The sequence below is a fragment of the Typha angustifolia genome, chromosome 10, assembly GCF_048772165.1.
Source record: "Typha angustifolia cultivar Huaian chromosome 10, ASM4877216v1, whole genome shotgun sequence".
Lineage (NCBI taxonomy): Eukaryota > Viridiplantae > Streptophyta > Magnoliopsida > Poales > Typhaceae > Typha > Typha angustifolia.
The window spans coordinates 8,247,417-8,516,745 of NC_133248.1; the positions used below are offsets into that span (position 1 = coordinate 8,247,417).

General features: G+C 36.6%; 25 protein-coding genes, 2 non-coding genes and 1 pseudogene across 66 annotated transcripts; 16 read left to right on the plus strand and 12 right to left on the minus strand.

Moving 5' to 3' along the window:
• The first annotated feature begins 2,625 nt into the window (after window positions 1-2,625).
• Window positions 2,626-5,188, plus strand: LOC140769088 (GDSL esterase/lipase At1g71691-like). The gene is made up of 5 exons (XM_073109648.1): window positions 2,626-2,909; window positions 3,094-3,215; window positions 3,385-3,624; window positions 3,793-4,042; window positions 4,849-5,188. The coding sequence occupies exons 1-5, from the start codon at window positions 2,639-2,641 to the stop codon at window positions 5,082-5,084; spliced, it is 1,119 nt and encodes a 372-aa protein (XP_072965749.1). The 5' UTR covers window positions 2,626-2,638; the 3' UTR covers window positions 5,085-5,188.
• A 724-nt stretch (window positions 5,189-5,912) lies between these two features.
• TRNAI-UAU (transfer RNA isoleucine (anticodon UAU)) lies at window positions 5,913-5,986 on the plus strand. The gene has a single exon. It is a non-coding gene; the product is annotated as a tRNA-Ile (tRNA).
• A 2,126-nt stretch (window positions 5,987-8,112) lies between these two features.
• Window positions 8,113-8,952, minus strand: LOC140768425 (glucuronoxylan 4-O-methyltransferase 1-like). The gene has a single exon (XM_073108690.1). It carries the CDS (start codon window positions 8,950-8,952, stop codon window positions 8,113-8,115), a length of 840 nt encoding a protein of 279 aa, XP_072964791.1.
• Window positions 8,953-12,508: 3,556 nt separating this feature from the next.
• LOC140768138 (leucine--tRNA ligase, cytoplasmic) lies at window positions 12,509-17,495 on the plus strand. The gene is made up of 2 exons (XM_073108269.1): window positions 12,509-12,714; window positions 13,991-17,495. Exon 2 carries the CDS (start codon window positions 13,995-13,997, stop codon window positions 17,295-17,297), a length of 3,303 nt encoding a protein of 1,100 aa, XP_072964370.1. The 5' UTR covers window positions 12,509-12,714; window positions 13,991-13,994; the 3' UTR covers window positions 17,298-17,495.
• Window positions 17,496-19,327: 1,832 nt separating this feature from the next.
• On the plus strand, window positions 19,328-25,075 carry LOC140768434 (uncharacterized). The gene is made up of 3 exons (XM_073108699.1): window positions 19,328-19,720; window positions 22,730-22,878; window positions 24,189-25,075. Exons 1-3 carry the CDS (start codon window positions 19,486-19,488, stop codon window positions 24,864-24,866), a joined length of 1,062 nt encoding a protein of 353 aa, XP_072964800.1. The 5' UTR covers window positions 19,328-19,485; the 3' UTR covers window positions 24,867-25,075.
• Window positions 25,076-26,327: 1,252 nt separating this feature from the next.
• LOC140768951 (ethylene-responsive transcription factor ERF020-like) lies at window positions 26,328-27,237 on the minus strand. The gene has a single exon (XM_073109438.1). It carries the CDS (start codon window positions 27,130-27,132, stop codon window positions 26,662-26,664), a length of 471 nt encoding a protein of 156 aa, XP_072965539.1. The 5' UTR covers window positions 27,133-27,237; the 3' UTR covers window positions 26,328-26,661.
• Window positions 27,238-31,597: 4,360 nt separating this feature from the next.
• LOC140768189 (uncharacterized) lies at window positions 31,598-40,932 on the minus strand. The gene is made up of 13 exons (XM_073108361.1): window positions 40,792-40,932; window positions 39,394-39,531; window positions 39,207-39,233; window positions 39,029-39,119; window positions 38,175-38,218; window positions 37,265-37,363; window positions 36,240-36,297; window positions 36,061-36,113; window positions 35,856-35,957; window positions 34,968-35,033; window positions 32,879-33,003; window positions 32,612-32,783; window positions 31,598-31,967 (listed from the first exon to the last, which is right to left on the minus strand). The coding sequence occupies exons 1-13, from the start codon at window positions 40,930-40,932 to the stop codon at window positions 31,878-31,880; spliced, it is 1,206 nt and encodes a 401-aa protein (XP_072964462.1). The 3' UTR covers window positions 31,598-31,877.
• A 290-nt stretch (window positions 40,933-41,222) lies between these two features.
• Window positions 41,223-44,187, plus strand: LOC140768188 (pentatricopeptide repeat-containing protein At1g71490-like). The gene has a single exon (XM_073108360.1). The coding sequence runs from the start codon at window positions 41,239-41,241 to the stop codon at window positions 43,360-43,362; it is 2,124 nt and encodes a 707-aa protein (XP_072964461.1). The 5' UTR covers window positions 41,223-41,238; the 3' UTR covers window positions 43,363-44,187.
• A 1,446-nt stretch (window positions 44,188-45,633) lies between these two features.
• LOC140768458 (uncharacterized) lies at window positions 45,634-57,426 on the plus strand. Of its 3 annotated transcripts, none has more exons than XM_073108732.1 (10): window positions 45,634-45,856; window positions 52,690-52,806; window positions 53,213-53,971; window positions 54,669-55,025; window positions 55,564-55,628; window positions 55,730-55,828; window positions 55,984-56,077; window positions 56,727-56,819; window positions 57,044-57,129; window positions 57,243-57,426. In XM_073108732.1, exons 2-10 carry the CDS (start codon window positions 52,735-52,737, stop codon window positions 57,244-57,246), a joined length of 1,629 nt encoding a protein of 542 aa, XP_072964833.1. In that variant the 5' UTR covers window positions 45,634-45,856; window positions 52,690-52,734; the 3' UTR covers window positions 57,247-57,426. The 3 variants fall into 3 exon arrangements, with proteins under 3 accessions (XP_072964833.1, XP_072964834.1, XP_072964832.1); XM_073108733.1 differs by lacking the exon at window positions 45,634-45,856 and adding an exon at window positions 50,600-51,255 and having other exon boundaries at window positions 52,647-52,806; XM_073108731.1 differs by lacking the exon at window positions 45,634-45,856 and adding an exon at window positions 50,601-51,255.
• A 5,194-nt stretch (window positions 57,427-62,620) lies between these two features.
• On the plus strand, window positions 62,621-65,256 carry LOC140768403 (uncharacterized). Of its 2 annotated transcripts, none has more exons than XM_073108665.1 (2): window positions 62,621-62,902; window positions 63,742-65,256. In XM_073108665.1, the coding sequence occupies exon 2, from the start codon at window positions 63,955-63,957 to the stop codon at window positions 65,146-65,148; it is 1,194 nt and encodes a 397-aa protein (XP_072964766.1). In that variant the 5' UTR covers window positions 62,621-62,902; window positions 63,742-63,954; the 3' UTR covers window positions 65,149-65,256. The 2 variants fall into 2 exon arrangements, with proteins under 2 accessions (XP_072964766.1, XP_072964767.1); XM_073108666.1 differs by having other exon boundaries at window positions 63,791-65,256.
• A 2,868-nt stretch (window positions 65,257-68,124) lies between these two features.
• Window positions 68,125-71,485, plus strand: LOC140767992 (cytochrome c). Of its 2 annotated transcripts, XM_073108062.1 has the most exons (4): window positions 68,125-68,338; window positions 68,879-69,012; window positions 69,537-69,540; window positions 71,127-71,485. In XM_073108062.1, the coding sequence occupies exons 1-4, from the start codon at window positions 68,227-68,229 to the stop codon at window positions 71,183-71,185; spliced, it is 309 nt and encodes a 102-aa protein (XP_072964163.1). In that variant the 5' UTR covers window positions 68,125-68,226; the 3' UTR covers window positions 71,186-71,485. The 2 variants fall into 2 exon arrangements, with proteins under 2 accessions (XP_072964163.1, XP_072964162.1); XM_073108061.1 differs by lacking the exon at window positions 69,537-69,540 and having other exon boundaries at window positions 68,130-68,338.
• A 4,387-nt stretch (window positions 71,486-75,872) lies between these two features.
• On the minus strand, window positions 75,873-84,268 carry LOC140769102 (uncharacterized). Its single transcript, XM_073109666.1, has 7 exons — window positions 83,872-84,268; window positions 83,237-83,457; window positions 81,303-81,488; window positions 81,081-81,176; window positions 80,938-81,009; window positions 80,740-80,856; window positions 75,873-77,203 (listed from the first exon to the last, which is right to left on the minus strand). The coding sequence occupies exons 1-7, from the start codon at window positions 84,224-84,226 to the stop codon at window positions 76,019-76,021; spliced, it is 2,232 nt and encodes a 743-aa protein (XP_072965767.1). The 5' UTR covers window positions 84,227-84,268; the 3' UTR covers window positions 75,873-76,018.
• Window positions 84,269-87,738: 3,470 nt separating this feature from the next.
• Window positions 87,739-119,958, plus strand: LOC140768150 (phospholipase SGR2-like). Of its 11 annotated transcripts, none has more exons than XM_073108299.1 (23): window positions 87,744-87,904; window positions 88,316-88,580; window positions 89,377-89,477; window positions 90,133-90,300; window positions 91,648-91,803; window positions 92,623-92,694; window positions 92,768-92,926; window positions 94,264-94,314; window positions 99,359-99,529; window positions 100,082-100,231; window positions 102,371-102,436; window positions 102,533-103,126; window positions 103,396-103,492; window positions 103,567-103,697; window positions 103,881-103,953; window positions 104,806-104,911; window positions 105,185-105,278; window positions 105,378-105,440; window positions 116,506-116,554; window positions 116,652-116,740; window positions 118,524-118,570; window positions 118,682-118,954; window positions 119,756-119,958. In XM_073108299.1, exons 2-22 carry the CDS (start codon window positions 88,337-88,339, stop codon window positions 118,920-118,922), a joined length of 2,922 nt encoding a protein of 973 aa, XP_072964400.1. In that variant the 5' UTR covers window positions 87,744-87,904; window positions 88,316-88,336; the 3' UTR covers window positions 118,923-118,954; window positions 119,756-119,958. The 11 variants fall into 11 exon arrangements, 6 of the variants coding, with proteins under 6 accessions (XP_072964405.1, XP_072964406.1, XP_072964400.1 ...); XM_073108303.1 differs by having other exon boundaries at window positions 103,585-103,697; XM_073108302.1 differs by having other exon boundaries at window positions 92,783-92,926.
• Window positions 119,959-123,856: 3,898 nt separating this feature from the next.
• On the minus strand, window positions 123,857-131,001 carry LOC140768481 (uncharacterized). 2 transcript variants are annotated; one of them, XR_012105766.1, is made up of 8 exons: window positions 130,404-131,001; window positions 129,141-129,193; window positions 128,644-128,736; window positions 128,327-128,550; window positions 126,922-126,988; window positions 126,444-126,554; window positions 125,949-126,043; window positions 123,857-124,993 (listed from the first exon to the last, which is right to left on the minus strand). XR_012105766.1 is itself a non-coding variant. In XM_073108764.1 (7 exons), exons 1-7 carry the CDS (start codon window positions 130,939-130,941, stop codon window positions 126,020-126,022), a joined length of 1,110 nt encoding a protein of 369 aa, XP_072964865.1. In that variant the 5' UTR covers window positions 130,942-131,000; the 3' UTR covers window positions 125,760-126,019. The 2 variants fall into 2 exon arrangements, 1 of the variants encoding a protein (XP_072964865.1); XM_073108764.1 differs by lacking the exon at window positions 123,857-124,993 and having other exon boundaries at window positions 125,760-126,043; window positions 130,404-131,000.
• A 90-nt stretch (window positions 131,002-131,091) lies between these two features.
• On the minus strand, window positions 131,092-133,880 carry LOC140768480 (pentatricopeptide repeat-containing protein At3g12770-like). Its single transcript, XM_073108763.1, has 2 exons — window positions 131,666-133,880; window positions 131,092-131,559 (listed from the first exon to the last, which is right to left on the minus strand). The coding sequence occupies exon 1, from the start codon at window positions 133,790-133,792 to the stop codon at window positions 131,978-131,980; it is 1,815 nt and encodes a 604-aa protein (XP_072964864.1). The 5' UTR covers window positions 133,793-133,880; the 3' UTR covers window positions 131,092-131,559; window positions 131,666-131,977.
• Window positions 133,881-136,869: 2,989 nt separating this feature from the next.
• LOC140768653 (uncharacterized) lies at window positions 136,870-140,689 on the plus strand. Its single transcript, XM_073109007.1, has 2 exons — window positions 136,870-137,899; window positions 140,324-140,689. The coding sequence occupies exons 1-2, from the start codon at window positions 137,120-137,122 to the stop codon at window positions 140,471-140,473; spliced, it is 930 nt and encodes a 309-aa protein (XP_072965108.1). The 5' UTR covers window positions 136,870-137,119; the 3' UTR covers window positions 140,474-140,689.
• Window positions 140,690-140,958: 269 nt separating this feature from the next.
• On the plus strand, window positions 140,959-141,040 carry TRNAS-AGA (transfer RNA serine (anticodon AGA)). The gene has a single exon. It is a non-coding gene; the product is annotated as a tRNA-Ser (tRNA).
• Window positions 141,041-142,685: 1,645 nt separating this feature from the next.
• On the plus strand, window positions 142,686-164,715 carry LOC140769132 (uncharacterized protein At5g08430-like). Of its 17 annotated transcripts, none has more exons than XM_073109707.1 (14): window positions 142,686-143,368; window positions 147,867-147,946; window positions 150,355-150,545; window positions 151,756-152,641; window positions 152,916-153,037; window positions 155,420-155,479; window positions 156,366-156,416; window positions 156,788-156,857; window positions 157,178-157,327; window positions 158,046-158,093; window positions 161,130-161,215; window positions 163,059-163,211; window positions 163,292-163,339; window positions 163,534-164,074. In XM_073109707.1, the coding sequence occupies exons 1-14, from the start codon at window positions 143,277-143,279 to the stop codon at window positions 163,543-163,545; spliced, it is 2,049 nt and encodes a 682-aa protein (XP_072965808.1). In that variant the 5' UTR covers window positions 142,686-143,276; the 3' UTR covers window positions 163,546-164,074. The 17 variants fall into 17 exon arrangements, 16 of the variants coding, with proteins under 16 accessions (XP_072965808.1, XP_072965811.1, XP_072965807.1 ...); XM_073109706.1 differs by lacking the exon at window positions 163,534-164,074 and adding an exon at window positions 164,082-164,287 and having other exon boundaries at window positions 142,693-143,368; XM_073109702.1 differs by lacking the exons at window positions 163,059-163,211; window positions 163,534-164,074 and adding an exon at window positions 164,082-164,715 and having other exon boundaries at window positions 142,727-143,208; window positions 143,277-143,368; window positions 161,150-161,215.
• Window positions 164,716-165,593: 878 nt separating this feature from the next.
• On the plus strand, window positions 165,594-166,544 carry LOC140768725 (uncharacterized protein At5g01610-like). The gene has a single exon (XM_073109112.1). It carries the CDS (start codon window positions 165,893-165,895, stop codon window positions 166,388-166,390), a length of 498 nt encoding a protein of 165 aa, XP_072965213.1. The 5' UTR covers window positions 165,594-165,892; the 3' UTR covers window positions 166,391-166,544.
• Window positions 166,545-168,594: 2,050 nt separating this feature from the next.
• On the minus strand, window positions 168,595-177,936 carry LOC140768283 (U-box domain-containing protein 4-like). 2 transcript variants are annotated; one of them, XM_073108516.1, is made up of 6 exons: window positions 177,649-177,936; window positions 177,406-177,556; window positions 173,927-174,204; window positions 172,632-172,748; window positions 170,469-172,523; window positions 168,595-168,900 (listed from the first exon to the last, which is right to left on the minus strand). In XM_073108516.1, exons 3-6 carry the CDS (start codon window positions 174,197-174,199, stop codon window positions 168,841-168,843), a joined length of 2,505 nt encoding a protein of 834 aa, XP_072964617.1. In that variant the 5' UTR covers window positions 174,200-174,204; window positions 177,406-177,556; window positions 177,649-177,936; the 3' UTR covers window positions 168,595-168,840. The 2 variants fall into 2 exon arrangements, with proteins under 2 accessions (XP_072964617.1, XP_072964616.1); XM_073108515.1 differs by lacking the exon at window positions 177,406-177,556 and having other exon boundaries at window positions 177,649-177,935.
• Window positions 177,937-186,708: 8,772 nt separating this feature from the next.
• Window positions 186,709-188,212, plus strand: LOC140769001 (NAC domain-containing protein 48-like). Of its 2 annotated transcripts, none has more exons than XM_073109505.1 (3): window positions 186,709-186,968; window positions 187,064-187,338; window positions 187,423-188,212. In XM_073109505.1, exons 1-3 carry the CDS (start codon window positions 186,806-186,808, stop codon window positions 187,861-187,863), a joined length of 879 nt encoding a protein of 292 aa, XP_072965606.1. In that variant the 5' UTR covers window positions 186,709-186,805; the 3' UTR covers window positions 187,864-188,212. The 2 variants fall into 2 exon arrangements, with proteins under 2 accessions (XP_072965606.1, XP_072965607.1); XM_073109506.1 differs by having other exon boundaries at window positions 186,829-186,968; window positions 187,046-187,338.
• A 1,029-nt stretch (window positions 188,213-189,241) lies between these two features.
• LOC140768600 (uncharacterized) lies at window positions 189,242-195,837 on the minus strand. Of its 2 annotated transcripts, XM_073108935.1 has the most exons (7): window positions 195,674-195,837; window positions 195,478-195,540; window positions 195,229-195,395; window positions 193,480-194,490; window positions 191,868-191,942; window positions 189,623-190,375; window positions 189,242-189,418 (listed from the first exon to the last, which is right to left on the minus strand). In XM_073108935.1, exons 4-6 carry the CDS (start codon window positions 194,374-194,376, stop codon window positions 190,262-190,264), a joined length of 1,086 nt encoding a protein of 361 aa, XP_072965036.1. In that variant the 5' UTR covers window positions 194,377-194,490; window positions 195,229-195,395; window positions 195,478-195,540; window positions 195,674-195,837; the 3' UTR covers window positions 189,242-189,418; window positions 189,623-190,261. The 2 variants fall into 2 exon arrangements, with proteins under 2 accessions (XP_072965036.1, XP_072965037.1); XM_073108936.1 differs by having other exon boundaries at window positions 189,623-190,427; window positions 195,229-195,540.
• Window positions 195,838-196,887: 1,050 nt separating this feature from the next.
• Window positions 196,888-207,116, plus strand: LOC140768388 (probable methyltransferase PMT26). Of its 2 annotated transcripts, none has more exons than XM_073108647.1 (9): window positions 196,888-197,237; window positions 197,851-198,895; window positions 198,991-199,140; window positions 203,182-203,452; window positions 203,523-203,633; window positions 204,605-204,779; window positions 204,887-205,159; window positions 205,977-206,171; window positions 206,714-207,116. In XM_073108647.1, the coding sequence occupies exons 2-9, from the start codon at window positions 197,954-197,956 to the stop codon at window positions 206,928-206,930; spliced, it is 2,334 nt and encodes a 777-aa protein (XP_072964748.1). In that variant the 5' UTR covers window positions 196,888-197,237; window positions 197,851-197,953; the 3' UTR covers window positions 206,931-207,116. The 2 variants fall into 2 exon arrangements, with proteins under 2 accessions (XP_072964748.1, XP_072964746.1); XM_073108645.1 differs by having other exon boundaries at window positions 196,888-197,144.
• Window positions 207,117-212,057: 4,941 nt separating this feature from the next.
• LOC140768939 (gibberellin 20 oxidase 2-like) lies at window positions 212,058-214,477 on the minus strand. The gene is made up of 3 exons (XM_073109423.1): window positions 213,625-214,477; window positions 213,202-213,523; window positions 212,058-212,508 (listed from the first exon to the last, which is right to left on the minus strand). Exons 1-3 carry the CDS (start codon window positions 214,179-214,181, stop codon window positions 212,230-212,232), a joined length of 1,158 nt encoding a protein of 385 aa, XP_072965524.1. The 5' UTR covers window positions 214,182-214,477; the 3' UTR covers window positions 212,058-212,229.
• Window positions 214,478-217,171: 2,694 nt separating this feature from the next.
• Window positions 217,172-218,823, minus strand: LOC140768426 (probable galacturonosyltransferase-like 6; annotated as a pseudogene).
• A 9,401-nt stretch (window positions 218,824-228,224) lies between these two features.
• On the plus strand, window positions 228,225-246,790 carry LOC140768639 (E3 ubiquitin-protein ligase RGLG3-like). 2 transcript variants are annotated; one of them, XM_073108990.1, is made up of 12 exons: window positions 228,230-228,446; window positions 232,094-232,283; window positions 234,026-234,110; window positions 234,240-234,380; window positions 234,452-234,565; window positions 236,970-237,067; window positions 237,141-237,217; window positions 237,287-237,392; window positions 244,559-244,686; window positions 244,766-244,901; window positions 244,972-245,028; window positions 246,319-246,790. In XM_073108990.1, the coding sequence occupies exons 1-12, from the start codon at window positions 228,358-228,360 to the stop codon at window positions 246,403-246,405; spliced, it is 1,308 nt and encodes a 435-aa protein (XP_072965091.1). In that variant the 5' UTR covers window positions 228,230-228,357; the 3' UTR covers window positions 246,406-246,790. The 2 variants fall into 2 exon arrangements, 1 of the variants encoding a protein (XP_072965091.1); XR_012105788.1 differs by lacking the exon at window positions 246,319-246,790 and having other exon boundaries at window positions 228,225-228,446; window positions 244,761-244,901.
• Window positions 246,791-247,476: 686 nt separating this feature from the next.
• Window positions 247,477-256,187, minus strand: LOC140768461 (PHD finger protein EHD3-like). The gene is made up of 7 exons (XM_073108739.1): window positions 255,604-256,187; window positions 253,362-253,889; window positions 251,851-252,090; window positions 251,444-251,749; window positions 250,548-250,637; window positions 250,306-250,347; window positions 247,477-250,211 (listed from the first exon to the last, which is right to left on the minus strand). The coding sequence occupies exons 1-7, from the start codon at window positions 255,721-255,723 to the stop codon at window positions 249,207-249,209; spliced, it is 2,331 nt and encodes a 776-aa protein (XP_072964840.1). The 5' UTR covers window positions 255,724-256,187; the 3' UTR covers window positions 247,477-249,206.
• A 1,402-nt stretch (window positions 256,188-257,589) lies between these two features.
• Window positions 257,590-264,556, minus strand: LOC140768574 (uncharacterized). 4 transcript variants are annotated; one of them, XR_012105777.1, is made up of 8 exons: window positions 262,802-264,556; window positions 262,435-262,490; window positions 261,450-261,725; window positions 260,567-260,803; window positions 259,566-259,685; window positions 259,270-259,398; window positions 258,109-258,221; window positions 257,590-257,799 (listed from the first exon to the last, which is right to left on the minus strand). XR_012105777.1 is itself a non-coding variant. In XM_073108900.1 (7 exons), the coding sequence occupies exons 1-7, from the start codon at window positions 264,474-264,476 to the stop codon at window positions 258,201-258,203; spliced, it is 2,514 nt and encodes an 837-aa protein (XP_072965001.1). In that variant the 5' UTR covers window positions 264,477-264,556; the 3' UTR covers window positions 257,590-258,200. The 4 variants fall into 4 exon arrangements, 2 of the variants coding, with proteins under 2 accessions (XP_072965001.1, XP_072965002.1); XR_012105776.1 differs by having other exon boundaries at window positions 257,590-257,909; XM_073108900.1 differs by having other exon boundaries at window positions 257,590-258,221.
• Between the last annotated feature and the right edge of the window lie 4,773 nt (window positions 264,557-269,329).

The window sequence follows — 269,329 nt, forward strand, 5'->3', positions numbered from 1 at the left end:
TATAGCTGCACCATATTAGAAGATTATAATTTTGTCCAATTTCTTGTCATATGATACAAATCCTTTGTCTATTCTTGCAAACAAATTTTAATTTGGACAAATCTAGATCATAAATTACTCCTAGCTGCCAAAAGAGAAATAACCCAATTTACTACATAGCATTGGATGCAAATAAATGAGCAATTAAATCTTCCTTAAAAATGGTGACAATGTTTAGTATAAATTCTTCCCAATCCTATTGTTGTTGAGTCACCTACACCATCATCCACAAACTAAAGATCAAAAGTCTACTGTGCTAATACTTTGTAAGCTTATTAACTTTTCCTCTTTTAATTTGTTTCTACACCTCAAAATTCAAAATTGACCTTTTTTTTAATTTTATATTTCTTGTAGGAAATTTCTCTTATTTTGTCTGCAAAGATGAAGGCTAGCCACATACTACCAATTGTCATTGTCCTCCTTGTTCTCTCCTCTGGTACTTATCTGAGTTCATTAGACTAATAGTTTACTAGCTTTTATATATATAATAGAGAAAAAGTCATGAAAGATGAGAGCAAGGATGAAACATAACTCAACTGCTGTCTAAAAGCTTAAACTCAAGAGAATGAGGGTAATTATTTTCTTTTATTTTATATGTCACCCTACATTTTGTCTATATGATTAGTAAAGGCAATATAGTTTTACTTTGAATAGTGTCTCCCATTTGTTAAGAAAAATACCAACCTATATCATACTGTGTGATAGAAAGATACAGTTAGAGAATGGAAAAGAAATAGGGTATTATTTGTAATATTCTTGATGGCACAGTAATCGTAATATGTTTGTTTGTTTGTTTTATAATAACAGGCATGGTAGTTGAGATATCTGGGCGTGTGTTTTTCCCCCCTGAGCACACTTGTTGGAAGACCATCCAAACTGGGCAGTGTCAAGCGGCGGCATGCGGCGCTGCATGCCTACAACAAACACAAGGCAATGGTGTCTGCAATGGTGCAGATTGCCGTTGCTCCTACTACTGCGATGGACCTCCGAATTAAGATTTGGATTCATTTTAAGCAGTCATTATGTTGATCTAATAATCTACGTGCTGAAGCCAGAATAATAGAATATGATATTATTTTTATGCTTTCTTTCCTCCTTCTCTGACTCTTTTCGGCCATTGTAATGGAGAAAAAAGAAATATCTGTAGTCACAGCTTTTGTTTAACTTTGAGCGATCAAAGACTGCATCAAGCCTAAATTTAGTCAAACCCAAGTCGAATTCTATTATTAAGTTGGCATGAGAACTATTAATTTCTCTCTCCCGAACGGGTAAAATTAAATGATATTAAATAAAATTATTTGAAAGAATCGGTCATATCAATCGGAAGTACCGATCACCTTTTTAAATTAAAGAATAAATTAACCATATTTTATTAAGAATCGGTCATAATAATAATAATAATAATAATAAACTGATAGAAATTAACACTCCTATTATTAAGAAAATAATTATAAAAAATAAGTAATAAGAAAATACATGATTCTAATTTTTTTATTAATTAATCTAGTCACATGTATAAAATATCTTATATACCCTTTAATTTATCATCATATGGAAATTATTTTTTACTAACTAATGGGTTAGTATCGAATTCCTCGTTCAACTTTCCTTTTTTTTCTGATAAAGATTTGAAGTCTATTGACTTCTTGGGCAGTAGTTGACTTATTTGTATGAGGATATCGAAGTTTGGATACTTACTGTAGATGTTCTAATTTATTTAATAGTTATGATACTTGTTAATTAAAAGAAAGTGGAATAGTATTGTTCTTCCTATCATATGTGCAAGATTCGAACTTCCAAAACCCATTAAAGAGCCCTCCTACCATTTCTTAGGAACTTGTGAAATTATTAATTTCAAAGCCACAATTGGCAAGAAGTTGTACTACAAATATATATATATAGCTACAATAATTCAACCAAGCAATTAATTAACCCCACCAGCACAAGTTCAACAAATACTAGAGGATGTCTCGATGCTAATTTATACTCTAGAAGTAAAAGTTTGCATCATATTAACCTCACACCTGAGCAGTAGTTTAAGATTTTACTAAAATCTTTTCAAATGTTATATGTGTCATTATTTTTCTCAATATATTATTATTTTCAGAGGATCTATTGAGTTCTTTTAAAAATATTATTTTGTCGAATAAATTTAACTAATCATAATTAAAACTAACGTTATATTTACGATGAAATAAAAGCTTATTATGCAAGAAAAAAAAATTTAACAGATATTTTATTCTAAATTTCAAGAAAGAAGAATATTTTGATTAAGTACATATATATTTTAAGTTGAACAAAATCATAATATTTTCAAATAATATACTAACAATTAAGATATGTTAAACATCTTTAGTTGCAATTATGTTAAAAAAAAAGTCGACTTTAATCCAGTTATCGAAATAGTAAGCACCTACCAAACCACCAGTGGTCTTTGCACTCTTCCCCACTGCCATTAACTACTCTGCAATAGAACAGTTGCAATGCATTTACTACTATTCCCTTTCATCTCCACTATATCAACCTCCTCTCCTCTTCATTCTTCATCACTCTCTCCCTCTAAATCTCTCTCATGGCCACCGCACTTCTATCTCCCGTGATGCTCTTCTACTACTCTCTACTTCTATCATCACTATTCTTTGTTTCTAGAGCTCATGAGGGAGTAGTCCAAGGCAATGCAACTGGAGGCAGTGATGCCCAGAGAGAGTTGGTCCCTGCCATGTTCATATTCGGAGACTCTCTGATCGACAATGGCAACAACAACGACCTTGCCTCCTTTGCTAAGGCTAACTACTACCCCTACGGCATTGACTTCGCCGGAGGGCCGACGGGGAGGTTCTCCAACGGCTACACCATTGTAGATGAGATAGGTGAGGACGAAGAGCTCTTCAAGTTTGCTGCATTTCTTTGAGTTTAGCATTGGGGTCGCATTTCATATTGCAGGCATGTAATTAGTCTTGTATAGTGTTTAGTGTTTGAATGTCTTCATGTCATGCCTTTAAAACTTGGTCTTTTGATCTTAAATCTAATATATATATATGTATATATACACAGCTGAGCTTCTTGGACTGCCTCTAATCCCTCCTCACTCCCAAGCCTCTGGAGAAGGCCTTCTCCATGGTGTCAACTTTGCCTCGGCTGCTGCAGGAATCTTGGACATCACAGGCCGAAATTTTGTAAGGATATAAAGGAAAACAAAGTTCCTCTTTTGCATGCTTATTTTTCTTAATTTCGTATTTGTGTTCTGTTCTTTTTATATTTAAATTGATGAAAAAAAATATATATTTCTCAGTTAGAAGTTTTATGAGGTACTTACATAAAATGTCTGCATGCAACGGTGCACAGGTGGGTCGAATACCATTCAATCAACAGATCAAGAACTTCGAGGCGACGCTCGATCAGATCACCGACAGCCTGGGAGCCGATCCGGTGGCGGACGCCGTAGCTCATTGCATCTTCTTCATCGGGATGGGAAGCAACGACTACCTCAACAACTATCTGTTGCCTAACTATAACACCAGGAGCCAGTACAATGCAAACCAGTTTGCTGACATCCTTGTTCAGCAGTACTCCCAGCAGCTCACTGTAAGTAAATAGTATATGCATGCCAACATATGTGAGTTTCCAAGTTGATCTCAGGAATCTTATGCATGTTAAAGGCTGTAAGCTAATCAATGCAAAATATGCACTTACGATGGTAAATTATATATATGCACTAGTACTAGCTTTTTTTTCCTTTCTTCTTTCCTTTAGAGCTTGTACAACCTTGGAGCTCGGAGATTTGTGATCTCTGGAGTAGGATCAATCGCTTGTATTCCAAGCATACTTGCACAAAATCTTCAGAGCCGTTGCTCGCCCGAAGTTGACAATCTCGTACTCCCCTTCAACGCCAAAGTCAAGTCAATGCTCAACTCCCTCAACGCCAATCTCCCCCATGCCAAGTTTATATACGTTGACATATATCGATTGTTCAACGATATCCTCAGAAGCCCAGCATCTTATGGTAATTAAGTTGATCTATCTTTTGTCGATCATTTCCTTCTTCTTTTTTTTGAAAATCCTTTAGATCGCTAAGCATGATTTTATCTAGGAAAATATTTCTCGGGGTCAAATCTTCTATTTTTCCCTCATAAATTATGCCTACTGCTATTTTTCGGCTTGCATATTTCCAGAGCAATCCTTTTAAATGATAAAACTACCCTCTTAAGATTTAATAGGATGAATGAGTCTAAAAGATTGAGTACGGGTATAATAATCATTTTACTTATGTTTGTTCTGGTAATTGTAATCGTTGCTCTATAAATATTAGTTCCTTTTGGTAAATGTCATATTTAATCATAGGCGTAGTGGTGCATAGTGCTAATCAAATGCAAACATGAAACTTTAGAAGTACAATAAAAGGTATGGTAGATTTTTGAGGGGCACAAATAATAACTAAGTAATTTCTACAATCTAACACTCAATTTCCCTATTTCATTAATTACACAATGGAAAATATTAGAGCACTCATAAATAATTTCTCTCTTTGAGCGATGGAGTACAAGGGGTTTATTTACAGTACAATGAGAAGAGGAGCGTCTCACTTGTAATAGAAAAATATGTACAACTACTAAGAAGAGTGTTGTTTTATTGATTGTTATTTATAAGTAATGTAGCAATCGACCTTAATTCCTCTACCTCAACAAGCCCTAGTATGACTAATAAAGTTCCTATGTAAGAAATGCACTCTCTACTTCTAAATTACACTATCCAATGATGAAACCCTAACCCTAATAGAAGTATATATATATATGCTTGAAAACTTTGTAGGATTTAGTGTGATCGACCGCGGTTGCTGTGGCATCGGGCGCAACAGCGGGCAAATAACATGCCTTCCCTTCCAGACTCCATGCCCAAACAGGAATCAGTATGTGTTCTGGGATGCCTTCCACCCAACAGCAGCAGTGAACATCATCTTGGCAAGGAGGGCTTTCTTTGGCAGCACTGATGTCGTCTACCCCATGAACATACAGCAGCTGGCCAAGCTAGAGCTTGAGCCAAATTAAATTGAAACTCTCTCTTAGCTAGCTTGTGATCATAAGGAGAGATAGTATAGTATAGGCTTGGCTTGAGAGAGACGAGCAAGTGAAGTTGGTATTACTACTGCATGTACATGCATGCGTGGCTAATGTACACTTTAATTTACCATGCAGCTAGTTAGTTACATGGAAGTTAGTTAATCCAAATGCATGCAGAGAAACAAGTCTCTCTTAGTTTTTTGGTTAACTTATTTCTTCTCCCTTCACTGTTTGATTTCAATTTGCATTAAGTTTTAGGGAAAAATGACATCTCTCTTAGCTAGTTGTACATTGTTTATATCAATAAGTAATCTTTAGTTCTCAGCCTCAAATAGTATGCACTTATGATGAGAATTATCCTCCACAAATTAGTTAAATCTATAAGAAAAATTCAAATTAAAGATTCATACAACAGTAAACACAAGCTTTTATTATAGGTTTCTTTTGCATGTATACCCTTTTAAATTCTCTTATTTATGTATAAATACCACCTTAAAACACTTAAATTTGCATAGATACTCATAAAAGTTAAAATAAGAGATCATTTTTTATTCATTTAATAGTGGACCAAAAACACACTTATTCTCTTCTGCATACTGCTATCAAAATTAGAGCAATTTTGTCATTCCATACAAAGACAATAGATTTTGAAGGGTATTTTCATAAATACCAAATTTGGGGTATACACCAAAAAAACCCCTTCTATTTTAAACACATATATATATATATAAAATGAGTGGAGGGTTGTGAGAGAGGGAGGAAATGACGAGAAGGTGGGTTTCGAAAATTAAGAAATAAAATTGAGACTCTCAGCTTGGTCCCGTAGCTCAGTTGGTTAGAGCGTTGGTCTTATGAGCCGAAGGTCGCGGGTTCGAGCCCCGCCGGGACCAATCTGGACAATAATGGAATGTCTCAGAACTTCAACTAAAGGTAGGTAGAAGTTTCTAAATTTTTTCCCCACACTGCCGAGAATTGTTGATTGATGTTAAATTTTTTAGCAATAGCACGTTTCTTAATTATTTTCTAGACAAAAGATCAATCATCCCTCTCTGGATACAAAGATATTAAACTTCAAGATTTAGCTAATATTAAGCCACCTAGTCTAGGCTTTAAGTTGTGTGTTGTCGAATTATTACTTCAAACTAAACACTGCTGAGACATTGCTCCAAGCTGTAGCGCTGTCGATTTGCTCCTCCAAACCAACTGCAGCATATAGTAATCAATCGAGTCAAGTTGTTGAGCTAAACTACCACCGATTACATAACAATTTTTCTCAACAATAATTATTTTGGACTGGATTTAATCTTACAATCTTTTTGGTTGTAGAGAATAGTACCTATCAACATTACTAAAGTTAGTTGATAATAGCATATATCTTGATACACATAGGAAATTAGCATCAAGCCTCAAAGACACACAAGATGCGACGAAACTAAGGCCAAATGAGAAATAGACAGTGGAGTCGATGACAAAAAGGAGGTGGCCGGAGGAAAGTAGTGGAGACGAAATGGAAAGCTAGCTACCACATGGTCTGCAACTAAGGGGATGTGAAATCCATAGAGGGGAATGTTTGGCTTAAGATGACCCTTGGTGAGATGGTGGTCACAAAGAGAAAAATGGAAGAAAACAAGATGGAGAAAACAAGAGGAAAAGACAAAAGACATGGGATGGGATGGCAAAGAATGACAAAGAGACGAGAAAGGACGACGGGGATTGACGGAGAGATGACGAAAGAGATGGCAAGGAGAATGGCAAGAGGAACAAAGAAAGGGGGAGAGAAAGAGAATAGTAAAGGTTGAGGGGAGGAGAAAGTCCCTCCCCTTCACCAAGCCGTTTAGTTAGGAGAGGACGAATTTTAATATGGATTATATGACCTTTTACATGAAAACTATGTTAAAACTACATATCATTTTTACTCGGATCAAATTAACTACTAATAAAAGTAAAAACAAAAACCTCTTACAAATTACCCGCTGAATCTCACAACTATAATGATTTGGTTCTTTCCTATATAGCTAAGAAAGTAGACCATAAGTCATCCAACTCACCCTCACCTTTTTAAGACTACCGAGCCCTCTCGAATTATTTCTATGATAGAAGTTTTGAACGTAGACCTTAGTACAAATCTTTCACTAACTGTAGATCTCTTGTTCGCTAAATCTTGTGATGAATTGCTTCATGTGATTGATTGTACTAATCTCTTCAACTCTTGAAGTTTGACGAATTTGTCTCAATAAATTTTGAGACAATGACTTGTATTAATAAACGATGATAAAATGATCAAAAAGAATTCTTAAGCGCTCAAATTTTATCGTCTTTGATCGATGAAGAACTCTCTTATATATAGACCAAGCTATTTGAACACTTATATAGGTAAATAGCTATTCTGCTCTTGGGCATACATTCGAACGCTAGAGATATGTGTTTGAACAAATGAATGGATAGTTGAATGCAGAGTTTTTCGTTTATATGCCTTTGGATATTTTTTTTCATACTACAGCAGTCATCATGACATTATCTGAGTGCTTTAATTGTGATTTTAAAATCATTTCAAACACTGCAACTTTAAAATTAATCTTTCACTATAATATTTTTTATCAAATATCTTATAATTTATAAGTAGTTTTTATTAATTAATATAAAGTTAGTTAAATTTTGAATTGTATTATGCGGTTCAATGGTAGCAAGAATTTAGTGGGACTTAGGGACAATATTTGTTAACTTTTTATTTATTTGTCTATTTCCCGGTGAGAAACCTGTTGCGCTTGCATGGGTTATATATACATATATATACCATATTGTATGAGTTTTATATATATAACTAAAGTTGTTGGAACAGATAAAACAAGCAAATTAGAAAATCTTGATTTCCTTTTCCTATAACCGATATGTTTCACAAATGGCCCACCATCCTAATTAATGTGTTCAATATTAATTCCTTCCTTATAACAAAGAAATAAAGCAAAATTAGAAGAACCACAGAAGAATAAGAAGCATAAATCGTAGCTAGTACTGTTCAAGGGCAGAAGGTCTTGCCCATATTACCAGCACCTCTATGGCTAGGAATAGTGAAGTGCCTCAAGATTCCCTCCTCCTGCATCATATACCCTTCGCACAGCAGCTTCTTACTGAACTCATCCTCCACGTACCTATTCACGTCATGCACAAACACATCGGTGCTCCTCCCCTCCGTCCTCCACCTCGCCGCCATCCCCGCGGTGTATATCGCCGCCATTCTCCCCGGCGCCTCCGGTTGGTACCCGGTCGGCGCGTCCACCATGATCACATCCCACTCCCTCTCGTACACCACCTCCGGCAGCGACCTCAACGCCAGCACGCACCTCGAACTCCTCACGTCGCCCACTGTCCTGCACGCTGGCAGGCCCGCCATCCCCAGAAGCTTCTCCGCGTCGCGCACCTTGGTGTCATACGTCACGTGGTACGACTCCAGCGTCGGGAACTTGAGGCGGAAGGTCTCGATCCAGTCGCCGTCCTCCTCGAGGAAGACGGTCCGGCCGCCGTAGTTTAGGGCGCTCCACATGGGGCTGTCGTGGCCGAGGCCGAACACGAGGAAGTTGCACGGGGATTTCTCCCTGAGGACTCGGGCTGTGATGTTGATCTCCTTGACCTTTTGCTGGGGAGTGATGCTTGAGGTGGTGTAGTGGATGATGGTATCGGCGATAAATTCTGGGATCTTTGTGCAATGGCTGCTGCTGCTCTGCCTCTCTGAGTAGTTGTTGGAAAGTGGAGTGCTTAATAGATTGTTTGATTTGAGCATGAAGAAGACAATGAAGAAGAGGAAGAGAGCAATGAGGGTGCGCTTGAGATAGAAGCTGCCTTGGATCTTGGACCTCATCGGTCTAGCTTTGGGTGATCAATGTAATGGAGATTATGGAATGGAAGAGATATATCCAGGGGAGGTTAAGAGACAAAGAGAGGCATTCATGTTGTGTGCTTTTATAGATAGATAGATAGAGGTTAATTTAGAGGTACTGCATGCACGTTTGCGTCCTACCAGCAAGAATTTCGTGCAACTGAGGCTGAAAATGATCGATCATGCATGTATATATGAACAATGCATCTGCGAAGGCATCCAGATTTAGATGTGACTACTTCGTGCATGCTTCTATGTTTGGACTTTAGACGACCAACAATTAGAGCTAGCCCAGCAACTAAATTAGCTTAATTTTACATTTAACATAGAGATAAATATATAGGTTGTGCTTGTGAGCTAATTTAGTTGGATCTAATCTTAAACTTAAGGTGATATTTTCTTTGATTCCTAAATATATAAAGTTATTTTCTGAGGAAGGAGCGTGCTCTCCACTTCTCATATTGATGGTTTATAACATAGACATGCAGACCACTACTTCAGCTCTCACTAAGATCGGATTGCCTGCATCCCAGGTTGTTGTACTTGACTTGGCTCCCTATCTGGCAGCCGATAGAGCTGCCAAATATTCTGGTTGTAGAAAATCCCTACATTCCGGAATACAGACAATCTTCTGCTCTTCTTACGTCGACCCAATCATGTATGTATCTTGCTGTCCTGTGCTCGAGGTAAATGGGACAGGATCGTGGTCGAGTCGGACGCTGACTCCATCGATCATAGAGCTGCTGAATGAGATTGGGAGAATAACTTCTTATAGATTGTGGTCGGAGAGTGGAGCCCTTTCTGTCGGATGAGTTTGAGCGTATTCTCCGGCACCATAGGTTGGACCTTAGTTTTGACCGAAAAGTAATTAAGAGTATTTTATGAATTCCACATTATATTTTACCTATTTTGATATTCACATTTTATTTTTATTTTTAAAGATTTTATAAGTTGATCTAGTTTTTTCTCTACAATTCTCGTTTAACACCTTAATATTATTTTAACTAATTAATATCGATTAAATTATTAAAATATTATCACAACTATTTTTCTCCTCTGTCCCTCCTCTAAAAAAGGCATAAGTAATTTAGATATTTATAAATTATTTTATATATTATATTAAAATATTTTTTTACTAGTATAGTTTAAATTAACGAGGATATTAAATAAAAATTATAAGAAAAAAGTAGGGTTCGGGTTACAAAAATCTCAAAAATGAAGTGTGAATCATAAAAAAAATAAAATGTAAGGTGTGATTTATAAAAATCTCTATAATTAACTACCAACTTATTTTCATCTCTTTAAATAAATAAATAAATAGGCCGCGCCAAATTCATAGCTTCACAAATGTAATCATGAAAAGAATTAAAACAAACTATTAGATTTGTCTTTTGATGAAATTTTTTGAGAAAACGTGATTTTTTTATGTCAAACAAGCAACTAAGGATTGGAATTTAGTGCATCATCGACACACTGATTATGTGCATTTAACAATCATCTTTTTAGTTTGAAGTTTCGATCATTTTCAAATTTCTTTTTCATTTTTTTCAAATTAAAAAAAATAATATTTCAAAGAGAGACATGCAGAATCTTAAAAATTAGGACTTTCAAATTTCTAAAATGAGTAAAAAAAAAATATCATATTTAAATAAGTTTACTATCATTGACTAGCAATTAGGATAAACTAGATGTAATCGAATTTACTACCCTAATTAGAGTTATTAATATTTTTACCATGGTAATAAATAAATTAAGACATATTGCTCATGTTACCAAATATATCTTATGTGATGCTAGGCAAAATTAAAGTTATGCCACACAATATATTAAATACATACTAAAAATCAATGAAATGGAAAGTGATAAAGTTAAGTAACCAATGCAAATTTTAAACCTAAAGCACCGGTCAATCATCATAGCCATATATATTCTTTCTACTAATTTAATGGCTTAATAGGTTATTGGGTTCTAGATATTGTGGTGATCCAAAAAGGCTAAAAAGGGTCCAGTAGGCCACGGGTCCATTCCGTCTTCATCTTCCTCATGAAGGTGAGGAGGAATAAAGGGGGATGGGTAGAATCAAGTCTCGCCGAAGACTCTTCCCCCCCTTACTGACGGAGTATGGTTGGCCAGAATCGACGAGCTTGAAGTGGTGAAGCTCGTCGACCCTTGACGTCGCCAGCCGAAGGGTGCGGCGACGGTGTCACCACCTCAACGCTAGCGGCCACGGCCACCTCCCTTTCAGTAAACCGCAGAGGAAAGAGACTCAAGAGGCATTTTAAAAGAGTCCTCACAAAGAGGGAAATGGTCTAGGCAAATAAGTTTCGGTCGAGAACATCAGAACCGGAGTTGAATCCGGCAGCCGCTGGTGGAAGGCCACATGGCGCAGCCTCCTCCCTATGGGCCCCGATAACCCAAAGGTGGGTACTGACGAGTAGATCTTCACCTGAGGAAGCTCCTCGCACAGGCAAGGTGATGGCTTGAGGTCACCGGCCAGGGTATTTCTTCGACTAACTGAAAAGAGGAATCAGCTAATCATGGCTAATTAAGGCATTAAAACGAAATTAGACTTGCGAGTATATAGATGACCGACCGGCGATTTGGATGGACTTGTATCCTTGCTTCAGCGAGGCTCTGACGGTCAACTCGGGTCGTCGAATAGTCGACGAGGGTGGCGGCAGAGATAGGAAAATAAAGAGAAGAACGAGAAGTAGAAGAAAAAGAAGAAGAAAAAGAGAAGAGAGGAAGGGTGCCATCGCGCTATTCCACCTCAGCTCGGTGAGGAAGACGAAGGCGTGTTAGCGAAACGGGTCTTCTAATAATTGCTTCGAATTAAATACGGTTGAGATCTGTTTCAAATCATTACATTATTAAATTATTTTTTCAAACTAATTATATTATCGAGCTATTTAGTAATTAACTAAATCGAGCTAAGCTAATAAACCATCAACGACCAAATAATTTCTCTATAATATTATCCTTCTTTGCAAAGACAATAATATGCACTTAGAGAAATGGCATCTTAGGTTCCATCCAATGTTTTCAGACATCTCCACCATTGGCCCACTAAATTTCTTTTAACGAATCCATTCGATTTTCGTAATGCCTAAACTTTATATTATGTTTCCACCAATCCCATTAAAATGACAAAATTTTAGAATGTAATCAAGAGTGAAAATTATATGTATTATTAGAAAATTTGTATATGTGCATATCAATTTTATATAAACTTTGAGCTGAGATTTAAATAAAGTCCACGTATTATTATTAATGATGAATTAGTAGTAACTTAATATTATATATTTACTATTTAAATTTATAAAAAGATAAATAAAAATTAATTTTACTACCGAATTAACTATTTGTCTTCATATTGATAGACAATATGAAGTACCAAATTTCACTTCATACCGGTTTAATCTAATTTGAATGGTTTGTTATCACGGGTCGGGTTGAGTGGATTCGAGTAAAACCTCTAACCCGCCTATATGGCCTATATTACTATACTATCCAACTCCCTAAACCTAAATCCTGCTCTTCTCCTCAAATCCTTGCCCGAAGCCTTGCGCCGTCGTCTTCGCGTCGCTCTCTTCCTCGTGCAGCGGCGACGAGGGTCAACCCGCGACTGAGGGCAAGCTATTTGTTTGCAAATGATCTTTTTATAGAAGGAGAGAAACCGAAGTCGCTGGCTTTGATTCGAAGAGTCTCTTCTTACTTCGTGGGTGCTACGGAGCTGAGAATAAGGTAATCTCAAAGGCTCCTTTTCACACTCCCACTTACTATGATTTTGTCTTCTGGTCTCCATTTGCGGTCCTTAACGAAAATTTCTCAAATTTAACAACGAAACGCGAGAATATTATGTGAGTTTTGCCGTTAAAGTTTGGCGGATCTCTTATTTCTGTCGAAATAATTTTTCAATTTAGTGGATAGTTTCTTAGCAATCCAGTTTCTTGATTTGGGATGATTGTAGCAGGTCGATTGCCTAATTAATGTTTGCTTTCAGTTCTGTTTCTTTACTGTAGTAGGGCTGCTACTTGCTATCAATCACAAATCTTGTATGGGTCTTCGAATATAATGGGTTCTGAAGTTTTCTGCTGCACGGTATATCTTTGTATCAATAAAATGTAATTTTCTGGAAATTCTTCTCTTTTAGGAGCATTGTTTTAAAAAAATAAAACACTCTCACTTTTAAGTTTTAACGCCTAGGCTCCCGTCTAAGATAGAAAATAACTAGCCTCTGCTTAGACGAGCGCATTAGCATCGAATCACATTTTAATATGTAGATTGATTCTGAAATTCAAAATTATTGTACATGTTGATGATTTAGTGGATTCTAATAGATTATTATAGTTCTTAACAAGAATGCATTAGTATATGTATGTATTAATTTTAACTTCTTCCATAATTATTGTTATTTTTAATTTTTTAATTTTCTAACCATCATGATTTCTGGTTGCTCGTCTAGGCACCGCCTAGTGCCTGCCTAGGAACTACATAATCCCTTCTCCGCCCAATACTGCCTACTATCTTATAAAACCATGCTTTGGAGTGGATCTTGCTAGCTGATCTAGTGAATTTTCTTTTCTCCCAAAGTTTAACGTCTATATAATACTGATTAATATCGTATTTTGTTGCTTAATTTGGTAGTTAAGTTTGCATATAGGATTTCATCTTATTCGTGTTGTTTAGGCAGGTTAAATATATCATATTGATTAATTATTCGTGTTGTTTAGGCAGGTTAAATATATCTTATTGATTAATAATTGTGTCTTACTTTGAATTTATGTGCAGTTGGTTTATGTAATAAATTTGATTCCGACATTGGATATTGTTGATCTGTTTGTTTGCTGAAATTTCCTGACTTATTGTTAGTAAAAATTCAAGACTCTTGAGATGTGAGTTCTATAACATCACAAGAATCATTACTGCAGAACTAGTACTTTCAGTGACTGAATATCTAATTTCATGTAATAGTGAATAAAGCTTCATTATGTTCTAATTTTTTTATTGATTCTAATAGAGAAATGTCAACGAATGCTGAGGGGGGAAGGAGCTATGCTCGGAGAGACCTGCTTAATAAGATACAGTCAGAGGTCCAAAAATATTGGGAAGAGAACAAGGTTTTTGAGGCTGAACCTGGCAGCAAACCCCCTGAGCCAGGTGAGAAGTTTTTTGGTAACTTCCCTTACCCTTACATGAATGGCTTGCTACATTTGGGCCATGCCTTCACCCTCTCCAAGCTCGAGTTTGGTGCTGCCTATCACAGACTGCGTGGTTGTAATGTTCTCTTGCCCTTTGCTTTCCATTGTACTGGAATGCCCATCAAGGCCTCTGCCGACAAACTTGCACGGGAGATAAAACAGTTTGGGAACCCCCCTGTGTTTCCTTCCATGGAGGAGGAACCAAGCAATGAGGTTGCTGATGACAGCAATGCTGAACAGGAAAACATTGCTGCCCCTGATAAATTTAAGAGCAAGAGGTCCAAGGCTGCTGCCAAGTCCAGTGGAGATAAATATCAGTGGGAGATTATGACAAGCTTTGGTCTCTCAGATGATGAAATTGCTAAATTTCAAGATCCGTATCACTGGTTGTCTTACTTTCCCCCTTTGGCTAAAGAAGACCTTAAGGCTTTCGGACTGGGATGTGATTGGAGACGCTCATTTATAACAACTGATATGAATCCATTTTATGATTCATTTGTTAAGTGGCAAATGAAGAAATTGAAGAACATGGGAAAGATTGTCAAGGATATGAGGTACACAATCTATTCTCCGTTGGATGGCCAACCCTGTGCAGATCATGATAGGGCGACCGGTGAAGGTGTTCAGCCACAAGAATATGTCCTGATTAAGATGGAGGTCATCCCTCCTTTCCCCTCAAAGTTGAAGGCCCTGGAGGGTAAGAATGTGTATTTGGCAGCTGCAACATTGAGGCCTGAGACAATGTATGGACAAACAAACTCTTGGGTGCTGCCTGATGGGAAATATGGGGCTTTTGAGATTAATGAGACTGATGTGTTCATTCTTACACAGAGGGCGGCATTAAACCTTGCTTATCAGAAACTATCCAGGGTCCCAGAGAAACCGACCTGCTTGCTTGAGTTGTCTGGATATGATCTGATTGGTTTGCCAATAAAATCTCCTCTTGCTTTTAATGAAATTATATACTCGCTCCCCATGCTCACCATATTAACTGATAAGGGTACAGGCATAGTGACGAGTGTTCCTAGTGACTCACCAGATGACTTCATGGCATTGCACGATTTAATATCAAAGCCAGCGTTAAGGTCAAAATATGGAGTCAAAGATGACTGGGTTCTGCCTTTTGAGGTCATACCTATTATTAACATCCCTGAATTTGGGGACAAATCTGCAGAGAAGGTGTGCCTTGATCTTAAGATCAAGAGTCAGAATGACAAAGAGAAACTTGCAGAGGCTAAAAGATTGACATATTTGAAAGGTTTTACTGATGGTACAATGCTGGTTGGAGAGTTCAAAGGGAAAAAAGTTCAAGAAGTGAAGCCACTGATAAGGAGCAAACTTTTGGAGTCTGGCTTGGCAGTAATGTACAGTGAGCCTGAGAAGAAAGTCATGTCTAGATCCGGGGATGAGTGTGTTGTGGCTCTCACAGATCAGTGGTACATAACTTATGGTGAGGAAGAATGGAAGGAAAAGGCAGTGGAGTGCTTAGAGAATATGAATACATTCTGTTCTGAAACACGAAATGGTTTTGAACATACACTGAGCTGGCTGAATCAATGGGCTTGTTCACGGTCTTTTGGACTAGGTACTCGTCTTCCATGGGATGAGCAGTTCCTTGTTGAATCACTTTCTGATTCAACCCTTTACATGGCGTATTATACAATTGCTCATCTATTGCAAAATGGTGACATGTATGGATCAGATACATCTTCATTCAGGCCAGATCAAATGACAGATGAAGTATGGGAGTATGTCTTTTGTGGTGGTCCAGATCCAAAATCTGACATCCCTTCTACTGTACTAAACAAAATGAAGAAAGAATTTGAATACTGGTACCCCTTTGACATCCGAGTATCTGGGAAAGATCTTATCCAAAATCATCTTACATTTTGCATCTATAACCACTCAGCACTTCTTCCCAAGCATCAGTGGCCTCGTGGTTTTCGTTGCAATGGGCATCTTATGCTAAATTCAGAGAAAATGTCAAAGTCAACTGGGAATTTCAGGACCCTTCGCCAGGCTATAGAGGAGTTCTCCTCTGATGCCACTAGATTTTCTCTTGCAGATGCTGGTGATGGTATGGATGATGCAAACTTTGTCTTTGAAACTGCAAATGCTGCAATACTGAGGCTTACTAAAGAAATTGCTTGGATGGAAGAAGTATTGGCTGCCGAGTCATCTTTGAGAGCAGGCTCTCTGTCTACTTATGCTGACAGAGTATTTGCCAATGAAATAAATTTCGCAATTGTAGAAACCGAAAAGAGCTACAACAGCTTCATGTTCAGAGAAGCTCTCAAGACTGGGTTTTATGACCTTCAGGCTGCTAGAGATGAGTATAGGTTTTCATGTGGAGCAGGAGGTATGAACCGCGAGTTGTTATGGCGATTTATGGATGTTCAGACAAGGCTTATCACTCCTATCTGTCCACACTATGCGGAGCATGTGTGGAAAAACATCTTAAAGAAGAATGGTTTTGCAGTAACTGCAGGTTGGCCAAAGGCAGATACCCCAGACAACACTCTAAGAATTGCTAACAAATATCTCCAGGACTCTATAGTATTGATGAGAAAGCTGCTCCAGAAGCAAGAATTGGGTCCCAAAAAGGCTAAAAAAGGTGCTCCGGCTCTTCCAACACAAGAAAACAAGCTGTCAGTAGGTCTGATATATGTCAATGAACAATATGATGGTTGGAAGGAAGAATGCTTGAAGATACTCCAAACTAAATATGACAGAGAAAGTGCTTCCTTTGCTCCTGACAAAGATATTCTTGAAGCACTAAAGTTAAGTTCTATTGGACAGGATGCCAACTTTAAGCAGATTCAGAAGCTTTGCATGCCTTTCATCAAGTTTAAGAAGGATGAAACGAAAGGTGTTGGTCCCCAGGCTCTGGATTTGAAGCTGCCCTTTGGTGAACTCGAAGTTCTCCAGGAGAACTCCGATTTAATAAAGAGGCAGCTGGGTCTTGAACATGTGGAGATTTTGTCCTCATCCGATGACTCTGCTCGTCGTAAATCTGGCTCATACATATCCTTGCTAACTCAGAATCCTCCATCTCCTGGAAGTCCTGTTGCAATCTTCCTTGGCAAATCAGAGTTCTCTACTATTGGAGCTCAACATGGATCTTAAGCATCATGTATAGTGCGAACGGTCTGTTATAAGGAGGATAACAAGGTGATGTGCCTCATATTTTTGGACTAATAGGAGTTTCTAGCATTGTTTTGCTTTCCCACAGAAACAAATTTTCTGCTTTGTTATTTATGGATTTGATCTGTTGTCTTGTGTGAACATTGCAACTCAAATGTTATTGAATGTTTTTGTACGGTAGTTATGCTCAGTTGTTATTTTTCTCCTGTAATGTAATCGTTTTAATATAATAAAGCTCTTATAAGAAGGTTACTATAATATGATCAGTTGCCTAGCATAATCTGGGGGCCTGAGTTTGGCCAAGATTTTACATCTTTTTGAAATGATTCCTGTCCAGTTCCAAGATTGTATTGTAACCAATTGATTAAGAGCAATCAGGCTTTTCGCTCAAACGATCTACATGCTCATTTATATGATTGTATTGGTGGCATTTAATTTGCAGTTTAATATGGTATACAAGTGATAAAAATTATAGTATGCTTTCAAATTTTTTATTCTTCTTTTTAATCTATTTAAAATAATATTAATTAGATTTTAGATACACCGCGGTGTCAATTAATGAAACTCAATAGAATCCTAAATCAATCTTTTCGAGCACACACAGGACAGGACCCACAGCAAGAAAATTTACACGATAGACAATCATCTGAGTAGAGAAAGGAGAAGATGACTTTCAAACAGAAGATTGAAGCCATATCATCGAATCTCACCCCAAGAGAGGAAGTAATAAATCTATGATAGATATATTAAATATATGTGTATTTTTGTCGTATAAAATTTGATATTATTTTAGATGTATTAAAAAATCTATCTAATTATTTATAACTTTGTCTCTATCAAATTATTTTAAAATATAACAAAAAAAATTAATAATTACAATGCTTAAGTTGGAAGTATACAGAGGCTTTATAGAATTGAGTCAAACTATTAAGGGTAAAATATAATTAACCCAAAATGTTAGAAGTTATCATCACTCATAACATGAAATTTGTAGTCTAATCCTACAAATAAGAATTAGGGAAATGGATTGAAAAAACTCTATTTAATTTGTTTTAGATATTATTTACATCTACCATATGAAAATTTATTATTTCTTTTAAAACATCCTAGGTTAATGTTTATATCGACAACCGTTAACGAAACATAGAATATTCTATTGATTGTGAAGATAAGAAAAAAAAATAAAAACCCTCAACTTTAAAATATAGTGCACCATTTAATTTTATCTTAATTAAAAAAACTTATTCAATGGTATTACAGTTATTTTTCACCTATAAGCTATCTGAACTTATCTATAGAATAACTGACATATAATAAAATTAATGACAGGGTGTTTTGGAGAAATTTAAAACAAAATGTAGGTGTTAAATGATAATATCTATATAGTAGGCAGTAAACAATAATTAAAGCAAAATACAAGGTGTTGTTATTAGATTTCCCTAGGGATTATGTCACATTTATTTGGGAATAAATAACACACTTATTCTCTCTCAATTTTTTTAATCTCGTGCGTAACACGTGCAGCATGACTCGGGAACAAGTGGATCGGTGGTGGGACCGATGTGTGCCTGGCTGGCCGAGTCAGCCACCGAGTGAACCCGAGTTGGAGTTTAACTCAACTCGGATCTCTCTCAGAATCATTCCTTTGTAATGATCCACTCGTTGGTGAGTAATTGATGTTGGGTTTTTCTTTTTCTTTTTCTTTTTCTTTTTTTAATAAATCTTTTTTGGTTGCTGTTAGGTTTGACTGCATACGAACGAATTTTATGTTACCTAGAAATGCTACCTCTTATTTAATAAATATAATTAAAGTCATATATTCGAGTACTAATATCTAGTACAATTGGATAGGTAAAGAAATATCACAGTACAACATCTGGATCGATCCAGATATACAGGACTAATAGAGATAATTAAGAGCTAATTAATTTGTGGTGAGATAATTAAGCTATAATTTAGAAGAAGAAGAAGACGACTTTAAATAGTTGTCTGGGGATGCGAACCACAAGCTTATCTCTACCTGCGGTGACCGCACCTACTACTACTCTTTCCTCCATTCTCCGGTCTCTCTCCTCGATCCTCTCATCGTTTCCAACGACCCCCCACCTCCTCCCTTCTCTAAAGATCCGAAAACAAAGGGAGAATCTCGAGTTCTTCGGAGGAGTAAAGGATGGACGTGTGGGCTCTCAATCTCAAGAGCGGCGGATTCGTTCTCGGATCCCCTAGGAAGTACGATATATCTCTGCCGGCGGCGAGAACGACCTCCTGGTGGAGGGTCGCCGGCGGGGTTAGGGTTCCGATGGTGGGAAGGAGGAGGATGAGGGGGACGGGGAGGGAGAGGTCGCTAGTTGTGGTGGTGAGTGCGACGGGGAAGAAGAAGAACCATGACAACCCTTCTTCTTCGGGTAACGTTTTCTCTTCCCTTTTTGCATGATTTGGCATTTGGGTGTCGCCTTTTGCAGTAATTAAATCCCCAAATATGGGTCTTTTACGTGGATTTTGGTGAGGAAGATTGGAACTCTTTGATTATGACGTGGCTGGAAGAAAAGAAAGAAGTTTTTGTTTTTCTTTCATTCTCTTTTTGGATGTCCTAATGGTTAATTTGAGTTAGTTGTTTGTTAGATTGAATAAAGGCATAATTTTCTTTTTCAAATTGGTTTGGAATTCTAGTTCGTACAATCTGCTCTGTTGAAACTTCTTCCTGGTTTCATAGAGTTTGATAGATGAGCGGATGAGCTTTGCTTCTTGTATAAGCTTCTGCAATGTGAGAAGTCTTAAAGCACCTCTTTTGCTGATTAGGACTGTGTGAAAGGTTTCCAAAGCATTTGTTGGCTACTTGATGACTTTTATGTCACACTCTTGCATGTGGTTATGTTATGCATGAGAGTTAGATCATAGGGGAATTCTTTAGGTGATCTTTTCTTTCTTCTGCGTGTGAAGTCCAAAATATCATAATGATCAAAGAGTAAAACTTAATAACCACTTTTGATATAATTTGCTGATTTCATAGCTAGTGTGAAAGCCCCGGTTATGTTTCTGCTTTCTTGACTTCCAACTTCTTAAATTCCACTTTTTATTTTTTTTGTTCTATAAATGCAATTTCTTACTTAATACTAGTAAAGTGATCAATTTTGTAGGAGCAAGCATTCAGCAAAAATGTCAACCCTTTTTTATCTTATATACTTTCATTCCTATAGTGAAGAATAAGATTATGTTCATCAAAGAAATCTGTTGGGTCTGCACATAAATAAGCCATATTTCTGACGTTTTGAAGTTATAGAGCACACGCTTGTCAGTTTCCTCTATTCCTTTTCTCAGAGGCATTGTTTAATTTCTAACTGAACATTTCAGAATATTTTGATATGGCATGCATAAGTTTGGTTCCTGTATGTTGTTTCGGATCTTGGTTTTGCATTATAGATAGTTAGTTCTTATTTTCCTTCTAATTTGAAATTTGATTTGAATACTGCAATCATCACTGACAGATGCATTGCTCCGAAGCAACCTTCATGTGTTCTCCAGTTTCATTCTTCTTATGTCTTTCTGAATTTTGATCTTTTTCTTTATCTGGCAGCCTTTTTTCTTGGCAGCTTCTTCAGTTCCTGAGGTTGCAAGTGTATTATCTGGTGTTCTGGAATGAGTTCACCCTTTGCTTTGTGGCTTTGCACAATTCTTATGCATATGAATTGTGCCATAACTTCTAACTTAATATCCTTAATACAGTTAAATGGTAGATTGTAATTCCTTTTAATTATTGGTTGGTGAAGTTTCTATGCGAGAGCTTGTTTGCAGGTATAGTACAAACATGTGGGATGAGATCCACCCGTACATTCTTATACTTAGCAAACTTGTTTTTGAACCTACATCCCAGTACCACATTGACATGTTGAATAATGTAAGCACCTCTATATGCTAAAGACAAGCATTAGCTCTTGTTCTTCCTTAGATTCTTCTGTAGGTTTGACCAGTGATGTCTATAAATTTGATACTACTTAGTACACTCCAATAAATGGTTCAAACCCTGTTGGAAAACAGGCAGTATCTCTAACCTATTTAAAGAAAATCATCCAAAATGAAAGGACCATAAACAACCCTATAAAAGAAGAAGACTGATCTTTCACTGAAAAAGATAAGATAAATATTAAAAGAAAGCCAGACTATTATTTTAGCTTATGTTTCACCATTTTTTTTTCTTTTTTGGTCTTCATGATACTGTTTCATTTGTGTTGCAGTTTAAGCTATACTTTTAATAAAAAAAAAAAATCTTTTTCTTCAGGTTGTATTAAATAAACGATTTTAATTCCTCACAAGAGTCTGAAAAGGAACGATTTAAGGATCATTAAAGTAGGCTCTGGAAGCTTTTGACTAGAGTGTCAAACCTGCTTTAAAGTACTTATTTTCTTAGCTCAAAAGCCCAAACTCACTTTATAGGTACTTTTCCTTTCTTTGTGTAAGTAACTTCAGATACCCTGATTCATTAAAATATGTAACCTCATGTTTTCTTGTAACAATAGGTAAATGATGATCATTACTGGGATTTAGGCAGCGTACTAAGGTCTAGCACTTTCCTTATCCAAGATTCCTGAGTAACCAAGTAAATCTAATAAAGGCAGACAAGGAGGATTTCATCGGTGCTTGTGGGTGTGCTTTTCAGTCAGAATTATTATTAAAGAGAAGTATGGAAAAGCCATGCTGGATATCTTCCTTCTTCCTTTTCTTCTCGTGACGTTGCTCTCCCTGAGAACCCTCTTTTGCTCCTTTGTCTTTTCTAAATTAGTTATTTTTTAAGTCTCCCTCTCCTTTGTATTGCAGCTGTTTTATGCTGTTTATTTGAGAATATCCTGTATCATGTACATTGAAGTTGTTTAGCTATAGGTACTCATGTGAGTTTTGGATGAGCCATTCAAGTTGCTGGTTATAGGTGCCCATATCATTTACCTTTGAAAATTTCATATTATATTAAGAAAGATCAGAATCAGAAGATGGTTGAAATGTATGTATATAATGGAGTCATGAATGTGACAAATTTGAGGAAATTAAAATTGAACTTCTTTAGGGCTGGAGGCCACATTGCCTTCACTAATGTTTATGAGGAAAAAGAGTACTTCATTAGTTCTTTTTTTGTCAGTGTGTTGGCGCTGCAAATCTATTATCTTTTTGAATTTTTATGTCCATACAAAAATAGCCCCTTTATTGCACCATCCAATCTGCAATTTGATTTCCACACTTTTGAATTGCATGTTTATTCAGAAGATTTGAACTGAGTCTATGAGAAATATCTCAAAGATGGAAATTGCTGCTGACTTTTCCTGTTAATCTATTTTCTGAAATCGAATCTTTTTGTTGAGTGACTTGCATACTTTTTGATTCGGATGTTGGAGGCAGTGCCAAACACAAGTTATTTACTTCTGCAGGAAATGGTGATTCATCTATTCCTCAGGAAGATTCTCCAGAGGGAAGAAATCCAGGGAATGACAAATCAAAATCCGACTCCAAACACAAGTCAAACCACACCTTGTCTGACTGGAGAGATTTTAGAGCAAATCTTGTAGCTTGGGAGCAGGTTAGTTCAGATTGAATGATCTCTACGATGCCTTGCTAGATGACTTCCTCTATTGCAACTGGTGTTACATTTGATCTCATGCTATGTTTATAGGATTTTGTGATGCATGTTATTGACTTATCATTAACCAAGCCAGCTTTGGGATTGCCTAATTGACCCCTGCACAACATATAATTTAACGGAAGAATGATATTTTTATTTTCCCTGGATCTACCCTCTTCTAACTTTAAAATGGAAGGGGAAATGACCAAACATGTCTGCTACCAAATACAAATAAATTTATGTTGAAATCTTCGAGCTGATTTGCTTCTTCTCATTGAAGATCTTCAATATTTTGGTCCTCTCATTCACAAAGAGGATGAACTTTTTTTGTTGAAGTATCAGAACAAAGAAATTGTCTAGATCCATATTAGGAATGGTTTATCCTCCCTTCTTCCACTCTGCCCTGAAGACCGTTCTGTTGGAGCCAACAGAAATCCTATCCCAATACTAAAACTGACAGGCAATTTCCAGTACCCACCCGCCTGCATGACAAGATCTGAGGTCAAAGAGGGGGCAGTTTAATATCTAAACAACCAATGATCCCACCCTTAGGATGATTGATCATTGCAATTTTTCTTCATTTTAAATAATTAGATTATTTAATCCATAAATTAGTAACAATAGTATTATACATAAGCATATTTTGCTCATACTTTTGGTTTGCAGTGTCTATGCAAAACTATTTAAAGAAGAATTTATTGTGTTCCATACTTCCATTTCAAGTAGGTAACGGGGTAGAGTCCTTATATTATTAACTGATTGGAACTAACAAGAGTGTATAGTGCACAGTTTATGACATGGTATCCAAAACTTAAGCATCTACAAGCTGAAAATGACATAGTTGATATCTGATTTCTTACCTGATATTTAATTTTCTAACGTTTAATGATGCACCCTCAACTTAGCTCTTTTCTTTTTAAAATTGTTATTACTCTTGGTTTATAATTACCTTATACAATGAATAAATTTTCAATAGAACAACTATATGAGAACTGTTATTTTACCGAGTTATTTGCTGTCTCCTCTTTAAAATTTAGCATGTGTCATGCAAGTGAATTATTTGATAGGACTTTTTAAAGCTGTTGCTATAGGTCACCCATTATTTTCCTTGGAAGGCCACTGAGAGTGGAAGACAAATAGTCGTCTAGTTCACTGTATTTCATTATTGTTTCAAATAATACAGTGGTTACAGCTATATCTGTGTACTGGGTTTTTTCTTTTGTTTTTGTAATCAATTTATTGTAATTTTGAGAAAACTTCTCACTCAGGAGCAATCACTGGATTCTGATGCTCTTATCAAGGGAACAGCCTCTAGTGAGCAACTGCAACGCCTTAGTACAAAGTGGGCCCATCCCATTCCGATGCCAGAAACTGGATGCGTGCTAGTTGCGACTGAGAAGCTTGACGGGGTCAGCAGTTTCGAAAGAACAGTCGTCCTCCTTCTGAGACTGGGATCCAGAGACCCCAGAGAGGGCCCATTTGGTGTCATCCTTAACCGCCCACTGAACAAGAAGATCAAGCACATGAAACCATCAAACTCCGACTTAGCAACAACTTTTGCAGACTGTTCTCTCTACTTTGGAGGTCCCCTTGATGCCAGCATGTTCTTACTGAAGACAGGTGAAAGTTCACCAATCCCAGGCTTTGAGGAAGTCGTCTCTGGTGTATGCTTCGGTGCCAGGAACAGCTTAGAAGAAGCTGCTGCCTTGGTCAAGAAAGGCATTCTTAGGCCCCAGGACTTCAGATTCTTTGTAGGATACGCAGGATGGCAGTATGATCAGTTGCTAGGGGAGATTGAGTCGGATTATTGGGTTGTTGCTGCATGCAGCTCGCAATTGATAACCGGGGCAGCGGCTGATTCTTCGAGCTTGTGGCAGGAGATTCTGCAGTTGATGGGTGGACAATATTCAGAATTGAGCAGGAAGCCGAAGCAAGATAGCTCTTGAAAGTTTCTTGTAGTATCATGCAAGGAGATTACATCTATCATTTGTACAGAAGTGATTAAAACTGAACAAACAGTAGTATTTTTTTTAAAACTTTCTCTCCTTTACTATTTCTGTTAGAGTTCAACTTGTTTGATGTATCTATATCTAATGCCCTATCTGTCAAAATAACGGTGCTTTTCCTAGTGAATGATGTAGAGCTCTCTGTACTATGAGGTTAAGACGACATATTGCGGTTGATTCATTTTATGTATTGAAAGAGAATTATCTCGAATTCAGCTAGGTATGTAATGATCAGAACTCTTTATTCACTCAAAAAGTGGAAAAAGAGTTGGCTCTTAAAAGATTGCAGTTTTGAATATTATTTGTTGTCTGATTTGGAAGTTTGTTCGACTTCATGGGTTCATTGAGTTAAGAGTAATTCAAGGGCTCTCGATTCATTTTATGAGCTCTGCAATAGTGATTCATGCAATACAAGTTAAAGAGTAATCCAAGGGGCGAAGGTCTCAAATACATTTTTGGTGATTAAGATTTTAGTTAAGACTATTTTTCGCAGCCGAACAGATGAGTCGTATTTAATATCTCAATCATCTAAAAATATATAACTCGTTTATAATACGAATAAATTCGTTTATAACTCATATAAATCTGTGAATAGATACATACATATGTTCTGGAAAGATGATTTAAGATGTAGATGCAAACATATTATGCTAGTAGTTGTTGTCAAAATGGCATTAAATACTGTGATAGAAGTCCGACTTGGCAGTGGGGAAGGGATAAATTATTGCTTACGTGTTCACATTAATATAGCAATTCTAATATCAATATCATGAGGAAGATTCCATGTTACCATCTTGACCGACCGAAATGACCAGCATTAGCGAGTGCATTGCTGGCCCACTATATGATCAGTTGACCACTCCACAAAACTTCTAATGTTTACTTCCCTAGGTAACACCTATATATGTTTATAATTTATATAAATCTATATATATATATATATATTAAAATTTCACTTCTCTAATAAAAAAACGGTGAATTATATTTTGATAATCTCAATTTTCACCCCCTTAAAAAAAAAGTGGATATATACATCCTCTGAATTATCTAATTGTATCACAAAGTCCTTTCATTAGAATTCTGTTAGATAAATATTAGTCAAAATTAGCTAACTATTGCTGGATAGAAATACCAGTCCATTTTTATTTTCTCTTATTATAAGTAGATTTTGAAGTAATTAGAGAAGATTAATTTATAGTTTAATATTTAGAGAAGTTGTCACAGAGACCAGTAAAATAAAGAGGATATAGAGGGAGTTAGTAATATGTTCACTTTGTTTTTCTGAAGTGATATCTGAGGTAGTGAAAATATAATTAACCAAATTTAAAATAAATAAAAAAAAGTATGAATCACACTGATGGGCCCATATATGCAATAAGTGAACAAGTGAACCTCCCATAATTCAACAATGGAATGATCATATTCCATCTTCTCTTTCCTTTCTATATGACCAAGCAGTAGAACATGCAACAGTATATATCCAATCTCTACAACAGTTCCTCTTAATTCTCCTTGTGATGGAAATTGGAAAGAGAGAGAGAGCCCTTCTCAAATTAGTCTTCAGAAGAATTCCTCTTAATTAAACATCCTTCTACTGCATCATGCATGCATGCATGGCGTATTGGCATGGGGAGGACATCCTTTGCCTTAAAAAAGCAAGCTCTCTGGAGTCTCTCCCCCCCCCCCCCCTTAACTCGAATTATTTCTTCAAAATAAAAAGTAATAAAACAAAATGTTAGATATAAATCTCCATATCATCCACACTTATATCGCCCCCATGCAACCCAAACTGATCATCTCCTCTCTCTCCCCAGCTCACAATCTCCGACCCACCACCCACCCCTCGGCCAACCTCCGGCAGGCTCCCGCGCAGCTCTCCGGCGGTGGCGTTGACCGCCAGTTGCGCGTCGACGGCCATCCCGGAGTCGGAGGCGACAGTTTGTATCGACCGCGGGGATAGCCCGGTCCACGAGTACGCCGCCGCCCGCTCGGGGAAGTTGAGGCTGCTCGACGCGCTGGGGCCCTTGAGGAAGAACACGGCGGTGTCGTGGGCCACCGCGGCCGCCTCCGGCGTCGAGTAGGAGCCGAGCCAAAGCCGCTCGCGAGTCCCGGGGACGCGGATCTCGGACACCCACTTGCCCCATCGCCGGCGGCGGACGCCCTTGTACTTGGTCTCCTCGTTGACTACCTCGGCGGTTCGCCTCATGTTGTCGGACTGCGGCGCGGTTGGAGGCGGTTAAATGGTTTGGTTTCTTTTAGGCGTGGACTTATTTTTGGAGTGGCGGGGATTCTATTTGGGAGGGGTTTGAATTGTTTCATGCGGGTATATATAAGTATAAAGAGAGAGAGAGAGGTGGGGTGGGAGTTTAACCATGGGAGGGGGTTTGACTTCTTTTTTTCAGAAAAAAGAGGTGCCCCTTTGTGGTGTTTGAACGAAGGGGTTGACCTCCATAGGGTGAGAATGCCTGACGCGTAGTCAACCCTTTCAAAGGTCAAAGTGGGAGATGGAATGGTGGCATTCGTGGTGGAGGAATAACCACTTTAACCTGGTCTAAGAGGAAGGCCTACTTGGCTGCTAGAATGACGAAAGGTTAAAACAAAGAACAATTAAATCTGTTGATAAATTAAGGGATATATTAAATGTGACGATTTATCGATAAATAAACTAGAATTTAAATATTTTTTTATTACTTATTTTTATAATTGTTTCCATAATAACCTGAGCGTCGACCCCTAAATAAATAATTAAAAGGGAGAAATAAAATAAAACTAATTTATCCTTATAATTTAGAAGAATGACAAGTACTTTCAGTTCACATGACTGGTATTTTTCATTAATTTTATTTAGTATTATTTAATTTTAACCGTTGGATTAAGAGAGATGAATTAATAGTTCTAATTGAATCATTTATTTTAAAAAATAATTATTCTAGATTTACTGAACAGATAGAAGAACTACTGTTAGCATATCAATTGCATTTTTTTTTCTAATAATTATAATTTCATGTGGGTTCTTTGTATTTAATTTTGAATATGACCATGATAGTTGACTGTAGGTGTAGGCGATTGATGCGATGACTGTTCAGACGAATTGGCTAGTACTTAATCCCTAGCCTTACGGTAAGTTAACTAACATATTTATTACCAACCATCAATGGCACAGATAGCAGCTGTAAAATGGTTGATACCACCTCACGGTAGGAGGTCATGGCGCCGAACCCTAGCATGGGCAATTAGAAATTGTTATTTATTTTTAGGTAGATTTAATAATTTAGCTTAGCTAAATAGTTTGGCTCAGACTTGGTGATGCAAAAGATTAGTTCGGCAACGCAGCAGCTTGAAACATTAGCTCAGCAATATTTAGTTTAAAAGTCTAATTTAATAATATAGCACAACTTAGTGAACTGCGTTTATGTTCAAAAAGAGGGGAGCCTCTTTGTTTTGTTCGGCCCATAATTAGTTTTCAGGCTATTGAATTATATATATATATATATAATTAGCCCCTATTTTATGCATAGTAGCAGCAACAATTCTTCAAATTATTTAGGGGAATAGTATTTACATAGCATTTGTGTTGACAATCTATTCCAAATGACAAAAATATCCTTGTATTATTCTTTTCGGAGTCTAAAGTAATATAACATAAACATGATAGTTATTTTAGTTATGACTGCTCTGTTGAAAATAATTTATCTACTATCCATAAATAAGATGAGAAAACATGTAAGAATAACCTTTTCTCATAATTTCTTTTGTTAATTTATCATTACTTTTGTCATCCATATGATTCATATTTGACTAGATTTACGACTTTTATACTCATATATGATTAAATATCAATATATTAAAATATTATTAAAAGTAGAGGGGTGTTTCTAATGTGGTTTAAGAGGTTCAAAATGGACTTATTCCTTTTATTTTAATACATCAACCCCACTCAATATAATCGTTTAAAGAATTCCATTCAGATTTCTCTCAACTCAGTCCAACCAACACACCCACTTCGAAAAGTTCAAATAGGAAAACGTTTTATTGCGTACGTTTGGTTGCGTCGCTTATTCAAAACTGAGACCTTTTTTTTGGCTTTTTATTCTCAAATTCGGATAATTATCGATCACATGTTGCTTTGACCACCACCACCTTCTTCTTCTTCTTCTCCTTCTTCTTCTTCTTCTCGAGAGTTTGACAGATTATTCATAGGGAGTCTTTATCCATGATCACATACTTATCCGCCCTCATGTCCACAATTCCTTATCGATCGTTGTCTAATATAAGTGACAGACGATTTATAAAGACCTGGTAATTGAGATATTTTTCTTTTAGCTTCGCTTCGTGACACTTGTGGTCGTGGAATAAGAAATTCTTAGAATTGAGATAAAAATAAATAAGGGAATTTTATAAATCGAATCTTATATTTTATTTATTTTGTGATTCACACTACGTCTCTCTCTGAGGATTTTATAAACGACACTTTCTTTTTCTTTATAATTCTTATTTAACATTCTGAGTTAACTTAGATGATATTAGAAAAAGAATATTTTATTATAATATATAAATTAATTTATTAATATTTAAATTACTCTTATCTTTTTGGTCTTCTTTCTCTCTTCCCAAAGAAGAAAAAGAGGAGGAAGAGGACGAGAACGAGGTGGGGGGAGAAGATGAGGAAAGGTGGTGGTAGTGATGGCGACGATGGAGAAGATAGGTGAGGAAGATGATGGAAAGATAGAAAATGAGACAGAATGATGGGAGTATTTTAGCAATTTGATTGATATTAGTTAATTAAAATAATGTTAGGGTGTTAAATGAGAATTATAGGGGAAAAAGAAAGTCGAATTATAAAATTCTTAAAGATGGGGTGTGAATTACAAAATAGGTGTAATTTATAAAAACCTCAAAATAAAAAATAAAAACAAAAATGAGAAAACTTTTATTCTAATTCTAATTTGGTAAGAATAATAGATAAAATTGACCTTTATTACTTACTTTTCTTTTTTAGTTGAGAAAGTTGGGGACATGGACTTATCACTCATCTCCTCGTTCATCTATTATAAAAAATATTTTAATTATTTAATAAATTATTATTTTTTAATTTTCTACCTATAATTATTACATAATATACCAACTTACAAAGAAATAGTAGAATAACTTATATCATCTTCTATGCAAATATAAGAAATAATTACAGGACTTATTTTGCAAGAGTAACAGCGAGGCTTTCTAGAATGCTAGATAAAGTCATGGCATTTTGGACTATTGTCAGATCCCCAACTAATCATATTTTTGGGGCTGGAAATCTTAGCCTTCTGCCAGTCAAATAACTTCTCAATCTTATAATAATAATAATAATAATAATAATAATAATAATATGCATTAATCTTTCTACCTGATAGTAAATGCTACGACAAAGTCTACGAGACCAAGTTCTAGTCTAAGTGAGTGCTACGTAAGTACGTTAAAAAATCGCTTTCAGAGACAACGATTTTATCCAACAAATATTATGAATTATATGAGCGGCGGTTTATAATTTCCATGGCAATTTAAAATATGATTGTTGGAATTACTTATTCATTTAGCAGTATAAGCGACTTTTTAATCCATGTTAAATAGAATTACTAGCTATTATATACGTGTAAAAATTATCTTAGGGTGATTAAAAGATACGAAGTCTAGTAAATGAGTTTTTAACTCACCTATTTGAGAACTTTGTTAGGTGTGCAAACTTTAAATAGTCAAAACCTTGAGGGAGGACAACTTAATGCCAAACAAACTATAAAAATACCCCTCTTTGATCAAATTAATTAATAGAGAATTTTACAAATCTCTCCCTATATTTTAACTATTTTATGATTTATATTTTAGTGTTGAGTTTTTTTATAACACGATACTTTCTTTTTTTTTTTTAATTCTCAATTAACACCCTCCGCTAACTTAGACGGTACTAACAAAGAAATATTTCGTTATAGTATATGAAATAATTTATAGATACCTAAATTATTCATGACTTCTTCATAGTAGAGGCACAGAGGAGTAAAAATAGTAGTGAAGGTATTTCAGTAATTTGGTCGATATCAGTTAGTCAAAATAACGTTAGAGTATTAAACAAGAATTAAAAGAGACGTGTAAATTATAAAAAAAATAAAATATAAGGTGTAATTTGTAAAATACCCCGATTAATAATTTCTTGCACCACTTAGGTGTGACCTACCATTAAATGGGTCAAGCCATTAAATATAAAAATAATTTCTTGCACCACTTAGGTACGACCTACCATTCAATGGGTCAAGCCATTAAATACTGAATACATTCAGATACGAGCCATTTGCATCACTTAATTCTTTTATAAACTTTACTCTAATTTCTTTCATCGAAAAATTACGGTGAGAGTAACTTCTTTTATCGACTTTGACCTTTTTAAAGAATTATTACAAAAATAGGGAAAAAAAATCATTTGCTTAATAGGTGTAAATTAAAGATCATTTTAATCAATCTTTTTTTTTTCTATATTAAAAATTAACACCTGCCAAGCAATTGCATCCCAAATTTACAATATGGTTGTATTGCTCTTTGTTTGGCATTAACTAGCCTTGCTTTCTCAGCCAAGGGATAAGAGCATAAGTTCAAGACAAATTGAAATGCATCCTTGTACACCTTCTTATGTGCTAGAAATATTTCAGCAAATCTTCTCTCAAATTATATAGCACCAGTGGCACCAGTTATACATATCAAAACTCTAACAGCTATGATGCTACAGCAAACAACTATTCTAGTATTCTTACACAATTCTTTTATTATCGAAGCGTAACTCATAGTGAAATCAATTACATAAATCAACAAAACGAATTAACGAATAGTGGGGACTACCGCGAAAACCACCTGTGCACACTTGAACAGGTCTCTCCTCTTCATCATTCTTTGGTGCCTCGCATACTGCCATGCCGATGGCGCAATTCAATCTCCGCGAATTCCTCTTACTGTTGTCTCAATCCTAAAGGTAGATGAAAGGATTTTAAAGAGGCCATCTGGATTGTCTGCTTGAACCTGAAAGCAGAAAAAGAGAAAGGGGAGAGCAGTACTTTAGATACCAATTCCATACTGCTATGCATACATATAACTATGTGTAATGTAGTCATCGCAGTGGAGTACTTCTGATTTTATAAGCAAAGAAACAGGAGCACCTCACAGGATAGATTCTGAACCTCTTGACAATCAGTTTTTAAGTGACAGTTGCTACTAAATGACATCTTAAATTAGAGGAAGTTAAAGGTCCACAAATAGAAGAACAATTAGCCAAAAAGATTGCAGTTAGCTACTGTAAGTCTAAATCATGCTGGCATCCATCCTACGCACACACTGGTCTTCATGAAAATGGCAATCCTATCCATGAAAATTCAAGTCTTTAAGTTTAGTAAGATAAAAGGATGATGTTAGAATATCAGCCAGGCCAATAGATTTGCAACCACAAAACAGCTAATGCAGTAAATAGATTCACATGGAGCGGCTGAAAGCTATAGCACCATGTGCATACAAATATCTTTCTGTGCGGATCTGTTTGCTTGCTCTTATATATGAAACCAATTCACCTAGCTCATCGCATCACAAACAAAATACTACTGTGGAGCCGGTTGGTAATTGCTATAACAACGCATACGGTAACATAATGCCTGTAACTGTTAGAGATATACCCAGTGTCCAGCATCTTCGAGCACATGCATTTGAACTCCAGCCCCCTCATCCGCAGCCAACTCCTCTGCAGCATGAATTCTTTGAAGATCTTCAAGAGCCCATCTGTGCAAACTTCTCTCAGCTTTCAAGAAATTCACATGGACTCCCCGAGGGACATTCTCTACGATTTTCCTGCATCAAATGGAATCATGGTAAGAAATAATGCATACATTTAAAAGACTACAATCATTAGGATCTAAAAATCAAATTATTTAAGGAAGGATTACCATAGATTTGCTTCTTCATAGGACTTGTACATCTCAGCAATGCCCTTGAGGTCAAAAACCCATGAGAAGCCCCGAGACGATGCTGCACCAGGTTGACTAATTGGCTGGAGATTAGTGGCCACCCACTAGAAGAAAATAAACAGAACTTCTTATCACAGATGTTGCAGATCAATGTAAATAAAGAGATGTATCTCAGGTTGAATTTAAAAGATAGCATAACACTTGCAATTAGCAGGTAGGTATATAAGGTTAACACCTGTTTTGTTTCATCTCCCATTGGAAGAAACTAGCCAACTGTCTTAGATTTTCAAAGCTGAAGTTTGTGTAGGAGGGATGGCATAATGTTTTAACATCCACTCAAATGCAAGTAATAGTTGACAACTAAGTCATGCTTGGTCCAACATCAGATTTATATCTTGAACCATCTTAGTATATTTTATTCACTCACTATGTCACAGAACCCTAATTGAGATCTCATATATGTTCAATATAACTTTGCCACCAATGATAAATGTTAGTTGGCCTTACTTTAGTAAAGCCAACGATAGTTGTGCTAATGGCACGTGCCGTACACCATCAGCACGGCATGTGTAGGTTGGCACGGAGCATGCCATTGGCACATGTTTATAATATTTTTAATAAACTTTTTAGATATTTAGAAATATTTTTGAATGTTCGACATGTCAATCATTAGTTTTTAATTTAAATACATGTATTAAAACCTATATTATAATATTTTATCTTTAAATTAAAAATGACATATTTTATTAAAGATAAAACAACAGCTAAATATAAATATTATTCAACACATAATATAATTGAATACATTCATTAAAACTAATATTAATATTTGAACACTTTATAATATGATTAATATTTTATAATATAATTGAACACATAATAATATTTACTACATAATATTAAATGATGATAGTTCAATTATTAAAAATAATATTAAGTTAAATGTAGAATGGTGAATAAGATCAAAGACTTTATTTGTTGGCACAATAATAACATAAGAATGTTGTATTAAATACTATCGATAATCTTTAAAATATATCCACTAATAGTATTGTTCACTTAATGTATTACATAGTCTTCATACAAATATAAATTTTACAATTCTCCTATGATATGATATTGATAGTGAACATACACGGTAACGACTGATATATGATGATTGTAGATATTGAGTATAATAAGGGTATTGTGACTCTAGTAGATGTGATTGATATGATAGTAATGATGATAAACTTATTATCCTGTGAGCGCACATCTCCTGATGTCTTGCTACCTATAGACTCAAATCCTTCCCTCATCTGACTATAATCATGTTGAGCTTGAGATAATTTTCTTTCTTGTCTCTGATAAATTCTCCATCGTGGTTGTCTAGATCTACTCTGTGATTTTGATCTTGGATGGTATGTGTAAAGTTTTTCTCCTCTGTAAAAATAATACCTCTAAAAAGGTCGTATAACAAGGACGCATGTCTCATCTTTATCATCATCGCTACTAGATTGAGTCTTATTATTATCACCATCACTATCATTATCATCTCTAGTCTCATCATCCTTAATTTTATTTAAGCTTTCTAAGGGATTAATTGATCGTGAAGATGATATAACTAACTGGTAACCAATTGTGAAGATCCAGTTTGACTAGTACTTAACTGATGATTATTAATAAAAAAAAAATAAGTTAAAAAATAGGTTCCACATCATATCATATTTGTTAAGAAAATAACTAAAATTGATAATAATCGATGAAAATATGAAGAATTTATAAAAAGGACACTACATCAAGACAACGACCAATACGGCTTGGCATGGAGGTGTGCCACTGGCACACCCTGTGCCAAGTGTCATGCCACTATTGGCACAGCAAGCGCCGATCAGGACAACCATCCTTGAGTAAAGCTACATAGCATGCTACTATAAGCAATCATCAAGTAATCAAGAGTAAATTTAAAAGCTTAGAAAACCTAAATCTATTAGGTGAACCTCATGCAAGGAATCAAAGAAGCAGCTAAAGATGGAAGGTATTATACAATTGCATGTATGCTATATTGCTATCAGCTAGAAATGTTTACCCGTGCTACATCTGTGGAAAATCCTTCTTGAACGAGAGCATCGACTACTTCTTTCTTCGAAGAAATCTAGCACCAAAACAAAAGCAAGTAATAGTAAGGACATAACAAACTCAAGACACAAAAAATAACAGTTAGGACATAACAAGCTAAAGTGATGGTTCATTGTTATTAAAAGATATGTTATAATCTAATAAAATGTCAATGCATAATATCTACTAGTATAGAGAATTAAAGTTGTCAGGCTATACTAAGATAATGGAATGTTGAGAAGAAAGTAAATATTCTATTGCACTTGTAGACCAGGTTTATTTCAAAAAGCAGAATCAACATATTTTCAGAAGTGAATCACCCACGAGGATGAGCTGCATTAGCATAGAAGCCAGATTCATGCTGTTTAGATCCTTTAAGATATAAAGTAAGACAGAAGCTATGAGAAGTCAGTAGTAGATTAGATCAAGTTATTATGTATTCCAAAGTAAGAATAGGGTGAACTTTTAAAGATTAAGAAAAACTAACTGAAAAGCCAACAAATATTTGACAAGCCTAAATTTAAGTTTATGATAATCAACATTTGCATTTACGGAAGGGGAAAATATATAAGTGAATCTGCTAGGATGAGGCGTAAAGAATGGGATCTAGAAATGTTATTTGGATTGCACAAACTTTCACTAACCCAAGCAGAGTCCTATATGAAACTATAGGAGAGGGTGCTCGAATGAAGTTTAAGACCTAATGTGTACCTGGAAACTAGCTTGATTTCATTCTAGGTTGATCTAATTTAGTCCTATACTAGTTTCAAGATAAGAAAATAAATATGCATATGATTGCAGATTCACTCCTGCATCTGACAACTAAAGACAAAATGAAGAAAATAAAAGATAAATTTACCTGCTTTGGCATCCTACTTAGAAATTCAATTAATTCACCAGGATGATCTTCACCATCTCCACCAGCACGAACTTTCCCAGGAGTTGCATCAAGAACCCACACCTGAATATGGAGATATGAAAACGGAACAAGGACGGCATTCAAAAGCATTAAAAATATCGATACATGTCGCCAATAGTTGTACATAATAAAGCTGTATACTTACCCTAACTGGCCGAGCAAGAGGCTTTGCAGCTTGTTCAACCATACTTAAGGCCACTGATTTGCATATGAAGAAAATAATGGTTAGTCTACTCTAAACTTCCGTTACAGAGTAAGTTATTCTACCTTTAAATACTAAATGATGATCACCACGAGAACAACCACAGTGAATAGATTAAGTACCTTTACCACCAAAGCTGTGACCGACTAAGACTCGAGGAGTCACTCTGAGTTGTGCCAGCTGTTGATGTCAAACATGCAAGTATTTCAAGGAAAACACCACACTAAACTACTAAATTGTAAATGAATAGAAAAGTAATTGTAAATCATGCATTAACAAGAAATTAAGGTTATTAAATGTGCCATAGACATAGAATGCAATATAAATAGCAACTGCAAATGCTGGGAAGCGATTTACTTCAGATAGCTTGAACTCATTGGCATATTAACTTATTACATCTGCCAAAACCTAAGTAAACAAAATCTTTCCCATTTATCTCCTATCTCATTTACCAATACTTTTTGCCAACTGTCCTATAGATACTGTTGCCAGGTCCGTATCCATTCTAATTTTTGTTAGTTAACACTTAACAGTCAAAACCAAGTAACTGTCTCCTGTTCAAATTGTTACATTAGATAGTATAAAAATGATTGTTCCCTAATAACTTAAGCTTTTAAACTAATTAATGAATTCACATGACATTAGAGCAGAGATTTTGAGTTTGAATTTTATCAAACTCATCTTTTATTTAACATATAAAATCTCCAATTATTTAAGTTAAATCTGCTTCTTAAGCGTATCAAAATATTTTAAGCTTAAAAGTGAGAAGTATAACAATTTTAGCTTTAGATTAGTTGGCGAGTTCACACAAACTATATCTCATTATTTACTTGCATCACGGATATATATGTAGGAACCCTCATCTAAAGATTGGAAACTAATTTTACTGAGCACAATGGGATAAGCATGAACAAAGTATTTCCTTGCTTTACTTTACTTTTTAGCTTAGATAATTCATCGGCAAAAGAAGACAAGAATGTTCTAGTGGTTGTACTTTTGTGTTGAATTCTGGTGCTCTCCATTAAAAGGAATTGACATAAAAACATTGTATGCTCTTCATAAGAGTAACAAATAGGGTGCTCTTCAAAAGAGTAGCAAATAAGACAACAAAAGAAGACAATTTCAAGTTAGGATAGAAAACACACACAAGTTTTAGAACATCAAGAGCAGCTGAAGCAATAGTATGTGGACCACTTCTTTTAACTGATGTAGAATCACCATGGCAACGCAAATCAACTAAAAGGAACTGCAAGAAGAAAAGTTCAAGATCAAAAGAAATTACAGGTAAGAAAAAATCCCTTATATATTGCATAATTGACAACAACAACAATGATAACAGAAATAATAATAATAATAATAATAAAAGGCCTAGACGGCTGAAGTCAACTTGCAAGTCTAATTTGACTTGTAGCTCTAAGTTTCCAAACACTCCAATGAATCAAGGTGAAATATTTGAATGGTGAGGAAAACCTATAAAATTAAATCTTGCAGCATGGTTTATTTGAATAACGAGTAGCATATTTCTTGTTGTCCGCCATATGCAATTCAGCAAAGTGCTAAATGGTACAAAGAATTGACATGGCCTAATTTAAACAAGCAAAGGTGTGCCACCTAAGTGCATCAACACAGTTGATGGTACCAGCTAGCAAAACTTAAAACCTTGACGAATCAAAAGCATATAATTCACGACTTGTTTGCAAGAACCTCATGATCACCAGTCAAGTTCACATTACATAGTAGTGTGAGCCCTTTCACCACATACTTCTTTCTGGCTATGGCCTATGGCTACTGTAAATGCAACTCCAGGGAGTCAGGGACTCCTGGGTGAAGCACTGGGAAGACTTAGTATTCTACTCAAGCATGCATTACGCCTAGACAAATATTGATGTGTTATTACACTTGTTCTTGTTATTTGCGAGTGCCGCAAGGAATGTAATTCCAAGGACGATACTACGGGAACTGCCTTTGCGTGGTGAAAGGTATGCATGGAAATGGGATGAATGAGCTTTAAAAGGGAACATGACGTCTAAACCTCACCAAGATGATTTATATATTACCTGCCACATGGGAAATTCCTGAGCCAACCTCCTTGCAAAAGATCCTGAAAAAACTTATGCCAGTAAGAAACAAGCATTAAGGAAATACTGAAATATACTAATATAGCTAGCAACAACAAGTACGAGTCTTTGTGTCTATATATACAATAATGAACGTAATTGGACAATGAAGACGAAGAAATTAAGTTTCAAGAACATGCCAGTATCTCCTCACTTATCAGAATATCTTAACCTGGCCCAAAGATGGCCTTTGTGCAAAAAATATTAAAAAGTATTATATATTAGATGACATGAAATTGGCCCAAATAAGAAAAAGAAGAAAAATGTAACTTCACGTGGTTCATAAGTCAAATGTCAGGATGAAGCTTGACATAACTAAGATCAAGGTTTTATTCCGATCATCGCCGTGACAACTGGCACATATGTTGCAGCACATGGTAAGGGGGTGTGCTAAAGATATTCTTTGTGCCTCTACTCTATGTGAGTTGTTTTCAACCAAAAGTTGCAATTTATTGCTTATTTCAGCTGCCAATACAAAATTAGGGTTTTCCCAAAACTTCACCCTAATTTAGAAACAAATCTAAAAAACATTGCAGAAAATTATCAAATCGGACTCTGATTGTACATGATTCAAGTAGATCTACATCTATTTACTTTAAGTTACCACAATTTTGTCCCCTTATTTGAATCAAACATCTATGGAAACTTTTAGCTTCAGAACAAATTATGTTCCCTGATAATGTGCATATTTCTATTTCTACAGAAAATTGGATATGCCACACCAATATCTAGGACTAAAAACTTCTATTTAGCCATTAAAAGCTATTTAATCTCTAAGCAAGTATTTCAGCTACCCCAGTTCTTCCTGCTGCCAAGAATCCCATGCAAAAGAACAGCAGTTGGTGGATCAGGTACTGACTTGTCCATGAAACAATTCCACTGCACCTGTATGAACCATATTTTAAAACTGATGAATCCATAGAAAAAGTGAAGAGAACAAATGGTTGGGGACTAATTTAACATTTAACTTACAAGGTTTCCTTGAACCAAATCATAAGCCTGCAGAAAATGCAGAACAAAACTCAAGTTAACAGGAAGTGAAGAGAAAAGAACAAAGCAAGTTCAAATCTATTGCATGAAATGGTTTATGCATATTTACACTCTAAGCACTTGCAATTGTATCCTTTTTCTAAAATAATATATGAAAGCAGCAAATTACCAGCACTCCGCTAGTTTTTGCAACATCAGGTTGATGAACAATTCTGTCATCGACTAAGGCCATTCGAGTACATAAACATGGATGAGAGGATTTCCTCCTGAGGTTATTGGAAAGTAGTCGGCTATGACATGCCTTTTCCTAAGATCAAGCAAAGATATTATTATAAGTACAAAATAACTTCCTCAAATCACTTTTAGTATTAATTACAGTCATACAATTTAGCAGGATAGCTTTAACAATCACTTTCATTTTCCAAGAGAGACCAGTGACCAGAAGACAACAAAAAATATTTCCCAATAGAGTAGCAGGTGGTTATATCATCTGCAAGAAGGTAAGAATTTGCCACCAATTGATTCAAACCCTTTGACCACCTTCTGAACTTCCTTAAATGTTCAGTTAGCTGTAAATAGTCCGTTCTAGCAGTGTCTGGTGTATCAGAAATGAAGCTTCTACCATTGGAAAGTCATAATATAGGCATCCTCCCAAAAGGTCTAAACTAGAAGTAGAAAGTTAGTATATTTATGTTAAAGTCCATTGACACAAGCAACTGATGGTTATAAACGACTCAGCAATCTAGTTATTGGGCATCCAAAGCTACGAGCTAGCAATGGACTAGTACATATTAATATTATATGGTGTCAACGCTCAATGGTAATAGTTATTGAGGACATGGTGCAACCATTTTTAAAAAAAATGCAGCTTCAATTATCAGCATCCTGAGATGTTTGATCCTTCAGAAAATAAATATGGCAAAATTCAACTAGAGGAAGCGAAAGCAAATAGAATATCTATGATTATGTACTAAAATATGGCATTTAGGATATCTAGATTATGTACTAAAATATCATGCTTTAATATAGAACATGAATCACTGCAAAAAGCTTAGAGAAAACAAATACATTTTTACTATTTCCAGCATTGATGTGCTTCACTTACTGATCAAACATCTAAGTTATATCCCAAAACTTTATTATTTAAGCTACATTTTTAGTTCGTAAGCTCCCATTCGTTGTAGCTCATAATTTCCTTATCATTTAAGCTATCCTCATAGTACGAACAAAGCTCCATTAACTGACGAATACTATAACCTCCTTTTCCCTATCAATCGTTTGTTCAACATACATAAATCCACCTAAACTTAGAAGCATTCTCCTCAAGTGAAACGCTAACTGATAATTACGAAACAACCAAATTCACCTCATACTCAGAGCTAAAATTGCATCAACTGATACGATAGTCCAAGAAAATTCTACCTATCTAAGTAGTTTTACAAAATTTTATCAAGTAGAAAGAAGTTATAATTCCTACTTCCAGTAAATGTTTTTTATATTTAAAAAAAAAAGATTCTCTGACAGAACAACAAGAATAAAACTTGCCAATTTTACGATCCAATCTTACCTCACGGTGGTTTAAAACCCTAAACCTGGTCGCTAGATCTATAAACCCAGAGGTCCGACCAGCGAACGCCTTCCGTCTAGCAATTGGAGCCCAGCTCCTCTCGCACCCGCACGGCGCCGCGAGATTCGAGACCCCCGCCATCTCGATCGCCTACTCGCGGATCCCCCGAGGAATTTCTCGCGATCTCCTCCAGCAATTAGGTTTATGGGTGGAAATTTTTTTTAAAAAAAAACTAGGGATTTTGCTTTGGCTCGGAGCTATTTGGGGGAGAAAAATTCGAGGCGGGAGGAGAAAGAGAGTGGGCGGAGGCGTCGAGGCTGTGGTCGGTGGACCTGCGGGGCTTGGGCTCCACACGGAACGTGGCGAGACCGTGTGGACTAGGATTTCTTGGTGTATAAAAGCAGGTCAAAACTTCGAGTCAACACTTCAGAATCTGACCAAGCTTTGATGTCCAGTTCTCATCAACCGCTCGCAAGAATCACAAACCACCTATGGAAGAAGAAGAACCCCTTCCCGCTTCCACTCCCCGAGAGTTCTAACCAAGAACACCCCAATATCCACTCCATTTTGGACTCCCTCAAGTCCCTCTCCGCCCTTGGCCACCTCTCCCAAGCTTTCACCACCTTCTCCCTCCTCCACCTCCACTCCCCTTCTCCTCTCCTCCTACTCCAACCCCTCTCCTCCCTCCTCCACCTCTCCGCCTCGCAAAGAGCTTTCCCCCAAGGCATCCAACTCCATGCCCATGTCCTCTGTCTTGGCTTCCATGACCACCCTTCTCTAGTAGCCAAGCTCACCTCTTTCTACTCCTCCCTTGGCCTCCTCTCCGGTGCCCACTCCATTGTGTCGAACTCCACCAATCTGTATGCCCTTCCTTGGAATTTTCTCATTTCGGCCTATGTCAGAGATGGGTTATCATCGAACGCCATCATTGCGTATAAAGAGATGGTCGGAAGAGGCGTCGTACCCGATTGCTTCACCTACCCATCTGTTCTTAGGGCCTGCAGCGAGACGCTTGACTTGGAATTGGGCAGGGAGGTGCATAGATACATTGAGAGCTGTGGGATGGAGTGGAATTTGTTTGCCCACAATGCTTTGGTTGGTATGTATGTGAAATGTGGGGAGTTGTGTGTTGCACGGAAGCTGTTCGATGAGATGCTTGAGAGAGATGTTGTGTCATGGAATTCGATTATTTCGGGTTATGCATCCAAGGGGATGTGGAAGGAGGCTTTTGAATTGTTTGAACGGATGCGTGAAGATGGGTTGGATGTGAATTCAGTGACTTGGAATACAATTGTTGGTGGGTATATGCAAATGGGTGATCATGAGAAAGCGCTTGGATTGATTTCTCAGATGATAGGTAGAGGAGCTGATGTAGACTTTGTGACGCTGGTAATAGGTTTGAATGCTTGTTCTCGAATTGGGTCTGTGAGGTTGGGGAAGGAGTTCCATGGTTTGGCAGTTCGTATCTTATGTGATGGGATTGAAACTGTCAGAAATGCATTGATCACAATGTACTCGAGGTGTAAAGACATGGAACGTGCTTATCTCTTGTTTCAGATGGCTGGGAATCGGAGTTTGATTACATGGAATGCCATGATGGCAGGCTTTGCTCTTTCAGACCAAGCAGAGGAAGCCTCTCAGCTATTTCGTGACTTGGTCGAATCTGGATTACAGCCAAATTATGTGACAATTGTGACTTACCTTGCTCTTTGTGCTCGTGTTGCAAACCTCCAGCATGGGCAGGAGCTGCACTGTTACATCACCAAATACAAATTTAAAGGCTACCGACTGTTATGGAACTCTCTTATTGACTTGTACTCCAAGTCTGGGAGGATCTTAATAGCACGAAGGGTTTTTAACATGATGGATGACCGAGATGAAGTCTCATACACTTCGATGATAGCAGGTTATGGAATGCAAGGGGATGGGATTAGTGCATTGAAGCTATTCGATCAGATGATTGATTTCGGGATCAAACCTGACCATATAAGCATGGTTGCTGTCCTCTCTGCTTGTGCACACTCAGGGCTTGTGTCTGAAGGAGAAATACTACATGACAAGATGGTCAATTTATATAGGATAAGGCCCCAGATGGAGCATTACTCCTGCATGGTCGATTTATTTGCACGAGCAGGTCTATTGAAGAAGGCAGAGGAAATTCTTGAAAGAACCCCATTCCCCCCAACTGCTGCAATGTGGGCAGCACTTGTTGGGGCATGTCAAGTACATGGGAACACAGAGATTGGAGAAAGGGCTGCAAGGAAGCTTTTGGATATGAGAACCGAAAATGCTGGGCACTATGTTTTGATAGCTAACATGTATGCAACTGCTGGGTGTTGGGAGGATCTTGCGACAGTTAGAACGCGGATGAGAGACTTGGGTGTCAGGAAGGCGCCTGGTTTGGCATGGGCTGATCTGGGCAACGGGTTCCACCCTTTTGCTGTAGGTGATACATCAAACCCTCTTGCTCCTGAGATCTATGAGGTGCTGGAGGAATTGTCTAGCCAAATGAGAGATGCAGGAAATGTCAAAAATCTAGACTTGGCATGCGTTGAAGGACTTCTGGAGTAGAAAAACAGTTATGGGATGGATCGGCACTTCTAAGATTGTTAGATTGGGTTATTAGAGAAAACTCCAAATGTGGTTAAACTAGAAAGTTAAGGGATTCAGAAGGAATACAGGAACAAGAAGTAATTGCAGTTGTGGTCTGTCTAGATGAAATTTCAGGAGGCATATCAGGGTTGAAGCAGACTTTCTATGTTCAAATCTTCTGAATTACTATTGTTAGACATGCAACAACATGATTTGATAATCCAACAGAGCCAATATCAAAATGCTTTATCAGATCAGGTTTGCGGTAGGATAAACCGATTAAGAGTGATTGGGGTTTCTTTTCTCCATGTGCTGACAGCTTTTGCATGAAAGATATTGCTTATCTTGGGTACCGATACTCTCAGGAATCGTTACAGAAGACTGCCACAGAGCTGGTAATCTAACTCATTTTTGAAGATTTATGGAACTATTAACCTAAATTTGCTTCAGATTAATATATTCTTTCTTTCAAACCCAACTGTCGTAGGCTGGGGTCTGTAGTCATATATTCTGGCATATAAATATTCATTCAAGAACAGGAATAATTCTTCAAGATGGTCATCATATTAAGCTTTGAGCCATAGCAAGCTTCCATCTAAAATTACGCAATGAATGGAATTTCAAATTGTAACTTGTTCTCCAGTTAGAGTTGGCATAAATTATTTGAAACAAAGAGTTTCCACTGGTCATGATAAAGAAACTCTCAGTTCTTCCATTGCACTGAACAAACTTGACCAATACAATATGAGACTTGTACAAAAGCCTGTCTTGATGTGAGAGTTGTAGTTAGTCTATCAATTCATCATACTCTTAAATAGTACATTCTTCCTCTTATATGCACATTGGAATATTCCTAACTATCCTCTAACCTCGATTATAATAGTTTAAGCATGGTCAGTCTAATTTAATGTTTCTACTGTAAGGGAGAAGTTGTATATAATCCATTAATTAAGTCATTTTTTCTTTGGTGTTCGTATGTTCAATATAATGCAATTGTAGAGAGTAGTTCAGCTATCACATTCTAGTCCTGTAGAAGCTTAGAATCAATGAAACCATTTCCAGCTAGTTTTTGTTTTTTATTTTTAAAGAGAAGGCTTAGTTTCATTAGCTAACAAGAAAAGAGGGAGGACGGAGCGATTGCTTTTAACACAAGCCTCACACGTAGCTACTAGGGTATTACATACTTATTTTTTCGCTCAATTCTATAAGATTTTTATATTTCTTTCACAAACAAAGAAAGGGAAGATATTTTGCAGAAATTATTTTTAGTCATATTTATATAGAAAAGCTACCATGCTACTGATTGATTAACAAAGATTACTTGTAATTTAAATACAAGTAATTTTTCTGGGTGTATTTCCTCATCTCCTAATCTAACCACCATCTCCTCTCAGGATAGATTGGAGTGGTTTGTAGAGGAAGTTTTATGATAGCCACTTTGCTATCTTCTTCTATCTAAATATAAATAAATAACAAGAGATAGAGTGGAATTTGGCCCAATGTTAAACTATTGATCTGGTGAGCACCAAAATAGGATGCCTTCTTGTCTTGCCCATCTATGAGCAGATAGGAACAAAACCGAGCTCAAGAAGTCAATGTCGTGCTCAAGTGGTCCGTGTCTCTACTTTGTGCCATGCAAGGACGTGTTAATTGTCCGGGCCCCAACATGGGCCCCAGACCTCTGAATTATATCCTAACTGTGCAATCTGGCCCTTAAAACTATCTAAAATATAACAATCTCACCTTCTGTTAGTGTGTAGTTTGTTTCATTAACATTAGGTAGTAATATAAGTGGCCAATCATACTCTACTTTTTAGCTATTTCCCATGAGAAGGTTTTCTAAAATCAGATGAAAGTAAAAAGGGAACCAAGTCTTTTAATTAAGGTCAAATGGGAGATAAATGAAATATTCTCTATTAACAATAAAAAAATTAATTCAGAGTTTTTAAGGTATTAAAAAATAAAACAAAAAAAATGGAATGATAATATCCATATATATAATAAGATGTGAATGATAAGAAAATCAAAATATATGGTGCTTTTAATAAAATTTCCTTATAATTTAATATCACATTACATTGTTGAGAAAATAAAAATATATACAAGAAGAGCATACGGTACACGTTCTAAGGATGTAATATGATATTATAATAAAGTTTGAGGGGTTAAAAGATAGTTTGGCTTTATATTTGTTTTGTTATAAAATTTGGTCAGTGGCATTTAAGGCCATGCCTTGTATACAAGTTGTGCTTAGCCGAGCCGCACCGAATCAACGGCTCTGATCACGCGAGGTGGATCTCCATTCTCCTCCGCTTCCGCTTCGCCTTTTAAGACGACTGTACCACTCCAAAATGTACTTCGCTCTGCATTTATCATAGAGAGAGAAGAAGAAGAAGAAGAAGAAGAAGAGGAGAGAAGAGGGATTCTTCGAAACTCGAGAGAAAGCTTTCGGATCTCTTTAGATCTCCATCAGGTACGCGCTCTACTCTTCCTCCTGGTCTCGATCTCCTTTTCTACCTTTTCTCGGATTCGAGTTGATGGAATTCCTATGGAGTTACTAGTTTTAGCAACTCGAAGTTTGAGCGATTCTTCCTTCTTAGCTCTTCCTCCTCCCGCATTTCGAATCTAGAGCTTTAATTGGGTAAGCATTTCGTAAACATTCGAGCTTCCTCGTCAGATTTCTTATGCTATTTGAGTGTTTTTCGAGTTTAGAGAAGCTCCGATCTGATGCTAAAAGCTCGAAATCTAAAGCGAGTAAGCTCGGAATAAGATGCAGTGATCTGAATTTTGGTAGCGTAGTGGATCTCGACGCGTATCCCATGGGAATCGGCTTCCTTCATGCCGGGGAAACGACTTGAGTGCACTTCCTTCTTTTCTTATTTCCTTCGCCTCCCGGGAACTCTTCGGCTGATGGGGCCCAGATTGACCTTTTGATGGGTGAAGCCCAGCAACCAAATCCCATCAATATCTTGGATCTAACCGTTGGTTGGGACTTGATGGATGATGAATGGATAAGATGCCTTTTCCCACTTAGAAACGTTGCAATCCACTAGTTAGTAAAAAAAAGCTTATGAGAGAAGGAAAAGAGGGTAATGAGTAGCACAATAATGGACGCCCGTGCAACAATGTGAGTTCCGGATCCTCTTTTGCAATCAATGGTGGTGGCCCCTTTGATTACCCTTGGGGCTTCCTTTCTATCCGCCCTAATGATGAAGTCTCGCTTCGCCCTTGGTTAGTTGTAAACGCCCTAGTGGGTCCAATTGGCTCTCAACTTTTCTTACCTCTGCTTAGCGTTATCTTAGTGCTGCTATTAATGACTAGACTATTCTCTGTATCTAAAATTGCGACTGTGATTCATGATGGTTTGATTAGTGGTTGTTGGGTCAAATCTAGAAAATCTAAGTCATTTGGCCAAATCTATGCAGTATCTGAAGGTTCAGATTATACCCAAAAAGAAATATAGGGTTGTAAGATTTGAGCACGTAGAGAGGGAACACTGAATTGGTACAGTGGGGTTTGCAACTGACTATAAATTTCATTTATGCTACTCTGATGGTTTATTTGAATGGAGGTCAGAACCGAGATAGATTTGAAGTGGTATAGAACTATAATCTACAACTGATCTAGGAGATCAAATATCTCCCTGAGGCGTTTCCTCTTACCAAGCATAAGTGTTTGGTTCAAAAAGCAATATCAATATGTGGATTATGATTATAACACATAAAAGTACTCTTCTCGAATTATTAATTCTTCATTTATTCTTATCCTTAATTGTTATAAACTTCGGAGAATTAGTGATCAGATTTTCCAATATCATTGGAACATTTGACTAACCAATCTAGATGGAAATGGAGATAGAGATGAGAAGTTATGGTGCATCTTTATATTTTGACCCTAGTTTTAGGCTGACATCCCTAGTAATAATAGTTTTAGGTTCACGCCACTTGTTCTCCGAACCCCAAGTGGAATAATTGTTCTATCTATTCTAAATCCTTCACATGTGGATTCCTTTTATCTTATCCTAGCATAAATATATCTACTACTTTGCGACTAGTGGACCGGACGTGGGGTCCCTTTTGGTGTGTATTAAGTTATTAGAGTCATCCTCCCTTTGTAAAGTTCCAAGAAAGCAATATATAGAATAATTTACTCATCGTAATCACATTCCTTGGATTCCATTGCATCTTCCACTGTTTGCCCCATGTGCTCCGCATGTGCGTATTTCGACCTCGGCCATCCTCTTTCACTCTCTTGGGATGGGGTTATTAACTTGTCTAGTGAGCTCCAAGGCTACTAACTCCAGAGCCCCTCGTTCCAATCTCCACCGACCCAATCAATAGTGGCTTTCCTTCCTAAATTATATCCATTATAGTTCCCAGTAAATATCCATTATCCGATTAAAACTTTTTATAACAATTTGTAAGATTACAATATCTCATGCCCGAATAAACCATTATCCTATTGCAGAAAGAAGTTGCATTACCTTTCTCCCAGTATCTCTTCTCCTGTTAGCCCATGTTCTCTTCACGTGGGTATCTTGGAAGGGTCCGTTACGTTATCACTTGTGCTTCCTGCTTGGGTAGCATTTTTAATGTGGTGACCTGTTGTATATTATGTGTGCGTCTGGAAGTGCATGTTCTTAGTATAACAAAAGATACCATGCTAAATGCAACCAAAGGGGTGCTATGTATACGAATCAACTGTGAACACTTGCACGTTATGTTCAGTGAATTGGCCATGTAGCCATGTGACACTGATACTTGGGGGCTAGGGTACAGAATCATCAAACAGAGAGATCCCAATGCAAGAATTTTCTGGGAGACTAGTCTGGAAATTCTTCTTGGTAGACAGCTCTTTTTTTCTTTTTCAAGATTTAGAGGAAATCTATGACTTAATTCTTTATTAGTAGACACAGTTGTCACGGAGAACCTGTGAAAGATACATATCCGATCTATATCAATCGATGTACTATAACATGTTTAGTCCATATGTATTAAGATAAGACTATAGACATCTTGTTCCCTCGTTACAGCCTTTGCATTTTAGACAGATAATTACTAAACTCATATGCTTGGTCTTCCAGCATGTTTATTTCTTTCTTGTTTCTTCCCCTTTTTACTTGATTTATCTTACTTTGTGCCATCATGATCATATATCTCTGTCTTACCCAATGCAATAATCCCAAATATGAAGTCATATGGTTGAAAACAAGTCGGATTAAATATGACCTGATCGAGAGTCTCATATCCGAGTTTTGCTGGATATGGGTTGAGATTTTTTTATTTATCTCAATATCTAAATTCGTATATGTATCCGGATAGTCTTGTGGATACAGATATGGGTTGATAAATAATATCTAAATTAGTATTAGTATATCATTTAGTTTTTTTTTATAATTTAAAGAGGTATATATAAATATTTTTCTTAGTCTATGACCTGCACTTGGATAATTAAAAAGTTTAAAAAGTGTAATGTTTAAAAAAATAATAGTTTAGGGGATCTAAGTAAAATTATTCTTTAAATATATTATAAAACTAGTGATATAAAGACTTTTTAATTACTTTTATTTATGAATTTCTAATCTAATTTTTTAGATATACTTACTGTTTGCCTATAGATTTCAGTAATTATATCACAAGTACTTTATACACTTAGAAAATACATATGATATATCAACCCGATATTTAAGTTCCCTATCCGTTCACTTTTCATATCCGAAGGAAAAACATAGACACGGATCTGATTTTACCACTATTCGATCAGTATGTGTTCTGTCCGTTTTCACCCTTACCGGGTCATGCCAATGATGTCCAATAATTTCTTTTGCAATCATTCAATTAAAGCAAGTATTCGAGGGGCTCCTCTGCCTGACTAGAACCTTTAAAGTGTCAGAAATAGCATACGAAGTATCCATAAGTGGAGTAGTGCATATATTAATGATCAGTAAGCCATACCTGGAAACACATTATCAGTAGGCAACACATAAAGGGATCATTAGAAGATTGCAGCCACAGGTAAGAAGTATATTGTTCTTGAAGCGTAGTTGCAATGTCTCCTTCTCTCCTACTCTCCTTCGCGAAGAAAGGTCATTACTTCCGGATTCGGCGTGCGCCTCCTAAGGCATCCATGCACTACAAAAGAAGAAATAAAACCTAATCCTTTTCCTATCATTTTTGAGCGTTGTGGGTGGGTTGGCTCGTCCATTTCTATTTCTCTGTACCTATAGACCGAATGCCTATTTCTAGTTAGACTTATCACGTACGTCTAATTCTGATTTGCTTGGCTTACGTTTTAGTTAGGTCGGATTAACTTTTACGTCAGGGTGTTTGATGGAGCAGGAAATCCCCTATTTAAAGTGGGACTGGAAAACGAAGTCAAAAGTCTTTTGTGGTTTAGGTGTGCATGGACTCTCGATTGTTAACATCTTCATCCTTGGCACACCTACCTATGACCAAAAGAGAGGTTTACGATCGGTTTATTCAAAGCTCTAGAACATAGAGATGTGGGTTGACAATGACAACCATTGTTCATCCATTGGGCATTCATTTTATCTTGACGGTGATTCAAAAGATCAATCCAATTTATGGTTACAACCTCCTCCTACGAATAGGGAGAATAGTTGTGGACTGCCACGTCACCCTAGTTATAGATAGAGAAGCTAGGTAACAAAAGAGTGCAGAAAAACACCCATTGGTACTTTGAATTACTAGCATATTTAATACACGTGAACGTCCGTGATGAAGCAATTCTCAGAAATCGAACGGTTCGAACGGTGCATTTCTTGTTCAAATTGATTCTTTACCAAATCTATATCGAATTAAAACCCAAATCTGAGATATTTCCACTGAGAAAGAGCGTGCATGATTCAAAGTTGTTTCAAAAAGTAGGGACTTTTCAGAGCAATCAGTTATCAAAAAGGATTTAATTACATATTCACCTTCTAACTATCAGTAAGTATTTACATTGCATTCCTAGAAAATAAAAAACTTACAATTTGCTCTTTAATTATTTAGAATTTACAATTTCCACCCTTACAAAAGAGTGGAGAATATTATATTTTACAAGTCTACATTGTTATCTTTCTAGGGTAATGTAGCTCATTCATTGCCTGGTGGGTGGAATTGTAATTTATCATAATTCTAACTTTAACGTATGGTGAGATGGGTAGTATTGACACATCCAACATACAGGGGGTTGGTATTCTCGAGAAATTTTATTTTCTCCAGTGGATCGGTCGGGTAAGCACCAGTTTTGGTTTGCCGGGCCCTGTGGAGTTAACCCTCGGCTTAACTTAAAAGCCAGGGATGGGCCACTGCCGGTCACCACGTGGGTTGCCGGTCGCCGTTTCTGGCCCCAAGCGAAGGACAGAAGAATAGCGTGGGAAATCGACAGAAGGTCTCGAACATCTAGGAGCTAAACTCTGTTGTCATTATCCCCCCCCTGCCTCAGAGTTGCAATAATTAGACTTGGGGTCGTTTTCATGCCAGTCTAACCAAGGCTCTTCCTATCCTGTAAATTATCCGACACTTAAAAACGAGCATCCTAAAAATGTTACATCACCTAAGAAGGTCCTAAAGCTATGTAGCTGATAGTGCCACCCCTACACCTCTCTTATCTCTACGAGAGCAGTGAATTAGCTACGCTTCGGTGGTGGGTAGAATTTGGAAATGAGTCGGTGTTGATATCGATCAAGGCGTAAAAAGTACTAGTATCTTCACCTACCGAGCTGCGCGGTTATCTCCTTATAGCCACTGACTCGTGAAGTACACATGGAATAGAGGGGGAGAGCTCGGTGTTTTGGCCGTCGGTGATCTCAATGGCTATTGCTGGGTTGATGCAGTGGGTTTGGAGACTCTGGTTTTGGTTGTTGAGGTACAAAGAATGCAAAATTTTGTTCTTTTTTTTTAAAAAAAAAATCTCTCCTTTTTGTTATATTTTGGTCCCGAATACATTGGTAGATGCTTGTTTCCTTTGATGTGAGCTTTTTTTCTTATTTCTTGTTTCATGGCTGAGATTTTTAATTTTGGGATCTGGGTATTGTTGGTGTACGTATATTATCCTCTTGCTCTTGATATTTTAGGGGATTAGATGTTATTTTGCTACAATGCTGAGGAATTCGGTAGACCCATAATTTTTTTTTCCCTCTTTTTTCTTTGTTGTTGCGTTCGGACACAAACATTGCGTGCTAGACTCAATGGTGAAAGGCGAAGCTTGATAATCGTACAGAAGCAAATTAAGTTCTTCTAATTGAGGAGAAAAGGTTTTAGGTTTGAGACGGTTAGACCAAATAAAGGCTGTGGGGGTTCAGAATGCAGCTTTTCTAGCTGATTTAGTATCTTAGATATTTTTTTCCTTATACAATGATGCAATATTTGGATTGTTCTTTATTTTTACTTGTTTCGTTTCGGAGATGATGTTGGAAACTTGGAATGACTATGATCAACTGTTTAGCTACTTTAGAAATTTATGAATGCAAGATTCTTTTGGCCAGTTTAGAAGTTTTGGAAGTTGAATATCTCTACTCAAGATTCTCCCTTAACAGATTGCAAGCAAAAAATTATGCTGACTGTTTCTTATTTCCATGACCATACTATCCTCCTTTTTTTGTCAAGGTTTAGGGTTGTAAAACCATCTGCAGAGGTCCTACAAGTCTGTTTTTAACTTACTTGAACCAAACTTCCTAGCACAGCATTTCAATTCTGTTGGGTTTTTCGGCAAATAGATGTCTAAAGTCTTAACATGTTATGAAAAGCTATCGACCCTTCGTATAACTCTGTAAAGCATTGAAAAAAAAATGCAGTTTTGTCCAATTTGGAAAAAAAAAATGTAAGTTTCATCTGGTTGCAGCCAAAACTTCAAGTTGGAAGTCCTCAGGGCCATACTCAGGAACCTTGTTACAAAATAGTCCATAATTGCAGTCTCAGAATTTATAAAATAAATATGGAATAAACTGTATGATTCATATTTTGCATGGGGAATACTCTATTCACAGGATAAATTTGAAATCATCTGTGGCATCATGATTTCCTAAAAACTGTACATTCACTAGTCCATTTTTGTATGTGGCAGTATGGAAGATTTTTTTTTTCAATGTGGAATAACGGGAACAAAAGAATTCTTTTGTAATATTTATCTATTTCATATTGCAGTTGAAGTATGTCAAACTTTGAGTTAAAAATAATAAAATCTATTTAGCTTGTCTTCATGAAATTTCTTCTAGTTTACCACAGAGTAACTATAACTTTTGGTTTTGATTATGTAAGGTGTAAAAGTCCCTCGGGGAACTAACATATTTTCCTCCGTCAGATCATCTTGCTCCATGGTTTTAAGTTAAGCACCTGATATAATCAGATGGCAACTGATGTTGATCAAGCGTACTTTGCCTGGCCACAGGATGAATTATCTGATCAGAATGACTCTCAAGTAAATCCTATTCCCTCTTTTGTATAATTCCCCTTGTCTACATGTTGAAATTTTTAGGTCATTCTTGGGATGGTAAATTTTGGTGACTCTTTGTTCATGTAATGATAAAGGAACTTCTTTCATATATTCAGTCTTCCATAGTTTGACATTACGTGACTTAAATCAATATCAATTTATAATAACCATATTACTAAGTTAATATTGGACCATGCATGACTTGAAGTTAGTTGTCAACATTTGCAAGTTCGGATATACACGTCCAAGTATGATCATAAGCAATATCTAGAAAATAAAAATATTTATTGTCTATCAGATTAAACTGTGTCAAAGTAATCATCATTAGTGTTAGTTCAAGTTGCAGTGTTTAAATGAGATGTATTTGAAATAATTGTGAAACTGTTTTCAGGGTATTTCAGTATCTCAAATGCTTGATCATGGTTCCATATCTTTTGGAAGATTTGAATTTGAGTCATTATCATGGGAAAAGTGGTCAGTGTTTACTCATGATAGACGCCAAGAGGAACTGGAGAAGTTCAATGGTTTAGTTGCCCAAAAAAAGGCATATTTTGAAGAATACTATAGAAAACTTCGAGCATTAAAGGCATTGCGACAGCAGCAGAACCAGCAAACTGAGCTTACTTTGGATTACAGTGGTGATGGAAGTATTTCTAGCCAGACAGGAGAAGATGATGAGATAGCTTCACAGCTTGAAAGCCTCAGAGATGGGACTGCAAACAATACTGATGCTGCTGGAGAAGCTACAGTTGCAAGCACCCTGGAGCAGGAAATAAATTTCAGTGAAAACCCTAAAGTTGGAAACTTCGATCCAGAATGTTCATCACATCCTGCTTCATCAAAAGGAAGATTGGAAAAAATTGAGGAAGAAAGAAAGATACAACCATTTGTTAAAGAATCCATTATGAAATTTGGAACCTTCGAAGGGTTTACAGAAAATGGCAGCAGTAGTCTTAATAATAAAGAGATTAGTATGGTACCTCAGTATCCACAGTCGGATCTCGAGCATAGAGCAGCTCCTCATCAGACTATAGTGGAGCCTACAAATTCTCAGGACAGAGACTCAAAGCTTAGACTGCCTAGAAAATCAATACCAGAAAATGCTAGATTGCCTCGCAAAAAGCCTCTCGATCAACCAGTTACTAAAAAGGTATGCCCAATTTGGAAGTATTCTTGTTGGTGATCTTTTTATTCTCCATTAATCAACTCGAAGAAGTTGGAGCTGACTAAAATTTTGAATTTGTTAGCTTTTATTAATCATTTTAAGGTAATTAAAGCTATGAAAGAAAAAGAATCTCAAGGGTATGACACATAAAATGTGTTGGAGTTATCTCAGCATGACAACAATGATGCGAGAGTGCTTTATCTCCCAAGTCCCAATTCATTATTGTTGACTACTATACTTTTTTTCACCATTTAACTCTATTCTAACTCCATCAACAGAACTCTGTCATACATTTTCTCACCATTCTATCCAAGCACCCCTTGATCTATGCAGTTCTTATCTAATATGTCCAAACCATGTAATTCAAGCTAAATCCAATACATGTATGTATTTCCAATATATTTGGCAATCTGTCACTTGTTTTTGACACTTGGAACTATACAGTTAGGAGGATCATCTAGATTGGTTGATACTTGATAGATTGAAATAAGCTAGCTTCTACTTAATTACTCCTCAATCATTTAGTTACCATGAGTGTACAGGCATTTTATACGAACATCTACAACAAATCCCAGTGTGGCTTATTTTAAAATATGCAGAACAAAATCAACAGCAAAGCATTAGATCAACTGCATCTTCTTTATTATGATGATAATTAGGTTTACTGTCTGCTGTTTTTTAGGAGTCTGCTCCTTCCACTCGATTGGGTCTAAATTCGAGACAGAAAACCAAGCCAGACATGATTCAATCATCAGAGAGAACAAAACAAACACTTCAAAAGACCATTGTCAGGGCAGATGGCAGCAGTCACAGAACAAAAGAAGCTGCTGCTAGAGTTACAAGTACCAATAGATCTACCTCAGTGGTTTCACACAGACCACTAAAAGAAATACGCCCCAATGTTACCACCCCACGTCCATTCTCTGCTACCAGAGAAAGAAGAGCTGCTGTCAGAGAAAGTACAGTCAAGATTGATTCCAGAGCATCAAAGAGGGAAGTACTGCCACCAAATTATGCAAAGGGTGGCCCAAGTTGGCAGGTAAGTTCCAGTCAAGCGCTTACTGCTTCTTAGAAGCTGAAGTTAGTAATTTTGTCCTCAATCTTTTTTGTCATCCAGATGCAGGTGGTTTCTTTCTGCTATTTATTGTCAAATTCCTCTCATGCCACATAATTTTCTAATTTCATGACATGAGCAGAGATTACAAAATAAATATGCATTCATAACTTCTGCTTTCAGCCTTTAAGTTATTTCTATATGACATAATACTCTGATAACATGATAAAGTACCAGCACTCCATGCATATATATATTATTTTATGTTATGCTTGTTAAAAACACTTTTATAATCCTTCGGTATACCTTGGGTTTTGAAAAAACACATACCAAAATAGAGAGGGATAATATACTCCTCACTTTTTCTCACATTAAGATGAGGATTATAAATGTGTACTCACTACTCAGTGGTTCACAAGTGTTAAAACCTTTCTTTTACAGCTTCTGTGTGTGTATGTATTCTAATGACAGTTTTGCTTCATTTGTACTCCTGCTTTAACTTTTAAATGTGCCATTTCCATAGGGTACCCCGAAAAAGCTGGCCATACCCAGTAGTACTGTTAAAAGCAGTAGGACAGAAACTAAAAGGTCAGTTCTGCAAACACAGTTTTGGTATCATTTCAGAAGATTTAACTTTTCATCCTAGATTATGACACTGCTATTTCTCCAACATTTATTTGAATTATCAGGGACTTCAAAAAGGCGTTAAAAGAACCTTTGGCAATGGAAAGCCAATGTACAAGCTCAAGGAGCACAGAAGCACATTTGCTTGGAACACCAAAATCGAGGTAAAAAAACCTTAAGACCTCATCAGCGGAGCATTTCATGAATTGTAGAATGGATTTATGTTCATGTTACCACCTAGGATGTGATAGCAAATATATAAAGCTTCTCATCTTTGTCTACTTGTGTTCATATTGATTCAATTTTCATCAACACCCAGGTCAATTAACTTTCCTCCAAGGAAAATGTCTAGTTCTAGTTGTCGAACAGAACTCCAATTCATGGAAACCTTCGGAAGGAACAAGAATAAAGAGGTAAGTAATTTGGAAGGATGCTTCATTTTGCTTCCTGTGGTACAGTTGGATAGCATAAAGAAGTACTGTCACCTTAGTTAGCCACCCATATTGCTTAATGCTTTGTAGCTGATTAGCTGTTAGAAAATAAAATATAAAACCACCTTGCCTATCTGTCATTCACATTAGGAAAAGCCTCCATCCATTTAAATCAAGTCCATTATTTGCGCCCATCAAAATGTCCTAAGCCTAGAAGTGAAGGAGAGTAAAAATGTAAAAACCACAGTTTTCTGATAGTTTAAGCTCTTGGAATGTTTGGTGAGTTAAAAGTAGCAATTGGACTATTTCTTCACTGAACAATAACCAGTAGTTATTTCTCATGCAACATATGGTTGCTTCACTTCATATGATTAGAAATTTATTTTATCTTCAAAAGTTTCTGAAGAATCACAAATTCACAATTAATCCTTGAAAATACAACATTATAGCTTGAGTAGGTGAATTTCTGAATATAAATATGACTATTTCTGATGTGGTTCTTTGGATATGTGATCTAAGTAGGATGGTGGAAGTTTCTTTGCCAGTGAATTTCTATTGCTGGCATATTCATGAAATTTCAAATATTATAGATGACCTTTCTATCGTGAAGATCATGAACCTAATCTTGTAGGGAAACAAGGAGACAAAGTTGACCCAAGCTCTGGGAGTTACAACAAAGACTGTCATTTCTTCACGTCCCGGAAGCTCAACAGGAAGTCAAAAGGTAAGCCTCATTCCTTTTGAAGATTCCAGTTGTTGCAGGAGAAACATACCAAGCTTTATATTTCTGGATGTCATATCACTACTTTGATCTGACACATTGCTGCATCTCGAAGGCTCAAACCATGCTTTCACCACTATAAGCAATCTAATATTTGTTTTACATTAAGTACCACAATTTGCTTCTTTTCTACTGATACTTTATTCTTGTCCATTCTGAAATTATAGCCACTTCCACCCAAGACCAGTGATCCATCATGCATTGGGAGCAAACGACAGGTCAATAAACTTTCACTTAATGGGAGGAAGCTAAAGTATGTCTCTCGTCACACGCAACGAGTTTTCCTTTACTAAGGCCTGCTTACAAGCAAGTTTATCATCATGTTATTCTGTATAACTTGAACAAACTGATTTGGTTGTGATGTAGGTGAGGCACCAAAGTGAAAACGATTTGGCTGAAGGATTTCAGTAAGAAGCACTTTGCATGAAAATGAACCATGGTGCGAGCATCATATGCACATTGTAACAGTGGTTTTATTTATTGTCTGGATGATATTATATTGTATCATCTTTCCTTCTCTTGTTAGCTAGAGTACCTAAGAGTAGTAGTCTTTGTAGCTTGTTGTATTATATGTGCAATATGTGCCCTAAGAGCTCTATAATGTATATATCTAAAAAAGAGTGAAGTCCTGAAAGAAACATTAGAATTTTCTGGTAGCCATTGATCATCCAGCTGCTGCAGTTGTATAGTTTCCAATTGGATGTTATCTAAATTAGATTTTAGGCCTGTTTTTGTATACATGGAATTGATCTGGGCTGGGGTTAGTTGTCTGGATTTGGACCACTGCTCCAATATTTCATAAATGCTAACAGGATGAAATGAGGTTCTGGCTAAAGGCTTTCTACATGTACGTCTAATTGGAAATAGTACATTTTTGTTATTATCTCAAAACAAGATAAGAAATCACTGAAATATCTTTCATACCTCATCACAAGATTTTGAACTGTCTCCCTGACAGTTTCAGCATTTTTGTTTCCTCTAAGAGCTGCTATTGCCTAGTGTGACAGTAAGACTTAGTCCTCTTCCTTCAGAGGTGCTCAGAGGTACAAGTTGAATTACAGAAGCTTTGAGATTCAGAAGATTAGAATTAACAATTCCCATAGTGACTTCAAAATCTAATATATAAGTATATAACTACTACTCATTCTCATTGATTTTTCTGCATTCTAGTTGTTTTCTATGCTAGAATATATTATTGCAAGTAAAATATATTGATGGTACTAAAAAAAGAGTTTGGAACTTGTCTTCTTTTCTTTTTTTTCAAAAAATCTTTTGCACAGCCTACACCAAACCTAGCCTTCAATGCATTTTATTCACAAGCCATGAAGCCAAGCAAAGCAAGATCCCCCCCTTTTGACTTCAAAAGGAACAAATAACTCATGAAGCTTTGGAAGTGAAAGTCTTCTCTAGCAATTGTGTCTTCCACTTAGGTATCATAAAATCCTTGTGAGGAATCCAAAAAAGGTTGAGAAGCCAATGAACCCTATTGGTGGGCAAGATGCACTATACCTCACCAATACCCTTAAGGCCTAAGACAAGAATGGCACTGTGTTAGATGATCCCCTGCAGCTCGGATGCTGGGATTTCCTGCAGATGGGGGTATCTGGCCAATCCCTTGTTGGCTGCCATTTTCAATTTGCATTCATTCAAGGAATGCAGTAAATTCCTGCAGTTAGGGTTGCAGGCCATATTCACCCAAAGCTTGGAGTAGGATGAATGTAGTGAGCTATCTCAAAGACATTTGACCAAAATGGTACGAGGTTATGATAGGCAAAGATTTGCTGCACCTCATAAGATGGACAAAGATCTAGCTAAAGGCAAAGTAGTAATTTGGACTTTATTCCCAAGCTTGGGAGATAATCAAGAGCTAGCTCTACTTTTGTCCATTGATTGCTTGATACTTCTTGAGCATATCATTCATTGTATCTTAATCCCCTTTTTTTCTTTGTTTCTTTCTTTTTTTTTACATGGGTAAAAAAAAATTTTAAACTTCCTTTTTAATAGATCGCGAGCATCTTTGCCGGTCTTTTAAGAGCTAGCACTCTTTAATATATAGATCAAAGAATTGAATCAATCCCGGTAGGAAATTAAACTTAAATAAAACTCAAATAATACACATATAATGTTCTAATAAAATAGTTTACTAAATATCAAATTTAATATTTAAACTTGTGATACTTTGTTATTGGCTGATAGGATCTGAGTACTTAGCTTAATGGTCTGCCTATTTTTGTCACATTTTACAAGTTTGGTATGGGTTAGGCCAAGGCCTCCTTCAGTTGAAATCATTTATGTAATATTTATAAGCATTTACTAACTCACCTATTACAATGCAAGAAATGAAACTTACCATTTCTATTAGTTTTAGTTTAGGCTTTTTCTTATTTATTTTCAAGTAAATTATTTCCCTTTTTATTCTAGAATTTTGGACAAGGATTAAAATACCTTTTTCAAAAATTATATATAACCAAAGTGGCTACATTCAATGCACATAGTATATATATATATATAGGGTTAGGTTACAAACTTCAAATGAATTACTTAGAAAAACGGTTATTTTAATATGTTTTAAACCAGGAAATATGTGTTATCGATTGACAAATGCTAATCATAAGATGCCTTTCATCTTATAATTCCGAAGCTCCTTCTTATCAACCATTGGTGCCCCCAGTTCGTAAGATTTCACTCATACATTTACATTCTGATCCTCATAGAGGAGGACATCAGTCTAGAACAAATTCCGCAAGGCAATCAATTAGAAGGCTATAACTTTTGTCGAACTTCGAATCTCCCTCTTTGAGATCTGGAGGAGGCAGATAGCTATCTTCCTGCCTTCTTCCTACTTAAGGATAATTTCTTATCTCTTCTGTATCTGTAATATCTACTAATACAATATTTTACTTCTAATAAATATAACTCGGCTCAACCCATTTTTCTCAAAATAAATAGCTAGGAAAGTATTTAAGTTTCTTTTTTGTTCCCTCCCTCAAAATGTTAAACATAAAACCTATAGTTCAACTCATATTACCTTTCTAACCATTGATCTCAAGATCTATAATACTATAAACCCTTCAGTAGATTTATCCAACAATATCCTTAATAATAATAATAATAATAATAATAATAATAATAATAATAATAGATTTAGATCTACTATGGATCTAAGGCAAGCAATGAACAACTAGTATGTCTGATGGGTAGTAATGTGTCCGTTACCTAATGGTGGGACACTGCTGTCTTTAATGTTCCAATCTACTTGCTCCAAAAACCAATAGCTAGACATCATGTGCAAAAATAGTATACAAATATACAAAATGAAATAAAGATGTACATAAATAAAAAGTTTAACGGCTAGTACCTCTGGGATCTCCTAGTTCAATAAATATCATCAAATAAGTACATACGAAAGGAATCAATTCACATTCAGATGAAGCCACATGCATCATGTGATATAGACCTTGTTTAAAACTTTGTTTTAAATAAATTTGGAGATAAATCTATGAATTAATTACCTCAATTTTTGCATACACATTGCATGGATAAGATAATTATGGACAGCAGCAGTGTATGAATTTTTAATCCATGATTTAGAGTAGTATTGTTTCTATTCTTCTTTGTATTTGATTGCAACAGTATGATAGAGTGTGTGATCATAATAATCATGAATAAAGAGGTATTTGATTATTAAAATATTGAGTATGGAGATTAAAAAACCTTTACTTTGCCAAAACATGAGCACCCTAGTTTGTGTTTGGGTTCGATAAATCTAATTTCGAACCAAAGCATAAGCAAGTTATCTTCCTCCGTAGACACTCCTGATTACATTTAATCTCTATAGACTCTTAACTACATTAAAAAAAAAGAACATCTAATTTGACAACATCACTTCTAATATTCTATCTATCATATTTCTACATGTATAATTTACGCTCGTTGTTGTAAGGATTAGTTCAGTTATTCAACATGTGTTTTCTCTATTTATGCTCATCCATGCCGACAAATCTACTAATCCTATATTTGATTAATGAATAACCGTGCGATTATGATTTTATTTATATTGATACGGTATAATATAACATTAATAGTTTTATAATACTTTATAATAGATTGAGATTAGTCTCACTGTTGTCACGGAATTGGCTAAGTCGCCAATAAAAACCTATCCAATAACTGTGGTGGCTTCTAACGTGGACGTAAAGTTGGTAGAGCTAATGACCCTTTGATCGATATCGGACGGCTTAGATCATCAAACACGTCCAGACTGGACCTGTTTAGCATTTGGGAAAAGAAATTGGAGTTTTTCGTAATTTTCCATCTCCTCGCTGTCCCGTTATACCCGCCAGCTAGTAAAACCCACCGGCTTCTCCCGGTCACCCTTGTCCCCAGGACCCACTACAGCCGGTCAATTAAGTACTCACCTTTTCTGCACTACCATTGAAGGAATTTCGTGCATGGCGACACTTGGCATCCATTGATTGGTTGGCTACCGAACAAGTTAATATTCCTAGAGAAAAGGTAAAACTTAATTAATCCATTCTATTAATTAACCGATTTCATGGCCAAATAAATAAATAATAAAAATAAGCCATTGTGCATATTTCATTTTTATTATATAAATAAATATATATATATATATATCTAATATAAAAAAAAGATAAATAGCTCAATCCCTGGATTATTCTGGGATTTACTCTTTAAAACTTAACAATGCCACAAAAGATGATCCTTGCAGTGGGTGAAAACACATCATAATAATTCTAAAAATGGCAAAGCACTCTAATATTAATGATAATAATAAAGGATTAGCACAGACTAAACCCCTGAATAATGATCAAGATCAGTGTTCCTAATAGCTTCTATATATTCTAGAAGCTATAAAAAAATATATATTATTATTATATATTTCTATTTGTATAAGCCTGGTTGTCAAAAGTCGGTTGGAAGTCACTTGCATGAAGTATTAAAATGCTTAGAATATCTGATAAAATTATTAAAAAATTATCACCTTATCATCTCAAACAAGCTAAAATTATAATAATTCTTGAATTATTTTATATTTTAAAGTTTAGATAATATATAGTTGGATTTTTTTTTAATTCTTCAAGGTATAATGTGTTAATTGCCATAGAAATTATTGTGCTTTTTTTTTTAAAACTATCACTCTGTTAGTTAAATTTTACAAATTTTAATTAAATATAAGTTAGATGTAAAGCAGGTTATTTATTAAAAAATAGTTTAAAAGATATCTAATATTAAATATCCTATTTTATATGAGATAAAAATTATTGATAAATATTTTATATCCGAAAATTAAGAAAGGAGATAATTTTATTATTTAATAATAATAATAATAATAATAATAATAATAAGCAAATTATACAGGGGTGAAATGGTAATTGAGCATAAAATTAAAACTTAATTTAATTTAATTTAATTTTTATGCCACGTATATATTGAAGACTACGTGGAAGAAGTAATCGTTCTTTTAAGGAGTGAAGAAGAGTGAGCTTACCTACCGTTAACCGCGGTAACTCTTCCCCAAGTCCCAAGCCCATGGGAGTGGGAAAAAACAAGCAGAGAAGAAAACAACTGCCAGTGCCACGTAGGCATGGGTAACCTAAACGGGGCCCGGGCTCGGATAAAATATCCAGACCTCAGCCTCGATATCCGAGCCAAATGACAGCTAGTGACAGCCTGTCAGCAACCCTTCTCTCTCTCTTTTTCTCCACCTCCTCCGTTCTGTTCTACTTCCTCTCTCTTCCTCTCCCTCACGGTCTCCCTCTCTTCCTCTCCCTCAGTCCCTCCGGTTTAGGGTTTCCATATCGCTCCACACGATCGGAGATCCAGTGCAGAGCCGGCGGATCTAGCTTCGACTCGTTGAGGGCTCTCGCTTGAGCCCGGAATCGCTGGATTTGGTGGAGATTCGACCTTGGCGTGCTCGATATTAGAGTACTTGCTCCGGTTCGCACGTGGCTGCGTCCAGGACCCGATGAAACTCCGGCGTGCCTTTTGATCTTTCCCTTGTGGTGCGTGATCTTTGAATTTTCTTACGATTTTTATCTATCTTTTTTGTGGATTTTTTTTTTATGCTTGTTAATGTCGCTTTGTGAGTTTTTCCATAGTTCTCCGTAAATTTATCTCCTTTTTGCTGTTGCTGTGATTTAGAATATTTTGGATGCCCTTACGATAATTATTTGATACTTAGGATGGCGGTTTAGTTGAAAACCATTGTGTTGTGTGTTTTATTTAATTACTCAGCTTCTTTAGCGAGATAGACTAGCAAGTAGAGATAAACAAGACGTGTTAATTACTGCTGAAGTAGCGATGATTTGGGCAAAAAAGTTTCTTGATTTTATTCCTGAGAGAACTAGTGATTTTAAGGTCATAGTTACAGAATCATACGAGTTGCTTTTGTTGCCTGGTCTAAAGCTGCTGATCTGGAAATCTTTTTCATTCTGGTGTAGGCCAAGTACTATTTTGAAAGCCTAGCAAAGATGGATTCTTTTTTATCATATTGGTCATAAATGCCTTATATGCTGTCGTTGATCTGTATTCTTAGAAATATTTATATTGTCATATTGCATAATATATTGTTTCTTTCCATCTGTGTTATTACTGGAGTCTATAATTTATGCAATAGACTGAGTTTCTGCATGCCATGTGAATATGGAATCTGTTGTTTTGATTTCCCCTGTGTGCCTATCGTCAACGCACATTGGTTCTTGTAGGATTGATATAGAAGAAATATAAGTTTGTTTTCCTGCTGCCATTTGCAAGTACTCAATAGGCTAGGTGTCTTTCATTGCCTTTTCTATCTTTCATGCCAATTGTCAGTTTACCAACGGTTTAAACTTTTCCTTCCAAGGTGGTAATGGACTATGCTCTGATGAAGATTCCAATTCAACACTTAGCAGATTCTTAGCCAAAGAAAGTCTCAAGGACCTAACTACTGATCCAGGAGATCGGCAGTCCATAGGAAGACCTGCACTATTGAGGAGGCAGCACAGCTTGCAGCATCTGTGGGCCATTCTGGTATCGATGCGAGCAGAGAGCATGCGTGGAATCCGTGTTCCGGGTGATGCCCCAGACCAGATTCGCTGCCGATGCATTCGGTGTGGTGACCATTATTCTCTTCGTTCTCTTTGTTATTCTCAGTCTACTGTGCATCTTCCAATGTGTTTACTTCCGTTTACGCATTCGAAGAGGGGGCAATCTCCAGCTTGGTTATTTTAATGGTCCCTGGATCACCCGCATTGCTCTTATTTTGCTTTCAATTTGGTGGGGCTTAGGGGAGGTGTTTAGACTGGATTTAGTGAAAAGAAGGCTTTTTTCCAGCTTAACATGGCAGCGGAATGTTTGCAAGGTTTACATTGTATCCAGTCTAGGTTTTGCAGAGCCAAGCATTTTTCTTACACTGGCATTTCTTCTGCATGCCTCGTTACAAAAGAGGGAGTCAGGCAGTTTGAACCGGCGATGGAACAAAAAGACCATTGGCTGCATCTTCCTCTTCTGCATTCCAGTTGTTATCATGCAAGCTCTTCTTGTTATTATTGGACCAAAGTTTGTTAATGAGGAGAATAGCGATGGAAGAACAAAGATGTCCAAGTACTTTGCGCAAACTTCTTTTGTGCATGGCGACCATAATGTTTGCACTTATCCGTTGTTTGGTACTATTTTACTAGGCCTATTTGATACCCTCATGATCAGCTATGTGTCATATATTGGATCTCGGATATTGTCTTCAGTTATCAACAAGAAATTGCGGAGAAGGGTCTACTGGTTGATATCCTCTGTAGTTTTCTTCCTTCCAGTGAGGGTGCTGCTCCTAGGGTTTTCTGTCCTACCATATCCAGGGGACTTGGCCTATGAGACCATTATATTTTTGTCCTTCTTGACAATGTTATCCTGCATGGCCGTGGGAATTGTGGTGCTGGTCTACTACCCTGTGACAGATTCCTTGGTTTTGGCTCTGAGGGATCTAGGGCATGGAGAAATGACAGAGATGACACCATACGATGACTACTACTACTTTGAGACAGCCTCGCTTATGACCAATCAGAGCCACCATGACATCGAAAGGAACTCCGATACATCTACGAAGCGCGGCTCCATATCCTTCCGCACCATGATCAGGGATGATCCACCCACATCAGATGGCCTCGGTGAAACCAGCTTCTCTTCTCATGGCGCCCTCCACATTGGCTCGCCCTCTGGTTCTTCTCCATCAGCTGCCAGGCCTATGCTCCCTCTTAGAGAAGTTCCTAGATATTGAGAGGAGAAAACTACAACTGTTCTTACCCTTTTCTTTGGATTGCTTCTTTTTTGTTCCTCTAATTAGTGATGATAACAGTTTTGTGGTAATGAAAAGGTTTTGTGTAAAGTTTTAAATTAGCCATCAATCATCACTTGGATAAGCTTCAGAGTAATATGCTGAGATACGTGGGAACTGATAAGCATGAGATGAGCTGTCTACAGCCTTTGTGCAGGATAAGGAAGTCAGTAGTAGGTTGATTCTCTCTTTTAAGCTGGCTTAAATAATAATATATTTGGCCAAGTTCTTCTGTGGCTTCCATTATCTCTTCATTCACAGTTACAGCTGTTGCTGATTCATGACTGCAACCACTTTGAATGCTCCTGCTTGACAATTCATCAAGCTCTTCGACAGAAGATTGCAACACCTATTCCATTTGTTCCAGTGGGCAGGTGATCTGATTTGAGAATTAGTGGTATCTAGTAAATTTTTTTATTGAACCTTATTGGCTGCCTTGATATCTGGACTAGTCAAAACCGAGTTAAATAAATTTGAAAGGTTGTTATCAGGGCTCTGTTAATACTATCTGTAGTACATCAGTGTCATTGTCTTGGATTCCTCTGCTGTCTTGGATAACAGAATCTTGTCACCAATGTCAATCCAAACATAAATAGAGAACAATGGAGATAAGGAGAATACCTTGGTGTGTGTATAGTTGTATCAGATTGATACTAATATTACCTGGCGGTATGGCTTTGTATGGTATGACTTTTTTATCTTTTTCTTTTTGTTGAATAGACTTAGTATGGTATGACTTAGTATGCATCAGTTTCTGTATGTGATAAAAGGAGTGTTTGATGTGGTCCAAATTCTGGAAGCATAGAACATGCAACCATGCCCAAAGGATGTCTTTTTCTGCTTGAAATTTTGTAATTTACACCTTGTACTATAGTGGCATTACCATGCAAACCATCTTTAATTATTTTGATCCATATTTGAATATTTGTAATTATTTTTATTTATTTATTATTTTTAGAGAGAAAAAGTAGAAACTTAATCAGACTCTAATTAAATTGATATCATTAGAATTTAAATACGAAATTCCTCCTAAACATGACACTAGTCTCTTTAACCATCTGAATCACCAAGGCTTTCTATTCATCATCACTGCCTAAGATGGATTCAAACCCAAGTTACAAAAAAGAAATTTGAAACCTCCAATCCTTAGTAGCAAAATTAGTTTTAAAGCAAGGTCGAGTATAACTAGGGTGGATTAGGGCTTAAATCATGGTCAACCTCCACGTTTAATTACTCAAAATCCCTGGTGGCCCACATGCCTCTCTGTCACAGCCAATCACGTGGCTTGTCCGGTAAGCGGCAGACCAAATCGCTTCCCGACACGTGCCAGTTCCTCCATCCTCCGTATCGTAAACGTTTTCTCTTATTCTTCCGAGCAAACGTTCTAGAACGAACTCGGATCTCCAAAATTACCCAATAGAAAACCAATCCCTCTGCGACTCTTGCTGTGCGTAATTGCGTAAACATTAACACTCTTAATAATAAATTTGGGTAAATTATAGTTTGACCCTCTTTGATTTCAACTTATCCCTATTATATTATATATATATCTATGTTGTTAGTCAATAAATCATATTAATTTCACGGTTGCAGTATTTTGATATCAATAGATTGTCCATAAGGAGGAAAATATAGATAGAAAAATTAATGGTCGGTCGCTACTTAATTTATACCGTTGGTTGAGGGTTAAGTATTTAAGTTTAAAGAAAATGACAGTTGATATTGGGCGAAAACACCAGGAGTAAATAGTAATTTGACTTATTATACTACTTATCATGCAAAATATATATTTTCGGTAGAAGAGGAGAGTGTTATTCGACTTACTTAAGAGTCATAATCTATGTGAAATCATAAGCTTTTCATTTTGTCTATTTGATTTTAAAATTTCCTTTTAATTTTTTTTTCAAATTTTGTAATGTCTAAAATATAAAAATAAGAAAAATAATGATGAAAGGACCATAAAATAACAACAAAAAATATATATATATATACAGAAAAAGTTACTTTCCTAACTAGTTGATGTAAAATAAATTTAATTTATTTATGAATGGACCATATTGAACTGCTCATATGAGTGTGGCTATTACAATCCAAACATATTTAAATTTACAAAATCTAAGAGTCATTAGGGCAAGTCCTATCTATGGGCTGTTTTCTAATACCAATTACCTAATAACATATAACTATGGGCTGCCCAATCAACTATCCTAGTTGCAATTGTTAAAAGTTCTAAGTCCCAAAACACACTCCTATATATATTATGTACTATGTGTGCTAGAAAGCATACTAAGTCAAAGCCACCACACTCCAAAATGACACAATCCAACTGCAGCCTAACTATAATTTAAATCACATCCAGCAATGTAAATTGGATAATTACATATAGAGTAGAACTATAAGGATGTTAAGTGACATAAAAAATAAGGTCTAAGAGCTGCTGGAAATATCTTGTATTTAAACATCAGTATTTCATTAACTTCGAGCCGAGATTTATGTGAGATTCATATATTATTAATGATGAATTAATAGTGAAATTAAAAGAGTTCAAAGATTACTTTAATATCATATATTTATTTAATTAAATTTATAAAAAAAATAAGATAAAAAATAAAAAAGAGTGAGTTTAGTACTACTATATTAGATATGTAAGAAATATTAGTACGATATATAAGTGTCAAACGTTTTATGAGAATAAAGGGTATTTTGGCCTTAAGAAAAGTAATAGGTAAAAGGTGATTTAGTCTTAAAAAAATAATGAGTATAAATAATTTTATATTATGTAATATATAAGATTATTTAATTTAATTTCCCAAGGAGAGCTACTCTCAATAAGTGTAAATTTATTTAGGTCCTATTTGTAAATTTGAAGAAATAATTGGACTTGACTATAAAAAAAGGCGAGCTTTGGAAATTTTAGCTGCGCCATACCTAAACGAGTCGTTTAGCATTTGGCTTTCGAGATAGAGGAAGGTCCGTCTTCGTCGGCGTGCGCGACCAAACCCTAACCCTAATCTCTCAAAAATGGCGTCGTTCGCGGAGGCTCCTCCGGGGAATTCAAAGGCCGGGGAGAAGATCTTTAAGACGAAGTGCGCGCAGTGCCACACCGTTGACAAGGGCGCCGGCCACAAGCAAGGTCTCTCTCTCTCTCCTCCCCCTTTTTCGCCTATTTATTTGGAATTTTTTTTCTCGCGTATTTGGTTAGTTATACGCTATCTTTTTCGATCTTTCTTGGTATCTGTCATTGTTGTTGTGAAATTTGCTTTTGCCTTTTCATTTAGATTGATAATGTTTGGATTTTTTTGTGTGTGTATGATTTATATCATTTAATCTTCTTTTGTGACCTATAGTTGGGATGGCTATACGTGTTGCAATTGCTTATCTAGATTTAAACTAATGTGCATGTGAGATGTTCCTCTTCGTTAAAATGAGTAATATGGGTGATGATTTTGTTGTGGTTCTTTTAGTGGTGTTATTATCAATTATCTTGGGTATGCTTTGATTGGAATGACATCGAGTCTCTCCTAACGGTTGCTTTGGTAGTTTTCTCTAGTTAGCTCTTGTGTCTTCTTCTGATTGTAAGGATGAGTTGTTCACTTACGCATTCTGTTAAGGCTTTTTTAGTAATTATCTTAGAAATAAATGTTTACAAGCTTGCTTTCCTTGGTGGGAATAGGACCAAATCTGAATGGCCTTTTCGGGAGGCAATCTGGTACGACCCCTGGTTATTCCTATTCCGCTGCCAACAAGAACATGGCTGTTATTTGGGAGGAGAAAGCATTGTATGATTACTTGCTCAATCCCAAGAAGGTATTTTTTTTTTAAAATAACTTTGTTACCGTATTGTTTTAAATTATCTCGCTATGTTGTCAGATGTGCTGATCTGTTGGTTTAGATGCTTTTTTCCTGCATTTGTTTGATTATTTATACAAATTTCTTTCCTATTTACTCACTGATGCAATCATTTAGCATGGTATGTATGTAGGAGCACTAAGTTTGATGCTATGCTAGCTCCATACTTGATTTATCAACTTTTTTTTTATGTGTATTTTCCCTCTGAAGTCTCTTGTTTGAGTTTGTGCCGCTCAAAATTTGAAATTTTCTTTTCTAATGCTACTGGACAAATGTTACTAGTCATCTTCTATGGTTAGGTTAAGGTTACCGGTTATTAGTCATTATCAGGTGATGGTGGAGAAGTCATTCTCTGTTGCCTAATTGTTTTTGGTTGATCTAAGAACGATGATGGCTTTTCTTTTTTTCCTTTTCTTATTTATATTAGAGAAATAATATTCAGTGAAATGACTTAGATGAACACCCAGCATGATAATTACGAGGTAAGTAGTTTTGACCCTTCCAAATACGCCAATGTAGTATTTATTTCATACATCGTGTATGACTACCACATCTTTCTTGACTTGGATTAGATGTTTACAACTCAAATAATTTTTTTGAAAGGATGCGGAGGAATCTTTCTATCTTTGATTTTTACATGTATTTGCAGCATTCATCTAAAGGCGATAGAATTATTGGTAACTTTTTTCAGTTCTGATGTTTTAATGGATCCCTTCGGACCTATACTAATGTTTGCAGTCTTCCTTGTTAATGAAAATTATCTTCTCGGTTGCTTGGTGTCTGGGGGTAATGCATAGCAATGAACTGCACTTCTGCCTTTGAGAGTATGGAAGTTGCTCATTTTTCTTGGTTTCAAACCCTAGAAAGATTATAGATGCTTAGGAGACTATATGTTTTTAGGTTCTTAAAGGATATGAGATAAATAGTGTCTTAGAAGTTAGAACTTGGAAGCAGATAGCATGAATTCAAAATGATTTAGATAGTACCTTACTGGAGTCTTATAGCCATAATGATAATACTTGAGGTAGCAATCCTTCATTGCTCACTTCTTACCCTCCCCATATCTCACATTCTCGGGAGCCTCATGCACTAGAATGACCACATATATACCTATGCATATATAGATACTTTTTGCTGGGCGGACAAGGAAGATGTCTTATGCCCTTCCATCTAATGGTTCATTGGTTCTTTTACTCAATGATGGCATTTTCATTGTTGACAATTATATTGCTTTATCATCATTCTTCCATCTGCTTGTCCCACCTATTGTCTCATCCCTCATCATATTGCAGTCAAGGAGTCAGAAGATAGGATGGAATCTATAAGTGGGGTGGTGTTTTAGCTACTGCTGAAATTATTGTTCAAAAACTAAGATAAATGCATTTATGAATATTATAACTTTTCCATGGCATTTAAGTTTTTTAAAAGATATAGTGGCTTATACATATAAATTATAAAATCTAAATTCTGCATGGCATATTTGTCAATGAAATAATAATGGGAAGATTGAGAATATTTCCAATCTCACTAGTAAATATGAATACATCCAACATATCTATCTGTGGTAGATGAACAAGAATAGAACCTCTAAGACCTGGTGCAAGGTACTTAGCTACAAGTTTTTATGAATTTTCATTCTTTTAATTTTACTTTCAAAAGAATTATTTTCTTTATCTTGTGATTTTGATTATCTTGACTTGATTGGATGATACTTACTATCTTGACATTCAAGCTTCCTTTAGCTCCTCAAGACTATATCTGGGTACTGTTTGCATTCTATGAATATGATGATCAGCGTATTCAGATTTGATTGTCATTTTAAACTCCACTCCTCTTCACTCTACTCCACTCCTTCAATAGCTATTGAGTGTATAAAAGTACACACACACACACACACACGTGTACATTTTGTATCATAATTGTAATACTCCACTCCTTCCACAATGGTTTTTGTGATGTAAAGAAGCCATCTGTTCTCAAAATCTGATAAATTATATTCCTCAAACTGAATGGAAAGTAATCTTATCCACATAATTTTCCCTAATATGATGATTGATTTTTTTTTGTTGCAGTACATTCCTGGCACCAAGATGGTCTTCCCAGGTCTGAAGAAACCGCAGGAGCGTGCTGATCTTATCGCGTATCTCAAAGAATCCACAGCACCTTAAGTTCGTTTGTCATCACGATTGTTTCTCTTCTTTTATAGCTAATAAAAGGTTTATAAGGTTCCTCCTGCTTGTAAGCAAGGCAGTGGAAACAATATTATTTCTTGACGAGTTCTTCAAGCGGCAGCTGTCTTGAGGGAGATTGGTATTCCCATAAGAGCATTCATTTGACTGTAGCATACTACGTTGGCATATCTGGGAACAATTGATAACTTACCATTCAACTTTGTTTTACATCCAGCTGTTAATGAACTGTTTGTTTGCAAGTGGTTTTTATTGTATTATAAGTGCTTCCTGCCTGTCGAAATATGGTCAAAAAGTCTCGGTGAGCGTGTGCTCCACGTGAGATAGACTGCCTTTTAACAGGACACAGTTTAGTTTAATTTTCTTTTTTAAAGTTTTGTTCGGAATAAACTATCGTATACCTTTTAAACTTAAAAATATATATTATATATTATGTTTTGAATAAAGGAAAAAACAGTAACAGTAGATCTCTAAATTAAAAAGCTCTTTTATTCAGGGGTGTTATATGTGATAAAGAAAAAGGTAGAAAAGTATAAGTGAAAACGACGATAGTTGATTTTTTAATATTAATAGGAAAAGCTTGAATGCAAGATATTTTATTCCTTCATGTTTATAAACTTATACACAAAAAATATAAGATAGTTTAAACATGCCTTACAATTTAGCCGGTGGACATTAATAGCAACATGAAATTATACTATACCAAGCCCAAATATAAGACAAATTGCAACACCAGCTGGCAGCTCAATCAGTAGCCTCATTTAGTAGTGTGTAATATAAGATATAATTTAATAATTAAATTAATTTAAATAATATTTATATTTTAAAATGAGATTATTATAATGTTAAAAATATTATTATGGAATAAGGAGCTACGGGTCACGCACAAAGATTGAGGGTGTATTGGTAGTTCTTAGCGGCCCGATGTTAGGGACAAACTGTTCCCCAAAATCAGAGGTGAGATAAGGATATATCTCTGGCGGTATCCGACGACGCAAGATCATGGCATCTACTGATGAGCTGATGGCTCTTGACTATTCCACTATGGGTGGTGATGATTTAGGAAGAGAGATATAGATTCATGATTAGGTTCTGATGGCTATAAACAACCAATTATATACATCGTTGCCAAATATGTTCGAATGACATTACCACTAGATGTATATATTCCTCCTCGATGCATGAGTTGATTAGTGAGCATGTATTTGTGATGTGATGAATAGCTGTATGAGGATATGTGAATTATATAGTGGATAGCTCGATTAACATGTAATGATAATTCATGACTAAGACTCTCGGGAGCATAGTGATATCTGATCCTCTATGATTCTATGTGAACATAATGAAAACTAGTATTTGAGACTTATAAAACATGTGAATTCTAATTATTGAGATTCTAAATGAGCAGGAGATATGTATCTTAACCTTATACTTGTGTAAGTTTATTTTGATATAATAAGCAGTTAGCATAGTCAAGGTTAATATAATACAGTTCCTATAACTTGCATTTACAAAGAAATTCATTGTAAGTCATTTCAGAGATGCTTATTTTATTTGTCAGCAATTACGGGCATGTATTGGAACATCCAAATTGCGATTACATTGTTGTATATTATATAAATTTTACTCGCTGGGCCGTGTGCTCACCATCTTTTGGTGGAATTATTTCGGAGTTAGGGAAAGCAAATACGAGTAGTGAGGAGTAGCTGCTTCTACATGTTAGAGTTTATCTCGTTTTGTTAGTTGGATCTAGCCCTTACGAGGGTTTTATGATTTGAGATGTATCTTAGACAGTATTTTTAAAAGCTTCTTGTGGCCTGTGAAATTTGTAACCGAGCTTATATTTTTGCTTGGAAATATTTATGGTATAAAACCTTTCTTTTGTGTACCTTATGGAAACATTTTACTAATAAATCATGTGAAACACCACATGGGAGATTCAAACCCACGTGATAAACACGATTTGTGTGTCCCAACTTGGTATCAGAGCTTAGGTTCACCGTAAATCCGGCAAGTCTTCCATTAGAGGCAATCAATTGAAAAGCATCATTTCCTCAATGAGATGGAGATATCTTGTGGTAGAGTTTCAGACCTATTCTTGGCCCACGCCGACGAACCACCTCTAGTGGCAACAATGGAGAAGTGACACCATCAACAAGGCCAAAATCGAGGTAAGTAACTAGGCAATGCAGGCAAATATGCGGGTTTGGAGAAGGTTTGGCTATGGGAGAGGGGTGTAGAGGGGCGTCAGCAGAGGAAAAGGATGTAGAGGGGAAAAGGATGGCAACGAGGGCAATAACAGCAGAGTGAGGAAAGAGAAGTAGACAAGAGGAGAGAGGAAAAGAGAAGAAATTGTTAACAGGGTGGAGGGCTCTCTAGAATGGCAGAAAGGGAATTCCCTTTCCTAGCTACTTAGAGCTAAGAGAGGAGAGAGGAGGAAGACACCAAACGGCAAAGTGAAGCTCTCAAGAAAAGAGGATGAGAATGCAACTGTAACTCTAGCGGAACTAAGACCAGCGCAGAGCAATCAAATGGCTCAGGGACAGACTCTTAGCTCAAGTTTACAGTTTAGTTATTTGTTGGTGAACATAAGTGATGCTATTGGATCAATTTTGCAAGACCATGGAAAAAGCTCTTCTAGCATTGATTGCGAAACAAAAACATTATTGCCGACAGTTCAGCACATCATATTGTACCTCGTCTTAACATTCGCACATAGAGATCCAGGGTCTTGCAAGCCTGGTTCTACCTATGATATCTAAATTTTAACTGTTTAACATAATTTAGCTGCACCTGGTAATCTTAACTTGAACCTGTGATCGAACGGACATACGATCAGGTACTCTGGCTCTGTTTATGTTTTTTCTCACAAAAGAGAAAGAAAAAGAAAAAGAAGAGGACATGCATTGACTTACATGTCGTCCGCCTATACCTTATATCACCCAGAAATAAGGATCAATATGAGGGCTATAAAAATTGTTTAGCTAACAGTTCAAAGCTAGTGAATAAAACTAGGGATAGGGAATGTTATCAAACAATCGGTAACGTGAAGCTTGTACAAAAACATATACTCTTTGTGCTGCACAAAAGTAAAATATAACTGCTACTGTTTAGCTGTACTCCTAGTTTCCCATTCCAGAACTAGATACCAGAAATATTAGAGACAAACTGTTTACAACAAAAGAAGAGAAGCACGCCTGTTTGCTACTATCCATTTCTATAGTGACAAACTTATCAATAAGAATTAAGGCTAAACTATATTTTATCTCCTGAATTGAGTTGATATCCTACTGTACCTTAAATAATAAAAGTGCATAATTTGCACCTCAAACCATCTAAACATAACCTGAGGGAACCTGACAACACGAACTGTTACACCAAATGGTGACAATTGACAGAATAAGGGGCAAATTGTACACTTTACGAAGAATTAGGTTATAAAATCACTTCCAAACTAGCTTAGTGATATTTATTTTATAAACTTGCAGAAGAAAGCTCATACTGGTCTAATCTATTATAGTATTAGATTGTAAACCGATAGGGATGTAATAAACACACTTTTGTCGCATAAAGATTAATAAATTTAGAAGATATTTTGATAAATAACCAAAATATCCTTTCCAGTGGATAGATGAAGAGAGAAGCAATAAGAAAGAGACAAAGGGAGGAAGAGAATTATTAAAATGAATGTTTTTTCAAAAGCAAAATAATAATTAGATTTTGTTGATAACTATAAAATATTGAATGGAAAAGGAGATGAGAGATAAATAAGTATTAGTAAACTAGTATTCAGATAAACTGTTGTTTGAATACTAAATTAGTATAGACATCACTACATTAATAAACTTATTAGAATAAACTACATTAATAAACTTATTAGAATAACTAGTATAGACATCGCTATATTAGAATAAACTTATGTTTATTCCATAACCAAACAGAACTTATAAAAGAATACTGTGATAATAGGCCATACCCTAGGAAGCACGGATACTTTCATACCCTTGACATTCATGTTGGACACTTCCTTAAAATATCAATTTTTAAAAAAAGAAGAATTAATGTTACAGATGCTTCTACTTCTTTGAGATTACCACAATTCCAACTAATATCCAACTATCCAACCAATGAGTGCAAGTGGGGAGTATTACCTTTCATTTCCTATCATATCTAGAAGGTTTTATTTGTGAACAGAGGCATGGTTTATGCATTTCCAAGAGGCCTAATTAGGAAATTTTGTTACAATATCAATTTCTTATGATCTACAAATCAAAATTACTTGCTTATCTTACATCTAAGTTATCAATATACTATATAATTTGTTATGAATGATAGTTCGTTTTTACAGATAAAATTGGAGGTCTCTGTAATATAAACTATCATACCTGACAATAATATACAAGTCCTCATCTGAAAAAGGTGCAAGTCTATATATATATATATTAGTGCACTTGGTACTTGCACAAATATATATGAGCTAAGCATTCTAAAAGTACCGTATCATTGTTTTTCAAGATTTTCCATATCAACATATTATCATATCATGTCTGGAACTTGTATCTCTATCCAAGCTTATAGCTCGACACCCCAAAGGTAAATAACAAGAGGAGCTAAAATAAAATAGCTATATTCTAAAGATGTTCAAAGTTAATTAAATATGTAGAGCAAGATTATAGGTGAACAATATTCCGATTACAGAAAATAAACAAGATGCAAGACTAGAAAATTACACCTAAACGTCACTGGCAGTGAAAAGTCAAAGGATAGAATTATACTTACTGTTGACCACCATAACCAGGCTGCGGAGATGGGCCTTTCGTGTATCCAGCAGGTGCACTCCCTGGATACCCACCATAGCTCATCTGCTGCGGTGGCATTAACTGCTCATACCCTGATGGATTTGATGCCGGCTGTACATACCCTGCCTGCCCATATCCAGCCTGGCTGCTTGCTGCAGTTGCACCATATGCTGAATTTGGAAGGCCATTTCCATACCCAGCATCAGTTGGCCCCCCTTGGTATCCATAGTTCACATTGTTAGAAGCTGGCTGATCTGCGTAGCCTTGCTGGGACGATGGATACTGCCCATAACCAGCTGATTGTGCACCTTGTTGAGTGTAGGAAGCTCCGTGCAGTCCACCTTGGCCATACCCTGGAGCAGCTTGGCCAACATGCTGTGAATAACCAGCTGGTGCGGGTTGAGTATATCCATCTGCGCTACCAGAAGCTGGTCCATAGGTTTGACCATAAGCAGGAGCTGGCTGTGATGGTGCACTTGAACCATATGGGTATGATTGCTGAGCGGGAGCACCACCTGGCCCATAAGATGATGGTGCTGGCCCTTGGTACATGGTGTCCCCTGGCTGACTAGGTAGAGGCCCATAGGATTGTTGGCCATACAGATCGTGCCTCTGTGGGTAGCTTGACTGCAATGCAGGCTGAGAGCTTACATGTTGTTGTTCATAGAACTGCTGGCCTGGTGCGTGGGCATCATATTTTGGCTGATCATACCTGTGACCGTAAGTCTGCTGCGTAGGTGCAGACTGTTGATATGGAGTTAACTGTCCATAGCCAGTAGATTTTGGTTGCCCATAGTAACCAGGTGAAGTGCCAGGGGCAGGCACAGTGCTGAATGGCTGGGTGCCTAATGCTGGGGATCCTTGTTTGTAATAGTTGTAACCACCAGCCTGAGATGGTGCCTGTGCTGGAGCACCAGCCCTCTGATCCCAGCTTGCACTCATTCCACTCCTCGGGAGAGGCTGTTGTGAATAGCTACCATAACTCTGAGGAGGATACTGTGTGCTCTGAGATGGATACATACCTCTCTGCTGGTACTCAAGACCCATTGCTGGTGGCATCCGAGGTTGAGCGCGAAGGCCCCAGTGGGTTGCTGTGCTAGGTCCATGAGGACGGTAAGTCTGCTGACTATACCCACCAGAGTAAGGTGTCGGTCTTGGAACCTAATTAAAGCAGGTATTCAATGAAAACATAGATGCAATCTTAGAATTGGATTTGGATTATCAATAATCAAATTATCAGTAACGCAGAAGACAAAGTAGGAACGAACTGTAAGATCACTACAAAAAGAAATTACAGACCTATTCAAGCTCATAATTGAGAGAGAAGTAGTTCTCTATAAATAGTTATAAAAAAAAACATTTCAAAGGAGAAAATAAGCATTAACAATCAAGATAGTTAATCAAGGGGAGAAAAAATAAAAGATGCACAGCACTGTGCATAACTTGATGACTGAGTGTGGAGAACTAATCTAGAACAACCTTGCCAGAAAACAGTAACAGTAATCTTACCAAAATTATTGAGTTCCAAAAGCTCCCAAACAAGGCACTTTTAAGAGCAAAAAAAAAATTGAAGAAATGATATATAGCTGATATCTTACAAGATGAATGAGAAATGGAAGTTGACAAGGATATGCTGATACCACACCAGAAAACTATTAGACAATAACTGTTGCTGCAAACACAAGAAGGAGAAGAACCAAGATTGCCATTACATACAAACAAAAAGATAAGATTCGGCAATAGGTAATTTCATAAGTTACTCTAGCTTATATCAACATATCCATAATCATCAGATGGCATTCACTGTACAGTCCATCTCCTAAAGTATTACAGTAAGTTAAAAAGTTTCAAGACTTGCTCTTTATTTACATGCAATAGTACCTTAAAACTTGATGTCAAACCACTGATATTCACATTTATGATACTCCAATGCAAAAATGAACATGCATTGGTCATCATACCAACTGATGGAAGATCATGATTGAGTGACAACAACAGTCACAAACACTCGTATGTGCTGCACCATAGGAGTTAACACAAATAAAAATGTCAGAGCAATTTGATGACATTTACAGATCATGAAAAGGTTATCTTATATGTTTTCACATGCATTAGTAACATCCGAGGAAGATACAAATCTAGTAAAGAATAACAGAATCACAGTGATGCACTAGTACCAAGACATGACATGGATATCATGAGTACGACCACCAAATAAAACTTAAGGCATCGCTATAGTTTGTTGAGATTACAAATTGTCATTCTTTGAGTCTTGAAGCAGCCTTACCAACTACATGACCTCTGCAAAGGCAAGGAATAAAGCCTGACTTCCCTCTTCTGTAGATGAGGGTGATGTGGATGGTGTTGACCCCCATGCGTAAAGTATAGCTGTATCTGCATTATGAAAGTCAACCAATCCCAAATTGGCACCTTGAGTATAAATAAACCATGGATATTGGCATCAAGTGATTTCCAGACGGATCATGCAACAAGAGGGCAAGCCTTGCCAGATTTACCAAGAGAAATCAGCAGTCGCTTTTTAAAATTTTCTTTTTATATGCAAGGAAGATGTTATACAATCTATACTCAAGTCAGAACAAGGTTGAAAGCTGAAGAAACAGTGCTATCACATGTAAGTTTTGCAAAGGCAGTTTCCTATGTTGAAGCATTGATGTCATACTGTACACAATGGAATACCCTTGAACACAGCTAAATTCAAGGGGCATGCCCAACACTTGGAATTTCCAACCTAGATTTTCTAAATTCCAATACATCTTAGAGATCAAAGCTCAAAAAAATCTCATTCTAATAGCTCTAGTGAAACATAACGAGATACTCTTAGAACAAATGTATGTGGATGGTAGTTCAAAAGGGGGAAAATTGGCTGGATCTGAAAATTATTACGAGAAAGGTGTCTGATAAAACTCATGACACCTGTATTAAGATGATCTTCACAATGTTGCAACATTTTATTCTAGCTATGCTAGATCTGCCCCATTTAAAAAATGCCTCATGTTTTTTTATTAAATAGGAGGCTCATGCGAGCAAACAAACTGAAGCAAATAAGAGTTCCTAGGTACAGCCTAAAGCCAATAGAAATTCTCCACTAAACATTTTTCCTGAGATACCTTTGCAATCATTATCTCAATAAATCAGTAAATTTTTGGCCACTTCCATACTGTAATGTAATACATCCATCATTAATTTGATAACAAAATGATTTGTGGAAAAATGGATTGAATTTCATTATGATGCTGCCTTGTCAGTGTGTTCAGTGATGAAGATAACATATAATACATTAATCAACACTTTTCCCTCTTCAGCATAATTTAGAATAAACAGAATTTTGCAGAAGGCCGCTTCAAGTTGCAAGAATTTAAACTTAGAAATGATAGAAAACCAAATAAAGTTGTTTGGAAGGTTATAACACCACATCTTACTGCCTAAACTCATTTTCCAAGTTTCCGAGACCAAATTCTGAAGGTTTGACTAAAAATTTAGAAGTAAACATGGAAATTTGATGATTCTTCTCAGAGTGCCGTCAACTCTACATTCCGCTCCATAGACGATTCTATCCTTGAACAATCACAAGGATAGAGTGTACTTGCAGAACAATGAATAATACTATCATCACTATTGGCAAGACAGTCTCTTGACTACCATTGAAAAAACAAAGCAATAATCTAAATTTGCATCAAGTATAAGGTAGGAACACGAAGAAATTAAATGGAAAAGTTCTTCAGGTAAAGGTAACATAGAAAAAAGTACATTCTAGTCCTCATCTATCAGCCGCCTTATTCATTAATTTATGGTATATCCACCTAGAAGAATGAAACATAAAAGTTGATTTCAATAGGATGCCATCACAAGTTAATAATCAATTTACCATATAAATGATGTCTAATATAGATAGATCAGAAAAGGATGTCATGATGAACAGACTGTTTAGAAGATGAATAAGCCAACACACCCAACTCTTGTTGTCCAAACCCATAAAACCTAGCATCTGGAGAAGAACACAAGGAGCAATATTCTTATGACTGACGTGATGCTTATCCCAAATATTGATGCATATCATCTTCAACTACACATAAGAATTCAAACACTAAAATATGACCAGCTATCATTCGAGAAAAGTCAAATACAAAATCCCTTGTTCCACTTTTCCCCATGCCAATTAACCTCACTAGTGCCTGATGGAATGGTTGACAATAAATGAATAAGATAACAGTCATCAAATATACAGAAGCTCTATGAAAGCATACTAATTTTCCTCTTTTACCAGCCGCCTTGCCTCCTTGGTAGGTAGCACATGTTCAAACTATGCACGGCATGCTTAAACAGAAAAAGAAGAATGACATCTCAATAATGATTTCAGCAGCTCTATCATACCATTAGAAACTTTTAAAAAATGATTATATGATATCTATGGTTCAGTAACATGACCATATTAAGTGCATCAATTGATCACCTTAGGCCAACAAAAAGCATTCCATCAATGTCAGATAAAAAAAATAATAACTGGGAATATATTAACTCACTGAACAGATTGTGAACTGAGATAATCTACTATCTAATAGCTAATATAGTAATGGACTAGGAAAAAATATAATGTTTCTTAGTAATGGAAAATAAAAAGATCCTATTTAATTTAAGGGTAACAGATAAAAAATTGCTAAATAGAACTTCATAAGCACCTGACTGATAACTTCCTTGATCATATCTTTTGCAACTTCTATTTGTTCCATTTTTCCAGTAATCCGTACAGTTCTTTCCTTGGATTCATCACCCTCAGGAAGATGTTGGGGTATCAACTACATGGGAAGACTTTTTTTTAATATTAAGCAAAAATACAACCATCAAACTTCATGGAAATATTAAAACAGCAATTTTACCTGAATGCGAGCACCGGACCTCGTCTGTAGGTTCTTAATTGTTTCTCCACCCTTTCCAATGATTAATCCAACCTACATATTAGAGAAGAGAAGATGTTAAGAAAGCAAAATATTTATAATGATACCAGGACAGTTTAACTGACCTTCTCATTGGCAACTTGTATCTCTATTTGCTCAGCACCTGATTGTACAGTACCAAACCCCCTAGCCACAAGTGCAGGGGAACCCCCAGCTTCGGCCTAGCAAAATGAAAAACAATAGAGACAGATCCACAGAAACTATTAACGTAATACGTTGGGAGATCTGAAGCCAATCAAGAACCCCTTATTAAGAGGGAAGGATATAAAACTGATGCTAATACTAACCTCAGCTATGACATCCCTAATCAGCTGCTCAGCCTTACTGATACTTTCAAGAGACCCTGTCAATTCAACAGGTCTAGTAGAAGACTGTGGATCAGCTTCAGCATCCCTTGTTATCTGAATTTTAGCCCCTGAATTGATTTGAAGAAACCTAATTGTCTCCCCAGCTTTTCCGATAAGTACACCAACCTGTACAAGGCATCTTAACCAGTCACTCAACAAGAAGAGGGGAAAAAAAAACAGATCTATAATGAGCTGGAAATAGCAGAGAGAGAAAGGTGCATACTTATACTGCGATACAATAATGCTTAGATTTATTCTTTTCCATCTTACTTTGTGGCAAGGAGGGATTGCGGTTTACAAGTTCAATCTAGCAACACGCATACACACGCATGCGCATGCATGCATGCACGCACACACAGAGAAAAGAAAAAACTCGATAACAATAGTCTTAACTTTTTTGTAAGCAAATAAAGTTCAGAAACACCTTTTCGTCTATCACAACAGTAACCAGGAGAGACACCAATTCTTAATGCATTGTGGAAGAGACAACTGTGCAAATCAATGTCAAATATGGAGGGATACTACTAGGTCCATTTCCAGAAAAGGTCATGGTGCCCCCATTGGCATTTTTAGGCTCTAAGTATCTAACTGCCATACTATCTGATTTGACTGTCTTTTAATGTTTTCAATGCAGATAAATCAAAGGATGAAGAAAATAAAATTTGCTTAAATAAATATACATGATATTTAATCAGAAAAAGAGTGCATACCCTGACATTTAGTACTTAAAAAAGTAATAGTAGACAATTTTCATGAAGCAACCACTAGACCAAGGGCCAAGCACACATGAAACAGAGGAAGAAACCTGAAGTACTGGGTAGGACAAAAGAGCCGAGAAGAAAAGTAGCAACTAGCTTGTGGGGATCCTTGGCTTATGGACAAAATAACTTGTAAGGGAATTTATGGCCTAAAGTAGCACAAAGAAGAAAGTCATACAGCTATTCGAGGAAAGAGAATATGCTTGTGGCTGTGGTAAAAAGAATAACTAAGGTCCAGCTAAAGATAAGAACATAAGAAGAGAGGGCAAAGGCAGAAAGGGAAGCAGTATGGCTTTGTTTCAGGGCCGTTTGAGATAGTAAGGGAGAGAGGTGAACGAGAGAACGGAGAGAGTTAGAACACTGTTCTTACAATTGTACAGAGAAAGAAATGGCTCATTTATCAAATATGACCACTTTCTATCTAATATTATTAGCCTAGTAGTCCTTTCCTTGTGGATCCTCTTTGCTTATTCACTTTGATTGATATGATAGGTAAATGGTTTACTGTGATAGTTGTGGAACTAATAACCGCAATTTGACTTTGTTGTGGATGTATTACATTCCAAATTAGTGGTGAATGTTTCATTGGTGCATTAAATTTCATGAATGTTTCATTAGAGAGCACCATTGATATGGTTCTATGGCGCATGTACTACGGTGATTTGCGAGAACATATGCATTCATAGAAATTTTAAGGTTGCATATGCTAGAAGATGTGGAGTCAATGGTTTGTACATAAGCTGCAATTTTTAAATCTAACTATAGAACATAGAATCTTCACTTATTCTCTTATACTTTGTAACATTATGTATTGCATTGTTCAAGAAATATGTTAAGCCTATTGAGGTTTAGTCCTTCTCATAAATAAAAATGTTAATCCTATTGAGGTTTAGTCATTCTCATAAATGAGAAAAAAAAAATCTGCTTTGAAGGATAATAGAATATATCGGTCATACGTTGCTTCTTGGTCAAAAGAAATGCATTAATCAGTACATAAAAGATTAGATTTTATGATACAAGAATTAAATATATCTAAAATGATTCAAAGAAATGGATTTTAGAAAGCCAAAATGCCATTAAACAGAGAAGGCCACTATCTCGACAAAATGACTGCACCTTGTTATTTGGAACTTCAATTTTACGGGAAGGCATTGGCAGAGCAAGCTCAGAAGTGGCCAGATGTCCTGTAGAAGAAATATCGTCATGCTGGGGAAATTCAGCTGTTGTTTTTGGGAGATCTTCAGCAGAGATAGGCTGTAAATTCTCTGTTGATGTGTGCTGGCCATTCAGTTCTGGCGGAGCTTCTTCTCTCCACCCTTCATGTCTTCCCTCAACACCTAAGAAAAGACGGAAAAGAAAGTAATTCTCACACTAATGAAGGTTCTTCGTGACTTAAGAACAACTAGATTATATTTTAAAAGGCGGATGTTCTATCATGCATGAGAGTACCGATTTACGATATCACCACAGTTTCTATTGTTGGGCTAACAACTCCCCGCCAAAAAAAAATACTAGGAACCATTTCTTAAAAGAAATAGCAAACAATGTCAAAAACATAAATAGTGAAAACAGAGAAACCAGCAATGTATTATAGTAGATATTTTAAATTCAACTAAAAGGAGATCCTTCGAATTACTAAACCCTAAATTCACACCTCAACTAACGTTATCACCAAGATGAGATATCTAATCGCAGAAAGTACCAAACGTTATGCTCTAGATTAAGAAACTATTCGAGAGCAACAGAATTACCCAATCCATCGGTATCCCCATCCACACGCTGCCGTTTCGCCTGGCCATCTGGCTCCTCCCCCTCCTTCGTCTCCTCCGGAGCTGCACACGAATCCTCCGGCTTCTTCTCCTCCTCCTCCTTACGTTCGTGCGCAGCCTCCACTTCCTCGTGCTTTCTCTTGTGATCCGGAGCAGTCTCACCCGGCACGGAGACTTCCTCCTCTTCCTCTTCCTCTTCCTTTTCCTCTCCTCTAACTTCTACTTGTTCTCTTCCCTCGTCGTCCGGCACCGCCACTTCCGGCGGCGCCGGCGCCTCCTCCGATTCCGATTTCGCAATCAGCGATACCTCCGTCGGCGTCGTCTCAGGTTCCGCCATGGGGAAATGTGGTCCGATGCGTGTGGAAAAGAAACGGTAAGGGTTTGGTTAGAGATATTTCTCGAGGGGTTTAGCCGTTTGGGAAGCTGTGTGCCACGTGGGCTTCATCAAGCGTCAGCAGGTATCAATAGCGAAAATATATGGATCAGTCGATTTTGCAATTTAATTGTATTTAGCTTTTTCAATTTAGCCCCTTCACTACACCAATAACTTTTTTTTTTCTTATTATACAATATAAAATAATAACAGTTAAAATTATAATAAAATTATATTTTGTACCACACATTAATGTAATTACTAATTTACCATTAATATCTATTTAATCAATCTACTTATATTAAATCAAAGATTATTTATAGTAATTTTATAAAAAATAAACACATTTTTGTTTTTTTTTATATAAATCTCAAAGTTAATTATTATACATTTATTCTAGAAGACAAGTGCATATAATGATAATAATTTTTTTAAATCAAGACATAATTTTAGAAACAATAAGGATGAATTTTTATTTTAGAATTGATTTTATTTGTAAAATAAATGGAACCTTAGTATATAAAATGAGTGTCTAAAATATTCGAGGCACATTGTATTATAATAGAGTATACGCACTTAATGTATGCAATATACATTATAGTCTATTATCATAAATAAATATAATTAAATTAAAAATCCCCTTTTATAGTTAAAACTTAAAAACTAAGGGAAATTATAATTTAACTGATTTGGTCTTATATTAACTTTTCCAATGTATCTTAAACTTAAGCAGCTTTCTCCTCTATAGTTCAGATCAAGTTGCAATGGTTAGTTAATTGTTAAATTGAGACATAAAAAAAAATCTTTAGCTAATACCATCATCATTTTTGTCTTCTCTTTCTTCTTTTATTCCCTCCCTCTCTGCAATAGTTTCCTTCTTTAGCATCTCGCCGGCATGGCATGTCGCCAAAGTTGCTGCTGCCATTGCGACGGAACAGCCCACCAATGAGTCCTCCTTAATCAGTACTAGTTAATTTATCCTAGTTGCATTTTTAATATTTTTCCCCTTATCTTATTTCTTGTTCAGTCTCGTCGGTCAATTGGCCGACCGGCGACCTCGGGTCATAGCTGCGCTAGTCTTAGGATCTTCACCTCATGAAGCTCTCATGGTAGGTGCTGTTCGTGGGCTCTTCTCACCTTGGGAGAGGCCACACCAAGTGGCCTATTCCCGCTGGCTATCTTAGGTGGATTCGGTCTCTATCACTGTCATCTCCTCCCTTCGATTGGTCAAAAGTCTCCCTCTTCTTGAGATAAAGCTCCCAGTATTGTCCTTTGGTGCCAGCTTGATCGGGATCGTCGGGCAACTCTTCCCTCGTCGTCAACTACCTCGGCTAGTAGTGTGCTACCTCGTGTGGGCTAGGTGCGTTGTGTGCTGTCAATTAGGGGTGTCGTTAGCGGGGACCGTCATGACCCTCCCTCCATGGAACCCGCAACCTTCTAATGGCTCCTCGCTCGGCTTCCAGTCAGGTCACACCTCGAGTGTCATACCCGTCGTGGGTGTCAGCCGATGGTGGGGCACGTCGGCAACCATCTCCTTCCTCTTGGTGGGTCTATTGTTGGGTGAGAGGAAGGAGGTGATGTGAGTGTTGAGCTAGTTTGCCTAGCCCAGCTCGAGCTTGTGTTAGGCTGCGGCTCAACCCTAAGGCTTTATTGGGTTGGGTTGCGGCCTAACCCAAGTTGTTGTTGGGTTGGTGGGTTGGGCTGCAGCCCAATTCAAGATGGTGGTGGGTTTGGGCTATTGTCAGCCCAGCCCATGAGGGGTTTAGGCTAGGGATAGCCCAACCCGTGGTGTGGTAATGGGTTAGCTGCGGCCCAGCCCATGTTGATGTGGCGCTTCTTTTAGGTTGGGGGCTTTGGACCCAAGCTTGGTGTGGGTTGAGTTGTGGTTTTTAGGTAGTTGCAGCTTAGCCCATTGCCTTGGGCCTTGGATTTAAAGCTTTTTATTTTATTTAATTTAAATTACTCTAATCTTTTCATTTATTTATCTATGTCAACCTAAGCCCTAAACATTACTTTTTTTTTTTAGCAAATAGTAGTGTTAACTATATTAATTTTTTTATAAATAAATTTTAATGGATTAGACTATGGTTTGAGAGTGCTGCTGTAAATAACATTTAACAGGCACTAGTTCCAATTGGAGTTTAGCATTGTTAATTATAGTTTTGATTTAAATCAATTTTATCAAATGAGTTGGTTGTCTTGGTGTATCTATTTTAATTGCTCCTATCATATAATTAATACAAATAGATATAGGAAAATGATATTAAGCAAGTTGCATTAATTAACGAAGCTTATTAATTAAATGTTGACTATGCGATCTTTTATAAATTTAATAATAGCGATTTGGGCGATAATTTGAGGAGAGTATTTTTATTGCATTTATTAACGTATTAGACTTTGGTACAGTTGTGTCAGCTATAACTGATTAATAAAGGTAGGAATTACGAGATGGACCTACCCAAGCCTATAGTGAACATTAGTAAAATTATTTAACTAATTAGTGGTGGGAAGTATTTGTGCTTATGCTTTTTATTTCTTTCCTTATCGAGGTGGACTCCTTACCCTATAAGGATGATCCGTGGCGCAGTGGCGATTAATATTAGGAAAGCAGTTCAAGCAAGTAAAACTTCTATAATCTAATAATAGTGTAGAGAATGAAATAATTTACCTTACAGCATCATCTCATTTATAGCATGCATGTGCATACATTTTTCTTACTTTATTATTGCATGTCATCCATGGTAGTTTTATTTTTCTATTCGATAAGTTTTCACATACCATGATTTTTTTCCGCATAATTATTGAGCATGAATGTGTGTTAGCACATAAATCATGATAATGATGTATATTTCATTATGCGTGTTATATTGTATAATATCATGATATTTGCACATGTGCATGACTATAAAGAAGATGACTAGACACCTCCTCAGCCAAGGTTAGGGGCTGGGGATATTATTATACTTATATATATTATGACTCACGCCTGACGTCTTAGTTTGTTGATCTCAAACAATCAGGTAGCCGTTTCGTTGAGTGATGAGTGATTTATTATCGATCAACGAAAATTATACCCTTTAGAGTATTTAAGATAGATAGAAAAGGGTAGAACGACATAAACCTAGCGGTAATTGATGACGTAGGGTGAGGGTGTTAGTGAGCGACGACTCATGATGTGGAGTTGATGGCTTAGATGGTAGCATCGATGTGCAATATTAACCTTTGTGATGGGCTTACGACTAAGGTCCTTATTTTGTGATGGTAGATAATTGCCGATGTGCAAAACTACAAAATCTTTTTTTTTTTCTTCTTGACAAACCACAAAATTTCGAGTAGAGAAAAAGAATACAAAAGGATAGGTCCTTTTGTGCACAGTGTACAACTCCACACCCTCTCTAGAGACTAGAGGACATCTGGACGCCAACTATAAATAGCAACTTTGCGACGATTCCATATACGCGCTCTCTCTCTCTCTCTCGGCCTCTTGACTTCCATCCCTTTCAACGGGATTCCACATTACCGACGTCCAACAACCATTCAAACACTAACCTAACATTCCACTTCTTCTTCCCTCTCATCGCCTCCCCTTCTTGGTTCCACCATGTCATCTCGAGAAGTATCGAGTAAATCCACATTTGGTCGGTAAGCTTTCCAAGCCACCTTTGCGTGATTTTTATCTGTTTTGCGACGATTCCTAGGATTAGTTTTGTATTCTCGCTTAATTGTGAGTTGCTGTGGTCACTTAGGGAGATTTGGTGGATTTGAGTGGCCGTGGAATATTAAGTTGATGAAAATTTTATGAGCTTAATCTTTCCTGCTGGTTAATTGATTCGTCACTAGATATTTGGTTAATTTTAGGGTTTTATTGTGAACCAAGTGTGATTACAACACCTAATACGGTTTGAAACTTGATTCACTTGATCTCTTGCGTAATTATTCTTTTCTTCTTATTTTTTTCCCTTTTACAAATGCGTAGATATCATTTGGACGCCAATTAAGATCTTCTTAATATTCTATATCTGATGATAAAATAGAAATTTTATGCTCTTGTAGAGCTCCTCAGTTATCGTTTCAATGACAACTCCCAATAGAGAGCGTTTCAATCAAGCTATACCTTCGTTCTCGGATTCTGCAAGTTCTGCTCAGGCAGAAGCGAGTTTACCCAACTCGTTAAAGAATACTCCTTCAAACATAGCAAGATTGGAGGATGTGATCGAGCAGAGAAAAGGAAGGCATAAGTATCTTGCAAAGACAAAGAGCCCTTCTGATGGCGTAGAAGTCCGTTGGTATTTCAGCAAAGTTCCTCTTGGGGAGAAAGGTGCACTATTTTATCTAATGTAGTCGCAATTATAGACTATTTAGTTATAAGGCATTTTGCACTTTATTCTTTTCTTTTTATTGCTTTGTATTGAATCTGCATGAGAAAAACAAAGAGAAGTAGGATTAGAAATGGTTGGATAAAAGAGCTAGTAGCCTAGTATCATTTAAAGTGTATATATGTAATGCTGCGATTAAGCATTGTGATATTTGGTAGCGAATGTTTTTATGGTCTTTAGAAGCTTTGTTAAAGTCTTTTTTAAACCCTCTATTTTCTCACGCACAAGACTCGATATATTTGGTACATTGATCATTCCAAATGGTTGAGAACTTGAGACATGCTGCTTGAAGTTTTGTTCTCTAGCAAATAAATGGAGTTCATAAAGGAACAAAAAGGCAGAAGATGTAGGAATTTGAGGCCTTGATGATAATAGTTGCCTGCAATCACTTGTATAACAAGTTGAGATTGGTAGTTTCTGTTATCTTTCTTTGATAATAGAATAAGTCCAATAGAGAATTTTTAATCCTTGGTTGCTGAAGACAAAATTCAGCACAATTATATAGGGAGGGCCCATCTTCTGTAAGTTCTGGTAACTGATGTGCATTTGTAATCCATATTGAAGGTAATGCATTGAGGTAACATTATGATTTTATGACAGGTTATATCTGATCCAATAAGACAAAGCGTGAAAAGATATTGGATTTGTCTAACAAAGTATCCTCTACCAGTAGTTTTGCTATGCTTGCTGCAAGCTTGATACATATGCATCTATTTTGTTTCTTTCTTTTCTTTTCAGAGCTTTCAGCTTCAGTTCCTCGAACAGAGATAGTGGGGAAAAGTGAGTACTTTCGTTTTAGTATGAGAGACTCTCTTGCATTGGAAGCTTCCTTCTTGCAGGTATCATTTTATACTAGAATGAGTTAAATTTTGTTAAAGGCTGTCAATGGACTTGATTTTCCATGGCAATGCAATCTTTCCTCAGTTTATGTACCACGTCTTTTTTCTCATTTGAACTCAAGTTTCATGTTTGCTAGGATGTCTTTTTTGTTATTTTCTGAATTTAATTCTATATATTTCAAGGATTACTATGCTAGTCGGCATGATGGGCACATGCCTTCTGAACTGTACTTTGCCATTTGCTAATTCCTGTTAATTTATCAACTATTTTAAAAGCTTAAATTGTTAGAGAATAATAATTTTTATAATTTATATTTAACATCCCCCCACTGAGATATTTTAATGGGTGCAAAAGTGGACTTGATTTAAATGCATGGAGGGTTGTATATATTAGATGACAGATGGGCCTAATAGGATTCAAACTTAGGAACTTTGTTTTAGTACCATATTAACTCACTAACTACTTTAAAAGCTTAAACTATTAGAAAACGATAGTTTTTATATTTTATATTTTATATTTTATAGCGCCAACACTAAAAGATGCTCCGTGTCGAGTGGCTTCCTATCGTTGATTTGCCATACTATTTAGGATTTTTTTTTATAGTAATATAAAGTTTATCTATTCCTTTAATGTGAGTTTCTTAACCTATTCTAGAGGGAGGAAGAATTACTTGCTTATTGGTGGAAAGAATACGCTCAATGCAGTGAAGGTCCAACTGGATCTTGTGCGGCAAGGAATATGACTGCTGCCCAACAACTTGATGAATCATATGTGGTGGAGGAAGACAGGGTTGGTGTTCCTATAAAGGGTGGCATTTATGAGGTATTGATTGCATTTAGTCTTTGTGACCACATATTATCATTTAATTTTGCTAAACAATTATTCAACAACATTTTCGACCATGAATGAAAATAACGAATAAATATAGTTAGCTAAATGAATTCTTTAATGCTACGAGTAGTGGAATAACATGAAGTAAAGTAATATTTCTTACCTAGGTGAATAAGAATCTATCTAATATTCTTGAGATAAAAGGTCAATCTCAAGCAAGTTAAACTTGGATGTAGCTACTAGTGAGTCTTATTTTTCCTTGCATGAATATTGAATACAACGAGAAGTAGTTAATTCTAAGGATGGTTGTGTGCCGATCCAGCACGGTTGTGTGCCAATTCGTGCCAATGTGGAGTCCATTTTTTTTCCTATTTTTATTGATCATTATCAAGCAATTTTACTGTTATTCTTATATCGTCAAATAAAGTCATCATCATGTGATTGAAGATATCAATAGTATTTAACACAACATTTTTGTATTATTCTTGTGCCAAAAAATGAAGTTCTGATCCTCCCCGTTATTTTATATTCAACTAAATATCAATTTTAATTATTGACTGTTATCAATTAATATTATGTGTTGAATGCTATTACGTATTCAATTATATTATGGAGTCTTCAATCATTAATAAAAAATTTAATGAATGTATTCAATCATATTATCTATTGAATAAAATTTATATTTGACTATTGCTTATCTTTAATAAAATAGGTTATTTACAAAAATAATCTAAAGATAAAAGATTGTAATGTAGGTTTTAATATATATATTCAAACAAAAAAATCAAAGATTGACATGGCGAAGACTTAAAAATATCTTTAAATATTTCAATTTTTTTATTAAAAATATATTAAATGCATGCCAGTGGTATGCAGAACAATATTACTGATCGACACACTCCATGCTAATGGTGGCATGGCATGGCACTTGCCTTTGGCACGGCCATAGTTGATTAATGAGTAGTTTTCATGAAGCTTTATTTTTTTTTAGTTATATCCGTAAACAGTGATTATATATCATCTATATGCACAGTAGCTTCTGCTCTAATTGTTTCTTCGCATAAAGCTTTCGAGGACAACCTGCCCCAACTGCTAAGGACAATCTTATTTCACCAAGTGTAGAATGTGTTGGAGATTGCACAAACTCAAAAGATTCAGATATTTTCAGTTGTAGAATAAGCTTCATCTTTCCTGGTCGTAAACCTTGACTCTTTTATTCACCATATTGTGGATTATTTATGCCTTCAAAGTTTGATTAGATGAGTAGAAAGAAGCAGAAACTTTGAATTTCAATTACAATAAAGGCTTCTGTGCCATGAATTCTATGGATTATTTCAGGTTGACTTAACTAGGCGACATTGCTTCCCAGTTTATTGGAATGGCGGGAATAGGCGTGTCCTTAGAGGTCACTGGTTTGCTCGTAAAGGTGGTCTTGATTGGATTCCTTTACGTGAAGATGTTGCAGAACAACTGGAGTTGGCATACCATTGTAAGGTATTCAAGTCCATGATGCAATGTTCATGACGTCTGATACTGTATGCTATTGCTATTGCTATTGCTATTGCATTGCACTTTTCCTGTCTTACTTGGTTTCAATTGTAATGCAAATGTACAAGCACATGCTAGTAAAGAAACCTTTCATTTTTAGACTACGTAATTTAGTTTGCTGTATCGAAAAATTTAAAGTTTTGTATTTTCTGTCTCTTTGTATGGAATGCTATTTAGGTTATTTATTCATGGACTTTTTTTCTCTAGTTCTTATGCATTTTGCAGACTAATGTACTATATGTACTTACTGCTATCTTTAGCTATCTTGGGCATTTTTTTTTTTGCGAACTCTATGTTTTGATCTACATGTGGGTACTCCATACCATTAGATAATGTTTTTCCCAGTGACAAAAGTAAGATAGGGTACAATAGATATCATAGTCAGTATTATGTGTTAGACGGATTAAGATGGATGGAATAGTTTGATATTGTTTATGACCCGAGGAATGCTTGAATCCACTTTTCTTTTTGTGCATGCCATTTGAGCACTGGAAGGAGATGGAACTGTTTCTTGCAGAAAGAGAAGCATATTATGCCGTTATGGAAATAGAAAGTTCCAAGAATATTTGAGCCTGATAGCTCTTAAAGCTTTCATGCAGCCTTCAGAGCAACTTACTCACATATCTCCTCATTTTACTTGTTTTATACCAAACAATGTAATTCCATGTTTTAATTTTCTTTTCTTATTTGTTATTCTTAGGAAGAAATAAAAATATCTTACATTCTGGAGATACTCCACTGTGATTTTACTTTCATTTCTATCAGGTTTGGCACCGCCGTACATTTCAACCTTCAGGCCTATTTGCTGCCCATATTGATCTACAAGGCATCTCACAGGTAAATAATATGCAATAACCAAAGAGATTATGAAACAAATTGTTGATGCTTGATACTTTATTACTATGTTTAGAACAAACTTCTGCAGGGCTTGCATGCTCTTTTCACAGGGGAGGATGATACCTGGGAGGCCTGGCTAGTCTTTGGCACCTCTGGTTTTAAAATAGGGGGAGGAAAAGGGATCAAATTAAGACGTGGTTTTTCATCTTCTGGATCTCGGAAGCCAACTCAGGTTAGTATTCTATAGCGAGAAAATTCATGGTTCTTATCCTATATTGAAGAAGAACCCACCCAAACACCCTTTTGGTCAAATCTATATTAGTTTTGGGAATTTCAGATCATCTTTTATGCAAGTTGGTGTTTTGTACTTGGTATTCCAATTATCACTTATTAGTTCCTTAATAAGTTAATATTACTTAGTTCTTTTTACATTGGTAATTACTAAATTCTGTTCGTCACCACCTCAACAATTTGTAGTTGCTAGGTTACACTGCAAAGTTGAAGGCTCAACGGAAGAAACTTTAATCATGCAACCTGATGTCAATAATAATAATAGATTATAGATGTCAGACCTTTGAAATAAAATCAAAAATAGATTTATCTACCAACTTGGTTGTCAACTTGTCATTTGTGCTACCAAAGAATAACGTTGAAGACCTGAAGTTCCTCTAGACATGAAAAGAGTTTAGGCAAAGGAAGGTGGTATCTTCTTGTGTGAAGTGGTCTTTACTCTTTCTTGTTGCGGCATAAAAAGCTGAGGAGCTAGAGAAATATCTGGCAACCAAATATTTATATTCTCTGCACTGTTATTAGGTTAAATCACTGGAGAGAGTAGATATTCCATTGTGCAAGAATTCACATACTTTAATTTTGTAAGATTATATATTACCACATCTCTCAATTAAGCCAGGTCCTGGTGGAAATAGGAAAGCTGTTATTTTTGAGGCATTTCTCAGAACAATATTTCCTCTTTGAGAAAAAAAAATGCTGCTATCGTAGCAACTGGATCAAGGCAGCATTTTCCTTCACCTGAATCAGAATTTCTTGAGCAGATATTATCATCATGTGCAAATTAGATGTGAGTATGTTGTGCGCTATGATCATTGACAGGCAAAACAAAGCTAGGGAAGATCAATATATCAACGTTAAAGCTGATTTATACATATCTCATTAGGATTACTAGCAAAATTTAGCTGATTTAACATTTGAAAAATGATTCATGTTCTTTATATGCTGATAAAATTTTCCTTAAGAAGTTATGATCCCTGGAATACTTTATGGTGTAGCTGAAGTATGCCTTCAGATGGAGTATAAATTTAAGTATTTAACAAAGGAAGTACAATTGAAATCATCCAAAGGTTAAACCTTAGTTGGCATTTTCTTTCTCTACTGATTTTTTTACATTACGTAAATCACACAAGAACAGCTGCATCAACTTTACGTTTGAATCATAAGGTGCCCTAGTTGCTTGTATTCCATTATTAGCTTAACTTATATGCCTATCAGCTTCTTTCTTGGCCCATAAGTTTTGGACTAATCATGATTGTTTGATCACTGGATTGTCCCTAGGATGAGCTGCGCCAACAAAAAGAGGAGGAGATGGATGACTACTGTTATCAGGTTATTGTGTTAATAATTGGACATCTCACATCTTGCATAAATTTTTCTCTTCGATGATGTGATTCTTGCTTTTCATTCTCTTAAATCTGTACTTATGCATAGTATCTCTTATGATTATGTTATCAAAGCTCTTTCTCAGCTGAAAATTGAGCTATATAATATCTGACAGTTTCAGCGTCGATAAATTGGGACGTAGATATGCCGAACAAGTCCAACCTTAAATAAGTGCATTCTATTTTTTATTTGTTAGGATCAAATACACAGAGTTTGCATACAAGATATTTAAGATGAGAAATAGGATGCGATTTAGTGGAAAAGTCGATATCTGCTCAGTAGAAGATATATGAAAAAGATTGATAATTTCAATTAAAAATTGATAAAGAAAAGATGAGCATTCACCTTGATATGCTTGGTCCACTCTGAAACACAGAGTTACTTCTAATATGTATAGCACTTATGTTATCATAATAAAAAGCAATTGTTTGAGTTGACACACCCATATAACCCAATAGACGACAAAAATGAATGATTTTCTTGATAGTAGTGGGCATTGCTCTATATTATGCTTCAATATTAGAAAGAGAGACAACATCCTACTTCTTGCTTCGTCAAGAGATAAGAGAGTTACAGAAAATCAGACAAAATCTAGTGGTAGAATGGCGAGTAATAGGATCTCCAACCCAATCAGTATCAGAATAGGGATGAAGCACAAGAGAAGAATGTGCAAATATCAAAAGAGACTAAATAATGCACATATCTAAAAATCCAAAAAAGAGTCACATAATGCACAAGAGGAGCCGCCATTCTTAGTTGATACAGAAAAACTCATCGCATTGAAAATATTTAGCTCTACAATCTATAACATTACCTTAGTCATCTTTCATTTCAATCCGTTTGAAATACTTTCAAACTTTGGACTTTAATCTTTTAGAATTGTCTGATGATAAAGCCAAAGACGGAGTTTCTAAATCAAGTTGAGGTTAAGATGCATTGCGATTCTATATGATCATCAAATGAATCCATATTAGAAAAATTTGCTAATTGGAAGGCTAAATACCTTGAAATCTTTAATTTGGAGAGAACTTGAGAGATTAGATAATTTGAGAATGTGTGATGAATTTTGAAAATTTATCATCTATTTATAAGCATGAGAAAAGTTAAAATTACAACTACCCCTCTACCTAATTGTTTATTTCTATTAAAAGGGTAAAACGGTAAAAAAATAAAGGTCCTATTTTGCGAATTTTCAGAATCTTTTTAGCTATTTTTAGAATTTTTATTACCGTTAGCTTTTCTTTTTAAAAATATTTCTATTTCTCCCTTTTTTAGAAAAGAATAATATGTTAAAAAACTTTAAACAATACAGAGTATTATACAGGCGGGCTGAGCTGATACCGATGGGAGAGATGGGCTTTAAAAAAAATGTAAAATAGCATAGTGTACAAAAATACCATTAGTTTTCACTATAGCAAAATGTGCGGGTTTAGTTGCGGGCTGAACGGATAGGCTTTCGAGCCGGGCATGGCTGGGCGAGCAAAGGGTTGGCTCGTGCGACCCATTGGTAGTTCGGGCTCGGGCCAGGCCAGGCCTAAATCGAGTCCAAGCCCGGCTTAGCCTAATCCAAACCGGGTCAGGTACGGGTGAGCTAGGCTGTTTGATCAGGTCTACACGAGATGGATGACTAGGGAATCCCACTATGGGCATTAATAGTGACAAATAGAGAAGTCATGACTTTCTCATTAAGTCATTATGAATATAGCATGCATTATACGTGCCATATGGTATACCGAAGGTATAACGTAAGACTATATGTACATCAATATTAATTAGATGAAAGAATACTATCTAGTATCTATTAGCCTTTCCTTTTTATGTCTAGTTTATCTCCATCACTTTCGAAAGTAACCTCATAGGAGTTGGATGTAAGAAAATGCATATCTTTTTTATCGCTTTAGGAACCACAAGTGGACATGGCAAGGCTTTAGACCATCTCGTAACTATGTCTTACTTAATAAATAGGTCCACGCATCAACTGAATGGATGGCTAGTGAGAACTCTAGAGAGGGAACAATTGGGGTAAGTTTGCTCGCAACTGTTTTTTCTGCTAGAATTTTTGATAAATCTGGGGGGAGAGGAACCCCCTAGGAAAACTGGACTGGAGATACTGTGGGTAAGGTCCCTGAGCTTGGGCAGATAATTCTTGAAGGGTTTGGTGATATCTTAGACCTGAACCAGTCATCTAAGGAGAAATTGGAGAGAAGTTATACCTCTATGGTTGGGGTATTGGGAACAGCAAAACTAAAGGAAGAATGAGAATCATCCATGATAAAATCTTGGAAAGAATCAAAGAGGAAACTAAAGACTTTGTGGAGTTAAATCCTAAAGTCCTTGAGATTCACCCTCTTCGGACGATTCTTACATAAATCTCTATCACTTGATATTCTTAGATCAATGATGGCTAAGATGTGCTCAAACATTGAAAGTTTCTCTATCTTTGATTTGGTTGAGGGATATTATGTTTTATCAATTTTCTAATAAGGAAGATCTATCCTACATTCTTAAAGAAGGGCCCTGGACCATTAATGGTCAAGTGTTTAACCTGATTCGTTAGAGGGATAACTTTTGGCATTCGCTGAAAGCTTTTCAGGTTACTTTAATATGGATTCAACTTATGACCTACCCATGGAATGGAGGGAACTCGACGCCCTCATTCCGATTGTGGCTAAATTCAGTAGGCTGAGAAGTCTATATTTGTTTTGACCAGGTCACGCTTGCTAGTATTAAGGAGTTCATGGGTTCTGCTCTAAATGTCGAGCTAGGTCAAATCCTCTTTACCTACCTCGGGGCTAAGATTTTTCCTAATCAACCAATTCAGTAAGAGTGGACAAAAAGAGGAGACCTTTGCTTTATCTTCTTCCTCTTCCTAGGCCCCCCGAAGCGTATCCTTGTGGCCAACCAAAGAGATCTTGTCAATTGATTTGCCACCAAAATAAGCAGTTGGAAGCGGGATACTCTATCCTTTGCTGGTAGGCAAATTTTTATAAATTCTACCTTTGCCTTGATCCCTAACTATTGGTGTGCTTCTACTAGGTTTCAAACTCAACTATTGACTAAATGACTAAGCTTGCTCCTTTGGAAAAATGACAAATACTATAAAGGTCTTCATTTAGTGAACCGAACAAATGCCACTAAACCTAAAACAAAGGGTGGCCTGCCAATCAGGGACTTACAATTGACAAAATCTACTAGTTTTGGTCAAAATGTTTTTAAGTTTTTAAAAATGATCTCGCCTTTTGGATTGCTATAATGAAGCACAAATATGGTCAAATAGACATATGGTCCACAAAAACTAAAAACGGGTCTTCTTGGGCTTGGAGGCCTATGTGGACTTCAGCCAAAGCATGAGAGATGGAATTAAATATTTAGTGGGAAATGGCTATTAGGTCAATATCTTAATGATCCCTAGATCATGGCTACTCCTATAAATGCCCACTTATGTGAATGTTAACATGATTAATGACTGCATGTAGAGGACCTCGTTGGTAATGATAGATGAGATGAGACGACTCTACAGGAAGCTTTCAGCCTACCCTTCAAAGACTTATTCTGGACCTTAGTATTGGGCATGCGGAAGATAAATGGATCTGGCAGCTTGAGCTTAAAGGGATGGCCAATGCAAAATTTGTGTACAATTTCTTAAGGCCCAACTCGAAATTTAATGGGCCTAAATGGAGCATTCTTTGGAGGCTTACGATGAACTCTAGAGTCAAGAGCTTACTGTGGAAAGTCAACTAGGGAAGAGTGCCCACTAAAGTCCTCCATAGCCTACAAATTGGGCCAACTGTATCGTGCCTAATGTGTGGGCTATGGGAAGAGAGTGTGGAGCATCTCTTCTATCATTGTTGCTAAGCTTTACAGGTGTGGGAGGTCATTGCCCACAACCTTGGTATCTCCTTCACTTTGGATTGCAATTAGATCTCCTATGATTGGTCCCAACTTAGTGGTGATAAACGAAAATTTATGGTAGTGATGGCCACCGCCATTTGGATGGCCCGGAAAGTTAGAAAAAAAAGTTGCTTTGGAAAATAGAATCACTTTGTGTGAATGGCCTTCCAAATGGCTATGGAATACTATGACAGATGCAATGATGAAAACCTTGTCACCAGTCAGATTCACCAAATGGTTAACTAGGTCCCACCTATAGAGGGAGTCATTAAATTGAACTTTGATGGTTTCTAAGACCCTTTAGATATTTTGACTGGCATAGGGGCTATAGTCAGAAACAACAACAGTGACACTTCTATTCATATTTTTGCTAGGCCCATCATTGTGGGCTCGGCCCTTGAAGTAGAAGGCCTTGCAATGCTGGAGGCCCTCAAGATGGCAGCCCATCAAATGTTTACAAAAATCAGAAGTGAAGGCAATTTTACTATTGTCGTCAATGCAATTAACAACTCCAATGATATCCCATGAGCTATTCGGGATATGATTCACCAGTGTAGATCATTTTGTCCTCTTTTTGAGATGTTCTCCTTTGTCCATATCTACAGAGACTATAATAGGGTAGCCGATTGAGCTGCCCATTTGATAGGCATAGGCAATTTTTATTCCCAGGCACTGAGGTTTTCTCTCTCCCCGTTGAATTGGATTGTATCTTCTCTTTTGATGCCTCGGGAGCCAAAACTCTCAGATAGTCTAAAAAATTTTAGTTGTCTTAGTAGCTCTCCTTTTTAATTAAAAAAAGAACTGTCTTCTCTTTATAAACATTGAGATTGTTCATCAATTAATAAGAAATACTTTGGAAAACATCTCTAGAAGGAAGCCTATAAGATAGACCGGTGTCCCCGCTTTGTCCCACTCTCATGTTTCTCTCATAAAAGATGTTAAGACTTAAGATTTAAGGTACACAGAAATGCTTATAAACATACATATTGTTGAGATGGATAATGATAAGATCAGTACAGATGGTGTTTTGGAATAGGAACTCTGGATAATGCAATTTTAACTCATCTGTTGATATGTTATTCATTTTGCCATTTGACAGGTGCCAGTTGGTCATCTAGTTTTCATGGTTCATGGCATTGGGCAAAGGTTAGAGAATGCTAATTTGGTTGATGATGTTGGTGATTTTCGTCATATAACAGCTACTCTAGCTGAAAGGCACTTAACTGCATATCAGAGGAGCACCCAGAGGGTACTGTTTATTCCTTGCCAGGTAGAAGATGATATTCTCCTCTCAAACTGAAGTTCCAATTTTAATTCTTTGCTGCTTTCTCTTGAAAATTTGACATGCATGATCATCTTTTTACCTGAGGAGGAGACACCTTTTGGCTCATTGGAAACTAAGGATGTAGCATAAAGATAAAAGTAGTTATAATCTCATTTCTAATTGAGATGTCACATAGAACACATAAACTGAATAGAGTGTTGATATTCCTGTTTACATTTCCAGATACCAAATGGAGAATCTTGTTAAGCTCAGTAGTTGTTCTGTTCTCTTTCCTTTATTGGGTCAATAACCATCCTTTTCTGGTTTAGTTGAAATCCATTTTTTAGTTAGAAATTAGAACTTGCTTGAATACTTCATTTCTGAAGGTTGTCATCAGGATACTTATTCATCTTCTTTGTTTAGATTACCCATTTATAATTGGCGCTTACCCATGCCATAATGTGTTCTTTTGAATTTCAATATATATATATATATATATTTGCTGTATTAGTATTGCAATCTTTTGTGACCATTTCTCTGACAATATATACTTTGCAGTGGAGAAAGGGTTTGAAGCTCAGTAGTGAAAGTGCAGTTGAAAGAATCACTTTGGATGGTGTTCGAGGTCTTCGACTAACATTAAGTGCCACAGTTCATGATGTTCTATACTACATGAGTCCAATATACTGCCAGCATATAATTGATTCAGTATTTTCTTTCTCTTTCTCCACTTTTTCCTTATTTTTATGTATGGGTGCCTGAACTTTGTTATTAGAAATGATTTGTTGCTGGATAAATAAGACATCGACATAGCTGCATTGACATAGTCTTAGTGAGTAATCATATGTTTCTAACATCAGATATTCCCAGTGAATCTAGACTTTCATTTGCTCAAGTTCATGCATGCAGTAGTATCTTGCAATGAATGTGCATTTTTAATTGGATACACATTGAAATGATTTCACTAATATTTAAATTACTTTGGTGTTTTCAGTTCAACGTTTCTTTTTAATTAAATGTTACTTTCCTAAACCTCTTTATTATGGATGTTATTCAATGTCCAATGAAAGTAATCTCTTTGTATGATATTGCTGGACTCTTTTGAATAACTACACTTCTTTTAACTGGATTGGTCTTCAAACATTGCATTGTTCTTGGAGGTTTTTTAAGTGTTTTCAACTCATTTTCTGAACCCTGATGAATCAAAAATAGAGAGAGAATGGCCAACAAGTGCATTTGCCATTGGAGTAGCTAATGAGTAACGATTGATTAGGTAACCATCAAGCTGAACAATGTTTTGACTTGTGAGTGCTGGGTTGTAGTGTCTAGTGTTTAGGAATGGCCAACAAGTGCATTCATCATTGAAAATGCTAATGGAAAATTATAATGAGTAATCATCAAGCTGGGGCCAGTTACTACAGCTGGGTTATTATCCATTCATGGCACAACAATGCGGTTAGTTTTCATTGTTTTAAGTTATGCTACCAGCTTCTTGATCTTCTTGCAAAACCAATGTTCTTGCATTCAATAAATCTTCTACTTTATAAAATCAAATTTTGCATTGATACTCTCTTAGAGTTCTTTTCTTTCTGACAGTCCAGGGCTCTGCTAACTGGATCATGGCCTCTAAAGAAAAGACAATTTTATTCTTACCTGAGAAACAGGAAAAGTTCTCTATTTCCTATGTGAACTTGTCATAGCACCTGCTTAAGACGAGTCTTTGGTATCTCTTATTCCATTTTCCTAAGACTGGCCCTAAGAACAATGCTCTTCACTCCCTAGCAATAAGATTTCTTACTGTAAACATAGCCAATCTCGCCATGCACATCTACAAGATAAGCTATTGCAGCAATTTATTTATTCTTATTGAAGACTGGCCTATAAGTCATACATATTTGTGCTTTACCATGGGATGCATTGCAATAAAGTTAAGCTATCGCAGCAATTTATTTATTCTTACTGAAGACCTGCATATAAGTCATATTTGAGCTTTGCCTTGGATTGCACTGCAATAATTAGAATATGGCTCCTAATTACAGTATAAATTTTGCATGAGAACAACTTTTTAATATTGGCACGGAGAGTGTGTCTCTGGTCATGGTAATTGTTTTCTTTATAATGATCATCGTAGACCTCTATAGTATGATCACCTAGCAAATCAGGGATGTGCATATCTTCTCCCTTCATTGAAGCAAAAGTTATGTGGATAAAGAAAACGTTTGTTGGTGAGTGGCATTTTCCATTTTGGTTTACATTCCTGTTTTATAAAGCTTGCTGCAGATTAGGTAGTAACATGGCAGGCAATAGTTTGATATAGGAAAGTGGAACTGAATTTTTCAGCGCTCCTTATAGTAAGTTTGTAACTTTGTAAGTGGCGTATCAAGATTCGGTGCTCTTAAATTTGGATAACTAGAGTGGATTGCAAAGTTAAAAACTACAGAAGCTGGTATTCAAGAATCAGTATTGAATATGCTTATAATAAAAGAAAGTTGCTGGAGAGAAAACCCTATGCATTTTAAGGGCATTTTAAGCTATATCATAAGAACAGTAAGTATAGAGTGAAGATTCGCACCAAGCTACGGTTTAGCTAAAAGATCTGTTGAAAAAAGTATATTATCTTGTCAGTATTCTTAACTCTTAAGTGCTATTTATTTACATAGTTCATAAAATCTTCTAGAAGATTCTTTAAATCTTTCCAATCCTTGACATTTTTGAGTTGTCTGATCTAGCTGACCCCATTATTGGAAAAGACTTAAATAATGATGACAATGTGTAATGTTCAATTGGCAGTATACTTCAGCCATGGATCTTTTATTTATATATTTAAACTTGTAAATTGCATTTCAGGTTTCGAACCAGTTGAACAGATTATATTTGATGTTTCTCAAGAGAAATCCTGGTTATGATGGAAAGGTTTGTTAAAGTGTTATTGTGTTAGCATGATGCTGTCTCTATCTTCTCATTTCGACTCAGCACAAGGATCACAAAAGCCATGTGACCGTTTTACAGGTTTCATTATATGGTCACTCATTAGGAAGTGTTCTATGTTATGATATCCTTTGCCATCAAGATTGTCTTTCTTCACCTTTTCCGATGGAATCTGTGAACATGGAAGCTATTCCAGAACGTATGCCCAAACAAGAATGTCAAGTTAAAGCTTCATGCCTCTCCATTTCATCTAGTTGTGATGTGAGTCTCAAGAGAAACTATACCAGCAGACATGGTCAAGATTTAGAGCAGCTGGCACATGCAATGACAGAATGCAGTCCATTTGCTATTTCCGACGCTATGCCTGATAAGAATACAATGCAAGACCTGTCTTCTGCTTCACGTCATTTTATCACATTAAATAATAGTAACTCTCTCTGTTCAGAAGGGAAATCTTATGATTTTGTTACACCAAGAAAAGATGAGAAGCAACCATTACACGACAAAAAGGTTGATCAGCTTTCTTGTGCCTCATTTAATGAAGATGAGAAAAGTTCTACAGCAGATTATAAGCATGGTAGTGGAAGTTCCTACTCTGTGGCAGAGAGATTAGGTGATACTATGTGTGGGAACCTAATTGATGAAGATAAGTTGATCTCCTTGTTGGAGAAAGAGGTATGACTTGATGCACTTCTGATCTTTGCATGAGCTTATAGCATCTGTGATGTTGTAGATATCCTCGAATATATAAGAAAGCTTGCATAATGTAAATATGAATTTTATGAATATAACAGGCATGGATAAGAACTTTGCTTATCATACTCAATGATCTATGATGTGATTGGAAATGTTGAACATTGTCTTTATTATTAAACATTTCAATTTCCCATAAACTTGCTATTTGATAGAAGCATGACGGTAAGAGTTCATGCGTTCCACTGCAGGTGAATTCACTTAAAGCTAGAATTGCAGAACTTGAACAGAAACATCAATGTAGAAATCTAGGCAGTGAGAAAGATTACAGCCATGACTTTTACCAAGGTATATGTAGTCTGTAGATATGAGGTCTTACCTTATATCAGATGTTCTGTTTACATATCTTAATCTTGAGGCAGTCCTTTCCCTTTCGACAGGAAAAGATGCTAAGAATACAATGAAACAGTCTCGTGACAAGCTCTTACCAGAGCAAGATGATAGGGTAAAGAGTTGCACGCCTTGCATTAGATACATTAAGCTTGATTTTAAGGTGATCAGTTGTTCTTTCCTAACTCCAAATTTCTTCATTTATATGCGTTGTTTGGGATGCTGCTGCTTTCATTCCTGTTCTTTTGATATGAAAATGTGGTTGGCAGCATGGTTATCAACCTATCATCTTTCTGCTTTTCCTTTAATGGTTTGTTTATTTTTTATATCGGTCTTTGCTTTTCAGGTTGATACATTCTTTGCTGTTGGTTCACCTCTTGGAGTCTTTCTTGCCCTGCGAAATGCCCGAATAGGAATTGGTAGAGAACCTCTTGGCATCATCTTATATCTTCGTTTCTGCATTATTATTGTATATTTTGCCTTTCCTTGTTGGAAGGTCTTGAAGTATGTAATAGCTACTTTTTATATTTTCCGCCTGGGACATAAGCATCAATGTCCTGTTCAATTAGTAAAGGATAATGAAAGAAAGGTTCTTCATTAGTCCTTTAGTTTCTTTCTTGGGTTCAGGCTATTAGTATTTTTGTCATTTATTTTAGCTATTGGAGTATGTTTGGTTACACATGTTGGAGAATCCATGTAGTTTGTTGACTTGTTCATGAACCAGATAAGATTAGGGGACTGATTTAATGATAAAAGTCAAGGATCCACTATGCATTTCTGTCAGTTAGCATGTAATTATTGGTTAGGTGTCAGCATGTAAAGTAACACTCTAATGTACCGCTGCAATGCCAAGTATGGACCAGCATTACCCCAGCTGCTTGCTAATTAGGACTATTATTTTTACTGTTGTATGATCCTGAAAATGATGTCGGACTTGGCCGGTGCAATTTTACATCATTCAGGACCAAAACTACTAACTGCACTAAATTATGTGTTTGGGTTGTGATATACCTTATTGTTTTGTTAACAGCTTAAGTTTTTCGGTTATCTAAATCTTAGCTGCTTTTGTATGGATTCTCTTGCAACTAAATGGTCATCTAATGGTAGCTCGTTTTACAAGAAGATTTCTACATTCCATCCATGCATCCTGTTAGTTTCAAATTATGAATGTATTCTCAGACGTGAATAATTACTTCATTAGTTATGTATTTATTTCTAGGTATTAATCCTATAACAACATGCATATTGAACTTCTTGATGTTGGTTCTAAGGCAGGGGGAAAGATTATTGGCATGATGACGAGGAAGTATCTGAAGAGATGCCCTCTTGCCGAAAGATGTTCAACATTTTTCACCCCTTTGATCCTGTAGCCTTTAGGTTTGTCTATTTATCCCTTACTTCTTTTTGGTTTATCTGTTATCCCTTAGTTCTAAAAGGTGAATTTGTATGTCTCGGCCTCATTTTTGCTCCTTTTAGTTTCTCATGTTTGGACTTTGGAATACATTATTGAGATCAATAAGATTACTTCTCTAGGTTTCTTCTTCTTCTTTTTCTGCACAAAACACTGAGAGTAGGCATGCTAGAATCTAGATTATTTGCATGCTTGAAGTGAGGAATATTAATTATGAACCGAGACTGGGTTTTGTACAGAATAGAACCGCTTGTCTGCAAAGAGTACGTCAGCAAGCATCCTGTCATTATACCTTATCACAGGGGTGGGAAAAGATTGCACATTGGATTCCAGGTGAGATTTGAATCTCATTCAGTAGTCCGTTTTCTTCTGTCAGGCTATTTGCATTTTATTTTCTGGCTTATGAATTTAACTTTTTTTTTAATAATACAGGAATTTGCGGAAGATATAGCTATACATTCTCAAGCCATAGCAAATCACCTGAACTCTTTTAAGGTTTGTTTTTGAATTTACTGTCTGGACATGAGTTTGATTTGCATCTTATTTTCATAAATTTGGAAATCATGAATTACTATTTTTTGGAATGTTTTCAATCCATATCAAGTCACCATCTCTTTTATTACAACCCTCCCTGTCACAATCTGAAATAGGAATTATGACCGGCCATATGCCTCAATACGCTTAAAATACACGAAGCCTTACTAATACTTTATAAGTATACAATGACAAGAATAAATAAAAGAAAAGAAATTGATTTATATAATTTAAATCAATCGTAATAAAAAATAACCAATATCATGATTAATATGTCTCTAAACGAATTGAATTAGCAAATAGTCTAAAATATATGACCAAAGGAACGGAAAGGTAAATGGATAGGTCTAAGTGGAGGTAGGGTCGTGGTGCATCTCGCTCAGTCACCACATTGACCATTACCTAAAATATTAGAAGAGAAAAATCCATGAACCAACAACTACAACTCAGTAAGTGGAATCCACTCGAAAGTAAAAAAAAAATCTAATATTTATTACATTAAATAAAATCTAAATTCAGCGATATAAAATGACAATTCTACTTAGCATGTTCTTAAAGTAACAATAATAATAACAATAATAATAATAAGAGAAAGGTATAACTCGTAACATGCTCAGTTCTAAGATACCAAATTTTTTCTCAATAATAATAATATCATTTGTCTCAATTGGGTCTATACTCTATGAATCCACATCAACTAAAAATTACTTCGAGATAACACTCGAGTCTTTTCCTCATAGCTGATCCGCTTATAATCATCAGGAGGTGTCACTATGTGATATATACACACTATCTTTTGTACTAACCATTGAGAGATCTTTCAATCTATTCTACGATTGTTCCTTAACTCCGTCAAAGTCATCTAAGAAAGTCATTGTAGTGATCTGAAATAGGACTTTCCCCTAGATTTTCAGTTAAACTTGAGTCACCACGGAATATCATAAGCAATCTATACCGAGACTGTTTATTAAGTTATACCAATATTAGTTATATTTTCCCCCACTAAAATTGGTAATTTGCATGAATTATGCGATGCATTGAATTATAATAATTAAATTGCACACAAAAAATGTAATAATAAATTTGCACACGAAAAATGTTATAAATAGATTTGTACATAGAGGAATACATGGTCTGATCAAAGGTACAAAATATAATATAAATAAATGAGTGAACCCACTCACCTGAGTCTAGGTAAAATAACTAAAATCTCTAATATCTAATCTACGTGCTAAAAATCACCACCTTTAATAATAAATAACAATAAAATTTTAAATTAAATATATCATAATTTCTAAGATTTAAACTAAATAAATAGCTAAAATGGGTTAAATTAAACCCATCGGATTAGGCTAGGCTGCTGCTGGCCCACAACCCGCACTAATCAATCAAGCGGGCTGGGCTAAGGACCCGAACCCATAGCCCAACCTCCATTTAAGTGGTTTTGGTTGGGTTTGTGGACTAGACCCCGAACCTGCAAAATAATAAAAAGGATTGTCTTGGTTTAAACCTGAGCCCAACCAAATCTCTCCCCACGATCGACGCAAGGAAGAGAAGATAGAGAGAGAGTGTGTGCGCCAGCAACCACCATTGGCAACGATCCGTCGGCCACACCCCAAGCTCCTCAACACCTTTGCGACCTCGAAACCATGTGAGGTGGAGGATAAGCCGTAGATGATGGTCGACTGCTTGACTCCATGCCCGACTGCCATGGAATCGTCTTCTACCGCACATCAAGCCACGAGGACTCCAGGAAATTATGCCCACGACACTAGGTTGATGACACAAGGCTCTGGCACACGAGTGGCAATGACCCAAAGCCATTGGTTGGCTCAATTAGTCGACTAAGCCGCAGATCCTCTAAAACAAGTATTTCTACTTTAACCTATTAAACTTAAATTAAATTTGAGAGGTGGAAGAGGGCTTACTGATGAGTCGCATGGTGGTCCCCTATTGCTGTGGCGGTTTGATCCCCATATTGTGACTCCGACAAAAAGAAAGAAGAAGAAGGGAAGGGAGGCTGGGGTAAAGGGAAGAGAGAGAATTTTGGGTTAAAATTTATAGAGAAAAATCTAAATCTAAATCAGATTTGGATTTGGCCGAAATACCTGCGGCTACCTCGTTGCGTGCCGGTGAAGGGTCTAACCACAACCCACCAAGGGATGGGTGGGGGTTAAACAAATCCCCACCCTCCCTCACCATCTCCTTTTAAGGGAAGGAGACAGAGGAGGAGGAAGAAAGGAAAAAAAAGGTGTCCAGCGTTGCCGATGGCCCACATCGCCGGCAACCCACCCTCGAGGCCAGCGGCCCACAACCCTCACTCGGGGTGGGTGTCTAGCCAGAGGGAAGGGGAGGGGAAAGAAGAGGAGGGCTTGGCTCGATGGCGGCGGGGCGTAACCCGAGCCGTAGTGGAGTCGTCGCCCGTCCTCCCCGCCTACGGGGGAGCGGGAGTAGCTCGCCCCGCAGTCGGGGTGGTCAATGGGGCGATGAGGCGCACTCCATGGCCGACGGCCATGGAGGTCCCTTTTCCCTTCACTAAGGGCCCGAAGCCCATCTAGAGAACACCCCCCTTCCACTGGAGCTCTCAAACCGGCGGCTAGACGCGAAGTCGTTGGCCGCTCATGACTCTAATGACGGTGAGGGTGAGGGGTGAATTTACTAGAATTTACAGTGGGTTAGGGGCTTACCGAGGGGGTCGCACGGTTGGCTTCATCGGCTTCGGCGTTGGCAACATGAGAGAAGAAGAGGGAGGGAGAGATGGTGGGGTGGAGAGAAATAGAGGAGGGGTTGGGTGGTGTGCACGACAGGAGAAGAAGAAGAAGAAGAAGAAGAAGAAGAAGAAGAAGAAGAAGAAGAAGAAAGAGAGAAGTACGGGGGTGGCAGGGGCTGGGACGCACGTGCTCGGCGCGTGCGTTGGTTTTTCTTTTCAGGGTGTTACAACGCCAATATTGTTCCAATCCTATTTGTTGATCATAAGAGATCCCCCTCACTGCAGATGGAATGTGAGTGTTCTCAATATCCCATCAATCCACTCCAATGATGGGACTACTAAGCTCAATGCCCCTTTGTTGCTAATTTACTTACATTTGAAGAATTTGTGGATGTCTCTATCTCAATTAAGGGAATGTCTTTCGGAGTTGTGTCGCAAACCTTTTGATGGAATAGTGCAGCTTCCAAGCCCTTCATCCTAGCCAATTTGCCCCAACCACCGCCCTCAACCCTCCCTTATCCCATCCTACTTCCTCTCCTCTCACTACCCATTTCCATGCAAAATTTACGAGGCACAGAAAACTCCCATCTCCCTGCCAAACCCTAAAATCTGCTTCTTCTCTTGCTGCCAAAGTTTCTTTCAAATCTGGGCAAAAATCTTTATCTAAAAAGAAGGCTCAATCCTTCAATCTCTTGTTTCCAAAAAACAGCAAACTTTATCGTTTTCCTCTCCTTCGATTGAAACTTTCCCCCCTTTCCCCCTCTTGACCCAGAACCTCTATACCTCCAACATTGATACATATAGCTATAGCTCCTGCTTTCTTTTACGCGGCAAATGATGTATCGCTGCGAAGCAGCCAATGAAGCTTCTAGCATGGAACTGTCGAGGGAGTGGTTGACCCTCGACAACCCATAATCTCAGCTTCATCATTCACATCACATGCTCTTCTTTAGCTTTTCTCTCCGAAAAGAAATATGGAGAAGCCAAAGCTAAAAATTCATCTCTTTTCTCCCTTTTAAGAACAACTTCATGATTAACTCGGTAGGCCTTTCTATTGGCCTGTGGTTGCTTTGGGATGACATTATCGGCCTCGAGGTTTTGGCAATTGGAGATTCCTTAATCTTTACTCTCGTGCGGGGCAGTGCTAGAGATCAGAACTAGATTCTGGTCATTGTTTACGGAGACCCCCCATTGGGACAAAAATATTACCTCAACTCTTTAGAATAAGATTGATTGCTATGAGAGTTGGAAAACTCTCCTCTGATGTTTTCGGGATTTCAATTGCATTTCTAGCTCCTCCGAAAAGATTGGAGGCCTTGCTATCAACCAGGCACACTCAAGGAGGTTTGCTACTAGAATCAACAGATGTGGCCTCGTTGATCTAGGATTCCCAGGCCCACCTCATACCTGGTCTAGAAGAATGAATAGATTTATGGTCTACGAATGATTGAATAGAGTCTTTGCTACTCCGACCTAATGCAGTCTTCACCCCTCAGCTTAAGTGCTCCACCTCCCTATGGTCTCTTCGGAATACAACCCCCTCCTTCTGGAAACCTCCCCTTGCCCACACAGGTTCCATGTTGAAAATTGGTGGTTACAGTATAGCTCCTATTCTACCTTCTGCAGAAACTAGTGGAGTAACTTCTACAATCCCGACAAGCCCATATCCAACAATCTCGCCTCTCTAACTAATCTCCTTAATTCTTGGGCTAAAAATGTCGTTGGTAACTTGAACTCTCAAATCACAAAGCTAGAGAAAGAATTACTAGTTGTCCAATCCAATGAAAACCTGGCTAAGGAAGGGCTTTTACAGTATACTCTTTGTTGCAAGTTAGAAGATCTTTACTTCGAAAATAAAATTTATTAAAAACAAAGATTAAGAGTGGATTGGCTAAATCGGGATGACCTCAATACCAAATTCTTTCATACCATGGCATATGGCCATCAAAGAAGAAATGCTATCTCCAACCTCAAACTTAGCTTGAGTTACTAGATCCAGAATCCTAAAAGTATCAACAATGCCTTCATCTCACATTTTAAAAGAATCTTCACCTCCTCCAACCCTCCCTCTTTCCGCATTGGAAACTAAAGTAAATTGGGGGCAAGCCCATAGGTCCAAGTCTCTAATCCCTCCAGGCTTTCGTCTTACCTATCAGAAGAAAAGATTATAGCTGCTATTTGCAGCCTTGGCTCGAACAAAACTCCTAGCCCTGATGGGTTCAATGCGCATTTCTTTCATTGATTTGTTGAAGCATATGGTTTGTTCTAACATATGGAAATTTTTTTTGGAATGGTATTCTTGATAATAGGTCACGATCCAAAATTGGAATAACACTTGCCATGTACCTCAATATGCTTGAGATACATGAAACCTTAACAACACTTGTTCTAAGCCCACTCAAATTTCACCCCTTTCTTGGTGAGGTGAGTAAGTGCTAGGCAATTCATGAAAATCCATCTACAAACCTTTTGCAATAGTTTTCCAATCCAAGGAAACTACGCACCTCCGACATTGAAGTCGATCTTGGCCATCTACTGACAACCTCGATCTTCTACTGATCCACATTGACTCCATCCTTGCCAATAACATGACTCAAGAAAGCAACCTTATCCAGCCAAAATTCATGCTTTTTGAATTTTGCATAAAGCTTTTTCTCCCGAAGAGTTTGAAGCACTGTCCTCAGATGTTCCTCATGCTCTTTCCTACTCTTAGATTATATCGATATATCGTTGATGAAAACTACAACAAACTAATCTAAGAAGGGTCCATAAATGCTGCAAATACAAACTAATTAGTATATCAGGTCTATAAATGATGTAGGCGTATTAGTGAAACCGAAAGACATCACTAAGAGCTCGTAATGGTCATAGCGAGTCATAAATGCTATCTTTGTAATGTCGTCACTTTTGATCTTCAATTGGTGGTAAGCAGATCTCAGATCAATCTTAGAAAAGACCTGAGAGCCTTGTAGTTGATTAAATAGATCATCGATCCGGGATAGTAGGTACCTGTGCTTCACTGTAACTTTATTCAACTCCTAGGTGTCAATGCAAAGACGCATCGATCCATCCTTTTTTACAAACAAAACTGGTGTTCCTTAAGGTGATACACTCGGACGGATCTCTAATCCAGCAACTCTCGAAGTTGAGTCTATAGTTCTCTAAGTTCTATTGTGCCATTCTATAGGGTGCCTTTGATATTGGTTCAGTGCTAGGAAGAAGATCAATGGTGAAATCTATCTCTTAATGAGGTGGAAGACTAGGTAGGTCATCAGGAAACACATCTGGAATTTGCTCACTACTTGAAGTTTATGCATCTTCTACTCCTCTCGCTCTGCTCCCACCACAGATGCCAAGAAGCCTTAGCCATAGATGGTCGTGCCACCATCGACACGGAGCATGCTGAGTAGCACGCCTAGGCACGCGCTTGTGTGCCATTGGCATGCATTTATAATATTTTTAATCATGATTTTAAATATTTAGAGATATTTTTGGGTCTTCAACATGTCAATCTTTGAGTTTTTGTTTAAATATATGTATTAAAACCTATATTATAGTATTTTATTTTTAGATTATTTTTGTAAATGACATATTTTATTAAAAGTAAAATAACAATTAAATATGATATTATTCAACTAATAATATGATTAAATATATTCATTAAAATTAATATTAATGATTGAACACTTCATAATATGATTGAATACTCTATAATATAATTGAACACATAATATTAATTGATAATAGTTTATAATTAAAGCTAATATCTAGTTGAACGTAGTATAATGAGGAGGATCAAAAACTTTATTTGTCGGCACAAGAATAATACGAGAATGTTGCACTAAATACTGTAAATAATTTTCAAAATTCATCCATTGATAGTTTTATTTGTTGTAACACATCTCACATAGTCTTCATATAAATTAAAACTTTGTAATTCTTTTATGATATAATATAAATATTGAACATGTACAGAAACTAAAATTGATTTGATGATGATCGATGGAAATTGAATTTTTTTTAAAATAAGAGGATCCACATGTCGTGCCTATCGACACGACTTGATGCAGGGGTGTGCCACTAGCACACCCCATGCCAAGTGCCATGCCACTATTGGCACAGCCATTCTTTGCCTTGACATTAGGGGTGAAAACGGATCGGATACGGATCGGATAGTGCTCAACCCATATCTGGATCCGTATTTTTAGTTCGGATACGGATTCGGATACGGATATTAGACGGATAGCAAAATTTAAAACCATATCCTGATTAAACGGATACGGATAATTTTCGGATAAAAGATCGGATCTTAAACGGATATTAATTAAATTTAAAATAATTATAATATTTTATTTAAATATAATTAACACAAAATTATGAAGAGTTTTACAACAAATTTTTTTTTTGTATGTCAAATATATAAAATTAGAGAAATTAATCTATATAAATAATATATAACGCATTATTAGTAGTAATATTAATACTTACTATTTAAATAAGCAAACTAAAAACTGTAAATCATTTAAAAAAATATGCGGATAAACGGATATCCGATATCCGTATCCGAATCCGAAAAATTTATCCGACCCGTATCCGAATTTTTTTCAAAAATTCTATCCGTATCCGAATCCGAGTCGGATAGAATTTTTTTATCCGAATCCGATCCGAGTCGGGTCGGATAGCGGGTCGAGTCGGAGTTAATCCGACCCGTTTTCACCCCTACTTGACATCCTTTTTTCAATAACCAGTTTGCCTAAAGAGCTGAGATACTACCGATTACAAAAATCTTTCAATCATCCTGGAAGAAAATTTCTAGCTTCTCTGAAATAGAAAATATGATTTTTCATTCCACAATATACTATAACATGATGCACGGATAGCCAATCTATGCCTAGTATAATATTAAAGTCATGCATGTCTAAACAAGTATGATCTACTAGGAGGTTCTGGCCATCAATCTCTATTTGGACAAGATCTACAAATATGATCTGATAATATAGTCCTCTCTACAGGTATAGTCACCCCTAAATGCAACAAGTAAAAGAGAAATAAAATTAGGTGAACCAAAAGAGTGTGTGGATCCTGAGTTTTTAAGAACTCTAGCAGGTATGGATGAGAAAGTAATATACTTTGCACCACAAATGGTTAGTGTCGACCTCCTAAGTCAAGATATAAACTCTCCTTTTGTTATTTGGTATTGATCCTTGACTGTCACTACGTATCTAAGGTCTATTGTTAGCTACTCCAAACTAGGATGGCTGATGTTGTTGATCCTACTGAGGAGCTAAGTGTCATCCTACATGGAGTGCTCTGCAATATCTCGCCATATGGTTAAGCCTCCTACATTTGTAACAGTTTCAAGATACTCTACTGTATGCCAAGTTAGATGAATGAGAATGTCCACACCTCAGGCAATTGTTGAACTGACCCTGCCAATGACCCCCCAGAAGAGCTTGGTTCACTTCTAGTCCTCGAAAATTATCCAGATGACTATCCACCTCTTCTGCTTTGTCCTTAATAGCTCTTCTGCTTCTTGTGTAGATGCTGCTGCTCCCGGCGAAGCTCCTCAATGTTCCTTAGCAAAGAGTACCTTAGACACCATCTCAGAAAGTATCTAACACTAAAAGAGTGAGATATTGTCTTTGATGACTGGCCGCAACTTTCCCTCAAAGAAATTGACTTTCTCCTCTTCACTAGCTACTATATGTGGAACAAACCATAGTAGCTCAGTGAACTTTGCCTCATAATCCACCATGGGCATGCCTCCGTATCTCAACTCGAAGAATTCATCATACTTCTTCTTTGGGCTCGGGAATAGTACTTCTTAAAGTTGTCCCAAGTTAACTCCTTTTCCTATCCAATGTACTGGCTTTCAATTATCTGCCACTAGTCTCTGCCCAGTCCTCAAACATGTAGGTTGTCGAAGGAACCTTTTAGTCCTTAATGCAGTCAAATACTTTTAGAATATTCTCGATTTGAAGCAACCATGCCTCCGCTTTGATCAGATAAGTAGTCCTCCTAAAGGTCAGTGAAGATGCCTTAAAAAATTTCTCGAACAATATACCCTTATCTAGACTAAGGGGCAGCCTCTAATGTAGCCGGAGTATGTGATAACTGTCCTCCAATGGCTTGAACAAGAGTCTGAAGAGCTAAAATCACCGTATTAGCAATAGGGATAGGGGTAAGAGCAAAAATAGGGGTATGGGCAATTTCTGGCTCTGATACTAGAATAAGAGTTGGCACTTGAGCAAGAGCTGGCTCTTGCCCCTTACTCCCATCAGGAGATGTACTCTGGGTCATAACTCCTCGTCAACGACAACATCTATACATAATGCCCTTCAAAATTTATAAATGAAAATAAGAATAAATTCTATTGAATATAACAAAATATTTTTGTAGCTAACCTAAGCTTCTCCAACCGGATCTCTACCTGACTCTATAGGGTGACTTAGACTCTGATACCAAAATCAAAATCATGACTGATCATACATTTCAATACAATTGAGATAAACAAAGCCTTAAATACACTTGTTCTAAGTCCACAGTGATAAGAAATTAATAAAAATATCTAACTCCAATAATTATACACCAACAATATTGAAAATGATCACATGTCACCACTAATTGCACCCTTTCCGATGGTGGTGGGCTTAGCTCCCCCTCCTGAAACTCCTCGGAATAGTTGTGGAGAGCTATTGGGAATCGCAAGTTCTCTCCCCCTAGAGTGAAGACCTTCATTTGGAGATGTGTAGCTGCAAGGTCGTGGTTTATCTGGAGTTGTAGGTTAATGGTCTGCATGTTTCGCCGTTGGATGCTGTGAAAAGTGCTAACTTTCTTGTTCTGCAGCCCTAGCGCGTACCTAACCCTTTTATTTTGATACCCTCCTCACCGCTGTAGGTTTCCTTCTTGAGCGACGTCTGCATCGCTACTGGTGACTTTGTATGTTGAATTGATGCTTCTTGGCTAGGGGGTCCAGTTAGCAGAGCAGGTTTAATTATTTCTGAATATCTAACTTCCATTCACCTGGGGAAAGTAGTGGTTTTATAACACTATCATAATGCTTTGGCTGACTAAGCAAATCTTTATTACTGATTATGAATGAATTAAGGGAGTCAGCCGCTAGCCATCATTGTTGGGTCTTCAGTGATTGCCAAAAGCTGGTGAAGGGGGTGGATAGCTGCAGTAAGGATATAGGTTGGCCTATGTTTGCTTTGGTCCAAGAATGTAAATGATGGATTTCTCTTTTCTCATCTTTAATTGGTTTACGAGCAGGTGTAATAGAAGTAGTAACACTATTGCTAACAACCTTGCTTTCTTTGCAGTTAAATACTGTATTTGTAAAGACTAGAATCACTAGATTAACCCTCCTTAAAGCTTTGATTGTAACCTGATTCCAAGTTGAATCCAAAGTCTTTGGACAGTTTGCAACAAAAAAAAAAAGAAGAAGAAGAAGAAGAAGATCAAATAGTTGAAATTAAAGTCTTGTCCTTTGTGGTACTACTCATCCCTCAATAAGAGACCTCTCCATTGCATGCTGGGCTTGGACTAGATTCACCCTCCTTCAAGCTTTGATTGTAACCTGATTCCAAGTTGAATCCAAAGTCTTTGGACAGTTTGCAACAAAAAGAAGAAGAAAAAAAAAGAAGACCAAATAGTTGAAATTAAAGTCTTGATTCCTTTTCCTTCTTATTGTTGCGGCAGCATGATCTTTCTATATACTCTATTTGAGCATGAGGGCTTTAGGCATGTTAGAGAGAGAATGATACTAGTTGCATATATTTCTCTATTTTCCGAATGAACTTTCCCATAATTTGTATTTCGATCTATCTATAATGAGCCTGAACTGTTCATTTTTCCTGTTACTCCAAAATATATTAGTAACACATTGAAGGGAGACCCGCATTTCCCTTTGTAATTGATCATTAGATATATTATCTTTATATGAAAAATTCAAATTCTGTCTAATGACATTTCTTGGAATAGTTTATTAAGAGTTAAAATGTTCTTTCAAGTTTCAACCTAAAGGTTTTATATTTTATCTGTTGAGAATTGAGAGAACTAAAACAATTTTACTCACCAACTGCAGTAACAACATACTTGTGAAGAACTTACTGTTTTTTCCTTCTCTTTTTCCTGAGAGTGTGTGAAGTTATAGCATTCCAATTAAACCATAAATCACTGTTGAGGGAAGTCAAATCCTGACCTCTAAGCAGGGAATTTGGTGTCTTAACCACTGGGATATGAATCTTTGAAAAATTAGCTATTGAGTGCTTGAGAGTTTTAGACATAAGCTAATATCTTATATTTTTTCAATAGAATAAAGCAGCCAGTGTTCTCCAACCACGCAGAAAGGATAAGATGGAAGGTCAGTTCCATCTCATTTTCTTTCCTTGCTTGTTGTTTAAAGGTAAAATAGACAAAAATATTTAATCTTTGTATTTATATTATGGAAAATGTGGAAGGGGCACAAAAGAAAGAAAGATCATATGGTTCTATCATGATGGAAAGGCTGACAGGTAGTGAAGATGGTCGGATTGATCATGTGCTCCAGGTGATCGAATTTAATTCAGCTCCACACATTCTGTTAGTATTTTTACATTTGACATCAGCATGTGTATCTTTTATTTTTTTGGTATAACATAATTGTCTATCTTATACTATTTGATTGATTGATTGATTTTAATCAACAGAGTGACCAGATAGATTCTGCTTGGCATTAATTGAGCTTACAAAATTCACTGTTTTATTTCCACGGAGGTGACTTTGTTATGAAACTCATTTTCATGCCAATTATCAGTATTAAGTAATGCCAATATCGCACACATTGGATGGTTAGCCAATTTAGTCCTCGGCATTCCTGTATCATTGTTGATGACTGCCTTTCACTATGTCAGAAATTTGTCCTACATTAAACATCACTATTATGAGATTGCTATACTGAAGGGACGTGCCATGTCGGTATCCAGTTGGCACTCTCCTGCGTGCCAATAGCATGTATTAGCATGCCTTTGGTGCATCTCTAATATATTATTTTAGGGTTGGTGTACCTGGTTTTAGTTTGAATATATATATATTAAAAAAATCTACATTAGAGTCTTTTATTCTTAGATAATATTATAAATGACATTTTATTGAAGATATAGAAATAATCAAGTAGAAACATGATTCAATTTGAATGCATTCATTAGCAATAGTTTAATAATTAGAGCCAAAATTTAACAAAAAATTAAAATTTGGATTCAAATCAATTCATATGGAGTTAATCTAATATGTTCCTATATCAATTTTCAATCAATTTAAATGAATTTAATATATTAATTTTAAATTTTTTAAATTTTGGGAGAAGTCAATTTTCCTATGATTCTTACAATTTAAATAGTTTTTTTTATAGATCTAACATTAAAATACTATATCTATCTAGAAAGACACTTATAAATGATAAATCTAGTAAAAGTAAGTTACATCTATCATTTGTACACTCAAATTAATTTTTAAAGGATAACTAAGAGAATGAAAGAAAAATTTACCTTATAATGGGATTTGAAGAAGAAATCTTGAATTTCTCCTTAATCTACTCTCTTTCTCCTTCTCTACTTCAATCTTCTTCTTCTTCTTTTGGTAAAGTGGCTTGACCAGATCTTTATGGATTAATGGGTTTCGGGCGACACAGATCTAGCACAACCCATGCCAAGTGTCATTTCTTTGTTGGCGTGACATCCTTGGTAAACTATTTATCTTCAAACCAATTCTTTATTTTGGTAATCTTAATATTTTGTGGAAGAATTGAGAGAACAAGATCTTGTCAGACACCTCAATGTTTATGTAGTTCTTTTGCCAAGTTCATGATATTAGTCGTTTGTATTTGTATTTTACCAATGTTGTTTGCTACTGTAGATGTCTCACTAGATTATTTATACTATCTCTTTTATTTACCCACTTGGTAAGTATTTCTCTTTTTTTTTTTGAAAGGGAAATACATAAATCAAAATAATCCCTAACAAAAATGAAAAATCAAACCATCTGAATGAATGGTGTGGTAGATTTGTAGCTATACAAAAACTGGCTAAGCCCAAAAGTTATCAAAATTATTGTCTTCCACGATTTGCTAACTAGTTTGCCTTTTGATTAACCTCCTTAAATATGTGATCAATTTGAATATCCTCAAAAGTTTCAGTAGTCAGTACAGAAAAGGATATCTTCAATAGAGTTTGAATGTCCCAAGGATTTTTCATTTCCTTCTTCAGTAACTAAATTAAAAGCATCGAATTGCTTCCAATCCATGTCTTGTTTATGTTCTGTTAATTTACTAAAATTTAATTTCTTGTGCTGTGCAGGATAAAACTTTTGAGCTTCCGTATATATCAGCTATTGGATCACATAAGTATGAAGAAATTGAACAATTTTATATATATATACATATGAAAATATATTATTTCTGTACTTATCAAATGAAATTGTTGGATCTTTACTGAACTGTGTTGCTGTTTGACAGCAATTATTGGCGTGATCATGACACTGCTCTTTTCGTTCTCAAACACTTGTACCGCAATGTACCTGAGGAGCCTCTAGCTGAAGGATTTGATGGTCAGTATAGTTCAGCAACACAGAGGAAGCCCATAAGTATTTTTTATGAAAGGGATGCTATGGGAGAAGACACCCCTTTGATGTTTTCAGACAATTCGTTGATTAGAGAGTTCTCAAGAAAAGCACAGAAATTCATGAAGGCAACCTAAACACTGCATCTTTCTTCTATTGGCTCAAAAGTGTTAGTTTTCTTTCATTATTAATGTTGTCATATTAAATCCCTTTCTGAATATATTATGTTTCCTTTTGACTGTTGATAGAATTATGACAGACATAAAATATGTTATTGTCTACTAGTAGTCTAATTAGAAGAAAATATGATGGTTTGAGGATGAATCCTGAACCAAAGCAATGCATTTGACTTGTTTGTCCTTAGGATAACAGATGCTGGTCTACCATTTTGATTGATCAAGTAGACTGAGATGGATTAATTATAATTTGATGATTAGACAACAGACTTGATGACAGTTCTCTTCTTTCGGTCTTTTGGGTCAGATAGCTCACTGTAATTATAGGGTGATTGCAGATATTATTCTATTTTCGTCCTAATTGCATTCTGAAGTTTCTTACATGTTTTTGTTGCCTAATTTTTTTATAAAAATATTTAATTTAAGGGTTTAGAGGATAGAATGATTTTCTGATGTGAGAAAAGAACAGCACCATCACAATTGGAATTTTTCCTGTGTAATTATTGATTTAAGTGCATCCGAACAGAGACAAGCATGTTTAATATCTTCGTTTGACTCTAGTCCTGGAATCTAAGTTAGTCATCTTTCTCTCTCATCTAGATTGGCCATGAAAGCTTTATGGCAAGATCTGTTGTCTAATTTTGTTTTGGTCAAGAATTTGGCAACAATTTATTTAAGGTTGGTACCAGGTAGATAACCAGCTGTAAGAATTGAATCCTTAATAAGTTGTAGAAAACTTAGTATTTATGCCATTATTTCTCTCCTGAAACTAAAATTCTCTTAATTTTCTGCAGGTTTTCATATGATCTGTTGCGGACTATAAGCTGGAGAAATGCATGCTCAAGATGTGTTGTTAAACTCATCCGCTTTATATTTATGTACATAGACATGATGAGTTTATTAAGATGTGGACACGAAAGGTTTATTGTTTTCGTTTTGGTTCATCTGTAAAAAAAAAAAAAAGTATTAATGTCTTAATTGGGGAACTCTACGACTACACACCAGCTTGTTCTTTTCCCCCCGTAGATGGAAAGTTTCTCTATATTATAGTAGATTTTACGATCTATTTATTAAATCTGCAGATTAAAGAAAGATGAGGCCTTGTAATCTATTATTTTCATTTGAATATCATGGGCAAGCCGTCAAACAATTGATTCAAATCACTATGGTTCTGTTTGAAATTTTGATTCAATGTGATTTGTGGTTTAGCTAATTGGATAATAACTTTCTGAGATCAAGAATTACAAAATGTAAAGATTATTCTTCTGTATCTGCTAGGCGCAGTACCAGTAGAAGATGCGTGAATAGTTTTTGCAACAAATCGAGAGAGACATGAGGCAAGTTTTGTTTATGTTTGTGGACAAAGCTATCACCAGCTCGAACAGAGTCTCCTTACGTACCTCAGGTTCGAAATGGAGTCTTCATTGGCCTCTAAGAGGAGGGTATTGTCGACAAATTGAAAGATAGAAGTCTCAATTTCCCGATAAAGGCCTAGCCCTAGATGAAGGCTTTGGCCTGAGCTTTCCTCAGCATCCTGTCGTACATATATGTGACTAGGATTAAAAGGAGAGGTGACAAGAAATCTCCTTAGAGAAGGCCCGACTTAGGCAAAAGGAGTTGGCTTGTGGAGATCACCCAGAGCCTAATCTACTTTGTTCACTTGCCTAAGAACCCTCTCGCCTGAAGGATAGAGATGGAAGGAGTCCCATTAGAAACTATCGAAGCCTTTCATGAAGTCAAGTTTAATGAGCCTTACAGAGGACCCCGACTAGTGTGCCACGAGAGAAGCTCATGAGTTAGAGTGGAGTTGTCTAAGATGGACTACCCCTACCCCAGATTAACACTAACTAGCTGTCAAGAACCGTTATGTGTTACCGAGCAAAGCCTATTACCCAAGACTTTCATCACAATCTTTAAATTACAAATCGGCAAGTTGATCAGACCAAAGTTGTGAGAAGACTAGCCTAAAGAAGGTAAATAATGACTTATTCAATCCAACAAAGTGAATGTCCAAGTCAAAGTCATTGAAGATCCAAATGATGTCCCCTTTAATGGAATCCCAAAAACACTAGTGGAAAAGGGTAGAAAGCCGTCTGAACCTAGGCCCTTCTCAAACCCCAAATTGAAGACGTCGCCCTGATATCTTCTTCCATAAATATCTCTACGAGAGGCCCTAAAGAGGTTAGTAGAGATTAAGGTAAACCGATCTACCAAAAAAAAGAAATGGAGAGTGAAAAAGTCCCCAACTAAGGTCTAATAACTCCTTGAGTTGATTGGAGATGAGAGTGTTATCGACCCAGATCAAGAAGATAAAGTTCCTCCTTCTCTAGCCATTAATGAAGGGGTGGAAGAACCTCGTGGTTTTGTCCCTTCTGCTAGTCGACGTGATCGTTGATGCCATAGATATTCTCTCTTTTGTCCAAGGAGAAGATAATCCCAAAGAATCATCTTCTTCCTAAGCCTGACATTGTGGAAATTGAAAGTGCACCAAGCTTGGATCTACTGCTTAACAAAACAAAGCTTCAGGTGGAAGGATGCCATCGGATTCGGAGAAAGGTGCACTTAACCACCAACCCAAACTAGCTGGTGGAACTCATATATTGACAGCCAAACATTTTTAAACCAAGATAGTTTAGATGATCGTAGTGTGCCAAAAGTGTCGAGACAAAGCGGAGCATAATCAAACATCGAACAAGAAAGGGCTGAGCAAGAGTAGTTCAAGAAGGTTTGGTCCCAGCCCAAAGACAAGAGAGCTCTATCAAGCTTGGAGAGGATGGGGGCACTTGGTGGTTAAACCACATGAATTGTCTTCCTTTTGACATTAGGGAGTCATTGAATTGAGCCATGCCCCTGGTGCAAGCTGATCCTGATGAGCGGTCCGAGAAGAATCGAACGACATTGAAGTCCCCACAACAAACATGGGGGTCGAGAAGCTTGTAGTAACCAGGTGAAGTTCAGCCCATAAGGCTTCTTTCTCGTCAGCAGCAATGAGGCTATAAACATTGACCGCACAATAGTCAACCCTCCATCTAGAGTCTTTTAGCGGGGTAGTCATGGAAAAAGTTCCTTGGTGAAAACCCCCCAAAAAGATGTCATAAAGGACTACCCAGTAGCTACCCACCCAACCCCTGTCTGGGTACCCACATTGACCCATGCCTGGATGCCAAAAGCCTCCCAAGCATAAGAGCAAAGAAAGGAGAGAGGGTTCAAAGAGCTTGGATTCCTGCATGCGAAGAAGTCGCACCTAGAGAAGACAACAATCTCCACTCAAAGGAGAAGCCTAAGCCTCTTGCCTTCCAATTCAAAATCTTCATAAAACACAACTCGACAAAGACTCAAAGATAATGATTAGAGGGAGTCCTTCGTATTGGTTTCCCCTTCTTCCTAAGGATGGCGAGTACTTAGGGGTGAAAACGGGTCAAATTAACTTTAACCCGACCTACTATCCAATTCAACTCAAACCAAAGTTAGATAGAAAAATCATAGCCGACTAAATTACAAATTCAGTTGTTGGTAAGATTTTTTTTCAAAAATTCGAAAACGGGTCAAATATATTTTGTGAATACAAATGCGGATATCGGATATTTGTTTACCCCCATATTTTTTTGAATGATTTACGATTTTCAGTTTGCTTAACTAAATGGTGAATATTGATATTGTTACTAATAATGTGTTCGAAATTGTTTATAGAGATTAACTTTGTTAATTTTATATTTATTTAAAATGCAAGAATTTTTTAAAACTCTTAATATTCGTGTTAACTGTCCTAAAGAAAGGATATAATTTCTTTTTAAAATTTGATCTTTATTTGTTTAAGATTCATTCCTCTACCCAAAAATTATCCGATTTGTATCTAAAAATTATTCATATCTATTTATTTAGGATATGATTCTAAGTTTTGCTATCAATCTAATATCTGTATAAATCCGTATTCAGACTAAAAATATGAATCTAGATATGAGTTGAATACTATCTAATTTATATGCAATCTATTTTCACCCCTAAGAGGACCTCATCCAAATCCCCAAGGTGGACCAAGAGGCACGAGATGCTGGAAGTTTGATAGAGCCTATTTGGGCAAAGTAGGGCCAAAATGAGCGAGCTTAGTAGGTGTTTGGGCCTCCTATTGTACACCATTGAGTAGGGGTGTAAACAAGCCAAGCCTGAGCGAGCTGGCTTCGACTCCGGCTCCGGCTTAGCTCGAAATTAATTTCGAGCCTCAGAATTGGGCTCAAGCTCAGCTTAATTATACTCAAACCGAGCTCAAGCCTGAAATGAGCTTATCATCAAATCTCATTTATGTCGAGCCGGATCGAGCTAAACTGAGCCAAATCGAGCCCAAGCCAAGCCGAAGAAGAAAATGAAAGCTTGACGACGCAGTACTACGGCGGCTTGCCATTGCAAAAGGATGAGGAGGCGGCACCGAGGCAACAGCTTGGTGAAGGAGGACGAGGGCACGAGGTGACACCGGCACACTGCGGCGGATGAGGAGATGAGGATGTGGAAATGAGATTTGGAGATTGGAATTTTTCTAACACCTTTTATACTGAGCCTATTGAGCCAAGTCTAAACGAGCCGGCTTTAGCTTAAGCTTAGCTCAATATTAATTTCAAGCCGGTTTTGGCGGCTCAAGCTCAGTTCATCTCTAACCTAGCCGAGCCGAGCTCGAGCTTATATTGACAACCCTACCTTTGAGCCACCGAGAGAGGCTGGAGACTGCCATGTCATGTCTGAATTTATCATCAATATGTAAAAAAATTTGCAAGGAAGTCTTGAACTCAGGATCTATAGCATTTGGATTCAACAATAACTTTCTAAATTTAAGCAATTAGAGAGCTATGAACTCGATTCTTTTATATTAATTTTCGTTAATAACCCCACAATCACGGGGCCGCCTTCTTCTTGGTACTTCTTTAGTTCTTGGCCTACAACTCTCTACAAATTGGTATAAAGCCTATACCATAACTCATCACACCCGGTTAAAATATAAAAAACTAACCACAACCATTGCCTCCAAACCACCCTCTTTCCACTCTCATCTATCCCTTCCCCCACATCTCGGGAATAATGAAGAACACAAGTGAATTGAGTGCATCACTATAAGCTAGGTTCTTCGTCGGCGGAGCGGGCGGTTCTCCGTTTCACTGGGAAGCTGCCGAACGACAATATACTTAAATTTTTCTGCTTGTATTCTTGCTTAGGATTCAAAATTCCTTGTCTTATCGACATTTACCACCCAAGAACTGGGTGGGAGGGAGCCCAATTGGGTCTGGCTCATTGGGTGTAGTCCATTTGGCACAGTGAGCTCTTTGTCTTGAAGTCATCGGCGTAATCATTCGTAGAGTCTGCATCTCTTGCAAACGAGGCGGTGATCCTCGAGAACATGGACTCTCCATACATCGTCCGCAATATCGAGCATGAAGTCAGTCAAGAAACAAGAATTCAACTTGTTCATGGAGTACATGGCAGGCGGCACGCGTGTCGGAGATCGTCGGTAAGTTCAGCCGATCCCTGGACGAGTGGCCGATACGATCATGCACCAGAGAGATCCTCAAAGGGATCGACTAGCTTCATCGCAATGGGCATCACTCACTGTGAAATCAAGTGCAAGAATGTACTTAAAGGTTCGTCCAGCGGCATCAAGTTGACCAACCTCAGGTGCGTCAAAAGTCCAGGATTTGATCATCCAACACATTCTGTGTGTGGGACTCCATTGTGGATGGCACCAGAGGTGCTCAAGAACTAAATGTTTGGATGTTTATCAGATGGCGTAATAACCCCAGCAGCAACACTGCAGTGATGACCTACCAAAATTTCCATGCAATCTTTCTGAAGATGGAAAGGATTTCCTAAGCAAGTGTTTGATTAGAAACCCAAAGGAAAGCTGGGCATGCCGAGAGTTGCTTCATCATCCTTTCATCAAAGGGAGTTTGCAAGAGAATGTGCTTGAAAGATAGAGCTTCATACTAGTCGCCATTGGATTGAGATTGATGGAGTTCAAAAGAGGTAGCAGAGTGAGAGGTTCGATTTTCCTGGCAAAGTTAGGTCAGGTTGAAAGGTTTATGATAGGATGTGAGAAAGATGTTCAGCCAAAGCAAAGGAGTTAAAAATGTTACAGCTTCTAGCCTCCCTAATCATGCTAATGATTCTTTCATTTTCCTCTTCCTTTCTCCTCTATATTAATTAGAACATTGCTAAGACACGTATAAAATTATAATACATATGAAAACTAGGTGTAGCAAGGGGAAAGTTTTAACCATTTTATGATTTATCTTCATTGCATCAGATTCCAACACATTCTCGTAGAGGGGTTCGATTGTAGGAGAGAACTATTTCACTTACAATCAATTTAAAATTTCAGAGTATACAAAGACAAACAGGAATGTGAAATGTTAAAAAAAAAATTGTATAAAATAAAAGGAGAGAATGATAAAAGGAGAGAGGATGACAAAATAGTTATTTCATATTATTATTAAATTATTTTTTTATTAAATTGTATAGAATAAAAGAAGAGAGAATAATAAATTAGTATACCAAAAAAAAAATCTAAATTGTTGTTTAATTACTAGGCTTATTCTAAAAGAAGGTTATTCTTATTCTACATATAAGCAGGGTATAAAAATGCATTATTGTCAATGGTCAGGGTAAAAAAAATTGCTTCAGACTAGGGGGAGAAAAGTAAGGGTGAGCACAGCATTACAGGCTGGTGGCTTTCATCTTGTGAAATATCATCAAGATGACCCAATCAATATTGAACAACAATGGCAGAGCTGTCTGTGTATTGGGTGAGAAACGTGGTGGTAATTGCCCAATAACAAGCTGAAGGGACTAATTTCTTTGAGTATTCCATTACTACAAGAGGCCACTAAATTGGGGTGGTATATGTTGCAGATTCTTCAATTTATTGTAGACAATGTTTCTAAAAAATCGATCTCGTTATATTAGATGCATCAAAAAGATGCTGATGTACAAGGCAGTTGTATATACCTTGAATTACATCGTATCGGCCTATCAGGGGCTACCGCTTACTTTACACTTCTATTGGAAGACTTGCCCATCTATTCCATATCTTTCACAGCATCCTGCAGAGAAAAGAGAAAGAATGGCGTTATCCTTATCAGTTTACTAATTTTCGAGAAATGGTAGTAATGAAGAGCAGAGGACATAGTGTAGATCTTTAGAGATTTCCAGATCATTCTAAAATTTTCTCAATCCTGGTACTGTTTTGAATTTTGCCTTATAAAAACCAACAAGTATATTATGTTGATAGCAAAATTTACACTTCCCTACTAAAATGCTTTGAAAATCCTAATGCTGAATTTTTCTTTAAAAAGATATTCCACGACAGAACCAGGTAATTTTCCACCTCATGCTTTGGCACAAGAGCAACCCATACTTAACTACCCTACGCATCACATTAGCAGCCTCTTTGAACTTGCATGCAGGGTATCGAAATAACAGTAGTGAGTGGAGATCCAGTACCTTCGCAAGCCGAGTAACATAAGCTGCAGCAATGGCTGTAAACAATAGGCCTAGGCCAAGAGTCAGTAATTGACCATTTCCTCCTGTTAAGCCCACCTCTGACTCTTCTTGCTGCAAAGAGAGAAGCAAATTTGTGATTCAGTTCCATTTCACCCTTCGAGAGTATTAATAGGGCATAATGTCCCAAAAAAAAACAAAATGAACCTTAACCATGAACAGAATAGATTGCTTGACCAGATTTAATATCCTTGCATGCTATTGAGCATCACAAAAACATCTACCTAGGATCAACATATAAACCCTGCAAGTATGTAATTTTAATCCTACATGCTCAATTATTGTTAGCATGTAACTAGAAAGTGAAACAGAAGATCTATAATTACCTCTATAAGTGAAGAATGATGTTCTATTAAACTGGAAATGAACAAATTAACCTTATCATACAGGCCAGAAATGTTATTATAGACGAAAGACTTACAATGATGGCTCGCCCAAATGCACCAGCACTAACATAAGCCCATGTCCCAGGAAGCATCCCCAACCAACTACACACACCAAGTCAACAATCAACATTATTTTCCAAGTTGATGAAAAGAGGAACAGATTTGAGTAGAGAAAATCCAAGTTCCTACATCACAAGTATAAGAATGGTGCACATCATGAAGGTGGATTTGCAAGAAAGGTTGATTCAGTCATTCAAATGAACATCATGAACGTAATGAAAAGGCAAGGTGCACTTTTAATAGTAAATAGAGGACAATTCACAACAAATTTCTCTTCGACAAGAGAAAAGAAACATGGAGATTATGCTTGTAGACTTGCAGTACATTATTTTTCAGTTACAATTTGATTGTTTCATATCATTGATACCAAACAACTACTGGTCATGCGAATCAGCACGCCCTCGGCATGGCTCGGCGTGCCACTAGCACATATTTTTAACATATTTTCAATAAAAAAATTTAGGACATTTAAAAATGTTTTTGGATCTTTGGCATATCAATATTGGTTTTTAGTTTAAATATATATGCTATACCTACATTATAGTATTTTATTTTTAGATTACTTTTGTAAATGACCTATTTTATTAAATATAAAATAATAATCAAATATAAATGTTATTCAACACATCATATGATTAAATATATTTACTAAAATTAATATTAATTTTTGATTGAATACTCCATAATATAATTAAACACATATTAACATTCAATACATAATACTAATTGATAATAGTTTAATAAATAATATCTAATTAAATGTAGAATGACAAGAAGGATCTAAGACTACGTATAATGATGATTTATGAAAATAAAAAATAAAAAGTTATAGTCATATGACTCATATTGTGCCATTATCTAAAGAACTAGTGACACATATACATAAATATGCATGCCCATTCAGATGTGACACCTACTGTTGCTCTCCCATTAATTTTGCAGATTTGTGGCACAAAATCATAGTGAGACACTGAGACCTAACATAAATTACTTCCTAACTGGACAGTGCTTCGAAAATGTAAATGAAATAAGAGCTTCAATCACAAATAAAAACTTAGCTTACAAAGAATGTTTTTTCAAACTAAGAAATTTCCTTTAGATAAGCATCTGTTACTACTGTTTCTTTGCAAAGTCAAAAAAGCAAGTGTTCCACGTACAGAACCACTAATGTCAAGGATCTTGCTATATAGAGTTCATTGAATCATTCCATTCTTTGCCGTTTTATCTTAATAATTTTCGCATTCTCTTCATCCTTTTTCAAAATAATTCAGATCTTAATTTTGCATGGTTGGTGCACTCTTTTGCAACTACTGTTCACAAAATTGTAGATAAAATTAGCAATGAAAACAACTTAATGTTACGGTAAAATTAGCAACTAACCTGCCCAAAACATAAGGCACAAACTTCACAGAAGTTAAGCCATATAAGTAGTTTCCAAGAGAAAAGGGCAGTAAGGGACTCAAGCGAAGGAGTGTTACAATCCTGAAACCGTTCTCTCCGATTGCTTTATCAATTGCCAAAAATTTCTTATTTCCTTCGACCAACTTAAGAATACGTTCCCGGGCAAAATACCTAGCAATAAGAAAGGCCACAGTTGCAGCCACCTAGCAAAGTCAACAAATCATAATGAGAACCTGTCAGATCACTCATCTTTTATCACTTATAAATCAAGAAGAATTGCAGACAAAGCAACTTACCGTCCCACTGATAGACACAATGATGGTACCAATGAGACTACCAAATAATAAACCAGCAGACATTGTTAATGGTATTGCGGGAATTGCAAGAATCTGAATCAAAAAAAGTAGTATAACGTCAGATGCTACAGAGTATGGTATGTAAAAATAATTAACAAATGAAATATGTAAAACCTAAGCTTCTCTGCTATATGCACTAATGACAAAGTCATACAAATTAATCTTTTCTGATATCATGAACAAGATTATTCCATACTATCTAACTGACTCTTGGCAATCTTATAATGGTCCAAATAGGAAGCATGGACAAGACAATTATCCATTATTTCACATAATTGTCTTTCCATAAAAGTATCTTGCTTCATCAGTAAGCAACCTAGGAGACATAGTATCACATGAATCGTACAGTCCACAACCCAGCTACAAGTAGCTGATAAGCTAGAGTACAACTTAGATTACATATCTTAGAGAAAAGATTGCCTGTTTCTATAGCTTACCTCTAGTCCAGCATAAACAAGTACAAATAAAGCATATCCAGCTGGTCCATAACCTGATCAAGTAAAACATTACAATTTTCAGAATAGGATGGAAAATTGAATTTCTTTGTCTCCATATGCAAAATTCATCAAGAAGCACATTCGAACCACATAAAAACAGATTCGATCTAACCCACAGCAGTTAGTTTCACAGAACAAAGCATGTTATGCGGAACCATAAACATAACAACGACTAAAGTCCTGGATGATGGTAACAGGTCCTATTTCCAATCATTTTGTTTCTAGGGTACCTTGAATATGGTTTAGGAAGGAAAAGGTGATCATATCAGGAGCAAACATTATGGACAAAAACCAACCCCTGGATTCATGATATTCATTAAGTAAAATGTTTCCTTCTTGTTGCAGAATTGGGCAGAAGTAACAGCCCCCAATTCATTTCCCACACATTATCTCCCTTCAACCTCAAATAGGCTTGCTTGTAGCCTAACAATCCAGAAAAAGTTGGATAAAAATCTGGACTAAATAATGCTCCTTCACAAAATTTGACCAATTCAATATCTGTTTAAACTCATTATACTGCACGCTAATCCAGTAAGTCAGACAATGACGAGCATCTTTCCTTACTCATATACACGGTTCATTCCTAATCTAGGACAGGAAGACATGCCACATTTTGACCAGTCAACCATTCCAGCTTAGTAACTAAGATAACTCTCCATTACAACAACTTAATAGATCGGCCAGTTTTCTCATTAAAGTTCCTCACTACATCAATACTCATTTTTCAGTCTAGGAGATATAGTTTCACAATAAATCATATAGTGCACCGGCCCAGCTGTCAAGAGCTAATAAACTAGAGTTCTACTATCAAAATCAGACTACAATTTAACAGAGACAGAGATTTCAACAGTATCAAACGGAAGCATATTTAGCAAACCTTAACCACTATAATGCCAAAATAATCTCCAATTTCCAAGGCAGCATTTAGAAAGCAGTAGCCTCAGAATTCCGGGGAAAAAGGTGAAAGTCCAGAATGCCAAGAAAAATGTCACATTTCTCCAGTAACCGCATACTAAACTAATAACTCAATCTAAATCATCGAAATTAAGGAGAAACGCAACAGGATTCTCAACAACATCACCAATTCTGACCAAGAAACCCACCCATATTCCGAACTGGGTCCAAAACGAAAACCACCATCTCCTTTGAAAAGCCCAAAAGCGCAATCAAGATGCAAGCTTTGCAACATAATCCATTTCTTACCTTCAATAAACCCCGAGAACTGTGTCAAGAACGCATTAATCTGATCCCTATATACATACCCCACAGCCCCGAACCCCCCAACAAACCCAACCAGCAGCAAACCCGCAAGAACCGTCCCCTTCAACGCAGCGCCACCATCCGCCTCCTTCTCCCCCTCCTCCTCCTCCTCCTCCTCCTCCTCGTTGTTGGATCCGCCGCCGCCTCCTCTGCGCCCATCGAACTTGAGGTTTTGCGGGACATTCGACGCCTTGCGGAGCGTCGCCTTCTTGGTCTCTCGCAGGGAAGAGAGGGTCCGGAAGAAGTGGAGGCGTTTGGGGCGAAAGGCGCAGCAGGAGGACGAGGAGAAGGAGGGGAAGGGGGAGAGGCGGTGGGGTAGGACGAGAGGGGAGGAAGAGGAACAGGAGGACGAGGAGGAGGGAGGAGAGGGGGAGGGGGAGGGGGAGAGAGAGGAGAGGGATGGCCTCATGGAGGAAATTATGCGGGTGGGGCGCAGGGTGGGGTGGAGGGGGAGCGCAGACATGGCAATGCCATGGAGCATAGAGTGGACGGGAAAGGAGAAAAGAGAGAGGGAGAGGTGATAAGGGATAGAGAGAGGGAGAGAGGAGACAGAGGAGTAGAGGAGGAAGTAGAGGGGTATTTGAGATTTTTGGAGATCAAGGTTTGTCCACGTGGGCATCATCTTCGGCAAGTGGGCGGAATATACTGGAGGGTCTTCTTTTTTTTAATTTATTTTTGTGAATATTTTGTTGTTACTTTTTTCTTCCTCCATAGATAATAATACTAACAACTAAAAATAAATGGAACTTGAGCTATGGTTGCAAGGTGAGGAGATTTGGTCATGCAGACTATATGGACTTGCAGAAAGATGACTTGGGAAAGTTTAGAACTTTTTTTACGTTTATCAGTATTACTCACTTCCTTCTTCAGATTCCTAAACGCAAAAACTCATATTATGGCTTCATAAAAAATAAAGAATAAAATCGTTATCATTAGCAAAAGTTACATCCAAAATTGAGGGATGCGTCCCAGGTAGCTCGGGTTCATCGAGATTGATTCTAATTTTCCGGTGCACGCTCTTCAAGATATTTTGGAGTCAGTAAGAGAAATCAACAAGTAGTACTTGTCCATTAACAGCCCTGAGTTGCCATTATGCGGCCTGTTGTTACCCAAAGGAGCTCGTAAGTCATAAAGTATCCTGGAAATTAATGTAATTGCTCTGTACCAACCTTTGCCCTGAACTAGTTATTATATGCTGTGCTAACCTGACAGCAAGCAGTGAATGAAGCCTTTGGATCTCTTTTCAGGTTGTGCTCCACGAGAGTAGCTATTCTTCTCATCAATTTGTGGTGCTTTGTTTCCCCTCTCAATGGGCCGTGACAAGGATCCCTTCCTCATCTCTGGACCACCACTTCCTTCTCTGTGGGGAATCCAACGAGTCTCTTTTTCTATGTAATTGATCATCTCATAAGCTGCTTTGAAATGTGGGAATTTGCATCAAAACCTGGGTCCCTGATACTTGCTAATTCCCTTCTGTCAGTTAATCAAATGCAACCCTGGGAAAATATGCTTACTTGCTACCAGTAGTCTCCACAAGAGCAGAGTCCGTCTCTCATGTGATGGAAGCAATTAACATCTCTCAGTATGATCACCCTTCCATACACCTTCGCCACCAGCTTAATCGCCACGTGGCAGTCCCCGCACACCCTCAGGTTCTTATACACGCGTATCGGCGCTCCACGTGGCGCCTCCAGGAGCCCGAAAGCCACGGCCAACCTCTCGCTGTGGTATGCCAATCCCCTCTCCTTCCCCTCCTCCCCCTCGTCCTGCAGTGCCCAACCGGTGTCCGCCACGTACCCCTCCTCCTCCCTTATCCTCCGCATCATCTCATCCGCCTTCCGGTATATCTCGGCCGCCCGGGGGTGCTCCCGGTCCTCCACGTGGAACACGTGCGTCTCGCCCCCCACCCCGACCCAGCTGCATCCGGGCTCCTTCGTCACGTTTCTCGACTTCATTAACGCCCGGATGCGCGCCACGTCAGCCCATCTCTTGGCCCGCGAGTATAGGTTCGACAGCATCACGTACGGCACGGCGTCGGCGGGGTCCAGCTTGAGGACCATCTCAGCCGCCCGTTCCGCGAGGGATACGTGGCGGTGGATCCGGCAAGCCGCGAGGAGGGCCTTCCAAACCGTCACGTCCGGTTCGGTTTTGCTCCGGTCGAGGAGGCGGACTGCCTCCTCGACCCGGCCGGACCGGCCCAATAGGTCAATCATGCAGGCGTAGTGGTCCGGCCCAGGAGTAATTTTGTACTTTTTCTCCATCGACTCGAAGTGGGCTCGACCGGCTTCGACCAAACCGGCGTGGCTACACGCGAATAATAATCCGATAAAAGTGACGTAGTCCGGTCTAACCCCTGTCCGAGTCATCTCGTCGTAAATGACGAGCGAATCCTTCCCTCGACCGTTCTGGGCGTATCCGACGAGCAGAGCCGTCCACGTGATCGCGCAGCGGTGCACCATCCCATCAAATGCCGTCCGCGCCTCGTCGATCGATCCGGTTTTCGCGTACATGGACACGAGCGAGTTGCCCACCGAGAGGAAAGAGTCGAATCCGAGTCGAACCGCAGCCGAGTGTATCTGCCGGCCGAGTTCCAACGCCGTCGAGCCGGCGCAGGAGCTCAACGCGGCGGCGGTGACGAACTCGTCCGGGTCGACGCGGCTGAGGAGCATCTCGTGGTATAGATTTAGCGCCGAGTCGTGGTTGCCCAGACGGGCGAGTCCGGTGATGAGGGAAGTCCACGTCACTACGTCCTTTCCCTCTATCCGGTCGAATATACCGCGAGCGCAGGTTAAGCTCCCGAGCTTGGCGTACATGTCGACTAAGGCGTTCGCCACGTGGATGTGGGATTCGAGTCCGATCCTTATAACAGAAGCGTGAAGTGACGTCCCGGCGAACGTATCGCCAAGTAAAGCTGACGAATTGAGGACCGGTGGGTACGTGAACTCGTCCAAGTCGAGATCTCTTCTGCGCATTTCGACGAACAGTTCGAGGGCGTCCGAGTAGAAGCCACCGCGAGAGCAGCGGGCTATGAGGGAATTCCAGCTGACGGAGTCGTCCGAACCGGCTGACTTAAGGACGCGCTTCGCGGCGGTGAGATCGGAGCACCGGGCATAGAAGCCGATAAGGGAGCTTCGAACGAAAGGGTTGAAATCGAACCCAGTCCGAACCACAAGGGAATGGATCTGGAGAGCGAACCTCGTCGAGAATTCTGAGCCATCGCAGATGGAGAGGATAGTTGGGAGGACGAAGTGATCAGGGATGATATCGTTGGATCGCATGAGACGGAGGTTTTCGAAGGCGGAGGATAGGGATGAGGCAGCGCGGTGGCGCATTTCGTCGAACGAGTGGTGGGCATCTAAGTGGGTTTTTAAAGGAAGCGCGGGTATTTCACATGGGTTTTACTTCACGGGCTTAATAAGAAGTCGGATTCGGTCTGGACCCGCATAAGATCAGTCTTTCGGGTATTCATATTTAAGAACCGAACCCGGCCAAAAGCGGCTCAGGATATTTGAAAAATAAAATTAAAATAACATAATTATCATTATATACTCTTTAAAAATATAATAATTGTCATAGAAAACATAGTGCTCATTGCAAAATGACATTATGTTAGTTTAGTCTAACTAATCACAATCAAAATTAAATATAGATAAATAAACTATTTTGCCATTGTATAAATTGTTCAATATAAATTAAAAGATATCCAATATTATAGTACAATAAGAAATATCTTCCATTATATGATATGAAAATAGTTGATAAAATAGTTTACACTATAAACTTTAAAAAAGAAAAGTATCTTTCTCATTTGTATGTGTTTATTAACTTTAATCTTCTAGAATACTACATTAAAGCAAAGGTTTTAATAATTATTATATATTTTAATATTAACAATTAAAATATTTTTGAAAGGTTTTAGTGGCAATTATGTATAGAAAACCCTAAATAAAAAAGTTTAAGACATGGACACAATCATATGTGCCCTTCTCCCATTGGTTATCCAATTGTCTATCAAATTTTCTTCTCAGTAAATAACAATAAACTTAATATTAAAATATAAAAGGTTGTAATAAAATAAAACTAAATAAACTATGTTATAGTAAACTTGTGATATATTAATTTATTATTTTCTCTCCTCTTATTCTATATAACTTTTAATCATAATTTAAAATTAATATTTTATTCATAAATTAAACACACCTAATTACTACTACTATATTTACTTTCATCATTTTATTTAAAATGCCATTAATTTTCAATAAAATTTTCTTATTCTTCATTAATTTAGTATCAACTCTATGTCTTGTCACCAGGAACAATTTATTCACCATGCTATGAGACAACATAATTTAGCTGGGTTGGGTGGCCAATATTATATCCACAACGAAAAATATCTTTGGGGCAAATATAATTGACAAATAATTTACATTCTAGTAGATAATATTTGAGTGATTTATTTATACTTGTTAACTTCAATAATAATCTACTACTAATATTTTATTAAAATATAACTATAATGTGAAACACCTGTACATGACCAGATAATTCTATCTAGAAGTTAGTTTGCATGGGACTATATCTTTTCTATTGGATTTCCTCCTTTGATGGTTTCAAGTTTCCACACTTCCCACCTATTCTTTTAACAGAGTCCTATACGAAACCTTCACTTTGATAATATAAATTTGATCCCTAGCAAGCAAGCTACAAAATACTATGGGCCATTCAAAGTGGAGCACATTGAGTGGTTCATGCCATATGGGTAGTATGCACTATTATTCATATAGTAATTTTATAGCTATGCAAAGTTATCTTGATATGCTTAAAGTTGCAAGGATTAGTTCCATAAAATATATACTAATCTAGAACATTTTAGATGTGGGAGAATAGTATTTTCTTTTAGTGGAATTTGACTTGCATTATATTTGTTTCTGGGTTTGAAACCTTGGCTATAATCCCAAGCATGGGGTTATGTTTGTCTTGTTAATTAGTGTATTGAAAAAGAGAAAAGGTTAAATAAATGCCCATTTAATGGATGTACAAATGTTTGGTCTAGTTCTTCTCAAAAAGTTATTTACATTAATAGCTCACGTTCCAAACTTAAATGCCTAAAATAATGTAAATAATAATTATCTGTTCACCTTCTTAACTATCACTCTTTTTTATAATGACCTTTTATATTTTTTTAACTCTCTAAAAGAAGAGATTAAATAAAGTATTTTTGATAGTTTAAAGGAGTCATGTGAAAATTAATTTATCCCTTATAAGCCTAAGAGAAAAGGATTGAATTGTATGAGAATTTTACTTGCATATAAAGCATTAATCTTGTTAATATTTAAGTTGTTCTAATAATTTAGTTAAAGTTCTTACATTATTTATTGAGCAGTTTAACACTAATTCTCTTAACGGTCGAAGCTCTTAAAATTATATTTAGAATAATTATTCTTATTTATTATTCTTAAAATTATACTTTAAATATTGGGCGAAAAAATATTATATTTGGTTGTAAAATAGAAAAGTAATATATTAATTATCCTTGATGTGATTAATAAAAAGTAAAAATTATTCAAATTAACAAGTTTCAATTTCTTATATCTAAAAATTATAATAAAAAGATTAGATAATTCTAAAAAAAATTAAGAGATACTTTTTCTACTATTAAAGCGACCGTAAGATTGATTTCAATCTCAAATAATTATTATGAATTAAACGGGTGCTTATGCCGCCGGAGAAAACAGAGGGCGACGTGGACGACAGCGTATCTAGCAACCGAGATATTTGTTGTGAGATAGGAGGGGGGGAAAATAACGTCCATATCGTTCACTAAATTCTTATTTAGCGGCTCGTGTATGAACTACTACGTCAGTGCCGTCTTGGTGTCGCACTCTTCCATGATACAATCCTCACCTTGGAAATATTCCACTAGAACGAGGGAAATTAGCATTTGTTGCAGATTAATGTGACAGTTGACAATTTGGGCACAATTAGTCTAATGATTGATGCGAAGAAAATAGTATCATCTTAATATTAGAGCTAATATGTATCTAAATCTAGTAATTATGGATATGCTCTTTGACATTTATATTTCTGTAGCTAATGATTAAAATATGATTTATGTAACAGTGGAAAAGTAGGAACACTTTAGTTGATACGTGTACATAATACATATAAATTCTTTTTATCTTTTTTTTATTTGGGAAAAAAAAGGTATTTAATCTCTTTTAGAACTTTTCTGATTTATTTATATATATATATAATAACGGGTTTAAGAGATAGAAGATGTTGAAAAATATGTGTGTGTAAAAAAAGAAATTATTCATTTTAGGTAAATGAGTAATTAATTTTTGAGGTTTTAAGTGTGAAGAACCCTATTTCTCAAAAGGTTTTCCTCCTAATTATTCCTCTGGCCGCTCGCCCCACCCTCCCCAACTCCCAACTCCCAGCTGCCACCCCCTATCGCCACCAGTAAAAATCTCTCCTTTTTCGCATCTCGAAAATGCACGAAAGATAAACGACAGAAACAAACCCCAAAGTTCTCATCTTTACCATCTTGTCGTGCCCACTCTTTCCCTTTCGTCGCCTCTTTGGCCAGTTTCCTCTCTCTTGGATTCTCTTCCTTTCTAGTCTTTGGCGACTTGGGTTCTTTGTTTTTGTTGCCGTAAATGGAAGAACCCTCCGGCTTCCTCGACTGGGAGCTCCTCCCCAGCTCCGAGGCCGACGAGAAATTGAACGCTTTTGGGGCTATCGTGGAGAACGAGTCCGAGGATGATGGAGCCATCAAGTTGGATTACTTCGCGCTGGATTCCGAGAAGAAGTACCCGGAAAAAGCCACCTTTCCGATGAATAGCGAGGAGGGGGAGGAAGAAGAAGAAGGTCTCTGCGCGAATAACCCGAGTTGGGTCGATCCTGAATCGTACCCAATAAAAGGGGAATTGGGTTTTTCTGGGATCGATTTTCCTAACAAGGATTCGGTTCGGTTGGACGAGTCATTGGACGAGCAGAGATCACTGTTAAATAGCGAAAGGAGAGAGCTTTCGAACGGAGGGGACCTTGATGAGGAGAAGAAAGATGTGGGTTTGGAAGAGATTGCGGAAATTGAAGAAGACAAGGTGGCAGAAAAGATGTCTGGTGAAATTGGTGACGATAAGATTGGTCTGAATGAGACGGTGAACCAGACAACCAGCGAACTGAGCTCAAGAGATTCTGTGGTGGAAATGGGTAATAAGGAAATTAGTCCTCTTGGCAGTGAGAAGAAGAAAGAGAAAGTTTGGTGGAAGTTGCCTTTGGAGGTCTTAAATTTCTGCCTTTTTAGGATGAAGCCTGTTTGGTCGATTTCCATAGCTGCGGCAATGATAGGGTTTGCAATGCTAGTGAAGAGATTGTATAAGATGAAGCAGAAGAGCAGAAGCATTCCACCTCTTAAGATCAGTCTGGATGAGAAGGTGAGAAATTTTAACGATCACATTGGTTATTGGTTAACATTAACTCCACAGTTTTGGTTACTTGAGATGGTTGAATATGAAATCTAACCGAGAATGCTTTTTCCTTAATTACTTTGATTTGGCCTCTTGAATTAAATTTTTATTGTTTAATTGGATAAACCTCAGTTTGAATAGCTGTGGTTTTGACCCCGCAAATTAAATCTAACAGAACCATCGTTGCAGCATGAACCATGGCTAATAAAGAGGTAGGCAGTGGCGCTATTAATGGACAGCCATGATTGCATAGATTTTGAGTTCTTTGCATGGATTTCTCATTTGGAGTTGTCTTTTCTAGAACTTGTTTTGGGGCTTATGTTCCAACATGCACCAAGCATATGGTTGTTGGAAGCGCAGAGTTGAGAGTTGGTGCATATCAAGCATCTTATAGAATTGACCTGGAATTAGTCCATAACTAAGGCAAGATAAAATTTCATTATATACATCCATAAGCACAATCTATACGCCTATGCATTATGTAAATTGTTGTATCTGGCTCAACTATGGTAAGAGAAAGTTATGTTAGGTGTCAATCATCAATATCATTAGTATGTCCATCAATCTAGTGGGCAGAAAGTATCTCAGAGCCTGAAGTAATCAAGGATAACATAGCAATCATTAGATCAAGTTGATTCGATAAAGCTAGGGTTATGTTATCATTTGGTGAAGTCCAAAATTTGCTATAAATTCTTTCTAAGATGAGCTCACTTTGTTATTCTTCCTACCTTAGCAATAACATGCGCATATATGACAATCGTCTCACCAACAGTTCAGTATAAGGTGAGTGTGACCCTTGTTCAGAAAATACAACGAATTTTATGCATGTCACTGGGTGCTAATCCTGCAAAGGAATTCTAAAGCAACTTGTGCTGGTCTAATGGATTTAAGAGAAAAATCAAGGATAGGGATGCTGATGAACTTTTAGATAGAATAAATTCAGCTACTCTCTTTTTTTGTACCTTACGTACATCAATGAGATATTCTCTAGTTTCAACTATCTAAATAAACATAAATCTTTCTCTCTTTTGTCTTCCTGATGGCAAACTCCAACCACCTTATAGCAACAGCACTGGTTCAATCAAGTTATGTTGGAACTAGAAGCTGAGGGTGTAATTGAGTTTGTATGTTCAGGTGCAGCAAAGCTTCTATAGAGTTACTATTTCTCCTCATGCTTCTGATATTTGATAAGACTAATCAGTGGATAATGGACTTAAGGAAATCTCATAATAAATGTATCAGGTTAGATGATATAATATATTTAGCCTTCCATATTACATTTGTTGAATGTGTATTCAGTTAGTAATATATACCATTTTAAATCATTTCATGTTTGGTGTTTTGGACTACTTTGTGTATATCACATGTTTGAGCTGAAGTATATTAAAAGAGTAAGAAAGTAGCCAATCAATGGAGAAGATAATAAAGCTTCTTTCTTCGTCTTGTCAGGTTTCATATATAGTATATGATTAAATACAAGATTAAACTAGCTTAGAGTAAATTGCCTATAAAAGACTGTAGCTATCGACAGATTGATCCATAGTTGTGACATTTGTTGTGAAAATTTCCAAATACTTTACTATCATATTAGTGAGATTTTATCCTCTCCCAATACATTCCCCTCAATTGTGTTTCTTGTTGTGAGTTGAAAATGTGAGATTTATTCCCATTCATATATATACATACATATGTGTGTGTGATGTATGTTTTGGGACTTTGGAAATGCCTTGCGATGCAATGCTAGTTTTCGGAGGTCCCTTAGGTCAAAGGACATGGCTCCTGACTTAAATCATTTTCAAAGGAATCTCTTAATAATTTTGGACTCAAAATTCAGACTATCTGGTATCTTCATTTTGGAGGAATTGAGAATGTCTAAGAATAACTCATGGTCTCGTGGACCAGGGGGGACATGCCTATAAACTATACTGAACGAGTTAGAACCCATGTGTTGGGTTAATTACTTCATCTTCAAGATTGCAATATCTTATGGTTCATATGATGGCATCCTCTGATTAATTTGTCCTGTTTATCTTTTTAAAGTTTCTCTGTTTCTTTATTTATCTGTTCATATAAATTTAGGGACGTAATGACTAATGAGCTATCTGAGTCTTAATTTTGTTCCTTAAGTTGAATATCAGGAGTCACTTGTATGATAACAAAGCAAACAAAATTTAAAGATCAAATCAGCTGTTTATATTCTAGATTTGTGGGATGTGGTTGGTGTGTTCAATGATCTACCATTAGTTTGGAAGTACTAATGTCAGCACTCATATCAACATAACTTGTTGCTTTACAGCATAATGCCTCAAGAGAAGACGATCAACAATTGCTTGTAATAGAGGCTTTTGTTTCTTGAACATCTTTGTTTCTCTGATATGTTGTGTTCTACAGAAGGAATCCCAGTTCAAGGCCCGTGCTGCACGCCTGAATGAAGCCTTCTCTGTGGTGAGGCGAGTTCCGATCCTAAGGGCATCACTCTCTGCTAGTGTTCTGACTCCATGGCCTGCGGTAGGGATCAACTCGGGGTTTCCAATGAGTTGATCAAATTCGGACAGCTAATCGTGAAGAAGACGTGCTTCCAAAATCTCTACAACTATAGTTGTGGCAATTCGCTTCTTGTTTCTTTGCTTTCTGTTTGTTTTCGAATCTTGTATAGTTTCTCCTTGTCTTTGTTCGGTATCAGCATTCAGATGGTTGTTGGATTGCTGGCTTTATGTCTACTACAAAGTCTACAATAGCATTATGTTGTTATTGAAATTTGGGAAGGGGATCATTCTGTGTGACTGCTTCTGCCCATGAAAAGGAGACAATAAAAATCTGCTTTAGAAATGAGATTATATATACATTGGACTAACTTTCTACCTCATAATATGCCGTGCAAGTTGCTAGATCAAGAGAGTGAAGTTTCGCTTAGAAGAAGGTGATCTTATCGGCCGGCAAACCGGTGGCTAAGCACAAAAGGCTCTGATGGGGTGGATTGAGCTTCTTACCCTCTTTAAAAAAAGGTGATCTATAATTCCATCACCGTGGTCGTGCCGGAGTGGTTATCGGGCATGACTAGAAATCATGTGGGCTTTGCCCGCGCAGGTTCGAATCCTGCCGACCACGTTTTTCTTGTTCTTGATACGACTTCTTTCCGACCTTTGGTCTTCTGGAATAATGAGATCTCGTATCTAGTTTGGTATTTTCTTCCGCTTGGCTATTCATATTCATTATTTGAATAATCGATCACATCATTTTATTTTTTCTTATATCTTCTAAGAACTTTTCTGTCACGCAGACCGAAATTTCTCCCCTTTTTCTTATTTAAGATCTTTCATGACCGCTTCATAACTATTCTCTATCTGCTTTTAATACTTGCTTGTCTAACATTGATATATATATATATATATATATATATATATATATATAAAAGTTAAGCTTTCACAAGGAGGCCAAAGAGGAGGCTGCCCTGCTTCTCATCTCTAAAATTTAATGAATTATTCTCACTTTCCTAAAATCAAGTGTAAAATGGGGCTAAAGAATTAATTATGCGGGAAATAATCCATAATTGGTTTTAGGGAATTGGGATTCTTAGTTTCTCCTAAGAAGGACTTCCTCTGGAATGAAAAGTCCTACTGTTTCTCTCCTGCCAAAGTTTCCACTAAACTTGGCTAGGAGCATGTCTAATCTCTCTTTTTTTTTAATTAGATAATACTTAATTATTATTATTACTATTTTACATCTAATAATAATATTAATTTTATGTTAAATCAAATATAATTATTATTTTTTATGTCAATTAAATAGTAAAATGACTTATATTAATATTAGCTCTCATTTTCTAATATTATTTTATTTTACAGGTGAACAGTTCTTTAATTTTGACCTAACTTAGGGGTAATTTAGGTAATTTAAATTTAACCTCCCCCATACCCCACCCCAACCCACCACAAAAAAAGTTAATTGCGGAATATACCTAATAACAATTAATTAATAATTAATATGTCGTGATATTATTATTTTTAAAATAAAATAGCAAATTACATAATTGTCCTCAAATAACTTTACCTTTCTTCTCTCTCCACTAGTCTTCTATGTTTGTAGACGTCGGTCGATGATGATGACATGAGTGAGAGGGTGACGTCAACATCGACAGTGCGTAAGTAGGAAGGCAGTGGCAATTGTGGTGACATGCTTTATTCGCTAGTGGTGATCTAGTTCAATGACAACGACAGGTCGAAGGACAATAATGACCTCTGCACCATTATCGTCCTATGTGTCTGTGCCATTGCGATTGGGCAAGTGGACGCCCTAATTGAGCTTGGACATTGCCTCTAGGGCAGCTATAGCATACAACACAATGTCGTCGACGGTCGATGCCTCCTTATTCACACCAATGTTGGTGAGCTCGTTATCGCCGCCTCCCTATCTCATATAATGCGCTCACCATGCTACTTCCTCCTCGACGATTTTGGGTACTATGTGGTGGCGGAATGAATACTGCAAACCAATTCTTCAAGTCGAGATGAGAGAAGAGGAGAGGGAGGCATGGATCTCGAGGAATAGAATTAATGTAATTTTTTTTTGGGGCGCAAAATAAAATTAATTTATTTCCCTCCAAACGAGGGTATTTTAGTAATTTCTATCTGACATGAATGCCACGTATGCTGAGTCTGTCAATAAATTTGAAGTTTAAGTGTAACATTGTAACAAAAAAAAAAGTTTAAGCACGAAAACCTCGTTATAGAGTTCCATGGTGTAGCTGTAACTAACCCAAAAAAGAATCATCTAAGCCGGCCGTCGATTCTCAATCAGACGGCCAGTAGTATCCGTCGGCGCTGTCTCCCTCGCACTCATTAGGCAGCACGGAAAGGAATTAAATATGGAAACGGGCTTGTGATATAGATTCCAATCTCCATTTCTCTTTATCAGTTAAATAGGCCGAAAGGAAGAGAGTCAAAGAGGCATCGAGAATTAGAAGGTCAGGTGAGTGATATCAAAGAGGTTTTGGGAAAAAACAAAGAAGAGGTTTTGTTGAGGATTTCGATTGAAAAAAATCGAGCTTGGCAGTACTCCTGTCCATTTACACTTCTTCCTCCCCATTCTTTTTTCTCTGCGTGTATAGTTTTTGGGAAGTTGGCATTGCAGGAAAGTCTTCTTCTATGCTCGGTTTAGGTTTTACTGTCTTCTAGGATTGGTTCGCTGGTTTTGGGGCAAAAATCCGTGTGCAGATGATGATCCTTTGAAGAAAAAGTTATTTGGATTCTTCCATTGGAGGTGGAAATGGAAAAGGAGTGAGAAAATTGTGGTTTTTTTTGTTGTTGTGTTCCGAGTTAGATTTTGAGATTTTTCTGTGTGTCAGATGAGAAAGAGTAATATGAACAAGGAGGAGATAGCGGAGGACTACTGCTTCACTTGCAAAGATGGGGGACACCTTCGTGTTTGCGACTTCAAGTGAGCAACATTTCTCTGCCCTCTTCTTCTTTTATAGGAAAGTAGTGCTAAACATTGCATTGCATTTGTTGATTTTGATAACTTTCCTCTATGTTGCTTCCCTATGTTAATTATTTTGTTCAGAAATTTTTGTTACTATTGAGTTTATCTTCCTAGATTGCTATTCTCCTTCTGTAGTTAGTCCTCTTTATGTGACTTGCGCTTAACTTAATCTCATTTATCCACTCCTTCAGAATGTACGTTTTACACTAGTCTCTCTTGGTGTCGCAGATTTTACTCTATCCTGCATTCGAAATAGATTTTTGTTTTAACTAGCCTATTCTCATCTTGCTCACTAGGTTTATTTCTAGTACAATATCTGAAAGGTTGAACTATCCAAAGTCTAGGAGTAGTGGACATGAGAAGTACCGGTCATCTTCGTCATGATATTTTTTTTCCCTTCTTTTACCACAGTTTTTTTTTTTGTTTTTGTTTTTGGTTTTTGCGCATTGGTAGTTTGTGCCTTGATATTAAGAGGTAACATATATATTTATATATATATATAAAGCATAATCTTGAGATTCTCACAAGTGAATTCCATGATCCAAGTAACGTTGTCACTTGTCAGGAATCTTGGGACCTCTAGTACGAGTCAATGCATGGAACTTGTGTCTGGTGCATGTACTAACATCTTCAATATGATGGGGACCTCTTTTATCACATAACTGTGATTCTAGATGGTTTTATCTTGCCTGCTCATTTGCTTACTCATGTATGAGGTGAAGGCTTCTTCGTTAGCTGTATGCATGTGCTTCCTGCATTGAAATTAAATTGCTCATCAATGCCTAGTGTTTTGATAGGGGTGTAATTGGATCTGTATTATGCGTTGGCTAATGAGATAATCTGACCTGAATCCATTTAGCTCGGATCTGGTTACAAATTCTCAAATCCATTTATTAAATGGGCCGGATTTGGTTTCAGGATTACAAGATGCAATCTAATCCCAGTTGGATCCAATTTCATCTTGCCTATCCATTGGAGATCAGATGGATATAGTATAAAATACAATAGTTGAAAACCCTTCTTTCTGCAATCCTCCTGAATTGATGCATGCCCTCCTGGCCATTTATTAAGCCATGGAGGGAAATTGAGAGGAATTCAATGGGCTTTAATAGTATCCCGTTGAACACAGCCAATGACATTCTACACATTCAATATTATCCAAGGCTAATAGAACCCTATGACCTATTTATGCCTACAAATATGTATATGCCATGATACATAGATCAACTGAATGTTTGGTTTCTATTAGTTGTAGATCAAGACCAAACACTAAAATCCAAGTTTGATCCATTGTCCGGTTTGTATTCAAATCCGCTCGAGTTTGAAATGATTTCGTAATAGATGATTCATATAGTGATGTGATGCTTAGCTTTGCATTTAAGATCTGATTCAAGTCTGAATCAAAAAAGAATTTAATGGATATGGATTCAATTCTTGTATCCGATATCCAATCAAATCAGATTCGATTACACCCCTATCAGGTTTGATCCTTTTCAAAAGCTAATCTCTTTCTCCTTCAATATCAAGATTCTTTATTTAAAGACAAGCAAAGTAAGCATACAAGCTCTAGTTTCATGGATGGAGATAAATGTCAAGAAGCAATTTCTTCGAGGAAGCAAATGATCCTTATCAACTTCCTTAATTTCTTAGCCAGCAAGCTTACCTCTTCCATTTCCAGCAGTTAAGGTTAATTCAGAGTTTCAGACTGCATTATTGTACCCAACTTCCCATTACCATTCTCTGTTTACTTAATAGAAATAGCATCTTCGTCAAGTAAGTGTTTCTTCACCCTTTTTCATATCTCAGTTTGTATCTAGAGAAATTCAACTAAGAGGTCTTTTGTTCTTTTTCCTGAGAAGTGTGAAGTACTAACTAGTACCCAAAGCTCCTTATATTATTGTACTCCTTAGAGGGATACATTTTAGATCCCTATTTCTTAGGGAATCTCCTTATTTTATGGAATTGCTATCTTTTGGTTGGATATTTAAAATTGAGGTAACGAGTTCATTAGCTAATTATTATTGTTTCTATTTTTCCAATTTGTAAATGTTCTATAGTTTGTGTGAGCGAATGTTCTAATATGATGCCTCTGCATATGAACTTAAAAGCTTGTGTTTTAATCCATAGTCATATGAACTTAAACTTGTCAACAATAAGGATATTCTTACAGCTATCCCGGGGGTAATTTGACCAATACTTTGAACCATAGTTATTAGAATCAAACAGGACATTGACCCGGTCAGAGGTTGGTTTACTGGGTTACTGGTCCAACCAGTAGTTCACTCGGGTGAATTGCTAGTTTTCTAAAAAATATTTTAAAATATTTGCATAATATATTATATAGTTCTAAATAATTCTAAAACATAAAAACATCTATAAAAATAATATAATGGTATGTCTAATCATAATGGTCCCATGCTGGATCAGTTTTTCCTCTAATTCTTAGAGGTGGTGAAGGTGTAGAATCATTTTCTAATGGAGTGGCCAAAGGAAGACGTTTAAATTTTAGATACCGTAATTGTTCCGTATTTTTATGTAAAAATTCGTAATGCATCCAAAAATAAATCAACAAAATAGAATAACAATAAAGAATAACAAAGGTAGTGGATTTACTCAAGAACAAAATATTTCAAAGACTCAAACAAATAATATTTGTATGGGTTTACAGTTTATTTTCAAAATAATTACAAAGGCAGTGGATTTACTTACCTTTTGATTTGTTTTATAGCAGTAATCAATAGGTTTAGCTATGAAATGTGAAGAAGATAATGGAGATTGGAGAATTAGAGATTGGCATGATGAAGAAAGGGAATTTGGAATTTGGATGGTCATTCACATTTCACGCCATCGAGGGATTCTTTTCCCAATTAAAGTTTGAGTTTTTTAAGAAAAAAATTAGCTCATTTTTTAGACTAAAATACCTATAGCATAAAAAATAGAATAATTAAATATTAAGGATAATTTGGTCATTCAGGTTATAAGTGACCCGATCGGTTCACTAAAATTTGGCTGGGTTGCACGGGCAAGTAGTTCAATTGCTGGGTGGGCCGGTTTTCACCGGGTCGCTTGCTTATTCTGTTTGATAATAAAATCGAATCGGTTTGGTGGTCGGTTCACTAGTTCACTGGTTCGACCATCCAGTCTGGTCCGATTTTGATAACTATGCTCTAAACCATGGTAGGCAACACTTGTCGACTATGCCAAGAGAAAATGGCTCCACCACCTACCTAGAGGGAGAGACTAAGAAAAGGAGAGAGAAGAGGGAGACTTGCCGTATTGCCTTTGCTGTCACTTGTCGGTCTCGCCTTCACCCTCCGCTCACTCTGTTTTGCTCTAGTCGCGATGAAGAGATTGAGAGGAAGAAGATGACCTGTAACGGTTGAATAAAATTTCAAGTTAATCGTTAACTTAAGTTAGATATGCTAATTTAAATTTATATTCGACTAGTTATAAGTCATCTTATTCCTCCTCATCTCTTCCTCATGACTAGAGAATGACGAAGTGGATTGAGGGTGAAGGCGAGAAGGATGGTGAGAGCAGCGGCAAGTGCCGGTGACGACAAGGGTAGCACGACAAGCCTCTATGCCCTCTCTTATTCTCTTATTCTCTCTGTCTAGGTTGACGATGGAGCTGTTGGTGAGGTGTCATGTGGTAACCCTTGTGCCAGATGTCAGTACTGCGTCGATGCAATAAGTGTTGACTAGTATGGCTATCAATTATTTGAACCATTTCCCCATAGGTTATTTTAGGGCAATCTTTGATTTTAGAAGTTTGGTCAGCCTTTAAGTCCTTTTAACATTTTTTTACATCTTACCTGCGAATTTTGTGGTAAACTAGTGATTGTGTTTAAGTAATTAACTGTGTTGAGAATATTTTCAAATCATTTTCTCTGAAAGTTCTTTTTTTTCATGTGTCTTTGTCTAAAGAGTCACTGCATATGCTCATAATTTTTTATGGTCCTGAATGTTAATGCTTGATATGTTGCTAAGTTTTGTTTTATCTGAGCATTTAGTTGATAACTTTGATACCAAATTATCTCTTGTTCCCCAAAATACTGTGATTATCGATCCTTTTACTTTCTTGGATATTTGATCCTTTGTATGGTAATTTGGCCACCATTGGATGCTTTAGTGAATCATATTTATTTACTGCTTGATAACTTATAAGATAATTATTTAAAAAAGCCTAAGCTAATAGAGAACAGTAATTTTTCGTCTTTTATATTCTAATATTTTCTCTCACTTGTGGGCTTGAGTATTAAATGGCCCAAGAAATGGGCTTGGCTTAAATGGTGGAGGAATTTTTATTTAATTGACAAGATAGACCTGACTCCCAGATTTTAACTCATGATACTGTGCTCAAATACCATAATAACTCATTAATTACTCTAAATGCTTATATCATTAGAGAACTATGGTCTTTTATATTCTGACACTGGTTATGTTCTTTTCCCCAGGAATTGTCTGAAAGCTTACCATCCTGAATGTGTGGGAAGGGATCCTAGTTTCCTTGAGACAGATGAGCAATGGAATTGCGGTAAGTAACTTTACAGGCACACACATATATATTTATGTGCATGACGATATATTTTTCAATAGACATAACATGTATTTGCAATTAGTAAATATGCTGAGACCATAATCGATATCTACCCTCGTTCACTCATTGCCTTATGAAAAACAGCTAACATTTAAATGATTTTTGAACCTGATTATCAGTTATCTGCTTTGCTATCTATGAGCTGCAACTGAAAGTTGTTAAGTCTGGTTGAAGGCTGAACCTAACCCCTCTCTAACTTCTAGAGAAACCAACCTCACTGAACTTTGTCTGACCCGACCGTCTCGCAAATCTTCTCTTAGTTTGGCTTGCATTGGTGAGTATTGGCCCTCCTTTTCTTGTTAGGTCTTCAATAATCTCATCTTGTATGATAACTGCACATATGGGCCGAACAAGATATTGTAGGATGTCATGTATATATATATATTGATAAGTTAGAAAGGGTTTTAGTAAGGTCGGGTGATTTGTTTGAGATTTCTGAAACCTAATTAACTTATATCATATACCATTTAACATTACCTAACCTGAAAACTGGTTAATCTGCATGGTTTCAAGTTGAGCTTACCCAAGTTTGTCCTAACAGTAGTAGTGCTCGGAGACTATCTGACTTGGCCTCACCTTAGAACTAATTTCTTTTTTGAGTTTGTGACTGTGGCTTGCTTAAATCCACAAGACGTTCTGCATCCGCCAAGTGTTCTTTGTCAGTTGATGATTTTCCCATTTAGTGTTAGATAACATTTTGTTCATCCATGAATGCCTTTGATCAGGATTTTATTGACATGTATTTGATCAAACTTCCATAATTTTCTTGATAAGTTTACTATTACTCGTATGTAATGGTCGGCCTAAGCATCGGCGTCCACTCGTTTTGGGCAAGGGTTGTTTAGCCTCTGTGGCTTCTACCATCGGCGAGTGTCGGTGAAGAAAGCAAGTAAAGATCCCAATTCGTTTGGGGTTGGGGTCGGCTGTATCGGCCGAAACCGATCGAAATCGGGAGAGAGAAAGGGAGAAAGAGAGGGAGGAGAGTAAGGGGGAGAGAGAGAGAGAGAGAGAGAGAGAGAGAGAGAGAGAGAGAGAGAGAGAGAGAGAGAGAGAATACTTCATCGGAGAAGCGTTACTGGAGAAGAATTGGAGGGGGGAGAGAAGGGAGTCAGTGAGGGAGAGGGAGAGTTAGTGGGAGTGAGAGAGGAAGAGATCGAGAGAAGGGAGTTGGTGAGGGAGAGAGGAGAGTCGGTGAGAGAGGAGTTTAGTGAGAGAGAGAGAGAGAGAGAGGTAGTAGGAGAGTTAATAAGAGAGTTAGTGAAAGGGAGGGAGAGTTAGTGAAAGGGAGGAAGAGTTAGTGGGAGAGAAAATTAATAAGAGAGATTGAGAGTGGGAGAGAGTTTGATAAGAGAGTGAGGGAGAGAGTAAGAATTTTTTTTTAATTTTACGAGAGGGAGATAGAGAGAGTATGAGTGGTAGAAAGAGAGATAAGTTAATAAATAATATTTATTTTTTTATTTTTAGATTTATATGTGAATAATTTGTATTTATATCTTATTATTATTAGTTTTTAAAATTTTTAGAATTTTTCTGTATTTTAAAATACGAACCAATACAGACGGCAGATATCAATGATACTGTCGATACAACCGATATTGTTTTTTTGGACGACCGATCCCGATTCCGATTCTAATACTTGGAATCTTGCTTAATACAACCCTCCACTATTTGGGCTTGACAGCAATTATTGAAAGATATAAAATTAAGTATGCGTAGGCAGAGATTAATACAGTTTCTCTATCTTATCATACTCTGTTTTAAATAAGGGGTGTAATTGAGCCAAGCTTTGATTGACTTAGCTTGAAATTAATTTCGATTGAAGTCCTATAATCAAGCTTGGCTCATTTTGTTGTAGTTTGAACCGATTTTCAAGCCTATTTGGAGTTGAGCCGAGCTCGAGCCTAAGTCAGCCATGATTAGAAAAATCAAGCAATCTCAAGCCAAGCTTAATTCAACCCTGATGCAAGCTAAATTCAAGCTTAGATTGACTTGACTTGAATCAAGCTGTCGAGCTTGAATTGAATAAGCTTTGATTGGTAGGGTAGATATGAACCTTTAGATTTTGCTCCAATGCACCTAAACTTCATAAATTTGTATTTCGAGCCTTATTAAGCTGAGCCTAAGTGAGTCTACCTATAATAATCTTTGCTTGAAAATATATTCGAGCCTAAACTAATTAATCAAGCTTGGTTCATTTATAAATGAGCCAGGCTTGAATCATAGGCTCTACATCGTTGTGACTCCACTACTGCCAGATTTTGACTTCCTTTTGTATTTTGATTTATTTATCTATGCAAGTTGAGATAATCTCTAGTTTATTTAAGAAATTGGCCTGGTTATTGCAGGTTGGCACTCATGTTTTATCTGCAAAAAGAGCTCATCTTTTCAATGTTTTTGTTGTACGAGTTCTGTGTGCCGCAGATGCATCAGAGAAGCTGAGTTTGTACAAGTGAAGAAAAAGACTAAGGGCTTCTGCTCTAACTGTTTAAAGCTAGCACTCCTGATAGAGGAAAATGTTGATGCCGATTCTGATGGGGTACACCACTTAAGAACCCTTCTGAAACTTATAATCCTTTACCACGATTTGTGTTATTATATAGTATATAAGATTCCATCATCTTGCCGATGTATCATATATGGTGCTTTATTCATTTGTGATTGCTTTGCTTGTAATTAGAGCTGGCAATTTTCATAAAGTCAAAAAGTCTTGATTTTTCGTATTACTTTGGTTGGTTCTAATACTATAATTAGAGAGTCTGGGGTCATGTGCCATACTATTATCCGAGATTTGAGAATATGCGACTCCTTAGTGAATGATGTTGGATTTGATGTGTCAATTATCAAGATAGTCTTATTGAAGTTAATGTGTTTTTTTGCTGAACTTTTACTTGTACTATGTAAAACTAATGTAGGACGACAATAGGCAAAAGGAAGTATAAAAGAACAAACTCATGGAATCTACTAATAGGATGTTAGAATCCACCAACGAAAGAAAACCAGCGAAATCCATCAATTGGGTGTTGGAATCCACCAACGAGAAATGCAGTAAACAATCTCAAAATCTCAAAATATTTATTAACCTTTAACAAAGTCTTCCAAGCCTTTATATAGGCAAAAACCTAATAAGAAAAATAAACTAAAATACTCCTGCAAGAAAAGACCAAAGTGCCCAATGGATAAAAAAACATAAAGGCTCATAATCTATCACACAACTAAAAACTATGTTTGGTTGCTAATAAAGTTTAATGAAATGTCGCACTTTAATGAAGTGACTCTTTTTTTAAGAAAAAAATTAAAAAGAAAATGTCGCGACCTAAAACTGAAATTATGAGCGATCATATACTTCAATACACTTGAGATATACGAGGCCTTAATTAAATATCTGTATTTGCGGGGGGAGGAGGGTGGTGGTGGTGGTTGCATTAATTATTTTTCATTTATTTTAATATTATTCTTAATTATCCCTTAGTTCTTTGTTGAAGACCAGAAACTAGATATATCAGTGTCATCACTCATCAGATATTTGTATCATGGTTCTTAATGATCTCTAAGTTGTATACATATTTCTACTGCACCTATGAAGTTGAGTTACTCTACAGGATATTGGACAAAGAGACAGTTCAAATTTATACAGTGTGTCAACATCTTTAAGGAAAAAACCTCTCAATTTATTTGCATTTGCCTTTTGTTCTTCAGATTTTACTTTATCGCGTATATCTCCATCACCCTTATTTTTATTCTGTCAGGGTAAAGTTGACTTCAAAGATTCAGAAACTTATGAATTTTTGTTCAAGGACTACTGGGAATTAGTCAAAGAGAAGGAAGGTCTGTCCATTCTCCATCTTCGAGCAGCTGATGCTCTTCTTAAAAGAGGTGAAAATTATAAGCATGAATCAGATTCAGATAAGCTGCCTGAAGAGGACCCTATGTCTGAGGATGATTTGGAAGATAACTGTGATGATGAAATATCTTTTCTTGTGGATCTGAAAGTGAAACAGCGTAGAACGAAAACACCAATCAAAAGGTTTAGGTCAAAGAAAAAAACTTATGTTGGTTGGGGTTCAGAAGAGCTGATAAAATTTCTTTCATCTATAGGTAAGGATATTACAGAACCTCTTTCCCAATTGGATGCCTGTGAAATTGTAAAGGATTACATCCAGGCAAACAATCTCTTGCATCCTGATAAGAAGAAAAAGCATGTTGTGTGTGATGAGAAGCTGCGTTCTCTGTTTAGGAAAAAGAAATTGAAGCTTCATAAAATATACAGCTTGCTTGAAAATCATTTTGCTGCCAATGATGATTCTGATGATGACATTTCATTTAGTTCGGAAGAGAATGACAACTCAGCTGCAAGGAAGAAGAAGCAGAACATGAGTTCTGAACACAAGGTTCTCAAATCACATCCATATTATTACAGAGATAAGGCTTTAGAACCAACAAAAAGTTGCTATGCTTCCATTGTCCTGGAAAATATCAAACTAGTCTATTTGAAAAGGTCCTTAATCATGGATCTCCTGAAGTACCCAGAAACTTTTGAAGAGAAAGTTGTTGGTTGTTTCGTGAGGGTCAAGAATGATCCTAAAGATTTCTATAACATTCCTCAGAATCTATACCAACTTGGTCGAGTATCAAGTAAGTGTTTACTCACACGTATTGAATTGCAAATTTTGAATACTAGTACCTCGTCTTGCTTGCGTGTATCCTTCGTCTACTAGAAGGCTACTTACCTTAATATAGTTGTGTGGCACCCTCATTTTGCTGTTAGGTAGGAATAGGTTAGGATCAAACACAACCTGATGTGTAAGCCTTCGTACACCCATCTCAATGCTTGTCCATAACCCTTGCAAAATGCACATTTTATCTTTTATTGATTTGCTTAATAAAGACTTTTTCTACAATGTAATAGGTATTAAGAAGGCGTCAGAGGCATACAAGATAGGCGAGTCAAGCACAGATGTCATTTTATGTGTTTCTAACATGTGGAAGGATATTCAAATAACTATGTTGTCCGATGATGATATTGAGGAGGTATGCCTTATGAGCCCTCTTGTATCAATTACACTATCTTAGGAGTATAGACACATTACAGGATAAGAGGAGGGACAAGGTACAGGCGAAGGACAGCCTTTGCTTTTATTTTATCTAGGGTATGCAAAGAGATTTCTTAGAATCTGCATTGCTTTTGTGTGCATGTAAAACACTCATCGCCAAAATATACGTGCTCCTCATATGGGTGGATTCATGTACTTCTCACATCATCTGTTGGTTAATGTTCTTGTACAATATATATATATTTTAAGCTAGTTTTACCAAAGATAATCCAAAGTCGAAATAAGTCCAGAAAGTACTATAGGCTCCATGGCTAGCAATAAGAACATGTCTCCATATGACCAACAATATCAAAAAAACCCTTGTAGGGGCAGAACAATTAATCTAGTCTATAAGATAAATAGAAAATAAAATGAAATTTCGCTATCCTCGCTGGTTGCTCCATGATCTTGATGTCACTTACTAATCTGATAAATACCCCATCAACAGATGGTGAACATAAAATCCATCAAATATATACCCATGTAGTCTAAAAGTAATGTAATAAAGAATGCAACAGAATATGACATGCTTAAATAATAATGCCTACTAGTACGACATACTCATGATAATTATTGTTCCCATATGTCAATTGCAAAAAATAATTTATATATCACATCACATGCTCTCCCAAGGGCACATATCACATCACATGCTCTCCTAGAGCCTTAAGATAATCATATCACATCTTCCATAGGATCACATATTGAAGGAGGATAAACAATTAAAAAAAAATATCATCAAGACATGCTCGATGACGTTGCATGGCCGAATATCTACGGCCACCAGACGGAGGTCCGGCCGTAAGGCCATACTCACATCTCACTTATCACTCACCTTTGCGGGATCACTATCCTTTGGCTTATTAAAATACTCTAATCTTGCGTCATCGAGTACTGCTAGAGTTATAAACTATTTTACAATCATTTTTTTTAAGATTATCAAGTTTCTGACCTCTGTACTCGGTGGTGATTACACCTACACATACTTAGCATATAGTTTACGTGATTACATGGATGGCTGTGCCGACCGGCATAGGGCATGCCAATCGGCACTTTCGTGCCGGCAGTGTATCGACATGTCGGCATGAGGGGTGTTACACGACATCCCTCCTAGTAGCTTCGCTGCTCGCAATCTACTTCGTCGATGAGCTTGCCGTCGCCGATCGGCGCTTGTCGAGTCACCGTTACCGCTCGCATCCCCGTGGGTGCCCTAGCCTGAGGGAGGACGAAGAAAGGTTGAGAGAGAGGGTCGGTCAGGTCGGGTCGATACCCAACGGGGGTGGAGGTGTGCGAGCTCGGGTGGCGACGAGTGGCTACGACGACTCAGTGAGGGGCGAGTGGGGAAGGGTGAAGGTGAGTAGTTTGTTACCTTTTTCTCTCCATCTCTTACGGCAAGTGCTATGACATGTGCCATGCCGTATCGGCCGGTTGCCTATGGCACGACCATCATTGCGTGATTGTTCCATTAAACTTTTGGAAATACATTCTTGTTGAATATTTTAATATTAAAAATATAAAATATAAGAGAATTAAGTTAATTTTCCGTGGAATTAATAATCACCTCAATTAAAAGTCGTATGAGGAATCTATGATCAAAATATTGCAATATTGTCAGGTAGGCTGGTGAAGACGATCCTACTGTATGCTGTGTCTCTCTCAATTTTGACCCCTAAAGCAAATGAATATGGATAAATGATGAATACAGAAATTGTAATTTATAAGATCAAGAATTGCATCATTCTGATAACTCGAAAGTTTTGATGTAAAGACCCGCCAATTGTCACAAAAGATGTTCAAGATGCCCATACTATCATCTATACTTCACCCAACTTTTGACATCTAAGACAACATAATTTGAAGTCCTAGTAGACATAAAAGTTGAGATTTTTAACTTATCTTTTTGAAGAATGAAAAATCACTTAAATTTGATGTTGGATTACGAAATTATGCTCTAGATATTACGTTGTTGTCAGGTAGGCTGTCGATGATGCCCAATTAGAGATCCATCTTGCTTCTAGGGTGTTGAGCATGAAAAAGAGATATTTATAACCAGCTCTAGGGTATAATCACGTGACAGAAAATCGATTCTAAAAAAATAATTCATTTTGATTTCTTTCACCAGTTCTTTTATTTATTATTTATTCATTTTTGAATCAGGTTTACAGTATGCCATATATTTAATAGGTATTTTTCCTTTGAGTGGATTGTAGAAGATGGGTCCTGCTTTCTATTCTTCTGCATGTAGTTTTAAATATGTGCTGCTATGTTATACTACTTTTATCAATTTTACGTTGTATCCTTTTTCTCTTTTGAGAAACAGGAGGAATGTGAAGAACTTCGTCAATTGGTTCAGAAAGGCCTATTTAGAAGGCCTACTGTTGTAAGTTAATTATTCTGAATCTATCTGTATAAACCATATATATTTATATATAGAATGTTATTTCATCTGGATATGCTTTTCAATATCCTTTTTGAATTGATTTGTGGTGAGATTGGAGGTCATTATGGATATCTTACTGTGATTCTTTTATATTTCTATTATTTGATTAATTATCCCATCCTCAGTTAAAAATTTGTTAGTTGCCTTTTTGTTTTGCTACATTACTTTTTATCTGATAACTTGGGCCTTATTATCTGAGAATGAAGGAAAATTGCCACAATAGATTATGCTTCTAATGACGACAGGAAGAACTATCTTCCATGGTTGTCTGGGTGCTGGCTAGAGAACACTATTTACGCCTTCTAAGCATGACTATCATCACAAAACATAACTATTTTACTCGTGTTGGATGATCAAGTTTAATAGAAGTGAGAGTCGACTATGAGGAGTATATTGTGCATGTTATGAGGGAGAATGTTGATTTTTCAACTCAAAAGGAATACGAGCCTAAGTATTGTAGATGTTGATGATTAATTGTTCATGATTGTCATGTACACAAACCACAAAGTGGATGGTCCTTAATGCATTTGTACTTAATTATCAATTATAGTCAGCATCAGTTTCCTTGCTCCTCTAGCTAGTGTAGGTACTACTAGTAATTTCTTAATAGATTAAAGGTGGGTTCTGCTATGTGATTTCCACACGTAGTATTACTTGCTTCTCTGCAATAATATACTAAAGATTTATATCAATCAATCTTGTCTTTACATTATGCTGGGAAATTTGGTCTCTTTATCTTCCTTCTATATTAATTCTATCAGAATATTGTTTGTGATATATCGTAAATGTCTAAGGTGTATTAAGATTCTGATATTCTTCCTGTCAGGCAGAGCTTGAGGAAAAGGTGAGAACCGTGCATGAGGATTTAACTAATCATGTAAGTATATTGTGAAAAACAAAATATCCTTCATATAATTTGCCCATCTATGAGATGGTTTCATAGGGATGGAGAACTAAAGTTTGATAAGCAAGCAAAAATACTTCATCATAATTTTCCCTGCTGTTTCATGATTGGTAAGATATTGTAACTGTTGCTGCATGAGGTATGCCGACTATTGAGAGTTGCATAATTAGAAGATAGATGACATACCTTATGTAGCTGATATCCATGGCTACAGTTTGAGGCCTTGAAGAGCTTAATCATAACTCTCTTATATGTCAGATGCTGCTTTTAGAAAATTTACTATCCGGCTAGATTCTTCTCTGATTTGTGTTTATTTGGAGGTTGATTATGTTCATTATTTTCAGTGGATTGATAGAGAACTCGTGAAATTACAAAGATTGATAGATCGAGCAAATGAGAAGGGATGGCGCAGAGAATATCCTTCATGTTTAATGACGGCATGTTTATACTTTATATATTTCAGAATGCTATCTATTTCTACTCTACAAGGGGTACCCTACGTGTGATGGTAAGCTTGCTATCATGCACCTCATGCCCATGCATTCAGCTCATGTAAAAAAATCTCTCCATAAATGAGATAAAGCTGCACACACCCACCTACCCTTACCATACCCCATATTGGCAGCAGGAGCCTCATGCTCTAGGATGCTCTTTTGGTAAATTTCTATTGCATCAAAAGAATCACTTGATAGCTTACGTAGGTATAGTGTCTCCTTGACCTGTTTTGGATTCTAAGCTATTTGATTACATTGATAAAAGAGAGCTACTCCGGACATCTTCTGAAAGACAACGTCTTCTTAAAGAGATTCCTCGAGTTCTTGCTGACATTAGCGATATAATAGATACTACCAGCTCAGTCAAGGATTCTCGTCAAGAAAATAAAGGTTCATTTATCTCTCTCCTATTTTTTTGACTTTTCTGGCATATATTCGGTACTTGGATAATACTAATTTTACTATAAGGTAAGATTATCTCAATCTTTAAAATATGGAAACCAGATGATAATTAATCTTCCATTCCTAACTTTTTAATTTGAGATATAAATATATAATGAAATTTTCATGTTTACAACTTTTGCAATGGTGCATCAGAGAAAGGACTCTTGTCCAGCGAGAATACTGCAAAGAAAGACCAGAAGGTCTGTTGTTTGTATAATTACATCTAATATGATCTTCTAAAAGTGATGATTCCTATTGCTGAGAGTAAGAATTTCTTCTTAAATCGATGACTTTGTAGTTTTAGATACTGCTAGGTACTCCACTTGATCTTCTAAAAGTGATAATTCCTATTTATCGAGAAAAAAAGTTTGCCTTTAATTTAACAGCTGTTGAGCTCCGATCTGGTGTTGGTTAACATTCACTCTTGATAGGGAAGTACCTTAAATTATTGTAAACTGGAAATCCACCTTCTGTCATCCTCACAATTAATGTACTACATCTGTTTGCTAGCTTTCCATTTTTGTTTCACTTTTGTTCAACAATATTTAAATATACTGGAATATCTGATGCTTAAATTTAGGTTAATATCATGTATATATTTTGATCATTTTGTTGTAGAAAACTGGCATTTGATTTGAGCTCTTGCATTGTTTGTTTGTAACAGAGAATTGGTCATCTTTCCATGAAAATGGCGCAAAAGAAAACCATGAAGGTTTGCAATATGTACTCTTAGTAAAGTTACTTCTTTTTTTTCTTTCTTCTACTTTTGTGAGTATGTATCAGATTATGTCGTACATCATATGCAATGCTAACCATGGAAGCTAGTTTCGGCTAATCCCGAGTTATCAGCTAAAACAGATCGAGATCGGCCGATCCCGATTCAAGGCTGAAACTAGTCCAAAGACTGGTCTCAGCCTAGTATCGATAGATACTCGATCCGCTTCAGTTCGGTATTGGTCGTCTTAGCCAATTCTGACCCAAAATTGGGAGAGAGAAAGAGAGAAAGAGGGAGGAGAGAGAGAGAGAGTGTGTGGCAGAGGTCGACGGAGCCGAATCTATGTCGGAAGATTTCGCCGGACGTTGATGGAGGCCAAAATCACATCAGAGAAGCATCGGCTTGGGGGAGAGAGAGAGTGGGAGAAGAAGAGTGAGGGCTAGAGAGAGGGAAAGAGGGAATCAGAGAGGGAGAGAGGAGGTAGTGAAAGAGAGAGAGAGAGAGTTAATAAGGGAAATAGTTAGTGGTAAAGAGAGATAGTAGGGGAGAGAGTTTGATAAGAGAGAGAGTTTAATAAGAAAGAGAGTGGTAGATAGAGTTTGTTAAGAGAGAATTAGTGCGAGGGAAGGTAAATTGTTTTTTTTGTGTGAGAGAGGGAAATAGTGTAAGTGGTAAAAAGAGAAAGAACAAAGATAGAGAAAATAGTGTTTAGTTTTTAGTTTTTAGACTATATATGAATAATTTATATTCATGTCCTATAATTATTTTTTTTGGAAAAAATTAGAAATTTTTTTATTTTAAAAATTGTTTTAAAATTCAGTCCGGTACGGACGATAATACTACTGATACTGTTGATATGTATCATTTTTTTTTTCTAACGGCCAATCCCGATCCCTATTCCGATACTTGGAACCTTGATGGTAACATTTCTTTGTGATGATGCTCTTTATCATTCTAAATGTAACTGGTTTTAGAATTACATCTACTTCTACATTTTGATCAACCATATTTGAATCACAGTATCTTTAAATAGAAGAAATTACTGTATTATCTTCTTTCCTTTCAAAATGTTTGGTAGATTTTGTATTCAATTATTTAAGAGATTGGACTAGCTGATTTCTAGTCATAGAAGATCTCAAGAAAGAAAAAGAGACAAACAGACTCATCTCGAGATGACAATTTCTAGTTTACAGGTTATATGTTATAATTTACTTCTAGACTTCATTGCCTGTTGGTGAGTTGCAAAGAAGAAATTTGTCATGGCTTAAAACCTTACTTTTCCTCCGTTCTCCCTTTGTTGTTTCTCTCCCTTTTTACCATTCCACTGGCACTTCCTCTACCATACATCCTTGAATCTTCTTTTATGTTTGCTGTACCCTGTACTTCTCTACTTTGGCGTTAATTAATTGTGCAAACGATACATGGATCTGGGCATGAAGCTTGGTATAAAGCTTTCTAGTAGAGATTTGATGGAGTAAAAAGTATTGGACAGTTGCGTATGTCACTGTACACACACAAGCAAGTCTATTTTGGAAGACAAGTTATAAGTATTCTTAGGTTCTTGGGAATATTTTAGGTCGGACTTTGCTATTTATCCATCAAGGACGACGGCAATTGTTCCTGCTTCCTATTACCAGGTTCAAATTTATGAATTCCCATTTTTACTTTACTAGTTAGGGACTACTTTGCTGTCACTATTTTGAGTTGAGGATCATTTCTATTGATGATTCATATTATTTACCACATTTAAATATTGTCAGACAAGTATACAAATTTATTTGGATATCTCCCTACAGTATACCAGATTGTAACTTTCACTTATGTCTTCGTCATATAAATAATGGGTCGTAAGCACTTCATCCTTGCTTATATATAGTTAGGAAGTTCTAAGTCTTGATCAATGGATGATGGTGTCCAGTAGTGGATTGGATGACATACAAGTGCTTCAAAAGGTTGAAACATTAAACACCAAATGGTCATATCCATCTTAACTTGTGGTTTGTTCCTGTATGAGTTCAAATGCTTGCTTCTTTGCTTTCTTTAAGCAGTTTATGGGCATGCTTGATTGAGTAAAGTTCACCTTTCTTGGTCAGACCAACCAACTGGCGACCTGAAACTGAGCGTCATTGTGAATTGAAAATGTTATATGGAGTAGTTTGAATTGTTTCCTGTTGTGCTAATGTCGTTGCTTCAAAGTTATCATTGTATGCTCTGTAGGGCCTTTGGTTTTTTTTCCCCCATATTTGGCTCAAGCTCTCTTTATATATGTTAAATCTTGGAAGTTCCTGAATCATATATCCACTTTTGAGGGCATCAGATAAGTTCATAACAGCATCTTTTCCTTCTCCTTTTCTTGCAGCTTATCAAATTTCTCAGTATACAGTTATATAGAGAATTAACTTGTCATACTGAATATGTTATTTCATTGAGTTACCACTTTCCAATGCTCTAAAAGGTGGCCATTATATGTTGGCAGTGGGCAGCCAGAATAGTGCATATGGTAGGTACTATTGTGTTAATAAACAGATAGAAAGTAAGAAACTGAAATAAATAATAAATTTGCAAGGAAATATGGAACATGGATATTTGCATTTCAAAGCATATCTTTTTGTTTAAGAATATTGAGACGTTGTAATGGAAAAATGATAATAATGTCTCAATATGTTCTAAGTGGTCTTTGTTTCCTATGTGTAGCCACTTAAGGGATGGCATATGAATATGCAGCCATGTATGAGGCATCATTTGGTAATAGTGCCAACTAAAACTTCTGAGAATGGTTAATTCTTAACTGTTCATATCGATTCTGGGATTGAGTAACATAAAATTCTTTGTGCAAAAACAATTTTTTTTTTCTGTTTCTTGCTTTCCACTGTCAAGTAAAACTTTTCTAAAGAATCTGCTCTTCATGCTTTAAGTTGATTCATCACTGTCTTAATTTTAACTTGGCAATTCATTTCCTTAACATTTCTACTACATCATTCATATATTTTAACCAGTGCTTCCTCTGATTTTATATAATTTTAACCTAGACAGTTAAATATGGACTTCTGCAGTTCTTAAAAATGATTTTGCTGGTGGGATTGTTGCTCCAGCGGATGATCAAGTGGAGAAGACTGAAGGTTGTGAAACTAAACCTGTTATTGTTCCTTTTCTAATTGACCTGATGATTTTTCACCTAGGACTGTCATTCGAAGCTAATGTGATTGCATTTTCCCCTTTGAGTTACACCAGGTCCAGTATCTAGCAACCTTATTAGACAGTGCTACTTAACATGTGTGCTTTCATGTGCATTTCGTCTTGATCAATTGAATACACTAATGAGGCATCACTTGCCAGCTTGATGAGTTGTGGCATGGACTGTCCTGCTGGCACTTAAATGCATCCTTTTTTGTATCCTCTTTAAATAAGTTTAAGGGATAATTACAATGACACCTCCTGAATTATAGGTCACTATCACATTACCCCTCAATCTATTTCTTTATACAATCACACTTACACCCCCAACTAGTCATAAATCTCAAAGGCCTTACGACATTGACAGAAAATTCAATTACCTATTACCCCTCATTTAAGTTAATTGGGAGATGACGATCATTTATAAAAGAAATTTTTGTCCTTCCCTATTTCTCCTCTATCACTTTGCCATAATCCTATCCAAACCCTCCCTCCTCCAATGTTCCTGCCCTTCCTTGACAAGCTTCTTCGTCCTCTTGGGCATGCGCCAGAAGAAAATTTTGAAGGACTTCGTTGGAAGGCATTACAACACGCCTCTTGCTCCTGCCTTTTTCTGCTCCAAACCTGACTACGATAGATATCAGCTTCCAAACCTTGTGTGGGTTAGAGCAGAGTTTATGCTTTCACTGACATTTAAAGGGGATTTTCTAATGATCTTTTAAGGTTGTGGTTTTTGAGAGGGGAAGGGAGATGGAGAAGGAATGAAAGAGGGAGAGGGCGAACGGATAGAGGAGGAAGGAGACTAATCTATGTTGCTGCCTAATGAAGGAGACAGGAAGCTAATGGCAATTTGGAGGGAGGACGACTAAAGGGACTTTACTGTCCTAATTTGTGTATGGCAGGAAACTTCAGGGGCTAGTGATGTTAGGGCAGTAAGTTATACCGACCTATAGTTCAAGGGGTGCCAGTGTAGATATCTCTAATTTTAATGTTGACATATTAGCATAAATCCATTTAAACGAATGTTTGTCTTGTTGATTCTAAGCTCAATTTTAATGTATACATATTATATGTATAAGTGCAGTTCCTCTTTCAAGGAATTAGTCTCAAGTCAGTTTTGTTATTATACATTTGTTATTTATAGTGTTTAGAGTCATATTAATTTTTTTGCAATTGTTTAAGGTGTTATTGCTTGTTGTCGCTGTAAAGTCTATATACAGGCCAACTTTTTTACTTAGGGTTAATGAAGAAATGAATTTTTTTGATATTTATCTCCAAGTTTTAAGTGTGAGACTCTAGTTGAGGATGGAGGTGTGAAACTTTATTCTTTTTCTCTTTCTGACCATTATTGTTCGTAGAACTCTAAAGATCCTATTGTTTTACATTATTTTGGTATCAGAGCAATGATTTTTTAAGGTTCAAATCTTTTCCAAATTATCTTTTCTACCTCTGTTGCCCATTAATCTACCTTGCTACCCATCTCTCCCAACCTTATCACTATTTCCACAGCAGTAGAAAAAAACCTGTCATCACTACGAAGCCACAAAGCAAGATTTGATGGTCATCAAATGTGGAGTGTTTGATAAGTTAGAGTAATATGAGGAAAGTTTTAATCCACTGCTCAAAGTAACTAAGGATAAGTCTTTATGATCAGGAAGATTTGAGTGTGAAACCCTAGCTTGAGGGTGGAGGTATGAAACCTATCTCTATATTTGATGATATTTGGCTTGATTGAAGTGACTTTGAGTGTCAGGAAACTAAGAGACTGGAGTAGTATAAACGTTGCAGGGGATAAACTTGATAGAGTCAAGTTCTCTTCTGCTCCAGGAGAATGATGCGGACATCAGTGGCATATTACACATGCATATGTATAAAAGTTTTGCATGTCGTTTCTATGTAGTGTCGCTACTTCCAATCAAGCAGCCAATGAAAGACCTAAAGGTCCTTTTTTTTTCTTTTTAATCGTTGTTGAACATTTATTTCAAGATTCTAAAGGCATTGTTTCTGCATGTGGTTTCCAGCTAGTGCTGCCATTATTTCCAATGAGGCACCAAGTGAAGGACATAAAGGTGTTATTTTGTTGCCTTTTCTTTCATCGTCAAACATTTTAAATTCAAGATTCTGAATGCAATATGTTTAGTATGGTAGCCGATAGGTGTTCCAGCTTTGTCATATAACTCAGAACATCTTTGTAGTAGTATTGTAACTCTTTGCCAATGTTTTGATGCTACCTTCTAATTTTCGGAAGTGCATACATATGCAGTGCTTCAGATAATTGTATAGTGGTCTGAGACCTTGAGTTAGCTATCTTGTCATGTCCCACATTGGTGGGCATCTCTGGACCACAGATGGTAAATTTTTTTTTTTGGTCTGTTTTACTATATCTGAATGTATTCTTTGTTGGATAAAGAACTAATGCTCCTACCCTGTATTATTCCTTTCTCTTGTGCATGATGGCTGCATATCATAGTTTTCATCTATATGTTCAGGCCTATCAAAGCTGAGGGTTATATTGTTTCAGTAATTTAGTCATAATACAGTTAATTGTCAATTTATGCTATTTTGATTTTTATGATAATCATCTTTAATCTTCCTCAATATCTAATGGAAGATTTGTGAGGACTTGTAATCTTAGGGATCAAATTTTGTAAGGAACCATCGAACTTACTTTCACACACTCTTTGTAAAGATCATGAATCTGCACGATACATGATTTTTCATATGGAAACTTGAAAATACATTCACTATCATAGTTCCTTACAGAGAATCTAAGTTCTTCAGCTTAGTGTGTGATCTATGCCTTTGTTGCAGAAAGTGAGCCACATGACTCTAGTGCACTCAACAAGAACAGCAGCAACTGTCAGGTGATTGAAATTGATGAAGACGAGGAAGATCCAAAGGGAAACAAAAGTGGAGAAACACTGTTTATAGATCTGGTTGAAGACGAAGTCTACTCGAATACCTTACAGGAAAAGAAACAACCCATGGTAGACACTCATGAGAAGAGTTTGGAAGAAGTGATTCCTGACAGCCAGAACGTGTGGCACTACATCGACCCTCAAGGAAATGAGCAAGGGCCATTTGCCATGAAGTTGCTCCGACGTTGGAGAGAAGAAGGCTTCTTTGATGACAATTTTAAAGTGTGGAGGATAGGTCAATCCAGGGAGAATGCTATCTTATTGAACGACGCTATACGTTTGACATTGTAATTATTGTCAAGTAGCTTCATAAGTCTGTGTATTCGTCAGGTCGAAGATTATTAAAGCCTCTATGCCAGTCTTAGATTGCTAATGTTATTAGCAATTTTGTGTTGGTTTGCCAAGTTTTGATCTGGAAAATACCAGATGTGGTATTAAAACCTTTTAAAAAAAACAATTAAAGCTATGGTTATTGGGAATATGTCAATATGAATGCCTTGACTATATGTCATAACTTTCTACTCGCTCATACTTGTATTGTGGTCATAGTCTTGTAGTCAGCCCTCCGAACCTCTTTAGCCAATGAGAGAAGCCTTCTCCCTTCATTCCTTTGGCGGCAGGTCACACTTTTGGACATATTAATTGAAGCTTAATCGGATCTCAAACTAATGTAGTGTTAATTGAAGTTTAATTGGATCTCAAACGAGAGAGATATAAATGATAATTTAAATAAAAAAGTTTATAATGTCATAATTTTATGTTTTGTTATTTATTTTAGTTATAAATATGTCATCATAAGGATATGAGAAAAAAAAATCTCTGAGATGGAATAGCGTAGTATTCCTTGTAGCCAATTACACTCATAATTGCACAAAAAAAAGTCAATAGCTCATCCAAATTATTCAGTTTTTTTTAATAAAATGCTTAATTATTTAACGTTTTAAAATCTAAAAAGATGACAAAATTATTAAAAAAAATTTAGTGTTTCAATCTAAATATAAAAGACTAGAGAGATAAGAATCTTTTAATATTAAGTTTAATGTGTGATTTATTTGAATAAACAAAATTTAAAGAAGGGCTAGTTTGGTCAAAAACTCATCCAAAGTAAGGTCAATACCGGTGAGAGAAGTTAGACTTTCCAAAGGCTTGCCGTCCAAGCCACCTTCTTGGTGTGTCCCCCCCTCTAGAAAGAGTTCCATCATACTCCCAGTAAATTTGGAAACAAATCTAGTTCTCTAATAATAAAAAATTCCATATGTCGTGTCCTTGTTCTGCGCCGTGATGCATCCAATTTCAGATTACAAGACAATAGACAAATTCTTTTTTTGTTCTTCATCTACTCTACATTTGATCCAGTGAAATGATACTACCATTGCTCTTGGAGGCTTAGACTGATTTGAGAAAACTTCTAGACAATCATGGAGGAGTTGGGAGATGCATACATAAGAGGATGCTTGATATATCTATCTTGACATGCTAACTAACATATAATTGCAATTGCGACATGTGCAATCAACACAAAGAACAATCCAAATGCTAGGATGAGTCGCCAAGCATTCCATGAGTTGTCCAACAGTAGTATGAAGACTATTTAATTATAGTGTACTCTCTATCTATCTCTTTTTCTATCTCCAACTCCTTTGCAAAGATCCGAGTCCGACCGACCAATTCCTCCGGACCAATCTCAAACTCCCCATCAAAGAGATGCCAACTTTGCGACCAACCATGGCGATAGGAGCGTCCCTCTTGGGAATCCTTCTAATCTCGGTCGCGTCCGTCGCAGCCACCGATGCCCTGGCCTCCGACGAACCCTCGGCGTACGAGATGGTGGAGAGGTACAATTTCCCCAAAGGGATCCTCCCCGAGGGCGCGCAGAGCTACTCGCTGAAGCAGGACGGCAGCTTTGAGGTGGTCCTGAGCAGAGAGTGCGAGTTTAAGCTGAAAGGTGGGTACTTGGTGAAGTATACGAGGAGGATCACCGGAAAAGCCGATCCGGGTCATCTCACGGAATTGAATGGGGTTAGCGTTAAGGTTCTTCTCTTCTGGCTCGGGATTAACGAGGTCGTTCGCCGCGGCCCGGAGATCGATTTCTACGTCGGGCCGATGTCGGCGTCGTTCGCCGCATCCAACTTCGAGGAGTTCCCGCAATGCCGATGCGGGTCCGAACGCGTCAACGCGGTGGCGGCGGCGGTGGATTCGTAAGGCATGCTTTGGAAAATTGTGATGGTGATTGCCATTCTTCGTATTGCAATTATGCTTTGTAATTTTGTGTTTGTGGTTTAAGGATCTTGTGCTATTGTATTGCAACATTTGCAATTAGGATGTTGAATTGAATAAAGATGAGACTTTTAATTTATCTCTGCATAGAGGATTGAGATGTAAGTAGTAGAATTCTCTGATTCCATTTTAATGAAGATTATTAGAATATATATATATATATATATTTACCGCTTTGTTATTCTTCACTAAACTTATTACCCTTCTATGGTTGGTCAACTATAGTTTAAGCTGCCACCTAGATTTCTTTGTTTCCACATAAAGCGATTTATAAAGTTGCTATCTCAATCATTAAAATATATTATTATATAAATCTCTGTCTTATTCATCCATTAATTTATAAAGACCAAGGCCCAACCCTAAGGATGTTATAGCTAAGTTCGGTCGGATTATGATAATGCAAAAGCAAGCACAAGTACTACCTAGTTATTAAATAGGTCAAAGATTTCTAAACATGAATTCGAATCGATTTATTAAACGGATTATAAAGTGTTATCATGTAAATAATTTATTTAAATTTATATGAGTTATTCGGGTTTTGAATAAGTTTTTTTAGATTATAAACGTTATTTTTTTTAATAATAAAGGGGCTAATAGAGTCATAAAAGAGCTTTTTTAATTATAAACCAATTGGGTTATAAATGAGTTAATCATGTCGTGAATGAGTTAGTCATGAATGAGTTAGTCAGATCAGAAAATAATTATTGTGTCATAAATGAATTGACGAGTCGAGCCATAAGCATGTTAAATGAGTTGAGGAACTAAAGACAAACACAACTCATTTAATAATAAAATTAGAACTCATTTATTATCTAAACCCAATTAAAAGAAAAGTTAGGTCACCATGTTAGGTTACTAGGTGGGGTCAACTTTTGTCACCTCTACCCAACTTGCTCAGGCCCGGCCCTAGCCCCTAGGTGATAGCCTCAATAACTTAATTACTGAGTTGATTATGTAAGTATGTTCCTATGAAAGCTATTTAAAATGCTTTCGTGGGAGACTCATTAAACTATACTCATTACAATATATGATAATTCTATAACCAAGCTTGTTATATCCGGCCTAAGCCTGCTCGATATCTTACAGGCCAGTGGACGATAACGAACTATATTTTAATCCAATCTGAATCTGATCCGGCCCGAATGATTAGTGGGCTGAGCTGTGAACAAATAGTTGAGCCTAGCCCGACCCACCTAATGTTCACCTCTAGCAGCAGTTGATGTGGTATGTACACGGCAACATCTATAGTATTTTAGTAAACAACTTGAAGACTATAGCAAAAGGATATATATATATATATATATGTATAATTGTGCACTTTAATATGTAGATGAGGTTGGTCTCTTCTTATTGGAAAATAGAGCAGTAAATGTTGAGAAAAAGGTCTTGCCTGAGCTAATTAATCGCAAACGCAAAGTTGATTAATGAATGGGTCACGAAGGTTTAGGAATTCTTTCTCTCCTTTGGATGTAATTTAAGTACACTTCTAAATAATCCAGGATGGGCCTCTTTTGTTTTAGGAAAATTTTCATGCAGATTACTGCATCCGTTTGCTAGATCCTTGGTCTGGAAGTAGCTTTGCATTGCATCATTTGTCACGAAGCAGCTTTTCATTCATATAATATCCTCGGCCTATTAGCCTTTTAATTTGCAAGCAAGCTCTGTTTAGACTTGAATGCAAGTTAACCAGAGATAAAATAACAGGAATCCTTGTTGTTGTTATGCAAGCTATGTTTTACTTCTTCTCAGTGGTAAGCTAACTTTTAGCAGGTTGAAATTGGAGCAAAAGTCTTGGACTTAGAGGTACGATGAAACTCCACGGAATGAGAGCTCCCATGCTATTTCAAGCAGGGTTCCAATTTGAGGCAAAGCGACTGAAATCAAACAGTAGATATACTGCCTAATCCTCTAAAACTCTTTGGAAAAAAGCAATGTAGAAGGAGAATTAGTGACACAATAACAGATGACCTACTGAAGATGCCAAAGAATTTCCAAGAGTTGAATCACAAATGGACAACAGAAACTGCACAAATTTGCTTGGCCGAGGGTACAAATTTGTGTGCAAAAAAGAGAAAAAAAAAGAAGAAGAAAAAGAGTTTAAATATAGAACGGAAATGCATGTACTACAGTATCGGAAGAACAAAGAATAAACAGCCATAACCACTATACAGATCAGTCTTTTTACAAGGAAACAATTGCTTGATGCAGTTAATGTGAAAGCAAACTACAAGACTAGCATTCATAACTCAGGACACCAGTTGCCGCCAGAAACAATTAGAACCCACCTCACAGTTACATATTTTTACCAAAAATAGGGAAAAAAATCACAATTACATAAAACTGCACTCTCAACACTCAAGAAACTTCTTTCAACGTCACCCTCTCCCTGCATTGCCATGCCGTTGGTTCCGGAAATAGCTTAGAAGAGCTTGAGCCTACAAAGCATAAAGAAGAGGTCTGATTTATTAAGAGTCTCTCTCAACCAATTATTCAAGTAATTTACACAAGAAGAAGAAGAAGGAAAAACATGCAGTTGTCAAATTGTTTAAGCTAAGTTGCTTTCTTATTTTTTCTCTTCTGATTTGGTAAACTGTGACTTGTTTTACAAGCCAAAAGTAAAAGATTTGCACAGAGAGCAGTCGTAAACAAATAGGGGAAGACAGACTTTGCTGAGTCTTAAAGATGATCACTTTCTACATCCTGCCAAGAAGTTAGATCAGCAACCACTGGTCTGAAGAGTCATATAACCTAGTAGACCGCAGAGCCTACTAGATCATCTACTAGGACCTTGAATCCAGCCGAAGTTTAAAAGCAGCCAAAGTGACCCTGCATGACTTTCCAATTGAACTTAAAAGATCCAAAGTCAAGTTCCCAGAATCCGCATGGTTGGCTCCTGAAGAGACGTCTAAAACTAAATAGTCACCATAGGTAAAATTCAACATCAAAGTGGTTCTGACTTGTCCAATATCCACTCACCAAAATCATATGAAGGCACTTGTCAAAAATCAAGACAAAGTACATGCAACATGCAAGTGTAATGGAACTGAAAGATTTGGTAAGAAAAAATAGGTCAAATGAAGCTCAAATGAGCAGACACCATAAAATTTCTAGAATTTCTAGGTCAATCTTTGAGAATGCAACATCCTGAGCAAGCACCACAAAACTGTCCATTTTGAAGAACCTCTGGCTTGTAATAAGTGACAAATTCTTTACTATTGTGATCTCCTTTTCAGCTATCTCCAGTGGCAAACTTGCATAAAGGACTCTCAATCACTATAATCAATGAAAATAATTCTCGATAAGCTTTCAAAGCTTTAACAGTCCATTATGCTCACTTAGTTGTAGGTGAAGTTGCACTTCCTTTAAAAATTTAAGAAATCTATTTGCTTTATGCCTTTGGGCAACATTGAATATTGAACTTGCTCTTCACCTGCAACTAACTCTGTGCCATTCTTTTAATGACATAACTCAACTTCTACTAATACTAAAAGATACAATCTTAACTCAATGGAGAAGAAAAGATTAATCTATCTTTCAATACTCCTATACCAAAAGAGTATAACTCAAATACTAAGCTATAGGCAAGGTAAGTTAAATGAACTAAGCTGATTCAATGATTAGAAAAGAGAATTTCTGTTACAACCCAGTTGAAGAGTCATAACTTTAACATGAGAGAGTGCCACATGGGTGAAAAGTAGAAAGAGGAATTACTTAATATGCTATGGCTGGGATAAAACAAGATAACATACCATGCATAAATGCATATAGAGACAATTTATACAAGATACAAGATATGTTCAAAAGAAAGTGTTAAATAGAAATGTCACAGCCAACTACTATAAGAATATATGCTAACCTATAAAGCCACAAATAGCTAGCAAATTAGACTACCTAGGTCAAAAAAAAAAAAAATGCAAAACTGGAAAAGCTAGATATGAGGACTAAAGTTTTGATTTGCGCCACATGAAGTCCAAAAAAAACAAAAGTAAAACAAAAATTATACCTTTTCTTTTGCACGTGCTGTGCCTGACTGTGACAATGCTACCAATGGTGGTACAGCACCTTCTTGAAGGACTAGACTACAAAATCTGTTACTATTTGTACAAAGATGAAGCAAAGCTGCAGCAGCATTTTCCTTTCCTCTTGCAGATCCCAATTCAACAACCTCTACAAGTACTGGAATCCCACCTGCACGGCCAATTGCATCCCTCCCTTCTGGTATAGTAGCAAGATTTGACAAAACAGCAACAGCCTTGTCAACCATTCCAGCAGCTGGATCCATCAGTTCTACTAAGTGTCTCACAGCTCCAGCCTGAACAATGCGAAGCTTGTTCTCATGAAATATTGATAAGTTATACAATGCGGTAGCAGCATCTTTCTTTCCTCGAGGAGTACCATTTCCCAACAATTCTATCAGAGGCCTTATAGCACCAGATCGTCCAATCCTAGACTTATTCTCATCAATTACTGAAAGGCTGAATAGAGTTGCAGCCGAGTTTTCTTTTGCCTCAGGATTCCCCGTCTCAAGGACATGTATGAGAGGATCAATGGCATCCGCATTTGCAATGGCAGCCTTATTGTTGTCATTGATAGATAAGTTCAGGAGTGCTGTTACAGCATTCTCTTGGATCTTCTGGTCCGGTGAATAAAGAAGTCCTACCAACAAGCTTATAGCTCCACATTTTGCAATGACAATCCTGTTCTCCATGTTGTGTTTGGCAAGAAGGCGCAGCTCTAATGTTGCTTCTCTCTGCACATCTATTGAATCACTTTTTAAATCATCAATCAGCTTATGAACTTGAGTCTCAACACCAGAGAGGTCGGGTCTGGAATCTGTAGATGGTGATGATACAATCCTTGGGTACCTATCTGATGGGCGTCGCCAAATTGATTGGCTTCTAGAACGAGCCACAGCCAATCTAGATAGGAATTCTGGTTCTCTTTGGGGAGAAGTGGACACTGGAGCCTCTTGCGTAACTTCTCCTGATGCATCACTGCTGTCATGTGTCAGGTCACTTGAAACCCGTGAGACTGAGTTGGCCTCAGCTGATCCCTGAAGATGATCGCCAGCTAAAACAGCACCAGAAGCAGAGGAATTACAGTTGTTGCCCTGGGACTGCACATCAACATTAGAGGCCTGAAAATTATCCTCTGACTGGTTGGAAGTCTCACCACCAGAACCAACAATCATATCTTCCAAGCTAGATAGCCTTGATTCGTTCTTTGCTTCAGAATTTCCTACCGGTAGTGCTGTAACATTGTCCTCACAACCATTCACAGTTTGCGAAGAAGGCAACTTTGGGAGAAGATGGCTAGGAGACATTGGGTTCTCGTGCAGAAAGGAGTTCTGATTGCCCCCATTAGAGGAATATAAATTTTTATGGGAATTCATGATCAACTGGTTAGATTCTGGTGATCTTGGATGGTTAGCTCTAGGAGAATGACCAGAATGAGGAACACTATCAAGACTGGAGTCTGAAGGAGAGAGAAAAGCAGAAGGAAGATTCAGAATCACGGATTTCATTGGATCAGGTAGCTTAATGTCATTTGACTCACACCAGTTTGCAATCAAGGCTTTGACAGTGTAATTAGGAATCAAGTTGGTATGTCCAAGTGTTTGACGTGTCTTGGGACAAATGCTAAAACCCTGCTCAAGCCATTTTTTAATGAAAGCTCGCTCATATGTTTGACCTGATGCCACAATGACTGGATCGGACATCAATTCCAGGGAGAGTGGACAGCAAAAATCAGTCGGAATAGGAACTCCTTTAATGCTGTGCAACTGCTTTTCCTTGACAAGGCACTCATGCATATGGTTGACGAGTGCAAGTATCTGATCAACATGTTCTAATTCTAGATGGTTTTCACCATGACCGGTCTTTGTTTTAAGCTTCTCAAGTGCAACAGCCTCCATCAGTAATTCCTGATTTGTTGACAAGCTCAAAGAGGTTGAAATTTTTGCCAAACTCTCAGATCTTGGTGTAATTTTCTCTATCAGTTCCGTCATAGCCTCCTTGATAATAACAGATATTTGATCATAATGGATGTGCTGAAGTCTCTGTATGAAGCGAACTTCCTCCATAAGAACTCAGAATACATAAATATCTAATACTTATGAAAGAAAAATAAAAGGCAAAATGCTTGAGCATTATAAATATTTCATTACCTCAATGCAGGTTGAAGTACAGTTAGCAGCAGGAGATAAAAGTAAAGAATCGACTAGTTTGCATATCTTAAGTGAATATGCATGAATCTTTGCAATTACTGACTCAATCTGTAATACCTGCAAAAACTCATTAAGGTCCCTATTAGTACTTCAGAGTATGCAAAGTTCTTTCACAATTCACAGAAGTAAACCTCAAGCCAAACTTGATCTTCACAGAGAACAGCATAAGACAACCATATAAGCAAATCAACACACGTTCGTATATAAAATAAATAAAATAAAATAAAACAGGAATGAAGCAGATGAACCCAGACTCGATCATGCAACACACATTTATAAGAAAAAACACATTCATGGAAAAGCACATCCACATAATCAAGAACCAATAGAAGTCCAAAGCAAATGTAGCATGGACTTCAACTTGTGCATATGCACAGTTGCTTTGAAACACCAGGAGGAATGGATTATGCAATAATATATGTCCTGTTATTCTCCTTTATATTTTGGTCTCTCCATGGAAAGAAGTCAAGAACGAATCCAGAACTAGGAATCAGAAAAATAAAATGTCAATGATTGGTAATATTTCACACTAACACAGGAGAGTTGCCAATAACATCATGGATTAACTCATAATCAACCAATAATTCAATGTGACATAAAGCACAAATAGGTCCAAAAATACCAAAGATCATTGGTTTGATTATTCTTGTGCCATTCAGGAGTGGAAAAAAATGACATGAGTATCTAGAATTAGACTTTCATGCAGATTGTGGTTTTAGGGACAAAAGTAATACAATCCTTCCCAAACCAAAATTCAGCGAGGTATAACAGGAAAATCTACCACTTGGAAAATATTGTAGTTTCTTTTTCCCCTTTTTGCTGCATGACCACAAGAGCATCTAATGAATTTCAAAACAGATTACATGGATAAACAAGAGCTCTAGAAAACCTAAATACTATCCGCTATCAAAATAAGTGGTACCTTTTTAAAAGGTTTTCTAAAATTAAGTCATAATTAACTTTACTCCACCTATTTATTAGAATAGTGGGAGGACCTTTCATGCCTTACTGATAGCAAATAATAGATTTGCATAATTGGAGACAGCAAAACAAAGATCGCCAAGTTATCTATGTAACAATACATCTGAAATCAAGTAAAGCAATAACTGGAACCAGAAATAATCTGAACGTTACCACATGAAAAATTTCTCATTATAGCATCATATATAAATGTAAATATATATAGCGCAAAACTAAAGAAAAAAGAATATGGTGAGTCGACATTTATGACATACAAAAAAAACTTTGCTTGTCATCTGGTGCCAATTCCCAACAAGTTCCCGAGCTTCCCTAATACAAGCATCCAATTCTTCCATCACCTTATTCAGCTCCTCATTTGGAGGTATCTTATGAACAGACTCATCAAAGACAGGTTTCAGACAATCCAATATCTCGTCAATTTTTCGGCAATATTTTGGGACTAGCTCGAATCTAACAGAGTTGCTGGAAGATAAAAGCTCAAAATTTGAGATCCCTTCAAGCAAATTCTTGAGCAACGATATCTCCATTGCACCTGTTTCAAAAGCAAACACATGTTTAAGTTTCAAAGTTTATGCAAATATGAAGCAGAAATATATGACACATCCAACTAGATAAACTTCCATATGCAGTCAACTGTTAATTCTTTGCACCTAAGTATTATATGTGTATTGTAACAGCAGTAACACAGAATCAAACAGCAAGCCTCTGCTATTAATAAGATACCAAATGGATAGATGTTTGGAGGCGAACGGGAAACTTATATAAGGTATGGCAACAAAAGCTTAGTGTGACAGTAAAGCTTGTCTTTGCACCCAAAATGGCCAAGGGTTTAATGGCCTTCAAAATAATAGGGCAAGGTTTCATACATCTTTCCCTCCCCAGACATAGCATAGGAAGGAGCCATCTGGCGCAAAGACACCTCTTTCTTTAGCACTCATGGGAGTGCCTTTGTCAACAATCATATCTTTTCCATTGGTTGAGCATCCTCAATCAAGATCTCTTTCTAATACCTTCTCTAACCTACCTAGTTATTATTTTATCTTGACATTGAAAATGGCAGTTCAGCAAAGTTATTTCATATATCTAGCCTTACACTACATCAAGCTTTGTCAAAAGCAAAATAAAATCTGATCACACTAAGTCTCATTTTCTAAGCCCGTGTTCAAATTGAATTCAGTGGGGATCCTTAAATTTGGTCAGAGACCCCTAACCACATTCAGTAAACAAACACCAGCTTATCTCTAATCAAGTTCACTCCCTAATAAAGAGAGAAAATAAAAAATATATTTCCACTTTGAATTCAAATAGATTCCAAATTTACTCTTGAAATGACTTATATCTATTATTTTCATGTCTTATCAATGTTCTATCTCCTCTCCCCCTCCTCTCTCTCCCCTCAAAAAATTACATGTTAAAAAAAAAACTCTCTTTCACCATGGCTGACCAAAAAAATTTGTGGAAAAAAATATTTGAACACAATGGTGGATAAATTATATTTATTATTTAATATGATTTACAGATAGATTTAAAATGAGTTTAAAATGGCTAACTTACATTTATATTTTACAAATTTAGTAATAATATTTTGGTGCTATTTGCATATCACATACTCAATTTTTCTTTAAAAATTAAATATTTTTCACTTTTTCATGTCACATCGAAGTAATAATGATACTCCTATTTCAAATCTTCTCTCATTTATCTTTAAATTCCCTCCAAAATAAATACATTTCCCTCAAAAAAATTTAAAATTACTAAGTCGCAATAAAATATAGAGTGATTGCAGGCTTATGAGCTTTCAATCAACAAGAGTTCTAAGCCCGCAAAATTTTACTTTATTTTTTTAACAAGGTTTGCAATATGAGAGCTTCTTAAAAAAATATTTAAAAAATAATGTAGCCTTAAATGCGGTCTTATAACCAAAAAAAAAAGTAACCTTACATTATTATTTTAGAAAAAACAACATTAACCTTATGTATTTTTTTTATTAAAAAAAAAAGAACATGTAAGCTCACTTGCAGGCTTATGTGCTTGTAAGGCCACCTGTGGGCTTAAGCCCACAAGTTTGCAATTAAAATCTCTTTATTGATAAAAATATAATATTTTTAAACTTTATCAGTAAAGTCAAAAGACATTTTGGTCTATTAATTTTATATATCATCTTTTTTCCTCTAAAATTAACACTTTTTCTTTTTTTTCACATCACATCAAAGGTAATAATTGTATTTTAGGCTAGTTCACAATCAAACACCATTATTTCTTAACTTAATTCAAGGTACCTAAATCATGACTAAAAAAATGGAGCCAGTTAACTACATTCAGGATTTAGAATCAAACTAAACAAGGTATAATCGTTTAATTTCTAGTAGCTTACACAACTAGGCGATAGTAGTGAATTAGATGGAGATGGATATCATTTTAGCACCTATGCTTCAAATTTCAGCAGTATGAATTTCAAACCAAAGCCATATCCCCTACTAATCAAGTTAAGGATCATCTCAGGATAGGATATAGAAACCATCAGGTTTTCAACATCAATTTATGCACACAAAGACCATTATTTGACTTACAATCATCAAGCTTGGGTGAAGTATAAAGTAGGTCTATAGTAACGAGGGATGATGTAAAGTGTTTACATAGTCAAAACTAGTGGAAAATTGAACTCCAACAAATAACAACATCCAAAATCAACAAGGAGTTCATAGAAAAGTGAATACGCAGTTATCTTGCAATTTACCGACACTTAGGAAAAATGGAAGGAGCTGTTCTTCATATAGTTGATATTGCTCCTGATGAAGTTATCATATCTTCCGTAGAACATATCCCATCTTGAACATGTTATTTGAGGATACAACTACAACACCGAGTATAAACGTCGATCCCTTTAGTGAAAAGCTTCTCGATTCCATTAAAGTTACCCATAAGAACACCGGCAGCAACAGCATAATGCGATGTTCAAGAGTGTAGTCGATAAATTGTTATCGGTTACCTAATCAATTTTAATGTAGCATCTATAATAACAATCCCATATAACAAATATTGAATACAATCTTCCAGTGTTTTCAATGAAAGATCAAAGATCATAAGACTAGTAATCATATATGTAAGCAATATCCTGAATAGGTGTCCACATATCATACATTTGGTTTAGCTTCGGTATCATCTTCAAAAAAAAATTTCTAATTGGTGTGTTCCACAGAATAAAATTTCGAGGCGTCAATTCTTGTCGTGTTTATAAACTTTAGAATTTTAAAGTATAATACTAGAAATTTTGCTCATAATATATACATACATACATATATATATATATATATATATATATATATATATATATATATATATATATATATATATATATATATATACAGTTAACAATCTTACAAAATCTCCCTTGTAAAACTATGATCGCAACCAGATTGCACAACTAATTAGAGATATTTTCCTATACATTGAGATACCCCATAGATGAGAAGGGGGCAAAGGCCTACATTCCTCGCAATACTAAAGAGGAATTAATTTAATTGACTTTTTTAAGTGAGTGGTAGCTCTACTTTAGGCAATATAACTATTATACTTTAACTCTCCTTCTTTTACTTCTTCCCCAATATTGTAAAAAATCTAAACAATCAATTATAAGAAAGCAAGGAGGATTCAAAAAACGTGTTCAAGAAAACGACTTCAAATGATGTAAGGGCATACTAATTCCCAATCCACATTGATAAAGAAAATACACCTATCGACAACTTCCATCTCTAACGCCTACTCAAAACTCATCATGAATCCCAAACACAAGTTTCCCCAAGATCAGCATAGCCGAATGCAGATAACCAAAAGTTTTTCTTCCAATATTCTGACAACCAAATCAAGAGACCAAATTGATCCATCTGGCGAGAGATAACACGACGCATAGTTCAATTACTCAAATATACCAAACCATAGCACAGGAAGAGGAGATAATAAAAGGTAAAGAAGATACCTTGCACCTAGAGAACGTGAAGAAGAAGTGCCGTAAGAGATCCAAGGCTGTGAAGCACGTCCGCCTATTGGGAAATTTAGGCGGATTCCGTGGCCGTAGGGAAGCGATCGGCGGGAAGAGTTTTGGTTTTGGAGAGCGGATTGGGGGGAAAGCAAACCCTAGAAAAGGGAGAGATTGGGGGGTAGGAGAGGGAGGAGAAGGAGGAGGAGGAGGTGGAGAAGAGAGAGGTCGTACCAAGAGGGGCGAGATCGGTCGAGTTGGGATGGACGAGAGAGAGGTAAGCAAATAGCAAGGGGGCACGGACGGACGCGGAAAGGTTCTCGAATGCTTGTATGCGGAGCAGCGTATCTCGTTTCCTATGCAGGGTTGATCTGTACCGTCCAAAATACATTGGTGCGAATCTCGGTGCGAGGAAAGTAAAATTGTAGAACTTAAATAAACCAGTGGAAGAATTTTTCCTACCTTAGGGTGACAAATTTCAGACCAAACGAGACAATGAGGTCATGTGGACGAAAACGGGTAAATCCAAATAAATAAATAAATTATTTTATAAGTTTTTCGTCCAAATTGACTGATTGGCTGAAAGAGCGTAATTTAATATTATATATTAAATTATTCAACTTCATGAAAGGGAAGTTAATAATATTGACTAATAACATTGACTTAAAATAGTTATCATGACAATGAAAAAATATAAAAAAAAATTGTGTTTAGTATTAAATCGACTCAAGGAAAAAAAGAAATTTTTGCTAAATAACTTAGCAGAAATATCAAAATGCTATATTTAATAAGTTCTAGTCGGAAGTTTTGCTCTTCACAAATTCCGTTTCGAATTTGAGGGTTTATTTACAAATTTTTAAAGAGTGTGAAGACAATTTTAATCCCTAAGAAATTAGAAATTAGATTTAAAATTATTTATCATATAAATTTTAATTTATAAGAAAATATAATTATTGAGTCTAGAATTACATTGGTTAGACTTAGAATTCGTACGCAAAGGAAATAAAAATGAAACTAGATAGAATAAGAAGCCGAGTACTTGTACTTTTCTTGATCCTATTTTTCTAATATATTTGTTAGAGAAAGAAACTTATGAGAAGAAGGTATTGATAGTGAAGTCGAACCTATCATATAAAATCATACTTTAGAATTGATGGATATTCTACTGGAGTGTAATCTTAGGCTTATGTTATAAATGAATCTTTAAAAGGAAGATAAAAGAAGATGGTTCAATTAACAAATACAAAAAAAGACTTGTAGTGTAACGGTATAAACAAACATCGGGTATGGATTACTTTAATATATATTCGTCATTTGCAAAAATAATATATATCATGGACAATTGCTTTGGCATCATTGTACAATATAGAAATACAACAAATTGATGTAAAAATAGTATTCTTGAATGGTTAATTGAACGAGTAAATCTCCATAGAACAATATGAAAAGTTTGTAACTCTAGAGATAAAAGTGAAAAAAGCATCTAAACTAGCATAAAAAATTTGACCAAATTACGATATTACATAAGTTTTGTATTAATGGATGTGATAAGTGTAAGTGTATCTATGTAAAAGATAATTCAAATAATTATATCATTGTATATTTTTATGTGGATGATATGATTATAACAATTTGCAATATTAATGTCAATTAATGTACCAAGAGCATGTTGGCTAAGAAGTTTGACATAATGAAAGTTGCAAATGTAATATTAGGTGTAAAGATCACTAAGACAATATTAGGATATGTTATATCTCATTAATATTATATTAAAAAATTATTCGATAAATTTGATAAAGATAACAATAATCTAGCCAAAATAACTATAGATGTGAATCTTCATCTCATGAAAAATATCGTTGAATATATATCTCACTTAAAATATTCTCGAATAATAGATAGTTTAATGTATTTCATAAACTGCATGTCAATATTGCATACTATGTGAGTAAATCAAATAGATTTACGAGTAATTCAGGAAAAAATCAATAAAGGATGATAGTTAAGATTTTCAGATATCTAAAATATACCACTAATTATGGACTACATTAATTAAGCTATATTGACATACTTGAAAGGTGTCGAAACCTATGAGTGGATATTTCTTTACACTTAAAAATGCATTTATATTGTAAAAAAATTTCAAATATATATGTATAGTCAAATCTACTACAAAATCTAGGTTCATAATATTAGACAAGACTGGAGAAAATGTCAGGTGATTTTAAAATTTCTTACAAGATATTCTTATGTGGTTGAATCTCTCACTAAGTTGCATACGTTATGATAGTCAATCGGCTATAGAATGAGCACATAGTCAAATATATAATCAAATTACGACAAATATATCATAGACTCAATATTGTGTGACAATTTCTCTTGAATGATATAATATCTATCAATTATGTAGAATCAAATATATTAATGTAAATTCATTAACAATGAGCTTAATAAAAAAATAAGTATATTCTTCATCGAGGGAAATATGTTTAAAGCTTATCATTTAGAGTAATGATATGCTGGTAACTCAACGTATATGAGTGGAAATCTCGAGATCTAAATTCAAAAGGATAATTGAGTTATCGGAGTATTATTTGAAATCACTAAAAAATTATTACTTATGATGACATAGTGAAAAACATATATTATATATTAGGGCAAGCAATAATTTAATAAACTCTATATCTTAGAAATCAAAGTACAATACGATAGAATATTTTTAATAATAAGTCATGTGAGTATGAAGTAGATTGCTTTTATAAGATGGCTAAACTAAATCACTAGGTACTCAAAGAATTACCATGCAAACTTAGGGCCAAAATGAACACAACAAATATGACCAATGGTGTTGAAAAAATGACGTGTAAATATTATTATTTTGATTTATACAAAAAATTGACGATTCAAAATTTTATGTTCACTAGTTAGTGAATAAATTTGATAGTATTTTACTATGAAAGGTTCAAAGCAAGAGCAACTTATCCGAGTAATTTTTTGTGGTACTTTCAATTGAGTCTGTATTTCATTTGCATTTTCAGCAAATTCATTCACGTGTGAGAATGTTGAAAAAAATTATTATTTGAAGATGAATTTTTGAGTGGGATGCACACATTATTTATGATAAATGATTAGTGAAATAGAAAGAGCTTAAAGAGTATTTTAATTTCATATATTTACTTATGCAAATCAATGAAGGAAAATGAATAAAACTTAGCTTTATAATGTCTATCATGGTAATGAAAATTAAAAGAAAGTGAATTCAGTTTTATATAGACTATTTAAGAAATATTGTAGAATATATAAAAACCAAGTTTCGCTTAGGTTTTGGGGCCCCAAAGAGTATCCATATTTGAAAAACAAAATATTTGCAAATCAACTCACATGAGCGTCGCCCAACCTGATTCTTCAGCATTAAAAGAGAATACTATATTATTTTGGTTTAACAAGGCACTTGAATAACTATTTTCTTTTGCATACAAAATAGTCATTATATTATAGGAGACTAACGCTTATTATTTTAGAAGTAATAAGTAGAGGACAAATCAATCTTAAGAAGATAATACTAAATTTTGTGTTTGTTTGGCTTATACAATACTTCGTATCTGTAATATGTAATCTGTAAGTTCTTATAATCAATTTCATTATTATTATTGGCACAAATTTTGTGTTTATTTGAATCGAATTATTGACAACAGTGTTAACTATCTCCTACAGCTATACCGTCAATTTTAATGATGTTAACTCTCTTCCCTTCCATATGTATCGTCGTGGCATGTCAGAATAAATGAGATCAATAATTACTATTCAAAAAGTTCTAAAATATACTTCTAGAACAATGTGTATTATTTATTCTCTTAATAAGCAGTGGATTGACTAATTCACAAAGGAAGTTCAAAAAAAATATTTAGGTGTATTTGGTTCGCACATAAGTGGTACTTATTCATAAATCAAGCCTATATGTCACGTGATAGTTTAGGTATGAGATAAAAATATATTATAACTTTCTAATAATATTTTTCAACCATTATTCATTGATCATTTGCTCATCATTGGTCAGAGCCAACACAATAATAAGATTATTTGATTCATCACATACCAACAAAGAAGAAGGGCAATTTATGTATACATAAATGATGGCAATATATTGGGGGTGAAAATGGATCGTATACAGATCAAATAGTGTTCAAACAATATTTTGATTTACATTTTGGGTTCGGAGATGGATAACAAAATTCAAAATCATATCCTAACTAAATAGATAAAAATAATTTTTGAATATTGATCGGATAATTTTTGGATAGAAGATCAAATCTTAATTGGATGTGGATCGAATTTTACATGAATTATGACATTTTTTGGAGACAATAAATATAAAATATTAAGATGTCAAAAAAAATCTTTTACATGTCAAATACATATAAATTTAGTAAAATCATATAGAACACGCTATTAGTAATAATATCAATATTCATAATTTAAATAAGCAAGTTAAAAACTATAAATCATTGAAAGATTAATACGGTTAAGTGGATATCCGATATCCATATTCAAAAAATTAAATTCGACCCATATCTATATTTGTATTCGAGTTTTTTTTGAAAAAAATTTTACCCGTTCGAATCTATATCCGGATCAGGTATAATTTTTTATCCGAATTCGATCTAAATGGAGTAGGATAGTAGGTTTAGCGGAAGTAAATCGACCCATTTTCACCCCTACACACTATATGCATGCATGGGCAAAAGAATGTCCATTCTTGACTAAGCTTGCTCACCTGCCAAATTGTTTAGATCATATTATCATTACATTAAGAGATTAAGGGATTTTTTAATTGCTAGAAAACTTTCAAAATATTATAATCACTATTATATTTTTCAAAATATCATAATCGCCATCTAAATCAATGTTCTTTAAAAATACCATTTTTTGTTAATCTAATTAACCATAACTAAAATTCAACTTTTACTCTTGTATAAGTTATTAAAAATAGTTTAAAAGTTATGCAACACCTAATATCATAGTAAAAGGAGATATATCTTATTTCATGTAGACAAAAATTATTGTTAAATATTTTATATAATTGCCATGGAAAACTTTCAAAATATTATAATTACTGCTGTATTTTTTAAAATGTCATTTTTTTGTTAATATAATTAAACATAATCAAAATACAACTTTTACTCTTGTATAAGTTATTAAAAATAGTTTAAAAGTTATCTAATATTATACCTAATATCATAGTACAACGAGATATATCTTATTTTATGTGAGACAAAAATTATTGATAAACAATTACACTTTAAACTTAGAAAGAGGTATTTTAACATTTAAATGTTAAAGTTGAATATTCTGATAAAAGTTTAACTATAAAACAATTAGGAAAGAGTCAAAAGTTTTTAAGGTTACAAAACTAATTTTACAAATATAAGGATGACCAAAATTATTCCTCTAAGGATTTTGGATATTCTATTTGTATCCAACTAATTTTCACCGTAGAGATATCTGATATGCATATCCATATTTGAAACTAATCTATATTTGTAAATGTATCCATATTTTGGTTGGATAAGATATTTTAACCCGTGTCGGACGTCCGGATCAAGTTAGATAGCGTGATAACGGTAAGATAAGATAATATCCAACCCGTTTTCAACCCTAGGATTCATGCTTTTCTAAAAAATCAAAGAAATTAAAATATCCATATATATAAGAGAAATCGTAGATTATGCTTCTATGATTTAACTCGATTGCACGAACTCTCTGTACTTTTACGATGATAATGAGAAAGTGAAATGACAATCTTATCTCTTAGTACTAGGTCACAGATAAATGGTAATTTTCTGTTTGTAGGATGAGTAAATTCATCACACATATATATATATATATATATATATATATATATATATATATATATATATATATATATATATATAACCTTATAGTGGAGAAGTTGGTCAATGATCGGTTACCATCAAATATGATGGAAGATGTAATAGTTCTAATTTGGTCCAGACCATACGAGTTAAGTTTATATATATATATATATATATATATATATATATATATATATATATATATGGTTGGATATGTAACTAATGCGTTAGCCATCGTTGACGTACCCACTACGCGCCGACTTCGTTGAAGATGGTGAACAAAGATATTTTATATCGCCAAATGGAGACGTAGGTGGAAGTTCTTTAATAATCGGTGGCGAATCACCTCCAACTACCGAGTTGAATCTAAATGTGACTTAATTACCTCATAATACTAAATCAATTTACAGATAGAATTTGTCAAATTAAGCCCCTAGGTTTGACTTACAACCATTAGATCAAGATTCAAAGATTTAGATTTACTCTCCGAGTTAATCTTGACGTCATATTTCAAAGTTTGATTAGGCTTTGCGTTAGACTTGATTTAAAACAATATGTCAACGTTCAATAATTTGTTTCTATCCATTGCCAGTAGCCAGTAGGGTTTGGCAGAATGATGCTTCCAGTTGGAGGATAGTTGCACTCTTTTACTCCTTCCTCTTCTTGAAGACACTTCAATTGACTCTGTAGATCTGTTTGATCTTGTTGAGTTTCTACTGATCCTCCAGTTGTATACTTTTTTCTTTTGTTTTGTTATGATGAAGACCCATGCACTTTTAAACATCATTAGCTCGATCTAAGAACACATTAGTTAAAACTTGTTGTTTTGCTGATTAATGGTAGATATCATGTAAGTGTGTAAGTGAATTATTGGCATGCAGTTTTATATTGACATATACTGGCCCTGTGTCATTAAGTATAGATTATTTAAAGAGATCCAATTTTAAGCATCTTCTATCAGCTTTTAGTACCTGTTTTGGAGTATAGGATCTGAAGAGCAGGTGGGATTTGATGATGTGGTCAGCAGGTAAATTATGTATAAATGATTGACTCCTTTTGGGATTTTTTTAGCTTGGAGAACTAGCCTGGTGTTTTTATAAATCACAACCCGTAGTTTATTTATTTTGTGATTCACACTCCGTTTTTAAGGATTTTGTAATCTGGCTTTTCATTTTCTCTATAATTTTTATTTAACATCCTAGGTTAACTTAGATGGTACTAGAAAAGAAATATTTTATTATAATATATAAAATAATTTATAAATATCTAAATTATTCTTATCTTCTTTATCCTATTTCTCTTATTCTAAAGAGAAGAAGAAGAAAAAGAGGAGGAAGATAGGGGGGAGGAGAGAAAATGAGAAAAAGTGGTGGCGGTGGTGACAGCAGCAATGACGATGACGACGATAAAGAAGGTTGGTGAAAAAGATGGTAGAGTAATATAGAAAATGAGAAGGAACGATGGAGGTATTTTAGTAATTTTATCGACATTAGTCAGTCAAAATAACGTCACGGTGTTAAATGAGAATTATAAAAAAAATAAAGGGTCGGTTTACAAAATTCTCCGAGATGAGGTGCAAATCACAAAATAAGTAAAATATAAGATATAATTTATAATATCTATATATGTATAAACTATAACTCAAGATAACTAGATCAATCCTCCTAAGAAAGTGATTATAGTAACCTAATTATTTGCGCACAATGTTTAATGAGAAATTTATTTAAATATTAACCTTAATATTTATAAAAGAATTGAACTCATAAGGCATGTCGTGAGATAGTAGAATCTAATTACTAGACTACAGTTGTGGCTTAACAACTTCTAGATGAAAATATCTTGTTGTCACTCTCTCTCTCTCTCTCTCTATATATATACTCCCTTTTAAGAGTTAACATTAATGATAATCATTACTGCAGACAGTGATATAGTTGATCACCGCGATATAAGTACTGTAGTTGTGGCTCATTTAATATAAACTTAATTTAGATGTTCAACCTATCAATTAAAAAAAAAAGATTAACTCTTTTATCTAATTTATAATTAACCTAAAAACTCATAATTTATTAAAAAAAATAATATCTCATTATACGAAAAGTGATGATGTGTCTTCATTTCATAGATTGATTACGATACTTGTTAGGTGAAGAGAGAAAAACCAAAGATCGATAAAGACGCCACCTCTTTACTTCTTTTTTTTTAAATAAAATAAAAAAATTATTTGTAAAGCATTTGAAAGCATAACAGGAATAATAATAGTAGTTCAAAAGCAGCAGCTACTAAGATTGTGCTTGCGATGCTATCCACACATAAAAGACATCTTTAATCTAATATATATATATATATATATATAAAGAATTAAGAAAATAACTCTCCTTCCGGTGCCTTCTCCATCACAAACATGCATGCTTATTTCCCTTCCACAAAAAGTCCTGGATAAGCCCTGGGTGAAAAGAATATGAAAGAAGAGAATATTCCAAAGCCATCATGGACACACGTCAAACCACCCCTGCTCAAAGCTTTTCGAACCCCAGTTCTTATCCCAAAAGTTGGTGTTGACTCATGCCCACCTTATTGGAAGTAATCCAGAAGATGCATTAATATATAGAGATCGATAATATATAGTTTCTAAGCTAAAGTTTTTCTGGGGACGGTAAGTTATATCACTATGACTGAGTCTATCCATCCACTTCAAACTCACGTGTCTAAAAGAATAATTCAAACATTACTTTATGCCCTCTAAAATCCGTGCTCCATACCTAACCTGGCTTAGCATTCATCCTTATCCACGTCCGTATAATGATAATAATAATAATAATAATGGAAGCCAGGAAAAGCTGGTAGTACTTTCCTCGAAGCATCGCCAACTTAACACGCGTCGCGCGCCGAACGGCCGGCCGTCGTGGTCCGGTGGTCCCGGCGGAGCAGCTGTCCACGTAGCCGGGGAGCGTGCCACGAGGGCGAGCTACGTGCGGGTGCGTCCAAGGCGGATGGCGTAAGCAGTGACAGTATCCGAGTGTGGACGCGCGGTAGCTTCCCGACACGTGGAGGCGCATTAAGTCAACTAGCCAAATCCATTGCGGTCAGGCCCACGTGTACTTCTGGAAGCTGTCCTGTCTTGGCCCACACGTGTCATAATCCGCCTTCTTTATAAATGGTGGGCTTCTCTCCGTTCCCAAGTTTTAATAAGCTTCTCTCCCTACACAGCCATAGTAGAGAGAGAGAGAGAGAGAGAGAGGTTGATCAGACGGTGGAGATTAGATCTATAGAGGGGGAAGGGACAAATGAGCGGCCTAGATCTGCAGCTGCCGCCGGGGTTCCGGTTCCATCCGACGGACGATGAGCTTGTGATGCACTACCTTTGCCGGAAATGTGCCGGTCTCTCGGTCCCAGTTCCTATCATCGCGGAGATCGATCTCTATAAGTATGATCCATGGCAGCTCCCAGGTAAAAATTCTTTTCATTTTAGTAATAAGATTAAAATGTATGTAGTGATATGTAAAAAGACCACTAAATAATTTTAGGATAAAACATAATTACAGGGATGGCGTCGTACGGAGAGAAGGAGTGGTACTTCTTCTCGCCGAGGGACCGGAAGTACCCTAACGGGTCGAGACCCAATAGGGCCGCCGGGTCGGGTTATTGGAAGGCTACCGGGGCGGATAAGCCCGTCGGGCGACCCAAACCCGTGGGGATAAAGAAAGCCTTGGTGTTTTACTCGGGAAAGGCGCCTAAGGGGGAGAAGACCAATTGGATCATGCACGAGTACCGCCTGGCTGACGTGGACAGATCGGCTCGCAGGAAGAATAGCCTGAGGGTATTTATCTTATTTTTTTACTTATTTTTTATCCTCTCAAAATCGAACAATGCCTAATAATAACTGAAACTTTTTTATAAATAGCTGGATGATTGGGTGTTGTGCCGGATCTACAACAAGAAGGGTAGCACGGAAAATCATGCGACGAATTCGGTCCAAAAGCAGGCTGGTTCGAGGGTCATCGCTCGGCCGACGTCGTCCTCCCAGGAGCGGAAGCCGGTGCTGCCGCCGCACGTGCCGCAGTTCGGGGAGTTGACCTACTTCGATCCCTCGACGGAGTCGATGCCGCGGCTGAACACCGACTCGAGCTGCTCGGAGCACGTGCTCTCGCCGGAGTTCACGTGCGAGGTCCAGAGCCAGCCGAGGCTGAGGGAGTGGGAGAGGACGTTCGAAGACCCGATGAATACCATCGGCGGCGCCGCCGGTTCGCTTTTTCCGCAGCTCGAACCGGCCGGTCCGCTCTCGCCCGGGTTCAGGGACCCGCTTCTCCAAGACATTCTCATGTACTGGGGCAAGCCGTTCTAGGTGAAAGCCGGTTCGGATCTAGCACGTGAGGAGGAGCATGCCTTTGGGGGTGGTGGGGAGTAGAAAACAAACAACAAAGGAAACAAGAAAACAAAGAAAGATTGGGGCCACTCAGGCGAGCCGCCAGATGAAGGAAGTTTAAGCCGTTGGATCGAGATCGTGTGGATGGTGGCAATGAGACCGTGTGATCCCGAGATGATACTTAAGAAGATAGTTGGTGTGGAATGTAGATTGATAGATAGATATGCTTGTTAATGGTGGCGCCTAATTTTTGCCACCTGGAATATGGAGTAGTTTTATATGATATTTTGATGCCAGGCACTAGTATGAATTTGTTATTTTTGATAGCTTCACCGCCTTAGTGCCTTCATTGGATCTGAATTAAATCAAATTTGAGCAAATAAAGAGCATTAATTTAGTTCTAAGTTTCAATCTTTCCTCCAAGTAAAAGATAACCATATAATAAGGATATTTGTGTAGCCTAAAGTAGCGTTTCGTTTGTGAATAAAATAATTAAAACTCTCTTAAATATATTTTACAATTAAATACCCACACAACTAAATTATTTAAAGTATTATTACATTACACAATTAAATAATAAAATATAAGTAAATTTATAAATAGACTTAATTTACAGTTATAAAATATGTATAAAATTATTCTTAAATTTAAATTTTATGCACAAAACTAAACGAAGTGTAAGTTTCTAAAGAAAATGTAAGAATTTGGTTTTCCTCTGGGAACTTCTAGTAGGATAGAAATTCTTTTCATATTTGGATTCAAGTTTTGAAAGATAATTTTCTTTAAGAAAAAATAAATAAATAATCCACTCTCACCTCATTTTTTCCTATGCTCTCCTCCCTCCCTCCCTCTCTCCCTTCTCTGACCCATCCCACCATCACCTCCTCCTCCTCCTTATCCCTCTTCCTTCTCTCTTTAACTTCTTTTCCTCCAAAATTTCCTAAACTATCCAACAAGATAAATTAAATCAATCCAAATATATATATATATATATTCAAGCACCGTGTCAATCTAACAAAGTAAAAAGAAATCACGTAGGATCCTTAATTGACACTTCTCACTTCTTACATTAAAAATTTCCTATGAATAATTTTCCTTGCTTACCCAAACAAAAGTTTCTTCCAAATGGAGAAACAAAACAGGGGGAGATAATAAAAATATATAGGCCTCGATTATTGTCCTATGCTCCAATATGGGTACCGCTTAAAGTGAGATAGATCCAATCCGTAGGAAAATCTGTACACAAGATTATCCCATGGACTTCTACGTTATTCAAGAGATAATAAAAGAAAGAAGACCAATCAAGGCAACACGTTATGTAGCAAAGGAAAAGAGACTATACACATGCTAGAGAGTATAAAAAAGATTGGTAACTCTTTCAAAGGCCAACCATGGATTTATAAAGTTTCTGATCACCAGAGTTTAAAAATAATCTGGACGGCAATCAGTCAAGCATAATATCCATCAGCGAGCTCCAACATCTTCATCACCAAAATCAATAGCACACAGCCTAGCGACCAGCACTAGAATTGTTCTGCACATTAGCAATGGCAAATAAAACGTTTCACTATTCTTAAGCGCTAATCAACTGACGTGCCAAATTAGATATGTTCCAAATAAAAGTAATCTTACAAAAGAATTCTGAGAGTGAAGACAAAGACGTGCCGAATTAGATATGTTCCAGAAATCAATGGTTCTACGGACTGAGAAGTCGGCAGCATCTTAAAGCAGAAATTACCTGACTAGTAGATCAATGTTGTCCAATTGATGGAATTCTCAAGTCTGATGGCTCTCTTGGTCTCTGCCACATGCTCTGGGATCTTTTGAGACAACTGAAACTGTTAGATCACAAGGTTATGACGAAGCATCGACACTTGCTTCTTGCTACTTCTGGATCCCAGTGTGTTTACAAAGGGTTAAGTTCAAACTTAGTACCAAAAGATTTTTATATCCTTTGCCTGATTAATGCTGGAAAAATAAATGTACAAAGAGCTATATTACTATACAAGGTCTTCCGAGAAAGAAAGGAAGAAAAAAGACAGCACATACTCAAATCAGTTCAAAAGGCCAAAAATCTAAAGGTATGCTTCTCAAAAAGTGTAATTCTAGTGGAACACAGATTGCATGATGGAAAACACATCGATGGTGTTCCAGTAGTCATTCGAGATTGCCATTGCTGCTAACTGATACATAAATGGAAGTTCTGTAATCCATGCATTGGGTCCTCAACGTGCCCGAAGCCAATACTCTGATGCACCTGAACTGAAAGGTCCAAATCTACCATAGGAGGCTGCTAACAGAAAATGGTTCATTGCTTGACCTTTGGGGAAGCATCAGGAAGCATGGTAGAGGAGAGACAAATTTCGTGGAAATGAAATCACGTAGAACGGATATCATGGGTCCGAGAAGCCCATACTCCAAATACAAGAAAGCATAATATGAATGACATAGCCCAGTATCGTGCTGGTCCATACTTTATTCTAGGCACGACCTGTCATTAGAAAATAGAACTTCAATTGTATTGTGAGAAGGAAGTCTGACCCCTATTTGGACAGCAGAAGTGGCATTAATATCTTCAATAGAACACAGCATGATCAGTCAGAAGAGAAAACTTGTACTGTAATTTTACGATCAATAAAAAACAGAAAGAACCATCTCTCAAAAAGCGCACACCTAGAATAGCAGTAGAAGTACTTAACCAAAAATGCATGTGTAAAATATTGAGATTCACTAGTGTTATGGTTCATCTCATCGTATTAATGCCATGAACTTGTTCAGGGGCAATATGAAAGTCAATCAAAGTTATAGGAACAAGTTTATCATCAATATTTCTTTTTATCCTTGGAAACTAAGGGGATAACTGGTAGGAGATAAAAATCTTACCTCAGCAGAGAAATTTTTATATATGTTTATGGGAATTTTAGAATTTTATTATCTCAAAATCAACTCCAGCCTCAACTATTTAGTCAAAAGGTTCTACTTGGTGAAAAGAGTGTATAAAATGCCTTCACCTTCATCTGACCCTAATCTTGCACCCTAGCAAGCCTAGGAGTACTCTATTACATTGCAAGTGCTATCCTTATAAATCTGCTCCTTAAAAGAAAATCTTCTGCACCAATCATATTCTTGTCCACATGTATTCATCAGAATAACAACTTTTCTTTTGCAATGGACTCTTCTAATCAATAGAAAATAAAACAGGTTTCTATCCGCATTTATTCATCAGAATAGCAACTTCTCTTTTGTAGTGGACCCTCCTAATCAACATGGATAACCAGAACAAGAGTACTAGTTTTAACTGTTTTGATTCACTATATATTGAAAGCCTGATAACAAATGAACATGTTTTATATTGGACTACTACAAAAGAAATACATGGCCTTAACCTGTCAATTAGCCACCTCTAAACTGTGATTCCAATATTTCCTGAATCCACATAACTTAGTTGTTCCTTACATTATTAGTATCTGGATTATATGACTATTGAATTCCACATAGTGGAACAAGACAAGTCCGGAATATTGCAAATAACAGCAAAATCCTTGAGAATAATGAGTTCCAATTTAAAATTTTGTTCCTTTTGGTATTGAATGTGCTATGAAATCCACAGCAGGCTTCTAGCACCTAAATTGAGTACTACCACAAACATAGTAGCAAAGATAGTCCAAGTGGTACTCCATTTCTATATCACACACCCACCACCGGTCCACACACATAGATTTATGGTATACAAACTTCTTGCCAGCACGAACTATTATAGCATTTCACCTATTAAAGAATTTCACAGTAGCTGTATGATACCTAATACTACCCACCGAACCAACCAGAAAGTAGAACTGCAAGTACGCTGGTATTTTGATCACTTTATCTTTGTACGCATAATATATGATGAAACAAGCCCAAAGGAGATGGAAAGAAAAATGCTTAAAGCATAAAAAAAAAAAGACTATATAAAGGTTGTAAAGAGTCAAGGTTCTACTTACAAATCTAAGGAAGATCAAAACCGTTAATGCACATATGACTCCAAGAAGCACATGAAGACCAATTTTAGCAACGTTCTGCAAATCCACCAAATATATAGTCATGTGAATTGTCATCACTTCCATAGGAGTATAAAACAATAAAAGCACAAGCAGAATATGTCATATAATCTGATAATTATCAATAACTTATTTTGGACCTTTGACAAAATAATAATACTGATTCAATATAACCATGAATCCTATTATGCTACAGAACATTTTAACATTTTTTAGCACAATAGGGACAACTTATGAGTTCAAATTTGGTAATAGATTCCCCTACTGATAAAACTTTCATGTGGTGTTCCTCCTAAAATTGAGAGGAATATGTTGGTTTAGGATTGTCAGAATAGCAAGGAGCAATCTCCAAGACATGGTTTTCAATTATAGATGATACCAATTGAAGCTTTTGACTTCCATAAGAACATTGAGCATTTCACGACTCCCATGATAAAACATAAAAAAACTTCACAGTTAGCAATCCCTCAGGATCTCAAAGGCATAGATCCCTTGGCACTGCCAATGACGGTGGAAGAAAAACCTCTCATAAAATAAAACGAAAATAACCTTAATCCTCTTGAATAAAAACCTTAAAGAACAGATATTAGAAGGAAACTAGATCAATGATAAGAAGTTCAGGCAAGTTGGTAACCCATCTCGAAAGATGCATGTTTTTGCTTCTTTTCCACTTAGTTTCTATTTTACCTTTGCTGATTTCATCATCTCTGGTCATGAGCTGATTTTTCTCTTGCTTATTACAACTACAAGTGAATGACAGGATGTACCAGTATAAGTTCCAAACAGTAGGGTCGCCTATCGTTCTCTTTACTGTTTCCATTATTACTCATATTTTTCTTTTCACTCTGTTAATAATTGTTTTGTACCTCAAACTTCATTGACATCAGAAGAAAACGATGAGTAGGACCGAGAGCATTTACCCTAACTCAAGGCAAGTATATGCCTAATTTGCTTCTAATTATGTGAAGTAATTTCAAAAGGTAAAGTTTATTTATATGTTATTTATCGACGAGCACACGATTTGAAGCGTCGACTTTGATTTTATCTATTGGTTCTAGGCTGTACTGATTTACTATGATTCTATGAACTAATGGATTAAGTGATTATTAACTTATCGACTTGGAAAATTTTGCTATTACCAACTAATTTAATTAGGTGGCCAATAAGCATGCAGCATTCAATCTAGTTCGCATTTGATTTAGTTCTCTTTTTCTAACTTGATCTGGAAAGTATATCACACTTCTGGTCATAATTATACTACTACAAAGTAGTGACCAGACAATGCTACAAAAAATAGGAAGATTATTTCTATCTGACTATTCCTTTAAGATAATGGATTCCCCCTGAAGTAAATTTTGACTCCACAAAATAAAAAGGATGAAAATTCAAATGAACATATAAAGACTTACCAGTAGGAAGTAAGACACATTAAAAAATAACAGATAACTACTTGTTCAGTTGTTCCCAGGAAGAATAGTGGTGAACTAAGAAAAACTGAAGTCTCCAAAAATGCACTTATTGTAAACATTTGAACCTACCATCTACAGAAACATACCTTACCAACATGAGTAGCAGTAAACCATGCAATAGTAATCATAAGGAGGCCCATTGTAACTAAAATCACGATACCTCCTACATCCTGTTTAGTCAATGGATTCTCTATAGCAACAACATTTCTTGTCGGGCTATTATTTGAGCTAAAGGACAATTGCTCCACAGGTTCCTGTGGCATTGTTATGGAAGTACTATGTGGATTAAACCATAATGATATCTCACTGAGCCTTTGCCTGCGAATTGCCGCTATAGCATCTGGATCGGCTCTTGTATTTGCCTCCAAACGTAGGTGAGCAACTTCCCCAGTAGCAGTCCTCTCCCTTAAAGCTTCATTGTCCTTCAAAGAAGCCACAACCTTTCTAAAATCCTCGATTCTTATGTTCTTAGCAACAGCTCCACAAATCTCGCATACCGTAGATCCATGACTTACAAACCATTTTAATGCACAAGCATAATGTGCAAGAGCAAGATCATTTTTGCAAGAACAGCCTAGATCAATCAGAATGTCTTGGTAATCACAAGAACCTGATTCTGTGTCAGTGCTACATATAAATATCTCTCCTTCTGGGCTTATAAACTCGAGAAATGCAGGATTCTTCTCAGCATTCTCAGGCCTAGTGTTGTCCTTTTCGGGCAATTTTCTGGTAACTTTAACACTCGAGTCTCCAGCATTATCAATTTCCAACAATTCATGTGATGGCGGTGATATATCTAAGAAGCTCAAAGCAGCATCACCCCTTCTGTCAGATTCGGCACAGTGACAAACTCGACAATACAAGAGGTATGCATCCTTATCGATACCACATGTAGATATGTTCAAATTCTGACTATTCATGGTGGGTAAATCCATGTCGTTTCTTCCACCATCTAACTGCATCCTTTCTTCCGTGAGGCCCATGTAATGGATAAACAATTTCTCCAACTTCAATAAAATGTATCCAACTTACTCCGAAGGAAGCAGTGCACTTTAGAGAGGAGGCACAAGAAGTAGAAAAACAGGCTTGTTGCATACCTATATGGCATAAAATAAATTTTTAGTCCTTTTTCTTATTAAAACTTAATAGCAAATTTGCCACCAACTAAACTCCTAAAATAACATATTCATCAATAAACAAGAAAAATCATGCATGGTTTGTTACTACCACATTTAATAAAACCATTTCTTTCCAGCCTCCTTGAAAAATCCATAACAGCATGAGATACCAATACCTTGTTTTTCTCTTTGTTTTCATACTTATAATAGCAAAACAAGGAGAAAGCTAGTTTAAACATTCAGCATTACTGCAAGTATAAAAAGGAAGAAAAGGGAGAAGGGACAAAATAAGAAAATGCAGAGTAAAACTTTTGGAAAATTCAAAAACGAAAAAGAAAGGAACACAAAACATAAGCACGAAATCATTCTTCCATAAACGTCATAAAACTATTGTTCAAAATATTGACCTTTTTGAGGATAAAGAGAAAAGGATTTCAAATATTATAACTAAAAACAAACTAAAGAATTGAAAAGAAAAATTAAAGCATGAAATATATGAAGTAAATAAGACAACATAGAAGCATACTGCAAGCCACCAAGAAGCCTAAGGCAGTCCTTTGATTACCAGTCTAAGAAAAAAGAAAGAATATCATATTGGTATTTGTTACATTCCCCATATTTCAGGATATTGCGACCTCCCACCTCAATTTAAAGTTCCAACGTAGTACATGAAAAAATAAAGCAAGTAATTTCGAAATTTTAGTTTGAGACGCATACCTAGACTTGGGTTCTAACTTCAAACCAATGCAGCACGGGTCATAACCATGGAACCTATTCAAGAGATAAAGTTGGCGTCTTCCCAAGTGCACGGCCTTAAATACCTTGAATTCCAGTATCTTTCTGAACTAAATCACTCAAATTTTCTCCAGAACACACTTCCACAGCTACAGATGCCAGCTTGGGTCAGTTGAAGAAAGAAAAAACTAGTAACGTACCGTGAATTGCTGCCAAATAAGCTAATATTACCCGGAATTCGGGACAAATCGGTGCAATTTATTCTGATTAACAACTGCGGATTGCATTGGTGGTCTGCAATCAACAAAAAGAAGATGATCGAAACGAGGGATCTAACAGTATGGGTATAAAATCTTCTTTCTTGGCGCTTCAAAACCGAAATTGACACAAAAGAAAGGAGGAATCTGTTAATAAAGACTAGGCTCACCGATTTTGCGCTGTCGAAATGGGGAAAGGGATCTTCGAGCCTTTTCCTTGGAGTCGGATGCGCGAGCAAGGGTTAGAGACGGAGAAGCCTTGCCCTCCGGAGTTCTCCAGAGAGAGAAGTGGTGACGGGTCTCTACTATTCTTTACTGTGGAAAGGCGCACAAACCAAAAGGGCCAGGTGTTTTTGACACTTCGTTTCACTAACGTATTAGAAGAATGATTCGAGAATTACTAATTTCTCCCTCCTTTATTAACCATTAAAATTCTCTCTCCTAATTTAATAATTAAGATTAAATAATACTAATAAAGTATCCATCACCCTTTTAAATTATAAAAATAAATTAGTCATATTTTATTTCTCTCGCTTAGTTATCTAATTTTTATAAAAAGAATAACTCATGTATAAATTTTTCTGCATCTTCTATTATTAAGAAAAAAAGGATAAATAATAAAAAATATCTCATATACTCCTTAATTTATCAATAAATAAAAATCACTTTTAGTAACTAATTGGTTAGTATTGAATCCGAAAGATTTTGTAATATAATTATATTTTATTTTTTTATCAGAAATTCGGATAATTTTTATTTTTGTCATTCACACCTATTTTTTGTTTTCCCCATGGATGAGATGAGAGCATTTCTTTTCAAATTATTTTTCTGTAATTTAATATCCATTAAATACTGATGTGGTAATATAAAAATAGAAAAAAAAATAACTCGTATTCTGTTGCTTCTGGTTTTTCTCTTTATAAACAAGTTTTTATAATCACTTTTTAATTAATAAAAAATAGTGTAAAATAATTAGAATTAGTATTTAGCTATTTGTTTGACTTATCAATAAATATTCGAATTCGTCCAATTATTCTAATAGTAGATGAGAATAATCCATCAAAGTTAATAAATATAACTATAATATTCGTTCAATAAAATATAATAGAGAAAGTAAGAGTTATATTATAGTAGGGAATAAAGTGATAAACTAAACAAATGGTATGTTTTTATATAATTTCCCGAATAATTATATATGAGAGGGATAAAAATGTAAAATGGACTGCCTTGTTACATCAAACACCCGACCCACTTCTGACGCAAGAGTGCACTAATCCCGCCGAATTAAGAGCTGTCGGATGGATGTAATTCGTCGGACGTTTCTACCCTTCCCAATTTTACTCTTTCTGCTCACGTTTTTATTTTCTCCTTTTAATCTTTTACACCCGCATTTGTTTTGAATTTACCCGCAGTTGGCTCCCCTCTCCCTCTGCTTCCGCGCCATTGTAGTTGCTTTCTTGTTTATTTTATCGTTCTTTAATTATTATTTCTGAAATGGATTAACTATTGCAGTACTGATCGTAATGATGTCGTGGGTACTTCTAATCCGGTACTAGCTGGGAGAGGAAAGAAAGCCCTCGAATCTCTTCGTCTTCTGTTCTCTCTCCGTCGAGATCCGAAGCGGGTTTCCAGCTAAAGGATGTACGGATCCATCCCTGCGGTTTGATTCGTTGTTTCTGGATAAAAATCCAGCGGACTCTGTTTGCGATTCCATTTGTAGATCTTGAGATTTAGGTTTTTCTCTTTTTTCTCTTTTGCTCTTTTGTTTGAATTCTTGCTGGTAGATTGCAGCAGAATGAGTGGTTCTTTGCTTTTACGATTCTGTTTTGCCGTGAGATTTTAATTTGCCTTCGGATTTGGTTATTGCTTGCTTTGATGTTTGTACTTGGAAGGAGTCATCTCATGTTGTGGATCTGGTTTTAGTGCAACCTTTTATGCCGATGAACTCTTTTGCAACTTTTGTCGACAAGAGTACTGTTTGAGATCTGTGTGCTGCTTACGGTTTCTTTTTCGGGAAACGGAGCTGATTAAATATGAGAGAATTGCGATTTCGCATTCAGCACTCATATTATTTTGTTATTTGATGATCGTTAATGAGTGTTTGCTAGCATATGGGATCTTCTTTTCGTATGAATGGAATCTTCTTTAAGTAGAAAATGTTAGTTTTCATGTATGCCATCTCCGGTGCTTGGTGTATTAGAAGTTGTGAAAAGTGCAACAATTTAGTTCTGTTTAGCTTGTAATCAACTGTTGTGCAGTAATGATTTAGTGAATCTATAATCTATTCAATTCGGTGCATATCTAAAGGCGAACATTCTGCTGTAATAGAATATTTCTGCCTGTGCAGATTTATCTTGGATCTGTTAGCTGCTGCGCAAAGTGTTTAGAGTTGTGAATTGATCAAGTTCCCTTTCTAGATAGATTATTTGAGGGCCTTTTTCATGTAAAAAATGATGATTGGTAGAAGCACTCGGATAGATGGTAGGAGACCATCATCATCATACTGCTCGACTGCAATTGTTGTTGTGTTTGTTGCTCTTTCTTTAGTTGGTGTATGGATGATGACCTCCTCGACCATTATCCCAGTAGAAATGTCTTCCCTGGAGATTAGATCTCAGGCGACAGATCAAGCTTCTCGGACTAAATCTCAGCCATCTGAGCAGAGCTCGGGGGAAGTAGCTAAAGAATTGGTGAAAGAGTCTCTGAATGAACCAAATTTAGATGGTTCGCAGGACCAAAATTTGACAAAGAAAACAAATGAGAACCCAGTAGACAAGATTCAAGAGGAGTTTAAGGGAAATGAGGGAGGAGAAACAATTGACAGAAATGACCCAGAGAAGAACAGAGAAAACAGGTATGATGAGCTGCAGACAGGCCCAGAAGATAATTCTAAGGAAACTGAAAATGATGGACAACAACAACAAGAACTATCTGGTACTGAGAAGTTAGAGCAAGAGGAGAAATTTGAAGGTGATAGAAAACAGGAAGAGCAAGACCAACGTCAGATAGAGATGGAACAAAATGAAGACAAGGACCTGGGCTCAAAATCAAAAGAGATGCTTCTAGATGGGGCACAGTTTGAACTTTTAAATGAGACCGATAACCAGAACAAGACATGGTCTACTCAAGCTGCGGAATCAAAAGATGAGAAGGATTTACAGGCGTCTTCCTCACCAGGTGGCCAATTAAGTTTCATTTGGAAACTTTGTAATGCCACAGCAGGGTCTGATTACATACCTTGTCTTGACAATGAGAAAGCTATCAAGAAGCTCCGAAGCACCAAACATTATGAACATCGTGAGAGACATTGCCCTGAAGAGCCTCCAACCTGTCTTGTTCCTCTTCAAAATGGATATAAACGTCCTATAGAATGGCCCAAGAGCAGGGACATGGTATATGTTTGCCCTTTCATATGCCTTATGATATTGCTTCTTTTTTTGTCCATTTAAACTATATTCTACATCTTAGAAGCAGCATTATACTACAGATATGGTACAACAATGTTCCTCATACCAAGCTTGTAGCATACAAGGGGCATCAAAATTGGGTTAAAGTTTCTGGAGAGTACCTTACTTTTCCTGGGGGTGGGACTCAGTTTAAACATGGCGCACTCCACTACATAGATTTCATTCAGGAGGTATGCTTTCCTATGTGATTATCATATATTGGGAAATGGTCTTTTATGTAGAACTATTGTTGCACCATCATCTTTTACAGTTGTTAATTGTCTTCTTGTCTTTGATCTTTTTATTTTCCTATGGATTTGGTGCGATTTCTTTGAACACTTGTGTCTATCTATACTTTTGGTAAATTTCCAATTGGCTTCTCAGTGTGGATTTTTGTTTGTTGGTTTATGTTTATTCAGGAAAAAAAATCTCTTTACTCAGTTCATTAGGAACTTTTTGTGTGCTCTAGTGTGCCACAATCCTATAAAATTTCTATTTGTATGAAGACCGTGTGAGACGTTATGTTGAGCAATACTATTAGTGGATGAGTTATAAAGAATATCGATAGTATTTAATGCAACATTCTGGTATTATTTTTGCGCTGGTAAATAAAGTTTTTGATTATTTTCATCATTCTACGTTTAACTAGATATTAGTTTTAATTATTGAATTATAATCGATTAATATTATGTGTTCAATTTTATTATGAAGTATTCAATTATATTATAAAGTATTAACTCATCAATCATATTATGTGTTGAATAATATCTATATTTAACTATTATTTTATCTTAATAAAATTATTTATAAAAATAATCTAAAGAGAAAGCACTATAATGTAGGTTTTAATACAAATGTTTAAACCAAAAACTAAATATTAACATAATGAATGTTATGACCCGAAATAGGAATCATGACCGGCCATGCATCTCAATATGCTTAAGATATACGAAGCCTTATTAATACTTTCTACGTGTACGATGGCAAAAATAAATAAATAAATGAAGATCTGCTTTATTAAATTTAAAACTAATTGTAATAAACATAAAACAATGTTATTGTTTTTGAGTCTCTAAACGAAATAAATTTATCTTCTAATCTAAAGCATAAAATCCAAAAGAGCGAAAAAGTAAATAGGTGGATCCTAAGTGGAGGTAGAGTTTGGGTACATCTCGCTTAGTTGCCTCGCTGACTATTACCTGAGATAGATAATAAATAAAAGAAAACAAATCCATGAGCTAACAACTATAGCTCAGTGAGTAGAATCCATTCGAAAATCAAATAAATTCTAAATTATATTAATGTCGAATAAAATTAAACTAAAAGCAACAATATCTATAACAATTTGCAATAGGCATGCTCTTTAAATAATGACAATGATAACAATAGCGAGTCATAACTTGTAACCTTGCTCAGTTTTAATATATTAACATCTTTTCAATATTTGTATTGTCATATGTCTCAATGAGTCTATACCCTGTAGATCCACATCAATTAGAAGTCACATCGAGATGATACTTGGGACTTTTCTTTATAGCTGATCCGGTTAGGGTCATCAGATGGTATCACTATGTGATCAACACACTCTGTCTTTTTCACTATCCTTTGAGAGAAGTTAGAGTCACTTAGAAAATTTCTCATTCATCCTAGGACTGTTTTCTAATTCCGCCAGAGTCACCTAAGAAAGTCACCGCAGTGATCTGATTTAAGACTTTCCTTTGGACTTCCAGATAGATTTGGGTCACTACGGAAAATCGCAAGCAATTTATACCGGGACTGTTCTCTAAGTCGTACAAATACTAGTCTTATTTTTCTTTTCACCAAATTTAATATTTGCACAAAGTATGGTGATACACTGAGTATAATGATTAGATCCATACAGAAAATGTAACAATTAAATTTTTGCACGTAAGGATGAAATAAATAAATTTTTGCACACAGAAAATTTACATGTTCTCACAAAAGGTACGAAATATAATAAAAATAAATATGTGAGTGAATCCACTCACCTGAGTCTAGGCAAGACAACTGAATCTCAAATCTCTAGCTCACATGCTAAAAATTACCATCTTTAATAATAAATAACAGTAACATTTTTAAATAAAAAAAATATTAAAAATTTTCTACAATTTAACTCAAATTATTAATTTGGGCCAAAATAAGCCCAAATCAGTTGAGCTGGGCTGTAGTTGGCCCGCAGCCCACCCAACTAACACTTAAATGGATTGGGCCCAAGGCCCAATCTAATTAACTAATGGAACCGGGTCGGGTTCCTTGGATTTGGATCCAATCTGACCCGAATCCAAATCATAAAGGGAGAAGGCCAGACTCGGGTTGCCCGAGTCTGCCTTCTCCGAACCGAAAGAAATCGAACGGCGAGAGAGAAAGAGAGGGAAAGAGAGAGAGAGAGAGAGAGAGAGAGAGAGAGAGAGAGAAAGTCCATCGGTGACCGCTGCTGTCGGCGGTCGCTAGCCACACCCTAAGCTTCCCCTCTTACAATCGTGGCCACAGCAACCACACGAGGTGGAGAAAAAGTTGTCGCCGATGACGACCACCACACTCAAACTCACGGTTGACGGTGATTAGAGCCACAAGAGCTCTCCCAGAAGGCAACCATGGCACATGGCCAACGGCTTGGAGCCCTTGAGCACGAGCAGTAGTAGCCCGAAGCCGAAATCCCCCCCAAATTAGGTATTTTTAATTTACTTTATTAAACTGAAATTAAATTTGAGGGGTGGGAGAGGGCTTACCAAGGAGTCACGTGGTGGTCTTCGTTGGCTCCGGCGACGCTCCGGTAGCCCGATTCCACGGCGTGACTCCGACGGTGAGAAAGAAGAAAACGAAGGAGGAGAGGAAGAAGAGAGGAGGGGGAGGGGGCTGAGGGGGATTAAGGGGAGAGAAAAAATTTTAGGGTTTAATTTATAGAGCAAAGATCCCGAATCTGAATTGTATTCGGCGAGATCTTCCGTTGCGTTTCGTCGCGTGCCGGTGAGGGAGAGGGGAGGGGGATGCACGTGCACCCTCCTCTCTCAACTCCTAATTAATTTAATTTTTTTTTTTGGTTCTTACAATGAAGATAAAAAAAATATCTCTAAATATCCTAAAAAGTTTATTAGATATATTACATGTCGATAGTGGCATGGCACAGCCATTGTTGCTTTTCTCCTTTTATATTCTAACAATTCATGTATCAAGAAAATGTAATACTTCCAAGTTTACAAATGTCCTATGCTAGAAAGCACGGATATTCCAAAACAGGTGGAGTATCTGTACTTGATACTTATCGGATACGAATATGGGTTAGATATGCTCATGATATATATCTGATAGATATCGAGAATATTTGGTCTAAAAATAAATTATTTTAATTGCTAGATTCGACTTGGATATGCCTAGATGTGCAATGGATACGGTTTGTATTTGGTCAGCGGTTATATTGGGTGAAAAGAGGCTATCGACTGTTAAACTACTGACCTATTAAGCTTAAGTGATAGGAAAGAGCTATCAAGCCTTATACCCATCATTTATCTTGACAATGCTCCATAGTGCTGCGCCGGTCTTCCTTTGTCAACAACCTGTGTGCATTCCTCTCTTGATGCTGAGCTTTCTTTCTCGATGACATGGTTCTTCCTCTCTCCATCAATGACAATGTCACTCTTTTCTCTCACTAACGATGACGAAGATGGCAATGGGCGATGACAATCCTCGTCTCATTCCCGAGAAAAGGCATATTCTGTTTTCCTTTCTTTTTTCCTAATTTTTCTTTCTTTTTCACTTTCGCTTTGGCAGGACATGTTCTTTTTTCTTTGAAGTTGGTTGCGGTAAGAGAAATATGTTAGAATTTAGAATAGGCCATAGGATTTGTATAAAATGTTTTGATGTTAGGACTTGGGAATATGCTAGTATAGGTCGTAGGGTTTGTATACAATATTTTGATGTTAGAAATATATTAGTATAGTCTAGTAGGAGAAATATTTTAGTTTGCAAATGCTTTGATGTTGAAAATATATTTATAAATATATTTTTATTAATTAATTTATTATTGTATCCTTGTCGTATTCATATCACATTTTTTTAAGAATTTGTTGTATCTCCATAACCCTATAGTCGTATCTCTATATTCTATATTCATATCCGTGCTTCATAGGTCTACGATTCCATAGCAAAAAAAAATTTAACAGTCAATTAAATATCTGTACTGATGTGTTGACATGCATGACTCCTTATTGCAGTCGCTGCCTGATATAGCTTGGGGAAAACGAAGCCGTGTAGTTTTGGATGTCGGCTGTGGAGTTGCTAGCTTTGGAGGCTATCTCTTTGATAGAGATGTGCTAACCATGTCATTTGCACCCAAAGATGAGCATGAAGCCCAAGTGCAGTTTGCCCTTGAGAGAGGAATTCCAGCTATATCAGCTGTTATGGGAACCAAGAGACTTCCGTTTCCCAGCAGGGTCTTTGATGTTATTCATTGTGCTCGTTGTAGAGTACCGTGGCATATTGAAGGTGTTTCAAATTAGGCAAGTTTGCATGCTTTGAGAAGTTGCTCTGAGATCTCACAAGTTGTAACTTACAGGTGGTAAGCTTTTGTTGGAGCTGAATAGGCTACTACGTCCTGGTGGTTACTTTGTGTGGTCTGCTACTCCTGTTTATCGGAAGGTTCCGGAAGATGCTGGGATATGGAATGGTAAAAGTTCATCCTTGTTAGTCATTTAAATAAGGAGGAAAAGTAAATGTTTCAGCCTTTCATAGAAGTGTAGATATTTTATGAAAGAAGAGTACCTTAGTGCTTTATGTTTCTTAGAGCCTGCCTCATGATGAAATTTTTTACCTGAATCAATTCGTACAATCATCTGACTGGGTTTTCTTTTTATTTGGAAATTCATGATTGCAACATTAGATTGCCAAAGCAATCCTACCAGGCTACAGTACTTGTTATTATGCAACTTTAGTTTCAGACCTTGCAATTTTGAAATACGTTATTCATGAGTTGGACCTCAAAACTCTGGAATTTCATGAAAATTCTACCCCATGATCCTCATAGTTTCTATATAGGGATTTTTTGCTACCTAAAAATTTCAAAATATCATGATAACCACTACATTTCTTCAGAAAATTGTGACTGCGACCAAAAGTATTGGACTTTGATAAAAATGCCACCTCTTCAGTTAGATCTAACTAATCATAGTTATTACTGAACTTAGATTGACGAAAGACCATTTTGCCTTTGGATAAATTACTTAAAATGGTTTTAAATCTATATAATGATATCGACATCATAGTACAAGAAAAGAAATTTTTTTTTTTTGTAAGAAAAAAGTCAATGATGAATATTTTATGCTTTAAACTCCAAAAAGAAAAGAGTATTTTAATCATTTTTATGTATTTGTTCATCTTAACAACTATTTGTTAGGAATTTTCTATGCATATACTGCCAAAAACTGACTATAATGGCAATTTTGAAAGAGTAAAATAATTTTAGGGGCAATTATGATATTTTAATGAATGTAGTGACAATTGTGATATTTCAAAAGTTTTCATTGGTAATTATGTTAAAAAAAACCTTTCATACATGTAGATCTTGCATGGCCACTTACAGCTACTCACTAATTAAAAGTTATAGTCAGAGCTAACCATATTTCATTTGGAATTTGCTAGACATGTCTGCTCTAACGAAAGCCATGTGCTGGGACATGGTGAAAAAAACATATGATAAGATAAATGAAGTGGGTTTGGCGATTTTCAGAAAACCATCTGACAACAAATGCTATGAGAAAAGACCAGAACAAAGCCCACCGCTCTGTCAAGAATTTGATCAGCCAGATGCAGCCTGGTATGTCTGTTATTTACCGAGTAGGCATCTACCTTGGCAGATATTTCTCCCTTTTTTGAGGTGTGCTAATCTTACAGGCTCATTACTTCATTGTCCTTATAATCCAGGAATATACCATTGCAAGCATGTATGCACAAATTGCCTGTAGATCCTACTATTCATGGGTCACAATGGCCAGATGAGTGGCCGCTGAGGCTGGAGAAGTCACCTTACTGGTTAAACAGTTCCCAGGTTGGAGTTTACGGAAAACCTGCCCCTGAAGATTTTGTGGCAGATTATGAGCACTGGAAGCGGGTCGTAAGTAAATCTTATTTATATAGTGTGGGAATCAACTGGTCTAGAGTCAGGAATGTCCTGGACATGAGATCTATATATGGGGGGTAAGCATATAGCACTTATCTTCATGCCTAGTAAAAGAAATCTTGCAACTTGCTTTTGTTGTCTAAGAACTCAGACCATGACACGTGCTGCCAAAGAAGTATAGCATACTTCACAGTCGAGTCAGCAAAGTAATTCGCTTTATTCTTACCATGTTACTACAATGCAAATTTGCTGGTTAATTGGCTCTTACTCATCTATGACATTATGAAGGGGTTAAGATCATAAGAAACCACTATCTTCAACAATATCTTGCTTAGGACTTCAATATCTTTGTGTTTGTTCCCAATGTTATCTAACCCAACACATTATGTAACGGAGAGCTTCCTTGCTTTGATGCCCATGTAAAATAATGTTTTGACTTATGTTTGGCCATAAGCTAGTCATTATGGTCCCAATGGTAATAAATCTTGCAGAGTGTTTTCTGTGGAGGAAATGTATTTTCTTTTCACGTGAACTAGTAATGATATTTTACTCTATAGAGTTCTAGAAGATCTATTGACCTACCATTGCATCATTTATTTTTCTCCGGTTATTATGTTTTCTATGTTGTATGATGTGGTAATAAATGATCTTTGAAATCATGGAACATCTTTTCTTTTTTACAATTAAATACTTTTTTTATCATAAAGCTTATTTTCATTTTGAGTTTCCTGTTACAGTTTCATTATAGTTAAGTAGATAGTTTCTTTTTAACGTTGATTGTTAACAGGATAATAGACCATGCGTTTTTCTTATGAACATAATAGACCATGTGTTCAATGCTTTCTTCTCATACTTTTACTTGGAAGTCAATTTTACATAGTTATTCTCTTGCAGTTTTGCTGCGGCTTTGCGGGACCTGAAAGTGTGGGTCATGAATATCGTATCAGTTGATTCACCAGACACACTTCCCATTATTTATGAGCGCGGGTTGTTTGGAATGTATCATGATTGGTGTGAATCGTTCAGCACTTACCCAAGGACATATGATCTTCTACATTCTGATCATCTATTCTCCAAACTTAAAAAGAGGTTAGTTTTTTTTTTTTTATTTGTATTTCACTCCTGCATTGTAACTCAGTTCCTTGATACTAATATGTTTCTTGAAGTATGAAACTAATAACTTATAGCAATTATTATTACTATTTGTCGCTGCCATAATCCTTTGTATTAGATTTTGCATATCGACACCTTAAATGGATGAAATGTAGAAGTGATGATTGGTGAAATGGTGACGTTGTACCATTTTGGGATTATCCTTTAATCTAAGTAAGTCCTCTGCTGAAATTCTGAAAACCTTTTGAGCTTCTGAGAGGATGATTTTCAGATTCTTGAAGATCTAATTGGATACCTGCAAAAAGTCTACCAATTTCAATGAAATGATGATCATCATGTTGCTAAAGTTTTCAGGGTAGTATTCATGATGTATCCTGAGATTGTACATGGGACTTCTTGAGGGCCTTTCTTTTGTTAGCGTAACTATAGCTTGTCGTTTAACTATATAAGACTATAAGATGCTTCACATCCCAAATTAGTTACCATGACGGTTTATAATTGGTGTCATTCCTTTGTAGATGCAAATTATTGCCAGTAATTGCTGAGGTGGATAGAATACTGAGACCAGAAGGCTTCTTGATTGTGAGAGACAATATTGAGACCATAAGTGAGTTGGAGAACATTGCAAAATCTCTGCAGTGGGAGGTCCGCACGACTTACTCAAAGGATAACGAGGGCTTTTTGTGTATACAAAAGACTCTGTGGCGGCCAAAAGAGGTTGAGGCTAACATGTAGTTAACATCTTAGAATCATCAGCAGAGGTAGTAGAATAGATAATTTTTGGGTTATATGCTTTACTCACATCGATGTATTAATTCTTGTTGTGCTCTATCACCTTGTTCTTAAGAAGGTAAAGCCTCTGAATTACATGATATTTGTAGAATAATATATTCTTGAATAATTAAATGTCATTCAATTTGCATGTTTATGGTTTTGCTTGAGATAGGCATTTCTTGCCCTTATTCTCACCATTATCGTATATGGTTGCATACCTGTTAAGAATCCACCCAAAACAATCATTGAGATATAGGTACCATGAAATAATTATTCACTTTCCTTGTGAATAATTTTTGTGGTGGCCTCAATGAATGTGATCTGGTTAACTTGATCAGGCCTTAGCAAGTCTACGAGTTCTTGCAATACAAGAAAAATATAATATATGTCTTAAATTAATATTTCGAAATAAATCAATAATTGGCTACTTTATATGTACTAGGACACAGTTCTGATTAACTTGTCTAGTGTTTTTGTTTCAAAATCTCCTCTTTTGGATAGAGAGTATAGGTTTATTTTTAAATTAGTTTTGTGAACACCTAAGCTCAAGGTAAAATGGGTTGGTTTATTGGCTACCTATTAAAATCTATCTCTATCCATCTATCCCATTATTTATCAATAAAATTTAAGTACCATATTGCCCTTGAAAATACATGGCTTCAATTATCAATTATTTCTTTTCCACATCTATTCATTATAGAGGGTAATTATGATACCACTAAATGGGTTTATAAATCAAACATTATATTTTTTTTTTAACCTGTTCAAGTTACCTTATTCAAGTCTAAGAAATAATACTGCTAACCAAATTTAAGGAATAAACTGCATCCAAAAGCCACTTAATTATTTGCAGATCTTACCAACGACACGACACTCTTCAAATATTGAAGTCATCCGGCAATGTCCTCTGGATGCAGGACCTGCAGCAACTTTAACTTTCGTCTAGCAGAGGTAGTCCTTCAAAGAGGTACACGCGTTAATTATCACTACCCATTCTTGATTTCGTTCATTTTCCTTCAGGTAGATTGGCAGACTGGCAGGTGGATTCCATTTGTTAAACAATGGTATACACAACCTTTCATCTGCAAACAAGTTCTTTTGATCATTTGGGGTCCTTATTACATGTTGATATTTGTGTTCTCAAAACTCAGAACAAACAACAAAGAAGAAAAACATGGTGATACTTGTGGCAAACTATACTGCATAAAAGTTTTTTACTAAATGTCAGTTAATTCTACTGTCAAATGAATCTGCCAAAGAAAGGAGAAGTTTTCTTTCTATATCTGAAAGGCTGGAAGTTACAAGCTCTGTGGAATATCTTGACTAATGTACCTTATTTATTGGGAAGTCTTAGCTCAACCTCCGGGAATATCTTGACTGGCAGCATGGGGAGAATCTTAGCTCAGCCTCTAGGATCTTGAAACTCCTTAGGAGTTTATGCATTCATTGTGTATTGTCTAAATTGTATTCTCCTTGCGGTCTTTCTGAGTAGTATTTACAGTAGGATGCAAAAGTAGGATTGATCTTTAATAACTCAACAATGGGCTCTGCTGAGTTGGATGCGACCTGTTCTGAGTTCTGAGGCCATCTACATGGATGCAGTCAGCCAGTCATACTACCTTGTTTTATTGAGTTAAATTGTGGATCTAGAGGAAATTGCTGACAAATTTCATGGCATAAGAAAATCTAAGTGGAAATAACTGATGTATTCTATAGAGGCAAAACTCTATTGGCTTGAACTTTTTGGGTTGGATAAGAGTTGTGATTCAAATTTCAAAACTTTTTTTCACTTGTGTGGGTGGGTGGATTTGTCTGTGTATTATAAAGCCTTTTAAGTTTCAGATGCACATATGCAGTTTTGATGCAGAATCAGGCGTTTAGAATACATACATTAACAGTAGCTGCAGCTCCATTTCCACATCCTTATTTGTGTCTCATTCCTTGTCCTGGTTGCCTGCAGGACTCAGAAGTGGAGGCAAAATAGAGAAAAGCACAGCAAATCACAAAGCCAAATCAGCTGACCTCATGAAGCTTTCTGAATCTGTAGGGCTTTGTTGGCCACTTCTACAAGTTGATACAAGTAAGCATTTCATACCACCTCACTTTTAGAGATCTACCATCCTACAGAACTACAAGATAAGGACAAGAAAGAGAGTGAACAACAAATTGCCCCCTTGATTTGGTTGCTGCTCTTTGGCATTACACTCTTATTATACAACTAAGGGCCCTCATAGTTAATAGATATGTCATCCATGTTGTTCCTTTGTGGTGCCCTTCCAGTATATATATATATATATACACACTGAGAGCACTGCTGGCTTCTCAAGTGGAGCCCGGGTTAGTCCACTAATGAACATGTGGAAGTTTGAGATTTGTCCAGACTCTATCTTGACTAGATTCAATAGGATCAGATCTCATAGCTCATGACCTTTAAACATTGTAGACAGATTAGATCAACACTTTGGCTTGGCATAGTATATTCAATTATGTATAAAAGCATCAACTAGTGTCGGACTTGATTCATCTTTTGTCACCACACTGATCCATGCATACATATAATTTAAGCTAACTTAGTTGTTGATATTATCGCCAATAAATAATATATAAGTGAGCTAGTGAATTAATATAATATCAGAGCTTAAGTTTCCATATGTAACATATGGCTCTTCCAGAATTTTGCAGCCTGGGCCGTAAGGTTTTGCTATCCAATTGCGGAACTTAGGATATTTAACTTCTTTAATTTTTTTAGGTATTATTTTTATTTATCACCTGTCGTTATATGTTTATCTCGGATTGATGCGTTTTCTTTCCTTTTTTTGTTATTGGGTTTTTAGAAAACACCTCTAAATGGATTAGGGTGAGCCCCCATTTTGGTTTACCAGGCATTCATTGCTTCACTGTAGCAAATGCTAGTTACCTTGACACAGTAAAAAAGAAAAAAGACTACTAGCGATTATCAAGAGGGTTACTTTGCATGTATATCCTTAAAACAATTCTTATTTGTTTGTATATTTTTATATCTTAATTGTTCAACGATTAGTTAACTCTAAAGTGGATCCAAGAGGAAAAAAAAGGGAGAGGGGGGAGGGTTAATATAGAGTCCATTTGACGGAAGGATCACCGAACTTAACAAAGGACTGTCTCTAGAAATCATCGTGTTGCCTCTCTTCATTCATCACTTCACTACCAATCAAGAAATCCTCGGTCTCTGAATAGTCCTGAAGAGGTTGCAAAATCTATAATGCCAATTTCCCTATGATTACATTCTTCAACCATTGAGGCTTACGATGGGTGCACAACTGTTTCTAATCTTTTGCTCCTACATCCTATCTGGATAACACGCCTTGGAGTTCTCTCCCATCATATATTTGTAAGCTTCCTCCGTCTTCGTCTTTCTTCAAACAAATCTATGCTTTAAAGTGTGGAAAGCCAGGCCATGCATAGTGCAAAGGCTTTGTAAGAAGTCCAATAAGCTATAGTGTGGTATTATTCTAAAGAAGGCCAAGATATATATATATTCTCTGTTGCTCGAAGATGTCTCAACCCAATGAATCCTCCTGTGTGTGCTCGTTTGATAGTGAAAAATGAGTATTCTACCCTTCTATACGGTCGACAGTTGTGCTTAGTACTTCTGCACCTATGTTTGCCCACAACATTGAATCTTTTTGAAAGCACCGAGTTCCTCTCCTCGATCATTCTTGGAGACAGTGAGCAAAGCCTCTGCAGCCGGGCATCTTGTCGGTGCAATTTCTTTCTTGGAAAGACCGTTTTGGAGTTCTTGGTTCAATTTCTATCTCGACTCTACGAGAAGACAACGCAATGAGGTTAGATTTTTTTCGGGGGAAATTTGCATATAACACTTTGAGTATTAACAAAATTGTGATTTATAATCTATATTTTTACTATTTATAAATCGAGTATTTAACAAATATACGTAGAAAATACTTTGAGTTAGACTTAAACTAACACCGTGAGAATATTTAGTTAAGTAGAGATATTTTATTTCTAAAATGACTGAAATATCTTTATTTTTAAAATAACTAAAACATCCTTAGAATGACTTAGTTGATGATATTTTTATAATTTTCTTAGTATAGTTAATTTAACTCAGATGTTTAGTTAATTTTAATTAATAAATTTTAAAGCAGGATGTTTAGTGCACATATTCGCTAAATTATAAAGCTTAATTTGTAAATAGTAAAAATATAGAGTATAAACTATAATTTCGTTAAATGTAAGCGTGCTATATATAAATTTTATTAAATTTTAAAATATAATTGGGACCTACGTGACTCCTCACTCACTCACTCACTCCAACATGACTAGCAGCCGATCATGAGTTGGCTCAAGCTAGCCAATTGCATGAGTCTAGTCGGCTTGTGTTCACCAAACCGGCTCTATCTCCAAACTCCTGTCATCTTCTCTTCCTTTTTTTTTCTTTCTTTTTAATCTCTCTCTCTCTCTTTTTTTTTTTTTTGTCACTTATCTCTTTCGGGCACACATAAAATGAACAAGTAGGTAGCAGTGCCAGTATATGTATATATATATATATATATATAATAAAATTAGTATATTGACCCATCTAAGAAGTGCCAACTTCCACCCACACAACTACACAAGGGACCAATCTAGACTCCTGACAAGCACACAATCTAATGTGGGATCCACAAAATATTGGGCTACTTTGTTTTCCCACTCACTACATTCCATTGTACATGGTACAACATGGAGTTAATTAAGCATTAGCCCCCATAAACTATCTCCTATATGTCTCTGAGAGAGGACAAGAAAGGTCCATCTCATAGTTGTAACTATCAAGACTACAAAATACAAAAGAAAAAAAAAATGACATCATATTGTTTAGTTTATTTCACTAGAAGACATTATTCCATTTGTAGGTCTAACATAGCTTAACCATGGCTACATTACTTTAACACAATAAAATCAAAGTACATGATACTTAATATAGATTTTCCTTATTGTATACTTATTTAATCCAAATTATATTCCCTTTTTTTTTTGTGTGTGTCTGTGGATTTAGAGATCCTTTTGGTGGAAAGGAATGCAAGAGAGCTTATAATATACTGAACTGGAACTCTGATTTACTACATATTTATGTACAATATGAAGATGACAAAAATGGTAGGTGGGCATGATATCATGCATTAGGGCACCCACCTTATAAATGGTTGAATGATCAGGAAGGCCCATTTAAAATAAAAATAAAAATAAAAATAAAAGAGTAAATGGAAAGAGAGGCTTAGGTCTGATTTGGGTCCGGTGAAGCGGACCTTGGGCTTAGCCATTTAGTGAAGGCATGTAAAGTGCGCATGTCAGCCCGGTAATGGCGTTGAGTGAAGTCCATGAAGTCGGCCCACGTAAAGTCCGGGTACAATCTTGGGCCCCCAAGATTGCCCGGCGGCGGCCGCACCACCCGGTCCGCCTTTGGGCAGAGGAAGAAGGCCAGAGAGCGCCGCTCTCGGTGTCGGTTCACGACCGCCCGGTGTAGGCAGCTCTTGTATCTCCCATTAGACAGTGCCTACACAACACCAAGGCCAACAAAGTAAAAGACAATTGAATTATACTATTTGTTACAATTATACATGTTAGAGTGTAAAATATAACTAGTCGGTTATATATAGGAAGCTTAAACTCTATTTTCGGAATATATATATATATATATATATATATATATATATAGCATGTTATAAACGGGGGCGAAATATGAATACCGTTCTAGTTGTGGCTATCGCATTAAGATACGACAACTCGTAGCCGGATCTTATCTTACAGTATGGTGGCATTCGGCTGGGTTCGGCTCGGCTCATTAGCTGAGGGATAAGCACACCCAATACGACTCTTGTCTAAATAATTATCCTATAAGAAAACGACACGAATGCCTTGGATGGACCCCACCCTGCCATCACCCCCCATGCGTGTCCATCCTCATCCGCTCACCATCGATCGTTAAACCCAAAAAGAAAAATAAAAAATAAAATAAAATAAAATCCTAACACTATTCTAGTTAATATAATATTTTGAGACATAATGACAACTTATTAGCGCAACCCAATTAGATCAGAAGAGCAGTCAAACTCCAGTGGGATAACATAGACACTATAGACGGGTATACGAATCTAGTCAACTTCAAAATAGTTATATAAATTGATCTATGGGGAGTTTGTATCATGCATGCATCGCGAGTACATAACATACATACATACATACATACCATGAAGGTGTCTCCAATGTTGATCACCAGCGCGCCGCGCACCGGGCGGACCGGCCGCCACTTGGCGTCGGCGAACACCTCGAGGCCGCCGACCTGGTCCTGCTGCAGGATGGTCAGCGACGTCGGGTCGCAATGCGGCCCGGTGCCGAGGGTGAGCTCCGGCTCCTGGCACGGCGGGTAGTAGTTGCATCTCATTATCGACCTGCTGTCCTTGAAGAAGTCCCGGTAGTGCGATCTCTCCACTCCTAAGCTTGTTCCCAAGAGCTCCATGATCGTTAATGACAAATCCTTCATCGCCTCACAATACTTTTGGTACACCAACCTGGTAATTAATTAATTAAATTAAATTAATTAGTTTAATGGCACGTACGTGCATGTGGTTTATTGTATAAATTTAGTTTATAGCGTAGTTAATTAAATTACCCCATGGGTTCGAAATCTTTGCCTAGTATTGAGGTGAAGTAGTCCACCACCACTTTGTCGTCACCTTCTTCGTGATCGTAGTATCCGAACGAGAGCGTCTCCTTCCACGGCAGCTTAGACGAGAAGCGATCGGTGTGGGCTCCGGCGTAGCCCCACATGCTCCCTTGCTTCCGCCTGGCACGTAGCTTCTGGCAGAGCGGCAGCTTGAAGAACTCGTCCATGCATTCGAGAGCATCCGCGGTGAGCGACTCGTCCACGCCGTGGTTGACGACGTGGAAGAACCCGTGCGTCGAGCACGCCGACCTGACCTGCTCCGCGGCGGCCAAAGTCTTGGCCGCGTCGCGCGAGACGAAGCCGCCGAGGTCGATCAGCGGCACGTCGAGGGGTTCCTCCGTCCTCGCCCGGTCGCCGCGCGGCCAGATGAATTGCTTCGGGATCTTGGATTGCTTCCGGAGCTTTATCGAGTCGAAGACCAGGCCGCCGCCAGCGTTGCCCGCGCCGGAGACGGCATCAACTGGAGGGCAGAGGAGGAGCGAGGTGGGTCTTGATGAATCCATCGGAAGAATGATGATGATGATGATGATGATGATGATGATTATGATGATGGTTGGTGTTTAGTTTTATAAAGTTTGTGTGAGAGGGGGTATTTGTAATGGAGGGGAAGGCAAACAACAGAAGGACAAAGGAAGAGATGAAGGGAGGAGAGGAGGCGGGGCCCTCGCCCTCTTTATTGGGAGGTGATGGCATGCAAGAAGAGATGTAGGAACTTGTCGCAGTCAGACGTGCTTGAAAAAGATCTGATTGGGTCGCAGAGTTGTTCAGGATTTGTAGAGGATCTGAATGGAGGTCATGTGGATAGATAGAAAGGAATGGGGAGTTTTTTAATTAGAGTTTTGCAGAAGAGAGGGAAAGAAGGCCAAAAGGGCGCCCATTGGTATGGTATGGTATGGTATGGTATGGTATGGGGTATGGTCGAGAAGAGAGAGAGAGAGAGAGAGAGAGAGAGAGAGAGAGAGAGAGAGAGAGAGGAAAACAGCAGCTGAGACGAGTGACGCCTTTGTTTAACTTTAACCTTAACTCACTTTGATGATTCTCATGTACATTTAATTTCTTTTTTGTAATTTACTGTTATACATACATATGTATATATACATCATGCAATCAACAACATTTTCTTGTTTGTCACAATAAAACTAACCGACAGTGGTCCGAACTCAAAACCTGTCTTTTAATATTAATTTGTTTACGTAGAAAATTTATATAGAAAGGGTAGTTGATTCGGTTTATTAGGGTTTGGGTAGGCACGCCCTTTTTAACACCTCTGCCAGACCTCTTCCCTCTTCTCCTCTTTCCCCTTCCTTTATTTCCTACCCTCTTCTGTTCTTTTCCCTCTCTTGTCCTAGCTCTTTCTCTTTCTCCATGCCAAAAGGAGTACTGCATGTTTCCAAGGAACCAGAGAATATAACTTTACTAGTATCCCCATTATAATCTCCTTTGGATTCATCCGAGGGGTCTATTCAAACCCATCTTTGCTATTGGGTCTTCCCTTCACCAAAAAGAAAAAAAAATTTCTTCTCCTCCTCTCTCTGCCTCTATTGGCAATAATAATATTTTACAGAAAAAAAAAATTATATTCAGTTGCTCAAGTGGGGCTAAAATCCAGTTTCCAACCCAAGTTCTGCTTCCCAAGGTATAGAAATTGGTGGTATTCTAAGCTAAAAATATGAAGGTTGGAGTTTAGTAGCATAGAAAGCAAAATTGGATGGTAGGAAAAGAGAAAAGAGAGAAAAAAGAGTTGTGTTTTGGCAGCATGCATGAGGTTCACAATCTAATTACCTCTTATGTCAAACCAAAAAGGTCATTTATAATGGCTATTTTGAGTCTGTCGATATGAGGTTTTTATTTTATTTTATTAGAAAATATAGCAAGAGTAGTTGAAGCTGGGATAAAAGGATTAATAGACCACCTACTCTCTTTTTTTTTTTTACTTACTCACTAAATAATATGATTCAGATCTCACTGGGACACCTCACAAGAAGATATTGAGTTCACTAGATGAGTCCATTTATCCTAGCTTAGTTATTTTTTCACTTTACTTGCTATTTTAGTGAGTCATTGGCTTTGATACTTGTTAATTATGGACTCAAGTTGTTAAATTGATTAATAAGTCTAGTCCAAGTCATTAGATGTATTATAAGTTTGAGTATTACTTGGTTAATCAAGTGGCTTACTTGATCTAGTGAAGTAGCTTACTTGATCTAGTGAAGTAGCTTACTTGGTCTAGTCAAGTGGCTTGATGTAATTAAAGTCTGAGTTCGAGTACGATCTAAGTTAGCCCCTATATATATGTGGAGAGCAGCCTTTTGATATTTCATTCTTCCTCTCCCTCACGTTCTCCTCAAGCCGCAATGCCCTTCACCAAGAGGCTGATGCCCTCCTTCTACTTTTATCCACCGATCACAAACCCATAGGGTCGACCCATTTCTCCCTCCTCTTCTCTTCTAAAATATCAATCAATCTATCTTTAACCATCGTCATCTACTCACTCCATCACCACCGCTCACACCACCACCTCCAACTACACTATCACCACCACCGACCACCATCTTCCTCCTTAACTACATCATTGTCACTATTGCCCTACTCCATAAGCATCACTATTTACCACCTTTAAAGTGCTCCATCCTCTTTACAACACCTCCACCCATGTCTACCATATCTATTAGCATCCACAAACCCCTCTCTCAATCCCAAACTGTAGCCACACCCAATCTTAGCTCTAGCCTCCAACCGAGCACTGCCGTTGCCATCTAGTTTACTGCCCGTGTCCAACCCCAAAATGCCTCCATCCTTGAGCTAACACACCCTCTACACAGCATCTGGGTTTCTCCCATTCCATTTAACCAACCCTCATTCTTAGACGCACTCCCACTACCCTAGAATACACCCAAGTCCAAATAGAACTTAGCCAACCTACAGAGCACACCCATGTGTTAGTTCGGGTCTTTCTTGCATATGAGCCTTATCAAGTCAATAACCCCAATAATCCCTAACTATTCTCTTCTAAGACTTAACCCACATCTTGACTAAATCTTAGCCTCAAACGCCTCACCACATGGTATACGAGCTAAAAGCCCTAGCCAATCCAACCAGATTGGCACCAACCCCTTTTGCCCATCTATTACATATTTTTAAGCCAACACTCAAGCCCTCTCTCAATAAGACCTAGATCCATCCTCCAGTCAGGTGGCAGTAGACGTGATCATCAGACGGGCTAGGCTTTTCGGACTAATAGGGCTTAAGTAATTGTTCACAATCCGACCCACCAATCACTTGAGCCGCACCGGAGGTTCAGGCTAAGCTAAAATAGTCTAGATCGTTACCGCCCATCAGTCGTGAGAGATTAGGCTGGTCTGGATGGGCTCTACCTCGATATGGGGAGGGGATTTGGGGCCTCTAGCGGTCTAGCCTTAGTCATCCTACACTGAGAATTGAGAGGGCATGATCGGTTTGAGTCGAGTTGAAACCACGGCTTCCCACTTACACTTTAGTAGAGAAGGCTCATCGGACCCGGATTAAGATCGCGATAGCTGCCCCTCACGTTGTCACCTCCCACCCCATACTGGTTCCACCTGTGCCTGATCGACAGCATGTGTTCGACAAAAACTAGGAGGAACGACGATAAAGAGCCCAGCTTATAGATCCTGCCCTTCTAGATCCCCATCCAGCGCTCGATCCACTGTGTGTAACCGAACTGCCGCCACCATACCAGGTTGATAGCCATCACCTTGGTGTTAAAGTAGCATGGACGCTAGCTGTGAAACGTGGCAACGTGGCGCCAGACACACGGGTCAAGGAGGTCGGCGAGGTAATTGTGCGCATAGTTTAGGGGTTGTTCGAGGGCCTAGCGAACCTAGCTCGAGATAAGGTTTTGGACCCGATTTTAGTCAAAATAGTAGGTCTTGAATCGGAGCTAGGGGAAGGCAAGGCGGACGATGGAGCCGAGACCGAGGTCAGGGATGACTAGACGAGGAAGTGGAAGAAGACGCGGTCGGGGCAAAGGGCTGTGACCTTTGGATCAGACGAGTGGGCCAAAAGAGCGGGCTTCCGAGCCGGGCCAGGTAGGCAAAGGGCTGGCTCGTGCCGCCCATGGGTTGTTCGGACTCCGGCTGGGCTTAGCCCGATCCAAACTGGGCCAGGTTTGGCTAGGTATGGGCCAGCTGGGTCGTTTGATCAGGTTAGGTGGCAAGCCCAAATTTGAAGTAAAAGGGCTTGAGACACTCGAAAGTCCCAGCCGGCTTGATCTAGTCTAGCAGACTAGATTTAGATGCCCAAGGACTGGTTCGCATCATTAAACTAAAGTTTTCTTGATTATTCTTTGATAAAAAATTGACATCATTACGAAATGAATTAGCAATGTATATCTTGTCTAAGACAATTAGTTGTTACGTAGTTTATGCACCTCTCTTGGGCATATAATATGTAATAATATGTGTGACGCTTTTAAACAATATTAGAAATAACTGAAAAAGGGATTAAGAGTTTTGAACTTAACACTATTAAAAAATGGCTTAGAGTTTTGCCCAAATAACTAATTGACGTAGAAAAATATGAAATAATAAACAAATAATATATATGATGTTGTCGATGTGGTTATGCTCAAATGTTTAAAAGAGCTCATGTTGTATGAGTGTTTCCGAGTTTGAATCTTAGTGACATCATTAAATTCTCACTCTTCTCAAATATAATGTATATCATACTTTACCAAAATAAATGAGAATTCACTATATTAAAATATACACTATTAACTAATTTAGAATCTGCATGATAAACTATGTTAAATTATAAAATACTTATTCAACCGCAACAGAGAACTTCCGTCCGAGAAAGCGAGAGTTTCTATTATTTTTTTCTTTGGCGATACACATCAATACTTCATTTTTGTGACACAGAAATTTCATTCGAGAGTACTCAGCAATGATCAAAATTGATTGATGTATAAAAATACAAGTAGTAACGCAATAGATGTCAAAATTTATTAAAACTCCGGATATGAACGGATCAATAAGGAGGGGGCCTACCGTTATGGGATGTTTTGTGTGGTAGTCTACCCACAGTATCCAATCAACATCTGGCATATGCTACCTTCTTGCTATCTTGTTCGCTGTACTCGGAACTCTGGGCTTTTGTTTTATCCATCTGTTTTTATTTTATTTTCCTTCCTTTTGTTTGATCTTCCGGTTTGCACATAAATGCTTTCTGTTTAAATAGTTCTAATATTATGTGTGCACAGCGACAGAAGTGCCACTGTTTCTTTTCTTTCTTCTTTTCCCCTTTGATTTTTATAGAGAAAGTTCTAGATATCTTGATACTAAGTTACTAACTTCAATTACTTCGATGTAGATTAATGTAAGATGATGGTTGGAAAAGTAGGAATGACTCTTTCATAAACCAAAATATTTGATCATTGACTATTGTGTGAGTTCCTACCTCTATGTTTGAAAATAACTTTTTATACAAGGATGCATTTTCTCTTCTATTATATTTATTATTCTTGTGCCAGAAGTGAAATATAACATGAGCCCCTAGATTCTATGGTGGTGTTTGGGTGGTGCGTAATGAATAGAGGGTTAATTTATTCTTTGTTTTAGAAGAGATATGGTGCATGCTGTGCACTTTTTAAATTTTGTAGAGGAAAAGCTCATCTATTGTGGCTCATAATGAAAGAGAGCTGGTTGGATTTATAGAACGTCCAACTAGTAGAGGAAGAAAAGACAATCAAAAACTTAAAATATTCTTCCTGGTATATGAATTTTTATCTAGAATAAGACCACCTTTAGTCTTCTTTGGAGATTGATTTGGTTCCCTGGTAAAGATGCCCATTTTGTGATTTATGACATGGTAGCAATGACTAATAAAAACTTCTGTTTGAGAACATAGTTGTTTGATTCCCTTCATGAGAGATTTAAGATTCTAAGGACAGGTTTTTACTTTATTGAAATATTGAATAAGCAATAAAGAATCTGTCTCTACATTAATAATTGAAATGTTCTTTTCAATGTACACAGAGAGACAGCAATAGAGAGTAGACATTTCAGCAATATTATTAGTAAATGTTTGAAGAAACCCATATTAGATTATGGAGGCATTGCAACCTAATATATTTGTTGTAACTTGGTCAGAATACAGATAGTCCTAGTTCACTCTAGTAATATCTTTTCTTATATTTTGGATTAGGACACCTTAATTTAGGAATAGATATCAGATAGCCCTACTCTACTCTAGATTACAAACACTACTTAAATTATTCTACGTAACAGAATCTGTCTCTACATTAATAATTGAAATGTTCTTTTCAACGTACATAGAGAGACAGCAATTGAGGGTAGACATTTCAGCAAAATTACTAGTAAATGTTTGAAAAACCCATATTAAATTATGAAGGTACTGTATAATATGTATATTTGTTGTAACTTGGTGGGAATAAATATTGTCCCCTTAGTAATAAACTATAATTTTACTTTTGATTTGGCCTATTTTTTTCTTTTACCACTGGCATATTTTATTACATATTTATAATAAATAAAATATATTAATATAAATTTATGTATCAAATTAAGAATATTTTAATTAACTTTTACTTTTTATTTCTCTTTATTTTATGTCACATGAAATATAATTATTTTAATATATATATATTTTAAAATTATAAGTAAATATAAGAATAATTATTTGTTTCGTACTCGTAAGAAATAAGGCAAACGTGAAGAGATTACATACGTTGTTATACTTGGCCACGAAGCAAACCATCATTATCTTATCTGCTCCATGTACGAAGATGTGCACCAGCATCCATCTACATCAACGTTGAGATCTTTGTGGTTTATTATGAATAGAATATTGCGGCTATCTTTGTAGTTCCTCGGATGGACAAAAACTACATTGCTTCTCTGCATGGGTGATGGGTCCATGCATGCATGCATGCATGTGGGCTTCTATGTGGTCCCTCGTGGATCCCATATTAATTGGCCCTACCCACCTGCAAGAGATAACCCAGTTGCTCATCTTCTACGTTGGTGTTTGGTTTATATTTGATCAAGCCTGATGTATTATGCAATGGCAGGATATACCGTTGGATTTGGCCTCCTCATAAAGAATCCTAGTATATATATATTTATATGAATGCCTTTGATCTGGTCCTCGTGGATGAAGTAGGAGATGATGAGTAATTTCTAGTTAAATTATGAAAATATGAGAAGTTCTTTTAATGAGATTAGGAAGCCGGCTTTCGACGGACTTAACGATAGGCTAATCTAATAATTTAACTGTGCATGTACTAAATATAAAACCTGTTTCACTGTATAACTTTAACAACGCTTTCCTTGAGTAAATATTTGACGATGTATTCAATGCTACGAATAGGGCTGCAAATTTGAAGCATAATGCCAATTTACTAAGATAGTTTTGCATTTGACGTGAAGCACATCTATTTGTTTAGTTTTATTTCTTATAAAGCTGGATTTTCTCATCTAATATAGCAACTAATATCAAAAGCCAAGCTAAAGTTTCATTGCAATATATATATATATATATATATATATATATATATAATTAAGATGAATAAGCACAATCTAGCTAACCTCATAGAATCAGATTCTCAAACTCTCGGGGCTTCATCAATCAATACGTGCTCCCCCTTGGCGTGGCGCCTATAACATGTCTTGTTGGATACTCTTTAGATCTTTGTAATAATTGGATTTGAAAGTTGTCTCTTTTTCCTGCATTTACTATAAGTCTAATCAGATTGAGCACTAGTTAACCTCTGACCGCTAAACTTCAAAGTTTCTTGACTCATTAGGTGAGTTTCCTCTGATAACTTCCCAGTTGAGACACTTTAATAGGAGTCCCAGAAGTTGATTTAGTTTTTAAATGGGTGATATATTATATTTTAAATAACATATATGATGTCATATTATAATAACTTTAAAAACTTAGGTCGTTAGATAACGATAATTTTTATATTTTATATTTTATATTAAAAAAAAGTATAACTTGGGTTTTCATCCATATTTAATGAGCATAGTTATTATAACCGGATCGGCGAACTGATTATCAAATCGGTTCAATTTTGTTTTTAGATTAAATTATTAAAATTATTTATATATTATTTAAATATTTTTAAAAAACTAGCAATCCGAGCTAGCAAATCACCGGTTGAATTTGTAACCGAGTGATCCGAGCTCTGATAACTATGCTCATGAGTCAGAAGCAGCCAGGAGTCCTCCAGAGTCCTACCAAACTCCATTATACTTTCCATGCTTTTTCCCTCTGGGATGTGAAGACAAAGGTCTCAGACATAATTGCGATATGAACCACATCCCCCAGTGGACTAAGAAGCTCATCTCCATGTTCTGCCTTCCCAATGCTCTGACAATGCAAACTGTGAATCATATCGCCCCCACTTTTCTACTAACAAATCCAAACGGCATCAGTTGATAGGATCGATAAGCTGGGCTTGTGACAACTTCTTTTCTTCTCCTCCCCTCCTTCCGCTTTCTCTAAGTCTAGTCCTGAGATCAATGCCCACTGCCACTCTTGATAAGCCCTCTCTATATTCTTTCACCCTCTCTCCCCTCATTGGCTAAGTACCCATCATTTTGATCAATTAAAGTTCTGCCCACTCTCAGAGCCCTCCCTCACCTTTCCTTCTGCACTCAAATGCCAGCAGAAGCCCGTTGTACTCCCCTCTTCCAAACTTGTGGTGGTTTGTTTGCCCGTCCCATCCACTCTTCGCATTGGCCAATCTAAGGTGTCATAATAAGCCGGCAGGCCATATGTTGGTCAAATCACACACACACACACACATATATATACACAGAGAGAGAGAGAGAAAGAGAAACTCTACTTCTTTTTCGTGATCCGTGACGATCGATCATACGACAAAAAGCTGCACGTAAAAAAAAAAAAAAACTAAAAATAAAAAAGCTACTAAAAACCTAAAAAAGAATGAAGTAATGAAATAAAAAAATAAGTAAAAAAACCAACCATGTTGCAAAAGTGGGCCGAGGCCCAAGTGAGGGAGGGCCTTTTAAGTTGTCCTGATCTTGCAAAAGGACGAGGAGGTTCACGTGGGCTTGGATGTGGGGTGGGTTGCAGAGGTGGGGGGGGGGGGGGGCGTTTGAAATATTCGTTTTCATAGGACACATCTCATGGACTTTATGGAAGGTAGAGAGAGAGATAGAGGTGGGGATATCGTAGTCGGCATCATGTCTTCGTCTGACGACGGTTACTTCCTTGTTTTGTTTCTGGGAAGATTGAGATTCCCATGATTTGCTTCTGAAGATATCATGCTGGTCAGAGGGAAGTCCATGTAGATCAGTTTAGTATTTATTCGAACTAATATTATGCATTATATTTGTACTATGTGAGATCTATTTACAAATTTTAAAGATATATATATATATGTATATTTTCATTTATGCATAATGTAGCATTATTAGTAAGAGAGGCTCTTCCCCTGGCTCACTCTTTAGGACAGTGTGGCTCTGCCCATGTACGGACCTCACCGGTTTGAATCCTTTGATTTCGAATGGATATATTGTTCGATTAATTTCATAATATTACTATTCTCGTGTTAGTTGTTTGAATTGAAAATTAAGTCTACACTGCTTAAGATTAATGCGAGTTGCAACCTTGGATTGGAAGCCCATGTGATTGAAGTGGAGTTTTTCCATGATTTCTACTGTCCATTAATTTGGATATATTTAATATATATATATATATATATATATATAATTTTCGTTTTAAAAGAAAAGACGCCATAATATGCAAGGCTTCGTGGCCATAGAGATGTCTAAGTAGGAGGAATTAGAGATGCACATAATCCTATCATCGTTTCTAAATAATTTGTTTATAAGATTTGAACAAAAATATCCATCTGATTGATAACACTGCATTCAAGTTTTTTTTTTTTTGGTTCTTGAGAGAAAATTTATAGATAAATTATATTATTAATTTTAATCAAACGATTATAACTTAATACATAAAGGAGAAAAATGGAATAGGATGATGACCCTAAGAACAAGCTCCATATTTGGCTTAATAACAGATTAAATAATAGTAACGTAATATATAAATCCAAGCACTCAAGCACAATACGAGAAAGAGGAGATAGAGCGGAAACAAGCCTCATATTTAGCCAACTGCTGCAATACTACATATAAATATAGTATACTCTTGTGGCTGTTCTAGCCCCTAGTGGAGGCTACATGTGATAGCCTCCTCTTGTTGGGTTTTAGGTAGTTTTCTAGCCATCGCCATTGTCAGTTAAGCTACTTGACTAGTAGGTTAGCTTCCTCTTCGCGAGGAGTTGTCATAAGCCCAACATTTGGGCCCTCTTGGTCGGAGTTGTTGAGCGGCTATTGGCTTTGTCGAGGTTGGTCCTTGCCGTTGGTCACCTCTAGCTGGTGGGCTTCCTCTCAACTAACTTCAACTAGCTAAGGGGAAAGTTCTAGTGGGGTCGGCTAGGACTACCAGTTGCTGGGATCGTCAAAAGCTCCCTTGCCTCCCATTGGCTGGTGGTTTGGTGGGTTACGAGTGGTTGTTGGCCCTCCATTGGCCAGTCGGCACTGTGGGTGCTTTCCTCAGTCGGTTTGGTTTATCAACGACAGTTCTCGCTGGTAGGCCCTTCCCTTATCCTCGGCTAGGCTTGGTTGAGGAGGGAGATAATGGTGGTTGGCTAGGTCGAGCCCAACCTAGGTGGGCTACAACCTAACCTTAGGTTGCTTAGGGATGGGTTGTGACCTAGTCCTTGTAGGGTTTGGGTTGGGTTGGGTTGTGGCCCAACCCATATTACTGGTGGGTTGGACGCGGTCCAACCTTATTTGTTGGGTGGGTTGGGTTGCGGTCCAGCCCATGTTATTTAAAGGTTAGGTTGCGGTCCAGCCTATGTTATTGAGGGGTTGAGCTGCGGTCCAACTCATGTGGGTTGTGGGTTCAGCTACGGCCCAACCCAAGTGGTTTGGAGTTTGGGCAGGTGGGTTGGGCTACTGCCTAACCCAAATGATTTTCTTTGTTAAGTTGCTTAGTGTTGATGAGTATATATTGTGATTTTGAGTTGGTTGCAGCCCGGCACATTGCTTGGGTTGACCCAAATGGGTTAATTATTCTCTAATATTTTTATATTTGCTTTAATCTTTTTATTTAATTAATCTGTCAACTTTAACTTTAATTATTAATCATTTTTAGAAGATGGCTTTGTTAATTATAATAATTGTTATATATCAATTTTAATAAATTAGACTATGGCTTGAGAGTGCCGTTACTAATTGCTCTTAATAGGGAATTAGCTCTAAATGGAGCTTAGTGTGGTTGATTATGATTTTGGCTAAATTAATTTTAACAAATGAGTCGGTGATCGAGGCGTATCTGTATTAATTGCTCATAACGGATAATTAATACAGATCAATGTAGAGACATGGTATTAAGCAAATTGCCCAATTTAATGGACTAACGAGTTACCGCGAGGATCCACCCTTCCTTGTAGGTGTTGTGTGGTCAGGTGTTAATGTTGTTGTGGTCTATGGGCATGACTCTATATGAGCTTGTGTTGAAGGCTTGATATTCTAAAGAGAGGCATATATATCCTGTTGTATATTGTTGACATGGTCTATGAGCGGAGTTTGGTGTGAGCTTGAGTTTAAGAATATGATAGTTCAAATTAATGCATATCATATTATAGATTGCTAATACATATGCACATTTGATGAACATGATGAGTATACAATATAATGTATTGATTTGATCATGATGTGCATATTCATATTTACCTATTATGATATTTTTAATTGCACTACTTTAGACTATAATAGTGGATATATTTGTTGGACTTTATACTTACCTTATTTTGTATTATTTATAAAAATATAAGCTTTTTCCTATTTATTGTGTTGAAACCTTGACCAATATGTCACGTGAAAATCACATAGATTCTACTCACGGGGGTACATATATTTGGTAGTGAATGTTACAACAGTCCTAGGAACAAGCTTCACATTTGACTGAATAATAGATTAAACAATAGTAAGGTAATATATCAAGTCCAAGCACTCTAGAAATAATAAGAAAAAGAGAAGGTAAAGTAATAGCGTTTGAAGCAAGCATTTCGTTTGGCGAACTATTGCAACACTACATATAAAAGCAATAAAAGTCTTAAAAGACTGAGAAATCAGAGAGCAAGCATATATTAGAATATGAGCATGCTAGTGATTATAATTAAACGATGTGAAGGCCCCCATTTGCATAAATGTGTGAATTCAAGAACCAAACAACATAAGAACTAGAAAGAGTACAATGGGGAGGGGGAGGGAGTGGCAAGTCTGTCATCTACATCCACGAACAAAGCAAGTACATTCTTAAACATAGATGAAAATAAAAAAGGAGACAAGACCATGGCAATGGAGGGGCCTTGTGACCAAGGTGGAGCTTGAAGCGAGGCTAGGCAGAATCGAGTTAGGTAATGATGGCAGCTAGAACGGACAGAGATAAAGCTGGGGCAAGTAAGATCCATGACTGCTTAGTAAGGACAATGGCTAAGCTAGAACTTAGATGGGAGCAATGATGCCAGCTCACCACTCAGCACAAACAACGGTAACATAGAATATCGAGAAGGGGATCGAGTGAAATAGACAACAACTAGAGAGGAGATATAATGTGGATTGTAGCGAGGGAGAAAGGAGACAGAAGAAGGGTGATGAAAAAAGAAAGAATAAAAGTACCTTAGGATGGTACAAAGAAGCTCTTGGCTAAGAGTGGGGAAAGGAGGCAAGCTATTAAAGGCGGCGAAAAAAACCCTCTTGATGAGCCAGAAAAAATTCAAACCATAGCAAAACACTCCTCTAAGGCTGGCTAATGCCCTTTGATCCAAGTTGATACCCTTGCTTTTCAAGTTTGCAAGATCTCAGACGGCATCTAATTAGAGACAGTGGGATGAGATGCATGTATGCGCCTTATCAGTCCACGAGCCTAGGGTTAGATTATAGAATATTTCCTTAACCTTGACTACTACTTGACTCATAATGAAGCCATGACTTCTAAGTTTTATGTCTATGGTCGGTCCCATCATAACTTAATTGATCCCATCCCATTAATTATTAGAGGATTTCAAGATGCAGAGCCCACAGAGAGTAGCAGAATTAAGAAGGATCATAATCGGTTCGTTATAGTTTTGAAGTTAATGAGTTCAAAACTCCTGTGGACATTAAAGTTAACATTTGCTCCATTTTCCACCGAAAAATTACATGCACATAGTTTAAGCTGACCTCATAGTTCTAATTGAAGAGTCCTTGCTCCCTCCCTGCATTCAAACTCATTTTATCTACTAGCTCAATTAAAAAATGAAATCATAAATGAGTTAGATATGAGTTAGATATCAATTAAGAATCGAAACCTACAACCAACTTCGGTGTACATGATATATAAGACACAAAGGCCTACTTAATAGTGGGCATTTAATCAAAGTTGGATGGTACAACCTAACAATAAATTAAGAAAAATGATATTGCTCTTCAAGGGATACCAAACAACCAACCATCTTTTTTATGGACGTCAATTTATTAAACCAACTATCTAGTTGGGCCAATAAGTACAAGAATAATGAAACATCTAAATATAAGATACAATGTCAACTTTCCAAGATATAAAGGCTTCAGGTTCCCCCACAAAATACCATGAAATCGTTGATGTAATTAGAATAAGGTCAAAAAGGCATTTGTTATGCTACCAATTAGTAGATTTTTCTCTTGTCTCAAGGACAAAATTGTAAACAAAGCCTCGTTAACACTGACCACCTTTGTATCAAATCACAGGAACTAGTCGACCTAACAATATATATATATATATATATATATATTTCTTCGTCCATTTCGCTCCTATTTAATAGAAATTGCTAAGAATGAACAACAATTTGACCGACCATTTCAAAGTCTACCATTGTTTTACAGGGGAAGTGTGTACTGTTAAATTCTAAGTTCAGATTAATATATATATATATATATATATATATATATATATATATATATATATGTGTGTGAATAAGACGTTCTTAGGCTAAGGTGAGACATATATTTTTATTATATTTGACTAGACTATGGGTTGAATTTAAAAATTCTAGAAGACAGAGAATAAACTTTCTAATATATTTAAAATATTATTAATTAAATTTTAGATAATAAAATATACACCTGTTATATTTTTATCGTATATAATTGATATTAATTTAAATTTGCTAGAAAGCTTATCTAATATTCTACGAATTTAATTTGCAAATTCGATTTGTGATTAAATAAAATATAATAAAAAAATGAATTTTACACTTTTATCCATCCAGAGTTCCAGACCACAGAGGGGATGATTGATACTTAAGTTCAAACCAAAGGAGGGTAATGCGTAATTTTTCATAGAACCGTTGTAGGCTTAAATTTGATATGATTTAATTTCATATTCGAGTTATTCTAACCTATATATATTTGAGTAATACTATATATTTTAATCATATGCATACGAATCATCATGACTTGCCGGTGCCGGTCAGCTCACGGAGGTGAGGTGAGCAGAACCAGAAGAATCGGACTGTGCTTACGCACTTCCCGTGAGCGGGAGGTGACGATTACAAAGCAAGTCAAGTTAAAAGAGAAGAGAAAAAGAAAAGGAAGACGGGGACACGAATGTATAATAATGATTAAGGTGGGAACGGTTCTTGCTCCACGACTTCCCTTTTTGGGTCTCCGATATCTCTCTCTCTCTCTCTGCTTCTATTGCTCCAGGTATTCATCCATCTTCCCTCCTTTCATTCTTTTGTTCCGTGGATAGTTCTTGAATCTGTTGCTTTTGATACGTCTGGATGAGTAGTAGTCAAGACGCTCTTTCTGCAAATTTAAGTCTGTTTTTTGAATTTAGTGGAAGAATAGTTGGGTTAATCAAACTTAAAAACTTTTCAGAGGAGTAAGTTAAATTCGCTACCGAAGTCCACGGTTCGGGTATTCTGTCATCAGTGCCCTTGTCAGTTTATAACTCTGCGTAAAAAAATCGCTGACAGAGTGATTTGGTTTCCCCACAGTAATCTAGTCGATTTCTCTGAAAATTTTGTTTGGACAACAAACCTAATTTGTCGAAAAAGGTAGCACAAGTTTGTTCTTTTAACAAGTGTTCACGTGTGACGGATGGAAAACGAGTTAAAAGGTGAAAAAGGTTGGAAATAGATTATTGAGCAGTCACCTAATGGTTTAAGCTTTAATGTTGGATTGGGTCCGATTATTCTGTCTGTTAAGCCCTCTTCTACTTGGGTTAGGACTTCCCCATTTGATTTTAGAGGCTCTCGTGAACATGCTAATTATTTGGAGTCACTGTAGCAGCACCTGGAGCCTGGGCATGTGGATTCCTTGATGACATTCGATACCGCAAGAGTCCTGGATTAGGATAAAGGTCGAAGCACGGGCTCGAGCAAGTAGGTTTACAATGACTTATGAAGAGCAATTGAGAGAATAGAAGAGCCAGATCTTAAAGCTAGTACAATAGTCAAAAAAGAGGTTAAGCACAAAACTTAGTCATGGGTGATGGATCGGGCTTGAGGGAAAGTAGTTGATAACTTGATATGAGGCTCACATGTAAGGGGTGAAATTATGGAGTACTTGTGAGAAAATAATCCTATATTAGAAAAAAAAAAGTTGAAGTAAGAAAAGGTTGATGCAGACGATTAGACACTCGATTAGACATTCAATGACTTAAGTTTTTGGGTTATATTTGGTTCTAATAATTTGGTCAAACATCTTTTACTTCAATAATGACTCCCCTATCTCCTGAATAATTTCAACAGAGAAATGGAGTTCAATTTAGGTGAAATAAGCCTTGACATACATTCCAATATCTAGTTTGAAAGTTTATGCCATTAGGTCCGGACCCAATAGTCTACATTAACACTGAAAAAAAAAACTCAAAGAGCATTCGAAGCGTATCTTGTCAAGAAATCCACATTTTGTACTTGCCTTCCAATGCACTTGAGAGCATTCGAACGTATCTTGTCAAGAAATTTTCTCTTCCAAACATGTTCAAATGCACTGTTCACCTTTCGAACATGGCACTGTTCACCAAACCTGTTTATTGACACTGTTCATCCATATTTCACTTTTAATATATTTTTCATCAAACATCTAATAACTTATGCTGAATAACATAAAATCTAGCCATATTATATGAAGAAAACTCTATTTGAAATATAATTTGCCATATATGAGTATTAATAAAACCTTACAAAACCTATCACTTTTCCTCTCTTCTCAACTTGGTCTATTCTTCAAATACTAATTTTGAACAATCTTCGTCTTCGCATGTGAGCCATACATCTCAGTACTTCCTAGTTATTCCCCATCGAGGCTGATCCACCACTTTGAATTAATTCTTGTGTTCGATTTCTTTCCATATACACATATTTAATTTCTTTCTCAAAGTCAAATGTTTTTGACTTCATGTGCACTGCTGCATGGGACTCCAAAATTTTGATGTTTTCTGTTGATTTTATGAGTCACTGCAAAGGCAATTGCCTAAGCCCATAAAATGATCTCATGCACCCTTGTCATGATAGAGGACCTTTTCTCCATCAAGTTTTGAGCCTGCACACTTGTCCTATGTACACAAATTCAAATTTAGATCTCCTCCACTGGCAGTTCACATGAAATATTGTGCAACCATGACTCTCATACAAGAGTCTGCAAGATCATGAGAGGTAGCCAGCTGGTTGCACTGCATTACTTGAAAATAAATCCAATTGAAAATCATCAGCTATAATACTAGTTGATAGCAGAAAAGAGTGATTCTACTGAAAGAGGAGGTATACACAAAACGACTTAATTGCAAGCAAAAAGATTAAGCTGTTAGGTTTAGGCACAATAGGGATTATGGAAGTTTCCGTAACGTAGGTAACATTCCACTAGTAATCTATATCTAAGTGCGGGGTTCCTTGCACCAACTGTAGGACATCACAGATGTTTTTGCTGTAATCTGAAGTCCTACAAATTTGTTCTAGTTTGCAGATTATAGCTTTAGTAAGTTTTTGTTAAATTTAATAATATTTACTGTTTTTGTGGGCTTTATGTGCTATTTAAGTAAGATTAATGTATTGAATTCCTATTATAGTTGTATTGTAAGGTGAAACTATATATGATTTGTATTTGAAGAAATTCTAGCCTTGTAGATGTCCTTGCTGGTCTTTGCATGACTATTTCTTGGATTTGAAATTATCTAGTATGTTAAAGTTGTGATTTAATTTATAGCTGTGATAAAAAGGCCATTTATATTCATGATTTAGTTTCTTGATGAGTCAATAGAGTTTAGCTGGTGTTCGTACTTTTTTTCCCTCTTTCTTCTTCTCATTTTTCATCTTATGGATGTGCTGAAGTTTTGCAAATAAAATTGCAGTCAGTAGCCTTTTCTTTTTCTTTCTTACTTTTGATCTAAGCTGACGATGATCTCTGAAATCTGTCTCTCTTCTTTACTGGAATTTCAGATATGTACTTGTATCTAGAATGGAACAGTTCTCGTGTATCCTATTTCAACCCTCCATCATGATGTTAATCCAATATATGTTTATCCATGGTCATGTCCTTTCATCCCACTCTTGTTGATCTCCTGAACAACTTGTTCACATCATACAATTTGTTCATTTGTAAATACTCCTTAATAATTTATTAAGTTGGCTTAAGAACAAACGGCAAACAACAATAAAATAAGTGATAATCGTGTGATAAGTTTTAGATATCTCGATAACATGAAATCTTTGGTTAATGTATTATTATCATAAGACACTAAATGTGAAGGAAGACATTATATACCTACAACCATTGTGTATGCTAGTTGGTTATTGTATAGTAGTAGATGTCTATTTCAATATCGTAATACTAGCATTATGTAGCTATATGGACTTGGATCTGTTTTTCCTTTTTAAAACATGCTCTAGGGCTGTAAGTGTCATAAGCATGGGGCGTGTCAAAGGCTGTTTGGCATGGCACTGTGCTGATTGGTGTGTACCATACTAACGCACCTGATATATAGTACCATGCTATAACTTACCAACAACGGAAGGTCGGTATCACGTCGATAGCCAGCTTTTCAATTTTCTAAATTCTTCATTGGAACATTCTCAACTTGGGATTCAGTGATCACGATGATGGTCTTCCACTAGTTGTTTTAGTTTTCTATAATTATATTCTTCCTAACTTGAAAGTTCTCTCATGAAAATAGTTGTAAAGTTCTCCATGCCATAGGATTAAGAAGATTGATGAGACTTTGACCTTATCATTTAAAATGTTCACCCTTTTTACCAGTATTAATTGATTATGCAAGAAGCTGAGTCAGTTATATAACTATGTCATGAGAAGAGCATTGCTAACTGGATCATTCCTTGTTGTTGTGGATTCAGACTTATACAGAATTACAGGTTCTGCTATATATGGTCAACTGAAATGGGAAACGCAAAATCTACTGTAATCTCCTCGCCTCACAATTATCGCCAGCGTGATCCCTTTTCCCCTGGAAGTTCCTTTGACTACAAAAATCAAAATAAGCAACAGCCAGCATTCATAGCTGATAACTTCAACTCTCTTGATGAGGTTAGTACTGTGGAATTCAATCTCTTTCTTGCAATGTGCTTTCATAGATGGTTGCTATCTTAATAGTTATTAAACAACACTCACCAAGGGAATTCAACCCTAATCATTAATTGGCATTATGACTTCTGAAAATCAGCCAATCAACTGAAAGCCTGAAATCTGTAATTCTCACATACCACCGATTGTTTTTAGGAATATAGCATCAGTATGGTAGTCTACTCCTGTATACAATGTCACTGATATTAACCCACTTACAGTTCTTCCTCTTGAGGGTGCCTGTCCTGTACGACCTGTGCATGTTTCAGGGCATGTTATATTAGCTAGGATCAGCCTGTTTGCTGTGCTGCCCTATACAAATAACATAATTATGTAACTCTATTCAAGTAGACTGATCAAGTTTCTTATGAGCTCATAAGAGGCATTATGATTAAGAATGATTTGATTTTTCTGCATTGGGAGTGCTTATGAGCTACTAATAAGTCCTTGTATGGGTATCTAATGAGAAGAAAAGGAGAATAATGAGGAGGGTGAAAAGTATTAGACGCAGATAGGTGAGGAAGAACAAGAAAAGGTAACAAGACAAATAGAGGAGGGATGGCAAGATTTCCTCTCTCTCTAACCTTTTATTAGCCCATGGCTTAATACTTTAATGCACTAGAGGTTGAGGAACAAAAGTGAATTTTCTAACTCTTTTGGACATGATTTGACTTACTGAGCCATTTAAGCTACTTTTAAATAATCTTTGTTTCAGGATGAATTTTCTTTTTAAGGCTTGCCAAGCCAATATTGAGCCTTATGATAGCATGTGTTGGCATGTTGCATTCGGAGTTGACTAGGTTTGGGATGGTATGTCTGGCCTGAGTAATTGCATGAAGATTTTTCGCTGATATTTTTTACATGCCAACTTGTATGGCCACAGTTGGTTAGGATAGGTCATCCATGTACCAGAGTGCTTTGCCTGTTTAATCTAAGTAAATTATTGTTCATTGAGGCCATATATGAAGTTTGTAGGCATTGCTTGGCTTGCTTCTATGATATTCTCATTTGCATTGCATTACAACTTTTTATCTGCAAATTCTTCTGTTTAGTTCTTTCCTCAGAATATAAGAAATGAATGGTAAATCTTGACGGAATCCTTTAGAGCCTTCCAGATTATCCTACATAAACGAAGAAATTTAGGTTGCCTCAGAGTAGTATGAAGCTACTAAGGGTAAGATAGCTAGTTGAGGAACATCTATTTTATGTTTCCAGAAGCCTACTGAATATTTGGACTTTTGTTTTTGATATGTGGGGGTGTTCTTGATAATCCAAGCAACTGTTATTGTTGATAAATATTTAGTTAGAATTTAGATGGAAATTTAGGCCTTTTTTGGGCTCAATACATTTTTTCATTTGGTTCACCACCAACAATTGCAATACTATGGTCTAAGGTTCACTTCTCTTAAGATTTAAGATATGGATACTTTCTGGGGCTTTTGTATATGTTAGTTTTACTTTACCAACATTTTCTGCTAAACCTCACATTTGTGCGAAAGCTTATCATTTCATGAATTTTTCTGCATATCGAAACAATCATCAGTAAGCTACACATGATCCTCATTAATATAGAGCAGGTTTCTGGGAAATGAAATACTTGGCTTTCAATGTGTTGATCTAATCGTATTTACTGTTTTCAGTATTGACAATTCCATTATTTATTCACTGTAAATTTTAAAATAGGTTATGCTTTACCATTCTCTTAGGTCATCACTTCACTGAGAGACGCTGGCCTTGAGTCATCAAACTTAATCCTTGGCATTGATTTTACAAAAAGCAATGAATGGACGGGTATTATTAAGGATTCTAGATCCCTGAAAATAGATGCTATTTCATTTCTATGTTTAATTATTATCTGGACATTGCACAGAGCTCTCTTGATAGTTCAGAGAAAGAATACTAACTTCTCAAAAATGGCAGGAAGGTACTCGTTTAACAGGAGATCTCTTCATGATATTGGAAGCATGCCTAACCCATATGAGCAAGCAATTTCTATCATTGGTCGCACATTGTCGCCTTTTGATGAGGACAATTTGATACCTTGTTTTGGGTTTGGTGATGGTAGTGTTCACCTTTTCTCTTTTTAATCTATCTCTTTTCTTCTATTAATGCAATTTTCTTTCCTTTTATAGCATCTACACGAGATGAATATGTCTTTAGTTTTTTCCCTGACCACCGTCCTTGTCGCGGTTTTGAGGAGACTCTTTCACGATATAAAGAAATCGTTCCCTGCTTAACACTATCAGGTTTGTGCTTTACATTTTATTTTCTTTTAGTTATCTTTTAAACTTCCCATCTTGGTTCATATTTTGTCAAAAGACTTAAAACCATGGGATTACTTGGGTGATATCTAACTAAAGTACTAAATTGCAAAGATTGTCGTGCCGACCTTTGCTTGAGACGGTATGTATTGTTGGCCCGTTTCATGCCGAGCTGGTGTGTTGTTGGCATGCTAAATAGTTTTGATATATCAAGAAAATTAATCTTTAAACTTTTCTAGGGCCTCAAAATAGGTTTCTATGATAGATCTAACCCGACAGATTTATCAAAGTTATACCACAACAATAATGGATAAAAAGAGAAGAAATCAATAAACTCTAGCCCTCTTGCTTGACTTGAGAGAGAAAATATTAGAGAAGAAAATATTTTATTGCTTGCACTAACTCACATAAAGCAATCTATATATAATCTTCTAATCAAACTAATCACTTAAGGAAAGAAAATAAACCCAAACCTAATCAGACTCTTAAAATAAATTAACTAAACTAAAGAACTAGCCATTGGGTGTTCGAATGGCTTGGATGGCCGTTCGAATGCATTGAAATTTATTGCTCTTGGCCAAAAGTATCCTGAATGTGCTAGAATGCCTAGGCAAAAGACGGACTGGCATTTGAATAGCAACTCATGTGTTTGAATGGCTTGGACGATTAGACCATTCCTATCGTTTTAAGAGTTAATATAAATTCCTTTAATGCTAGATATTAGCTTAACATCTACAATTGGATTCTGATCTCATTTTTTTCTAATTTTTCTTAGATAAGTTAGAGCAAATAACTTCAGGAAAATATTTTTTTTATTTCTAAAATTTGAAGTATAATCTAGGGTTAAATATATTTTATATTTTTATCATTTTGTACTTATGCCTAAAATTATTTTACTCTTCTGTACTTTAAAAAGTCTCAAAACAATCTATGCACTTATGAGTAAAATAATATGTTAATTTTTCTGTTAAATTTAACTGAGAGTCATGGCTATCTTGGTCATTTAACAATATTATCTTAAAAACCTACATATCTTGTCTAACAAACACGATAGAGTTTTTTTTGGTCATTTTAGCGTCGTTTAATTAAATTTAATAGAAAAATTAATAATTTTACTTTAATCACAAATATATAGACTGGTTTGAGACTTTCTAAAGTATAAGAGGATAAAATGATTTTAAACATAAGTATAGGATGGTAAAATATATTTAACCTTATAATCTATATAGATTCAACACCACAATAAAAGAGCTATCAAAAGGGATGCAAGCGATTCCAAATTAGGTTTGTTTAAAATAAGATATGCTCAATTCTTAGTAACACCTGTTGGCATGAGTAACAATGAGAGAGTATTGAGGTACTCCCTCTGTATCAGTCCTAATATTTCAGTGGCATGATATATATCGATCTCTGCTGATTGTGCCAATGGGCACTACAATTGGTGAACTAAAGTACCCATTTATTTTTCATAAACCTCTCTTCAAGAATTGATGGTTCCTTTCTCAATACTAGATAATAAAAGTTTGTTCTTTTCTAATATAATCGTTAAAATGAAAATTGGAAAGAATAATACTTTTGACATATTCCACATTTCAAAATTTCATCAAGCAAAGCTGTCTACTTATAGTAGGCCATGTCTTGTTTCATTTAAAAATTGAATACTAGATACTTCAATGTAATTATGGGTTCTCTACAGAGGTATATGCTGTCCTTAACCTTTCTTTCCAGAACAATATCATGAATTTTGTGTTGGATGCCTGGCAAACTTCCATACTGTTACATGTATTGTTGCAGAAGTTGAAATGGTAAATATGAACCAAGCTAGCTGAACCCTTAAGATACAGTTGGCACCTAATTGATAAACCTTTTCTTCAAAACTAACTGAATTATCTGTTATATTTGGAAGTAGTAGAATTAATTTACTGAGCACTATAAGGAACTGTCATAGAAGAAAATCCAATGAAGGTGAATTGTGGAGCTAATCCAACACATGATTTGGCAATTCGAACAGAATGTTCAGATGATTTTGATGCAGGACCTAATAGTCACTGGTTTACCCAATTCAAAACAGTAGGATAGGCCGACATGCTGATAAATGTCTAACATAATTGGGTCCTTATCTGAGAGTTTTCTGATTTCAAGGGCAGGCTTTGAGGTGTCTAGCTTGGCCCAAAGCTATCATACCATGGTTTATACTCCAGCATTTGTAGACAACAAGACTCATCTGGAGCTTCTAAAACTTAAATACGGCCATTTCTTTTCACTTTCATCAGTTATATCAGATGTTCAGTTTAACCATGTAGCGGAAGGTTGCTCCACATATTCACTGATAAATCATTTATATGTAGTAGATAAGCTTTTTTTTTTTTTTCTTTATTCTGATGTACAGGTCCAACCTCATTTGCACCACTCATTCTTGCATCAATTGATATCGTAGAGAGGAGCAATGGCCAATATCATGTCCTTGTGATCATAGCTGATGGACAGGTTAGGATACTTCAATCTGTAGGTTCTATTGACCTTTTAAGGTTATTTATTCTGCTTCACTGTCCATCTGTAGGTTAGTGGTGGTCAAACTCCACGTGATGGTTTTAGTCGTCAACAACAGGCAACTATAGATGCTATAGTTGAAGCTAGGTATAGTAGTGAAAACTTGTTCTTCTGTAACTCATATTGCTTCTAAGGTCTGAAACAATTCTCTCTCAGTTATTATCCCCTCTCAATCATTATGGTTGGTGTGGGTGATGGCCCATGGGATGCGATGCAGCAATTTGATGACTACGTTCCCCAACGGTCATTTGATAACTTTCAGGTAAAGGCAATGTATTCTCTATTTATCTCATACTGAATACAGAAGTAGCTCACATATATCAGCTCCCGTACCGAGCTCTCAAAGGTCTTAGACTGTAGCTTAATTTACGACATAAATCACTTTTGTTTGAGCTTTTGGATCTTTAGGGGCCTTAAAACAATACACGATTTGACCCTACAATGAGTTGATGTAGAAGGAAGATTCTGAAACTTGGTATTAGGATTGAAATTAGTCGCTAAAAAAATAATACGTATCGGCCCTATTGGTTGTGTCAGTTGCCCGTATCAGATTGAATTATTTTTAATTATGTAAAATTATAAATATTATTTAAAAATATAAGAAAATTTCTAAAAATTTAGAAAAAATAACAGAAGAATAAGATAATAAAAATTAGTTATATATGAAACCTAAAAACTAAAAACTCACTAAAAAATTATGATGAATTCTAACGTGAATTTGATAAATCTTTATACTCGTAAATTACTACTGTAGAACAATAGTAAAGAGATTATCTCTTTATTCATAGTTGTCTTGTAGCGGTAAGAAAAGAGAAGTTAAAAAATGAATGAGAAAAGAAGAGAAATGAGAAAAAAAACACTTAACTCGAGTTCTTTAGAGTGTGAAATAGCCAAAGGGGCCCATCGGATGAACTCAGTAAAGTGTGAGGGATAGGAGGAGAGTGTGAGAGATAGAGGGTAAAATTTTAAAACTTTATAAAAAGACAGATGAGCACATTAATTATAGGTTAGATATATTTTATATTCAAACTGAATCTTAAAAAAATTCAGTTTCGACCAAGTTTTAGCTGATATGACCGAAACTGACAAATCCCAAATCAAAACCAGTCACTAGAGTGGTTTTTGGTCCAAATCTGGATCGGTTGTAGCCGATCCTGATCCGAATCGGCTGATCTGGCTCAGGATCGACAAATTTTTGGATCTATTATTAGATTAGAAGAGAACAATAGAAGAAAAGATAGTGAAACTATATTGCTTGATGAATAAGAGAGAGCCTTAGCCCTATTTATATAAAGCTGTCATATATATAAAGAAATTAATAAATATAACTCTAATACCTCCTCTCAAACTCAAGGTAGACCATAAACTAAGAATTTGCTAGCTTGATGCTCAAAGAGTAGAAAGGGAAGAGACTTCGTGAAGAAGATGACAATTTGTTCCTCCTCAGTGCTGAGGTGATAGAGGGAAATAATGACAACTCGGTACTCTCGATGAGTGTAGTGTATATCGATTTTAATGTGTTTCATCATTTCATAAAAATCAGGATTCTCAACGAGTTTTTTAGCACTGCTATTGTCGATATAAAGAGGAGTGCAGAGGGGCAAGACAATACCTATGTCACTAGGGATGTGATAGAGAAAAATTAGCTCCTTAGTTTTAGCACACGTAACATGATACTGAAAAGAGACAATATTTTGTTTCTTATTGCGCTTGGAATTCACACGAGTCACCTAAAAAAATGCATAAGCCATTAGTAAACTTCTTATCAAGATTGTCGCTAGCATAATTTGTATTAGATTAAGCTCGCGACGCCAAGATGGAACTCGATGGCATAAAGAAAGAGTGAGTGATAATGCCACAAAAGTATCGAAGAACATGTACAAGAGCAGCATAGTGAATAAATCGAGGAGTCTGCATGAACTGACAAAAGCAACTACATGAGAGATATTAGGCCGGGTAATGGTTAGATAGAAGAGAGCCTCGACCAATTGACAATAATTAGTCGGATTTGGAAGAAGCTGATTATCATTAGGTTGAAGCTTCACATAAATCTCAAATAGGGTAGTAATGCTATGAGTGTCAGTGGTGGGCACAACTGAGAATGTTTGTAAGATATTCTGCTTGGATAGCAGAAGATCATGAGAAGACTGAGCAATTTTGATATTTAAAGAATACTGAAGAGGACTGAGGTCCTTCATCTCAAACTAACGTTAAGGATGTTGTTGAAGATAGCGAATGCTGAGTCACGTCTCCAATGATAATTATATCATTGAAATACAGGAGAATGAGAACCTGACTCTAAGCAAAAGACTATAGAAACATAGTTGGCTCAGAAGGGCTCTTTTAAAAATCGCAGTATGTGAGAACACTATGAAGTTGATCAAATTAGGCACGAGAAGCCTACTTGATCCTATAATTAGCTCATCGCAGTTGATAGATATGTCCTGAAAAAAAGAGGAAACCAGGTGAAAGATCCATGCGTAACTCTTTGTCAAGAAGACCATGAAGAAATGTATTCTTCAAGTACATATGATATACGGGCCACTGACGACCGAAAGCAACAATAAGAAGAGTACGGAAAGAAGTCATCTAGGAAACAGGAGCAAAGGTCTCCTCATAGCCTATTTTGTATTCCTAAGTCCCAAGCAACTAGGCAAACCTTGTACTTGGCAATGGATCTATTAGGTCGATTCTTGACCTTGAAAATTCATTTGCGGCTAATAGACACAATGTTCGATAGGCGAAGGACAATGTCCCAAGTATGCATTTGCTAAAAAGCCTAACTACCATGGCTTACCGCCACTCTAGAACCTAGACGGCCTCATGATAGGACCTGGGCTGAGGGATGGTATGGATGGTTGCAAGGAAGGTATGAAACCGAGGAGAAATTTTTAGCGAAAGACATCAGAAATAGATAATAATAAGCGGGTGTAGGAGTCGTCACAGTAGAGGATAAAATGATTGAAGGGGCACTATCATAAGATAAAGGTTTAGATGTAGGAGGGAGATACAACTTGTGAGTGTACAACTATGGCAAGATCGTCATGAAAGAGAGGAACTCCTCTAGAAGGGCCGAAAACTCAATGAGAGAGCAGTTTGAAGGGCAAAAGGAACTGGTAGTAAAATGATGTCCATGAGTAGAAGAGTATTATACATGTGAGAAGTAGATGGTTAGGTTGGGCAGGGACATTTGAGAGGATGGGAGATGGAATAAGGGTAGGGTGATTTAGAAAAAATAAGTCTAAGGGAGCAAGACGTCGGAGGTAAAGAATGGTACTCTTTTAGAAAAGTGACATAGTGGGAGATCCTAAGATGACAAACAGATATGTTATAACAATGATAACCTTTACGAGCAAGACTATATCCTAGAAAAACACATTTAGTTGCGCGAGGAAATAACTTGTTGCGTTCATCTACAGAAAAAAAGAACAAAACAAGTATACCTAAAAACACAAAATGACCATAAAATGGTGAAGTACGATTGATGAGCTAGAAAGCTGTACGAAAGGCCTCACTCCAATAAAAGCAACGAACAAAAGCCTTAACTAGAAGAGCACGAGTGGTCTCAAGAAAATGAGGATGCTTTCGTTCTACAACACCATTATGAACAGAAGTATTGAGATGTGATTGTTGAGGTAGGGCGCTGGTAGAAACATGAATGGAACAAAACATAGAAGAAAGATATTAACAAACATCATCAAATCAAAAAATCTTAATAGATCAATTGAATTGAATATGAACCATACAAGAGAAGTTATGACAAATTTGACACACCATTGAGCGTTAACCCATGAGATAAAATTAAGTAAAGCGAGATAAATCATGACTAAAACATACATAATAGAGAAAATCAAGATTTGAATGGAAGAGAGCAAGGCCCCATATGTCAGAGTGCACAAGATAGAAAGCTCACACTAAAAAGGAAAGGAAGGGTACAATATTTTGCTAACTTACTGCCATTAGGAGACAAATAGGAAAAATAATTACTACCTAAGTACCCAGACTTAGATAAGGTTTTCAGTTACTGACTCGATACATGACATAGATACTGATGCTACAGGTTTGAAGGAGAGAGATGAGTGATAGGATATGCACTAGGATTAAGTGGTGAAAGTCAAAGCTAGGCCAGGTAGTAGAGCTTGTGAATCTGACTATCAATCCTAATCCTTTAGCCTGTAGATGGATTTTGCTTAACACAAGAAATAGAAGAGAGACTATAACTAGAGTCAGAAAGTTAGGTAACAGAAATAAGACTCATAGTATGATTAGAAATAAGCCAAGCATTAGATAAAGTAAGATAACTAGTGGAATCCACGGTGGGGGTAATATAACCAATGTGAGTAAGGTAATGAAATCCGTGGTGGGGGTAATATAACTAATGTGAGAGATAGGATAATGAGTCCCATCAGCGGTGTATATTTGAGGAAGGACATTAGATAAAATAAGACGACTAGTCGACTAGTGGAATCCACTGTGAGGGTAATATAACTAATGTGAAAGATAGAGTAATGGTTCCCATCAGCAGTGTGAACATGAGGAAAGACAAGAAGGATCGCAGTGAGACCTGTAAAAATGGATGAATCACCAATCATATGATGTGAGGCGCCAGAATAAAAATCCAAGATTTATTTATATTAGAGGCGGTAGAGGCAGAAGTAGACACGATTAAAACTGAGGGCTCTATGAATGAATTGCTAAATTTGTTGGAGCTACCCACTACTGAAGCTAGAACTGGTGGAATGATCAAATAGACTAGTGCTTGGGATAGCGTTTGACGAAGCCACGTGACGAACTCTTATCATTGAATTGATGCCCCTTTGCAAAAGCGGGGAGCAAACTCAGGATAGACGATAGCAGTGAGCGACAAGATGACTAGGATGGCCGCAATGAGGGCACATAGGACGTGATGAGTGATGGTCTCATCTGGGCACATGAGTGACGCAAGCATCAGTTGAAATACCAATTATGATTGGTAAAAGAGCCTAAGCTCCTCAACTTGTAGCTCAGTGATGATACTTTCTAGACTCGAGAGAGTGGGGTAATGCAGCAGATTACTAGTTATATCCCCTAAACTTTGGATATAGAGCAGGTAGGAAGTCCATCAAATGATTCTCATCACAGTGATGCTAAGCAGCCACCAAATCAACGAGTTAGAGAATATGCTCCATTAATGTAAGCTCACACCAGGTGTCAGTCATGAGAGCATAAAGTCCTTGAATAAAGAGCTAATCATGTTTGGCCCCCTAGGCATCATGTCGGATTTAAAAATGGCATATTAGACTCAACTGAACGAATTGACTATTGAGATGAGCTTAACAACTTGAGTGAAAATAATGTCTTGAGCTAAAAATAATGTCTAGAGCTGAGGTCAAAGTGATCGATCGACCTTTAGGATAGGATAGGTATAGCCCTCCCTATCACGCAACTCTCACTCAGCATACTCAAGGGAAGGAACCTTTGACTGAATGGTTTTGGACGTGTCAAACTTAGTGGAGGCCGCACTAGTGGTTTGGATGATTGTGCGAGAGGGAGCACACCCCACAAAGATGTCTTCGATGCGCCTGAGGAGACATCATCCACGAAGGACCATCTCGATAGAAGAGACTCATGTAATCTAATAATTTTGAGTGACAAGTAGAAAGCTAACTAAGGAGACGCTCTCACGATCGACTATAACATGAGACTCCATTGAGAGAGACGATAATCAATCAAACATCTTGAGGGCATTTTAAATTTTTCTCATTCAAGCCGTCTGTCAAACAAATGACAAGTAGGATATTATTTTTCATCGATGTTTTTGTTGAACATAAGATGAGTAACGAACAGAGCAAATAGTGAGAATGAATTCTCACTAATGCATTTTGTCGAACATAAGATGAGCAAGGTAGTGGACAAGAACCAAGGGTCTTAATAGAGAGATCTCATCCTCGGGTGATAGTAGTTGGGGCGATGGAGGTTGCGGCTCGGTGGAGGTCTAGATGGAGAGATTAGTGACCTCCTTCCAAGTCGATGGCGGAGGTCTCCAATTAGGTCTTGATGGAGATCTTCCGTAGTAGGTTGCACTCACCTCGAGGTCTCGTCCAAGGGAGGAGATGATAGAAGAGCTCCTTTGAGGAGACCTCACTAGCCGCACGAGCTATGGAGTTGACAATGTCGAAGGAAGGAAGGCTTCAAGCGGTGTTGGAGCTCGATCTTGGAGTAGGTGATGGTGGCTGAGTTGTTCTCTTCGACGTTGGGGAAGGTGGAAATCGACTGAGCCCATGCGACGACGATCAATTGACAGTTCTATTGGTGCCTCGTGTTGACAAGCATGATGTTAACAAAGGGAAGCTTCAGGCGCCTCGGAGCTCAACGAAGAATCAGCAAAGGCTTTGCGACGTGAGGAAATGGCTGTGGGGGAGAATGCGAGTAGGGAGAGGATTTGACAAAGTAGCCGGAAAAGGGGCCCCACAGTGGATAGCACAACAGAGTTCTTCATGAGAGAAAAATGGCATATGTGGTGAAGGTTGAAGAAATTGAGAAAATGAGAGAGTATGTTGGAGGAGAAGGGATCCAAAGGATGCAAGAGTCCCTAAAGATTGGGATGCTCTGATACTATAAAACAATACAAGATTTGACCCTATATTGGGTTGAGGTAGAAGAGAGCAAGAGAGTAGAGAATGGTGAAAATTTATTGCTTGATGAATAAGAGAGAGCCTTAACCCTATTTATACAAAGCCACCATATATATAAATAAATAAATAATATAATTCTAATAGACCTAATTTTACCAACTAATGGGGTGGTTAAGTCCTGTGTAAAGTGTTGTCTACACTGTGACAGCCTTATTTACACCATGATAATCAACTGCACATCCCATTTTTTCCTCCAGTAGTTGTTTTACTAACAAAGGCAGGACATCCAACATATCTGAATGTTGAATATGTGTCTGCAGTGTTATGTTTTAGATCATAAGAGTGTATTTCTATCATTTAATATGTCGAGCATATTTTTTTGCACATTTAATCATTATTTATCTCCAATGGAGTGTAATCTCCCTAGGAGATGCCTCAAATTCCTTCTATCACAGCCCAGAAAATTCTCCCAGATTTAGCCTTTACATGATGACTTAAACACGTTCTCAAGTGAGATATCATGGACATTTTGAAACGCATAAGATTCTTAAAGTTCATTATACTATAGAACTCTTTAGTTTGAATCAGTCATAACCTTAGGTAACAATGCTTTGTGTTATCTATTGTACTACTAGATTCTTGACCAAATTGCCATTATTTCTCTATTAGTCTAATTATCATATTCTGTACTTGTGGTTTGTGCTCTTGATTATCTGAATCATCTGCAGTTCTGTTCTGTTATAACTTGTTAGACAGGCTATATATTACAGATTATTCTCTTCTTTCTTCTTATACATATTTCATGCTTATACAGTTTGTGAACTTCACAAAGATTATGTCTGGAAACCTGACAATGGCAAAGAAGGAGGCAGATTTTGCACTTTCTGCACTAATGGAAATTCCCTTTCAATATAGAGCCACTCAAACCCTCAGACCTTTGAAGTAAGTGTTCCAAATTTCTTCCTCCTTTCAACTCATATTAAATGTATTACAGATTTGAGGAGTACTGAAACCAGTGCAGAAAGCATGAGGAAAGAATTGATAGGAGAAAGCCTCTTCTTCCACCACAAAAAGTAATTGAACATGACAATGCATCAAGCTCACATGGTCGTTTGAAAAGCTTCCAATCAACTGAGTACAATCTCCCAAAGGAGAAGGTACATTTTGTTATTTAGACCTGGAATTCAGCTTACTCATAAGGTGAACTAAGTTCCTACTTCTTTCAAGGTGTGCTCCATATGCCTGACAAGTGCAAAAGATATGGCATTCGGATGTGGTCATTTGGTAAGCATTTCTAGTCCACTGTATTAGAAAATTCCACATAATAGGAAATCCCTTTTTATGATTATATATAGTTACACAAGTACGTCTTACATCATGGTGACCTAATTAATGTCTGCTGCATTGCAATGGCAGTATAATCAGGATTATTCTTGTGATAGAAGTTGGAAACATATGGGTGCCATAACACAATTATACTTTCTTTTATAATTAAAAATAAACAAGCATGCCAGTTTCATATTTCAATTTGGTTATCTTTTCCTTCAAGAGCTTAGGAGGCTGGCTTTAGCAAAACTTGTGACATATAACCTTTTGTTTTACTATGAGGCTAAACCTTCTTATGGATATTGCTATTATGCACTTCAGAACTACCGAGGCCTACTTCCTTTTCTTCCTTTTGGCGCCAACTTAATTATTTGTTTTACCATAATACTAGACCTTCTGAGTTCTGATGGTATTGCTATTATGCACTTCAGAACTACTAGTTTAGATCCCCTTTTGTCCCTTTGGCACCAACTTGTCTGTTATTCCAGAAATCAACATGCAATTCCACATCTTATACTAGTTTATTGAGATTCAATTGAAAATGAATGTGTGTGCAACCTTGTTGTTTTCCTGGTAAAACAATGATGTTCTTTATATGCGCTGCATGTAAATGTCCTGGTTCTTTAGTAAAGGATTGATATTCGAAAGGAAATAACAGATATCTATAAAACTGACATAACTTGTTTTTTCTTAATAAAAAACTCAATTTTCAGGCTCTTCCTATAGTTATACAATTGAAAGGATCATAGTGAATTTGTAGCAATATATGAGCTAAAACATCTTGACCTTATAGCCTTTCCGTATGACTGTTTACCTAATCAATTGGAGAATGCTTGCAACATTGAGTGGAATTCCTAAGATGGAAGATGAAGGCCTGATATGATCTTTTCAGTGTCGAATATCTCGAATCGTCATGGCTATCCCTGCCTATAGTCATCACCATTAGTTCTCTTCATGGCATCATACCTTAATAGCCTGGCATTGAAACATCATGCATGTTGACCCAGAGTTCACCTAAACTGACAGAAAACCACATTGGTTGCTAGTACTCTGGTTATGCAGACCTATTTCATGTTAAATTTGCATGTGTTACTGATATCTGTTAGTTGGAATTTGCATCATATATGATTAAAAGTTCTTCCTCTTCCTCAAGGAATGAAACACTACTTAGAATTTCAATTAAATTACTTGGATCTGATTGGGATATATAATTATTTATAATTGCAATATAATCTTTTTCTTGTTTAGACTTGTAGGGACTGTGGCATTTCGATAACTACATGCCCCTTGTGTCGCATGCCCGTAACTACACGGCTGAGGCTTTTCCCCTCTTAAGCTAGCAGTGGATTGAACCTTTCTGTTGATATAGATACCTGAAAGGTACTCGTACATAGTTGATCTACCTATATCATTGCCAGTGGTTGTCTGAAGCAGAAATCTAGCCCACATACACAACTAAGGAACCATGTGTAACTAGGTCGGAAATTGTGACTGCTGCTGGTGAATAAATCAGTATGTGAACAATACAAACTGATATTTTTGTTTAAGTGATCAGCTTCATTGACATTGACTCAATCCTGCCTGTATTTATTGGAGATGATAAATGCTAGTCCCTCAATGTAAATTATATTGTTAGGCAGCTTATTTGGGTTGACAAGGGAACATATTGTAGATGTTGTATTGAGTAATTACATAATGACAAGCATTTAAAATTACTCCTAGACTTCTTTTTTCCTTTTTATCTTTTTGATGGATAAGAGGCAAATCCTCTGTTGGCATCTTAAGACGAACTGTGGTTTATATCACCTAATCTTTTTCTTGTTCTAGAGACTTGAGTTTTCTTTGTGAAGAATTAGACTTGGATAAACTAGGCTCCACTTTTAATGCTGATTTTTCTTGAGAACTTTGTTGATTGAATTAGGAACAAAATTTTGATCCTTTATAATTTTTCAGCGACGTAAAAAGAAAAAAAAGGGATGGACACAACCTCACTTAAAATGAACAAGATCAGGTGGTAGCTCTGTATTATATGAACACTGTCACAAGATTATTTAGCTAGAAGGAAAAACTTTACCAGAAATAGGATGTTTTGGTTTGGATACCCTTGACTGCTTACCCTTGTTTTTGCTTCTAGTTCTTCCCTCTCTACTACTGTTCTTCAATAGGGTGGTTTAGGCAACAAAGAACAGGTGTTGAATAAGAAACCATTGGCTTCTTTCTGCTCCTTATAGTGATAGCTTGATTCCAGTAAAGCTGATGCAAAGCTTGAAACTATCTGCAGTGGCTTCTTTCAAGTGACAGATTAACAGTTTGTTGGATTCTTCTTTTTATTACATTTGTTATATCAGATGGCATTCCTCATCTCAAGAATCATGTTCCGTGCAACTCTCATATCAAAGAATCAAGTAGTCTCAACTTTTAACAATAGGAACAGTAGAAAAAGAACTTTTGTTTTACACACGCACTAGGAATACATATGTTCTGCATCAATTTAAGCCCTATGCACTAGGAATACATATATGCTCTGCATCAATTTAACTCCACAACACAATTGACACCATGAGAACTTTGCAGATTTTCTAACCCTTAAGTTTAGTACATCAATACCACCCCTAATGGTGCAAAGAGAATAAGAAACATTGGTTGCTAAACAACTTTATATAAGACAGTATACAACAGGGAAATAGCTGACTCTTTCTTTCCTTGCACTAACACAACAGTTAACTTGTTGTCTCTCTAGTCAGGCTTGCATCCCTTTGCCTTATCTTCAGAGTTTTTTGTGCCTCTTGGAAACTTTAAAAGGATCACAAGCAGCATATAACATGCTTCTTACTGGTAATTAATCAGGGGGCAACAAACAAGACTTGAATCAGATCCGGCACATTTGGAACATCACTGGTCCTTTCCTCCCTGCGGCGTGTCCAGAGCCATGCAGTGCATGCACTTCTTAAACATCTCATAACAGGCTGCATTGGAGTTTAGGAACCACGCTGGAGGATAAAGGAACTAGACCCTGCAGCCAGGTTGCTTGTTGATCCGCAGCTTTTTGATGTCAGACAGTAAAGGGTGGAGAATAGCTAGGTGCAGGTGTTAAGCTTTTATAGGATTGAAAGAAGATGAACTTTGAAGATAAGTAGCAAAAGGGAACAAAGGGCAATGAATACTAATGGTTTCCTGAAATATTTTGGGGCTGAATCCTATAGAACCTAAGAAGAAGAATAGAAAAAAGGACTTGGATAGAGATTACGGAATTTGAACGAGAGTAGCCTTAAATATTCCAGGATAGGAGTAATCAGTTAGTAAAAAGAGAAACAAATAAATCATATATTATGTGGGGAAGGTTGTCCAAAGGAACTTAGTTGTCCTCTAAACTCTATGTCCAATCTTGTGAGTTTAAGCCTTCAAGGTAGTGCATTGCTATTTATACAACTATGATATACATTTGCTGAAAAAATGGTACTGCATCTAATACTGAGTCCATGTCTTCTCTATTTCAAGCTCTCCAAATATCCTTTTTTGGTGTGACAGAACTGCTTCTTAGTAATCCATTGATGCAACAACAACAAAAAAAAAATCCATTGTTAATGGTTCTTATCAGTTAGCCATTAACTGACACTTCTTTACAAGCACATATACCAATGAAGCTAACAGTCAAGATAGTATGGGTGAAGCCCTGAACATGGTGGATATATTTAGAGAATATATTGACATTAAATTGACACAAAGAAAAAGAAGAGCTGTGTCCTTAAAGAATGTTGCAACAAATGCATTACAATGGATTATCAGCATCAGCAAAATTCAGAAGTAACAACTATTACATAGTATACAGTGGTCTACATTAGTCATAAACGTGGATAGAATACAAATTTTCCCAAATCCTTTTATGATTTTATCCAGCTGCAGGGCTTGCCATTATAGATGTAGTTGAGCAAAATTCTCAGGCAACTTTATATTATCCCTTTCCGAAAATGGTATATGGTAATACCTCTAGGAGTAAGACAGATAGTAGGTTAAAGCTAACAACATCTAATATCAATGCAAAGTAACATAGAGAAGGAAGACCTCAGACATGTCTACAAAGATAGAGACTATCTAACTTTGGCCACTGCTAAATTCAAAATCCTTACCTTGAAGGATTATAACAGGAGGTTGGCAGATGTACTGATGTGATTTACTCTCTCTCCACTCTGGTCACTGATATGCTCTTCAGATTTCAGCTTCTCAGCAGCACTTAGAAGCAAATCCATTGACCTGTTAGTCACATTCTCTTCCCTAAGATCATTCTTTCTATGCTGTTGTAAGATCCACTGCTCATACTTCCTTAATCCTTCCCTTGCCCTTGCTACATTGCATGTAAAACAGTACCACTTGCCCACGGGTATGGAGCTACGAGGTGGTTTCATGCAGTAAGTGTGATAGGCTTCATCACAACTATCACACAACACAATCTCATCATCATCCTTGTCTGAAAGACAACCTCTGCAAAGGCAAGATGGGCAGTACCAACAAGGTTTGCTTTGTTGTGCCGCACTTGCAATCTGACTACTTCTCAGACATCTTATGTGGTAGAATTTGTAAGGGCAGTGAATGTGCCCACATACTAGGAATCTCTTGTCTTCTTCTTCACGTGTTCTGCATATCTTGCATAAGTGTGATGTAACAGTCCTTGACATCTCTGGTGGCTCATCAGACTCCATATTAGAAACCGAGCTCTCCCGGGAGTCATTACCTAATGCAGACCTGTTGCCACTCTCGTTATGTTCGAGAGTCTCAGAAACTTCAAGCCTATCACATACTGCACAATTCTGGTGCAAACTATCTACCTGAGTATGGGTTAAGGCAGCTTCAGGTGAGTCCCTCCTATAAGAACTGCATGTAGCACAATACCAGCTCTGAGTTGGGATAGCTTTGATGGTGGGTGTGACACACGAGAAATGGTAGATTGCTTCACATCCATCACAAATAAGGCTCCGCTCACCATTTGCTTCAGCACCACACTGTTTGCAAGTGCAAATTTTGTATAGACCAGAGGCCTCTGTTTGATCTGGTCTGTTGGAATGGTCCGAGACGCATGAGGTAAACTGTGTGACATATGATTCCACGGAATTCTTCTGTTCAACACCAACGACACAGGTTTCCTCCTGCAATAGCAGTGTGAATGTCAATCGCTAATCATCAGTCCATCAAAAGATGCCACATATATGGAAGCAACATGTTTGAGTAAATATCACTTACCTCAGGCTTATTTTCACATGCCCCCTGTTCCAAAACTTCAACCTGTATAAAAATTTAGATCAGTAGGCAAGTTTATACAGCACATCACAGCAGAAAATGAATTTTATCTAAACAAACAATGAGAACCCATTAACATTTATAGACCTAGAAGAACTATCCACATTATAAGATCTTTTTTCTTTTCAAGTGGTGACATACAAAATTCCACGTGTCTGAATCAGAGAGTACTTCAGAATAATTACCTGTTTAAGATAGGAAGCCTTTGACAAATTTGAAAGACTTCTTGCTAGACAGACCATATCTCGACCCACTTTTTGAAATTTCTCCCATATCTGTGGACAATATTGATGGTTATAATCACATAGATTGGTAGCATACATAGCAACAAACTATTTACATATGAAAGTATAACTGATGTTTCAGAGCTTTGAAGCTCCAACCACACAAGAAAAATTGGAAATAAAGGATGAAACGAAAATATCATGTACTTACATCTGTTCTAGCCAAAAAAAGAGAGAGAGAGAGAGAGAGATAAAGGGTACAGTATGACCAAGGATTCAAACTTAGAACAAAAATCAGGTTAGCAGTAAGAGAAAACATTGTAGCACTTAATTTCAGAAAAAAACCTTATATTGAATAGAGTTAAATGGAATAAATAGATACATATAGCTAACACTAAATAGTTGGGAACAGTGGCTTGTTGTTGCTCAAGTTTTAGAGCCAATAAACTATATGCAGCAAGATCTGGCATAAGAAGTGCACTAAAGTATACAGATTTTACTTCAAATAAAAAAAATCATAAATTTGGTCTTGAGGAAGCAAAAAGGAAGTGAAAAAACAATTTGGTCCTTGCAGTTGCTTATCCAATATAGACAAAATCCTCCAAAAGAAACGTTGAAAAGAAATAAAGGAAAACCAATTAATAGAGTTTGCACCAGAACTAAGTTGTCAGTTGATTGATAGTAGTGACTATACATTCACAAAAGAAACTTGCAAGCAATGATAGTGCACTCAAATAGGAGATTTAGGCACATCTCAAGGTGTATAAACTGCATAGGATACCATGAGATAACATCAAGGAAGCACCAAAGTATAGAGCTGTAAAAGTCAAAACTATGAGGCAATCAAAACTAACTACCTGTTGGATATCTAGATCAAATGATCCAGGCGACAGCTCATAATCTCCATTGCTCATCTTTGAATTGATTAGACTAAAGTCGAAGTATCTTTTGGTCTTGTTGTCTTCAAAAGTTCTAAAAAGTAAATCACATAAGAAAACAAACTTTTCCGATCGTAGAATTTCGACAAAAGTTTTCTGGCATTTTGTTGTATTGACATTTGTATCTGCTTCCTTGCCAGTTTTTGATACATGGGAGGCAGCAGGCATGGAACTATCTGGTCTCTCGGATTGCATTTTCAGTTCAGAACAGCCCTCGTATCTGTCCTGATAAGAGTGAAGACAAATATGATTAAAGAAATTTCTTTGGACCTTAAATAATAGATAGAGTTACAAATATGAAATAAATCAAGACAGCTTCCTAATACCGGTGGTTTTTCAGTGTCTGTGCAGACATCAGCGGTCTTGAGTTTTGTGGTTAATCCAGAAGGACCATATGCAAGGGCATCAAGGATGCAGCTTTGAATACCAGCACCTTCACTTACATCTGGCAACTGCAGTATGTTCTCTAGAACATGTCTCCAGTGTCTCCAGTGACTATCTGTTCTAGCATACTTATCTTTCACATAGTTATCCTTATTTAACCCTATGTCATAAACTTCACCTTGCTGCATGTCAAAACAACTTTATCATTACTAAGAAAATAAGAAAATGAGCCAAATATCACCGCCAGGGGCAATGTATTTCCAAGTTCCAATTATAAGCAAAGATAATAATACAAAGAATAGCCTGCCTAACTATGAATGCAAAAAAATTTAGGCATGCAAAGTTGGTGCACAGTACTTTACAATCGTTAAAAAAAAAAATTGTTTGTTGACAAGCTGGAAAGACCAAGAGAGCGTAATCTTACAAGCGGGTCCATCAAGGAGAAAGTTATGTCTATTCACCCACTGCAACAGAGTATATGTGTCTGCAAATTTCTTTCTCTAGAGAACTGCTATCTTCTTAAAAGACTAATAAACTATTTCAAAATTTTACTCTATAGCTATGTATGGGCAGATGATTTCCAAATGGGGCACTATTTATCATTCAGGTCAAAAATATGATACGAAGTGCTGACAGAGCGCGCACCCAATCCACCAGAAGATGGTTCAACTTGCACAAAGCCGTACATTCAATTATCAAGATTGTGATTCATGATGGTGATAACTATCATTCAAATGAAGATGGACGAACATTGATGATAAATCTGGATGCCATTACAACACAACCAAAAGGACTAACAGGAAGCTCTACATGAATATACATAAATAATGTAACTAAAGTTTGAGATCTATCTCATGTCTACTGGAATGATGTAAGAAATGTCTCCTGTCCATTTACAGGATGAAAGAGCAATTAATTGTGAGGCATACAAGAAAAAACGCAACACGAGTCAAGATTTCCATTCATAAAAAAATTTCTTTGGTTTCAACAATCAGGAAGGAACAAATTTGAATATATGAAAGTGAATAATCACAAGTACGCGTGGAAGGGTGACTATAGGTAAGGCTTTCAAGGTATCACTGATCCTTGCTAAAAAAGCTCCTTGAATAATAGCTTTTGAGGCCTCATGCAACGGATATATGTACAGCCATCAGAAAGCAGTATGACTACCATATGGAACACTTGAAGTGCTAGCTTACCTGGCAAGAAAAGAAGCAACCATAGTACCATATGTAAAGCAAATAAGGTTTTCTCAAATGCATACAGTGAAGGAAAAAAAATGCCAACATTAAATGTCTTTTTAGACTTGTTCATACAAATCAGGCAACTTTGTTATTGAAGGACAGAGGGACTGGGCAAGATTGCAACAACATATTAGAGATCATACGAGACTTTGACTATATCATGAGACTTAAATTATAATGTAAAAGTAACCTGACACTAGTTCAAGTACCTTCTCCATGATATTGTTGTCTAGCCAAGTGGGTGAATGTGATTGTTGAGTAGAATTATTTGGCAGGTGATGATCAATCTTCCATTGGCCACATCGAATGGCATTTCCTACCTTCATCTCTAAGTCAACAAATAAGTGATCCTTATTAAATAAGACATCATCGGCAGAACACCTTGATTTCATACTTATGAGACCATCAGATGTAGCTGATTTCTTTCTTTTGCATCTTTGTTTCATCATCAAATGGTCCAATATTGTTCTAGAAACATCCTCTGGAACATTTGGGCACTTACGAACATCTTTAGTACCAGCAAGATGTCGCTTTAGTCTAGACACCCCACCACCATATCTTATTAATCCACACCAATTGCACTGCCAATGCAACCTATTGCCATCAACCATCACTCCATGGTTCCAACCAATATCCCTGTCTCTCTTTTTGCGAGAACTGTTCCTATTTCCATCAACCATCACTCCATGCTCCCAAACAATATCCCCATCTTTCTTCTTGCGAGAACTGTTGGAGACCTACAAAATGACACAAATAACAGTTGAACACCCATACTTATAGCAAAAGTTCTTTAGGATATATGCATAAGATGCAAGATGTGAAACACAGAAGACATCCTCTAGCCACATCATATGCACATTTTGGCAAGTGAGTACTCATAAAAAATTTGTATATCTTAAAGTGGAAGGAATAAAATTTAGGACAATTAAGAGAAACCATGAAATAAATATGTCGGGTAAGTAATTAATATGCTTGGCAAAAGTGCGTACTCAGAGTAGGAAGGTAAGATATTGAGATGGATAGATGGTGCTTCAAGAAGTGTGTGTGAGAGAGAGAAGAAAAATTAATTTCATGACAAATTAGAAGTTTAGAACAAATAAAGGAAAACATTCAAGTTTGTTAGGATATGTGGAAGGCAGATAGTTTACTATTGAGTGCACTAGTTAGAAAGAAATAATGTCATTTAGAAGTGCACCAAGTGACAGAGGCAGGCAGTTGTGTGAGAAGACATAATGATCCTTAAAATAACAGACAACCTACATAGAATTGAAAGGTCAAAAGGTCATTCATGTGCCAATACAGATAGTCGAGTTTTGAGATCCTCAAGTATATCATGATTTTACTGTTTATGCAGGGAATGACTCAATGATAACATAATTTGAACTTTTGAACTGTACAATGAACTCTCTCTCAATGATTCCTTTCCATTTCAGGAAACAAGTAGGATCTCAAATTGACTCAAATGAACCAAAGCATGACATGAATTTTGATCACTTCAAGAATAAAAAGAGAAGGCCATCAGAATTTAGGAAATCTGTGAACTTGTAGCATAAAAATTCAGTCCTAGCTAAAGCCCCTAAGCTTGCAACTTTTTTAATCAACATAAAATATTTTACAATTTCACAGATGTTAATAGTTGAAATCAATTCATTTTTATATAAAAATAACTGCACAATATAGAAAGTAGAAGAAAGATGATGCAGAAATCATACTTCTTTATGTTGTAGAAGTTAGAAATAAATCAATCAATTGAAACCCGAAACTACCTAACCTAACTAAGAAATGAAAAGGTAATGTGCAGGCCCTATCTCTTATCTATTGGTAATGCAAAGCATTACAAAATCATTTAAATATTTACCTTCAGATCATTACTATAACAACAGAAAGAGTTTCTTTGAGAATATCTCTGACCTGGATATGAGAATTCTGATCAATCAAGAGGATGCAGAGAAAGATATCACAATGAGCGTTTGGATGAGTTCAGACTCCATGGTAAGTGGTTACGTCAAGAACTCAAGATAGAGAAGATTTTCTTTAACACTTCCATGGCAGCTTCAAAGTGCAGCATAATTGACTTAAACTACATCAATTCAACATTACAGGTCTGGTAACCAGATAAGCCCTCCAAATAGTGAGCTACCACACTTTGGATCACTAGAATCATTTATCTTTTTTGTGAATCCAGCATTCATAGTGTTGTTCCTCAAAGGAAATAACATTATTTAGTCCCTTATTTTAATCTTCCTGCATCTTTTTTATACTTTTATTTGATCAAAATTAATCCTGATGAACTTACAAGATCAACAACCGAATTACAGATATATTTGGTCACAGCATTCAAGAATCAGATTCTTTAAAATGTGTTGCACAATACCTGATAAATTCCAATCAAGAGCGGGAAAATTACAATCTGAGTAGAAACAAATGAAACTAAGAGAGACTTTGCCTCACCCCTTCGACGACATCAGTGCTCGGCTGCGTGTGCTTCCTCCTCTTGTAAGTGATAAACCCGTCCAGTGACGAGTCCTCCAGCTTCACCAGCCCATTACACTTCCTCTCCTCTACAGACATTCTCTGAACCCTATCTCCCCTTCTCTTCACCACCTAGGGTTTCAAACAAACTCCAAACATAACAAACAGAGCCCAGCTAAGATCCAGAGGCGAACACCACCGGAACTCGCGGAAAAAGAACCAAAAGAAGAAGCACAAACTTAGGTAATTCAAGAAAGGGTGGCGCGGAGACGGGAAAACGAAGAAAGATCGAACCGTGAGGGTGAAGGGGGATCGAGAAGTAGAGAGAAATCGAAGGAAAAGAGTGGAGAACACGGAGTAAGCGGAGGAGCAAGAGAAAAGGGATCCTTGATTGGAAGCTTTTCGAGGTGAGGCGGATGCAGAGTGGCTTTGCTGAGATTTGAATTTTGTAGAGGGAGGAAGGAGTGAGGGAAGGGTTTGTGGCCGTAGAAGAGAGAGAATAATAGAGATAGAAAGAGAGAGAAAGAGGGGGGAAGAGAGAGAGAGAGAGAGAGAGAAGGGGGGGAAGAGAGAGAGAGAGCGAGCGATGTCAGAAATGATTTACTCTAATTAGATACGCGGAGACGGGCACTAAAATGGAAGAGAAGTGATCGTCTACGGTCAGGGGTTGTGAGAATTTCACTCATACGGCATACTTGGAGCCCTTTGGTTGGGGGCTCATCAAGCAGCTGGAAGTAGAAAAAATCCTCGACCGGCCTGCTAGCCAACCAGAGGCTGCCAGCCTGCCAAGCACCGGAGGACTGTTTTTACGGGATTTGATAAAAACACTCTTGATTTTTGTACTTCTACTCTTTCCAATGTCAAATCGTATTGTATTTCGTGGGGAGAGGGTGCAGAGATTTGTATCTGTATTTGTAATTCTATTCCTGGTAAGAAAAATTCATCTATTTGCCACCATTTCTTGAACGTGAACTGAGTGCGGCCGTCAGATGATCTATTACGCACTTCTGCCAATTCTAATTGCATTTGAAGAAGATAGATAGAGGTCTAAAGAGTTTGAGCCAATGCTATTGGAATCCAAACTGCGTGTTCCCATCTGCATTTGGATCTCATTAGGGTTTACTGTTGGAATCTTTTTCTTTTTCTTCTGTTCTCTCAAGTGTTCTCTCAAGGGATGGACACTAGTTTAATCAAGAAACTCTGCTGGAATTGATGGCTTTCTTAATGGCAGGTGTTCCTATGACATAACTTAGAACAGGGAAAACTCTGTTTGCTCAATATTAAAGCTTTCAACAAAATCCAGTAAATCTGGTCAAAAGTTTAGATTGGACCAACTATCGAAAAGACGCAATTATTGCCATTTTAATCCTACTAACAGTTTGCATCTTATGATTCGTAGTCCCAGATAATACGAGCACATTTAACACTGGTATGTGGATATTTACAAACTTCCCATCTCTATGAATGATTCAATTACATATCCTTGAATCCAATGGAAAGATGGTGGGTGATACCTCAAAAGCAATATCTGATTTCACACATGTTGACATTCTTTGATGAGGAAATTTTAGTGAAACCAGTTCATGCAACCATACCATGTAACAATCTACACAGTAATGTAAACAGTTTACAAAATTACTATATAAAATTATGGCCTAAAAGAGAGCAGCTCGCATGGATGACCATTTTTTTCCGCAAGTTCACGACACAGTGATGTAGCTATCAGATAATTATCACCAACAAAATACCATGAAATGTTTTGTATAAATGTGACAAATGTTCACCAACATAGCATATACAGTTTTGCAGAGTGTAGTACTTGTCATATTTCAGATTAGAACTTCTTCAGTCTGGAGCAAACTGGATATACTTACACAGGCAGGAATACATCAAGTTACAGGAATAGAAAATACACTGCTTGAAATCAGTTTATGCAACCCTTTCGATGATCCACACTTTTACAAAGATGAAAGACTAGGACTTTTTTTATTTATAAAAGTGCCCATATCTTGTGAAAATTGTGATTCATGTTCATATATCTAGATATTTACAACAAGGAAAAGTTCTTGCATACTGATGAAATGATTAAACTACGATACCATCATGTTCACACCTGCTCGCCACAACTATCAAAACATATCATATTCCCTTCAAAATCTCCCTCCATCTCCTTGTCTGATATGATGGAAAAGTCACGGAGAAATCTTCATTACTGATGATTGATTGACTGTATCTCACGATGGATGGTTGAAGGTTGACGGTAGTGGTTCTAGTGATCACTCATACTAGGGAAGTGGCAATCGTAAGTGACAGTGAAGAAGAGGATATATTGAATTTTGAAAGAGATAATTGGGATGTTAATTTGTAGTTCTTATGACAAGTGGGTCATTGTTTTGCAAGTACCTAAGTAATGTGCTTTGTATAACTTTTACAAACTTGTGGTATGCTATATAAGGACTAAACAAACCATCAAATAGTACATACCTGAAATATGTAACTGTGTTTGGATTGTCCTCGGATGGCTATAGACAAATTCACACATTTAGATGAACAGATATCAGACAGGCATATGCTGGTTATGATCCTCTGTAGTATACCTGCTTAAATAAAAGAATTTCCAGACTTCAAAAGTTTTCACACTAGTCCATTTAAATATGCTCTCTTTTAGGCAGAGTTGCAGAAACAAACTCCAAACTCCAATGTTACAACTAGTTCTGTGAAGATGATAGAGAACAAAACATTTCATCTATTGGCTACAGCCCTATCTGTTCAGCAAAAATGCAAACCATGAAAAATTAAATGTACCAAAGTGCGAGGAGCAATTTCCAGGGAAAGAGCACACCTTTCTAAGAAAGAAATTGCATCAAGGAAAAGCTCAAATAAATTTCTTGGCATTCTTTATTCCAAGAAATATGGAATCAATAAATTGAAATATGCATCAACGTCATAAATTTCTAATTTGAAGCCAATCTCTCTGCATGGATAAAGAAGCACTACATCCAGTGATGAGTTAGAGATATCTATGTGGAAATACTAATAGGGAAGCTGAAATTTGTAGTTTTGTATTATTCGCAAATACATTTTTCATAAAAAACAAAAACAAAAACAAAATATTATTCACAAAATAGAAATTCTACACATCATCAGTGATCAGTCGATCATTTTTCTTTTTGTTAGGTCAGTATAAAACTTCCTCTGCTATCAGAAACTCAAGATATCAGTCTAGCTAGCACTACAGAACAATTGAACAGCTAAGATTGATATCCAATAGTCAAGCATTGAAGGCTGTGAAGATAATACTCCAAACAGCTTATATTTGTCACTGAATAATGTGATGAAGATATCTAAATGGAGATTTTTAGTTATTTCAGCAATTAAATTCTGTATATCAATTCCTTCCTATAATTTGCATAATCAATTCATAACTCTAAACAAGCCACCACAAAAACACAAAGGATTAAGGAGTAACAGCAATAGATATTACAAACACATAGAAAGAGACTAAATGACTTTCACATCGTTTGAAGAGAAAATCAACTGCACAAGTAAATCAATTTTTAGAATATATTCATATGATAGTTCACAAAGAATGTCATAGTTGATACCAAAAGAAAGGGAGAGATAGAGAGGAATATTGGCAAGTACCTTGATCTCTTTATTGGCAAGCCCAACAAAAAGCTTCCCATGCCAGTGAAGTAGAGAAGTTACAACTGAATCACAAGTTATAGAAGCAACACTTCGAACTTCCACTTCTGCCTCATTTTCTGACAACTCCTATGAAAATGAATGTAATTTTAGAATAGATGCCACCTATACACAGAAAATATAGGTAAACCTAGCAAATACAACTATAACTGGTGCAACTCTCACCTAAACATTCATTGAAAGTTTGGACTCGACAAAACAAATCAGCAAAAATGTGATAATTAGGAAATAAAAACCTGTATATTAATGATTTTATCCCAGCCTCCAGTAAAAAGCAACTGTTTATCTATTTGAAGTGCATAAACAGACCCGTCATGTACTTTCTCTGATTTCACGAGCACATCATTCCTCCATATCTGGTGAAAGCAAATTAAAAATGGTTGACCATCCATAATAATGAATACAAAGCTAGAAAATGCAAAGGCAACCATGGGACAAGCATAAGCCATATGAACTTATCACCTAAACCTAAGGACTGCAACTTACTGAACTTGCCAGGGAGTGGGACCAACAGCAAGAACTAACATAAACTTCATGATTTATGAGTTATTCCTCTGGCATTTCTAGCCTTGGTCAATCAATATAATTTGCACCTTTTGAGGTCAATTTAAATATGGGACTAAGCATTTTCTAAGAAAAAAAAACTGCATGTTGTTCCAAGTCATGGGTTACCTGATTATACATCAAAAAGAATTACAGTAATACCAGCAACCAAGAATCAGTAGTATTCCCGTACAAGTTAAAGGGCTCACAAATTAGAGACATTGTATGACAATTAATTTATTGAATATATAATGCAAAAATGGCTCATAAATTAGTAACATTGTTTGACAATTAATTTATTGAAAATATAATGCAAGTTTTCTATTTGGACATGGTAGATCACAATTATAGCATGAAAAATCTAAAGATGATTAGTTTAAGAAAATGACTGAGCAAACTCTTATATTTTCTAAGTTGCAACAACAAAAATATGGAATGATGAAAATCTATTTGTACCTCACATGATGTAACCCTTACGATGGAAGCACAATAACAATCAGTGTAAAAAGAAGAAAAATAACAACGTTACAGCTAATCTTATGTCATTAGAAGGCTTTGGCATCCTATTCCTATACAAACATGGTAGAAATCAAATATAAGCTGTAAAAGAAGAAAAAGGAATTTAGATATGCTATTAATTCAGCATGCATTAGGATGAAAATGATATGTAATATGCATGCTTAAACTAGCAAACCTTTAGAAAACCATTCTCATAGGATGAAATAACCAAATTAGTTCCTGTGGAAAGTGACAAAACAGGAGCCAATTTCTCTGGTGTGTCATCTCCTAATACCGACAAAGGACTGTGATCACTAAGCCACCATAATCGGACTGTTCCATCCCAACTTCCACTGTAAAGAATGCCATCACCTATGGCTAGAGAAGATACAGTAGATTTATGACCCGTCATAGTGCATAAAAGAGAGTAATCCTGTAAAAGAGAAAGAGAAACACAAAACACTATAGAAAATTATCAACAATGGATTAGAAAACTATTAATCTTCAGTAGAAGTAATTAACCAATTATTTGATATGGAAGACACAAAGAACCATATGAGTACATGAGTGAAGGGAGTAGTAGACTATCTAAATAGATAATAGCACACAAAGCCTCAAAACACACAATCAGTATATGGGCCCGAGTTTTCAAGTCCAGGGTACATAATTATTCAAAGAAAAAAAAAATCATTACCTAAAATTTTCGAATTTAGTACTTGTTTTTCAGGTGGTCCATATTGAAAGTCTGCAATTCTAGCTAACTAATAAAGATGTGAAGAATCTGATTCCTAATCTGGAGACCCAGTATTCCTGTAGTTTTCAGCATATTAACCAGTAAACCACTATTCCTCTGGGCATAAAGGAAGAACATAGGAAAATTTTCAGTTTGCACATTTTAAAAACTAGAGCAGGCATAACAGTAACACAATAGATACAAAATACAAATTTTAGATGCAAAATATCAACCCATTTGAAGTAGAAGACCTCTTTTCTTTGCATCAAGACTATAAACTTGAAAAACTCAAGGAAAAGGAACAACGCAGCAACAAGAGCCAAATTTAAGATGTAAGACATACAACCTGCAAGGACCAAGCTTTTATAGACCTGTCTCCACTGCCACTGTAGAGGTACCCTGTCTCAGAAACAGCCAAAGAGTGAACACCACTATAACGCCAATCATTGTGCTCATACCATTTCTTCAACGGGTCCAGCTCAGGAGGGGAAGTGATGCTCCATATGAAAATGCCACTTCTACTGTCACCACTTATACAAAGCGGCTGGCCTGCATAACTGGTGGCAAGTATTGCCATCACTCTATGCTCATGGCCTCTCAAAGACTGCAAATGAGAGAAGTCCTGCATGAGACAGAAAAATGACAAGAAAAAAGATCAAATGAAAGGCTTATCTACAAGGAAAAGAAGGATAAGCGAAGATGCCAACAAAAAGGTTTGAAAGATAGAGTAAAATGATAAAGACAGTAGGACACCTGCTATTTTTCTTTCAACTGTCAATTTATAAAGGTTCCAATCTATTGCATCTTTTTTTCAATATAAAAGAAAGATAACTCACAGGTTTCAGTTTCTTTATAAATCAATATTGACTGATCACAGACATAGCATGTGTACATATAGGTAATTTAACTGTTATTTGGGAAGCATTAATTTGAGATTTAAAAAAACAGATTATTAAGAAACTTCCTACACAAGTTACTACATCAGGCAATGAGTAAATATTCTTAAAACACATTAGATGGACATATCAATCTACAAAGTTGTTTTCCCTTTTGATTTCTCCGAAAAGAAGCTCATAACAAGTCTATGTAGATCATATTGAAAGATAAGTTTGTTGGTGTAATGTAGAATGGTCTAGCCAAATACATATTGGAAGAGGAGTTTGCCTCGAGGAAATGCCAAATACACTAAAAAGTAGTTGATAATTGCATCACGACTATCAAATTGTATTTTGATATTTTCTCATAGAAAATTGTTATCCCACTTGTCTTTTTAATAATATCAGCATAAACTGATCAACTTCTCAAAAGAAAGTACCTTAACAAGTGTATACCTGCAGAGACCACACATTGATTGTTTTATCAAGAGAAGAGCTAAACAGATACCCACCTACAACAAAAGAAAAGATTAATTAAGATTCATATGTTTAAAGTAACGCAGAAAGAGAGAGAGAGAGAGAGAGAGAGAGAGAGAGAGAGAGAGAGAGAGACTATGGAAAGATTCAGCTGAGGATATGTGGCATAAGACATCCTGAAAATAAATGTCATTCACACTAGAAGGTGGCATGCCAACATGAAAATCAGAATGCCAGTAAATAGATGCATCCCTTACTCACAGCACAAAAAGGCAAAATGGAAATCTACCTAAAGCAATATTGACATATTGTATATAATATACAGAATACATAATCCAGTTTGTACCTCCAACGGCAAATCCAGTGACACAATCGCGGTGACCATGAAGAGTGACAGACTTAAAACTACCACTGTTTAGCGACTCAGTAAGTTCCCCATCAACTTGCTGCAGACTATCGTTGCCTCTTCGGCTACTCCCTGCTATATATTTGTCAGATATATTACTAGACATGTCGTTATTATCTTCCCTCAGGGAAACGGTGCTGGTTTCTTTAGGTGAGGAATAAAATTTACTAAAAAGTAAGCAACATCTGGAACTCTTCTTTGATAGGAAGGCATCGGAGGCAGCCAGATCATCAGCACAAGTTTTCATCAATGGACCTTGGAAACACCTCCAAATATCACTCACTTGTGGACGGCTTTCTGCATGATAACTCAAACACAGTTCCATGATTGGGAGCAATGATTCAAACTGGGTGCCCATTAACAAAACTTCCAACTTGGTAAGCACCTTCTTCTTCCACCCATTATACAATTCTGTGGATTCTCCTTGAAGCAAGCAACTTGAAGCTTCAGATAGTTCTGCTACAAGCTGTGCTTCACCTATAAGAAACACAATTAGTATACATGCTAACGACCAGACATCTGAACCATATCCTACTGAATCTTTGAACCCACAATCCTTATTGGCATCTTCATTGCAGAGCAGAACCAACACTTCAGGAGCTACAAACACTTGGGTCCTGGATCCATTCGGATCATCCTCTCCTCTGCTGGAAGCTGAAAACCTCGCATGCTCCTGAAATTTCTTACATGCCACTAAAACTTTGCTCAAATCGAGGAGACAGTGCCCATAGTCATCAAAACAGAAGCAGCTAGGTCCAAAGCAGCCACAAACAATTCCCTCCGAATGCAAAGCCAAAACAGCTTCACATAACTCCTTACCAACAATCCCAAACCGAAACATCTCCCCACTCTCCAGACCCTCGTCAGCCTCCCTCTCTTCCCTCAGCATTCCAAGCCCCTGACGAAACCTCTCTGAAACCAAGAAGAGCTGACATTTTTCCTTCTCGGGCCCCATCCACAACCCATATATCCTACAAATCACACGCCGGAGCCTAGAGGAGACCTCCAAAAGAAAACTCAAGTCGTCCCTCGCCTCGTCGTCCAACGCCCCGAGCGCCTCCAACACACGAGCCGTATAACTCAACCGAAACCATTCGTTCTCAGCGGAATTCGTAGAGACAGGCGGCGCGCATATCGGCATAAGGCTAACAGCTTGATTCTCCCGGCAAAACCAAGGACTGCCAAGAGATACCAACTTCGATTCTTCGTGAATAGAGGCCAAGGAAAGCGCTTTTTGGGGCAAAATCCAGTTTTTCCATGAGGAAAGGAGATCGAGTTGGGTCCAAGGGATGGGGAGGAAACTTGCGCTCAGAGGCGAATTGGGTTTTGTTGGTCGATCGAGACTGGGGTGGGGAGAGGGAGAGACGAGGCGGAGAAGGTCGATGTTCTTGGGAAGGGAGGAGGGGCCAAGAGAGCGAAGGAAGGGGACGAGCTGGGTACAGGAAGGGCAGCGAAGGGAATCCGGGAGAGATGGGCGAGGAGGGGGGAGGGAGGAGAGGCATTGGTCGCATAGGGAGTGGCCGCATGCGAGGACCCGGGGGATGGTGGTGATGGTGTCGAACGGCTGTAGGCAGACCGGGCACTCGGGGGCTTCGAGTTCGGCCTCCGTCGCCATTGGTGCAGCTTCGCGTAGAGAGAGAGGGAGAGAGAGAGAGGAAACGGAGTCTTCGATTGCGTCGAAGCGGGTGAACTGATTGGCGCTGGCGGTTGGCGGACGATTGGAACGGGTTAACGGATGGTTACAAGGAAACCCACCCTGTTTTTTTTTCTTCTTTTTAATCATTCATTAGCCCGAATGCTAGATATGGATCGGACAAATAGCTAACCCTCCCTACATACAGAGATATTTTGCCCCATCGAGCTTTTAGCTGTCTAATATAGGTTTCAAGCCATATATATCGCCGAACAATTATTTCAAACTAAACGACGCTAAGACCTACTCTAAGCTGTTGCATTATCAAGCTATTTTTCTAAACTAACTGCACTGCTGAGCCATCAACCGAATTGAGCCAAACGATTAAATCATCAACTACCAAATAATTTTTCCACAATATTATTTAGAGTTGTTAAACTCATAATCTCTTTGGTCATGAACAAAATATCTACTAACTTTATTAGAATTAATCGACAAACTCCATCTAGTTATAGTGTCACTTACGATCAACTTAGATTATATGTATTTATTACAGTTTATACCCTGCACATTTACATATCCAATCTTATATATTTTTTTATTCACAAAAACACCAACATTAGTTAATCAAACAATAAACAACAATAGGACTTGGTTTAGTTAATCATACGTACAAAGTAATAAAAAACACCCTCAATCTGTTTGACTAGAACCCATTAATGACAGAGGGAAGAAGAAGATAAATGAGGAGGTGCTAAGGGGGAAGATTTTTTTTCTCTAGACATGGGTTCGATAATGGGCTACTCTTTTCTAGATACAAAGATAGCGAGTCTAAATTTTAGCAAATATAGTAAACTGACTAGTATATACTTCAAACTATATGCGTTACTAAATAATTATTTCGAACTAAATGCTAAGTAGACTTTATTTCAAGCCTTTGTATTACCGAGCTGTTTTTTCAAACCAATCGCACTACTGAATCATAAACTGAGTCGAGTCGTTAAGCTAAACCGTTAAACCATCAAAAAAAAATTTCATAATAATTATTTGAGATTGTAGTCGATTGCATAACCTCCTTAGTTATGAAAAATAATACAAGGATAATAAATTATAGAAAAAAGGGAAATAATAAGGGAATATTAGAAATGTTAATTTTTAGATTCTCACAATTAAGGGTTATTGAGTTAAATTTAACTCTAGATTTTTTTTAATGGTGAATAAATTAAAAATATAGTGCTCGAACCGAATATATTTAAAATATAAATAACTACATATTATATATATATTCGTTAATATTTATATTTATATTCCTCAAAACTTTGAGCTCGCTTGTGAGATTAAATACTTCAATAAATATAGAATAGCTATTCTAAAATTTGACTCCTAAAATTGTACCTAATTTAATAGTTCAAGGTATTATAATATTTACTAACCTAATAGTATAATAGGATGTAAATATTATGGATAATAAGATCAGGTAAGTACATCTAATTCTTATTTATCTTTTATTGATCTGATTATGATCTGTTATGATTAAGTAAGCTTTTTAATGTATAAATTCACATATATGATCCTCAGATAGATAAGACACCATGATTTTCCAATGGATCTTGATTACTGAAGCTAAAACTCTCACTCCCTCAGCTAGCATATTACATTAAGAAGCTAACTGAGATTCCTTTCCTAAACTTGTACTCTCACTCTCTCTTTTTATCAGGGTAATTGCATATGAATTCTTAAACCATAAATATATCACTTAACTTTTTCTTTTTCTTTCGGATCATCCTCCGTATGTATATTATATCATCAAATATCAACTCTAATATCTATCGTAACCGGTAGAAAAACAATTCTACTATTATAAATGAGATACTAATAGACAAATGTCACCTCTCGACTGCAATAGACATACAATCTTCTTTCTTTCCACCATCTGATCATCAACTTTGCTTCCAGAGAGTGTACTATAGCTATCAACTTTCTCACATTTAGATACATCTAAGCTCTTTTATATATGCCTCTCAATTTACCCGACCACACGAATTAAGTGAGACCCAAACCAATTTAACTTACTCCATGGTTTTATTATTGAACCAACCCAAATGAATATTTAGTTTGAATAATAAGATTGATGTCACAAATCCAATATCCCTACAGAATTTCTTGTTATGTGAACTCTTCTTAATTTCATATTTCTGTGTATCCCTTCAAAACCTATAACTTTTGCTTTGTTCTTCTGTCCAAGGAAAAGGCGTGTTAACCGAAAAGAATGCATATAAATAAGAATAAGAGTATTATATATATATATATTTTTTACCATTAATTTGATACTATTTTAATGGTTAGTTGCATTTGAGGAAAGGAATATTCATGCAAAAAAAACAAGGATTTTAAAAAATCAAATGCAAAAAATCAAGCCTATGTTAGCTTTAGAATTATTTCTTTTTCCCTTCTAGATTAGCAAAAGATTATTCTCTAATTATAAGTTTGCCTTTGATTAAAGATATCATAAAAATATGTTGGCTTCTCTTCTATTGCTTACCTACCTTCATTTGAAATACTTAATTTTTCGACTTGTCTCTTAATGTACGCATATAATAAATGAGAACATTTTAATATAAATTCATATATTAAATTAATTAAGTTATTTTTTACTCCTCATCAATATTTTATTTCAACTTTATATTACATTAAAAGTTATAAACACAGATTTCTAACCCCTCAAATATTATGTTGGATGAAGATAAATATCCGACACTAGGGATCGATCGGATATTTATAAGGTAACAAATAGGTGCCATAGTCTATCAAGAAATTTTAACCGAATGATAAAAGTTTTATTAAATTGGATTTTTGTCTAATCTTATCTATATAAGATTAGATCAATCGATTATCTTAGACCACTCAAAGAGATAAAAGTCCAACATTACAGCTTTCCTCGATCCCAAATTTTCTAAAAAGGATTATGAAAACTATATTTCGCCACTAGAAATCTTAAATTCCTGAGACGCTACGTATGATTCTTACATTCTTAGAATGGTGATACAAAAAAAACAATCTAATCTAACACCCAATAGAATAGAAGATGTCAACAGAATAGAAGACGATGGAGAATTATTTGAAAATTCTGTTAGAAACTGAGGAATGGAATTCATCGTATTAGTTTGTCATCAACGTCTACAGTAAATTACAAAACTGAAGTCGAAATTTGGAACACAGAGATTCACAAGTACAACAGAGAAGGCCCTGGTGGTTCTTAGAATCCTGTCTCCGTCGGCAAAGCGAATCGGCAAAGTGGGCAAGCGCGGCTCTCCTGCAGCCATCGGCTGAGGCAGTTCTCGTGGAAGACGTGGGAGCACGGCGTCTTGCTCAGTTGTGATTCCGGCACGAAATCATCCATGCAAATCACGCAGTTCGTCGTCGACCCATCTCCTACTTTGTATCTAATTCTTTCCATATTCTCGACAGGAGATGATTGCCGTGCAGGCGCCCTGCGATCCTCGGCGGCGGGCAGCGGCCACTCCTGGTCAGCCTCCTGCATTTCTTGAAAGTACCGCCATGGCACCACGGCGGCTGGTTGTTGTAAGGCCCACCTAGGCGGCTCCGCGTCGAAGATCTTGATCTCGGCGATGACGGCGAAAGAATGGAACCCGTATTCTTGGGCTACGGTAGCCGCATCGCCGGCGAAGGCAGAGATGCTGTCCGTCCAGAACACGACTTCCCCGGCGTCCGGATGGCGGACGCCCGCGAGCACGGAGGAGATGGTGCGCTTCGTGGCCTCGGGGAGAAGAAGATGCCTCGGCGGTCCCCAGAAGGAGATCTCGTGCGTCACCTCCTCGACTCCCCAGTAGCAATGAACTCTCATGACGACAATCCTGACCTCCGCCATTGGCAAGCTCTCCGCGAACGAAACATCAAGGTGGAGTTCCGTTGGGAACGCCATGAATTCTCGACGAGAATTGTGAACAGAGAGAATCGAGAGAGCTGAGAACAGAGCAGTGACTGACTGAGGGGAGAAAAATGAGGAAGAGGGAAATGGCAGTTGAAGGTGTATCTATAGGTCTCTAACCCGCGTTAAAACGGTTGCCAATCCGAGTCCTATTCAATTTCGATTTCGAATTCGACCGGGCGATGTAAACCGTTGCAAGCTCGTCGTGATCACATACAATGAGTAGGACTCGGAGAGACTGAAGGTCTCTCCTTTTTCTCTGTGCAAGGATTCACGACAGCATAAAGATGAACAATTATTTCAAAATTCAGTTATATCGCCTTTTCTCTGTCTATATTGGCCATTTTATAACTAGGAGCTACAAATTATTAATTGTTGGTGGAATGATATGCACTTTTTTACCCTTATTATATTGGTTGATAAATGATAATAATTTGTAAATATTTATAAGATCAACATTAGCCAACAATTTTATTTTGGGGGCTATAAAAGCATGCCTTGTCAGTCTAGTCGTAATAAGATTTTTCTTTTTCTTTTTTCCCCACAAGAAGGTATGAGATTTTTTAGCAATATTATCCAGATTAACCCGCTGAGCATCAAATTACTCAATTTGAAATTTGGCATAGCATTTATAATTTAACCTGCCTATGATAGAGTGTTGCTTTGATAGAAGATTAATGGTTTGTGGGTATCGGTGGTCCTAGTAGACTTAGCTCTGCTGGGATTCGACAAAAAAAAATTTCCCCTCTCTTCTTTTGAGGGTTTCCTCTACAGACTACAGGTGATGATCTTACTCTTCTCTTGTCATGCGTTAAGACCTCGTCAATATCAATATGTGAAAATTCCTTCTTGTAGCTATGGCCCCATACCTCTCATTCATTGGCAC

Coding starts and splice junctions, on each gene's coding strand:
- LOC140768138 (XM_073108269.1), top strand. CDS start 13,995: ATGTCAACGAATGCTGAGGGGGGAAGGAGCTATGCTCGGAGAGACCTG.
- LOC140768480 (XM_073108763.1), bottom strand. CDS start 133,792: ATGCGCCACCGCGCTGCCTCATCCCTATCCTCCGCCTTCGAAAACCTC.
- LOC140768481 (XM_073108764.1), bottom strand. CDS start 130,941: ATGCTCCATGGCATTGCCATGTCTGCGCTCCCCCTCCACCCCACCCTG. Junction 126,989..128,326: donor GTGCCTTATGTTTTGGGCAG/GTTAGTTGCTAA, acceptor TGGTGTGTGTAG/TTGGTTGGGGATGCTTCCTG. Junction 126,044..126,443: donor ATGTTACTCGGCTTGCGAAG/GTACTGGATCTC, acceptor TTTTCTCTGCAG/GATGCTGTGAAAGATATGGA.
- LOC140768574 (XM_073108900.1), bottom strand. CDS start 264,476: ATGGCGACGGAGGCCGAACTCGAAGCCCCCGAGTGCCCGGTCTGCCTA. Junction 260,804..261,449: donor TAAAAGCTTGGTCCTTGCAG/GTTGTATGTCTT, acceptor TCTCTTTTACAG/GATTACTCTCTTTTATGCAC. Junction 259,399..259,565: donor ATAAAATCATTAATATACAG/GTTTTTATTTCC, acceptor TCATTTTCATAG/GAGTTGTCAGAAAATGAGGC.
- LOC140768189 (XM_073108361.1), bottom strand. CDS start 40,932: ATGGCGGGGGTCTCGAATCTCGCGGCGCCGTGCGGGTGCGAGAGGAGC. Junction 36,114..36,239: donor TCACAGCTTTGGTGGTAAAG/GTACTTAATCTA, acceptor TATGCAAATCAG/TGGCCTTAAGTATGGTTGAA. Junction 35,958..36,060: donor CTCTTGCTCGGCCAGTTAGG/GTAAGTATACAG, acceptor CTCCATATTCAG/GTGTGGGTTCTTGATGCAAC.
- LOC140768725 (XM_073109112.1), top strand. CDS start 165,893: ATGCCAACTTTGCGACCAACCATGGCGATAGGAGCGTCCCTCTTGGGA.
- LOC140768653 (XM_073109007.1), top strand. CDS start 137,120: ATGGAAGAACCCTCCGGCTTCCTCGACTGGGAGCTCCTCCCCAGCTCC. Junction 137,900..140,323: donor AGATCAGTCTGGATGAGAAG/GTGAGAAATTTT, acceptor TGTGTTCTACAG/AAGGAATCCCAGTTCAAGGC.
- LOC140768425 (XM_073108690.1), bottom strand. CDS start 8,952: ATGAGGTCCAAGATCCAAGGCAGCTTCTATCTCAAGCGCACCCTCATT.
- LOC140767992 (XM_073108061.1), top strand. CDS start 68,227: ATGGCGTCGTTCGCGGAGGCTCCTCCGGGGAATTCAAAGGCCGGGGAG. Junction 68,339..68,878: donor GGGCGCCGGCCACAAGCAAG/GTCTCTCTCTCT, acceptor TGGTGGGAATAG/GACCAAATCTGAATGGCCTT. Junction 69,013..71,126: donor ACTTGCTCAATCCCAAGAAG/GTATTTTTTTTT, acceptor TTTTTGTTGCAG/TACATTCCTGGCACCAAGAT.
- LOC140769088 (XM_073109648.1), top strand. CDS start 2,639: ATGCTCTTCTACTACTCTCTACTTCTATCATCACTATTCTTTGTTTCT. Junction 2,910..3,093: donor CACCATTGTAGATGAGATAG/GTGAGGACGAAG, acceptor ATATATACACAG/CTGAGCTTCTTGGACTGCCT. Junction 3,625..3,792: donor AGTACTCCCAGCAGCTCACT/GTAAGTAAATAG, acceptor TCTTTCCTTTAG/AGCTTGTACAACCTTGGAGC.
- LOC140769102 (XM_073109666.1), bottom strand. CDS start 84,226: ATGGCGGAACCTGAGACGACGCCGACGGAGGTATCGCTGATTGCGAAA. Junction 83,458..83,871: donor TGGGGATACCGATGGATTGG/GTAATTCTGTTG, acceptor GTCTTTTCTTAG/GTGTTGAGGGAAGACATGAA. Junction 80,857..80,937: donor GGTCCGGTGCTCGCATTCAG/GTAAAATTGCTG, acceptor CTTCCCATGTAG/TTGATACCCCAACATCTTCC.
- LOC140768458 (XM_073108732.1), top strand. CDS start 52,735: ATGGCAACTGATGTTGATCAAGCGTACTTTGCCTGGCCACAGGATGAA. Junction 55,026..55,563: donor AGGGTGGCCCAAGTTGGCAG/GTAAGTTCCAGT, acceptor CCATTTCCATAG/GGTACCCCGAAAAAGCTGGC. Junction 55,829..55,983: donor CTTGGAACACCAAAATCGAG/GTAAAAAAACCT, acceptor ATCAACACCCAG/GTCAATTAACTTTCCTCCAA.
- LOC140768150 (XM_073108299.1), top strand. CDS start 88,337: ATGACAACTCCCAATAGAGAGCGTTTCAATCAAGCTATACCTTCGTTC. Junction 99,530..100,081: donor TACTGTTTATTCCTTGCCAG/GTAGAAGATGAT, acceptor TATACTTTGCAG/TGGAGAAAGGGTTTGAAGCT. Junction 105,279..105,377: donor GATTGCACATTGGATTCCAG/GTGAGATTTGAA, acceptor TTAATAATACAG/GAATTTGCGGAAGATATAGC.
- LOC140768939 (XM_073109423.1), bottom strand. CDS start 214,181: ATGGATTCATCAAGACCCACCTCGCTCCTCCTCTGCCCTCCAGTTGAT. Junction 213,524..213,624: donor AAAGATTTCGAACCCATGGG/GTAATTTAATTA, acceptor ATTAATTACCAG/GTTGGTGTACCAAAAGTATT. Junction 212,509..213,201: donor ACATTGGAGACACCTTCATG/GTATGTATGTAT, acceptor GGTGTTGTGTAG/GCACTGTCTAATGGGAGATA.
- LOC140768283 (XM_073108516.1), bottom strand. CDS start 174,199: ATGGAGATATCGTTGCTCAAGAATTTGCTTGAAGGGATCTCAAATTTT. Junction 172,749..173,926: donor TGACAAGCAAAGTTTTTTTT/GTATGTCATAAA, acceptor GAGTTTTTGCAG/GTATTACAGATTGAGTCAGT. Junction 172,524..172,631: donor GTACTTCAACCTGCATTGAG/GTAATGAAATAT, acceptor CGCTTCATACAG/AGACTTCAGCACATCCATTA.
- LOC140768388 (XM_073108647.1), top strand. CDS start 197,954: ATGATGATTGGTAGAAGCACTCGGATAGATGGTAGGAGACCATCATCA. Junction 198,896..198,990: donor GGCCCAAGAGCAGGGACATG/GTATATGTTTGC, acceptor ATTATACTACAG/ATATGGTACAACAATGTTCC. Junction 206,172..206,713: donor TTCTCCAAACTTAAAAAGAG/GTTAGTTTTTTT, acceptor ATTCCTTTGTAG/ATGCAAATTATTGCCAGTAA.
- LOC140768434 (XM_073108699.1), top strand. CDS start 19,486: ATGGACGTGTGGGCTCTCAATCTCAAGAGCGGCGGATTCGTTCTCGGA. Junction 19,721..22,729: donor TGACAACCCTTCTTCTTCGG/GTAACGTTTTCT, acceptor TTACTTCTGCAG/GAAATGGTGATTCATCTATT. Junction 22,879..24,188: donor ATCTTGTAGCTTGGGAGCAG/GTTAGTTCAGAT, acceptor CTTCTCACTCAG/GAGCAATCACTGGATTCTGA.
- LOC140768639 (XM_073108990.1), top strand. CDS start 228,358: ATGATTAAGGTGGGAACGGTTCTTGCTCCACGACTTCCCTTTTTGGGT. Junction 228,447..232,093: donor CTCTGCTTCTATTGCTCCAG/GTATTCATCCAT, acceptor TTGTGGATTCAG/ACTTATACAGAATTACAGGT. Junction 234,381..234,451: donor TTGTTTTGGGTTTGGTGATG/GTAGTGTTCACC, acceptor TTCCTTTTATAG/CATCTACACGAGATGAATAT.
- LOC140768600 (XM_073108935.1), bottom strand. CDS start 194,376: ATGGGCCTCACGGAAGAAAGGATGCAGTTAGATGGTGGAAGAAACGAC. Junction 191,943..193,479: donor CTGCTACTCATGTTGGTAAG/GTATGTTTCTGT, acceptor GTGGATTTGCAG/AACGTTGCTAAAATTGGTCT. Junction 190,376..191,867: donor TTTTGATCTTCCTTAGATTT/GTAAGTAGAACC, acceptor TTCTAATGACAG/GTCGTGCCTAGAATAAAGTA.
- LOC140768461 (XM_073108739.1), bottom strand. CDS start 255,723: ATGTCTGTAGAGGAGAGGAAGTGTAATGGGCTGGTGAAGCTGGAGGAC. Junction 253,890..255,603: donor GCACTGATGTCGTCGAAGGG/GTGAGGCAAAGT, acceptor GTCATTTTGTAG/GTCTCCAACAGTTCTCGCAA. Junction 252,091..253,361: donor ACAACAATATCATGGAGAAG/GTACTTGAACTA, acceptor TTTGACATGCAG/CAAGGTGAAGTTTATGACAT.
- LOC140768188 (XM_073108360.1), top strand. CDS start 41,239: ATGTCCAGTTCTCATCAACCGCTCGCAAGAATCACAAACCACCTATGG.
- LOC140768403 (XM_073108665.1), top strand. CDS start 63,955: ATGCCCCAGACCAGATTCGCTGCCGATGCATTCGGTGTGGTGACCATT.
- LOC140769001 (XM_073109505.1), top strand. CDS start 186,806: ATGAGCGGCCTAGATCTGCAGCTGCCGCCGGGGTTCCGGTTCCATCCG. Junction 186,969..187,063: donor TGATCCATGGCAGCTCCCAG/GTAAAAATTCTT, acceptor ACATAATTACAG/GGATGGCGTCGTACGGAGAG. Junction 187,339..187,422: donor GCAGGAAGAATAGCCTGAGG/GTATTTATCTTA, acceptor TTTTATAAATAG/CTGGATGATTGGGTGTTGTG.
- LOC140768951 (XM_073109438.1), bottom strand. CDS start 27,132: ATGAGGCGAACCGCCGAGGTAGTCAACGAGGAGACCAAGTACAAGGGC.
- LOC140769132 (XM_073109702.1), top strand. CDS start 143,277: ATGAGAAAGAGTAATATGAACAAGGAGGAGATAGCGGAGGACTACTGC. Junction 156,417..156,787: donor ATGAGGATTTAACTAATCAT/GTAAGTATATTG, acceptor CATTATTTTCAG/TGGATTGATAGAGAACTCGT. Junction 161,216..163,291: donor TCAAGTGGAGAAGACTGAAG/GTTGTGAAACTA, acceptor TGTGGTTTCCAG/CTAGTGCTGCCATTATTTCC.